The sequence below is a fragment of the Xyrauchen texanus genome, chromosome 24, assembly GCF_025860055.1.
Source record: "Xyrauchen texanus isolate HMW12.3.18 chromosome 24, RBS_HiC_50CHRs, whole genome shotgun sequence".
NCBI classification, from domain to species: domain Eukaryota; kingdom Metazoa; phylum Chordata; class Actinopteri; order Cypriniformes; family Catostomidae; genus Xyrauchen; species Xyrauchen texanus.
The window spans coordinates 40173602-40427064 of record NC_068299.1 but is presented as its reverse complement, the minus strand read 5'-3'; the positions used below and the strand labels follow the sequence as shown (position 1 = coordinate 40427064).

The window sequence follows — 253463 nt, the reverse complement described above, 5'->3', positions numbered from 1 at the left end:
GAGACCAGGGGTGGGCTCATTTTACTCAGACGACCAATCAGTCTCTCAGGATCATTGTGAAGCTATCAAGCCACGCCCTAGCAACCATTAAGAGCACCTTAGCAACAAGTCCCATAGACTTCTATTGAAACAGATCAAAGGGATATCTCCGGATAGAAGTGTCATAGAAACACAAGGGTGGTCTCGTTTGACTCGGGACAGCAAACAGCCAATCATGCATCAAATCAACACTTCCTAGCCCCTCCCTAGCAACCATTGTCGAGCACCTTAACAACCAAAATCCATAGAGGGATATCTTCCATTCTGAATGTCACAGAGGCATGGGAGTTGGTTTATATCATTCATACTGACAAGCAGCCTTTGGAGATTCATGATTGGCAGCTGCCAAGCCACTCCCTAGCAACTAAACAGAGTACCCTAGCAACCGTTTAGCAGTAACTATATCTCTGCACCACAAAATCAGAGAGACTTCTGGGTTGATTTATTTCAATCAGGATGGCAAGGAGACTTGATTAGTATCACTATGGTAACTGCCTAGCAACCAGATGGGGTTACCCTAGCAACCGAGTAACAAATCACATATCTCTGCATCAGAAAAGCGTAGAGACTTCCTGGTTGACTTATTTCAATCAGGATGGAAAGGACACTTCATTAGTATCACTATGGTAACTGCCTAGCAACCAGATGGGCTTACCCTAGCAACCGAGTAACAAATCACATATCTCTGCATCACAAAAACATAGAGACTTCCGGGTTGACTTATTTCAATCAGGATGGCAAGGACACTTCATTAGTATCACTATGGTAACTGCCTAGCAACCAGATGAGCTTACCCTAGCAACCGAGTAACAAATCACATATCTCTGCATCAGAAAAACGTAGAGACTTCCGGGTTGACTTATTTCAATCAGGATGGCAAGGACACTTGATTAGTATCACTATGGTATCTGCCTAGCAACCAGATGGGCTTACCCTAGCAACCGAGTAACAAATCACATATCTCTGCATCACAAAAACATAGAGACTTCGGGTTGACTTATTTCAATCAGGATGGCAAGGAGACTTGATAAGTATCACTATGTTAACTGCCTAGCAACCAGATGGGGTTACCCTAGCAACCGAGAAACAAATCACATATCTCGGCACCAGAAAAGAGTACAGACTTCCGGGTTGATTTATTTCAATCAGGATGGCAAGGACACTTGATTACTATCACTATGGTAACTGCCTAGCAACCAGATGGGGTTACCCTAGCAACCGAGAAACAAATCACATATCTCGGCACCAGAAAAGAGTACAGACTTCCGGGTTGATTTATTTCAATCAGGATGGCAAGGAGACTTCATTAGTATCACTATGGTAACTGCCTAGCAACCAGATGGGGTTACCCTAGCAACCGAGTAACAAATCACATATCTCTGCATCAGAAAAAGCGTAGAGACTTCCGGGGTTGACTTATTTCAATCAGGATGGCAAGGACACTTGATTAGTATCACTATGGTAACTGCCTAGCAACCAGATGGGGTTACCCTAGCAACCGAAGTAACAAATGCACATATCTCTGCATCAGAAAAGCGTAGAGACTTCCGGGTTGACTTATTTCAATCAGGATGGCAAGGACACTTGATTAGTATCACTATGGTAACTGCCTAGCAACCAGATGGGCTTACCCTAGCAACCGAGTAACAAATCACATATCTCTGCATCAGAAAAACGTAGAGACTTCTGGGTTGGTTTATTTCACTCAGGATGGCAAGGAGACTTCATAAGTATCACTATGGTAACTGCCTAGCAACAAGGAGGGGTTACCCTAGCAACCAAATAACAAATCACATATCTCTGGATCACAACATCGTAGAGACTTCCTGGTTGACTGATTTTACTCTGGATAGCAAGGAGACTTGATAAGTATCACTATGGTAACTGCCTAGCAACCACATGGGGTTACCCTAGCAACCCAGTAACAAATCACATATCTCTGCACCAGAAAACAGTACAGATTTTTGGGTTGAATTATTTCACTCAGGATGGAAAGGAGCCATGTATTGTATTACCTTGCTAACTGCATAGCAACCACATGGGCTTACCCTAGCAACCTAGTAACAAATCACATATTTCTGCACCAGAAAATTATACAGACTTCTGGGTTGATTTATTTATGACCACAATTTCTGTTCTTTTCAAGCAGGCTATTTGACGAGTTTTGCCACGGCAAGCACCACTCACATTTTCTTCAGGAAATGTACCTATCTAGTTGTTCCTTATTTTCTTGGCGAAACTCTTAGTTCTCGCAGAATCAGATCCAAGTCGGCCATTTCTCCACGTTGTTTGCTAGCTTAAACCTGTTAGCTGCTAATGTTGCTGCGCTCCGTCTTTCTCACCCCGTCTTCGGACGATTTTTATTGCTCTAAGTGGTGTTATGGCTCTTGCCCCCTTGTCTACACTTTATATGAAATTATTTAGTTGGCTTGTATGGGGGAATTTCTCTAATTTCTCTGGCTCAACCGGGAGCTCTCCTATGCGACCATCCTAACGATGGTCCGACCGGAAGTCCTCTATTTCACTTTCTTAAAATAAAGTAGTTATCCTAACTGACATAAGACAGGGAATGTTTTCTACGTTTAAATGTCAGGAATTGTGAAAAACTGTGTTTTAGATGTATTTGATGCATGTAAACTTCTGACTTCAACTGTATATGTGCTTAATGGACATTTCATTTCAAAACCCTAGGCATCAATTCCGCTTTCCTGAAAGAACAGCTTCCACTCATCTGGGAAGGCTTTCCACTATGCTCTGTTGTAACATGGATGTGGGAATTAGTTCCCATTCAGACTCTAGCATTAGTGAGGTCAGTCTCTCAAAATTGGCATTCCAATCCACCCCAAAGATGTTCAGTGGGGTTCAGGTCTGGGCTTTGTAAAGGCCAGTCCAGTTCATCCACACCAGATGCAGTGAACCATTGTCATGCTGGAAAAAATAGGGCTGTCACCCAACCGTTGCCACAAAGTTGGAAGAACTCAATGCTTTAGAATGCGTGTGGAGTAGTATCATTATTAATTTGTTGAACTTTATTTTAAAAAGCTCTAATGTTGATGTTCATAGAGACACATTACATACATATTTATATTTATGTGTGTGTGTGTGTGTGTGTGTGTGTGTGTGTGTGTGTGTGTGTGTGTGTGTGTGTGTGTGTGTGTGTGATTCTATTCTCAGGTGGCTCTAGGGATCAGCACCCTGCTGCTCTATGTTCCCACTCCGCTGGCAGCAAAACACCAGTCTGGATCTGTGGCGCTGCTCACCTTCGCCATCTGGGTCTTGGCTGAGCTGCGAAAGGTGGTCAAGTAGACTGAGCTCAGCTTTCTCCAAAGGAGTTTGAAGAGATTGTAATTTAAAATGAATTAAGCTGTGGACTGCCGTGAGTCTTCCTTACCTCATGACACCACAGCATGTTTAGTATGGATGGGTTTAGATAATAGACCTTGCACACTGTGTGTTGATGTGTTGTTTTGTTTTTCAGCCTGTCAATATAATTTATAAAAGGAAAGGTTTGTAAAGTGTGACGGCTTATTTAAACTAATACAAATAATAATCTGCTTTGCAGTGTTTTTTATGAGGACATTTATCTAGAGTGCACTGATCCAAATAAATTGCACATAGAATACTTGTTCTTTTTTGTCATTTCATGGTATAACTAAGAAATAAGATGATATGTGATCTGAATCTGAAACACAAGAATTGTACTTTTGTAGGGCATTGCTTTATTTAAATAAGTGTCTTGAAGAATATGACCATTATCATAATGAAACGCTATGTTTTTTTTTTTTATCACTTGGTAATCACACGTGTGCTATTATGCTTTCATTAGGTGTAGAAATGTTTCCTTTTTACACAATCATTGTTTCCAAACATATAATTGTGCTATAATGAGAACATTTGGTTTAACTATCAAAACACAACAGAATGATTTTATTTCATTACATGGAGTGCTGGCCACCAGTAGTGGGATAAAGCACATACAGCAGGTATAAAACGTCTACACACCCCTGTTAAAATGCCAGTTTCTTGTGATGTAAAAGAATGAGACAAAGATAAATCATGTCAGAACTTTTGCCACCTTTTAATGTGACCTATAACATGAACAATTAAATTGAAAAACAAACTGAAATCTTTGAGGGGGAAAAATAAAAAAAACTCAATAACCTGGTTGCATAAGTGTGCACACCCTTAAACTAATACTTAGTTGAAGCACCTTTTGATTTTATTACAGCACTCAGTCTTTTTGGGTTGGAGTCTATTAGCATGGCACATCTTGACATGGGAATTTTTGCCCACTCTTCTTTGCAAAAGTGCTCCAAATCTGTTAGATTGCGAGGACATCTGTGCACAGCCCTCTTCAGATCACCCCACAGATGTTCAGTTGGATTCAGGTCTGGGCTCTGGCTGGGCCATTCCAAAACGTTAATCATCTTCTGGTGAAGCCATGCTTTTGTGGATTTGGATGTGTGCTTTGGGTCATTGTCGTGCTGAAAGGTGAACTTCCTCCATCTTCAGCTTTCTAACAGATGCCTGAAGGTTTTGTGCCAAAATTGCCTGGTATTTGGAACTGTTCATAATTCCCTCCACCCTGACTAAGGCTGTTCCAGCTGAAGAAAAACAGCCCCAAAGCATGATGCTGCCACCACCATGCTTCACTGTGTGTATGGTGTTCTTTGCATCACCTCGGTCTATTGATGGACTACAATCTTGAAATGAAATGCATAGACTAACAATTGCCAACAAAAGCCTTCATCAGCCAATTAACAAGGACAATTGCATCTATGTGAACTTCTGCAGTTAATCCATTATGGACTTCAAAGACATTGGCCATTAATCTTACAGTTCAAACAAAATCGATGTTTAAACACTGACCCTTAACACTTACTTAGTTTAATAATTTTAAACCATGACTTTAACTATACATAAGTAATATTGTCATTATATTCATTATGTTAGTCAGAGGGAACTGGCCCCCACAGTGAGTCTGGTTTCTCCCAAGGTTATTTTTCTCCATTAATCAACATTTATGGAGTTTTGTGTTCCTTGTCACAGTCGACTTCAGCTTGCTCACTGAGGTTATTGATACAATTATTATTGAATTACTTATTTTTTAACACGATAAACAATCGTATTTAATCTAATTACACAATGATGATTTATCGACATTATAGACATTTGTTTTATCGTCTGTTAATGCCTGATCTTCTGTAAAGCTGCTTTGAAATGATGTGTGTTGTGAAAGGCGCTATACAAATAAAATTGACTTGAATTGACTTTGGGTGATGTGCAGTGTTGTATTTGCGCCAAATGTACCTTTTTGAATTATGGCCAAAAAGTTCAACCTTGGTTTCATCAGACCATAACACATTTTCCCACATGCTTTTGGGAGACTTGATGTTTGTTTATGCAAACTTCAGCCAGGCTTGGATGTTTTTCTTTGTAAGAAAAGGCTTCCATCTTGACACCCTACCCCATAGCCCATTCATATGAAGAATACGGGAGATTGTTGTCACATGTAGCACACCGCCAGTACTTGCCAGAAATTCCTGCAGTTCCTTTAATGTTGCTGTAGGCCTCTTGGAAGCCTCCCTGACCAGTTTTCTTGACTTTTCATCAATTTTGGAGGGACTTCCAGTTCTTGGTAATGTCTCTGTTGTGCCATATTTTCTCCACTTGATGATGACTGTCTTCACTGTGTTCCATGGTATATCTAATGCTTTGGAAATTCTTTTGTACCCTTCTCCTGACTGATATCGTTCAACAGTGAGATCCCTCTGACGCTTTGGAAGCTTTCTGCGACTATGACTTTTGCTCTGAGATGCAACTAAGAAAATGTCAGGAAAATCCTACTAAAACAGCTGAACTTTATTTGTGTTTAATCAGAGTCATTTTAAATGATGGCAGGTGTGTAATGACTTCTATTTAACATGAGGTTGAATGTGATAGGTTAATTCTGAACACAGCCACATCCGCAGTTATAAGAGGATGTGCACACTTATGCAACCAGTTTATTGTAAGGTTTTTAATTTTTTCACCGTGAAGATTTCAGTTTGTATTTCAATTGAATTGTTCACATTATAGGTCACGTTAAAAGTGAAAAAAGTTCTGACATGATTTATCTTTGTCATCACAAAAACCTGGCATTTTAACAGACTTTTTATATCCACTGTAACTGTTAATCAGAAGGTCGCTGGTTCGATCCCCACAGCCACCACCATTGGGTCCTTGAGCAAGGCACTTAACTCCAGGTTGCTCTGGGGGGATTATCCCTGTAATAAGTGAATTGTAATAAAAGCGTCTGCCAAATGCATAAATGTAAATATAAATTTTGGCTGAGTAAATTTAACAATCAGTTAATAGCAAACAATACAAGATACCCTTGGTGCTGAATTAAAAAGTTTGCTGTACTATAAAGTAGGCTATGTAAAGTCTAGTTGAAATACTGATTATATGTGGTTGAAAAAGTTACTTTACAATAAATTTTGGACTTGGCACAGACTAAAACTTTGAAAAACTATGTTTAAATTATTTAAACATGTTTTTCTAAATGTTAACATATTTGTATGTGCTGCCCATTATGCCAAAAATGGGCCTCATTCATGAAACACAAGTAGAATTTTTGTCAGTCTGACGGATATTTTCATATTCATGAAAGATTTAGTATTTTCAAAACTTAGTTGGTACGAACAAAATTTACACCGTGTTCTTTCAGACAAAATGCCATGACCACATTTTGATATAAGTAAAATTAACTCTAATCTAACTAAAAATATAACTCATAATTCAATTTGTGAAATTAACCTTTAAAAATTAAGGAGAAAAGAGCTTTTATTTAGAAATATTTCTTTGCTGCTTGCTTTTTTTCCCCAGAAGATGTTCACTTGACATGTGAAAGATTTAAAGTTTGCGTTAGAAAGCCCATTATATAACAGTAACTCAAAATATAATGATTATACATATTTATATAATTATACATGGTTATCTTTTAAATATTTAAAAATTATATATATATATATATATATATATATATATATATATATATATATATTCAGATAATTAAAATGCTTTACCTTCCTGTAGCAGAAGAGTTAATCATTAATAAGGCCATACAAAAAGTGGCTTTAGAATACAATGTATTGTTTACTACCATATTATTGATCATAAGTCAATCATTGGCATACAGTTCACAGCAATGCATTTCACAAGTGAATTTGTCAATCAGTTGGAGATTTATTATGAGAGCTTGTTTAAGAGCCCGCCAATTTACACCAATATGGTGTATTGCGTCATAAACATAAAATGTTTAGGTCTCTGTGTTAAGTTAAATATAGTTTAATACTCAATGTTTAAACACATCTTGAGATCCCTTAGATCGCATTTGCGCTCCGAGTGTTTTGAATGCAAGAAAGTGACGCATGTTTGTGTTGTTCTGCCTACTGAAGTGTTTTCACTGTATAAACTGCACGTGTCACATACAGCTGAAATTTCAATTACTGCCCTCTGGATTAAACAGGTGCTACTTGCATTTCTCAGGAATCTTCCTTATTATTGTCCGTGGGCATGCGATTAATTATGTAATTTTTTTTAAAGATGTGTATATATCCCAATTTGGAATGCCCAATTCCACATACTTAGTAGGTCCTCGTGGGGAGGCGGTTACTCACCTCGATTATCAGTTGCCTCCACTTCTGAGACAATCAGTTCACGTATCTTATCATGTGGCTCATGGTGCATGACACTGCAGAGACGAAGTACGTGGTGGATCATGCTACTCTCAGTGATCCACACACAACTTACCACATGCCCCATTGAGAGCGAGAACCCCTAATCATGACCAGGTTACCCCATGCGACTTTACCCTCCCTAGCAACTGGGCCAATTTGTTTGCTTAGGAGACTTGACTGAAATCAACTAGAATGGCCATAGCGGTCATTCTGACCATTCATACTAGACTGTACCAAATGTCATGTCATATTAACATTCGAAACATCTATTGAGGTTTTAGAATGAAGCTTCTAATGTCTGTCGTCATATTTTATGACGTCATCACCCTAAAAATGTAAAAATCCTCGAACAAAATCCTCAATTTGAATAAAATAGAATAATATGGATCAAATGGAGTGCAAGCTGAACGCAGATAATCCTACATAATACAATCTTTTTTGTAATATATAATAGTGCTAGACTATACAAATATATATATATATATATAATTTATTTATTAGCTGCTAGACTGCCCCGAAGGTACATGCCTCGCTTTGTGTCCAGCAAGTTTTTTTCACCACAGTGAAAATGGTTTTGAAAGTCTAAACACCAACAAACATGGATTGAGGCAGAATATTTCATTAGATAACATTTTTTTTGTGAATTTTGGAAATTATTACATCTATCCTATTTCAAAACATGTTGACTTTTGGACTTTACAACTCTCTGGAGTTATTGAAAATCGGAAACAATCCTATGCAGCCACCACTGGAATCAAAATCCATGAATAAATGAATCTGTTATATTAATAATAAACACCAGGACACGAAATTTTAATTCTAATGAATGTGAAAATGTATTAGTTCTTTGACAACCACAGAACTTGCTATTGTAGCTAATTACAGATACAACTTTTATTATTTTCTTTGTAAAATAAAAACAAATCAATACAATAGCTTATAAAAACATCACCAATATGTATTTCAATGCATAGTAAAAACCTTAAACATGTATGAAACGTATATAGGCCTAACCCAAAATGGCCAAAACGGTTAATAAAGAATATGAACGTTCGCTAAACTGCGGGAAAATGAACTGATTTAGAAAGCAATAATTGTTTTACAGTGAGCAAAAATATCATGCTGTAAAACTATAATGAAAATAGTATGCTGTAAAATCATTATGAACGAATTCTCCTAAAACTCTGTGCAGATGCAGATACATTTAGAGGGGCTGTTTTAGGAATGACCCAGATGACTGTATGTAGATGTGTACCGATATCCATGTACAGCGCGATAAGCCAGAGCTTCAATCGCTCATGATCATGTATAAGCAATCGATGAAAAGTTAATATTTTTCCCTTTCTGAAGGTTGAAGCATCCAGGATACGCACACCAAACGACCATTTTGAACAATACAAATCTACAGCAAAGACAATTATAGTTGTACAGCACTGGTCCTCTTGTAAACAATGACGCGCTTCCTGCCTCCTCCTCCACATGACGCGTGACCTTACCAATGAGTTTACGTCATCCCTCATATGAGTGCTCATCACAGAGATGTACGGAAGTGAACATTTGTAGTTAAAAAGTACATCAGTATTGTTTTGTTTCTAAATATTGTTTGGGTTCAGAATAACTTTATTTGTTGACTGGAGTCGTGTGGATTATTTTGATGCATCCTAAATATGCATTTTGGACCATCAAAAATGGAGTACATTCAATTGCATTATTTAAAGAAGGAGGCCTGAATTGAAATCCTAAACATCTTTAAAAACAATTTAATGAAGAAAGAAAATCTTGAAATGCCTGAAGGTGAGTAGATTATCAGTAAATTTTCATTTTTGGGTGAACTATTACTTCAAGGTTAGGGAAAGAGTTAGGGTAGGTGCTCCCTATATCTTTAATGTTAGTTTGGAGCATCCGCCACTTTTAGGGGCAAAGCCTGCAGCTATATTCTTCTCAGTATGGTGGGTGTAGAAAAGGAAGTCCTGCCTTACAGGTAGAAGAGCCAATCATCTTTTTATAGAGACATTAAATTGTCAGTTAACTCGAGAATTATTTATATTTTTTGCATGATCTGGGCTAAGGAAGAACAATTTATGACACCATTGGTGTCAGATTTTACTGCTGATGAAATAAACGGATCAGAATCATGACCAACTGTTTTGGGCATTTCAGTCTTTCCCCATTCAAGTAGATAAAGCATCTGATCAGGATTTCAAAATTGCTTAACATTTCCAGGATTTGTTTTTATTTTCATATTGACATGCTTTCTACAGTTTTCATACATTGTGTATTTGATACTGCCAGGGCCCTTGGCAAGATGATGAAAATGAGCACTGGTGGTGTAAAAATGGTCATTTACATTATAACCACCACAAACATGATACAATGTTTCTTTTTAAGAGAAAACACTACAATTAGCACACTGTACATGTGTAGTTGAAGTAACATGTTCAGGAATAGTTCACCTAAAAATATAAATTCTCTCATCATTTACACCCTCATGCCATCCCTGATTTGTATAACTTTCTGCTGAACACAAATGAAGATTTTTAGAAAGATATTTTAGCTCTGTAGGTCCATAGTGAATGGGTGCCAAATTTCTGAAGCTCCAAAAGCACATATAGCCATCATAAAAGTAATCCATAAAACTCAAGTGGATTAATTAATGTCGCCTGAAGCTAAACGCTAGGTGTGTGTAAAAAAAAAAAAAAAAGATAAATATTCAAAACTTTTTTTTAATAAATATTCACAAGGATCGAGGTCACGCAGCCACTGCGTGTGGCGTAAGCTCATTGGCAAGTTCATGCAGAATTGACCAAACTGAAAAAGTGCAGTGTTGTTTACAACAGAGAAGAATAGATGCCACATTCGGCTGGTTTGGATACGCCAACTGCATCTGTATTCTGCTGAAGAAAGTCATACACATCTGGGAAGGCATGAGGGTGAGTAAATGATGAGAGAATTTTCATTTATTGGTTAACTAGTCCTTTAAGGTTCTCCATAAAGGAGCACCCTCACACAAGACATGGCATGTGGTCAGTTCCATCGGGTTCCTCTCACAATTTACTGTGAAACTGATGTTGCAGGAAAAGTGCAAATGGAACTTTGTCTGGGATGACAATATTCCTCTGGTCTTCTCTCAACAATGGTCAAAGTGGCTGGTTAACTTACAATGTATAGCAGCACTGAATATAAATTGCTGAATGGAGCCAAATGACTTTGGACCATCCGCATATGCATAGTTGCACCATTTCTCAGATGCTAGTGAATGATATGGCTATGGGACAGTGTTATACTTAAGGTTGGTGAACAACAGAAAGAAGGTTAGTTAGTTGCATTTATGTTGTGTAAATCTAGATTTACCCTACTGATCAGATGACACTTCCAAGGCTGGAGCTTACATTCTGGCTTTTTTCTCCCCAATTTGGAATTCCCAATGCGCTCTAAATCCTCATGGTGGCGTAGTGAGTCGCCTCAATCCGGTTGGTGGAGGATGAATCTCAGTTGCCTCACATCTGACACCATCAACCTGTGCATCTTATCATGTGGCTTGTTGAGTGCGTTAGCGCTGAGACGTAGCTTTATGTGTGGAGGTGGAGTCTTTACGCTATTCTCTGTGGCACCCACACACAACTCACCACACTCCCCACCGAAGGTGAGAACTACATTATAGTGACCACGAGGAGGTTAGGGTGATTCTTCAAGAAGTTGGTTGAGAAAATGCCAAGAGTAAATTTCTGCAAAATCTAGGCAAAGGGTGGCCACTTTGAAGATGCTAAAATATAACATAGTTTTATATATTTTTAGTCACAACACAATTCCCATATTTCCATTTCGATTATTCTATAGTTATGATGACTACTATTATTCTTACATGCGAAGAAAAATAAATAGTAATAATAAAGAATGAACTTTTGAACGGTAGTGTATATCCAAAATAAAACCAAGAGGTTCCACACATTTGAAGTGAAGAGGGTAGCTGTTATAAGGAATGTGACAGATCAGATGTTGTGCTGTGGAGACACATTAAGAAAAGTTTGAATCCAGCTGAGGAGATTTCCAGAGGTCTGAGTGTTGAAGAGTGCATGTGAGGCAGAAGGGAACTAATTTTCTCTTAAAACAACATTTAAGTGGTTGATGCATCTGTATTCAAATACAAAAATCACTAACTGTTTCAGCACTTGATAAATGGTAAGATCATATATATTTCCTTTTGCTCTGGTGTGCAGACAGTAATTCCACAATTTACTGTAAATGCTAAACCTTTTAAAAATCCCAAAGTATAGCTGAAGATGCCAATAAACCACAGCAGTGTAACTCCACGCACATGATTATACTAGTATTTGCTGCCTTATGGGAATGACAACCTACCCGGTCAGAGCACATATCAGGTTTGGCACTTAAATTATGTATTTTCTGTTGTTTAACCCTTGTAGCGTCAATTTAAAAACGTTGCTCAGAGGTCCTTGGAGGACAAAAATGGCAGTGTCAAAAAACTGCCATAATAATATTATATATTAATATTACACTTTTATTTTCCACTTACGAGTAAATGTTTTTAACCAACATCAATCCTGATCATAACTACCAAATATTCATTCAATATTTAACCCTTTAAATGCCAGTTTGAATGCCACTGTTTTTTTTTATGGAAATAAAATGTAAATTATTTTCCATATGCTAAGGGGGGGTCACAGTCTGGGATATGTCAATAATTAACAACAACATTGATGTTGATGCATTATTATTTTTTGTGCAGTGTCAGATTAAAAAAAAAAATATATTACATGTTAAAATAATTTTCCACTTTCACTGACTGAATTTTTTAACCAACATCAGTCCTGATCAAAACTACCAAATATTCATTCATTTTCAGTATTTCAACCCTTTAAATGCCAGTTTGTTTACATAATGCCATTGTTGTTGTTTACACACACACACACATTTCTCAATACACACATACAAAACAAACTCTGACATCCATACCAACACACCCACACAATTTTAACTGCATCATTTATTAAATTGGTAAATTTCAATGCTCAGGTTACCCCATGTGACTCCCCATCTACCCTCCCTAGCAACTGGGCCAATTTGGTTGCTTAGGAGACCTGGCTGGAGTCACTCAGCATGCCTCTGACATCCATACCAACACACCCACACAATTTTAGCGGCATCATTTATTAAATTGGTAATTGCAGTGCTCTATAATACAGCAAACAGAAAATAGGAAAAAAGCATGTATTTGCTCCATAGGCTAAACATGAAAAAAATGGTGCCATTTGGTGGAAAATATAAAAGTTACGTTTTGAAGCCAGGGCTCAAGAATGAAAGCATAATATCATAGAATTCATTTTTGCCCTTAAGGTTCTGAGTGGAATTATTTTGTGTACACTGTGTATTATAGATGTATTATAGGAAATGAGGTTGAAATATCAAAATTCCCCCAAAAATAAACACCTTTTTCATTAACAAGGGTTAACAAACCAGAATGATAGAAAAAGCTAAAATGAAAAAGACTAACATTTTCAGAAGTTTTTTTAATTTAAGAATAGAGGCAGTGAATTTTTTTTTTACTTTAATGTGAGTAAATCATTTGAAGATCTATGTATTGTGCTATTTATGCTCATCGCTCACTATTGCTATTTTGAGTAGTTATTGATGTATATTCATTGTAATAAAAATGATTTATTCCTTAGTCCCAACCCCTGACAACCCTCATGGTTTATCAAATATTAAAAATGGTTACCGTGCCCATCCCTAAATCCTACCAATCTGTTTTTACATAACTTTTCTGATTTTGGGAGATTTAAAACCTCTGTGGCATGGGTGTTTAAGGTCAAGGAGATGCTTGTGCAGTAGAGGAAGACCTTGCAAACATCCAACATTCCAGGCACAAAGGCAGACAAAATTCACACAGTGATGCAAAAGACAAAGGCTGAAATGTATTGCCAGACATTTACTTCTAGAAATCAGAAAATGAGGACACATCTCATGTTTTTGGTGGTGTGTTAAGATCCAAGAGTTCTGGTTGAGGGCTCAGAGTTTTATGTGTGACGTACTGGGCACTCAAATTTATTTTTGCCCCAGACAGTATTTTAGGCGATGAGGCTGTCATTAGTATATATACATAATACATAAGAACATAAGATAAATACATAAGAAATTGGGTCCTAGCCAGTGTCATAATCGGTAGACTGATCATTCTGAGGTGATGGAAGTCTGCTTGTGCGCCCTCATTTCGGGAGTGGTGCACAGAGATGGGCCAGGTGACGGCATTTGAGGAGATGTCAGATAGAAGGTTAGGCAACCTGGGGTGTTAATATGAATTGGGGCAGCTATCTGACCTTTTCCGAGGGCTCCCGGGGAGGGGCAGTGGAGAGAGATTTATAGTTTATAATGTGTATATATCGTATATATATATATATATATATATATATATATATATATATATATGTGTGTGTGTGTGTGTGTAAAAGTTGATTCTGTGCATATACAGTACTGTGCAAATGTTTTAGGCACTTCCGATGTTTCACAAAAACATTTGTCTTAAGATGGTTATTTACATCCGTCCAGCTTTATTGTGTCAATAGCAAAAATACTTTTAGACTCCCAAACATTACTTTTGCAAATAGAAAATATTAGAATAGAAGAACAGGGTGCTCTGCAAGAGATGGCATTGCCCCCACAGAGCCCCCACGGAACATCGAGTCAGTCTGGGATTACATGAAGAGACAGAAGCAATTGAGACATCCTAATTAGATAAAAATTAGGTAAATTCTCCAAGAAGCTTGGTACATCCTATATGCCAACAACCAAGAAAAACTGTTTCCTGGTGTACCTAGGAGACTTGGGGCTGTTTTAAAGGCAAAGGTGGCCACACCAAATATTGATTTAGTTTTTGTATGTTTACAGAAACTGGAAACATACATATCTGGACTTTGTATGATGTTAATTGATAAATGAAAAATATTTATGGCATTATTTTTGAAGACATCCTCACTATGCAACATTTTTGACAAGAGCCTAACACTTTTGCACAGTACTGTATGTTTTTCTTTTCTATTTTAATTGTTAAAATCAATAAAATGAGAAGTAGAAGCTCCATCCCTCAGACTCTGAATTAACAGGGAGTAATAAACTGATGCCTCAAGACCTTTTCCAAAAGCAGTAATCACCCCTCCCAGAGTATCTGGCACTATAGGGGGGTGTATACTACTCCCAAAAATAGTACAGAGCAGGTGGCACAGCTGTAAATACCTAAAGAATTGAGACCTGGGAATCCTAAAATGTTGAACCATATTTTCAAAGGATCTCAACACTCCACTCTCATATAGGTCACTGAGCATATTAACCTCCCTTAACAATCCACTCTGACCAGCAGAAAGGAGACTTATTAACACATAACTTTGGGTTCGCCATATGCTCGAAGCAACATTTAAATAAATGTCATAATTTAAACATCTGGTCCATACCGAGTGCAAATGCTATATAACGTGGTGTAACTTTTTTTTTTTTCAATATATATTTATATTTTTTTTATCCCCTTTCCACCAATTTGGAATGCCCAATTCCCTCTTCTTTGTACAGTAGGTCCTTGTGGTGGCGAGGTTACCAATCCGGGTGGAGGTCACGTAACTTGCTGTGCATGACAACACGGAGACTCACAGCACCAGAGGCTCATGCTACTCTCCACGATCCACCCACAGCTTACCACGCACTCCATTGAGAGCGAGAACCCCTAATTGCGACCACAAGGATGTTATCCAGTGTCTACCCTCCTTAGCAACCGGGCCAATTTGGTTGCTTAGGAGACCTGGCTGGATTCACTCAAGTCATTCAAACTCGCGACTCCAGGGGTGGTAGTCAGTACTCGCTGAGCTCGATGGCTGAAATAGGGGCAAAAACTTCCTGTTCAATACAAAACCAGGGAGGGGCTCTCTCAGGAGGAAGCGACCAATGAGCCAAATGTCTGCGACCAAATGCATAATAATAAAACAAAATCTTGGGTAGGCCTAGCCCACCTTTGCCAATTGGCCTATTTAACTTATTGAAATGTAATCTGTGACGTTTACCATTCCAAATGAAGGACTTTGCTACGCTATCAAATTGCTTGAAATAAGAGAGAGGGGAGAGATTATAGCAGGTAATTTAATTTTGGAATACAATTCATTTTAATAATATGAACCTTCCCAGTCATAGATAAATGTAATCAACCCACATCGCTCAAACCTTTTTATTAAAGGGTAAAAAGGGATATGAATAAAATATCCAATTACTTAATGCCCTGTTGGGCCACTGGAAGGAACCTGGCTGAAAAGTAATTACTGGGCAGTACGCTGTCAGAGCCAAACTTCGGATTTGGAACAATTGACTCCTGAGAACTTAGAAAAGGAATGAATAATTCTGTGGAGGCAAGACACAGATCTAGTAGGGTCAGAGACAAATATTAAAATAGCATTTGTGTAAAACAAAAGCTTATGTCCTATGCCACCTTCCACCACCCCTGGAAAATCCTCCTCCTCATTCCATATAAACTTCTAGCAAAAGTGTAGCCTATTCTGTATGATAAGATATAAAAAAAACTTACCGGCAAAAACATCTGACCCCAAAACCTTGATCTCTATAGGACATGGCTTGCTGGGAACAAGTAAATACTTTGCCATCCTTGGTATCTATTCTCAATTTGGCCGGGAACATCAATGAAAATGCGAACTTCCATTGATGTAAGAGTTTCTTGCATTCCTTGAATCACTCACATTTCTCTCTTGTCAAATTCGCAAATTCTAGGAAAAAGAAAATGCTGTGGCTCTTCCAAGAAAGCCTTCCTTACCTCTAGAGTCACGAGTTTGAATCTAGGGCATGCTGAGCAACTCCAGCCAGGTTTCCTAAGCAACAAAATTGGCCTGCATAGAATAGCGTGAAGCCTCGACACATGCTATGTCTCAGCGGTAACGCACTCAACAAGCCACGTGATAAGTTGCACGGATTTACAGTCTCAGATGCAGAGGCAACTGAGATTCATCCTCCACCAACCGAACTGAGGCGAGTCTCTATGCCACCACGAGGATTTAGAGCATATTGGGAATTGGGCATTTCAAATTGGGGAGAAAAGGGGAGAAAATCACAAAAAAGAAAACCTAGCAAAGTGCGCAGAGCTCGCCATTCACACATCCGATCCTCACATGGCGTCAAGTGACTCCACTGATGTATTCATTTAAAATATAGTTCGAAGTACATTACAAAAGTTATTGATGGCAATGAGGTGAAAAATATTTACATTATATTTTCCTTATTTCACACATGTGACTGTGGTGTGACTTTAATATCCAGTGTCCAATAAAACACTTTGACAATGTCTTCTCTGTATTTTCTGCATTTCTGTATCCAAACAAGTCTTGTCGGTTATGCTTTTGTCTACAATAAATATATTCTATACTCTTATAGGCTATTTTGTTTATGCTATTTTAAATATAAGGGGTATGAAAGAGGAGTGAGTTAGCTTGAATAGCAGCGCAGAATGATTATGGGGTTTACACATGAAAAGTAATTTGTATTGTCTCACTGTGGATGCACACCAGCAGCTTTAACAAGCTCTATTGCTTTTATACTCCATTATACTCATGTGTACACAAAGTCTCACACAAACGCATGCACACACGCATGCTACGCTACACAATCAGATGTGTACACACATCTACGCCACACAATCAGATCTTCCTGGCAGACTGAGAACATCTGTGTGTGTGTTTTGGCTAAATTCTATTGATTTAGCAACATTTGTCTAACTGTTCTTATTTCCTCATCTTGGGACATCTAAATCTGGGAGACGTGGAGAGCAGCATGTGCAACACACTTTCAGTGATCACCTAATGACCAGAATATTTCTGTATGCATGGTAATATAAATACATGAATCACTACATGAGTCAATAGAATTTACGGCATCACTATGCTTTCAAATGAAAATTTATTCATTCATGTAATAAATTGTCAGGGAAGTCTCTGACAATTTTGCAATCACACAATCTGTCATTTTAACTTTTAAAAATAAATGTATCAGGTTTATTTCTTAACTAAGTTTGGGTGAAACAATTACACAAGGCATCATTTTGCTTTCCATTCTGTAGTTTTTCTGGTGACGTTATAGTTACGATAAGTTTGACTGTTAAATTATTGTAACGCTGTACTTTTTCTGGTACAAACAGGTGTGGTGCAAACATGGACAGGCTAATGATAACTCAAACTCTCAATAAAACAGTAATATGAGAAATTCCTGTTAATTTCACTCATTGTTTAAATTTTTTGTAATTTTACCTTTTTTGCCATCCCATTTAAATAAAACATTATCACCATACTTATTTTGTTAAGACTCTGTTTAATCAAAAGTAGTAGTAGCTGCATTTTTCTAGCACACCTTTACCCCAAAGTAGTCTATAAAGATGTTTCCAAAACATATGACACCTCAAACTCTTTTTTTTTTAATGGTCTGGCAGGTGTAGAGATAAACAATGTTCATCCTACAAGAGAGCAGTTTACTCTAATTTACTACAGTACATCAGCTGACACATATGTTCAGCATAAAGTGTCCTGAAAGCTACATCATTTGAGAATCCATGCATAAATTTTTTTTCTGCCCAATAAAATTGTCATTGTTATTCATTTGTAAACAGATTAAAAGTAATGGCGGAAAAATATACCAGTAATACACAAGCAATTATAGCGGCATAAACAATTCTAAAATATAATTTATTTCCAGCAAAATTGGTAGCACATCATGTAAGAGGCAGTAATCTGTACATGGAACACATCTGACATAAGCATCTGTATCTCTAAGATGTTCAAATCTGATTTAAATATACCAGTAAGTGAAAAAAACATCTGCCTACTAATTCAAAATTAAGGTAACCAATCTAGACACTTACCCCTCTAAAGAGCCAGCAATACAGAGGGAAAAAGAACACTATGATAAAAATGTAGTCCACCCGTTTCCTCAGCTGCATCACTTGTTTGAAGCCTTCGTGCTCCTGTGCCAGTGACATGCTAGCATACTGTAGATGGAGATAGATTTGTGTCTATCTGTGTGTATACTCCCTGAGTCTAATTTTAAGCTACCTCCCTTCCAAACACACTGACTAGTATGCTCTTTAGAATGACATATTTCATCAAATGGAAATGGACTATAGAAAGACAAAAGCCTGCCTAAGTAATTCATTGGCTTTTTTTTGGAATAGCTGTCAGGACTTTTAGAAATATTTTTCTTTCAAACTGGACTGAATAATACATATGCCATGTTGGGAGTTGTACCATAGCCTATTGCTCCTCTTGATTATTTGAAAACACTCCCTAGTGCCACTAGGAAATCCTAAAACTCAGCAGCTTTACTGGCTCACTCAATGCCCTAGACCCACATCAGATGAAACAGCATTTTCCAAATACCAATACCGAAGCACTTTTATTGTGGTACAATATACATTAGTATACAAGATCTGCTAGTACATGACAAAATGACAAATAAAATAAATAAATGAAAATTTGTTTTTGCGAATAAGGAGCTTGTCTTTATGTGCAGTTGCATCACACCTAAAACCCTGCATGTTTTCACTGAGACTGTAGGATATGTCCAGTTGTGCAGCACAATAATCTATACAAACTCATGATTATGTGAACCAGCTTTTCTATAATTAATCAATTTAATGGATCAAAATGGTTTCTTGACAAGTGGTTTGATAAATACCAGCTTGAAATATCTTGAGGATACCGGTTTCTGTTTCTTGTTTCATTGTCTAGTCACTGTACTGAATAAACATGGATTGCTGTAGTTACTTTATTGAAGTTAAAATATGCAGACCTGGCAGCTATCGGAGCCTGTCAGCTAGAGACCATTCTTCCAAGCATTTTGAAAAAGTGTACAAACGATCACTGAAAACTGACAAGTATACCTTTATTTAAAAAAAAAAAAAAGCCAAATATAAATCACATCAATTTTTACATAATCTGTACAAACACACTGCTGGCAACTAGTGTTGGCTTTGCCTTTAATTTTTAGTTTAAAATAAAAGAAAAACCATGGAATGTAGTGCTGAAAACAATTAGGTGTTTCTCTAAAAGGAAACAGCAAGTTTTTCCACTTTATTTAGACAATGACATGATGTGTTCCCTAAAACAATAATAAAAATGAGAAAATTTGTACCCGTCAAAGTAACTATAAACATGCCCTTGTCTTCTATTTAATAATAATTCAACCATACCCTACAAAAACTAAGACCAGATACAGCAATATCTATCTATCTATCTCTATATATAGTGGGGGTACAGACCTTAATCAGGGTAAACGCAATATGAAATATTTTGTGTTTAAAGCAAGGCTGTGAGGGAGAGTCAATTTTTTTTGTCAATTTAATTTATTTTGGCATGACATTTTTAATGTTTCATCTAAATAAGTTCCATTGTGAAGCAGTGGTTCCGTTAGCGGTCTTCACGCTCTGGAGTGAACAGACCAATGAGACCTGCTTTATCAGCGTCCTCCAGAATATCTTGTGTAGGCTTCAGCTTCTTAAACAGAGATGGAAGGTTTCGAATGTGTACTTCTTTCTTAAACTGTTGTCCGATGGGTTTCTGTCAGCACAAACACAGACAAAATAGTAAAAAGTGTGATCATAAATGTTGCTCACTAGACCATAACATGACCAACATTGGTTCAAACACAGTCCTTAATTGAAACAAAAACAAATAAATAAAAAAATTTAAACTGATGTAACTGGATAGAAAAAAAAAAAGTTTTAAGAATACACTCTCCTTCATACGTTCATTGGTTGAACAAACAATCCTGTCCTAAATTCACAGCTTTGGTCGAGCCAATGTTGCTGTCCAGGTAAAGGAATTCCAGGTAAAGTAATTCATATTCCATTGTAAATATCAGTACAATAACAATACTATTAATAAAAGAATCGGCTACATTTACACAGCATCATATAAAGTTCACATAAATGTGATAATAAATCTCTAAATTTTGACTTCCTCTTTCATTCAACCATCAATCTGCTTGATAGGTTACATGTGAAAGGCAAGTAAGAGAATGCAGCACACCAACATTTCTGAGCCTGAACCTCTATTTGCTTACATGCAGCACAACAATAAGCTTACAAATTTGTTTAACATTAATATGTTGTATTTGTTAAGTACTTTTTAAAAATCAGGGTTTACAAAGTGCATTAGGCATACAGAACAGTGATAGCAGAAATAAAGTACTGGAAAGGCGCCAATAAATAAACTGTAAATTAATAATCATTGTTGATTGTAATAAATAACATCTGCAGAAAGAGTACTTTTTCACACACATTATATTTAAGCAGGTATTGTTTAGAACAAAAAAGCAACCAATGTCTAATTCAAATGCATATCTGATTAATCTTGGCATTATAAAAAATTACTTTATTTTGCTACATTTTTTCAAACATAAAATAACATATATAATTTGAGAATAAATCTTAAAATGACCCAATAATTTAGAAAATTACACCTTAATACCATTAGATTTTTTACATCATCCCATGAATCTTTCTACACAAAGTAATGATATAATTAGTTACTTTTAGAGAATAAAAAACAAGCATGTGATTTACAAAATCCACTAATAGCAATCCAGACAAATCTTCATGAGGTATTAAGCATTTCTTTGGTGAGTAGGTACGATATGCTCCACATTGGGAGTATGACCATAGGTTATTATGCACTAAAAATGTCTGACTATATAAAATATATATCAAACAAACACATGCAAATTAAACATTAGTATTACATTTGTTACTTACCGGCACTGTATGCCCAGTATAGTTTGCACTGCCAGTGGTGCCTGCAAGCGGTACGGCTGTATGCACTGTGCAAACCATAAGCGTTCTGACTGACCTGAGAAACATTTTCTCTCAGAATATTTAGTAATAATGATAACATGTCCGGTCTTTCTGTTGGCTGTTTAAAAGAACTAGCGATCCCCAATTAGCAAATGAATATGAGTCAGTTCTTTTCAGTGAATTGGCCAAACGAGCTTGCAAATTGGACTGAATATATTCATTATTCAGTACATTTTATTTGGACCGCTCTCTCACTGAAAAATTCGGAGTGGTTTCTCACTCATTAAGATTACCAAAATATTTATACACACATAGAACAAACAGCGCTGGATAAAGGGGAGCGCTGCATTTTTATAAGACGTGGCATTTAACTTCAGCTGTTAACATGCATCGAGACACCTGCATTCTGCTCTATTTGTTGCGCTGCGCCTTGCTTTTTCCAGCAACTTAATGTGAGAAGCTTGTGGAAGGCTACCCAAAATGTTTGACCCAAGTTAAAGTAAAGGCAATGCTACCAAATACTAACAAAGTGTATGTAAACTTCTTATCCAATGGGAATGTGATGAAAGAAATAAAAGCTGAAATAAACCATCCTCTCTACTATTATCCTGACATTTCACAATTGTTTTCCACCCTCCCCTTTTCTCCCTAATTTGGAATGCCCAATTACAAAATGCGCTCTCGTGGTGGCATAGTGACTCGCCTCCTTACCAGTGCTAATGGTCCTGTCCACTCTCGTGTTGCCCGTGTTTTTTCACGCACATAGTTTGTTCCAACCTGGTTTATGATCGCCAAACGCTGCTTAATATTAGAGCGTCTGTTGTGGAACAATGTGATCGGAATCCTGGAGGCGAGTGATGTTTTCGCCTGGATTTCTTGACACCAATACCAGCAAGAGTGTGCCACTTGGTTGGGTGCGCGCTTCAGAGAAATAAACGCAGCAGGAGACATGGGAAACAAGCCAAATGAGCCAGCACCTTAGTCTGTAAAGCCTGAGAACTTTGTGGAGGACAGTGTTAGGATGGTCATGGCTTCTAGGTGTTCTTACCTGTTGTCTGTCTTCTCGGTTCTGCCAGTGACAACACTGACAATTGTTCTGGCCAGATCACAGAATCATGATAGAGGAGTACATTTGAACAACCTATGCTCCCTGGGACACAGAAGCCTGGCAGATACACTTGGTACCTCTTTACACCAGTGTCAGACTTTGGGCTCAACATCTGTGATGATGTGCCTGGTCAATGCAAGGTCTCTTTCCAAAAAAACTTTTATTCAAAATGACTGTTGGTAGGGGTGGGTGGTAAGCTGTGTTTATTTTAATGTATTTTTTATTAACAATTTTTATTGATTCCATTCACAAATTAAATAAACATAACAGAAAACAGAAAAAATGGAATTAAATTATATAAATTACACAAATTATATAATTGTTTAAATAAAACTATTCAAATTTAAAACAAATATTCTCCTGCAATGTAATCTGTATGAAACAAAGTGATGTACAGTTTTTACTGGCTCTAAAGTGAGAAAACTCCTGGATATTAAGGAAAAGTTAAAATTTTCCTCAGAAAAAGAGTGGGACTCCGATGAATGTTTGTATTTTGAAGAGAGATTTGATCCAGCCGAGGATACAATTTCGGACAAGTTTAAATTTAAATTTAAATTTAAAACTAAATTTAGTTTTAATTAGTTGACATGCTATTTTAACATGTAAATATTTTACTAGTGGGACTGTTTTCAGACTTCCCAGCCAGGATTCAGAGTATTGACATTTGAAATATGTCCTAATAAGCAAGTTTTAGTTACATTTAAATGCTGTTTCGGCTAAAGCAGGTGTTAAAATTCTATGCTGTATGATATAAATATGATATATAATATGATATAAAAATAATATGTATGTTTAGATTATATTTTATCTAGTGTTTATGCTGCCTCATTATCATCAACAAAGCTTGTGCTTGCAAATATGGGTTCAGGTGTGAGTAAAATGCACTTTAAATATGCCCATATTAGAAAATCACCATCTTATAATGATTTCTGAAGTATCATGTGACACTGAAGACTGCAGTAATGATGCTGAAAATTCAGCTTTGATCACAAATTGCATTTTACAAAATATTCAAATAGAAAACTGTTTAAATTACTTCTTTTAACTTAAAACTTGATTTTGATCAAGTCTCCTCACATTCAATCTGTCACATTCCTCATTGATAAGACCAGGGGAGGGGTATTTGTTGTCTCAGGTGTGAATTACAATCAATATTCATGATCATTCATGCCTCCTCGCATATGACCTTTCTAACACTAAACGTGTCTTACAAAAGTTAAATTAGTATATTTTGTATGAATAAGTGATCAGGATGGTTTTCACATGCAAGCCCAGATCAGTCTAATTCTTAAAAAGGACAAAAATCCAGGGAGCCTGGGTAGATCAGTGGTAAAAGACGCTGGCTACTACCCCTGGTGTTCGCTAGTTTGAATCCCAGGGTGTGCTGAGTGACTCCAGTCAGGTCTCCGAAGCAAACCAAGTTGGCCCTGTTGCTAGGGAGGGTAGAGGCACATGCGGTAACCTCCTCGTGGTCGCCATAAAGTGGTTCTCGCTCTCTGTGGGGTGCGTGGTGAGTTGAGCGTGGATGGCGTGAACCCTCAATATGCATTATGTCTTCGTGGCAACGCGCTCAACAAGCCACGTGATAAAATGCGTGAGATGATTGTCTCAGACGTGGAGGCAGCTGGGATTCATCCTCCTCAACCCGGATTTAGGCGAATCACTACACGACCAAGAGGACTTAAACACACTGGGAATTGGGCATGCCAAACTGGGAGAAAAAAAAAAAAAAAAAAGGATACAAAAGGAGTGTGTAAAAGTTATCCAAATTTCCTGATCCAGCTAGACATTCAAATTGTCAAAAATTTGGCTAACAGATTAAGGTTATGACATCTCTTATACATATAGCTCAGGTGGGGTTTATTCGGGGCCATAGCTCTTCTGATAACATTAGGCATTTCATCAATATCATGTGGTCAGTTGCGAATGATCAGACTCCGATCACTGCCATATCACTTGATGCTGAAAAGGTGTTTGATATGGTAGAATGGGATTATCTTTAAGATTTTGGAAATGTACAGGTTTGGGAATACTTTTATTGGTTGGATTAAGTTACTTTATAGACACCCGGTAGCGGCGGTACAAACAAATTGATTAATATTTTACCCTGGATAGGGGCACCCGTCAGGGTTGCACTCTTTCCTCATTATTGTTCTGTTTTGCCTTGGAGCCATCAGCAGCAGATAAGGAGGAGGATTTTCCAGAGCGTGGTGGCAGGAGGTGTGGTGCATAAGACTTTGCTTTACGCAGATTATATTTTATAATTAATCTCCAACCCTACTAGATCTATGCCTCTCCTCCACAGAATAATTAATTCCTTTTCTGAGTTCTCAGGATACAGAGTTATTTGGTCTAAATCCAATGCTTTGGCTCTATCAGTGGCTAATGGCTTTTCAGCCAAACAGGGCATTACATAGTTGGGTATTTTATTCCAGGCAAATTTGGGTGATTTAGTTAAGAGTTAATTTTGACCCTTTAATAAAAAGGTTTTCCCGCGATGTGGGCAGGTGTGCTTTATTGCATTTATCTATGATTGGGAAGGTTAATGTTATTTAAATTAATTGTATTCCAAAATTCAACTACCTGCTACAGTTTCTCCCTATCGATGTCCCCCTTTCTTATTTCAAGCAATTTGATAGCATGGCAAAGTCCTTCATTTGGAATGGTAAACACCCATATTACATTTCAATAAGTTGCATAGGCCGATTGACAAAGGCGGGCTAGGCCTACCCAAGATTAAATTTTTTTATTATGCATTTGGTCCTAGACATTTGGCTCATTGTTTGCTTCCACCTGAGAGAGCCCCTCCCTGGTTCTGTATTGAACAGGAAATTCTTACCCCTATTCCGCCATTGCAAAGCCTTTCTATCAAGCTAACCGGAGAAGTTACTGTAATCTGTAGCTGTACAAATTACAATTTAAACAAATTTACAGCTGAAATACATGAGATTAATGTAAGTGCTTTATAAAATTGGCCACATTCACTTCCATTTGGTTTTTGCTTTTTTTTTTTTAAATGAGGGATAAGTCGAAATAAATCTTCCCTGAGGTCCACTTAAAATGTTAGCATAGTTTTTTTTTTACCAAAACATTCATAATATCCATCCATCCATCTTCAACCGCTTATCCGAAGTCGGGTCACGGGGGCAGCTGCAGGTTTATATAGACAAACATTTAAATCCAGAAAGGCAGATGAAGGTACCCTGTGTCTCCTTTGGATGAATCTCGTATGACAGACCCTCTCTCCTCTTCACCTGTGTGATTGGCTGTGACTGAGCACCAGTGGGTGGGGCCATGGGTGCAATGATGAAAAATAGGTGTTGATGTCTTGAAGAGGCAGTCCTATGCAAAGGTATTTGGTCCTTGTTATGTTACAATTTCCACAAATTCCAAACAGCCCGTTTGTACAGCTTGGTTTAATTAAATGCTCGTTTTCTATTAAGGGGAAGTTTTCAGTTCTGAAACTTAAATAGTATATTTTTATAGTACAATGACCTCTTATGTCAAATGATCAAAAATATCATTTGATCCAAGATGTATCAAAAGATCAAGGACAATTTTATTCCTCATGTCATGACCCCTTTAACTTGTATTGAGCCTGGAATGTGTAGCACTTTTCACAACACACATCGTTTCATAGCAGCTTTACAGAAAATCATGCTGTAACAAAAAATAAAGCAGTGATGTCTTTGTCTTAAAGTCATCATTGAACGGATTAAATAAATAACGTGATAGTAGATTATGCCTTGATGATTAATTTATTTTGCTAATATAGATAAGGGTAATTATGAACAATGAGGCAGAAATCCAAACTAAACCTCAGTCATGTGTCCCGCGTCTATTGCAAGAGTGCGCGTGTGATATGAGACGGCCTCTAACACATTTGGTATTATTATGGTCAATATTACTTTTTTTTAATGATAAGACCTTTTCTCTTTGGAATGCCCAATTCCCACTACTTAGTAGGTCCTCGTGGTGACGTGGTTCTCACTTCAATCCGGGTGGCGGAGGACAAATCTCAGTTGCCTCAGCTTCGGAAACTGCCAATCCACTCATCTTATCACGTGGCTCGTTGTGCATGACATCATGGAGACACCACATGCGGAGACACATGCTACCCTCCGTGATCAATGCACAACTCACCACGCACACCATTGAAAGCAAGAGCCGCTTATCGAGACCATGAGGAGATTACCCCATGTGACTACCCTCCCTAGTAACCGGGCCAATTTGGTTGGTTAGGAGACCTGGCTGGAGACACTCAGCACACCATGGATTTGAGCTTGTGACTTCAGGGGTGGTAGTCACCGTCAATCCTCGCTGAGCTACCCAGCCTCCCCCAATACAACCGATTATTAATTCTGTAATCGAAGCATCAATGTTTCAGCATAATATCAATGTTTCTTTTTTCTCCATTTAATTTGGGTACACAACTTTTCATTTTGGATGGCATTTGCACACCCCAAATACCTTGGAGGGACACCTCAGCAAGAGGGCAGGGACTCGAACCACTAGAGCCACCCCCACTGAAGTGCCTGGTAGGTCTCATTCAGATGCTTGTTATAGTGCTCAGCTGACACAGTTCTATTTTATAGGCCAATTTATTAAAAGTGATCAAAATAATTATAATAATAGGTTAAAACTATTTAAATCTGGATCATCTGCCGTAAGTAGCGATAGGCCATTTAACATATACTGTTTGTTCTCTTACGAGAGGTTCTCTCGTATTGCGTAAGCTAGCTTACGCTATGGGAAAGATTCATCTTTTCTGAGATATTGAAGCCAAAAAATTATCCTTAATTTTTGTATCCATTGTCAATGCAGTGCGGCAGCTGCAGACCTTGAGCGGGCTAGCTAGCGAGCTCATAGGTTGCTCTGTGGCAACTGATGCAGCCTATAAACGAGCTTGGGCGAACTCGCATCCAATGAGAGGCGTCCGCGCGCTCACTGCATCAAAGCCCGCCAAAATGGGCGTGACTAGAGTGCATATAAGCGTAGTTCGTAGGCTGGAACCCTGATTTTCATCTCTTCAGCGAAGCTCTTCGCATCGCTGACCTGGAAGCCGCGTCGCCGTTCGAGGGGCATCAAGCAAGCGTGGACAGCGCTAGAAGCCGGCCGTCTCAGCCACCTTCAGCCATCCTGCGAGCTACGCCATCCGACGACGTATCCTTTTATTCAGCAAGCTAGTTCTCACGAACTATTCACAAAAGAGTACGAGCGTCTTTTTCAAGATGCCTCGCTCCACTTGCGCCTCATGTCGCGCCCTTCTCAGCACAGGAGACCGCCACATCATCTGGCGCTCTGCCTGGGACTGGGGCACGCAGAGCTCGCCCTCACTGAGGGCGGATGCGATTTCTGCGAGGAGCTACAGATGTCGACCCTGCGGGCTCGATTCGAGCGCTCAAAGCAGAAACCGCGCGCCGCCTTACCTTCAGCCGCGTAGGAAGAAGCGCCGCTCACAAAGGCTGCCGGAAACTGTGGTTGAAGCGACTGCTCGCCGGAGCCTCTCCCTCGAGCATCGCTTTCACCCTCCCGCCCCGGACGCGCAGTTGCCGCCGGCGGCCGCACTGCTGCCATCTCGGATGACGAGGCGGAGGATAAGGGCCGCTGTTCCATCATGGCTTCGGACAGCGAGGAGTGGTCAGGCTCCCAAGCCTCCTCCTCGGCCCAGGAATCCAGCAGGACCCGCGCCGGGTCGAAGGGAGTTAACACGCCTCCTCACACAGGCCGTCGACCGCCTCGGGCTCGAGTGGTCACCGCCCCTGAGCAGGCACCCAACAGACTCGACGGCTGCTTTCTTCAAAGCCATCGCCGCTCTACACCCGCGGCCGGGCCGCTCCCTTCCTGCCGGAATTACATACGGAGCTTGCAAAGTCGTGGAACGCTCCTTTTTCAGCCAGGACCCGTTCCCACGTCTCCACCTCTCTCGCGTCGGTGGACGGCGCCACTGAGACAGACTACTCCTCCATCCCCCCGGTCGAGGACTCGGTAGCAGCACACCTTTGTCCGCCCTCCGCGAGATGGCGTTCCAAGCCTGTGCTCCCTTCTAAGGCCTGCAGAGCGACTTCCGCCTATGTTGGCCGCGCCTATTCCGCCGCCGGCCAAGCCGCATCTGCTCTGCACTCAATGGCCGTTTTACAGATCCTACAAGCAGACCTTCTTCGGAGTGGGATGAGAAAGGCAGGCACCCAGAGGCTGTTACTGATCTACGGCGCGACAGACCTCGCCCTTCGCGCTACCAAAGCTGCAGCCCAAGCTCTAGGGAAGTGCATGGCCTCGCTGACTGTGACCGAGAGACACTTATGGCTAACACTAGCCGACATGGGAGAAGCAGAGCGCTCCACGTTCCTCAACGCACCGCTCTCTCCGACCGGTCTCTTCGGCTCCGCGGTGAGTGGCATTGTTGACCGCTTCTCAGAAGTCCAGAAAGCCACCCAAGCCATGAACCTCTTCCTGCCGCGTCGCTCTAGCTCCTCTGCAGGCCGCTCACGCGATCAGCCTCCTGCACGAGCCTCTTCACAGCGCCCAGTTCAACAAACTCAGACTTCTCAGCGTCGACAGGGCGGCCGCCCTCGATCGCGCTCAGACAGCCGCCGCCCCCCCGCGGGCCTCGATTTAAGGTAACGCTGAAACCAGAGCAACCGAAGTCTTCCTAACTTTGTTGAACAAATGACGGCTCAGTCCCGCCGCGGCCGGACCACCGTCAAAGCTTTGCCCCCTGTCAGTCCCCTTCTCTCAGGCTACTACAGTGAATTTAGCAGCCAACAAGCCGGTGACACTGCCCGCTTGCCTGCACTCAAACGCCGTTTTCACGGCGACCCAAATAAATCTTGTAAAGAGCAAACATGTCTTATGTGTAGAAAAAGTGCCCACAACCCAGTGTTCGCCCCTACACACAAGCATAACACATCCCGTGCCCCTATCAGAGCACGCTCTCATAAAGCGGTTACGAACCGCTCGAGCGTCAGAGTCAATGAAGGTGCCCACAAATGCGTGCGCGCGCCCATTCTCTGCCCGCTCTGTCACACGACCAGCCCTATGTGTAGAAAATGTGCCCACAATCCAGCGTTCACTTCTGCACACAAACACTGAATGTCTCGTGTCCCCACCAGAGCACGCTCACATAAAGCGGTTACGAACCGCTCGAGCGTCAGTCAATGAAGGCGCCCATAAATGCGTGCGCGCGCCCATTCTCTGCCCGCTCTGTTACACGGCCAGCAACCATTCCTCTGTGTAAGTCCCGTGCCCATGACTATGCTTGCGCATCACGTAACAGAAGTGACTCTTTCCCCATTCATTCCAATCGGGAAGTCACTCACAAAACAGCCTGTTCATGCTGTCTGCGAGCAATCATGCATGAACACACTAAACGCGCTCACACATTTTGTTCAGCGCTCTGTGTGCGGCAATCAGAGTGAATTGGCCATTCACCCTCTAGCGTTACGCTTCAAAGCGTGGGAAGCTATTCCAAGGATATCCAAGTGGGTGTTAAGCACAATACAACAGGGCTATTTGCTACAGTTCGATCGCCGCCCCCCCTCGCTTCAGAGCGCGGCTCGAAACCACTGTGAACACGAAAGCAGCGTGCATGCTTCGTTCAGAAATAGCAAGCCTTCTGTGCAAAAGGGCCATAGAAAAAGTTCCACCCTCTCTGAGCGAGTCGGGGCTTTACAGCCGTTATTTTCTTGTTCCCAAGAAAGACGGCGGCCTCAGACCCATATTAGATCTCAGGGTTTTGAAAAAGGTGCTTGCAAAAAGACCGTTCAAAATGCTTACAATCAGGAAACTCCTCGCGCATGTGCGCCAGGGGGACTGGTTTATTTCTCTCGATCTGAAAGATGCATACTTTCAGATTCAGATAAATCCCGTCACAGGCCATTCTTGAGATTCGCCTCGACGGCCAGGTTTATCAATACACCGTCCTTCAGTTCGGCCTGTCCTTAGCACCCCGTACTTTCACGAAGTGCATGGATGCGGCGCTCGCACCCCTGCGGAGTCAGGGTTTGCGAATTCTGAACTATTTGGACGACTGGCTGATTATGGCTCAGTCACATATGGAGCTTCTGTCTCACAGAGCAGTTCTCCTCAGCCATCTGAACAGTTTGGGTCTTGCAGTCAATTGGACCAAGAGCTCACTACAGCCCAGTCAGACCATTTCCTTCCTGGGAATAGAACTAGACTCCGTGGCAATGACGGCTCGCTTATCTACACAGCGCGCACGCCGTGTTAAGCGACTAGCTGCATCTTTTCAGATGAACAGCCTCACGCCTCTGAAGAAATTCCAGAGAGTGCTAGGTTACATGGCCTCAGCCGCAGCAGTACTTCAGCTGGGTTTACTGCACATGCGCCCGCTTCAGCATTGGCTAAACACCCGTGCCTCTCGCCGGGCTTGGGCCACAGGCCGCCAGCCCATCAAGGTGACTCAGACCTGTATATCAGCTCTCCAGCCCTGGACAGTGGCCGAATGGTATCAGCGGGGAGTGACAACGGGAGCTGTATCTCGCCGAAAAGTCATCTCGACAGACGCGTCCAACACAGGTTGGGGCGCGGTCTGCGAGGGCTCTCCGGTTTTCGGCCTATGGTCAGTTCAGGAAAAGCTCCTTCACATAAATTGTCTGGAAATGATAGCGGTCGAGTACGCGCTCGTGCGCTTTCTCCCGGTCATTCAGTGTCACCACGTCCTGGTCCGTTCGGACAACAGATCTGTGGTATCCTAGCTAAACCGTCAGGGCGGTGTCAGATCCAGGAACCTCTTTCATCTGACAAAACGCATACTGAGTTGGTCCCAGTGCCACCTGCGCTCGCTGAGGGCGACGCACGTGCCAGGCCACCTGAACGACGGCCCGGACAGACTGTCCAGAGACAATATTCCCCAGGGAATGGTCCCTGCACGCTCAAACAGTCCAGACGTTATGGCACCTATTCGGCAGAGCAGAGATAGACCTCTTTAGCGTCCAAAGAGAACTCTCACTGCCCAATATTTTTCTCGAGCGAGGACGCGCTGGCCCAGGACTGGCCCAGACGCCCGCTTTACGCCTTCCCTCCCGTCTCGCTATTGCCACAGGTAATGCAGAGGATCAGGGAAACGCGTCACTCGGTTCTCCTCATAGCCCCGCGTTGGGAGAATCAGACATGGTTCCCGGAGCTTACGCAGCTGTCACTGACAGCGGCGTGGCCCATCCCAGTGAGAGCAGATCTCCTCTCTCAAGCTCGCGGCACTGCGTGGGTGATCAACGACTACCCGTCGCTCTGCCAGGAGTAATAAACACCATCATACACGCTAGAGCCCCTTCCACGAGAAGACTCTATGCCTCAAAATGGTCTGTGTTCTCAAAATGGTGCACCGACAGAGACCTGGACCCGCGGACATGTGGGGTGTCGTCGCTGCTCGTATTTCTACAAGAGCTGCTGGATAAGGGCAAATCCCCATCCACGCTCAAAGTGTATGTGGCGGCCGTTGCGGCGTTCAGCTGAACCCCTGCACGGCCAGTCATGGGGTAAAAGCGAGCTGGTCATCCGCTTCCTCAGGGAGCTAGAAGGATGAACCCCAGCGCCCCCATCGGTTCCTATCTGGGATCTTTCTATAGTTCTCGAAACTATGAAAGCCCCCTTTCGAACCACTTCAATCCGTGGATTTGAAATACCTTTCACTCAAAACCGTTTTTCTGACTGCCCTGTCATCAGTCAAACGTGTGGGAGACCTTCACGCGCTGTCTGTCAGCGCTGCGTGTCTTGCGTTTGGACCAAGTGACTCCAAGGTCATTTTAAAGCCTAGACACGGCTATGTTCCCAAGGTGATCGGTACTCCTTTCAGAGCACAGGTCATTTCCCTATCGGCGCTGCCAGCACCCGATAGTGAACGCGACGCCAATCTCCTTTGCCCGGTCAGAGCACTGAGTTTGTAAACTGCGCGCTCCGCTGGTCTCGCCGCCTCGAAACAGACACTATCTAGATGGATAGTGGACGCTATTGCTGCTGCATACGCGTCAAAAGACCTGCCATGCCCGTTGGGCATTAGGGCTCACTCCACTAGAGGCATGGCATCCTCGTGGGCATGGTCCAGCGGGATTTCCATTCACGACATATGTGTGGCAGCGGGATGGACTTCCCCCTCCACCTTTGTCAGATTTTACAATATGGAAGTGCCCGCTCTGCAGGCAAAAACTACTAGCGGTTTAATACGCTACAGCTCCCCTGGTGAGCTGCACTGATGGGACACATTCCACACAGACCGGCACCGCCGCTCTGTCGCTTCCTTCCCACTATGTGCTTATGTATTACACAATCAATGACCCGCATTCTTGCCGGCCAAATATTATTTCCCCACTCATAAGGGCTCCCCAGGTCCCCCTTAATTCCCTGGGGCTCATACATTGGATGCTTGGCGCGACGGCGTTGACAATGGGTTCCCGTGAGCGTAAGCTAGCTTACATAATACTGAGAGAACCTCTCGTAAGAGAACGTATCGGTTACCTAACGTAACCTCGGTTCTCTCTAGATGAGGAACGAGTATTGCGTAGCCGGCCGTGCTTCGCGCCACGCAGCGAATTTTCGCTTCAGTCAATGAAAACCAGGGTTCCAGCCTACGAACTACGCTTATATGCACTCTAGTCACGGCCATTTTGGCGGGCTTTGATGCAGTGAGCGCGGACGCCTCTCATTGGATGCGAGTTCAGCCCAAGCTCGTCTATAGGCTGCAGCAGTTGCCACAGAGCAACCTATGAGCTCGCTAGCTAGCCCGCTCAAGGTCTGCAGCTGCCGCACTGCGTTGACAATGGATACAAAAATTAAGGATAATTTTTTGGCTTCAATATCTCAGAAAAGATGAATCTTTCCCGTAGCGTAAGCTAGCTTACGCAATACTCGTTCCCTCATCTAGAGAGAACCGAGGTTACGTTAGGTAACCGATACGTTTCATTAAGTAATAAGCGAAAACATGGCAATGATTCCCCCACAGTAACATTCATAGCCGATCCTTTTGTTATGCTAGTATGGCTTTAAACACAATATTTCTGTCACACTGCCTGCCTGCCTGCGAGAAGTTAGGAGATTCTCTGCAGCGAGCAAATAAACTGTGAAAATAAAATAATGTGGAATTACCGCTGATAATTTTCTACAGTTATCAACCAATTATGTACCAGCCACACATATATAGTTTATCTGGGCTATGTTGTGTTTGGACTAATTTTAATCAGGACCATCTGCAGTAATGAATGAACGGCCACTTACCATATTCTGTTTCATGAAGTAATAAGTGTAAACACAGTGTATGAACTATGATTCAAGGCACACAACTCATGCTGATTTTGCAGTATGAAGTATATATACTGTAAGTAATATGCACATTTTTAGTCGACATTACTACCTGGTTCACCTATTACAAAAAGTGCTGTACATAACAGAGCACCTGTGCAGAATACTGTATGCCACAATGCGCTTGTTTGAGCTTCCATCCAGCATGATGAATAGGGTTGCAACGGTATGAGATTTTCACGGTATGATAACAGTCTCAGAAAATATCACTGTTTCACGGTATTACACAATTACTATTATCAGTGAAAACAGAAGGCTTATTTTATTTAATTTTGAGCGAACACTTTATTATAATTGAAACTTGAAACCTTTTGAAATTAAAATAAATACAAAAAATAAGAAAGCTAACAGAATTATAATAAACAGAATTATAAACATGATAAAAAATAGCATGTAACTATAACATGTTATATAACTAAAGCATGTTAGTTTACATGTTATCATAGCATGTTAAATGAACTACTAAATATATTCATGTAAAATCCTGAAACAAATTGGTAAAGGTGATGTGTGTAATCATTAATATTTTGTAACTATTTTGGTAAAGGGGCCACATTGTATTACATTTGAGATACAATGTTCTGCATTGATTTGGATTTGATATCTTTTAAGCCCAAAAATAGTTATTATCTGAAGTGTGTCTGTGACTAGTGAGACTATTCTGCAATTGCCTAAAGTATTATATTGCTCTACAAAGGTATAGATACTTTTCTATCAGGCATTAAAAAACTAAAAGGCTGAGCTTATACATTTATTTTACCATCTCTCCTTCCCTGTTGATTTATTATTCAATTCAACACTCTCTACATCAGGGGCTGTTTTAATAAAAATAAAAAATGAAATTTATAGAACTTTTAATGTTTGGGCAAAGCGGTGAGTTTACTTCTTTATTTTTGTTTTCTAAAACATTACCCGTTTACATGCTAAAAGGGTCATGATGCGGGTCTCCATGGTTTGACTTTCAGCACACAACTGAATAACACAGGCTGCATGACTATGATAAATGATTACTGCAAGTGTTAGATTAACATACAGGTGCAAAGGGACTTCAACGTTTCTAAAAATACATATACATATTCGTCTCTGGCTTGATTTTGCTCGCATGTCAATGATTGCCCCTCAGTTTTTCAATGATGCCAAGATCTACTTTTATATTTAATCACTGAGAATGTTTACCTGCAAAATTAGTAGCACCAAACATCACAAGCAGCCTCAAGAATGGACAAAGAGTATCCGTATAACACTTTTCCTTGAGCAGAGGACTACAGATCGCCAAGTTTGCTCAAAGGGGAAAGCGAGAGACAGAAATAGCGCACTTGCGTGCATGGTTGCCATGCCATGGTTGGGGTGTTGCGTCTCTTATCTGGCAACCCCGAACATGTTTACGATAAATTAGCCGCGGGCCACATTAAACCATGTGAAGGGCCTGATCCAGCCCAAGGGCCGTAAATTGCCCATGTCTGCTTTAGCTGTTTGCGAGATTATCATTAAATCTGCCTCGGCAGTCCTAAATAGTCTATCACTTGGGCGGCCGCCGAAATATCTTCAATGGGAGAACCATAGCGGCCCAGTCCGAATAGACCAGATGAGAAAGACTGCTTTAACTCACACACACACTCACTCAAGTCAGACCCCCTGCCTCGCTTCTCTCTGACATTTTCTCCGCTGCGTGTGTGTGTATCGCAAGTTGAAGAGTCTGACAGGCAGACAAGGAACGAAGGAGATGCGCACGCGCATATGGGATTCTCCGTCTGGTTGCATTTTTTTCTCAAAGCAAATGTACATGGTATGACAACCGTAAATTTTCAAACCGTGGTATACCGTGAAACCGGTATACAGCTGCAACCCTAGTGACGAATTAACCAAAAGTACCATCTCTCTTTCTTGACTCATTGTTGGATCAGACTGTCAAAATTTAAAACTAATTTAGAACCACCTGAAACCACACATGCAAACATCAAACACTCCTGGGGGCTGAAACCATTGAATGTGGTCAGTCCAAATATTGTTTCAGAAATATTATTTTTAGAAACTAAAGTGGTCATACAATCAGAGTAACAGAATTAAAGTGTTATAGCAAAGCCAAGTGTGTCATTCTCAAAATCTATTTAAACAGCAAACACACTTTATATAGGCCTGTGTGTGATTTTTTTTTTTTCATATGCGTGGTTTCAGTTGGTTCTAAATGTCATCCTAAATTTAGAAAAAAATTAAGTGCAGACCTATAGATGCATCTTGATTTTTGAGTGAATCTGTGCAATGTTATGAGATTATGCAATGACATTGTAACAGTGTAGCATAGTACTGTTTGAAGCTTTTATCATATCTATTTCAAACATTGCCATGCATTCTGCTTAAAGAGTGAAGTAGTCACCATACCCCCACAGTGCCTGCAATGAGTTTCCTAAACTGCTCTTTCTTCTTCTTCTCTCCAGCTTTTGAGACAGTAGGCTGAAGGGTCTTCTGATCAAACAGCTCCAGAGCCTCTGCTTGGACATCAGGTATTTGATTCATGATGGCACGCAGCTCAACATATCGAGGCCTCTGTGGACAAAATCAAAATTAAGACCACACTGATCATGCATTAAATCTTCTCACCAATGCATCAAGTCATTTCACATTTCAAAATGGGAGACCATAGTAAATGTTATTGCAGTGTTCCCTGTAGCTCCTACAGAAAAATAAAAAATCTCCAATATTACATTTCAACAGAGGAAAAGTGAAGAGCGATGGATTTCAGCAGTCAGAAAAGAAGTAGGTGCAAAAATACCATCTCTCCTTCAGCAATTGTATTTGAAACCATATACAGGTGATATAGTTGAAAAGGACCATATATCAAGCCATTTTTCATCAATTCCTCAGTTCAAATGAATAGTCTAATCTAATACCAGACTGTTAGAATCATCAGCTAATCAAACCGTTTTATTTTTACCTAGTGGGAATAGTCATTTAGATGGTTCAATTACGCATTAATAATGTAGTAATTATAGAAAGCATGTCAGCGTGAGAGATGTTCTGCATGACTGTAATGACAAAATGTATTAAAAAGGAGGGCTGATTTACACTTCAAGTATCATTTATTTTCTTTGCAAGTTTTCATAGTTTGTTTTAATTTGTAGTTAAAACTTCAGTAAACCTTTAAGCAGTCAACAATGACCTAAGCATTGAATCGTCAAGTCTTGTTTTTGTTGGTGGCCGTCTACGTTTGTGAGCACTGTTGAAATATAATTTCTCACACAGCATCTGTAAGAGTACAGACACTAATTCAACACAATATTTAGTTTACAAACAAATAATCACATTCAACCTCAATTAAAGAGGTGTCCCTCAGAATATAGTTTGTCCAACTTTTTGGCTTTAGAATTTTTCATAATATCAATGATCAATAATCCTGGGGATGTAGCTAAAGCTAATTGGGGAAGGTTGTGTATTGACACTATAAACTCAACAGCACTTTTTTTTTTTTTTTTTTTTTAGGGTAAAATAACAAAGTGATGGAACTAAATTGAATGGTTACTTAAATTGCAGCCAATATCTATAATTCAGTGGGAAAAACGAATGGCTAATGATTGTCAAGTATAGTTAAAGATGTGACTGAACCTCCAGTAGGTTTTAAGTGAAAGAATTATTCACATATCTAAATGCTTGTTTCAGTGGCGCAAAGGAGCTCAACAAGAGACTCTAAAACAGAGGCGCCCAAACGTTTTCCTACGAAGGGCCAAAAATCTAACTTGATTGAGGACTGTGGACTGCAAGTAAACCTTGCATTATATCAAACTGTATTATATTAAAATATAAAAGTTGCTCTGGTTCTCCGCCTTCATGATTTCATAAAATAAAAAAATTACTCTGCAATCTGCTAAATTAACTAAATTAAAAGCAGTGTCAATGGCATTTTATTTTCTTAAAATATTCCTCTTGTAATACAGCAAGTATTATCAACACAGGCCAACTTTGGCTTGCGGGCCCTGGTTTGGGCATCTCTGCTCTAACTAAAACATCATTTTGGGTCACTGGGAGTCTTCGAGAGTATGTGGAGTGCTTTTGAACCAAAAAAACATCTGTGCAACAAATGGCTTTAATGAATTGAAACCATGACGTATATAAATTACAGTATTTAAGGGGGTCATCAAGTCATGAGGAATAACATTTTCCTTCATACTTTGACAAAAGACATGACAAAGCCCCTTAAAAACATTAAAACATTGCTTTCATACAGCCAAACACAGAGTCCTTGGTGGTGTAGGTGCAGTTAGTCACTGTCTTTTGCAATACATTCAGCTGAGTGTTTAAAATATTTTCTTTATCCATTTGCATTTGTAAATACTATAACTATACAGTTTGGAAATTTATTTTTGTTAGATAATTTTATTGTTTAGTATAATTTTTATCAAAAGCAGATGCTTTTGGGAGAAACACTGCTGCATTAAATAATACATCAAGTACTAGAGGTGTAACAATACATTATATCGTATGACGATACACATTGTACATATGAAAATTAATCATAACATATAGTGTTCGTTTACTTTATGGATATCATACATGTCTCAGATGTCAAAGCAAGCAGGTTATACATTTATTAGATTTCACCTCATCGTGTAAGCACATGTACAGAGCATCCGGAAAGTATTCACAGCGCTTCACTGTTTCCACATTTTGTGATGTTACAGCCTTATTCCAAAATTGATTAAATTCATTATTTTCCTTAAAATTCTACAAACAATACCCCATAATGACAACGTGAAAGAAGCTTGTTTGAAATCTTTGCAAATTTATTGTGAATAATAAAGTGAATTGAAGTGAATATGCACTGCGCAGGAGAATATTAACAGTTTTAACTAGTGGGTGACCAATAGTATGACAAGGCCAATAAATCAGACAATATTCCAAATTTGTAATTGTCAACCGATAAATTTGAACTTGTCTAATTTTTCCTAGCCACGAGGACACAATAAATAAATTCCCCTGCTTAAATGTGCGCTACAAGTAAACATCATAGTCACTGTGCACTGTATGTATAATTAGTTATTATAAAATAAAAGTATATATATATATATTTTTTTTTAAATGACAGTACTCTGCACTCCTTAGCTTAGATGAAAAACACTGATTTCAGTAGGTGAAAAACCAATTGCAGTGTTGCCAAATCTCCCAAGACAATCAAGCAACCTAGTCTGGAAAAACAAGCCCAAAAAAAAGACACTTGCCTCACCAAAATAAGCTATACATTTTCTTCCTGTGTGATGGATTTATCAGCATAGAAATCTTAACAAGCAGTTAATTAACAGTTAAATATAATTTTATTTACAGATCTACATCTATCAAAAGCCGGCAGCATTAAATCTGTATTCTTCAAATCTAACAATAATTCAGTTAAGACTTGGAAACAACTGAGAAATGTACTTTTTACCTCTAATAATGTTTTTCTTGTACCTAGATTAGCAGTGCATGTATATGTAGTAATTATACATAATTGTTAAAAAGGCCTTCATTCACAAAATGCTACATCCACAACGGGCAATTAGGCAAAGAAATGTGTGATGCAGCAGTTTTCTTTAGGATCAAAGTACGTGTTTAATTTATTTTATAGACAAACTTAAGTGGTGCAGTTCAAAACATTTACTTTGATAAACCCTTTGGCCTCTAGAATCATGAAAAAAATGATCGGAATAAAATTAACCGGTTACCAGCATTTAAAAATAATGTTTTCACTCCAGAACAATTGAAAATCACTTCTGGCTTGGAGGTTTTGGATTGTATTGATATATTTACATAATATCTCAATCAAAATAGCTTTGTTCCACAGAGGAAAGAAAAGTCATACGAGTTTGAAACAGCATAAGCATAATTATGTAATCGGCGAGTAAATGATTAATTATAATTTTAGGAAACAAAAAAAAAAAGTAATTATGTAATCAGCATACAAGCTTATGTATCAACACAAATCTGTGTTTGTAAACTTCTGTTAATATTTAAGCAGAATTTATTAATATTTCTATTCCAAAAGTCACAATTGCCCTGTGCTGGGCTGGTTTTTAGTCCATTTGTGACGTGAAATTTTACTAGTAAAGGTTTTGCATACATCTTAAACTCATTTAACAGATTCAAGGACATTTTCAAGCATCTATCAAAATAAATTAACAGCATATATGGTTTAATGAAGGCCTCATAGATAAAAAGTTTTAATAAAAATCAAACATAATATTTAATGTGTGAAAATAACTTTTAATTTAAGCTCACTAGAAATATTATTGGTTACAATTTATCAATGCTTTAAGTTCAAGTGAATTGTGTATATCACCTTTCAATGTTTCCATCTATGACCAGAGGGAAAGGACTTTTCACTGAACTAGTTTTAGCCAAATGCTCATTCAAACCCTGAAATTTGAACAAATAAACTACATAGCCATTAGGACAAACCTCTGTTCTTGCTCGTGAGACAGGATTTGACAGGACACTTTCCACACTTTGTAGAAATCCTTGATGTACATGTACTTATCCAGAATAGTGTCCATTATTGCAGCTACTAACAATTACATGAATAATTGACTAATCTAACAATTATAAGAATGATTAATTGACTATCAGGCGATTACTGCCACAACAAATAAACATCTCTTAACCTGTTGACACGCAATTGCCCGCACGCGGTAGTGATGTTACTCTGCATACATTTCATATATAATTTACCTTCAATAAATGTAATAATGTTAACAAATTATACATCTTTTCAAAGGTCTAAGGGTTCAACATTGATATCCGATCTCTGTTTCACAATAGCAATGCTTCAGAAACAGCAATTTAGTTATTTGTGCCAGGAGGACAAATTAAAACATAAAATATCAAAATGGGACTGATCAATATAAAAACGTGATCACTGTATATTATCTTATATATTAGAGTCTCATAAACAAAATGAGCCTGTCAGATTTTGTGTCGTCTTGAAATGCGGAGCCTTAATTTTACTCCGTACACCAGCAGCAATTTTCAGAAAAAAAAAGCTTGCAGGAACCTCATTTTATGTTAGATCATCTTCAAATTTTAAACATAACTTCTTTAGACTTGTGGCTTTGAGGACATTGTATTTCTGGGTTGTCTTGGCACATTTATTATTGTTTTTCAGATTATAAAAACATGTTCAGCACAAAATATTTCCATTACTATAAACTTCAGCTTCTCTAACATTACAAAATAACAGCATATATTAAGTCATTTTCATGGTTTGTGCTCAAAAAGGTGGTGCGTATCAACAGGTTAACAGAACATGTATATTGTACCTTGAGTTAAAGGTTGTATTAAACATGTGCTTGCTAACAATAAATAAATTTTTTGTTAAAAATAAATTCTCAAAACTTTATGAAATTATCACAAAAAACTAAAATTGCAAATAATTCCATTCTTAATGTGTGTTCTGTCTTGTTTCCAGTAAAACATTTAAACATCCTTAAAATAAGACATTTACCAGAGAAGCAACATTGCACAAGACATTTTTTTTAGAGAATGTATCTTTTTTATAAATATATTGTGTCTTACTGCACTGGCAGATTTTGATTCTCTTTGATTCTCATGTAGCTCCTCAAGTAAATGTCCCTTGTTTTAAATGATTTTGGATACTGTTATTGGAATACAAATAACAAAAATGACAAATCAAAAAGACCTTTTTGCAGTGTAGAATAAGCTTACACACTCTCTCCTTTTTGTTTACTTGATTTTGCTCCAACTCAGCAGTGGCTCTGACCTCACTATATAGATTGAATTACAGTTGAAACGAAATAACGCTGGAATTTTTCCTTTTAAGATGTTGTGACAATATTGAATCTGTATTTTATTTATGTAGTTTGCTTGTATAATTTTTCAACACTTTGCTATACACAACATTTTGGCATTTTTGGAAAGTTTGGAGTGTGTCTATACTGCAAGCTGCATCTTTCTTTCTGGCTTTATCAGGTTTTCAGAATGGATAACCGATCATCTGGATAAAGCACATTAGAGTTATACATGATCTCATGTATCCTATGGACAGGATGTACGTATCCCTATGAGATCAAATTACTATTCAACAACAAAAATATTTATCAACATATTTTATGTTGTATGATTTGGACAAATCATACTGTGATGATTCTGATAAACACTGTTATTTAAACATGATAAAATGTGATTCCTTTATAAAAAAATTGTGAAACAGAGAGAAATTAAAAAAAATAAATAAATAAATAAAACATACATCGCATTAACACCTGCTCATTGTCTATCTGTTTTTGTTCACTTTGCAATAAGGGTCCCAGACCTGGAGTTGCCTCTTTTGGAGCAACTCCACCCCCTTCTGGAGAAACCACCCTATTTTGGAGATTCCGCCCCATTTGGAGATTTCGGCCTGCAGCTATGCCTACTTGTTCCTATGTGGTCCAGTTAAACCCTCAAACAATTTATTTTGGTGGAAAACTAAAGGAAGTTTACAAAGGCCTGTTAATGCAGTGAAAATCAATCTCTTCCACTCTTCTGTCCACAAATACCTGGTGTTATGTGGTTATTTTAGATCTGGATAATAACTAAGCGACCAAGCTTACACACCAGAGCTTCATAGATGAACAATGCCAGCTGAGTCAGAGCGGCATTGCAGCCTTCATGTTGGCCGTGCATCTGTAGACCCTTCAGAACACTGGTGTAGAGCCATGTAACAGCCTCTGGAAGTAGATTACCACCAACAACCTGCACAACAATTCATTCACATATACACTCGGTGCAATCAAGGAAGAAAAAAAAAAGAGTGCTTGCATATGAAAGGCTGACATCTTTTCCAAATGAAATTAAATTTGTATTGAAAGTGCCAAAAAAAATATAATAATAATTCAACATTTCATTAGTAAGAAAATATCAGCACCTGTCTTAGCAAGGTCCAGCAGAGCATGCTGGCAGTCCTTTGGCAGTTAATAGTGTCCCTCCAGGAAAGGGAGTTAAAACAAATAGTCAGGAGAGTCATATAAATATCCTGAGGATAAAACAAATATTAACCAATTAAACAGGATAACTGTTAATCAATATCAATAAATTAAATCTAATTGTAAAATGTTATCCAATTTACTCTACTCAGAGCACAACTACAGAAGCTAAAAAAATGTATGGCGTAAAAGTCACCTCATTTTGGAGAAGTCTCTTGCCCAGTTCTGAGAGGTCATCTGAAGGCTGAGAAGCATTTATTTGAATCCCTTGTGATGAATCCATTGGCATCATCTCTTCATCACCTGAAATCATGATAATCCATATATAACAATACTCACTGTATTTCAACAAAGTTTTGTTTTCTCTATGTTGGAAAAAAAAAAATAGCCCCTTTATGTCCAGTGGGCAGTTCTTGGCCAGAGGAAGAATGTTTACCAGACTATGGATATCATGGATATTCACAAGACTCTCAAGTGCTTTGTAAGTGCACAAGGGAATCCTGGTTACACGTGAGTTTAGCGTGAGTCACAGTGATTAGAAAACAGGAGAGAGTGAAAAGGAGTTTGTGGATGAAGCACTGGTTCATGCAGTGTCAGAGAAAAGGAGCTTATGGTGCTTTCATGATCTGACCATTTGCACTCCAAATCAGAGAGAAACAGACAAAATTTAGAAAATCACATTTAGTAAACAAAATGGCACGAAGAGCAGAATGTTTGAAGTTTGTTTTTGTTGCGAGGGACCCGTGACTGATGCAGAGGATCCACGCTTAACTTATGAATATACAAAAAACTAAGTGTATTTATATTTATTGAGTGGCTATTTGTATTAAGTGTAAATAGCATAACCAATGGTGTGGGTTTATTTTCACTCCGGGTCAGGTGGAACAAGATAAAACCTCAGCATTGTTAACAGAGAAGTGGTGTGATCAGTAGAACGTTAGTCTGTGGTGTTGGTTCTGTGGGTGATCAGAGTTCAAATCCGCCTTTTCACAATATCATTCTTCTTTCCATCTCCATTTCATATAAGCAAAGACAGACAACATTAACTAAATATTTCTAATTGTTTTAAACAAGTCAAACTTTTTTAAACACATAAAAGTTTAAGACCAAATATCATGAAGGTATAATTACTAACAGAATATAATTACTAACAGAATAAAAAAATAAATAAAAAAAAGAGATGAGTCTAGAACCCGGGTTCTTTAGTGACACAAGTAAACTAGTGGTCAAGTTTCGTTCAACTCAAAGGAGAGTTACAGTCGAATGTTCAACCACCAGACCAAAAAATGCCTTATGATATATCAAGGCTATTATCGATTCTTGATCCCACTCTTCTTCCAATCCCCCATGCAAAGACAGACACTTTCTTTTAATAAACAAAATATTTTAAAGGGTTTTGTGGAGACACATGTTTAATGTATGAGACATGTTAAACAATTTCCTGTAACAAATTCTACTGCATCATTTAGGACTTTATTAAAATACTTTTAACATCTTTTTAAAAGCACATTAAGACTTTTTTAAACTGACAAGTTTTAAACACCCAAAAAGCCTCTCATTTTCAGCCATTCACACCTTACAAATTGTCTCCACATGTTTCCAAATGACAATAGAAGATTTGGACTTTAGATATTTTCCTGGATCCGTGGATCAGAACAGACCTGGAATTTTAAGACCTGGAATTACATCTGCTCTTTTAAAACCAGTGCCTCGTGTTGGTGGATTCGTATTTCATTGCAGTTGCAATACATAGAGCAAGGCAAGATCGAACATGATCGATTAGAGTAGCAACATTAAATTGAGAATATAAAAACATAAAAACCAAAACAATTTCTAATAAATAAAAAAGTATTAAAACGCAATTTGATGTAAACATGTCAAGTCGAAAACATGAAAATAAACAGCATCAATTACCTAAATGTTGTTTCTTTTCAGTTCAGTTTACCAGTTAAAAAAAAAAAGAAAAGAAAAATGGGTTCAAGAGAAAAAGCGGCTCAGGCGAATAATACTTTTTTTTTTTAACTGGTTAATTTATATGAACTGTCCAAACGAATCACCAGAACAAATCAATATAAATTAGCAACTACTGGCCCTCGCATCGAGGTGAGGAGTCCTCCGGGAATGACGTAAGTGGGAACCGCCACTATTGCAGCGCTATGTAGTGACAGGCACAATGAAACGTTAAGATAACAAACACAGCAGCAAATGTGGAACATTTGGAAATAAAGTGAAGCAACAGAGAAAAAAATCTTACAAAGTCTTCCTCAGTGTCTGTACCAGCTACAGTTCAAATAGGCTTTTTGTGAAAGGATATACAAATAAAAGAATATATCTCAAGACTTAATTCTGTCATATAGATTTGATGTAGATAATACTGCAATTTTTCCACAGAGATATGACTCTCAGATCATTACCTAATCGCTTATATTTTGCACTTAGTTAAGGTCACTCAATCTGGTCGCGTAATGGAACAGCTTTAATAAAATTTAATAATCTCAAAAAATCAGTGTGCCAAAAAATTCAGTAGAACTTTAGAAAATATTACACAGCACTCTACAGTTTCGCCCCCTTCAGTTAAAGAGAATAGTCCAGCACCGTGGTACAATGATCACACTCTTGCTCTTTAAGAGAGCAGCTTGGAAAATGGAATGCAAGTGGAAGATAATTTAATTAGAGGTGTTTCGCGGTGTATGGAAGGATATTGTTTGTAGCTACAGATCTCTGCACTTTTAGATCTTAGTGCTGCCTTCAACACCATAGATCATGACATTCTCTTGGGACAGGCTTGAATATTATGTTGGCATTTATGGACAAGCATTATCTTGATATACAGTGAAAAAGTATCCTCCCCCCCCAATCCGGATTTCTTCTGTTTGTATCTCATACAAAAAAAAATTCTAACAAAATCTACGCCCAACTCATCACGTGCCCCGCCGAGAACGAACCACATTAAAGTGACCACAAGGAGGTTAACCCATGTGACCATCCTCCCTAGCAACCGGGCCAATTTGGCTGCTTAGGAGACCTGGCTGGAGTCACACAGCATGCCCTGGGATTCGAATTAGCGAACTCCAGGGGTGGTAGCTAGTGCCTTTACCACTGAGCTACCCAGGATATTCACCCGTCGGAAGGATCGGGTTACATAGCTTTGGCTGCGGGAGCTCTCTCAACAACCCCACAGGTTCGATGGCTGAGTCTGGAATCTCTGAAGACATCCAAGTTTCTGTACAGCAGATAATGTGATAGTCCCTCATCTATTGTTGGAAAGAGATCCATGCTCTAAGTGACTAAACATTTGCCAGTAGAATGCTGGATAGTGGGGGTCGATTTGCTCGACTTCTTAAGCTACGTTCACACTGTCAGCGACATGCAGAGACAAAATGTAATCTCATTAATTTTCAATGAGAGCTGGCGACTTCCGTCAACATGAGCAATGGAGACTGTTGGTGACCGGATGTGGGCATGTCTTGCAATGCAATAAATTTTAGAAATGTTTTGTAACTTTATGCAAATGAAGAGCGACTTTTTGGAGCGACTGCCAATACTAGAGGAGATGGTAGAGCTCACGTGATCAACATCGATATTGTTGCGCATGTGACCCATTTGAAATTTACATGAGAATTTGCCATTTAAAAGTACCATGTAGCATTTCAACCATCATGTGAAACGTCTTGACAATGCTGACATTCTGAACAGCACTAATGAGGGATAGAGAAATCACCTGCTGCCCAGCACTAGCATCAGTTATAAGACTATGGAAGAGTCTTCCTAGCCTTGTTTGAGACACACTCAGTTTAAGACTAGACTAAAGACTCATATTCAGCCTGACATACACATGATTTATCCCTCAACTCATGATTATGCTGCATTAGTCAGGTCTGCCGGAACCAGAAACACTTCTCATATTCTATAAAACTGCTTTTAATTTGAATAATATGCTAATATTATTCTGTTTGTTTTCTTGTCTCACCCTCAGGAAACATATCCTGAGGTTGCTAGATCCAGCCCGATGTCCACTCCCACTACTGTGGGTCACTGAATGATGACCACTAACTGCAGTCTGTACCAACCAGACAGCAAGGGGCGCTTCAATCATCAGAGTCTGCCATACCTCAGTCTGCTATGAAAGACTTCACAGGGGATGACGTACTGCCAACAATAACCAAAAGACATGGGACACTCCACTGGCCACAGCTTGAATCTTGGACATGATGTTATGTGAAAAGAACCGATATGGCAGTGGCCTTAACAGTTAACTCTTAAATTCAACAAATCAGGACACATCTAGAACAGGATTCATTATTTCACAATGAAATTTCATGATGCAACTGGCTGTCAAACGCATATTAAGCTACACATAATCTACACATAAGTTACACATTTATTTTCTCAGGCACTTATTGAGTCTATATAGGATGCACAAATAACATTATTTCAGTAGTACACCCAAATGACAATAGTCATCTCATACGGTTCATGTGTTTTTTTTACTATTTGAATATATTGTAAAATGTAATGTGTGATCAAAGCTGAATTTTCAGCATCATTACTGTAGTCTTCAGTGTCACATGATCCATCAGAAATCATAATATGATGCTGATTTTCTAATATGGGCATATTTAAAGTGCATTTTACTCATTTACACCTGAACACATATTTGCAAGCACAAGCTTTGTTGATGATAATGAGGCAGCATAAACACTAGTTAAAATAAAATCTAAACATTAATATTCTTTTTATATCATACAGCATACAATTTAAATACCTGCTTTAGCCGAAACAGCATTTAAAACGTAACTAAAACTTGCTTATTAGGACATATTTCAAATGTCAATACTCTGAATCCTGGCTGGCAAGTCTGGAAACAGTCCCACTAGTAATACTAGTATGTATTATACGTACATGTTTATATAAAATAGCATGTCAACTAAAGAAAACAAAATGACTTACACCTGCTTTTCTTCTGAGGAAAATGTTGACTCTTCCTTACAATCCAGGAGTTTCCTCGCATGTGTATCATTACAAACGCGCAGTAAAGTGAATTATTGTTTACATCAAACCTCTGAACACTGTCGGGGGCGTTTACCATTTGCATTGATCGCCTCAGCACTAGAGGTCGACCGACGAATGGGTCGGACGATTAATCGGCAGATTTTTTTGAATTTTTTTACATAACCGGCATCGGCCAATATACAAGTATATCAAGCCGATTATTAGGCAGGCGCATCTGTGGGCAGCCTAGTGTTATTGTGGAACACGTGTTCGACACATGCTGCCCCTAGAGTCATTTTTCAGCAGAGTGAGCAGACCTCATCCAGTGCCTAAGGAAGGAGCTAAGTTCCTTGGAGAAAACTGTAAGGATTAAATTCGTATAACTCCTTTATATTTAATTAAAAACTTTTGATATGTTACTGCCAACTTCAAGAAAAATTGCAACAAACGCGACTTTGGATATTGATAGAGTAGTTGAAGTTGCATTATCACAGCAGAAGGGTTGATATCATGTCACAATAAGTAAGCAAGAATTTTGCAATTACAGACAGTGAATCTGAGACTTTTATTAGTTCTGTTTGTGTGTCTTATATTTCAGAGGGTTGTCACTCAATGCAGAGAAATAAGTAATAAAAAAGATACCAACGCACTATAGGCTATTGAAGGACTGGCTTTGGTAAGCTCGGACATTATCGGTTCTGCTGTCGGTACTGGAGAAATTAAGAAAATACATTTATTATTGCTATAAAGTACAGCAATAATAAAAATAAAAAGTTATTTTATCTCGCCAGCCATTTCTACGTATAATAATATGAAACCATTTGTCTGTGATACAATTTAGCTATTCGCAGTCAGAGAGGGAGAGAGAGAGATCTCTCTCACGCGGTGCCACAGCGAGCACAACACGAGCCCTGCTTAATGAGTGATGACGGCGGACAGAACTGGTTACACTATAGGTCTGATTTTATTTTAGGTTTCGCCTTCCAAAGATTATCAAAAGAATATTTATACATAAGCCGCATTCTGTCTAGCACAACTTCCTTCCCAGCGGTGCACTGACATTTCTCCCTAAAACTCAAACTTAACGTCAGAATCAGCATGATCGGTGATTGTTGTAAAATGCAGTCTAGCTACTGTTGCTAAATTGCGGGACGCGTTTAATAATAAAAAAGAGCGCAAGAGATACCGTTCCCAAAGCGGTAGCGGCTCTGAAACAGACCATAAAGAGACAAGCAAAGTATAAGGCTACTTTGGGTTTCATGTGCTGCGTCTAAACAATCAACTATACACAAAAATGTCAAAACGATCGGCTTGGAGATTCACTTAAACACAGTTTATGTCTTAAATGGACGTAGTTATAGAAATAGTTGGGAGAAAATATGGTGCATCAGGAGCCTATTAGATCTGCACTCGGTCTTAAAGGGAAGCAGTCTAATAAACATGCTGACGATTGAGCCATTACTGCGAATCAAACAACAAAAGGCAATGAGAAAATCACTTACAGCTCTTGAATGAATAACTTCTGCTTTAATAAGCATTAATCTATCTATGATAAACTATGCAGTGTTATTTTACAATTGATTACTTTATTAGATTTCTTTTTAGACCACACATGAACAGTAATGTTAGTAGACCTTCCTGAAATTAAATCACTGTGCCTATATAATGTTTATCTTTGTGTAATTGTTTATCTTTCGTTTATCTTTGTTTTATATATATATATATATATATATATATATAAAAAACAAAAAGAACCTTTAAGAATACTGGATCGATAAGCACTATCGGTAAGATAGTAATACCATTAAAACCTTAAACAAAACCCATCCCTAGTTATGCCTGTGCTTCTCTTGGATGCTCTGAATATTGGATTACGTGTCTGGATTGCCCCTTAATTAAAGCTGCATTTGGATCTCAACCTTCGTGTCTCGGAGCAGTTTGTAACACCTGCTTCGTTTATTTAATATATTTGTTATACATTATACAATATGTTTTTAATTTAAGTGTACAAGTGCAGATTGGTCAAGTGTTCAATAAATGTATTTGTTGAGAAATTTTGTCTATCTTAATTATTTGTGTTACATTTTATCTTTCAAATAAAAGGTTCAAATAAGAGGTTAAAAACAAGCACATATCGGCCAAAATAAATCGGCAGCATTTATCGGCCATCGTCCCACCCGGATTTCAAAAGATCGGCATCGGCCTGAAAAACCCATATCGGTCGACCTCTACTCAGCACATTAGCATACGAATGGCGTGCTCTGCTGGTGGATGTGATCACACTATAATTAGATGAACTGGTAAAAACTGTACATCGCTTTGTTTCATACAGATTACATTACAGGAGAATATTTGTTTTAAATTTCAATATTTTTATTTAAAAGTAGAAATCTTAAGCTTTATTTAGACATATGTTTCATGTTTGTGTGATAAGTATTCGCAGAGTTTCAATGACGTGTTTCAGAAATATGCTCGTGAACACAGACAGCTGAAAGCTCACCCTTTTTATTTTCTTTATTTTACAAAAGCACAAGGTTTTGTTGTTATTGTGAGTGTACACAAATAAAAGTAGACCCTTTATAGTCTCTAATTATGTCTTACACTTATCTGTATGCCCCAAAATGACGGAGTATTTTAAGCTGTTTCCGCTGTAATGACGAAAATATCCAGCAGGACGTGCTGGCGCGTCCATCGACCCCAGAGGGTTAAGAGTCACAACACAACAGCAGGTACAATCGACATCTTTGTCAGACCACCAAAATATAAACAAATAATAACAAAATTGAGGGAACTCTCCTATGAAGCCTCATAGTAGTCCACTGATCCATAACATCCAGACAAAAACGGTCTTGTTACTGGCAAATGTCCAAACGATCCAAACAAGTAAAACATTTAGTCCAAATCACATTACATCAATAAATACCCACAGACTCTTGTTGCATCATTTCAAAATACCCGGCAGCTGTGCCTAATCTTTCACATATTCTTGGTCATAACTTCAGTTCAAATGTAAACATTTCCTATATCAAAACTGATGCTGCTTAAAAGATAAACCTTTTAAATTCTATAGAGTATGGGACCCCTTCCTCACTTATCTTGGGGTGGGAGAGACGCATCGGCTAGCGCTGGGAATACAGAACCTGGCATGGAAGGACTAAATAACTACCCAATTCTGATGTAATTTGTTGGTATGCTTATTTTACCTTTACTTTTTTTTTTTTTTTTCCCCCTCTCCCCCTTTTTGTGTGGTAATTATTTGTGATATATATTGTGATAATGTACTTTAGTGGATATTCTGTGGAGTGTAGCCATCTGGGCAATTTGTCTTAGCTCAGATTGGCCAACTATGTTTAAACCCTGTCAATGTCAAAAGCTTGAATAAAAAAATAAAAAAAAAATTAATAAAAAAACTGATGCTGCACTCTGACCTTTCGATTGACACCTCATTGACCCAATAGGGGCTTCCATGTCCTGTCCATAGCCTTCAATAGCCAACCAGAGTCTGTGTCGAATGTAAGTGCCTCCCCCCTTTCCTTTGTGTAAAGATTGAACCAATTGCAGCAGTGTGTGTGGATGACTGGCGCATCGTATAGCCAATGAAATTCAGAATCCGTGCGTAAAAGTTGGAGTATAGTTTTGGAAATGTTGACAATTTTGGAGCTTGAAATATGGCAAAACGGACGATGAAAACAAGATATTCGCTACTGGGTGTGGTAAAAGAATGTACTCGGCGTGAAAGTGTCGAGTCTGGAGATGAAGTATCTGAGAAAAATATGGATGATTTTTTATATATTGACTCCGAGGCAGAGGAAATGTTTATGGAGGGAGGTATACAGTATATACAGTAAATATACATGAATACTGCATGATATCTTTGTGGAGGAGAAAGTGTTTACAATTGCAATGTCCATGAAATGGTATATGTGAAGTTAAACGCAGTTTTAAGTAATAAATACTGTTTAAAAAAAAATAAAATAAAACAATTGCACTTAATGTGACGTAGAGAGAAGTGACGAAAACAACAGAAACAGCGGAGAGTTTATGGAAGTAAAAGCTGTTAGTGGATGCGAGCAGAGAAAACTGAGTGCAGAAAGAGGGATAAGACATCAATATCCAGTGGCACAAGTGTCTTCTGTGTGGAGAAGCATTCGGGCTTAAAGACTGATGCGAGTGAAACACGGAAAGAAGGGGAAAGCGCAACCAGCGAACGTTCATCCCAGGGACGCTGATGGTAGGATTAAACACTCTAGTCGGGAAAGGGTTGATTATCTCCCTAATCTGTGCTATTTGAAGACAATCATGGACTATTTAGAAATTAATTGACTCATAGTGTGAAACATTAGCGTTTGGAGGCAATGTACATATTGTTCATGTGTGTGTTTACACTAAGTAACAGTGAATTGTGAACACAAATTGTTTCAGTTTGTTAACTAAATGTGTATTAGGCTTATTATGCTTAAACATATTATGCTTAGACTTAGAAATAAGTGAATGTTGAGACAGTTGTGCATAGGAACATTTTATTCACATAGTATTTTGTCTATATTTAAGTAAATGTTAATAGTAATGCTAGTGTTTATTTTTTGTTTCTTTAAGGTTATCAACCTATTAAAATCTATCAAAATTTAACAAAATCTAACAAAAGCTAATAAAATCCAACAAAAGCTAATTGGGCAATCTGAACCTTGGATCTGACTATTGTTCAATCTGTTATGGAATCTGTTGATAAATGAATACAAGTTGTGGAAAGTCCATTTGGAATTGTTCCGTGTGTCCTTTTGAATGACTGATGCTCATTTTCGAGTTAAGAGGCAGATGCTGATGTGTAAAATTCCCTGGATAACTCGACAGTATAAGAATGTCTTTTACCACCTCTGGGTCTTGTGGATTACTTTATAGTACTCTATTAGGGTGTCAGAAAAGTCCACTGCACCCATGCACTTGGATTACCAAAACTGCAGTATTCATGTATGTATATTTACTGTAAATACTGTATACGTTGTTTGTTTCAGATCTAGCTCTATTGGCATGGTATAAAGATGTTTTACATTGCCAATGAAACTTCACACACGCACAAACACCTCCCGCAAACAGTTCAAGACACTCAATGGGAAAACACACGACAAAAGATAATTACAAAATGTGTATTCATTATTCAAACTAAAGCATATTTATGTGGAAAATACAGTAATATATGTTATAAAATACAAGAAAACACTTACTTGTCCAGAGTAATGTCTCTTCCCTCCATAAACATTTCCTCTGCCTCGGAGTCAATATATAACAAATCATCCATATTTTTTTCAGATACTTCATCTCCAGACTCGACGCTTTCACGCAGAGTACATTCTTTTACAAAAAAACTTCAGTGTCACCTTTCAAAAGTGACCAAAACCATGCATGTACTCCAAAATATTCAAGAACAGCTTTAAATTAACTTTGGGTATGCCTTGATAAGGCGTTTTAGCCCAAGTTTACAGTAACAGTTTGCAACAAAATAATGTAAATTATTGAATTAATATAGAGATAAATATGCTGCCGAGTTCCCAAGATGAGAACAACCTCTGAGTTGTCATCTCGTAATTACAGTAATTCCAACATGACGTGAATGCACCATACAGTTGAAGTCAGATGTTTACATACACCGTAACCAAATACATTTAAACTGAGCATTTCACAATTCCTGACATTTAATCATAGAAAAGCAATCCCTTCTGTTAGGATCACTATTTTATTTTAAGAATGTGAAATGTCAGAATAACATTAGAGAGAATTATTTATTTCAGCTTTTATTTCTTTCATTACATTCCCAGTGGGTCAGAAGTTTACAAACACTTTGTTAGTATTTGGTAGCATTGCTTTTAAATTGTTTAACTTGGGTTAAACTTTTTGGGTAGCCTTCCACAAACGTCTCACAAAAGGTTGCTGGAATTTTGGCCCATTACTCCAGACAGAACTGGTGTAAATGAATCAGGTTTGTAGGCTTCCTTGCTCGTGCACACGTTTTCATTTTGGATTGAGGTCAGGGCTTTGTGATGACCACTCCAATACCTTGACTTTGTTGTCCTTAAGCCATTTTGCCACCAATTGTCAATTTGGAAGTCTAATTTGCGACCAAGCTTTAACCTCCTGGCTGATGTCGTTTCAACATATCCACATAATTTTCCTTCCTCATGATGCCATCTATTTTGTAAAGTGCACCAGTCCCTCCTGCAGCAAAGCACCCCACAACAAGATGCTGCCACTCCCATGCTTCACTGTTGGGATGGTGTTCTTCGGCTTGCAAGCCTCACCCTTTTTCATCCAAACATAACAATGGTCATAATGGCCAAACAGGTACATTTTGTGAATTTTTGTTTTGAAGAGTGGTGGTGGCGTAGTGGGCTAAAGTACATAACTGTAAATCAGAAGGTCGCTGGTTCAATCCCCACAGCCACCACCATTGTGTCCTTGAGCAAGGCACTTAACTCCAGGATGCTCCAGGGGGATTGTCCCTGTAATAAGTGCACTGTAAGTCGCTTTGGATAAAAGCGTCAGCCAAATGCATAAATGTAAATGTAAATTTTAATTTCATTAGACCAGAGGATATTTCTCCAAAAAGTAAGATCTTTGTCCCCATGTGTACTTGATTTTTTTTATGCCGCTTTTTGAGCAGTGGATTCTTACTTGCTGAGCAGCCTTTCAGGTTATGTCGATATAGGACTTGTTTTACTGTGGACATAGATACTTGTCAACCTGTTTTCCTCCAGACTAAAAGCTTGACATCATTTTCTGGAATTTTCCAAGCTGCTTTAAAGGCACAGTTAACTTGGTGTAGGTAAACTTCTGACCCACAAGAGTTGTGATTGTCAATTAAAAGTGAAACAATCTGTCTGTAAACAATTGTTGGAAAAATGACTCCTATCAGGCACAAAGTAGATGTCCTAAAGCACTTGCAAAAACAATAGTTTGCTAATATGATATCTGTGTAGTTAAAAAAAATTTTTAATGACTTCAACTTAAGTGTATGTAAACTTCTGACTTTAACTATATATGCCAATAGTAAATTCATGAGCTTTGCATTATCTCATTCTACACAAAAAAAGTGTAGAAAAATGTTTTAACAACACTGGTGTGAGCCATGTAATCATAACTCACATTCTGCAGACTAACATAAGGTGCAAAAAGTGTCCCTTTGCACCACATGACGGTAATTTCACGAAAGAGTCTCACGTGAGAATTTAGTGTTGCCGTGGTGGAATTAGAATAATTTTGGTAGACTACCTACTGTAAATATTGCCTTAAGTATTAAAGGGTTAGATCAATAACAGAAATGTATAAAAAGTCTGTATTTATGTACTCAAAGCAAGTCCACAAAGACTCGTAAGTCTCGTAACCAAGAAGAGCTAGACCTACAACATCTAAAGTCCAAAAAACAAATAACTACTTGAACTAATAGTTTTTTCAATAACAAAGGGCTAATAATTGGACACAGAGGTGAATTTGATCATAAACTCACCATCGGGTTCCTCTTTGTTCCCAGATTGGTCTGGAATCTTTCTTGAAATGCAGGTCACACCTGGTAAGACACGGTTACAAGGTTTTACTGTTATTTATATATTTTTAAGCATGCTTGAAATGCTTGGCTAACACACTAGCATAAAAAGGTAAACTTACTTAGAAGGTCCATGACCTCTCTCGTCACCAAACGTACCAGCTGCTCCTCTACCATTTCCTGAGTCACCTGGTTTTCCTCATAGGCCTCGTCCTCGCCATGACTACTATTTACACACACACACACACACACACACACACACACACACACACACACACACACACACACACACACACACAGAGTATAATTTTGTGCACAGGCGCACACACAGGCACACACACAGGCGCACACACAGGCGCACACACAGGCGTACACACAGGCGTACACACAGGCGTACACACAGGCGTACACACAGGCAGCCAAAAATTTGGAATAATGTACAGATCTTGCTGTTTCGAAAGAAAGTTGGTATTTTAATTCACCGAAGTGGCATTCAATTGATCACAAAGGCTTTTATAGTCAGGATATTACTGATGTAAAAAAACAACACTATCACTATATGAAAGTCACTGGAACATTTCCAGTAGCCATCACTGCAACACCTTATCCTTGAGTAATCATGCAAAAAATTGCAAATTTGTTACTAGAAAATAATTTGCCATTATATCAAACACAGCCGAAAGCTAACCGGGTTGTTAAATGAAGCTTAACATTGTCTTTGGGATTGTATTTTTTTGTAATTATAAATTTTTAATCATTCCAATGACAAATCCAAATATAGCTGCAAGCAGCAATTAATAGGGTTCAAGGCCTTTAGCACATGCTCAAAAAGGTATTATGTTTTATTTAGCAAGCATGTAACCACCTAGATCAGGGGTGCCCACACTTTTTTGCATGATGATCTACTTTTAAATGGCCAACTCAGTAAGATCTACCAACTAAAAAAAACACAGTTTCATTTTTTTTAAATGCTTGTTGGGACTACTGCATGTATCCCTACATGGAATTAATTTTGTAATTAATAAAAAAACAAATATATGTAATAATGTTCAATGTTGATATCATTCAGTTTTAACACTAAACCCAAAACACCTACAGCATAATAGATTACAATAGCTAGAGCATTTACCTTATTCTGATGATTTGCACTGAATGGAATTAGACAGTTTTGCATAATCTGGGCAGTAGCTGCTGGTAGTCAGTCTCAAACACAATTTCGCTCTGTTCTCAGAAGCCCTTGGAAGGCCTAAATCTAGTTGTCATGGCAACTGAATAAACAAAAATCTTGCCTGGTCAAAATGTACTCATCAAGTGCAAGTCAGACAGAAACTAAAAGAAGGAAAAACATTATATATTTTTTATTATTATAAAAATTTAATGAAAGCACATTTAAATTTCGTGCGATCTACCAGCATTGCCTTTTTGATCGACTGGTAGATCGCGATCGACGTATTGGGCACCCCTGACCTAGATCATAGAAGGAAAAGACAATTTACAAATGGAAATATATGCTTTACAAAGCTTTTTAAAGTTTGTATGCTTCTTAGAATTATATGTTGTGTGTGCTCATCTACTTTTTTGAAGTTTAGATTTTTCGTTCATAATTTATATGATTGAGTATATTTTGCCACACCCCTTTTCTAAATGACCCTGTTATAGCTATCCAAAGGGTAAAGTTCTAATATTTTTTTTTTAACTATTTACTTGTCCAGAGAATTGTACTGCATTAGTTTTATTGAGTTTGAGCTAAAAACCTAGGACTAGTTTGCAAAAGTTGTTTACATAATCGTGAATATTTAATGAACGATTTGATTGACTGCAGTGCTTCTTGAGGCAAAGTTGTTCAGAATGAGGAGATCTAACATATGATATCCATATTGTGTCTATTTGTGAAAGTCAGCATGATTAGTCAAACAAGCCCACAGAGTTTTGCACCGATCGACCTCCATTAACCTTGTCTAACAGGTGCTCAAAGTTCATTGGCCGATGATGGTCATGTTTTTGAGATACACAAATGTCCTCATAGACAGTAATGGCACCTTGGACTAAGACACTGCATGCCAATTTTCAACTCAATCAGACTAACGGTTGCGTAGTTACAGCCAAGTTAATGTTATTTATTTATTTTTTTTGCGCCACTATGTGGCAAAACCGCACCAACTTTTTACCTCTTACATAAGCATGCCAGCTTTGGTGAAGATATCCAATTTCCTTCAAGAGTTATAGCCATTTACGTAAAATTGGCCACTCCTACTTCAGATGTTTTTTTTTACCGTAGCTAGCTCGAGTCGAAAGTTCAAACTTTTTTTTGATTACTTTTGATATTGAGACTCCATAGAATCGTTTGGCACTGGTTTGGGCCCGATTGGACCAAAAAAACCTAGGACTAGTTCGCAAAAGTAGGTTTTATGAAAAATCCAAGATGCTAGAAATTTTTTATAGACAAATGAAATCGGAGATATACATTTTGTTTGGTTTGAGCCAAGGTTTCCCATGGAATAAATCACCTGAGTCTATGACAAATGGTCTAAGTTATGAACAGTTACACATTTTTTTTTTTTATATCGATGTAGTGCCCCTATTAACCAATTTGGCCGAGACTTCCATATGAATAAGTTTCAAGACTCAAGGCCTTACGGTTTGCTCTGCCCAATCAGTTTTATGGTTGAATAATATTAATAAATATAGCTTTAACCCCCAATAATAATAAAAATCCTAACAAAAACAATAGGCTTCTAGCACTTTGAGCTTGAATCCCTAAATATACGAGGAAACACGGAATCACATTACATAAAACGAAAATCCTTCCCTCCGAACATTCCCACCCCACCCCAAACACAATTTAGAAGGGGTCCAATAAAATTTAATATCTAAAAATGCATAAGGCGCATCCTTGAATTCTAGATGCAGACTTGACATTTTTAAGAATCCTAGCCCACACTCCCTCCTCAAAAATCTAATTCCAATCTTCCTCCCACAATCTTTTGAGAGTTTAAAGCTCCATCCCCCAGACTCTGGATTAGCAGGGAGAAATACACTGATGGCTCATGACCTTTCCCAAAAGCAGCAATCACCATTCCCAGAGTATCTGCTGCACTAGGGGGGTTTGTACCACTCTCAAAAACAGTGCAGAGTAGGTGCTGCAGCTCTAAATACTTATAAAATTTAGATCTGGGAATCCCAAAATGATTAACCAAATTTTCAAAAGACTCTCAATACACCCCTCACAATACAATATGACGAACAGAAAGGGGCTTCATTCATGCTTATTATTAGTGCCCCTATCCAGAGTAAAAAATTATCTGAAATTAATAAGTGTCTATACAGTAAATTAATCCAACCAATAAAGGTACTCGCGAACCCATACATTTCCAAATTCTTAAAAAGATAATCCCATTCTACCATATCAAACTCAAGTGAAATGGCAGTGACCAGAGATTGATGATTTGCTACTGACCACGTTATATTGATGAAATGCCTAATGTTATCAGAAGAGCTGTGGCCCCGAATAAACCCCACCTGATCTAGATGTATAAGAGCAGTCATAACTTAATCGGTTAGCCAGAATTTTTGACAACATTTTTACATCTAACTGGATCAGGGAAATTGGATGGTAACTTTTACACTCACTTGGATCTTTGTCCTTTTAAAGAATCAAACTGATCCGGCTTGTGTCATGGTTGGGGGAAGCATTCCATTCTTTAATGATTCCATATAAAATTCTAACAAAAGTGGAGCCAGTTCTGTAGCATAAGATATAAAAAATTCAGTGGCAAAGCAATCTGGCCCCAGAGCCTTGCCTGTAGGTAAGGATTTAATTACCTCACCAAGCTCCTCCAAGTTTTTCTCAGAATCAAGAGAATTTTTTTTGCTCAGTCGTCAATTTAGGGAGTTCTAAACTGTTCCACAAATGTTCTAATGTCTTCATACATAGACAAAGACATGGAATGATAAAGATCAAGATAGAATTCTTTACAAGCATTATTAATATCAATGGCTGGGATAAATATTTCACCACTAGCAGATTTCACTGAGGGAATGGTAGAAAACGACTCTGTTTTATCTATCTAGCCAAAAGTTTTCCTGCTTTGTCCCCGCCGACTCAAAATTTGACTGTCTTGTCCTGAAAAGCCCAAACTCCACTTTCCGCAACAAAATAGTCTTTTATCTTTATTTCAATTGGGTCAATTCACTGAGGCCATCAGATGACATTTGTTGCTTCAGCTCTGCCTCTGCACGAGTTCTCGTGCTTAGGATTTTTGAATAGTTTATGATCCAACCCCTAAGAAATGCCTTAAGTGCCTTCCAAGCCACGCCCAAAGAGGACACTGAGGACCAGTTGGTCGCCATATAAACACTGATTTCAGTCTTTAACATTTGTTGGAAATCAGGATTTTGCAAAAGGGATACAGTAAGGCACCAACTATAGGATTTCTTTTTCTCCTTATGTGGCGACACCTAAAACACACCAGGGTGTGATCTGAGACTAAAAGTTTTCCAATTGAGCAATCCACAACAGATGAAATGAGGGACTTATAAATATATATATAAATAAAACTATTCTAGTATAAATCTTATGGACAGCTGAAATGTATATCACATGTGTTACGTTTAAGAAATAACCTTCCTTCTTTATATGGGGTGCCCCTTATCAATTCATATTCAATGTGGAGAGAGATAACCCCCTCATAATAACATTTGACATTTTTATATAATAGAAAAAATAGTGTCAAAAACAAAATTACAAATTACAAGACAGCGCAAATTGGCGTCAATACCTCTAAAATCAAAAGGTTTCAAATCAAAATTTGCCATTGGATTGCTCAAGTCCGGTGCTTCTGCACAATTTTTCTACGTTTTAAATTTATGCAAAATTACATAACAGGATATACTAACCTCAGCCAATAGGGAGAGTAAACACAAAGAACGTGTGGATTCATTCACAGAACTGTCTCGAAGGTGTGATCCTCAACAAAACAAATATAACCGATATAAAGCCATTCAGTTTCCTCGGACAGACAAGCAAGTGTTCAGTGAGCCAGCTGTTTATGAGTGCAGCAGATGATGTAATCATTACAATATCCTGCAAAAATACTCCACAAAACTAACTCCAGGCAACAGGAGGCATATGCACAAGGAAAGTACAGATTCATCCACAACTGTCCCGAAGCAGTGTTTTTCCACAAAACAAACTCCAGCCGCTAGGCGGAACCAGCACAAAGAGAAATAAAAATGGCACCCAGCTTCCTCAGACAATCGAGTGTATGTTCAGCGAGTCAATCCACTCACATAAGAAACACCTTACTTACTCCAATATATTTATGAAGGACAATGCTTGTTTGGGACATGTAAATACTTAGTGGACATACTTCGTTTTTATTCTCAGTTTGGCCGGAAACAAAATGCAAAAGTGATCTTCCGTTGATGCACGAGCTTCTTACACTCCTTGAATCGATCGCATTTCTCTCATCGAATTCGCAAAGTCCAGGAACAAGAAAATATTTGCCTGTTGCAACACGAGATCTTTATCGGATGAACTCAGAAATTTGGCCAGAATTGTTCGGGGCCTGTCTCCCTCAGCAGATCTTCGAGATGGGAATCTGAGAGCTTGCTCGATTTCTAGCTTTGACCTGTATTGTCGAGCAGAACGGGAAGAGCTCGTCTAGGAATTTCACAATATCTCTGCCTTCTTCATGCTCAGGAATTCCAACAATCTGTACATTATTTCTTCGGCTCCTATTTTCGAGATTTTCCAGTTTTTCCAAAATGTTTCCCAGGTATATTTTTGACGTGAGCGAATTAGTGGATAATTCCCTTTCCGATGACTCCAGATAGTCAATCCGTTTCTCAACATCTGCCACTCTTTTAACCAACTCATAGAATTTTTTCCATCGCCGTAAATGTTCAACGTATTATAACGAGATCCTCCAAGTCAGCAACAATGCACAATCCAAATCAAGTCTGCAGACACGTCAAAGGTTTCAGCTTAAGCACTTAAGTGTCTCCAGAGTCCAAGGTTATTGACTTCTTTGCCATGTTTACCTCACAGAACAAATATGTAACTGGGTGTTTCGAATCTCACCGGATTATAACATGAAAATAATTTAAAAGCTAACAAAGTGCGCAGAGCTCATCGCTCACATATCTGCTCCTCGAATGGGGTCATGTGACTTCCTCAAACTAGAGACTCTGATGTACTTATGCTCTTGTTTAGTTGTACATCTGGGCCTTCCACATCTCAATCTGTCCTTGTTCGAGCCAGCTGTCCTTTGTCTTCGAAGACTGTAGTGTACACCGTTGTAGGAAATCTTCAGTTTTTTGGCAATTTCAAGAATTGCATAGCCTTCATTCCTCAAAACAATGATTGACTGACAAGTTTCTAGAGAAAGCCGTTTAAAAAAAAAAAAAAAAAAACGTTTTTTCATAACTTTTTTCAAAGAGTGATGGTGCTGTATTTTACATCAGTAATGTCCTGACTATACTTTGTGATCAGTTGAATGCCACTTTGTTATTCAACTTAGGGTTAGGTTTGGGGTTAGGGTTAATGTAAAAACCTGTACATTATTCCAAACTTTTGTCCGACAGTGTGTGTGTGTGTGTATGTATGTATTTACAGCGCTTCACTTTTTCCACATTTTGTTATGTTACAGCCTTATTCCAAAATGTATTAAATTCATTATTTCCTCAAAATTCTACAAACAATACCCCATAATGACAATGTGAAAGAAGTTTGAAATCTTTGCAAATTTATTAAAAATAAAAAACGAAAAAATTCACATGTACATAAGTATTCACAGTCTTTGCCATGACATTCAAAATTGAGCTCAGGTTCATCCTGTTTCCACTGATCATTCTTGAGATGTTTCTACAACTTGATTGGAGTCCACCTGTGGTAAATTCAGTTGATTGGACATGATTTGAAACACACCTGTCTATATAAGGTCCCACAGTTAACAGTGCATGTCAGAGCACAAACCGAGCCATGAAGTCCAAAGACCTCCGAGACAGGATTGTATCAAGGCACAAATCTGGGGAATTGTACAGAAAAATTTCTGTAGCATTGAAGGTCCCAATGAGCACAGTGGCCTCCAACATCAGTAAATGGAAGTAGTTTGGAACCAACAGGACCCTTCCTAGGGCTGGCCGCCTGGCCAAACTGAACGATCGGGAGAGAAGGGCCTTCGTCAGGGAGGTGACCAAGAACCTGATGGTCACTCTGACAGAGCTCCAGCGTTTCTTTGTGGAGAGAGGAGAACCTTCCAGAAGAACAACCATCTGTGCAGCACTCCACCAATCAGGCCTGTATGGTAGAGTGGCCAGACAGAAGCCACTCCTCAGAAAAAGGCACATGACAGCCTGCCTGGAGTTTGCCAAAAGGCACCTGAAGGACTCTCAGACCATGAGAAACAAAATTCTCTGGTCTGATGAAACAAAGATTGAACTCTTTGGCCTGAATGGTAAGTGTCATGTCTGGAGGAAACCAGGCACCGCTCATCACCTGGCCAAAACAAACTGGGGATGTTTTTCAGTGGCAGGAACTGGGAGACTAGTCAGGATCAAGGGAAAGATGAATGCAGCAAATGTACAGAGTCATCCTTGAAGGTTCATCTTCCAACAGGACAACTACCCTAAGCACAAGGCCAAGATAACAAAGGAGTGGCTACGGGACATCTCCATGAATGTCCTTGAGTGGCCCAGCCAGAGCCCAGACTTGAACCCGATTGAACATCTCTGGAGAGATCTGAAAATGGCTGTGCACCGACAATCCCCATCCAACCTGATGAAGCTTGAGAGGTCCTGCAAGAAAGGGAGAAACTGCCCAAAAATAGGTGTGCCAAGCTTGTAGCATCATACACAAAAAGACTTGAGGCTGTAATTGGTACCAAAGGTGCTTCAACAAAGTATTGAGCAAAGGCTGTGAATTAAAAAAAAAAAAAAAAATCCCGTTTTTTATTTTTAATAAATCTGCAAAGATTTCAAACCAACTTCTTTCACATTGTCATTATGGGGTATTGTTTGTAGAATTTTTAGGAAAATAATGAATTTAATCCATTTTGGAATAAGGCTGTATCATCAAAATTTTTTAGCCCACTAGCTAGAGCTTACACCTAAAATAAATTAAATGTTCAGCCCTGGCTAAAATATTATGCAAATTAAAAAGAAAGTGTGCTTGTATATGTTCTATATTACATATAGGCTCTATGAAGTGACATCCTTTATTGGAAGGATATCCATAAGATATTGTCCCAGATATGATGGCCTCTACGAGAGTTGCAGACATGTATAGTAACCAGTGTTTTGCATCAACATTTACTTTACTGCATTTTGGCTGGAATGCAAAATTGATAAATAGTCCAATTCAGGACCGGAACTATCCATTTTATAGATATATAAATGTGGTCACCCAATGCCCCTGAAGTATAATGTGGTAAAAGTAAATTAATTTTCTAACACTGAAATAAATATCTTACCACACACTGGTCCGTTGATTGATAACCTGCCAACGAAAGATCAGTCTCTGTTTTCATTGAAGAGAAAAATGAGAGATCACAACATTAGACAAAAATACTAGGCAATATTTTTTTTTATATCAAAAGTTAACAACTCCATGAAACATTCTTAATGTGCATTAAATAAAATGTTCTTTGTGTGTCATTAAAGTAGTTATAAAAATCAATAACAGACGTTTTACTTGTCTGTATTTTTTTTGAGGGGTTGTAAGGTTTTACATAAATGGCTGTAAGTAAATTAAAAAATACTAAATATTCCTGTTTAGTCCCATGCCTCAAGAATCAGTGGGATAAATCAAACCAAGATCAGTCTTTTTACAAAACTAAAGTCATATGCAGTGTTTGTATGGCAAAATTGAATGATCATCAAACTTCAAAAAGTATGAAATATGAGTGATACACGGTATTATTGAGAACGCCCATTGGTCGGCGGCGATTCATGTCACGTTTTCTGTGAAAAGGCCTTAAAGGGATAGTTCACCCAACATGTGTGACTTCTGTTTAACACAAAGATTTTTAGAAGAAATTCTCAGCTCTGTAGGTCCATACAACAAAAGAGGATGGGTGAAACATTTTTTTATCCAAAATCAGAAGGGCACCTTAAAAGTTCTCCAGACAAATCTGGTGGTTAAATCCTTTTCAGTCTCCACTTAACTTTTAATTTCACACAATCCTTTTTCTGTTTTTAGTGATTCAGATAATTTGCGCATATCGCCCCATACTGGGCAGAGAGGAAAATTTATGATAAAAATGACAAACATTTATTTCTAATGACAAACATCTATCATCATTTTTGTTCAACAGAAGAAAGTAACTCATACACATATGGGAAGCCAGGAGGGTAAGTAATCATGAGATCATTTTTATTTTTGGGTGAATTATACCTTTAAGGCAGGGGTGTCAAACCTCTGGAAAAAAATTGTGTATGTTGATTTAGCCTGTAACTTGGGTAAGATCCATTTATACTATTTTTTTTAATTCAGCAACAGCAGAACAGATAAACATTTATATTTGTGGTGTTGTATGTAGCTATGTTATAGCTTGCATGATCAGTGGAATTTCTTTGAATTACACTGGACATTCAGCTTAGGTGACACCCACAAGTTCCATGGCCACAGATTCCCACAGTGAAGTTTCTCTAACAGCAATAATGACAACATGGACAGGTCCAAGAATAAATATTAGATGTATTAACTGTTCCATTGTTTCCATCCCATTGAACTTTTTATTTTTAAGCAGGTATCAGTTTCTTGGTGTTTATGTTCAGTTTTAAATGGTTTATTGAGGCTAAAGCTCCATTCAAAAAGCAAGCGGTTCTCTCTTTTTCATGTAAATATTATTGCTTGATTCCCTTCAACTAATTGTGTGTGTATTTGTGATGTAACCTCTGGTTAATGAAATTAGTAAATTCAGTGTTTTTCCTTTTGTTCAAAGTTTAAAATTAGCACCCACCAACCTGCCAAATGTGGATATTTTATGCGCAGTGGTGGGTTATTTAACTTATAAATAGACTTGGAGTGACACGTGAGAAGAAATGCTGTCAGACACAAAGACGCACGTTTTAAGAAATACACGATTATATTTTGAAGAACAGAATAAAGAAAAGCAGTTGGTGTGCGTTTCTGATTCGCTGTGTATTCAGAGGCCATAATTGCAGTGCTTCTCCTGGAACACACGTATGCAGAGTGCTCAATGTTTCTGCTGTTTCAGTCATCTGAAAATAGTTTGCAACTGCAAGAATAGTGTCGTCTATGAGAATGCTGCAAATGATCTCAGACCATCTCAGGAGGTGCTCAAAGTTTAGTTTGCTTAATTTCCCTGGAGCAGTTTGTTTAAACGTTGTGAATGCAACATTGCTTAATTCCAAGCATTTGTGACTGAACACATAACCATAAAAAGAAAATCACTTGCTACGACATTAATAAATTGCCATCTGTGTCATCATAATTAACTACAGCTTCAGAAGTGGTGTTTCATATGCCTTTATGAATTCATTTGCTCCACCGCTGAACTACCAGCGTCACTAAAGAAATAATTTTTTACCTAAGTTATGAGATTGCAGTCTGGAATAGAATTGGTGACAAAAAAAGAGTGCACCGAGAAAACAGTGCACCTTTCTATTGCGTTATGTTTGCTCTTCGCTGGCTGTACTCAATGACAAACAATGGTTAGACCGATTCATGAATAAATTACCCCTATGAGCCTGTACATTTAGAACAGTGATTCACCAGCTCTCAAGTTCTCGTTTTGAATCAGTATGACAAATCCTTCAGTGAATGAACTTACTGAATTACTTGGGAGGAGCCGAATGAATGTTATTTTCTGCAAGTTTCTCTCAGTCATGTCGAAATGTTGTGTGTACAAAGTTAAATAAAATGTGATAACAAATGATAATATTGTTAAAGACAAATCATAATTTTAATAAATAATTTTAAATGTTATTAAAACACATACACACATACATAAATATACAAAAAGATCCCCCATTTAGCCTTAACAGACTGTAGGGGCAAGTGCTGTTAGCGAGCACCTATGAAGGCCAGAACGGTACACAAGGGGGTGGGTGGCCAGCACCACGCCCGACCGCCTTTGTCTCCCCAGTGGCAATGTTTACACACTGCACCAGGTACTCATTTTAGGCTGAGTCGACCTAGGGGAGGCCCGGGACCGGTTCAGATAATCATCACTGGTGTTGGCCATGAGAGGGAATCAAACTCAGGTCGCCAGATTCATAGCGCAGCACGCTAACCGCTACACTACCGCTCCCGTTATAAATATACACATATACATACACATACATGTATGTGTATATGTATGTGTGTATATACATGTATGCATGTATGCGTGTGTGTGTGTATATCTATATCTATATATATATATATCTATATAGATATATATATCTATCTATATATCTATATCTATCTATATCTATATATCTATCTATATCTATATATCTATATCTATATATATATATATATATATATATATATATATATATATGTACATGTGCTGGTCATATAATTAGAATATCATCAAAAAGTTGATTTATTTCAGTAATTCCATTCAAAAAGTGAAACTTGGATAATGTATACATTCATTCCACACAGACTGATATATTTCAAGTGTTCATTCCTTTTAATTGATGATTATAAATGACAACTAATGAAAAACCCCAAAATCATTATCTTAGAAAATTAGAATATTGTGAAAAGGTTCAATATTGAAGACACCGGGTACCACACTCTAATCAGCTAATTAACTCAAAACACCTACAAAGGCCTTTAAATGGTCTCTCAGTCTAGTTCTGTAAGCTACACAATCATGGGGAAGACTGCTGACTTGACAGCTGTCCAAAAGATGACCATTGACACCTTGCACAAGGAGGGCAAGACACAAAAGGTCATTGCTAATGAGGCTGGCTGTTCACAGAGCTCTGTGTCCAAGCACATTAATAGAGAGGCGAAGGGAAGGAAAAGATGTGGTAGAAAAAAAGTGTACAAGCAATAGGGATAACCACACCCCCGAGAGGATTGTGAAACAAAACCCATTCAAAAAATGTGGGGGAGATTCACAAAGAGTGGACTGCAGCTGGAGTCAGTGCTTCAAGAACCACCACGCACAGAAGTATGCAAGACAAGGGTTTCAGCTGTCGCATTCCTTGTGTCAAGCCACTCTTGAACAAGACACAAGCGTCAGAAGCGTCTCGACTGGACTGCTGCTGAGTGGTCCAAAGTTATGTTCTCTGATGAAAGTAAATTTTGCATTTCCTTTGGAAATCAAGGTCCCAGAGTCTGGAGGAAGAGAGGAGAGGAACTGAATCCAGGTTGCTTGAAGTCCAGTGTAAAGTTTCCACAGTCAGTGATGGTTTGGGGTGCCATGTCATCTGCTGGTGTTGGTCCACCGTGTTTTCTGAGGTCCAAGGTCAATGCAGCAGTCTACCAGGAAGTTTTAGAGCACTTCATGCCTCCTGCTGCTGACCAACTTTATGGAGATGCAGATTTCATTTTCCAACAGGACTTGGCACCTGCACACAGTGACAAAGCTACCAGTACCTGGTTTAAGGACCATGGCATCCCTGTTCTTAATTGGCCAGCAAACTCACCTGACCATAACCCTATAGAAAATCTATGGGGTATTGTGAAGAGGAAGACGCGATACGCCAGACCCAACAATGCAGAAGAGCTGAAGGCCACTATCAGAGCAACCTGGGCTCTCATAACACCCGAGCAGTGCCACAGACTGATCGAATCCATGCCACGCCGCATTGCTGCAGTAATTCAGGCAAAAGGAGCCCCAACTAAGTATTGAGTGCTGTACACGCTCATACTTTTCATGTTCATACTTTTCAGCTGGCCAACATTTCTAAAAATCCTTTTTTTGTATTGGTCTTAAGTAATATTCAAATTTTCGGAGATACTGATTTTGGGGTTTTTCATTAGTTGTCAGTTATAATCATCAATTAAAAGGAATGAACACTTGAAATATATCAGTCTGTGTGGAATGAATGTATACATTATCCAAGTTTCACTTTTTGAATGGAATTACTGAAATAAACTTTTTGATGATATTCTAATTATATGACCAACACCTGTATACATACACACACACACACACACACACATACACACATACATATACAGTGGGTACGGAAAGTATTCAGACCCCCTTAAATTTTTCACTCTTTGTTATATTGCAGCCATTTGCTAAAATCATTTAATTTCATTTGTTTTCCTCATTGTACACACAGCACCCCATATAGACAGAAAAACACAGAATTGTTGACATTTTTGCACATTTATTAAAAAAGAAAACCTGAAATATCACATGGTCCTAAGTATTCAGACCCTTTGCTGTGACACTCATATATTTAATTCAGGTGCTGTCCATTTCTTCTGATCATCCTTGAGATGGTTCTACACCTTCAACTGAGTCCAGCTGTGTTTGATTATACTGATTGGACTTGATTAGGAAAGCCACACACCTGTCTATATAAGACCTTACAGCTCACAGTGCATGTCAGAGCAAATAAGAATCATGAGGTCAAAGGAACTGCCTGAAGAGCTCAGAGACAGAATTGTGGCAAGGCACAGATCTGGCCAAGGTTACAAAAAAATTCCTGCTACCCTTAAGGTTCATAAGAGCACAGTGGCCTCCATAATCCTTAAATGGAAGATGTTTGGGATGACCAGAACCCTTCCTAGAGCTGGCCGTCCGGCCAAACTGAGCTATCGGGGGAGAAGAGCCTTGGTGAGAGAGGTAAAGAAGAACCCAAAGATCACTGTGGCTGAGCTCCAGAGATGCAGTCGGGAGATGGGAGAAAGTTGTAGTAAGTCAACCATCACTGCAGCCATCCACCAGTCGGGGCTTTATGGCAGAGTGGCCCGACGGAAGCCTCTCCTCAGTGCAAGACACATGAAAGCCAGCATGGAGTTTGCTAAAAACACCTGAAGGACTCCAAGATGGTGATAAATAAGATTCTCTGGTCTGATGAGACCAAGATAGAACTTTTGGCCTTAATTCTAAGCGGTATGTGTGGAGAAAACCAGGCACTGCTCATCACCTGTCCAATACAGTCTCAACAGTGAAGCATGGTGGTGGCAGCATCATGCTGTCGTGGTGTTTTTCAGCTGCAGGGACAGGACGACTGGTTGCAATCGAGGGAAAGATGAATGCGGCCAAGAACAGGGATATCCTGGATGAAAACCTTCTCCAGAGTGCTCTGGACCTCAGACTGGGCCGAAGGTTCACCTTCCAACAAGACAATGACCCTAAGCACACCGCTAAAATAACGAAGGAGTGGCTTCACAACAACTCCGTGACTGTTCTTGAATGGCCCAGCCAGAGCCCTGACTTAAACCCAATTGAGCATCTCTGGAGAGACCTGAAAATGGCTGTCCACCAACGTTTACCATCCAACCTGACAGACCTGGAGAGGATCTGCAAGGAGGAATGGCAGAGGATACCCAAATCCAGATGTGAAAAACTTGTTGCATCTTTCCCAAAAAGACTCATGGCTGTATTAGATCAAAAAGGTGCTTCTACTAAATACTGAACAAAGGGTCTGAATACGTAGGACCATGTGATATTTCAGTTTTTGTTTTTTATAAATGTGCAAAAATGTCAACAATTCTGTGTTTTTCTGTCAATATGGGGTGCTGTGTGTACAATAATGAGGAAAAAAAATGAACTTAAATGATTTTAGCAAATGGCTGCAATATAACAGAGTGAAAAATTTAAGGGGGTCTGAATACTTTCCGTACCCACTGTATATGTGTGTGTGTGTATGTATATATTAGGACTGTCGATTTAAAGCATTAATTAAATGCGATTAATTTTACATAACACGTTAAAATTAACACATTTAATCGCACTTCCCCCAGACCATAATTAGGAAGATTCCTGAAAAATGCAAGCTTGTAGTACCACCTGTTTACTCCAGAGGGCAGTAGGTGAAACTTCAGCTGTATGAGCAACGCGCAGTTTATTACAGTGAAGAAAACACTTCAGTAGGCGTTCTTGCATTCAAAACACACAAAGGGATCTCAAGATGTGTTTAAAGATTGAGTATTAAACTATATTTAACTTGTGACTTAAACATTTTATGTTTATGATGCAACACACCCGAGACGCGACAAGCATGTCTGACGCAGGGTGTGGCTGGATTGAGATGGTGCAAAATTCGGAAAATACCCCATAAATATCTAAAACACAATTAAAATCAAAAACATTTCCTTCAAATTTATTTATACGTACTACCCCACTAATTATTTTCTTGTAGAATTAATTGTGATGTCGATATGTTCTGTACATGCTGTGGTCTGCAGGCAGAAACATTTTTTCATTTATTTTGGAGCTGTCCCTACTCGACTTGTTTTGGTCTGATTTCAGCAAGATTGTTAGAGATCATATTATTTCCAGCTTTCATGATTGACAAATTCACTTGTGAAATGGATTGCTGTGAACTGTATGCCAATGATTGGTTTATGTTCAATAATATGGTAGTAAACTTGTATTCTAAAGCCGCTATTGGTATTGTCTTATCAATGATTAACTCTTCTGCTACAGGAAAGTAATGCATTTCAATTATCTGGATTTTATATGTATAATTATATATTGATATAAATATGTATAATCATCAGAGATGGGACCAAGTCACACATGTGCAAGTCTCAAGTAAGTCTCAAGTCTTAACCTTCAAGTCTCAAGTAAGTCCCAAGTATTTTTTTCTTGGGCAAGTCAAGTCCAAGTCAAGTCACAGGCTATGTCAAGTCAAGTCCAAGTCAAGTCACCTTATTATTGTAATTTTACCTAGGGCTGGGCGGTATACCGAGTTTTGACAATTTATCGATATTTTTTCTCAACGCAATACAGGATGAGACAATATCGTGTATATCGATATGGTTTGATGCAAACCTCTCCCGCTCAAGCTTCAGTTAACGCCGCGAACCGGACCACTCCTACTCCATCACACAAGTTCAGCCTGACAACATGGAGGAAAACACAGTGACGATCACAGTGACGTAAAAAGAAAAACACTGGTTCGTTTATTTGGAGATGGTTTGGATTTAAAAGATCCGATGAGCAGCAAAACCAAGCTATCTGCAAAGAATGCCATAAAGCGGTCGGTGTCAAAAAGTGGAAGCACATCAAATCTCTTCCACCACTTACAACGTCACCATAAAGTGCAGTACGATGAGTGTTTAAAACTTGCGCTTCGTCTGCTACAACCTCAGCCACGAAGAATAAGCAGCCCGAAAAGTTTTCTGTCCCAAAACAAAGCTCGTTGGAAGCAAAATCTGTAAGTAATATACACTATAAAATACTTTGTTTATTAAAGAATGTTCTACCTCAAATAACCTACTTGTTCTGATAAAGTAGTTAAGTGTTCTACTGTTCTGTTTACATTATTTGCACATCAGAGTTGTGCAGCTGTAAAGTTTCAAACAAGTAGAAAACTTTGTTTTGTATGTTATTTTGATCATCACTGCTTTAATAAAGGTGATTGTGAAATCTCACATAAGGCTTTGACTTTTAGAATGTATTGTGATTTTAACTACCTTTTTGCACATAATAGCCCCCATTACATTCACTATATTTGTTTCCATATTCTTGAATATCAACATTGTTTTGCAGGATATCATTGGGCAGGATGTGAAATAATAATAAATAAAAAAATACAGATTTTCTTTATCCAAATAGGAAAAACGTAGAAAGTACCGAGATATATATCGTATATCACCATTTCACCAAAAAATACCGAGATATGATTTTTTTGGCCATATCGCCCAGCCCTAATTTTACCTGCAGAATCTGATCATAATAAAGTGAAAAGACAAGATATAAGTAACTGTCAGTAAATCACAATACTCATGTTCAGTAAAATACATCATGGAATCAAACAAAATTGTAACTTCATAAAATTATTTATTTTTCACTTCTGCCAACAGTGTTTGAAATGTTTTAAATTTTCAACATTGAGTCCATAAAACATATAACAGCTTAACATCCAACAGACTCCTCTCTGAACACCTCCCTCTCTCTCTCTCAAACACAGTTACATACATTAAACTTTGTTACATTTCTCCTCTCTCTCTCACACACACTCTCTCTCACACACACTCACTCTCCCACACACTCTCTCTCCCACACTCACTCTCTCTCCCACACTCACTCTCTCTCTCTCACACACACACACTCTCTCTCACACACACACACTCTCTCTCTCTCACACACTCTCTCTCTCACACACCCACTCACACACACACTCTCTCTCTCTCACACACCCACTCACACACACACTCTCTCTCTCACACACCCACTCACACACACACTCTCTCTCCCACACCCACACTCACTCACTCACTCTCGCTCACACACACACACTCACTCACTCACTCACACACACTCTCTCTCCCACACTCCCACACCCACACTCACTCACTCACTCACACACACACACACTCACTCTCGCGCTCTCACACTCAGAGTATATCCATAAGCCTATTTTTGCAATGTCTGTGAGTGGGAAACGTTGAGGTACCAGCGCGCGTGAACGTCATGGCAACGTACAAAACAAAGTACCTCACGCGGGAAACACTTAAATGCGCGTAACTAACGTAAATCAAGCAGGCTAGTATGCAGCATAAGCCACGAAGTGTTGGCGAAATAAAAAATTAATGGACAGATTTTTTTTCCAGAAAACTTCTTGCACAAAATAAATTCAAGCACTTTCAAGGACCTGTATCTATGTATGTTTATTTTCAAGAACTTTCCAGGGCCTTGAATTTTATTTTTCAGATTCACAAACTTTCAAGGATTTCAAGGACCCGTGGGAACCCTGCTATTATTACATTAGCTAACTACCAACTAACCAGATAAAATTAACAAATTGACAAGCACTTACTGGGCAGAATGGCTCTTCAAATGGCGGACGAAATTGGAGGTTGTCGTCTGGCTGTCCGCGATCTTAACGTTGCATGTCTTGCAAAGCGCTGTTCGTCTTTTACCATCTTGATAATCATTTTTGAAGCCGAAAACGATGACCCTCGGTAACGTTACCCCTCCGGCTGACATGTTGATGGGTTATCTGATCTAAGTGGGCGTGGTGTGCGTAAGGTACGAGAGGGCATGGCTGCTGATAGCCTATAGTGTCGTGATCCAGTCATGACAAAACTATTCTCAGCCTGCGCTCCAGCTGGATCAACTTTATTTTTTAAAATAATTTATATATTTTATATTCAAACTGAAAACATGATGTGATTAACACTCAAGTCATTCAAGTCTTCGTCTCTCAAGTCAAGTCAAGTCCCGACAAGTCCGAGTCAAGTCTCAAGTATTTTATTTTTTGTCAAGTCAAGTCACAAGTCATAAAAATAGCGACTCGAGTCGACTCGAGTCCAAGTCACCAAGTCACAAGTCCCCATGTCTGATAATCATTATTGAATTATTGTTTTATGATGGGCTTTCTCAGCAAATATTTGTATATGCGATTAATTAATCGGGAGACCATGTAATTAATTGAATTAAAAATTGTAATCGATTGACAGCCCTAGTATATATGTGTGTATATAAACTTCGACCCAAAGCAATGTCACATTGTCCAATCAGGCCTGCGGCCAAAAATGAGTTTGACACCCCTGCTTTAATATGTGACATTGATTAAGTGTACCTGCAGCAGATATGAAAACAAAGGGCCCAGCAGTGGACAGAGGAGGCTGTCATAGTACTCGTGAGGACAGGATATAACCAGCTGCTTCATGAAAACACGTGAGAGACAATTCATTAAGGCAAACAACAAAAACTAATTATACCAAAAAGCGTAACATTCATGGAACATTTCCTAGTTATCCAGATCTAATGACACAATTGTGGTCACTTACAAAGTCCAAGGTGAGCACAAGATTATTGATGTTATCACTTGTTATATTTTAATAAATGAAAATTACAACATTATAGAAAGGATATGGACTAGGGGACGGAGCCTGTGGTCTGGAACACAGTCAAGATTGATGAAGGCGGAGGCAACAATCTGTTCTGCCAATCCCTCCATTGCATAAAAGTCTTGCTGCAAGCAGGGACCTACATTTCCAAGGACATGATAACTAAAAAATAAAAATAGAGGAGTGGGACAGTTGAACAAATAGAAAACAGCAGCAACCAGGATCAGGATAAATAGTTTACACAGCTGGAGAAGAGTACAAACACAAGCATCACACTTGGTTGCTCTAACCAGTTATCGTAGAGTGTGCAGAAGAAGCCTTGCATGCGTTCAGCAACGGTTCTGTACACTGGAGAGTCATAGGCATCTAAAACTGGCTGAGGAATACCTGTAGGGGGAAAAAGTTATTTATTTTGGATATCCAGTGACAGCAACACTCAAATTATGGAGTATGTGACTCTTTTTGGGATTATCAGACAACTTGTAGACGTTCCAAGCAACCTACCTAAAACAAAGTTTTTGTCCACATCCATGATATCATATACTCTAGTGAAGGTTTCACTGAGCCGAGCAAGGTTCTCTGGCAAGAACAAGCTGTTGTGGGTCCTGAAATTATAAACAATGTTAAAGCAAATATTTTTCAAACATTTGTTACAAAGTCCAAATTCATAAAGTCTACAATAGTTGAAACATAGCATATGGTAGCAGGCAATGACTAATACTCTTCAATACCTAAACATTTTTTACTGTGCAGACAAAAATTTCTAGATGTGCACCTAATGAGGGCTAGGAGGTTGGGCAGCAGGGCCTGCAGGGACTCAGTACAGGGGTTTCTGAGGATTGGGATCCCATTAGAGGTGTAGCTTAAAACAAAGCCGCCTGCTTTTGCATCCTCAGGATCGGCAGGCCAGCGAGCACGCTTAACCACCCCGAGTATGGTGTGAACACAAAAGCTAATCTGCAAAAAATTATTAAAAAAAAAAAGCAAATAAATAAGAAAGATGGGCCAATCTATACATTAGACTGCATGCATGCACTTGGGAAATACCTACCCGTGACCTGTTTATACCCAACTGGTCCTCTGCGCTTGGATCATTGATGACCTGATCAGCACCAACAAAAGTCAAGAAAGTGGCAGGATCCCATAACACACTGCACAGAGTAAAATAAATTAATGTCAACACATTACTAACAGCCCTCACATATTCTTATAGCAGACACTTGACCACTGAATGGTACCAACAAAACAAAAAAAAATTACGCCTCTTCCGGGGACAAGGAACCGGAGTCTGGCAGAGGTAAGCAGGAATGGGGGAGGAGAAGTTCTCTGTCCACCCAGGTCATAATTTACCAGATTTTTAACGGCAAATCTAATATTAAGAAGTGCTTGGAGATCATACGCCACTAGAGAGTCTACATTCTTTAAGATGATTGACAAAAACAACACAAACATGGGCGGCTATGGCTCAGTTGGTAGTCGCAGGGTTAGTGGTTCGAATCCCAGCCCACACGACTCCACATGCCGAAGTGTCCTTGGACAAGACACTGAACCCCAAGTTGCTCCCAATGGCAGGCTACCACCTTGCATGGCAGCTCTGACGCCATTGGTGTATGAATGTGTGTGTGAAAAGGGTGAATGAGTCACAGTGTAAAGCGCTTTGAATACCGTTAAGTTTAAAAAGGCGCTATATAAGTGCAGAACATTTACCATTTACAAACACAAGCAAAGCTGACAACAGCAGACGGCAGGCCACACACAATGGCACATCTTGGAATTGAAAGCATGAAAAATGTATAATAATATTATAAAAAATATAGCTGCAAGCAGCAATGCGGATTCCTCCTCAAAATGGCAAATCATTTAAAATTGATCAGCAGATGGTTGGGGATAAACCCTCCCAATTAAGGAATTCAAAAAAACATGTCTTTGTCTGAATCCTAAACGAAACATTTTCAATGTACAGGAAAATCCATACCGGACCTTATGGATCCTTGAGGCTTTTTGTTCCCAATGAGAAATGAGGCATGTACACCAAGTTTCAGAAGAATTGGACAAATGGCGTGGAAATGGTATCACTTTGAAAATATTTTTTTGGGGCGTGGCCTGTAGCACCACCTATGGTCGAATGTGGGCCATTCTTGGTTTGTGGGTTCCTGTTGGCCTGTAGTATCAATGTACAAAATTAGAAAATATTTGACCAGAAAATGGGAATTTTGGAGTGGCCTGTAGCACCCCTAGGGGCTGAATGTGGGCCATTCTTGGTTTGTGGGTTCCTTTTGGCCTGTAGAATCAATGTACCAAATTAGAAAATGTTTGACCAGAAAATGGGACTTTTGGGAATTACCTGTAAGCTCCCTAATGGCTGAATGTTGGCCATTCTTGGTTTGTGGGTTCCTGTTGGCCTGTAGTACCATTGTACCAAATTAGAACATTTTAGACCAGAAAATGGGAATTTCGGCATGGCCTGTAGCGCCCCTAGGGGTGAATGTTGGCCATTCTTGGTTTGTGGGTTCCTGTTGGCCTGTAGTATCAATGTACCAAATTAGAACATTTTTGACCAGAAAACGGGAATTTTGGCGTGGCCTTTAGCGCCCCTAGTGGCTGAATGTCGGCCATTCTTGGTTTGTGGGTTCCTGTTGGCCTGTAGTACCATTGTACCAAATTAGAACATTTTAGACCAGAAAATGGGAATTTCGGCATGGCCTGTAGCGCCCCTAGGGGCTGAATGTTGGCCATTCTTTGCGTAGTACTTCAGAGTGATGTCATCTTGAAGCATGTTAGGTTTGAAAAACCATCAGTCAAAATTACATTTGATTTATTGACACGTATATATTGTTAAAATTTGGACATTTACATAAACACGCCCCTTTCAGCCATTTTGTATCAGTATTCATTTTTCCTAAGTAACGTTTTCAAAGACTTCAATTCTACACATGTGTACCAAATTTCAAGTCAATTGGAGCTACGGTTCAGGAGAAGAAGAGTTTTGTAGGTTTTCGCAAATTTTCAACGTCACGGAAAAATCCATCATGGCGGAAGTTATGGGTTCTTGAGGCTTTTTTGTTCCCCATGAGAAATGAGGCATGTACACCAAGTTTCAGGAGATTTGGACAAATGGCGTGGAAATGGTATCACTTTGAAAATATTTTTTTTGGGCGTGGCCTGTAGCGCCACCTATGGGCGAATGTTGACCATTCTTGGTTTGGGGGTACCCGTTGGCATGGACTATCAATGTGCCAATTTAGAAAACTTTTGACCAGTGACTTTTTGAGCTATTTGGGCTCAAGGAGAAGAAGAATAATAATAATAATAATAATAATAATAATAATAATAATAATAATAAATATAGCTGCAAGCAGCAATGCGGATTCCTCCTCAAAATGGCAAATCATTTAAAATTGATCAGTAGATGGTTGGGGATAAACCCTCCCAATGAAGGAATTCAAAAAAACATGTCTTCGTCTGATTCCTAAACAAAACATTTTCAATGTACAGGAAAATCCATACCGGACCTTATGGATCCTTGAGGCTTTTTTGTTCCCAATGAGAAATGCGGCATGTACACCAAGTTTCAGAAGAATTGGACAAATGGGGTGGATATTATATCATTTTGAAAAAAAAAATTTGGGGCGTGGCCTGTAGCGCCACCTATGGGCAAATGTTGGTCATTCTTGGTTTGTGGGTTCCTGTTGGCCTGTAGTATAAATGTACAAAATTAGAAAATATTTGACCAGAAAATGGGAATTTTGGAGTGGCTCTGTAAGCTCCCTAGGGGCTGAATGTGGGCCTTTCTTGGTTTGTGGGTTCCTGTCAGCCTGTAGAATCAATACACCAAATTAGAAAATGTTTGACCAGAAAATGGGATTTTTGGAATTACCTGTAGCGCCTCTAATGGCTGAATGTTGGCCATTCGTGGTTTGTGGGTTCCTGTTGGCATGTAGTATCAGTGTACCAAATTAGAACATTTTTGACCAGAAAATGGGAATTTTGGCATGGCCTGTAGCGCCCCTAGGGGTGAATGTTGTCCATTCTTGGTTTGTGGGTTCCTGTCTGCCTGTAGTATCAATGTACCAAATTAAAAAAATTTGACCAGAAAACGGGAATTTTGGCGTGGCCTTTAAGCCCCCTAGTGGCTGAATGTCGGCCATTCTTGGTTTGTGGGTTCCTGTTGGCCTGTAGTACCATTGTACCAAATTAGAACATTTTAGACCAGAAAATGGGAATTTCGACATGGCCTGTAGCGCCCCTAGGGGCTGAATGTCGGCCATTCTTTACGCAGTACTTCAGAGTGATGTCATCTTGAAGCATGTTAGGTTTGAAAAACCATCAGTCAAAATTACATTTGATTTATTGACACGTATATATTGTTAAAATTTGGACATTTACATAAACACGCCCTTTCAGCCATTTTGTATCGTATTCATTTTTCCTAAGTAACGTTTTCAAGGATGTCCATTCTACACATGTGTACCAAATTTCAAGTCAATTGGAGCTACGGTTCAGGAGAAGAAGAGTTTTGTAGGTTTTTGCAAATTTTCAACGTACGGGAAAATCCATCATGGCGGAAGTTATGGGTTCTTGAGGCTTTTTTGTTCCCCATGAGGAATGAGGCATGTACACCAAATTTCAGAAGATTTGGACAAATGGCGTGGAAATTGTATCACTTTGAATTTTGTTTTTTTGGGCGTGGCCTGTAGCGCCACCTATGGGCGTAATGTGGGCCATTCTTGGTTTGGGGGTACCCGTTGGCATGGAGTATCAATGTGCCAATTTAGAAAATTTTTGACCAGTGACTTTTTGAGCTATTGTGGCTCAAGGAGAAGAAGAATAATAATAATAATAATAATAATAATAAATATAGCTGCAAGCAGCAATGCGGATTCCTCCTCAAAATGGCAAATCATTTAAAATTGATCAGTAGATGGTTGGGGATAAACCCTCCCGATTAAGGAATTCAAAAATCATGTCTTTGTCTGAATCCTAAACGAAACATTTTCAATGTACAGGAAAATCCATACCGGACCTTATGGATCCTTGAGGCTTTTTTGTTCCCAATGAGAAATGAGGCATGTACACCAAGTTTCAGAAGAATTGGACAAATGGCGTGGAAATGGTATCACTTTGAAAATATTTTTTTGGGGCGTGGCCTGTAGCACCACCTATGGTCGAATGTGGGCCATTCTTGGTTTGTGGGTTCCTGTTGGCCTGTAGTATCAATGTACAAAATTAGAAAATATTTGACCAGAAAATGGGAATTTTGGAGTGGCCTGTAGCACTCCCTAGGGGCTGAATGTGGGCCATTCTTGGTTTGTGGGTTCCTTTTGGCCTGTAGAATCAATGTACCAAATTAGAAAATGTTTGACCAGAAAATGGGACTTTTGGGAATTACCTGTAGCTCCCTAATGGCTGAATGTTGGCCATTCTTGGTTTGTGGGTTCCTGTTGGCCTGTAGTACCATTGTACCAAATTAGAACATTTTAGACCAGAAAATGGGAATTTCGGCATGGCCTGTAGCTCCCTAGGGGTGAATGTTGGCCATTCTTGGTTTGTAGGTTCCTGTTGGCCTGTAGTATCAATGTACCAAATTAGAACATTTTTGACCAGAAAACGGGAATTTTGGCGTGGCCTTTAAGCTCCCTAGTGGCTGAATGTCGGCCATTCTTGGTTTGTGGGTTCCTGTTGGCCTGTAGTACCATTGTACCAAATTAGAACATTTTAGACCAGAAAATGGGAATTTCGGCATGGCCTGTAAGCCCCCTAGGGGCTGAATGTTGGCCATTCTTTGCGCAGTACTTCAGAGTGATGTCATCTTGAAGCATGTTAGGTTTGAAAAACCATCAGTCAAAATTACATTTGATTTATTGACACGTATATATTGTTAAAATTTGGACATTTACATAAACACGCCCCTTTCAGCCATTTTGTATCGTATTCATTTTTCCTAAGTAACGTTTTCAAAGACTTCAATTCTACACATGTGTACCAAATTTCAAGTCAATTGGAGCTACGGTTCAGGAGAAGAAGAGTTTTGTAGGTTTTCGCAAATTTTCAACGTACGGAAAAATCCATCATGGCGGAAGTTATGGGTTCTTGAGGCTTTTTGTTCCCCATGAGAAATGAGGCATGTACACCAAGTTTCAGAAGATTTGGACAAATGGCGTGGAAATGGTATCACTTTGAATTTTGTTTTTTTGGGCGTGGCCTGTAGCGCCACCTATGGGCGAATGTTGACCATTCTTGGTTTGGGGGTACCCGTTGGCATGGACTATCAATGTGCCAATTTAGAAAACTTTTGACCAGTGACTTTTTGAGCTATTGGGGCTCAAGGAGAAGAAGAATAATAATAATAATAATAATAATAATAATAATAATAATAATAATAATAATAAAACCATCAATTACAATAGATTCCCTCCTACGGAGGAATCTAATAATAATAATAAAACCATCAATTACAATAGATTCCCTCCTACGGAGGAATCTAATAAAACCGTCAAATACAATAGATTCCCTCCTTACGGAGGAATCTAATAACAATTCTAGTGCTAATACATACTGCATGAGCCTTTGTTAAATTATTTAATATTTACTAGGGATGTCCTGATCCCACTTTTTTGAGAACGATTACGAGAAATTTGGTACTTGCCAACACGTTTCATTTTCTCTTTTTTCTGAACTCCATATCAACAGTTTATTTTTCATGAAAATTGTGTTAAAACATTCATTAAAAAAAATTCAAATGAAAATATAACAATACATTTTCAACATAATACTGTATTATTTTTTATAAAATGTAGTGGTTTTATACAGCACAATGACAATCCAAAATATAGCATTGGATTTATTATTTTGTCAAATAAATTGCTGCATAACAGAGCATAACAGATGTGTGATATTGCCTAAATATAATTTATTGATTTATTATTAGTAGTAATACAGTAAACATTACATAAAGTAACTTTAGAGTAGAGACATGTTTCAGTAATACTTTTTTTTTTATATAATTTAAATTGAGTTTTAAGTTTGATAGTGCTTTTATTTTGAAGTGTTTGTGTAATGACGGTCGCTTTTCAGTCCGGAAAGGTGCAAAAAGCAACTATTTAATGAATAAGTATGTACTCCATATGTACTGTACCTCACACTACAAAGTGAATTGGTACTAAAAAGTTCAGCAGGTTTGTCAGAAACAAAGTGAAATTAATGTTTGCTGTCATCTGCTACAAACAGAGCACACAATGCTCATGATGGTGGTGTAAGCCCGTTTATCGGTCCAATGACGGTCTCCAATAATACGGGTGAAGGTGGTGGTTTCCCTGTATGAGCCAAGGAGGTACGTGCATCCGGCGTCAGCACAACACTGACTCCACAGATTCATTAGTGCTCATATTTGAAGCGCACTGCACAAACAATACATTTATCTTAATAAATCGCAGCTTTTGTGGTTAAATAATCACACTAGGACATAACGTGGTTTTATTTTATGCGCTGAACGTGTAAATAATGACATTATTATGGTCCGATGGTATCGGTTTTTGGTACAGGAGCATTTTTACAAGCTAGAGTACATGAGCACGGTGTCAGGGCATCCCTCATATTTACAGTGCTTTCTGAATTTAAAAATTAATGAGCGAATTTGCAGTTGTCTGTGCAATGGTGTTATTAGAATTAATTATTATTTTTACCTTTCGACCATATGATAGCAAATAACAGAAAGGATATTAAGAGACATGAAATGAAAATGGGTAAAATAAGTACTGCCTTTGTGACGACCCTATGGTCCGTTCCTTGTATTTTGAGTTCTTTGTGTGTGTATTTTGCAGATGATTGGCTGATTGGGAACACCAGCACGCATGTGTTTTCATTCCATATAAACCTGCTTCCTCATACTTGGGGATGGGGTTCGTCCTTATTCCATTACTCCCGCCTGCTGTTGGGTTGTTGCACTGGCTTGAACACTCGACATTTTATCCTGTTTCATGATCATATTCATGTTATGAGTGTTCAATAAAATATGCCAATTTTTCTATTAATTCTACTGGTCCTCTCCGTTATTTGTTGCAGCCTCTGAAAGTTGTAACAACTTATTGTACAAGTTCTCAAATTCAAATTTAGCTCTCGAGTTTTGCAACACTTTTACATTCCAACAGGCATTAAACAGGGAAGACGAGTTACTGGTCTGAAGCCACACTTTGAAACGAAGCATGTTGTGAAAACAGTCTGTGGAAAAGTGCAGCCAAATAACACAACATGCTGTAAAAGACAAGGCTGAATCCAGCTTCTTAAATCACCAGCTTCTTATTCAGTAAAAGGATTGCGGTGTGCTAAGTTTTTTCCACTACACGTGTTTACTAAATTTTTTTTTTTTTTTACTTGCCAATGGCTTATAACAGACATATTTAAGTTGCAGAGCAAAATTTTGTTGCATATTCATCATCCTGTTAAACACCTGGTACATCCTCTCATCTCCATCTGATCTATACAGGTATTTATCTGCCTCTGATTTCATCTGTTCAATTTCAGCCCATTTTGTCAACTTTAAAGTGGAGAGCATTGACTTATTAAAATGATACCACTGAACTTTTAAAAGTAATGGTTAACCCCAAAATGAAATTGTCATCACTTACTCACCTCGTTGTTTCCAACCCATATTACTTTTTTTCATCCATGGTACTCTTAAAATGTTAGTGTCAGTCACCATTCACTTCGATTGTATGAATAAGATGAATAAAAGTGAATGGTGACTGACATTCTGCCTAATATCTCCTTTTGTGTTCCACAGAAAAGAGAAATGCATATGAGCTTGTAACAGCATATGGTTGAGTAATAACGACAGAATTTTCGTTTTTGGGTGAATTATTCTTTTAATTAACTGTTCTAAACAATATTCCCCCAACCTGCCCCGCCCAAACCTTTTCCCCATGACATATGCTTGCACGCAATTTCCCTATAGGAGTCAATAAATGGCATCGTTACGTTTAATAAAAAAATACCCACCTAGATAGAATAAACTCAGTATATTACCGCCTCAATTCATACCTTCTCATCTCCTCTGAAAGCCATTGTGCGGTAACAGGTGCCATGAGCTCCTCCAGGAATGCTTTCTGCTTTTTATAGTCTTTAAATTGATTGCTGGTAAGAATCAGGGCTTCCATCAGAGCACACTTCTCCATCTGTGTCAGCAGAAGCTCACTGGAGAACAACATCTTCACATGCTCATACATCATGTCGAAAGACGGCTACAAAACGAGAAAGTCAGTTTTTGAGAGCTTAAAAAACAGACAGAAAGGGACATGCTAGTATAAACGGGGTTTACACAACTTTTGACAAATTAATTTCCATAACTTTCAGTTGTTTGTGATTACTGAACAAGTTATTTTTAAATAATTTTAAAAGATTGATTAGATTTTTTTTATGTACTAATCGTTGGAGCTAATAATGTAAAATATTAGAAAGAAAATGTTCCAAATTTATATATAAATATATATATATATATAAAAGCTGTCTTATAAAAAGCTGTCTTATAAAAAATTTGTTAACTAAGTGTGTGTAAACTTCTGACTTCAACTATATATTTATATATATATATATAGTTGAAGTCAGAAGTTTACACACACTTAGTTAACAAATTTTTTAACTACTCCACAGATTTCATATTAGCAAACAAATAGTTTTGTATGTCATTTAAGACATCAACTTTGTGCATGACTTGAGTAATTTTTCCAACAATTGTTTACAGACAGATTGTTTCACTTTAAATGGACTAGATCACAATTCCAGTGGGTCAGAAGTTTCACTAAGTTAACTGTGCATTAAAGCAGCTTGGAAAATTCCAGTCAAGCATTTAGGCAATTAGCTTCTGATAATCACATAAAAAAAAATTAAATCCCTTTAAAATCCCTGCAAAAATCATAATTGTCTATTATTAATAATAATTTTCGGCCACAGTGGTTGCACTTTGGAAATTAAAAAGTAATTTGCGTTCGGAGTTGTGCAATTTGTGAAAATGTTAAATCTAATAATACCATCTGCGTGGCAAATGGGTTTTAGTAGAGCAGATGCAATAATAATGGCGATTCCTGAAATATGCTATTCAAGCCATATTTTTATGTTGGCTACACCTCAAAAACACACTTAGAACAGTTAAGCTGAATTACGTTATTGCTATTTTGTACAAATTAAATTCACATTGGCCTACTTATTAATATGACAAAACAAAACTGTTATTACATTAATAAATAGTACACAGAAATCGTGCAACTCGACAAACTCTCCCATTACAATGACTGCGGTCACTCACTGCAGGTTTACACTGTTTTAGACCTGCATTTCGACCCGAGCTCAATGACGCTCCGCACAAAGTTCTGCAGTCTCGCGAATGCTCTCATTAAAACAAAGCTGTCTAATCAGCATAATAAACCAATTATTTACACCACGTCTATGCCTTGATTAGAACGGGAGCATTTTGGTTTTGTCATGTTGCTCATTTGCAGTATATTTAACATCTACGTTCAAAGCTAGGGGTGCAATATGCAATGAATCCAAAATAATTCCACTGTCCTTTTCACTCTTGTTCTACAGCTTCTTTTCGAGTGTCAGGCGATGTTTCTTCAGTATTAATTTTCGTGTGCCACTGCGAACAGAGAAGGCACATAAAGCAAGCATCTGGGCAATCAGACGGTTTAAAACTTGTGCATTAGGATCAGTTGTCATTACTGATAGTATGGAGGACTAATTTAAGCGGCTCTGATGGGCCATTACCATTTCATTGCTCAACGGACATTTTAGTGATTGGTTAGAATACTCAGCCGCTGCAAAAACACGTTGTAAATGGAAACCATTGACGCAAAAGTAGCAGACATAAATTGAACGCTTTAATTGTCAGCTTTTGCAATTATATAAACGTGGCAGCCGTAATTGTAATCGTGATTAGTTTGATTAATTGTGCAGCCCTAATTTGACCATATCTAGACAGGCCCCATTTCCAGCAGCCATCACTCCAACACTTAATCCTTGAGTAATCATGCTAAATTGCTAATTTTGTACTAGAAAATCAAACTGTTGAAAGCTATTTGGTTCATTAAATGAAGATTAACATTGTCTTTGTGTTTGAGTTGCCACAGTATGCAATAGACTGGCATGTCTTAAGGTCAATATTAGGTAAACAAAATGGCAAAAAAGAAACATCTTTCTCTAGAAACCCATTATTCAATCATTGTTTTGAGGAATTAAGGCTATACAAGCTTGAAATTGCCAAAAAATTTAAGATTTCATACAAAGTGTACTACACTAGTCTTCAAAGACAAAGGACAACTGGCTCTAAAAAGGTCTCTATAAAAGTACCAATTTCTTTCCATAAGAGCTAAATCTGTTAATTATTCCAAACTTTTGGCTGCCAGTGTATATCCAAATGTCTTTTTGAATGAGGTATTGATGTCTATGTTTTAGGGGAGGCATGTTCGTTCTAATCTGATGCTGATGGATAACATGCACACACATGATCTTATGGGCACTAAGGTCCCGCCCTGCCATGTGCTGAGAGAAGATTGCATTTTGCTGACAGATGGTTTGTTAGTTTATTTGCTATTATTAAACAATCCATGCCTTTCTGGTCAAATAAATTGTTTGTTTGAAACAGACCCATCACTCCTCTTGCTTTAGTAGTTCCTCCTAGAAGGTTCATAACAGTGGTTCAATAGATGTTTCAAATTTGAGTCTCCATGCAGAATATAACTGCAAATATTAATTCATATTCTCTAATTTCCATAGATTTTTATCAGAAATTCCCTGATAATGTCTAGGCTTTCCATGACTGTGGCAACCCTGTATAACATTTAATTTGGATAATTTGTTTTGGCTGATATCATGAAATACTTCAACACTTCCTAAAACAGAAGGAGGACCGAGTTATATAATCCAGTTTAGTTTCCACTTATAAAGAGCATAAAGAACAGAGCATATGTAAAATCAAATTGGATATTTTTTGTGGGGGACTCTATTCTGTGGATCAGTATACTATAACATACCAGCATTAAGTTGGAATAATCTCGACACATCCTAATGATGGAAGAACAGGCATGTCTTCTGACGTTCTTCACGGCTCGCGTTCGAGGCACCTGAACACATTCACTGAACATTAACAAGAGGGTTTGATTACATCCTCATACATGTTTATAAATGTGTTATCTTACCTTACAGTCTTCAACCAATTCAAATGTGATGGAAGGAAATATCTTTGGGGTAGAAAAGAAAAAAGGCATCAGAGGGGGGTAGGTCTTTTCGTCTATAATGCCAACAGGGTCATTCCATGTCATTTCAACAAGAGGTCCCCAGCTCAATAATGTTTTGGAATATTAATACATTTTTTGGGCAAAAGAAAATTATATAAATGATTTGTAGAGTTCTGATTTGGACCAAAATAATGGTCACCCCACCTTTACAAAATAACTTATTTCTCAACTGATTAAAAATATTGATCCATGAAATATAATATTTTGGCTTATTTGCATGTTTATCTTTCTTCTGAAAAAGTATAGACAAAAGAAAAACTCTTTCAGCAAGGGAAAATCTGGATGGTTTCACATGGAATAACTCAACACTGAGTAAAAACATACTTGGGCTGGGTGATATGCAAGAAACCTTTTCATGATATTTTTATACAAAAATATTGCAACATCCAATTACATTGTCAACCCCAAATGTAAACATAATACTACATGATTAAGCAATAGGCCTAAGTAATACAAATAAATAGAATTAAAAATATTCTTAAATTATGATATAACCCAGCACCAAGTAGAACTGGAGCCACATTTTTTGCTTTCTCCTAATGTATTTTGCAGCCAGCAAGTTCGTGTGGGTGTTTGCAAAAAACAGTCCTTTGAAGTAGCACATTATTTGTGTTGTGCCTCAGCCTCAGATATACTACAAAATATGACAGCGGTTCGGTTAAGAAAAGCCAATAACAGTAATAAAAAAAAAAAACTTTTCCTAAAATAGCCATTTACTATTACTCGGACCATAGATGTTTTGACATGTCAATGGTGGTCCGGTGAAATAAGGATTTATCCATTAACTTGAAAAAGCCCGCTTGACTGGAACAGTGACTTTAACTGGTAGATCCTGGATAAGCATCTGGCCTTCCTACACCACCACCAAAGAGAATATATTCCTGTACTTTGCTCATTTTGTGAGACAACATTTTTCTGCCTACACTGAGTGAAAGCATGCACAGTCTGATGCAAAATGAAACTATGGGTGCATCTCAATCAGCTCCCTAGCTCAGCAGTCAGGGCACTGATCAGGGAGTTGGCTATTTCTGGTCTCTAAAAATTCCCAGAATGCACCATAAAAACCAGGGAGCATCACGGCTCACTATGTTCCATTACCGGAAATGTTGTCATGTCTTTGGAAGTCTTCCACGTTGTTAGAAGACGAGCACAAGTGTAAAACAATGAAGTCTAAGCCTTGCGCATCCCTAAATGCCTGTATCTTTTAAATTGAGCAGTATCTAAAAACGTATGTGCATGATAGCAATTGGGCTATTATTTGGTATATTTGGCAACTTCCCAGCACCATGGTTAGTCATTTCCCAATATTTTCAATCATCAGGCTATAAAACAATGTAACTGATTGCTCAGAAAAAAAAAAGTTAAGCAGGCAAAAGCAGCCTCTCTCTTTTTCTCATCAATTTATTATTGCTGGATTGGTTTACATTAGTAATACAATAAGCAGTGGCAGGCCAGCTATGTGTATGTGAAATTAGTAATCCATGTGCTCCATTATGTTTTACCCAGAGTCAGTTATTAGAGCATCAAAGTTGACAAACTGCAGAAGATCATATGGCCCACATTGTTTTTGTTCCCCTGAATCAAATACTCAACTTAAAATTTGACATCCCTAGTTCACAAGTTACATTGAAGTAAAACTGTCTGTCCAAAACGGCACAACAACGTGTTTCCATTAGGGAAAAAGCAGCGTCGGCATGACTATTTCAGCATGTGTGTAAAACACAAAGAATAGCAAACACGTTTATGTTTTCCAATCAGCTGTGGCATGATGAACGAAAACAGTTCACATTTAGGTGTAAGCAACATGTTTTCTATTTAATTAGCTTCCTGTAAATCGGCAATCGTACATACACATTTACAGTAAGGTAAATTATATACCTCACCTTAAAGAGTACTTGAGGCAGGAAATGAGGTTGGTGTGTGACAAAGGGAAAAAGAGTGGATATGTTGGTGAGAATACAAGACAGAATGAGTGGATCTCTTGTATCATAGTTTACAACCACCCGCAGCAGCTCCAGACCCTCATCTATGGGCAGTTTCTACAAGAGACAAACACGTTCAACAAATACATTACAGAGCTTTCTTGTACACTTTATATTACCCAACACTATAATAAAAACAACAGTTGTTAGGAAATTGGTTGGTTGTACCTCCTTTTCAACGATTTTGAATAACTGTCCAAACACGCTCTCAGTAAAGAAAGTCATGGCATCCCACTGCAGCGCTGAGGGGGACAGAGCGGAACACAGATGCTCTGCCATCTTAACTACAAAAGAGAATGACATGATACAAATGTTTAAACTGCAAAGATAATCAATCTCTGTGTTATGCATAAATAAAAAAAAAATTGTTCAACTCCACATATACAAAATTATTGTAGAGGTATGTATGGGTGTTTCCAGCCAAAGGTAAGTCTAGCTGCAATTTGAATTGATTTGAAATAAAATCTGGCCCAAAAGTCAAAAGTGTCCAAAACAAATAAATAAAATGGTCTGATTCTTGGTCAAAGGGAGCTCTGTTATGTTATCACTAAAATGTTGTATAAAATGTTCTTTTTCAGTTAATTAAATTAACTTTTTTGCTCACCAGTCACAGTGGCTGGTGAAATGCCCAATTTATTTGTCCAAGTATTTGGAAAAAGAAAATGTCTAAATATAGAGAACCTGCAGAGTGATGCATTCATAATGCATGTAAAAGGCCAACTGCTCCGTGGACATGGAGCAAATAAAAATCAAAGCATCTCCTCAGAGAGTCTGAGATCATCTGCTTTGTTCACATAAGACAAAATTGCTAAATGTTTTCAGACCACTGACATAAAAGACGAAAGAGTGAAAACTCTACACGTGTTCATGTTCTGTGAGATGTATGCAAACAAGTATGATTCTTAGAAGATAATTTTTCAAAGTAGAATCACATATCCGAAAACTGAACAAGCTTTTTTGCCAATGACAGAGATAAAATTAGTATATGCAGGAATAATACTCACCTGTTGCATTCCCAGTATCTATAGGTGTACTGATCTGATACTGTAGCCATTCACTAGCAATCTGGAAGGCCTCAAATGGGGCTATTTTACAAGCCAGACGAACAGCTTCCCCCTGCTGAGACCTGAAAGCTGCATACCACACATCAAGTTAAACCATAAAAAGAGTACTATGGACACTTCATGTAAATGTTTACTTGAAAAATTCAATACTATGAAATGTAAAACTGTCTGGAACACAAAACGATCTTTTAAGATCTGCAGCCACATTGGCCAAAGTCCAATTTTCCAATATTTAAGCAGACTTAGACACACCTTTCCTTGGACTTGATATGGATTAAAATATATTTTTTATGTTTTTCTTGATTTAAAAAAAAAGGTCAGTGCAAAGAAAAAGTTACGTCACTGAAACACAGTATTAACTGACACCTTTATTTGAATTTAGTCACGTTTAAGCTGTTTTATTTAATAAATTTTTTCCACCTTTAGATGGAACACACCAAGTTTCAAGTCAATTGGATGAGTCTGAAAAAGTTAATTTTACAGAATATTCTAAATACCGGAAACATTGTCCAAGGAAGAGAATGAAAATCATGACCTCTAGATTTTTGCACATTCAAGGATTCAGAAGACAAAATAATTACATTCTAGCCTGCCTATACAGTTCCTGAGTTGTGGAAACAGCTTTCTCTAGAAACTTGTCAGTCAATCATTGTTTTGAGGAATGAAGGCTATACAATGCTTAAAATTGCAAAAAAAAAATTAAGATTTCATACAAAGGTGTACACTACAGTCTTCGAAGACAAAGGACAACCGTTTCTAACAAGGACAGTAAGAGATTTGGAAGACCAGATGTACAACTAAATAAGAGGATAAGTACATTAGAGTCTCTAGTTAGAGAAATAGACGCCTCACATGTCCTCAGTTGACAGCTTCATTGAATTGTACCTGCTCAACACCGGTTTCATGTACAAAAGTAAAGAGAAGACTCAGGGGTGCAGGCCTTTTGGGAATAATTGAGAAGAAAAAGACGTGTGATCACACACTCTTAACATAGTACCAATCAACTAGATATTGAATGCTATAGGCATACTGAAAAATCAGGCCACGACTGGAAAAAAAAGCCATTATGTTTCTGTTTGTGTAAACTGTACCGCCATCGAATACACGTAACCTTCAACTATAACCACAAATTCTATCAGTCTGGATAGTGAAGGAAAAACTCTGAACTTTTTAAGGCTGGAACTTAATGTATGCGAAATTCAGGTGCTATAGAAATTACACAGTTTTAACTTTTAGTGCATTATTTCGCTCACTTTTAGTTCCAACTCTGACTCAACATTTCTCAGTTAATTTCATTTGTCCTTGTATCTCCTCATAGTATTAGATTGTGTAATCATTTGAGCCATGAGTGTGTTAGATTTGTTTTTGGCCTGCTCAGCTAGTTGATCGACATCATTCTGAAGGCTGGCGCACATCTCCATCAACACCTCCCTTTTCTTTTTCAGTTCTTCCAGCTCATCTTCCAAAGCTTTCCTCTTAAGTCCACGCATGGCACCCTCTCTCTTGCTCCTCTCTTCATCAAGGTAGATCCTGTATATGGTCCTGGCTGATGCTACAGAAGCCAGTAGTTCACAATTGTCCTGCATTGTTAATTGCAGAAATCAGTTTATTTTTTTAAGTATGAGGCAAGTCCACATTTTAAAATGTAGCTGGTTTTGTCCTTTCCACATGTGAAAGATTTGGCTATTTGCAAATCAGGAAACATTCCCTGGAACAACTCAGAAACACCTTCATTTGATGCGTATGAGTGGTGCTGCACCTCTGCCTGCAGCGTCGCATTTGCTGGTCAAAGTCCGATCGATTTTCCTTCGGTAGTGGCTCCGCAGGAAGCGGTGGTCACTAAAGCAGCAGTTGTGGTGGTAGTAGTAGTTGCTGAAGATGTTATTTTGTCGGTCACGGCAAAGTAACTTGATAGTTAATTGCTGTCTGCCTTACAGCCGATTTGTGGCCATCGGACTGCATATGAGATTTAACGGATCCATGTTGACAACCAAACATGTAAGCAACCATGTCCTAAATTACCCACTTACCCATTTCTTTGCAACTTTACTAAATTTACGTTCTCTGTTCTAACTCTCTAGGTCCCAGCACGCCGCCGTCCAAACATCCGGCGTTATGTCAATTTTGCACCGGGCGGAGGCAATTACCAAACTGGATCCACGTGTTTATCACACGAATGTACATATTCTGCGACAGCAAATCAAAGTTATTCATTGTGAAGGATAGATTCAAAACAAATTGGTAATATTATTTTTTCAAAACTATCTAAAATGTTTAATGCCTGTAGGAATAACATTTAATGCTTTTTAATGCTATTTAATGCCCCGCGGAAACCCTGAATTACTAACGGAGGCTTGGACGCATCATTTGTTTTGAACCAGCAACGGCAGATTCAGATGGGTCGTTTTAGTTCCATGCACAAATGCTTTTTATGACAATGCTCAGTTTTTCCTCATTTTTAAAAATGTACTTGTTCATTGAACTGTTGTACATAAGCAATATCACACTCGCAATCATGCTATATGTCCCTACATAAGCACTGCTGTGATTCAGCCGCAGACATGAGGCCACAGGCAGAGTGCCATATGTAATCACAGCAGTACTGATGTAGGGACATATCGCACTCTTGCTTGTGTGATATATTTAGATTTTAACAAATGTGCATGGATGAACTGTTCACATTAAGACCAGTAACATGTAATAATAAAATATACATCATGACTTGCAATTAAAGGAGGAGTTGAAATCTTCATCACAGTCAAAGTCCACTCTGGAGAATTCACAGGCTGGACTATCATTCTTGGAGGGAAATCCAGACTGTAAAGGGCAGAAAAAGCAATTGAATGTGTATGATAGTAATTATCTGGGAAGTTCTACGTTAGGGATACACAGTACTTACTTTCACAAGATTCATCCTTGCCACTCTTAAATATTTTGTTGTCATTTGTTTAATGTCAGGATCCTTCGATAGAATCTCATGACGGAACAGGTTCCCCCATGTGCTTTGGGTGGAAGACCGTAGAAACTGTTTGTAACAAAAGACTATTTTAGAAAAATGTGAATTAAATATAAATAAAACCTCAAGTCACATAGGAGTTCACCAAATGGCTATTATGATTTTCAACCTGGCTGGGATGGGTAGTGAAGGCAAGGAGAGCTTCCATAAATTTATTCAGGTTACCAGGAACTTTCACTTCAATATCTGAACCCTAAAGAGGAACAAAAAAATCTGTATTGTCTTCTAAGAGGAAAATAAGTAAAAGTGATGCTTAAGCTTTCAGCTCACCACTAGAGAGCAGAGCTGGCTGCTCAGGGCACAGAGAACCTGACACAGCCTCTTTAAAAAAGTGTATCTTCTTTCCACAGTCCCATTTGATGGTCTGAATAGCAAAAAGAGCAGACAAGTTTATCCATCTCGAAAACAAGCTGCGCATATATGAATGAGAGAGAGAGAGAGAGAGAGAGAGAGACAGACAAAGGTGGCCAAAAGTTTGGAATACTGTACAGATTTTGCCATTTTAAGGAAATTGATACTTCAATTCACAAAAGTGGCATTTAACTGATAACAAAGTATAGTCAGGACATTACTCTTGTAAAAATAAAAAAATAAGAAAACAGCACCATGACTATTTGGAGGAAATTATTATTTTTTTTTAATCAAATCTAGACAGGCCCCATTTCCAGTAGCCATCACTCCAACACCTTATCCTGGAGTAATCATGCTAAATTGTTAATTTGGTACTAGAAAATCACTTGCCATTATATCAAATACAGTTGAAAGCTATTTGGTTCGTTAAATGAAGCTAAACCTTGTCTTTGAGTTGCCACATTATGCAATAGACTGGCATGTCTTAAGGTCAATATAAGGTCATAAATGGCAAAAATGAAACAGCTTTCTCTAGAAACTCATCAGTCAATCATTGTTTTGAGGAAAGAAGGCTATACAATGCTTAAAATTGCCACAAAAGAAAATCTGATTTCATACAGAGGTGTACACTACAGTCTTCAAAGACAAAGGACAAATGTTTAAGGACAGAAAGAGATGTGGAAGGCCAGATGTACAACTAAACAAGAGGATAAGTACATCAGAGACTCACTGTGTTCTACCCGCTGGCCTTATGGGAATAATTGCAAAGAAAAAGCCACTTTTGAAACAGAAAAACAAAAAGAAAAGGTTAGAGTGGGCACAGAAACACATTGGACAGCAGATAATTGGAAAAGTGTGTTATGGATCCCCATTGGGCTTTTGTGGGATCAGCTAGACTGTATGGTGCATGAGAAGTGCCCGACAAGACAGTCACATCTATGGCAAGTGCTACAGGAAGCATGGGGTGAAATGTCACCTGAGTATCTGTACAAACTGACAGCTAAAATGCCAAGGATCTGCAAAGCTGTCATTGCTGCATGTGGCGGATTTTTTGATGAGAACTCTTTTAAGTAGTTTAAGTTCTGAATTATTTTTTTTTAAAAAAAGGAACTTTTCATGTTATTAATGTCCTGACTACACATTGTGATCAGTTGAATACAACTTGGTGAATACAAGTACCAATTTCTTTAAATAAGATCTAAATCTGTACATTATTCCAAACCTTTGGCAACCAGTGTATATATTTGTAATTTTTTCTGTTATTTTAAACTAAGTGGTTAGTGGAAATTTACACTCACTGGTTACATAGACCTTCCCCATCTGCAGATCTATATTAACACAAAATGTAAACAATTGTTAGCACTCATCAAAACAGTATCCAGGCACTTAATGAGTAATCTGAGCAATATACTCACTGAGCAGCAGAGAGGATGCAATTCATGGCGACTTCTTCAAAGAGTACCATGAGGGGCTTCCTCTCCTCTAACTTGCCCTGTGGAGGTCCACAATATAATTTAACAAAAACACTGCACTCCCCTGACCACTCCAACAAACATAAACAAACCCTTTCCATAAAACTAATTATAGCACTACCACTACTATCACAACCTTTTAATTAATACGTTTGATAGCTTAACCATAATTTCACATAATTAAGTGCCGCTTTTCTTACTGGTAGAGTACTAGCAATTACACAAAGCTGTTCAGCCTTGATGTCAATTCGAAGACAACCCCAGAAGGCTAGATCTCCATGGGCATAGGTGGAAATTGAGGGGGGGTCAGGACCCTATCTGAGGGTTGTCCCCCCCCTAAAATATCATTAAAATATCTGTATTGTAAATAATATAATGATATACTCTTAAAATAATTGTTTAAGAAATAAAATAATACAAATGCAAACGGGGAAACAACAAAAAACCCCTTGGTGTCCCCTTCAAAAATTGCTCTTGAGAATTGTTATGTTTATCGTCACCCCCAACATTTTGATGAAATTTTCACCCCCGTCCATGGGTTCCCTATGGAATTTCCTATGGCTTTTGTAATGGCAGTTTTAGATTAATGTTCTGTGGTAAACATTACTTAGATACTTGGAAGATTTTTTTCTACAACATAAATTAAATATACAATGTCAAGTTTTGTCTTGAAGGTAGAACTTGCAGGCTTTTGAGCATGCTCAGACTGATCACAGATGAAGCCAATTGTGGCAGTGTAATTCCATCTGCTTATCATTGCTACTAGTGTGCAATCACTGCTAGTTTCGCTTGATACTTTGACAAGAAATATTTTCTTATATAATTTAATGTAAATATTGATTAGTGACATACTGGTCAGAACATTGGATTGCCGTATTGACCTTAACAGTTGACAACAATGCACTATAGTGCAGTAAATATACTGAATAGGATTGTCTATTTAGTGGATTTTCTGTAGAAACTTTGTGAATGTCATTGCAGTGCAAACTTCTTGTTTACAGTAGTGAGTCAGTTAAGGCCAGATCTCCCACAGACATGGAAAATCAGGAATTATTAGGCAATTTAAAATTTGTGATTTTGATTCTTAAAAATATTCTCCAGTAGTCATGGTAAGGTCCTGAAATTTCATGGGTCAAAAGATTTTATGAATTTATGTGTGTGTCTTTGGTCAAAGCATGGCGACATACGTACGAGTGCATGTAACTTATTATTGTTCAGAATTAATACAGTCGATGCTTCTTTTAGGGGGGTTTTAGTGTTGTTTTGCTGTAAAAAGTTGTTTTATTTTAAGTCACCATCAGGGTAATTAGTGCTTGGTTTAGTGAAGTTTCTTCAGTTTTCAAGTTGATTTAACTTTTATGAAATTGGTGATTACCAATATGGCTATTTAACTCAACTAAACAGAATTTTGGTGGGGCTGACATGAAATTTTGTGGAAATAAAAGCTGCTTAAAGAATTTCTTGCTCCAAACTTAATGTAAGCTTGTTGAACTTGGGTGAACATGTAGAAATCACTGTTATTCTGAGTGTGTTGGACTTAATTTATTTAGGGTGCTTTCAAACTGGCAGTTTAGTTCGAAACAGCCCGGTTCGCATGAAAAATTGGTAATGCGAAAGCAATCACACGGACCAGGGTGCTCACTGCGGTACAGAACCAGAGACTACCTGTAGGAGGTGGTCTATCTAAACACCTTATAAATACAATATATTTATAAATACTATTATAGGTTATAAATATAGGGTATAATAGGAGACGACAGTGGCAGTAACTACACCTTGGACACAAGTGTGCGCAAGCGTGCAGTGTAAACAAAGAAGCAAATTAATTCCTTGCAATCAGCGGTCTCCTCAAAAAACACTGTTTGCGAGCAGCAGCAAGCCGCCTACCCTGGAAATCTGATGAGTTATGCCATGAAGTGCTCATATACACAGTTGTAGTTCACTCTGCTGTGCATAATGGCACCAAAAAAAACTAAAAGTATTATGAGTTGCGTTCACCATGCATGTATGTGATGTGCAAATGGACCGGGGTTCGATAGAATCAAGTGAGTGTGAAACCAGACCAACACTACAAAGGGTACTGGGAACAATCGCACTCGGAATTGGACCACAGCAAACCAGGTGACCAGGGTGAAAGCCCCATTAGTTAACTGAAAGCACAGACAAACTTCAATTGTTAAGTTGAGAGAACTAATTTGCCCTCGAGTTGAGAACTTAGTCCTTAAACTGGTTGCCTTTCAACTTTCAATTTTTTATAGTCCAAGGGAACCCATGGCAAATTATCTTTCAGGTTTTTGGACTTCAACCTGAACAGCTCTATTAATTCAGGAAGAACATGCTCTCTCTGTATAAAGCCACTGAAAAGGTCTTCCAAAAGCGGCGGAGCATACATTGACTTTAATAGTTCAATTGTTGAATACAGTACATCCCTTTTATAGAAAGTTAAAATCATTTTATTTGTTATTAAATTAACCGGTTATAGTGAGTGTAATAAAATGTATGAGCCACAAGATGTAAAATAGTACCAAAAGTATTCAAGTTAAATATCAATTGTGTGATCTTTGGCAATTTCAACCTTTTTTCACTCCTCTCTTTATTTAGCCTTTTCTTTGCTCCACTTAAATATTTTCCATTCATCTTTCAGGATTTATGTCATTTAGAAAATGAAACTAGTGGGCTACAGTAAGTCAAAAAGCAGACTACATCTGCTGGACGAATCAGTAAACATTCAACAGTTATTTGTTTTTTAAAGTTAATTTCAGAACTCCTGATGTGTGGGTGTGGGTAACAGCAATTAAATGCCAATTGGTACAAGACTCCATTAACAGCAATAAGTTGCATTTAAATAACCAAGCAAAAACATTTGCCTAAATTTCAGAAGAGGAGATGAAGAGTTTTTATGATGTAAACTCAGAAGTGACAATTTCAAATCAAGACATATTTATTTGTATAGTACTTTTCATAACACGCATTGTTTCAAAGCAGATAAACTTTTGCTGTTACAGAAAATAATCCCGTAATGTCTTAAGTCCTCATTGAGCTGTTCCCTCAATGCAAATATAAGTTATCTACAGTATGTGTAGCGCAAGTCTTGTTTTATACAAGTAAACCGAGTAAATGTTGGTGGGCAATGTATAAAACTAAAGGATTTTGTATGAACTAAGATTAATGATTAACTGTCTATGAATTACATCTCGAATTGACTGTGGAAGTGCATGTAGATGCAGTGTCCTTTTTAGTTGGTTACTCACTTTCCTACTAATGGTAATGAGCAGACACTCTGCAGCCTCCAACTGAAGCTCAGGTTCACTCAGCAACAGACACAAGATCTCCAAAAGACGGCAGTTATCATTAGTGAGGTGGCCCAGAGCAACCCAGTCAGTGTAGCCAGCCAGAGTGTTAAGAGTGGCCACAGCAACTCTCCAGTGAGCTTTAGTCTGCAGGTAAAAGCAAGAAAAGAGTGAAAGTCAGTCATCATTTACAGTGGGGACAGGTGGGTCCATCACTTTTTGACATGGCCAGTTTTGTCCCCACCACTTTTTAAAGAAGCTTGTATCAGGGTCCAATACAGAGGAAATAGCTACAGAAAAATAGAAACGGAAACTCCAGCTTCATCAGCAAAAGTTTACATTTCATTCTTGTGTGTAAGGAGAGGCTGTCTGCATGACCTACAGAAGCAATCTTGATTTACTCAACTAAAAAGCTTTTTTGAGGCAAAAGTATTCACATTAGACCAATCAGTCACACTTTCTAATTACTTGTTGATCCATGTATTTCTCCACTGATGGGCCGACAGTGCCCAGGTGAGGGACCATGTAGGGATGAACTTAGATGTAAAATATTTATTTGGTTACAGACCCTTCTCAAGCTCCAAGATCTATGATGGGCTAAAGGTCACTTAGGGTGGGCCAAACAGTTGGCACTAACAGGAACCAGAAACAAATCTCACAGCAGCAAAAGTGCCCAATAGGAAAACCACCTTAGATTATGCTGGTACAACAATTATTTAGTAGCTTGAGATACTGTATACCAAAGGTAATCAGTTAAAGTTCCATGAGTTTCAACCTCCAAATGTCCTTCCTAGCAAAGGTCTAGACAAATCACAACTTAATAATTTGAGAAGCCAAAATGGCTGGTACTGCAATGGAATAATAATGTTGCAATGTGCATTTTCTGGTTGGCAGCTATTGTACTTTGTAAAAGAAAGATACAATACATTTTATAGTCAAATCAGTCTCTCCAAAATGGCTACTTTGTCCAGTATATATATATATATACACTGGACAAAGTAGCAGTATACATATATACATATATATATATATACACAAAGATCCCCCATTTAGCCTTAACAGACTGTAGGGGCAAGTGCTGTTAGCGAGCACCTATGAAGGCCGGAACGGTACACAAGGGGGTGGGTGGCCAGCACCACGCCCGACCGCCTTTTATCTCCCCAGTGGCAATGTTTACACACCGCACCAGGTACTCATTTTAGGCTGAGTCGACCTAGGGGAGGCCCGGGACCGGTTCAGATAATCGCCACTGGTGTTGGCCATGAGCGGGAATCGAACTCAGGTCGCCAGGTTCATAGCGCAGTGCGCTAACCACTACACTACCGCTCCCCCTCTATATATATAGACACACACACACACACACACACACACACACACACACACACACACACACACACACACACACACACACACACACACACACACACACACACACACACACACACACACACAAAGGCCTTAACTAAAAGAATGGGGGCCCAGTGACACAGTAAATGCTGCAGAAGAGAGATCTTCTACCGAAAGAATATAATATTTTAATTTGTTTATCTATCAAATGCACATTGATATGAATATTAAAAAGAAATTTGAGTGCATTTAAAGATATTTAATGCACTACCAACTACAAAAAAGTACTATTTACACCATAACAGGTCAGCATACTGCTTGCTATTTTTAAATGGTCTGACTGACAAATATTCTAATTGCTTATTCTCATTATTAACAGCTGACAACTCCATACTAATTAATTAGGCCTATTAGTAATTTTAGAGTGTGGTTGTCTCTTAACATCATGTCAGAGATGATGTCATCTCTAAATTAATTTCACAATTTTTACAAACATTCCATTTGTTTATTATGATTTTATTTAAGGCTGGTAAAATGCTGGTTAAAAAAAACTACATTTACTAGAACAAATGATTATACTCTAAAAGGCACTCAGGCAGCATGTTAATGTTTCCTATCACAAACCTTGTTTTCATGGCTCAGCTGAATCACAAGTGTCAGACTGGATGTCAGACAATTGAAGATAGTTTCACTTTGTGCGCTGGGCACTGAGGCACAGTCCAAAACTGTCCGCACCACTTTTTGTTTTAAACAAAGTGACACCCATGGTAAAGTTAACCTTCTCAGGCAAATACTAGATGCTCAGTGCACAGTGAACAGAATTATTTAACAGAATATTTACAAATAAAAGGTAGAACAAAAGTTATGCATGAACTGGAATGACCTCCAGCCACATTATAAAGCTCACTTATGAATACTAGCAAAACTCACCTTTGACTCCTGTCCAACATCGGTTTTCTAGAGAACAACATGGAAAAATTCACTCAAATCATGTGAATGTCTCAGTATTACGTTACATACATACAACAAATTAAGATAAAATCACCGTAATACTTAAAACATGCTTTGCCATGTGGTTATAAATGTACAAAGAACTAACCAACTTCTGGTACTCGTTTACATGGAGCTGCAGTATACCAAGCAGGAAGGTGAAGATGCTGTCCATATTCTGCATGAGGGTTTGCTGGATATCTCGCCGTCTTTGACTGGGTAGCGTCTGAAATGTGATCACATCCTCAGCCAACCGCAGCAGGACAAGCATCACAAGTTCTGTTTGAGCATCCTGAAGAGAATTAGGGAGGATGTAATTGTTTAATCAAATAGTAAATTACTATTCTAAGTCTTATTTAAAAATGTTAAATAATTGCAGGGAAGTCATTAAAGGTCCGATCTACTGACCTTTATTGTGAGTCATGGGCATGGTACCACCAAATGGCAGCAGGAAGTAAGGCAATTTTAGCAGACTTTGAAATAGACCTATTGTGTTTATGTGAATTGCTTAAAGATTAATGGCCCACAATAGCTGCATAAATGTTATCATCCCCCATTACCAAACATACAGCTGAATTTTCATCGAAATCATCCAATGTACACAGAAGTTATAAGGAACTTCATGTTTAATATTTTTGCCCTTAATTTATTGCCTCGCCATGGCAACACCATTTAAAATATAAATAATCTGTGCGCAATTTAGCATCTTCAATGTTTTTTTTTGTTTTTTTCATAATGCTGCCCAAGTTTGGTGCAAGTCACATGAATCCCCTAGGAGTAATCAAAAGTTCAGAGACTGTTATTTTCACAAAATGCACATTCAATCCAAAATAGCCGACTTCCCAGTCGTGTGGCGCCATGCAAGGGTGTGTAAATAACAAGCTCTGAACACTGTGCTAGTTTTCAATCCTTTTGGTATCATAAACCGGTGAGTTTCGTTACACCTTGCTACATAACTGTTCTAAAAATGTCAACATGTCAAAGAATTAAACATCCTCGGGATCTTGAGATATTAAAAGACATTTACGTTCTGAAGCTGATACCACAGACCAGGTACTCTGGTTTGGAAGGTGTGATGAGAGAAATTCAGCAGCAACTGTCGAGCATGTCTGTAATGCTACTGAAAGTGGTAACGGACCTGGAGGATCTTGTTGTAATATGTCGAATGATTTTGGTGATGGAGGCGAAGTTCTCTGAGTTGGTTACAAGAATCTGGGATGTCGAGAGATTATCTGGAGTAATCAGAGAGGGAATTAGCTGCTAACCCACTAGCGACCAAGAGAGATTAGGGACGCATTTGAGAAAAACTGGAGGATTTGGAGAAACGTAGTCAGCGAAACAACATCCGAATTGTTGGAAATGAGGAAGGCCGAATATGGTGAAATTCCTAGACAAGTTCTTTCCGTGTCTGCCCGACATAACAGGCCATAAGCTGGAAATCGAGTGAGCTCACAGAGTCCAGGCTCACAGCCTCTGATCAATTCTGGCCAAATTTCTGAGATCATCCGATAAAGATGTTGTGTTATGGTTGTGTTACCTCACCGATAAAGGATGGATTTCTTGGGGGAAAACACCACAGCATTTTCTTTTTCCCAGACTTTGCGAATTCGATGAATGATGGATGAATCTGCATGTTCGTTGTTTTTATGCTTCCTATTGGTTGGAGTTTGTTTTGTGGAGTATTTTTAGCAGGACAGAGGTAGGATTAGGTCATCTGCTTCACTCACGAACAGACGGCTCACTGAAATTCGTTCGACTGTCCGAGGAAACTGAAGAGATTATTTTTTATTTTTTTTTTTTGGTGCTGGTCCCCTAGAGGCTGGAGTTTGTTTGTGGAGGAACACACCTTCGAATAAATCTACACAACCTTTGTGTTTATTCTGCCTATTGGCTGGAGTTCGTTTTATTGATTATTTTGTGTTATGTAATTGTGTCTCACAAAATTTGTATAGAAGCTTGATTTGAACAATCCGACAGCAAATTTGTTGTGGGGGATCTCGGTACATGGACCAAAGTGGAATGTGGCCTTTATAATTGTATTTTTGACACACAATCTAATTCTTCTAATATGTCAAAATGTTGTAGTTTAGATGTGTATGTGCATTCTTGTTTTTTGAAAGCATACTTTATTTCTATGTTGTAATTGTTGGTGACCACTGTAGTGCATGTTTGTGTCAGGTGGGGGGAATGTTCACGGGGAGGGTTTTAATGTATATAATTGATTCTGTATTTTATGTTGTGTTCATTTGCCTTGTGAATGGAATCAATAATTTTTTATTTATTTTTTTATAAATAAATAAATATATATACCCCCATAGCAGTCAAGGCCTCCATCTCCTTTAGCATGTCAGGCCAGTGCTGAGGCCACTCTCGTTTGATCATCTCCACTACTATGCGTGAGAGAGCATCTTTAATGTGACATTCCTCCTCCAAAATTGGATGTGTACCCTGCAACAGGCCATTAAGTCATTCAATGAGAAATAAATCTTCATAAAATGCATTGAGAAAAATTTAAAAATGTTGTCGCTCACATTTGACAACAGCTCCATGGTGCAGTTTTTCAACAGCAGCTTTTCCTGCAGTGGCATGTTATTCCACCGAAACCTGTTAATGGAAAGATGCGTTCAATTAACGCTCACTATTTCCACTAAGATGTGCACATACTCGATGGTTTCACACACTTACTTGACCACATGTTCCAGTATCTGCAGCCCAAAGTGTCTGACCACTGCTGTCTGTGACTTTTCGACTAACTGAAGACCACAATCCACACAGAAGGGGCATTTCTCTTTGAACTCTTCAATAAACTACAATGACCAGGAGAGAGAATATTAACATATGGTTACCAAAAGGTACATGTGGTATTCTGTGTCTATGAGCATATCATGTATTAACTAAATCATCATGTCGCCAGCAACTGGAAATCAAAACTTAAGATTTGCTCGTTTGTGTAACAGAAAATAAATATTAACTAAAAATAATAGAAGTACCATTAACTGGGGCTGCTGAAACAAATTTTCTTCGCAATTGGTTTCCATAAATGTGTATTTACTAATAAATACATTCATAATAAGTATTTAATCGTATTCGTCACTTGTCGATAATTCACCTTAAGGGCCTCCAGGCGGTATCTCTGACTGGATTCTGCATCCATCATCACATTCACAGCCTTTATAAGCTCATCACACATCGCACGCACCGCTTCGGCCATGGCTTTCAAACACGTCCAGAAGTTGGAATGTAAATCAAGGTAAACAAAAACCAAGAAATAAACCGTACCACAAGCTTTGTTGCTCGTTCGATCAGCGTGTACGAATCCACAACACACAAAACGTGGTAGGTCGCCTGAGGAACGCCTCGATCAAGATGGCGGAAGTGACATGAGCTATGGGGATTGTAGTTTTTGACAGCACACTAATGTTTGATGGGATTGACTGGACTAAACTTTTTTTTCTGTCAATATGAAGAGGAAGATTGCCTGTTTATTTCCTTTCAGTCTATTACAAATAAGATTAGATAAAGGAGGTTCAGTAGTACAAATGACGACAGTATTTTCATTTGTGGGCAAAACTTAAAAATTATGTAATGAAAGTACATAATGATATTACACTTTGACAAGAAATACTTTTTAAAAACAAAATATGCGGTTCTTTAATGTATTGTTAACCTCTTTATTTTATTAGTTACAATGTAGACCTGGGCATAATTTTTTATTTAACCACCAATGTCCAGATTTACTTTTCGGAGTTTTTCCAATCTTACAGACTATTAAATGATAATAATAAAAATAATAAATGAACCAATTATATGCTCTATGTTTCTAAACAAATTGTTGTGGGGGTATGTTACAATACATTGTTTATTACAGACTGTACTTGTATTATTTTATTCTGTACCAGTATCGCATTATTTACAATCCTATTCTAACAACAAAAAGGAAGCCACAGAACGAGTTAGAACGAGGCTTTCCGGAGGGATGAGTTTTCCCGTGTGTGACGTCACAGTCTATACAGGCAACAGGCTTTTAACGAAGGCGGAGAATGGCACAGACATATTTAAAGAAAAAAAAAATAACAAAACTGTAGAATATTGAAAATACACTACCACTTGAACTTGTCATCTAAATGCTATAATCCGTTTTTGGTAAAGAAAACCGTTGAGATTCGTGATCTCTGTCTTCCGATGTTCCCTAAAATACACTCGCTGAAGGAAAGTTTAGGAAGGCCTCAGACTTCACACCGTTTGGCACGTTTTATTTGACTAAAGACGGATTGCTACCTTTATATAATTTTTCGCTTTAATAAAGAATAAGACAAGAAAACGGTTGGTAACAAATAATTGTATTACAGTCGAATGACTGAAGTTCTATCTGGACGAAACTCGCGGTGGAAAAACAATCTGCTACACGACGCGACAATGATGCCGGTGAGTAGAGCGAACTTTGTGTCTAGTTGCTCTCTTATGGAACAAATGATAAATTACATGGGTTACGCGTTCTTCATGTTTATATCATCATTACGGCAGGTTTTTCAAGTTTCCTGTCGCCACACTTTATGCTGGTGATTTGTATTTGGTGAATACCAACAATTATTTGACGAATCATCATCAGTGCATATATAATGTTATGTATGTATATAATATGTATCGTATATAAACTGTATGTATAGTGTATATATACTGTATAGTATATTACATGATATACCATCTCTCCTTTAGCAGTTGTGTTTGAAACTATGTACAAGTAGTATAGTTGAAAGGACCATATAACTTATATGCAGCTATTTATACTATATACTATATATTTTCTTGTACGGTGAAGGTTAGCAGTCCTTTCTGCTGTTGTAACGGGTCAAAATACTGTAATACCAACATTTATTTGTATTTGCTTATGTATTGTCTTGAGCTTTTCGCTCCTGATTTTGTCCATTTGCTGACTTAGAACTTCCACCGAATTACTCAAAGTTCTAATGATTTAACAGCTTATGTCAGAATGTTAGATAATCAAATAGTTTTATTTTTACATAGTGGGTACAGTCATTTAGTACATTTTGCATTAAATTATGTAGTTTTTAATTAATGTAATTCGTTTAAAAATAATGTAATTAATGTAGGTAATTAAAGAGAGGAGCATGTCAGTGTGAGATGTTAAGCATGACTAATTAAAAAATGTATTTAAAAGGAAAGGAGGGCTGATTTTCACTTCAAGTACTCATTGCTTTTCTTTGCGAGTTTTCACAATTTGTTTTAAAGGTTTATTGACTTTAAACTACAATGAACTAAGCATTCAAGAGTCACGTCACATTTTTGTAGGTGGCTTAGTTTGTGAGCATTTTTATTTATTTTTTGTAATTAAAAAGTTTTATTGATTCCTACAGTAAATAAAGAAAAGCATATATCCATAGAATCAACATTTAAACCCCACAATTACCCCTCCCAATCCCCAACCCCGCCCTGACCCTCAACAAATATTCCTGGGGTCACACATGAGTGTATACACACACACTAAAAAGCTAACATAAAAAAAAAATATATATATGAGGGCCTGGGTAGCTCAGCGAGTAAAGATGCTGACTACCACCTCTGGTGTCGCAAGTTAAAATCCAGGGCGTGCTGAGAGACATCAGCCAGGTCTCCTAAGCAACCAAATTTAGACGTAGAGTCACATGGGGTAACCACCTCCTCATGGTCTCCATAATGTGTGGTTCTCACTCTCGGTGGGGCACGTGGTGAGTTGTGCGGAGGATAGCCTGAAGTCTCTACATGCGCTAGGTCTCTGCGGTAATGTGCTCAACAAGCCATGTGATAAGATATGCGGATTGAAGGTCTCAGATGCAGAGGCAACTGAGATTTGTCCTCCACCTGAGGCAAGTCGCTATGCCACCATGAGGACTTGGAGCGAATTGGGCATTCCAAATTGGGAAGAAAAAGGGAGGAAAAAAAAAGAGAGAAGAGAAATAACCCTCCTCCTTTTTATGGGGTGCCCCAATCCATTCACATTCCACGTGGAGTGAGACAGTCCACTCATATTAACATCTAACATTTTGATATTTAGAAAAAAATTATTATGTGTCAAAAACAAAATAATAAAGACCACAAAAAAGAAAAAACATGTGCATTAACCCCACGCACGACAACGCCAACCAGTCCATGCCTCTAAACTCAAACAGTCTATGTACGCTGGGAGAGCCCCTGCAACAACTTTGCTTTCAAATTGCTGAAGTCCGGTGTTTCTATACAAAATTTGTAAGACAGAATTACATAACAGAAGAAAATCTATTGCCAATAGGCGGGATAAAAACAATGTGCATCCACATAACTGTCCCGAAGGTGTGTATTCTTCAAAGGCGCCACCCTTCCCATCTCCGAGCACCACTTCTGAAATGAGGGCACTCCAGCCGACCTCCAACCCCTTAAAAGTATCTGTCTGGTGATCATGACACTGGTTAAGACCCAGCTCTTTATCTGTCTATTTTCATACAATTCTATACAATTAGAGGGGGTCCAATGGAACTGATGTAAAATATTGAATTGTATTAAGTTCACCCTTGCATCTCTAGGTGCAGACTTTACCTTTTTTAGAATCCTAGCCCCTCCAATTCAAAGTTTAAATCTTTCTACCTTAATCTTTTGAGACAAGTTGAAGCTCTGTCTCCCAGACTCTTAATTAGCTGGGAGGGCTGCAGTAGGTCAGGGTATTGTCTCAAAAGATTACGGTAGAAAGATTTAAACTTTGAATTGGAGGGGCTAGGATTCAAAAAAAGGTAAAGTCTGCACCTAGAGGTATTGTCAGGGTATCTTCCTGGGACAGTGTCATGATCTGGTCCTTCCTGGTCAATTCTTGCCTTGTATAGTTCACAGCACAGAACATCTTAGCTCAAAGATGGCGCCGAGTATGTCTGCTGCGTCGCGGGCTCCGTCAAAACACTGCAGTTTATTATTTGTTTTGTTTACAGTTTAGTTTTTTGTCTTGGATGTTGTCTGCCTTATTGTGTACGACAGACAAACGCTTTTGGACATTGGTTCGGCAATTACACACCGAAAACCGGACTTCAAAGTGTATCACACACTGGACTGACAAATATATTCTCTCTCTCTCTCTCTCTCTCTCTCTCTCTCTCTCTCTCTCTCATATATATATATATATATATATTTTATATACCCTTACCCTTATTTATTTTTTTTTGTATGTGTATTCTATATTGGGTGTATTGTTTACTGCACATTGTGTTGTGTAAGTATGTGTACATTTGTTACGTACGTTGTGTAAATATGTTGTTTATTGTAATTGGTACTGCTGTTATTCAGAATTGCACACAAGACTTTCACCTACTGTTGCATTTGTGTACACAGTAGTGTGACAATAAAGTGATTTTGATTTGATTGATTTGACGCTGTATAGAGAAAGTTGTGCAGAGCACAGCAAGCAAAAACAATGTTGTCCAGAGAACGAAGAAGTGTGAGATATGGTGAAATTACAAGACAAGCTCTTCCCGAGTCTGCTTGACATAATGGGCCACAACTGAAATTGAGCGAGCCCACAGAGTCCTGGCTTAGAAATCCACTATCAATTCTGGCCAAATTCCTGAGATCATCCGATAAAGATCTTGTGTTACCCAATGCAAAGAATAAAGGAAGGCTTTCTTGGAAGAACCACAGCATTTTCTTGTTCCCAGACTTTGCAAATTCAATGAGAGAAACGTGATTGATTCAAGGAATGCAAGAGACACTTACATCAGGAGGGTTTAACCCCAAACCTCTACTGATCAATTTTAAATGATTTGCCATTTTGAGGAGGAATCCTCATTGCTGCTTGCAGCTATATTTTTAGATTATTTTACTCTGAATAGGGGCACCCGTCGGAGTTGCCCCCTTACCCCATTATTGTTCCGTCTTTCCCTGGAACAATTAGCAGCCGTGATAAGAAAGGAGGATGATTTTCCAAAGGTGGTGGCGGGAAGTAGCGCGCATAAGCTTTTGATTTATGCAGATGATATTTTATTTTTCGTCTCTGACCCAACTAGATTTATGCCTTGCCTCCACAGAATTATGAATTCCTTTTCTAAATTCTCAGGAGACAGAGTTAATTGGTCTAAATCAGAAGCTTTGTCTCTGACAGCGTACTGCCTAGTAACAGCTTTTCAGCCGGGTGCCTTGCTGTGCATATATATCTAAAGTGCATCCGGAAAGTATTCACAGCGCTTCACTTTTTTCACATTTTGTTGTGTTACAGCCTTATTCCAAAATTTATTATATTCATTATTTTCCTCAAAATTCTACAAATAATACACCATAATGACAACTTGAAGTTTGTTTGAAATCTTTGCCAATTTATTAAAAATAAAAAACTGAAAAATCACATGTATTAACAGCCTTTGCTATGACACTCAAAATTGAGCTCAGGTTCATCCTGTTTCCGCTGATCATCCTTGAGATGTATCTACCACTTGATTGGAGTCTTCCTGTGGTAAATTCAGTTGATCGGACATGATTTGAAACACACCTGTCTATATAAGGTCCCACAGTTAACAGTGCATGTCAGAGCACAAACCGAGCCATGAAGTCCAAGGAATTGTCGGTAGACCTCCGAGACAGGATTGTATCTGGGCATGGGTACAGAAAATTTTCTGCAGCACTGAAGGTCCCAATGAGCACAGTGGCCTCCATTATCCGTAAATGGAAGATGTTTGGAACCACTGGGACTCTTCCTAGAGCTGGCAGCCTGGCCAAACTGAGTGATCAGGTTAGAAGGGCCTTAGTCAGGGAGGTGACCAAGAACCCAATGCTCACTCTGACAGAGCTCCAGCATTTCTCTGTGGAGAGAGGAGAACCTTCCAGAAGAACAATCATCTTTGCAGCACTCCACAAATCAGACCTGTATGGTAGAGTGGCCAGACGGAAGCAACTCCTCAGTAAAAGGCACATGACAGCCAGCATGGAGTTTGCCAAAAGGCACCTGAAGGACTCCCAAACCATGAGAAACAAAATTCTCTGGTCTGATGAATCAAAGATTGATTTCTTTGGCCTGAATGGCAAGTGTAAGGTCTGGAGGAAACCTCATCACCTGGCCAATACATCTCTACAGTGAAGCATGGTGGTGGCAGCATCATGCTGTGGGGATGTTTTTCAGTGGCAGGAACTGGGAGACTAGTCAGGATCTAGGGAAAGATGACTGCAGCAATGTACAGACATCCTTGATGAAAACCTGCTCCACATCGCTCTGGACCTCAGACTGGGATGAAGGTTCAGCTTCCAACAGGACAACGACCCTAAGCACACAGCCAAGATAACAAATGAGTGGCTATGGGACAACTCTGTGAATGTCGTTGAGTGGCCCAGCCAGAGCACAGACTTGAACCCGATTGAACATCTCTGGAGAGATCTGAAAATGGCTGTGCACTGACGCTCCCCATCCAACCTGATGGATCTTGAGAGGTCCTGCAAAGAATAATGGGAGAAACTGCCCAGAAATAGGTGTGTCAAGCTTGTAGCATCATACACAAAAATACTTGATGCTGTAATTGGTGCCAATGGTTCAACAAAGTATTAAGCAAAGGCTGTGAATACTTATGTGCATGTGATTTTGTTTTTTATTTTTAATAAATTTGCAAAGATTTCAAACAAACTTCTTTCACGTTGTCATTATGGGGTATTGTTTGTCGAATTTTGAGGAAAATAATGAATTTAATCCATTTTGGAATAAGGCTGTAACGTAACAAAATGTGGGAATTTTACATAACTGGGAATTCTTTCCAGATGCACTATATACAAATTATTTTAATTAAACATGATGATAGTGACGTCTAATAAAGTAGTAATTCTAATAGTTTTAAAATTATAATAACTTTGCTCGTTTTTTTATTTTTTTTATTTTTTAGATGTTCCTGACCGTGTTTCTCAGTAACAATGAGCAGCATTTTACTGAGGTGCCCATTATCCCTGAGACGCGGTGTTGTGATGTGGTTGAGCTTTGCAAGGAACCGGGTGAGATCAGCTGCCACCTGGCTGAAGTGTGGAGAGGCTCAGGTGAGAATGTATATGAACACATGTAAACTAAACTATGCTGGCTGAAGAATAATATTATTTTATGTTATTAAATATTAATATTATAGTATTACTAACCCTCACAAATATTTGACTTGTGTCAGATTACATACTAACAGTTATTTTCAGTTTGATATCAGACTATTTAAGACTGGTCTCAAACACAAATTACCCGAGTGGGGCCACTAGTGTTATGGGTGCGGGAAGCAGGAGAAGGCAGACGGGTGGTTAGGATCCAAATGCGGTTTATTTAGGAAATAACAAGAAAGCAAAACACAAAGAAAAGTCCACAAGGAGAAAAACTAACTCAAACACAAAAGAACACACAGCGGGTAGAACAGACAGCGAAACATCCACGAAGGGCAGGGTAAGCCTCGAACGAACAAGGGGGACAGAGAGAGAGAACATAGGCATGAACATGAAACGTAAACGTGCAACGATACAACGAACGACAAAGGAAAGGGAAAACAACAGGGTTTAAATAGACAGACACGGTAATAACAAAATCACGAACAGGTGCGGACAATAACGCTGTGACAGCGGTGATGAGGGCCGGGAAAGACGGGAAGTGTAGTTTATACAAGGACAGTGAAACACGGAGCGGACAACAAGGAAAACGTGACATGGAACGTGATCAGTGGAGAGTGAGACAGAAAACACGGGGCAGACAACACGGGATCGTAACAACTAGCTAGGTGGTGTTCTTCATCGGGAGTCAGTTGAACAGTTCACAAATGCAATACTAAACAAAGCAATACTGTTTTGGGAACATATTTTTTCCTTTTTATTTATTTTTTTTTTAATAAATAAAAATACAAAAATATAATGATTTTTTATATTTACAGCAGGACCGGCACGTCCTGCTGTATATTTTCCTCATTACAGCAGAAACAACTTAAAATACATTTTTGGGCATACAGATAAGTGTAAGACATCATTAGAGACTATAAAGGGTCTACTTTTATTTGTGTACACTCACAATAACAACAAAATCTTATGCTTTTGTAAAATAAAGAAAATAAAAATCTGAGCTTTCAGCAGTCTCCGTGTTCACGAGCATGTTTCAGAAACACGTCACAAAAATAACTGAAACTCTGCGAATTCTTATCACACAAACATGAAACATATGTCTAAAGAAAGCTTAAAATGTCTACTTTTAAATAAAACAATTCAGATTTAAAACAAATATTCTCCTGCAATGCAATCTGTTTGAAACAAAGCGATGTACATTTTTTACCGGTCCATCTCATTATCTGTAATGTGATCCCACCCACCAGCAGAGCACGCCATTCATACGCTAATGTGATGAGATGATCAACGCAAATGTAAACGCCCCCCCCTACTGTGAGGTTGTAAACGCATGTCATTCATTTTTCTGCGCGTTTGCAACAAACAGTGGAACTGACTCACTGAGCACTCGCTTGACCATTTGAAGAAACTGGGCACCTTTTTGTTTCTTTTTGTGCTGGTTTCGCTGAGCGGCTGGAGCCATCGGGACAGTTGTGGATTAATCTGCATGTTCAGGCCTCCTATTGCCTGGAGTTTGTTTTGTGGAGTATTTTTGCAGGACATTGGAAGGATTAGGTCATCTGCTGCACTCATGAACAGCCGGCTCACTGAACATTCGTTTGACTGTTCAAGGAAACTGAACAGATATTGTTTTGTGTTTTTGTGCTGTTCCGCTTGCGGCTGGAGCTTGTTTTGTGAGCAGCACTCCTTCAAGACAGTTTTGTGATTTGAATCTAAGCATTCTTTTTGTTTATTCTGCCTATTGGCTTGAGTTTGTTTTATAAATAATTTTTTTCTGTTATGTAATTCTGTCTCATAAAATTTGTATAGAAACACCGGACTTGAGCAATCTGACGGCAAAGGCCCTCATAGGCGTACATGGACTGTTTGAGTTTAAAGGGATGGATGCTGGTTGGCGCTGTCATGTGCATTTTATGCTTTCTTTAGACATAAGTTTCATGTTTGTGTGATAAGTATTTGCAGAGTTTCAGTTAATTTTTTTGACGTGTTTCAGAAATTTGCTAGTTTACACAGAGATGGCTGAAAGTGTATGCTCAAATGTATTTTTGAGTTGTTTCCGCTGTAATGACGGAAAAATCCAGGAGGACGCGCTGACGAGTCCATCGACCCCATAGGGTTAATGCACACGTTTTTTTTGTTATTTGGTTCGGGGGGAGGTTTGACTGTTGCACTAATGTTGGAATGTGGTCTTTATAATTTTTATTTTTGACAAACAATCTCTTTTTTTTCTAATATGTCAAAATGTCAATTTGTTAATATGAGCGGATTATCTTTCTTCACATGGAATGTTAATGGTTGGGGCCATTCCCCATAAAAAAGGGAAGGTTATTTCTCTTCTTAAACGTAAGAAATATGAGATGGTGTTTCTTCAAGAACGCATCCTTCCCCGCAGGAAGCTGAAAAATTTGGGAAGAAATGGGGTGGACATGTTTTCTTTAGTGCTGGCTCAAGTAAGAGCAGGGGAGTTATTACATTGATAAGTAAACATCTACAATTCAAATGTCTCAAACAGATTAAAGATAAATTAGGAAGAGTCATTATTGTTTTAGCAGAAATTCAGGGGCAAAATTTGGCTTTGGCTAATATTTACGCACCTAACACTGATGATCTGGGCTTTTTTATAGATCTTGAAGGGAGGTTGCAAGCCACTGGCCCCCCTCATGATATAATATTGGGAGGAGACTTGAATCTTTTGATGGACTCAGTCCTTGATCATATTGAAGTAAAAGTGTGTAAGCCCCCTAGAGCAACATTGATGCTTCACATGATGCAGGGGCGAAAATTTCATCAAAATGTTGGGGGGGACAATAAACATAACAATTCTCAAGAGCAATTTTTGAAGGGGACACCAAGGATTTTTTTGTTGTTGCTCCATTTGCATTTGTATTATTTTATTTCTTAAACAATTATTTTAAGAATATATCATTAGATTATTTACAATACACATATTTTAATGATATTTTAGGGGGGGACAACCCTCAGATAGATCCGCCTATGACATCAGTCCATAAGATTTATTCTTGAATAGATTTGAAGTCCCTCATTTCATCTGTTCAATTGGAAACATCTTCGACTCTGATCATGCCCTGGTGTTGACACATGTAGAAAACGATGTATATAGTTGGCGCTTTAATATATCCCTTTTGCAAAATCCTGATTTCCAACAAATGTTAAGGCTGAAATCAGTGTTTATATGGAGACCAACTGGTCCTCAGTATCCTCTGTGGGCATGGCTTGAGAGGCACTTAAGGTAGTTCTTAAGGGTCGGGTCATACAGTATTCCTCATTCATCAAAAATCCAAAGCACGAGAACTCGTGGAGATGGAAGGGAATATATGTATTCCAGTTTTTAGGTCCAATTGTTAAAGCTTGACATCTTGGGTCCTGCCTTCTGTGCACTTCTGTACAGACTTCCCAAATGTAATAAGGACATCATCCAACAATTTTCAGACTTTTTCTCTGAAATGGTGTTACGCTGTGACAGACTCTTGATTCTTGGGTATTTTAATATTCATGTATGCTGTCCATCGAAACCTCTGGTAAATGAATTTATCTCCCTCACTGAGTCTTTACATTTTGTACAACATGTCACTGGTCCTACTCACAATATGGGTCATACCCTGATATCTGGTGTTATCATATGGTCTTTTTGTGTCCAACCTAGAGGTCTTAGATATTGGCATTTCTGACCATTATTCAATAATGTTTGAGTCTGTATCTACTTGTCTTCTGCCTAATTTTTCTCAGCCCTTCACTCCAGGTCTGTTCATTCATCTACTGCATTTAACAGATGATGTCTTTGCTGGACTCAGCACTGAATCATTGGTTGAAACTTTTAATAAATATTGTACTTTTGCACTTGATAACGTCGCTACACTTAAGCCAAGGAGAGTTAAGTGTGTTTAACAGCCTTGGTTAAATGACGTCACCCACACTCTCAGACAAGAGTGCAGAAAAGATGAGCGCAAGAGGAAAAGAGACAGGCTTCAGGTCTCTTTATGATATTTTAAAGGAGTGTTTAAATCAGAGAGCTGTAAAGGAAGCGAAAGCTAAGTTTACCGCTACATTTATCTCTGATAATGCAAATCGACTAAAAGTTTTGTTCAAAACAATTGATTGTTTTGAACCCAACTAAAAATGCTTTTCTGGCTGCCACCCAAGAGAAATGTGAAACATTTTTACACTTCTTTACTCACAAAATTGAGCAGATTAAAGGTGCAATTTTTCCTTCACAATTTGATCAACCACTAATACCTTCCCCGTCCAGCTCCCTGACTCACTTCAACCAGTTACATCAGAACAGTTACCAGATGTAGTCTCCAAAATGAAGTGTTCAAGTTACAAGCTGGATATTCTTTCCCTATGCCTTCTTAAAGAATTTTTCATGACCTCTATAATTAACAGCTCATTAGCAATTAATCATTAGTTGTTCCAAGTAGTTTTAAACATGCAATTCTACATCCTTTGTTAAAAAAACAATTTTTGGATCCAGCAATACACAACAATTACAGACCAATCTCCAAACTGCCAAGATTTTGGAGAGTTTTATTCGCAGCTCTACTCCTATCAAAATACATTTAACATTTTAGAAATATTTCAGTCTAGTTTCAGACACTGCACAGCACCGAATCTGCATTGTTGAAGGTCACTAATGATATTTTACTCTCCATGGATTCAGGTTCACATGTCATCTTAATTAGGGCCCAAGCCTTGAAAAGGCAAGGCCCTATTGTTTTCGTTAGGATGACTATGATTATTATTTTTTTTACGACTATTGGGGCACTTTTGGGGCTCTTAACGTGCTCAAACTCTTGAAACTTTGCACACGGGTCAGAACCCGTGGCCATTAGGGCCGGGCTGAAGCTGGTACCGGGGCGTGGCAGGGGGGCTCGACGGCGCCCCCTGGAACGGGAAAAGAGAAACAGGAAGTGTGTTATAACTTCTGCATACATTTAATTGATCTCGATGAAACTTCAGTAGTGTGTTCGCTGTAACAGGCCGATCGCATGGATGTGACTATTGTGAGTCAAAGTTATAGCGCCACCAACTGGCAGAAGGACGTGTGTCACTTTCAAAATGCTTTGAAATCACCCTCTTATTTTTACCCGATTTACTTAAAACTTTTGGTGTGTAATGTAAACACACGGCAGATGTAGACATGGGAAAGGATTATTGATATCTTGGATACTGTTGCCGTGGCAATGCTTCAAACTCGAATATTCTTTTTGATGCTTTTGAGACTCTTAGCATACTTGAAATTGCATGAAACTTCGACAGACACATCACATTTATTAGCCAGTAGACATGTGCAAAGTTTCAGAAACGGGCGTGGTGCAGGGGCTCAGTAGCGCCACCTTTTGACAAAAGTGAGGGGGTTGGTTTTATACTTTGACCCACAGTCACAAAACTCAGTAATTATATTGATCTCATCGAGCCGGACAACTTTCTAATTTACAGTCATTAGCTCCGACCAACAGACAGTCAGATATTTTGGTTTGAATGTGGAACACATTGCAAATTAATCTTTGAAGCTCCAGAAAGCACATAAAGGCAGCATAAAAGCAATCCATACTCCATTGGTATAATTCATAATTCCCGCAGTGTACTTGCTTGTTATATTAGCTACTACAAAATATATAAATACATTTACTATCTTAACTTTAATGATGTACTTAACATAATGATAAATAATCTTAAAATATTATATTGTATGCTATGTATTGTGAATACACCCATGTTAAACATAAAAATGTACTTCCATTGCATATCATAGGAACACATAAGTGTAAATTATAATTACATTAATAAACCTGTACAAAGACCTCCAGATAAATACTGATAAGTGCTGCAAAAGATATTGACCTATGACATCCATTGACATAAAAATTTATTCTATATTTGAATTGTGACTATTGTGGTTCACGGTCATAGGCCCTGTCCCAAATAGCACACTTCATATGAATTTTCAGTCTTGTGTACTTATTTCATGTGTCCATTAACTCCATGAGACCGTAGGGTGTCTCATTTTTCATTTTAGGTATCGGAAGGGTGCTCACGCATACTTTGTGGTCGATATGTGTCCTCAATGCGCACTTTTGCAGTGCAAGCTCTACAGCACACATCTTCTCGACAGTTAAAGCGAGGTTACGTTATTGCCCATCGTGCACAGCGACCCTAAAGGCACGGGGGTGGCGGTGCCACCAGCGACCCTAAAGGCACGGGGGTGGCGGTGCCACCGGCTTGGGCCCGCCATCGCTGCTTGCAGCTATATTTTTATTAGATCTCAGTGCACTTTTGACACAATTGACCATAATATTCTTCTCAATCATCTAGAATGACCCTCCGGTGGTTTTCCTCCTATTTAACACTAGAAGAGCCAAGCATTGCAAACGTGCTAAGGTGATAAATATGCATGCAAATTTCACCTATTCAATATAAAGTGATGCATCGAAAATTATTTGAGGGCAATTGACAAGTAAGCTGATAAATGGGCGGCTCTATTATGATCATTGTATCGAGAGATATAAAGTAGCCACATATGCGGCTACACAATGTGGCAAAACATACGAAAGTACACTGATGCGGAAGCTGGGCGGAATAATGCTGAAAAGTTCAAACTGACAGATGATGAACAAAAATAATTTGTTGGTCTCATTTATTTGAGAGGTGTTACGGGAGGCAAAAACATGAGATTGGGTGACTTTTGGAGTGATTTTAGACTCATTACATTTCAATAAGCAGATCAGTGCTGTTGTCAAGGGTAGCTTTTTGCACCTTAGATCTATCGCTAAAATAAAACATTTTCTTTCCTAAAGACTTGGAAATTGTGATCCACTCACTTATTTCATCAAGGCTAGACTATTGCAACTCATTGTACTGTACATTGGTCTGCTCCAAACTGCATTATCCCTCCTTCAGCTTGTGCAAAACGCAGCAGCTAGGCTTTTAACAGGGTCAAGAAAGAGGGATCACATTTCCCCAGTTTTAGCGTCTATCCAGTGAAATTCAGGGTTGATTTTAAAATTCACATTTTTGTCTTCAAGGCACTGTCTGGTCTTGTGCCCCAATATATCAGTGACCTTCTACACCCCCACCAGAGCACTCTGGTCTTCTAATCAACTTCTATTGAAGGTTCCTCATTGCCGTTAGATGTAAGGGTGATCGGACCTAATATATGGAATAGTCTCCCTTTCCATGTGAGGTCAGCTTCATCACTAGCCATTTTTAAATCTTTAAATACTTCTTTTTATTCTTTGGCTTTTGAGTAGATAATTGAAAGGTTGAAGTGGATTAATACATGATGTTGTATTGAAATGTTTTTATTTAATTTGTTTGTTTGACAACTTCTGTTGTTTTTTAATGTGCTCTGTAAATAAAGGTTGACTTGACTATGAAGAGTTGGGTCCTAGCTGGTGTCATGATCGGAAGACAGGTCATCCTTAGGAGATAGAAAATGCTATAAACTGAATAGCAATTGTCAATCGCTGTTGTGCGCACAATGGCACCGACACTGTTATCCCTGATGTTGTTTTAACCCAAATAAATTAAGAACAATATATAAGAATCCTAACAAATTACCTCCATTGTGTAAGTGTTTTCAGTTAGGTTTTAATAATTTCACTCATTCTACTGTACTACTACAGTTCAATTAATTTATCTGATCTTGTTTTAGTCCATACAAATCGTACCACACACACACACACACACACACAAATTGTATAATTTGTGTGTGTGTGTGGTACGATTTGTGACCACAGAGGTGTTCGTTGGAGGTCAGGGTGGGGTTGGTGATTGGGGAGGGACATTAGTGTGGGTTAAATGCTAAATGTTGATTCAATGTGTATGTGTTGTGTTTTTCTCTGTAGTGTATTTTTGTAACAGTAAGAAATGTTGGGAAAAGTATTATACACACAATACATATACATGCATAATAAACATACATAATTAAACTAAACGTCTCCCTCCACATCCCCTCCCAGAGTGTCGCCCAAAAACACAAAATAACTGCCCCGCTTCCTAGCAAACAAGTTCCCAAACCCCAGCCTTTTACTTGCAACATCCTCGAAAGCTGCCACCCTCCCTATCTCCGCACACCACTCCGGAAACGATGGCACTCCATCCGACTTCTATCACCTTAAAATCATTTGTCAGCCAATCATGATACTGGTCAGAACCCAAAAACATGGCTTGTGTCTCCATCTTCTGATTGGCATTGCCAGCAGGTGGGTGTCTTTCAGACCTAGCCTATACAATCTAGAGGGGGTCCAATTGAATCTATGTAAAATTTTGAATAAGGCGCACTCTTGCATCTCAGACTTATTTTTTAGAATCCTAGCCCACACTCCCTCCAATTCCAAGTTTAAATCTTTCTCCTATAATCTTTTGATAGAAGTTAAAGTTCCAACCCCCAGACTCTGAACTAGCAGGGAGAAATACACTGATGCCTCATGATCTTTTCCAAAAGCAGTAATCACCTCTCCCAGAGTATCTGCCGCTTTAGGGTGTTGTGTGCTACTCCCAAAAATAGTACAGAGCAGATGGCGCAGCTGTATATACCTAAAGAACTGAGATCTGAGGATCTCAAAATGTTGAACCAAATTTTCAAAGGATTGAACATTTTCATATAGGTCACAGAGTGTATCAACCTCCCTCACAAGCGGAAAGGGGACTTATTAATATTTAATTTTGGGTTCAGTCATATGCTGAGGCAACATTTAAATAAATGTCCGAATTAAAAATACTGGACACTTTTGTCCATAACAAGTGCAAATGCAAAATAACGGGGTGTAACTTAACTTCCCAGATTAGTTTGACAGAAAGGCTTTGCAATGTCAAAATAGGGGCAAGAAGTTCCTGTTCAATGCAAAACCGGGGGGGGGGGGGGTTCACTCAATGACCAAAATGTCTGAGACCGAATGCATAATAATAAAATTAAATCTTGGGTAGGCCTAGCCCACTTTGCTAATCGGCCTATGTAACTTACTGAAAACGTAATCTGGTACGCTTACCTTTCCAAATGAAGGGCTTCGCTACACTATCAAATTGCTTGAAATAAGAGAGGGGACATCTACAGGGAGAGATTGTAGCAGGTAGTTGAATTTTGGAATACAATTTATTTTAATAACATTAACCTTCCCAATAATAGATGAATGTAATGAGGTCCACCTGCACACATCGCTCGAAAAACTTTTTATTAATTGGGTCAAAATTAACTAAATGAATCACACAAATTTGCTGTGAATAAAATGCCCAAATACTTAATCCCCTGTTTTGGCCACTGGAAGACACCTTATCTATATGTATAAGAGATGTCGTAACTTTATCGGTTAGACAGAATCTTTGACAATATGTAAAAAATCTAGCTGAATCAGGGAAATTGGACGGTAACTCTTACACTTGTTGGATCTTTGTCCTTTTTTAGAATCAGACTGATTCGGGCTTGTGTCATGGTTGTCAGAAGCTTTCCATTCTTCAATGATTCCGTATTAACTGCTAACAAAAGTGGAGCCAATTCTGTATCATAAGATCTAAAAAATTCAGAAGCCTTACTTGTAGGCAAGGCCTTAATTACCTCCATAAGCTCAACAAACACATCTTGCTTTGATTCCTAATAAATTTCATTCTTTCACTGTTTTCTTAGAGGGTGAAGTTAGGAAGTGAGGAAAGGAGGCAAGGAAACAAGGATGCTCAGTTTCAGAAATGAGAAGCACCCACTGTGTTTGAACATGGAATACTGCTCTATAATGCAACAGGACAATACCATGCTTTTCAAAAAGGCCTAATTATGCTCATGAGGTGTGTGTGTGTGTGTGTGTGTGTGTGTGTGTTTGCAGAGCGTGTGCTAGGCGAGAGCGAGAAGATGATGGATCTGTTGCTGCAGTGGGGGCAGGAGAGGTCTGAGGTTCGATTCTTTCTACGGCATGACCAAGCACCCAGCTCTCCATCAGGTAAGCTGACATTTTAGTTTAGACCGTAGCCCATTTCCCACACACAGTTCTGGTACTTTGCTCCTTTCTAGATAAGGTCTTTTAAGAGGGACGGTACATTCAAGGAGACCTATCCCTCTTACATTCTCACATACCCCATTGTGATGTCATCTAGTGTCGACTAGAGTTTACTTCTGACATTGTTTGCATGCACGATTCAATAGTAACAACAACAAAATCAACAACACTGACAGAGAATGCCAGGATTGGAGCTACATTTTAAGGACTGTTTTACTCAAACTGGCTGCATCTGAATAGCAAGGTGCTGTGTTATTAGAGTTTCCAAGTTATTACATTTAAATTACTCACTCTTGATAAACATCTTATTTTTTATGTCCATTATCCCAGGAGAAAAATTTATAAAGTAATCCAAGAAATCACTTTATTTTCTGTATAGTCACACAGTACAAACTGTACAGATGCAATAACATTTCCCAGATTACATTTCAATAAATTACATAGGCCGGTTGACAAAGGTGGGCTAGGCCTACCCAAGATATTTTATTATTATGCATTCGGTTTCAGACATTTGGCTCATTAGTCGCTTCCACCTGAGAGTGCCCCTCCCTGGTTTGGTATTGAACAGGAAGTTCTTGCCCCTATTTTGCCATTGCAAAGCCTTTCTGTCAAACTAACCAGAGAAGTTAAGTCTCACACCGTTATTTTGCATTTGCACCAGAATTTCTTATTCTCCACATGTCGCAACACCTCTAAACTCACCAGGGCGTGATCTGAGACTAAGATGTTTCCAATCTTGCACTCTACAACAGATGAAATGTATATAATAAAAAAAATCTATTCTAGAATAAATCTTATGGACTGATGAATAGTCCCTGCCCAGTTGGGTTCAAAAGTCACCAAATATCTGCAAGACCAAGATATTTACACATCCTTGGCACACTGATGCTTCCCTATGATCAAGGACTGAGTCCATCAAAACATTTCAAGACTTCTCCCAATATTATATCATGAGGGGTGCCAGCGGCTTGCAACATCCCTTCAAGATCTATTAAAAAAAAGCCCTGATCATCAGCGTTAGGTGCGTAAATATTAGCCAAAATCAACCTTTGCCCCTGAATTTCTGCTAAAACGATAACGACTCTTACTAATTTATCTTTTATCTGTTTGAGACTTTTGTATTGTAGAGGTTTACTTATCAAGGTAATAACTCCCCTGCTTTTAATTGAGCCAGCACTAAAGAATGCATGTACATTTTTTGCGGCCATCTCTAATATCTATTCTCAATTTGGCCGGGAACATCAGTGCAAAAGCGACCTTCCTTTTGATTTAAGAGTTTCTTGTATTCCTTGAATCGATCGTGTTTCTCTCTTGTCAAATTTGCAAAGTCTGGGAAAAAGAAAGTGGCATAGTTCTTCCAAGAAAGACTTCCTTTACTCCTCGCCTTGTGTAACACAAAATCTTTATCGGATGATCTCAGAAATTTGGCTAGAATTGCTAGAAGGTTAGCAGCTAATTCCCTCTCCAATGACTCCAGATAATCAATCCATTTCTCAACATCTGCCACTCTTGTAACCATCTCAATGAATTTAGTCTCATGACAGTATTCCATCACGATCCTTCGTCAGCATTGCCCACGTTTACCGATTGACGCCGAATTTTCTTCACTTCACCGTCTGCTCGGGGGCTTCAGCTTGAGCATGTGTCTTTTAATGTCTCCAGAGCCTGAGAATTTCAAAATCTTTGACATTTTGTCTTCCTAGAACAGTTAAGAATCAGGGTGTATCAAATCTCACTGAAAAAAGTATGAAAACTAGCAAAGTGCGCACAGCTCGCCATTCATACGTCCGAACCTCGCATGGCACCCGTGACCCGTGGAGTATTTTTTTAATAGGCTACATATTTTTACAATTCTTGCCTGGATCGTGGAAAGTAGCTTGAGTCTCCACATGCTGTGAGAATCCGTGGTGTCATGCACAGCGAGCAACGTAATAAGATGTGTGGATTGACTGTCTCAGAAGCGGAGGCAAATGAGACTTGTCCTCCGCCACCCAGATTGAGGCGAGTAACCGCTCCACCACGAGGACCTAGTAAGTGGGAATTGGGCATTAAAAATTGGGGAGAAAAGGAGAAAATATAAATTAAATAGTCATATATTTACTTAATACTTTCTCAAAGAACTTGCAAGAAATTGGCAAGACATTTATTTTAATTATTAAAGTATGTTAAAATGTTTTTTTTTTATTTTTTTTAATTAGACACATTTTTCAAGGTATTTATCTTTGATACAAGTGTGTGTGTGTGTGTGTGTGTGTGTGTGTGTGTATATATACATACATACATACATACACATACAGAGCCCTAATTACAGGGACAATCCCCCTGGAGTTAAGTGCCTTGCTCAAGGACACAATGGTGGTGGCTGTGGGGATCGAACCAACAACATTCTGCTTAACAGTTTAGTGCTTTAGCCCACTACACCACCACCATATATATATATATTTATATATATACATACACACACACACACATGCAGGAGGAGTGTCATCTATTATAAGGATGATATATGGTTTTTGCGTCTCTGTATACATGCCATAACATCAGTGGACAAGTTGCAATTACAATTTGTGCAAATATTTTTGTGATTTCCAGTACACTTTTTTAAATAATAGAATCAAATAGGCAGATTCAATTCATATAAAACATTTCTGGCAAGAGAAAATTAAGTGTATGCTCCCATGTTTATTATGATGTGGACAACATGCGTCACGTTTAATGAGTGTTTACTGCTCCACACTATCAGTTTCTGTGCTAGGATGTGCAGTTGAGTCAAATGTGTACCTCCTGAAAATTTATTTATGCTAATTTAAGCCACAGGAAGTGGAGGAAAAACTTAAGTGAAATTTCGCCCATTGTACAAATGGGTTTGTTCCTGGCAGGCAGCAGATGCCCTAACCCTGCCCTCATCTTCACAAGAGTGAAGTTTCAGAAAGGAAAAAGAAACTAACACTGTGTTAATCGTGTACATTTTCCAACTCGTTAAAAAATATTAATCACAGAAATGAATGTGTTCAATTAAGTTTCTATTTTTCCCCTGAATGTGTTTTCCTGATCAAGTTGACAACTTTTAAGCTAGCTTAGAAGTTGAGTTTCCTGCTGAGTATGTTTGACTGTTTTTCAGACTCCAGGAGTTCAAATCAGAAGAGGAATGACATGAAGAGACCCACAGATAGACGGACTGAGAATGGGGTGCGTTTGGCTGCCTTGTCTGAATTTCCTTTTCTCTTTGCAATCTAATGCAAGCATTGCATGAAACTTTTTTACAAACATTACACTCTGTTCTGAGATGAACCCTTGACAGGAATGCCATGTAGTCAAACAGGAAATGGATGAGGATTTATTTATGAGAGATAAATCTTCATATTCTAAAAGAGTATTTATGTTGTTGTTGTGATATTTTGCAGGTGAACAGCATGTGGATGAACATGACTTTAGTAGAGCTGCAGGAGATGGCTACCAGACAACAACAGCAAATTGATGCCCAGCAACAGCTCCTTGCCTCTAAGGTACAAGTGAAAACATTAAGCGGTGAAACAATGTTTAAATATCAATTAGAGATGGAATACTGATGGAGGAGAAAAGATGCCAATTAACTTAGCACAATGGTTGTGTATTCATTGAAATGCACATTCAATCTCTTAAACTCTTATCCTTAACGATATTAGTCGGTCGGCAGACTGTGGCTATCCACATTGCTATAACAATCGTGAAGCCGTTTGTCACAGCATGAATGTCGGTGTCAAGCACAGCTTTGAACTTCACATTTCCTGTTCTACTTTTAGCACTGGCACTGCCCACATAATGATACTTCATCTGAATTGTGCAGTAATCATTAGCTGATTCTTTAAAATTTTATGGGTTCCAAGTTTAAATATTTACTTTGAGCGGACAGACTCTCCAAAGGAGAACTTGAACAAGCTAGCCGGCCACAGAGGTCCCTGATCAGTGCAATGTATCATGTGTGTCTGTGTTATTATGATAGTTAAGACTCTGATGGGTGCAATTTAATAACCACAAAAGCAGTTATTAAATTGCACCCTTCAAAATACTTCATTTCTGTCACAAGTCAAGTTTGTTTTGTACAAAAAAAACGGCATTAAGAGATCCTTTCCTTATCACTTGATCACTGACATAGAATCACTGTTGTGTTTGTTTGTGGTGTGTGTATCAGTGTACTGACCTTCGACACATCGCAAAGATTCTGCCCTACTCCAACCAGTGTTTGGAACTCATACAGAGCTGAATAAAATTTCTGAATTTAAAATCAAATTGTTAAATGTATTAATTGCGTTAAAGACAAAGTAATGTGCTAGCATTTATCTGCATTTATTATATGTATATATATCTATATATATATATATATATATATATATATATATATATACAGGGCTCTACACTGCGAGTATTTCACTCGCATTTGCCCCTAAAAATAGATATGTGCGAACTGTAAAAATTATTTACGAGCACAGTGTGCGAATAAAGATTACAAACGTAACCCCCCCTTTTTTAAGATATTTGTTTATAAATGACAAAACCCACATTCTACAAGCGGAGTTTTCTGTGATGACGCTGTCCAGTCAGAGAGAGAAAGGTGAACAATGGAAAAAGTAGCGGTATAGGCGACATCGCATTTTATTTTAAGCGAAAAAGAGATGAGGAGAAAGAGGAATTTGGTGAGGGGGATTCGCAAGGTTCAACTAACGAAGTCTCTTCACAAGGTTTACCGGAGACGGCTAACGTTAGGGATGCTGAGAACAACGTTAGCGATGCTACCGTGACCACAGCTGTCACTTCAACGTCCACTTTAGCCGGTGGAGGGAGAACGTATAGATTCAATGCGAATTGGCTCAAAATGTTCCCATGGCTAGAGTTCGAAAACAATGTCATGTTCTGCAAATATTGTAGATGGCAGAAACAGGTGGGCATCTCGTCCTTCGTGTCAGGAAACCCACATCTGAAATAGTGATGGTCATTTGCGAAGGAGTCGGCTCTTGTAGGTGAATGTTGGGAGCCGGCTCGCATATCAGAATCTATTTATACAAATATAAAAAAAATTAAGATATGAATAATCAAAAGATTCAAAAACAACGTGTGATTTGTGAGGTATGTGCTGTCCCTTAGTACACGCACACACACTCATACACGCAGTATAAATATGTATGTAATAAATTGTTTGTTAATAAACCCTGTATTTAATTTTCACTGTGCTCCTAAATTTCTTTGTGTGCTCCTACATTTTTTCATTTAGGAGCGCATGTACTCCTTGGGAAAAAAGTTAGCGTAGAGCCCTGAGATTATTTATTTATATATATATACACACTCACCTAAAGGATTATTAGGAACACCATACTAATACTGTGTTTGACCCCCTTTCGCCTTCAGAACTGCCTTAATTCTACGTGGCATTGATTCAACAAGGTGCTGAAAGCATTCTTTAGAAATGTTGGCCCATATTGATAGGATAGCATCTTGCAGTTGATGGAGATTTGTGGGATGCACATCCAGGGCACGAAGCTCCCGTTCCACCACATCCCAAAGATGCTCTATTGGGTTGAGATCTGGTGACTGTGGGGGCCATTTTAGTACAGTGAACTCATTGTCATGTTCAAGAAACCAATTTGAAATGATTCGAGCTTTGTGACATGGTGCATTATCCTGCTGGAAGTAGCCATCAGAGGATGGGTACATGGTGGCCATAAAGGGATGGACATGGTCAGAAACAATGCTCAGGTAGGCCGTGGCATTTAAACGATGTCCAATTGGCACTAAGGGGCCTAAAGTGTGCCAAGAAAACATCCCCACACCATTACACCACCACCACCAGCCTGCACAGTGGTAACAAGGCATGATGGATCCATGTTCTCATTCTGTTTACGCCAAATTCTGACTCTACCATCTGAATGTCTCAACAGAAATCGAGACTCATCAGACCAGGCAACATTTTTCCAGTCTTCAACTGTCCAATTTTGGTGAGCTCTTGCAAATTGTAGCCACTTTTTCCTATTTGTAGTGGAGATGAGTGGTACCCGGTGGGGTCTTCTGCTGTTGTATCCCATCCGCCTCAAGGTTGTGCGTGTTGTGGCTTCACAAATGCTTTGCTGCATACCTCGGTTGTAACGAGTGGTTATTTCAGGCAAAGTTGCTCTTCTATCAGCTTGAATCAGTCGGCCCATTCTCCTCTGACCTCTAGCATCAACAAGGCATTTTCGCCCACAGGACTGCCGCATACTGGATGTTTTTCCCTTTTCACACCATACTTTGTAAACCCTAGAAATGGTTGTGCGTGAAAGTCCCAGTAACTGAGCAGATTGTGAAATACTCAGACCGGCCCGTCTGGCACCAACAACCATGCCACGCTCAAAATTGCTTAAATCACCTTTCTTTCCCATTCTGACATTCAGTTTGGAGTTCAGGAGATTGTCTTGACCAGGACCACACCCCTAAATGCATTGAAGCAACTGCCGTGTGATTGGTTGATTAGATAATTGCATTAATGAGAAATTGAACAGGTGTTCCTAATAATCCTTTAGGTGAGTGTGTGTGTGTATGTATATATATATATATATATATATATATATATATATATATATATATATATATACATACACACACACACACACACACACACACACACACACACACACACACACATTCCTTTCCTTTATTATATAATATATATATAATATTAGGACTGTCAATCGATAAAAATGTTTAATCAAATTAATTACATGGTGTCCCGATTAATTAATCGCATATACTAATATTTGCTGAGTCTAATACTTAGAACACATCTTGAAATCCCTTAGTTCGAGTCTGCACTCCCAAGTGTTTTGAACGCAAGAATGTAATGCTTGTTTGTTGTTTTGTCTGCTGGATGGTTGTTTTATTCACTGTATAAACTGCACGTTGCCCATACAGCTGAAGTTTCACTTACTGCCCTCTGGAGTAAACAGGTGGTACTGCAAGCTTGCATTTCTCAGGAATCCTCCTTATTACGATCCGGGGGCATTGCAATTAATTGCATAAATTTTTTTCATAAAATTAATCGCACTGAATTAACATTAATGTTAAATCGACAGCCCTGATAAATCTATATATGAAAATGTACATTTCTTGTTTCTTTTTATTTTTTATTTGGAATTCTCAATGCGCTCTAGGTCCTCATGGTGGCAGAGGACGAATTTCAGTTGCCTCTGCTTTTGAGACCATCATTCCGCACATCTTATCACGTGGCTTGTTGAGCGCGTTACTGCGGAGACCTAGCGCATCTGGAGGCTTCACGCTTTTCCACGCGGTATCCACGCACAACTCACCACGCACCCCACCGAGAGCGAGAACCACATTATTGCGACCATAAGGAGGTTGACCCAACATGACTACCCAACTGTGCCAATTGGTTGCTTAGGAAGCTTGACTGGAGTCACTCAGCACGCCCTGGATTCGAAATTGTGACTCCAGGTGTGGTAGTCAGTGTCTTTACTTGCTAAGCTACCCAGAACCCCCACAGTTCTGAATTTTTTTTTTGCAGTGAACTCAATTGGGTCTTTAAACTATAAGATCTGAGACATCCGGTTAAGGCTGTATAATAATGTTATAATAAAACTGAAAGCGCTTTATTGTGTTGCGCGATTATTGTCAAAATGAAAACGGCAATAATTGTTTTTAATTCAAGTCAACCACATGTGGCGTGCGCTCATGTGTAACCCATCATTGAAGGCTTTTTTTTTTTTTTAAGAGCTGCGTGTACTGTAGATAATACTGAATTTGGAGAATGTGATATTCGTGCTATTCTGGTGTGTGCTTGTGACAAAGGGTATGTATGTAGTAGGCTAATGCTTGCTTTGTTCTAAACAGTTACATGATTGTTAAATGTTACTGAACAAATCGTGTGTCAAAATTATGTTTTTGTGTAAACAAAAACTCGCTATTATATTTAATCTAGCCTCTCTCAGTTTAAGTCACAATCATGCATCAAAAAGATTGCATTAGCCTACTATGCTTTTGTGTCAAAATTATTCCAATCACGTTAAGTCTAGTGATGCCACTTTCTGCACTTTGGGTTCTAAGAACAGGAAAAAAGACGCAGCAACATGATCTGAAATAACATCAAGATGTCAACAACAAGATCAGCATACATTTAATATTTCATATGAAGTATTCACGTTAATTTCAAATGTATAATTTACTTGTTAAACCTGAACATGCTTTAGAAATAATTTTAGCAATGACAATTTAAAGTAATAATTGACAAAAGCAACCAAATTCACACACTTGAACCGTAAACAACTATACATTTCATATTAAACATTCCCAAGACTTGTAAATGTAAAAATGTAAATCAGAGATAGTGAATATAACAACAGAAATAAATATAAATTAACCTAAACAAATATGTACAAATGTGAGTGACTGATATTTTATTCAGCATTCCTTTTAATGTCTTTTTCATCTCTAATGTTTTTCATCTCTAATATTTTTCTATCTACTCTGCAGAACTGTCTCTGCAAAGTGATACCTTCCCCTATTGTCGACTTGTGGATTCAAAGTCTGAATAAATTTGTCTAGTGTCACCCAAGCCACCCTACCATAGATGTCCAATGTCAATCAAACGTCGTCATTTTGTCTAAAAAAAATTACTTCAGGTGCTTCAAGGTCTTGGTCCAAGTCCAACAAACTCTTGGAAGGATGTTTTTGCCTTTAACCACATCAAGACTCCAGTTTTTCTTTACAGCAGTTAAGTGGGATTCAGGGGACTGGTGTTCAGTGGTATCAGTAGATGTGGCAGAAATGTGTGGGCACCTGACTGTTCTGCCTCTGTGTAGATTTTGCAAGAAATATTTTCTCCAGGAGACTGGCTCAATGTGATGGATGGACTGAGCTGTGGTATTGGCCCACCTGTCATTCAGCTTGTGCTGGTCTGTGAAATCTCTGATGTCCATGGATGTGATCAGTTTTATTTAAATATTTGGGCAACTTCTGACAGAGTCATGCCATCTGTTGTACCTTACATAGCAGTCCTCCTGTTGCTTCCCATGTATATCAGGTGACCTTAATTTGTTTGTCATTCTCAGGGATGTGGCAGAGGGTATGCATTTCCAAGATCTTGTTATTTTTGGACTCAACACACTGGCCTAACATGCACTGAGGCCTGTCTGGACTACAGACTAAAGCCTAAATAAAATTCTGTGTGCTTTGAAATGCTTGCATTGGTGTCACTCGATATACACAGTTCAGGGCTAATTAATTTTTTTTGTGGATTTGGAAACTGATTTCTCAACTGCAATCTCTGAATGTTCCCTTTTGAAATAGCGGTAGGATTCTAGGATGGACAGTCAAATGCGATTTCTGAATCTTCTTTTTTAGCACTTCCTCTCTCACAGTAACCACATCCCTCATCTTTGGAGCTTGTCTTGAAACGTTGTCTCATTCATAGAAATTCCTGACACAATCATATGTATTGCTAGTGGGTCACATGATTTATACATTTTTTCACTGGAAGAAGGCCCATTTACATGGACATTTTTTGCATGACAGAATTTTAATTTTAATTTTTTTGTGAGGGCTAGTTGGTAAAGTTGAGTGCTCCTTTCAAAACCTTGCCTAGATACTTGTTTTGTCTTGTTTAAAATGGAGATCTCATGGGTGAGCTTGGAATCTGGGATTTTTTTCAGTAAATGCCTTTTTCTCTGCCTTTGTCTTGCAAGAGCTCTGACATTATCTGCCTCTTGTTTTCGATTGGGTTTCCTCCTTTCTCATTCTTCCTGCATGTTTTATTTTCCTTTTCTTTGAAATATTCATAATTTTTTCTTCCTCTCCCTGAATGCCTTCTGTTTTTATGTTTAATACAGTTAAACTGACTAGCACAGTGTGTTTCTGTTTATTTTTTCAATTACACTGTCATTTATCGCTTTTTCCTTAAGAGAAATTTACATATATTTAAAATGTAAAATGACTCACAAATTAGTGGGGAAAAAGTGGGAATTTGATCCAAAAATCAAAGCTTTGGAAACCCCTCAGAAATGAAAGACTTCTTTACCGATGACAGCAAGAGTGAGAAGGGAAAATATGTAAATGCGAGATGGCATTTTCTTTCGACAAGAGAGAAAATTGATCAATTAAAGGAATGCAAGAAACTGGGCACCTAGTTCCACCTGGTGGCTGGAGTTTGTTTTGTGGAATAAAGCTCCTTCGGGACAGTTGTGGATGAGTCTGCCCATTCTTTGTGCTTGTGCCTCCAGTTGGCTGGAAATTGTTTTTTGGAGTACTTTTTTGTTGGACATTGGAAGGATTAGGTCATCTCCTGCACTCATAAACAGCTAGCTCACTGAACATTAATTTGACTATCTGAGGAAACTGAACAGAAGTTTTGTGTGCGTGCATGCACTGGTTCCGCTAGCGGCTGGAGTTTATTTTGTAGAGTGGCACACCTTTGGGACAGTTTTGTGGATGAATCTACATGCTCTTTAAGTTTGTTCCACCTATTGGCTGGAGTTTGTTTTATAGATTATTTTTTGCTGTGTAATTCTGTCTCACAAAATTTGTATAGAAACACTGGACTTAAATGGGACCTATTATGCTAAATTCACTTTTACATGGTGTTTGTACATAAATATGAGTCGGCAGTGTGTGTACACAACCACCCTACAATGTTAAAAATCCACCCACTCTTTCTTATATTTCTATTAATCAAAAACAGAGTGTCAAAATTAATGGTTTTCGTTTCTGCCCTAAAGTGACGTCACATTAGAGCAGGTCTCCACCCTATTATCATAGATCCTTCCCTGAGTGATCTACAGTCAGTCTGCCATTTTTTTCCAGGCTGGAGCAGAAGTAGTGAGAAGAAAATGTCTCAGCTTCATAAGCATCATAAGTGTTCTGTTGTTGGCTGTAAAAGTGAACATAAGACTCTTCATGTACTCCCAGCATCAGAGCCACTGAAGACGTTGTGGACAAGTTTTGTTTTTGAAGGAAATTTGCCCAAAAAATTGCAAATTATTTTACACCTGACTGCTTTGCGAATGAGTGTCAATATAAAGCAGGATTTTAAAAACATTTTTATTCTCAAGCATGGATCAGTACCAACTGTTCATGTTCCAGCTAAAGTTACCATTGTTTCTGATTGTATTCACGGAGACCAGAGCTATGTCATTAATTTTAACCCGAAAACGCTTACTGTCAGTTACCATTGTCTCTGATTGTATTCATGGAGACCAGAGCTATGTCTTTATTTTTAGCTTATTGTCTGTATAATTCATAACTGCACCTTTAGTATGCACAATGCAGTAAGGTACATAGTCTTTTTGAAAACTATGTACGTTTTCTGTTAACATAAGAGTTGTACTAAAAGTGGAATGTTTACTTGCAAAGGCCAGCTCATCAGCACTACAAATCAGTACCACAAGGGATGTTGGTTGCCAGACTGACTCACCCACCACAGCTGTGTAGTGTCAATTAACCATTCAGAAACGTCCTGGTTCATTCTCACAGTTGTGACTTCTGCCGGAGTCTCTTCCTCATCAGTGTCCGGCTCTGGTTCATACATATTTGGCTGAACTCCGGTATTTACGCTGTCAGTCATTAGTTGTTGCTGTAGTATATGTAGTATGCTGTAGTGACCGTCATCGGCGAGCCTCTTCTTTTTATATAAAGGTTTTTTTGTCATTTTCTGTGAAACTTGCTAAATAAACATTAACTAGCAATACTATGTAAATTTTTAACTAAATATCAATAACATTTTGTCACTTGTGAAAACTCCGCCTGAAGTAATGAGGCAGAGAGACGATTTATTTATTTATTTTTTAACGCTGTTCACAAGCTGTAAAGACACAGCCCTTTTCCTGAAAGGAAGCAGCTCATTTGCATTTAAAGAGACACACAAAAACCATGTGTTTTTGATTCCACCCAAAAAGAGACATTTACAACATGGTATCATAAATGATCCGTGGGGTATTTTGAGCTGAATACATGGACTGTTTGAATTTGGGGGGGCCAGTTGGTGCTGTCGTGCACGAGTTAATGCACACGTTTTTCTTTTTTCTGTTTGTTTTGTTGCGGGGGATGTTCTGGTTTTAATGGTTGCACCAATGTTGGAATGTGGTCTTTTATAATCTTGTTTTTGACACACAATATTTTTTTTCTTATATGTCAAAATTTAATGAGTGGATTGTCTCTCACCACATGGAATGTCCATAAAAAGAAGGAAGGTTATTTCTCCTCTTAAGCATAAGAAATATGATATAATGTTTCTTTAAGAAATGCACCTTTCTCTGCAGGAAGCTGAAAAAATTGGAAAGATATGGGGTAGGCATTTTTTTTTCATAGTGCTGGCTCGAGTAAGAGCAGGGGAGTCCTTACACTGATAAGTAAACATCTACAATTCTATTCTCTCAAACCGAGTAAAGAGAAGTTGGGAAGAGTCATTATTGTTTTCGCTGAAATTCTGCGGCAGAGTCTTATTTTGGCTAATATTTATGCACTTAGCGGGGATGATTTTCACCTAACGTGGAGGGCTTTTTATAGATCTTGAAGGGATGTTGCAAGCTGCTGGCACCCCTCATGATATAATATTGAGAGGAGACATTAATCTTTTGATGGACTCAGGAGATCATAGTGAAGCAAAAGTGTGCAAGCCCCCTAGGGCAACATTGATGCTTCATAGGATGTGTAAAAATCTGGTAGGGACTATATTTTTTTTTTTCATCAGTCCAAAAGATTTACTCTAAAATAGTTTTTTTTTTATATTGAAGTCCCTCATTTCATCTGTTTTTGATTTGCTCAATTGGAAACATTTTAGTCTCCGATCAAACCCTGGTGAGTTTGGGGGTGTTGCCACATATGGAGAAAAAGAAATCATATAGTTGCCGTTTAAATATATACCTTTTGCAAAATCCTGAATTCCAACAAATGCTTAAGACTGAAATTAATGTCTATATGGAGACCAACTGGTCCTCAGGATCCTCTGTGAGTGTGGCTTGGGAGGCACATAAGGTGTCAGATCATACAGTATGCCTCATTTACCAAGAAATCCAAAGCACAAGAACTTGTGAAATTGGAAGGGAATAGTAAAAGTGCAGAGGCAGAGCTGAAACACCGAATGTCGTCTAATGGCCGATTGAAATACAGATATAATACTATTTTGTCACGGAAGGTGGCATTTTGGCTATTCAGCGCAAGCCAGTCATACTTTAAGTCAGGGGACAAGGCTGAAAACTTCTGGCTTGATATATAAAACAGATAGAACACATCTTTTTCTACCATTCCCTCAGTGAAATCTTCTGGTGGTGAAATATTTACCTTAGCCATTAAAATTAATAATGCTTTTAAAGGATTTTATCTTGATCTCTATAGTTCCACATCTTCATCTACTGAAGAGGAAAGTCTCTTGTTGCGAGGTAATTAAGGCCTTGCCTACAGGTAAGGCTCTGGGGCCAGATGGCTTTTGTTATGCTACAGAATTGGCTCCACTTTTGCTAGAAGTTTATACGGAATCATTAAAGAATGATAAGCTTCCGCCAACCATGACGCAAGCCCGGATCAGTCCGATTCTTAAAAAGAACAAAGATCCAAGTGATTCTAAGAGTTTCCCTGATCCAGCTAGACATTAAAACATCTCTTATACATATTGATCAGGTGGGGTTTATTTGGGGCCATATCCCTTCTGATAACATTAGGCGTTTCATCAATATCATGTGGTTGATCAGACTCCGGTCGCTACCATCTCACTTGATGCCGAAAATGTGTTTGATTATGGTAGAATGGGATTATCGTTTTAAGATTTTGGAAATGTTTGGGTTTGGGAATACATTTATTGGATGAATTAAGTTACTTTATACACCAGCACTACAAACAAATGGATTAATTTCAGATTACTGTACTCTGAATAGGGGCACCTGGCTGGGCTGCCCCCTTTCCCCATTATTCAGAATCAGCTTTATTGCCAAGTATGCTTACACATACAAGGATTTTGTCTCAGTGACAGGAGCTTCAAGTGCACAGCAATACAAAAAACAATACAAAAACAGCTGCAAGACATAGATGGTAATAAAAAATTATTGTACACATATGTATAGATACACACATACATAGTGCAATTCTAATTCAAATCTGTTATCCGTTATGTACAGTGCAAATTGTATTTAATAAAAAAAATTTCCCAGAGGAATGAAATGGCAGAAGAGGTAGATGTGTTGGATAAATATTTAAAAGACTAAACTGTGTATAGCACATAATTATTGCTCAATGGGGCAATTTTAACTGTTCATGAGATGGATAGCCTGAGGGGAAAAAACTGTTCCTGTGCCTGACATTTCTGGTACTCAGAGCTTTTTTTGTTGTTGTTCTGTCTTGCCCTTGAAAAATTAGCAGCAGCGATGTGAAAGGAGGATGTTTTTTTCCAGGGGTGATGGCTTGAGGTGTGGCAGATAAACTTTCTTTATGCAGATGATATTTATTATTAATCTCTGACTTCTAGATCTATGCCTTGCCTACAGATAATTATTCGTTCCTTTTCTAAGTTCTCAGAATAAAAAGTGAATTGGTGTAAATCCGAAGATTTGGCTCTGACAGCGTACTGCCCGAAAACGTTTTTTTCTGCCGGGTGCCTTTCAGTGGCCCAAACAGGGCATTAAGTATTTGGGTATTTTATTCCCAGCAAATTTGTATGATTTAGTCATTTTGACCCTTTAACCTTCTGGGGTCTGAGGGTGTTTTGGGCCCTGGAGAAGTTTTGACGTGTGTTTTTTCAGGTGCTTAAAAACACATTAATGGCTAATGTCTGATAACACTGTATTCAGCACAAACTGGGAAACAATAATAGGTGTGCAACATGTGTGTACATGTTTGTATTTTTGAGAAAATAGTTTATGCATGGTTTTTGAAAAAAAAATTTTTAAGTCATTAAAATAAGGCCATATAACGCATACTAAGCATTTGTCCACAAGCCTTTTGAGAACTGGATCTTTTAGCCTAGAGTTTGTGCTACAAAATTATGTGAAAGCCATCCTGATCACTCATTCATACAAAACAATATACTAATTTAACTTTTGTAAGACACTTCGTGTTAGAAAGGTCATATGCGAGGAGGTGTGAATGATCATGAATATTGATTGTAATTCACACCTAAGGAGACAAATACCCCTCCCCTGGGCCTATCAATGAGGAATGTGACAGAAAGAGAATGAATGTGAGGAGACTTGATTATCAGAATCAAGTTTTAAGTTAAAAGAAGTAACGTGACTATACATTTCTTTACATAAGACTTAATTTTAGACCTACACTACCATTTAAAAGTCGCTTCTGCTCACCAAGACTGCATTTATTTGATCCAAAATACAGTAGAAACATTGATATTGTGAACTCTTTTTACTGTTTAAAAGAACAGTTTTCTATTAGAATATATTGTAAAATGCAATTCGTGATCCAAGCTGAATTTTCAGCATCATTACTGCAGTCTTCAGTGTCACATGATCCTTCAGAAATCATTATAATATGGGCATATTTAAAGTGCATTTTACTAATTTACACCTGAACAGATATTTGCAAGCACAAGCTTTGTTGTTGAGGCAGCATAAACACTAGTTAAAATATAATCTAAACATTAATATTATTTTTATACCATGTTACATATTTATATCGTACAGCATACATTTTAAATGCCTGCTTGAGCCGAAACAACATTTAAATGTAACAAACTTGCCTATTAAGATATATTTCAATACTCTGAATCCTGTCTGGCAAGTCTGGAAACAGTCCCACTAGTAAAATATGTTCATGTTTATATAAAATAGCATGTCAACAAATGTAGGTAAAACTAAATGACTTACTCGTCTGAAATTGTATCCTCGACTTGATCAAGGCACTCTTCAAAATACAAATGTTTATCGGAGTCCCGCTCTTCTTCTGAGGAAAATGTTAACTCTTCGTCACTATCCAGGAGTTTCCTCGCCTGTGTATCATGTGATCTTCCAAATGCGCAGAAAAGTGAATGAACTTGATGTTTTTTTTAGGCACAGTCGGGGGCGTTTGCTATTTGCATTTATCGCCTCAGCACATTACCGTATGAATAGCGCCCTCTGCCTGAGCAACTGTACATTGCTTTGTTTCATACAGATTACATTGCAGGAGAATATTTGTTTTAGATTTGAATTGTTTTATTTAAAAGTAGATATTTTAAACTTTCTTTAGACATATGTTTCATGATTGTGTGATCAGTATTCCCGGTTGTTCAGTTAATTTTTGTGACGTGTTTCAGAAGTATGTTCGCTCACACTGAGACTATTTATTTTCTTTATTTTACAAAAATACAATAATATTTTGTTATTGTGAGGGTATACAAATAAAGGTAGACCCTTTATAGTCTCTAATGATGTCTTACAATGCCCCAACATTTTTATTTTATGTTATTTCCGCTGTAATGACGAAATAATCCAGCGTTCGTCAACCCCAGAGGGTTAAATTTCTACTGTGATATAAGATTCTGTCAGACTATATGTTCCATATCTTTGATTTAAAAACTGTTGTGAAATAAAAAACCTTTACTTCCTTAACTCTCCTGTCCTCTTACAATTACATACAAATACATAACCTGAAGAATTATATTATAACCTAAAAAGTGCTACAAAAATGTTATGCCATTCCCCTGGCACAGCAGCCCCAACGTGCACCAGGGTTTGAGGGCCTGTTCTTCGCTGCTTGCATCTTTAAATTTGTTGTTGTTATGGTTCTTGAGAGGCAAGTGTTTGAGATCGATGTGGTTCCTGATCAGCAGATGTTTGAGTGTAAATCTGTGTAAAACACAGTAGAGAAAATTAATGCTGGATATCCCCCAAAAAGTTGCGTAAAAACAGTCAATGTGATTGGAACTTGCAATTTTGAGAAATTTCTTGCCATTTATGTGAGCAATGTGCATATCAAGTGGTCACTGAACATGCCTTCTGAGACTGAGACCATCTTATCTTCTCTTCTCTAAGTCGCCTCTCACTGTGTGTCTGTCTCTGTTCTGCAGGAGCAGCGTTTGCATTTCCTGAAGCATCAGGAGCACAAGCAGCAGCAGGCATCCTCTGAACAGGAGACTCTTAAGCATCTGAGGGAAACTGTGGCGAAACAGGAGGCGCAGTTGAAGAAAGTCAGAGCACTGAAGGGACAGGTCGAACACAAACGCCTTAGCAATGGAAAACTGGGTGAGGCTCCATCCATGGAAAGTAATGTTTGGAAATGTTGCTTCTGATTGTTACATTGTTACTAACATTCCAGTAAAGGCTACATTATTAGCAAGCATTTTCCAGTATATTTACCCTAAGATGTATTCAGTTAAGCATAACCAGGTGTCAAGTTTTGAGTGGGTTTTCTTTTCTCTCTAAAAGCCAAAATGATGCAAGAAGTGTCAAAATAACAGCCAGTAAGAACATATTTGAGGTTTAAAATCAACATGAATGGAGGGATTGACACAGAGAAACCTTGGTGATGCTAGCCAAACAAGTTATTACATTTTTGTTAAAAGATTATGAAGACAATTATTTTTTTCTTGAGCCAGAACATTTTGAGTTAAACTAACTGTGTCTGTGTGTGTGTGTGTGTGTGCTCGCGCGCACGCTTTAGTGGAGGAGATTGACCAGATGAACAGTCTACTTTTGCTGAAGCAGAGAGAGTTGGTAGTAGCTGTGTCCAAAGTGGAAGAACTGAGCAAACAGCTAGAGACACTGAAAAATGGACGGATGGACATGCTTCACAATAACCGCAGCTCCGTGGCCGAGCTGGACCGCCTCTACAGGGAACTACAGGTAAAGTTTGGTACTTTAAGCTGGGGTCCTTAGTTAACCTAATGGATTGCAGATTTTACTGGGGAAGTTCATGTCTTGAAGTATCTTACATGTGTTATTTACCAGCTGAGGAACAATATGAACCAGGAACAGAATTCTAAACTCCAGCTACAGAGAGAAAACCTGAACGAGAGACACCAGGAGGTGGCTGCCATGGACAAACGAGTAAATGAACTGCGAGATCGCTTGTGGAAGAAGAAAGCTGCCATACAGCAGAAAGAGAACCTTCCTGTAAGTGCCCTGCTGTCCTGTTGAAATATGATGTTTGTTCTCTTGTCCAAGCTACGATCAATGTAAAGTTTACACCAGCCACATTGAATTACATTTAAAAAGGATTCTAGTGAATTTTTGCTGGGAATTTGTCAGTTCTTTCTGGGAAGCACTTTGTGAAACAGGGAGATCCGACTTATGTTTTATTAGTTTTTTGTTTTTATTAATCACAAATGCCAAGATTTTACTTCTAACTTAAATGAAAGTGTTCAGTTTTTTCTAAAAGTTAAGCTGAATTTTCTTGCCTTCGGGTGTTTCAAAATTAAGAGAGTACTAGAGCAGACAAGCCTCTTGTTCATCGGGAGAGGAGGAAGCAGGAAGGAGATTAACACTCACAAAATTTTGAATTAGACACTAACATAAAACTGAAACATAATGACAAATTGACGTGTGTCAATTTGTCATTATGTGTGTCACACACACAGCGGCCACATGCGTCTTTCTCTCTCTGGCATCTACAGCTGCTCCTCTATCTCTCTCCTGCTGATTGGGCATCCTCACAGCCCGGCCACGTCACATACTCCAATGCCCGATTCAGGCTGGGGAAACCTCCATTCTATATTAATTTACAGAGATTATCTACAGAGGACACCGGCGATTCTGTGTTTGTCTCAAGCGGTACTGGCTGAATTCAATGCAGCTTTTAGTTAGCTGGCTCGTAGGTGCCACTTTTGCTTAGCTCCTTCTTATGGTTCACTGTTTTTATTTATTTTAATTTTTTTCTCATTTGTTTATGATTTGGTCAGTCGTCCGATTGAAGCCAGCATGCATAATTTCTTGCAATATCAGTTCATAGACATTTTTTTTTCCCCCTTTTGCGATCTCTCTAGTTTATCTTTTATTGCTGTAGAAGGCCATATCGCAAGTAGAACGCTCGTTTCCTCCACTTTTCCTAAACGTTTATGATTTCTTATTGTTGTGATAGATTAGAGAACTACTGTAGATGGTATTTACTGTTGTTGATTTACTGTTGTTGTTTGGTGTTTACTTTGCACTGGTTAACGGTTAGTATTAAGAGTTGGTTTTTAAGATTTTGCTCTTTGTGGAGAGTGAGAGGGGCAGACTGGAATATAAATGTGTGAGAAACACATACCTCTGTTTGTGCGAGTTGCACTGTGAGGAAAAAAAAAAATTATTATTTCAATATTCAGTAAAAGCTGAAAACACAATCTCCCACTAGCACTTATGTAGTGCTACACACTAGGGGAATACGGCTTACATTTCTCACGGTTTTTGGGTCACGGGTTTGGTAAGGTTTGGTATGGTATTTGCAATCTTCATAGAAAAAAATATTACTTACTGCCAAATCCAAAGTAAGAATACATGAGCAGAGCAAATTATTATGTTTGAACATGTTGAAAATTAGAAATCCACAGTGGAGCACAAGATATCAACAGTTTCTTACTGTTGGACTAAATCCATCTCTCCCTGTGAGTCTCTCTCATCCGCTCTCTCTCCCCCATTTCCATGCATCTTTAGACACTCTTTAACTTGCATGCGCTCTCGTAAATAGACAGTGTGTATGTGGTGTTCCTTCAGTTAAAAAAATTTCATTTTCTTTATTTATTTTGTCTTTAGAGATGATAAAATGCTGAATGAAACAAAATAAACTTTGTTATTCATGTGGCTGTAAATCAAGAGTTGCTTAGTATCCAAAATGTAAGTATAAATTTAATTAGGTAGTGTTTCAAAGCATAAACAAAATTGAAATGTTAATGCCGTTTGTTTTGAAAAGAAACATCACAATTATTATCCATTATTATTGGACGAAGACTATTATTATTATTATTATTATCAAAGTTGTTCTGCTCAAAGATTACATTTAAATAATTCTACTTCATATCATTCTCATAACACACCTGTTACATTTCTCATTTTTTGACTGTACAGATATTTTCAATATGTGCTTTGTGTATCATTCAGTTTTGGTCTTGTTTGGGTTGTCTAATATCATGTTTATATCCACACTCTTAATTCACAGATTAGGACTAATATCTACCTACTGTAAATTACACGTCACTAGTGCAAGTAGCTGCAAGTCTGTGTTGTTTGTAGTAAAATCATTGTAACCACAAAATCAACATGTTACTGTATGGAAACTACAGTATTACTGCTGTAAAACCATGGTTAATTGTTTCAAAACAATTATTTCTGTTGAGAAAACCATGGTGACAGCAGTCATTGTTATTACAAACATGGTTACTACAATATTACTATAGTAAAACCATGGTTAAATTTCATTTGGGATCTTACATTTTTTTTTTTAAACCCACTTTTTTTGTAATTTACTAAGTCAAGATTTTATCTTAGCACCTGCACTATTACTCTTCATGCATCAACAAAGAGCATTTCAAACTCAACTTATTCAACATTCAGAAGCTGTATATCACTATAGAAGGAATATCCTTCTATACGGAAGCGAGTGTGTGCAGTTTCGGACCCACCTTTCGGGCTCTGTATGCACTGTGCGCTATTTTTCCCTGGGTGATGTCGGCATAATTATTAATTGTATATTAATGTATTGCCAGTATACGACACTTCGGGCTGGGCGATATGGCAAAACATTTTATCACGATAATCTTTTTCATGTTGTTCGAAATCGACATTTATCACGATATACATTTATACATTGCACTTTCTTTTTTTATTTCAAAGTTGACGGAAGAAAAGAAGAAAAAAAATTATTCTTAAGTCAAAATAGTCTCTACAAAACTGCACAGGGGGTCCAGAGACGGCCAAAGCAGTGGGGTCTGCGGGGCATAAATTATGTATGTTTGTTGCTAGAGAACAATATTCAAGATTACAACGCAGAAAGATCAGAGCTGTTGTCCACATCACTGTTGTTCTGTTGCACTCTTCACTAGAGATGAGAGAGCGCAACCGTTGTCATGCCATGCGGATGGAATCAATCCGGTGTCTGACGTAATCTAATTGTTAGCAAGGCAGCTAGCATTAGCAAGTTAATCCAGTCTGACCCTACGTTACCACTGGCGCATTGAGAGCGATTCTCTATCAGTGGCTAATTTTCTCCAATTTGCACTTGACATTTTGAACAACACAACCCGTTCAGAACTGTGATGTCATCAAGTTGACCAATGTTAAACACAGGCAGAGCAAATCCATTTACAGATCCATTCGGGTGCATTAGCAGAGGTTTTAACTGTGCTTGTCTAATGTACGCTTTGATTTCTTTGCCAAATCTGTTGCTCCAGATGCGTTATTAAACTTTACTGAGAACTGTTGCACCCCAGTCCTCACTAATGGCATTTGCTATTTGATTATTAAAATAACAACAAAACAATTATCTCTCTTTCTTCTGTGCTATCTTTTATACTACTCTAGCTACTCTTAGAACTTGGCAGTGTGATACTGCAGATACAGTTGTCTTTGTATGCCATATGTTCCTAAGTCGCTTTGGAAAAAAGCTTCCGCTAAATGACTAAATGTAGATCTCAGCTGTGCTTTTAGTCACATAATTAACAACTCTGTTCGGTTTTGTACACGTTTTGCACACTTCAGCAAATACTGTTGTCACTACCCACATTTATTTGGAGTAAATTTGATTATAGAATGCGGTTTTCACTCCATCAATAACTGATCTCTGTGTACAAAACAGAATCAAGCACTCAAAGAGGGAGTTACTGCCATAATTAGCTGTGAGTGTTTACATGGCTTATTTGCACAAAATAACAGCCTTGAAAGTAATTAAGTTACTAGCATTGCTACTTTTAATTAGTTACTCCCCAGCATTGGTGCTGTCCTGCAGACCCTTTATTAATCTGGTTCTGCCATTATTTAGTCACTGACTTTTTTTTTTTCAGGTGCCTGTAGATGGTCTAACCTCTCAACAGACTGGACCGTCTCGTGTGGCTGCAGTTGGTCCTTATATCCAGTCATCTACAGTGCCCAGGGGCCCAATCAAACAGGACCTGCTTATTAAACCCACTTACCCAGATGGCACAGCAACTTTACCACAGGACAGGAGCACTCACTCTGGGACAGGTACACTGTTCACTGGTTTGCATAACCTAAAGAAACAACAGAATGTCAGTTATTATGGCCTTTGTCTACTCTAGGTCTACTATCAAAGTGGGGATCTTGGGAGAAGGATTAACAATATATATACATTGTGTGCACAATTATTAGGTAAATTGTATTCCCTTAGGATTAATTTTATGATTGAGTAAATTTTTTATTCAAAATTTTAGAGTAAGTGCAACAAATAAGTAACACAAAATGACAATTAAATACAATTTTTGGCCTTTCAAAAATATTCAGTCACCAATATAGCCACCCTTCTTTTCAATAACTGCCATGGGCCTTCCATCCATGGAGTCTGTCAGTTTCTTGATCCGTTCACTATCAACTGTCGCTGAAGCAGCAACCACAGCCTCCCAAATGCTGTTCAAACAGGTGTATTGTCTTCCCTCACTGTAAATCTCACATTTGAGAAGGGCCCACAAGTTTCCAGTAGGATTTAAGTCAGTTGAGGAAGGGGCCAAGTCATTATTTGGGCATATTTGTGGCCCTCGCTGGCAGCCAAGCGGTTGAATATTTGGATGCATGTGATGGAGCATTGTCCTGCATAAAGATCATGGCCTTCTTGAATGCTGAGGCCTTCTCCCTGTACCACTGCTTGAAGAAAGTACTTTCCAGAAACTGGCAGCAGGTTTGGGAGTTGAGTTTCAGTCCATCTTCAACTCGAAAAGGTCCAGCTACCTCATCCTTAATGATAGCAGCCCATACCAGTACCCCTCCTCCACCTTGCTGGTGCCTTACTAAGTGGAGCCCTGTGTCTATTAGTGATACAGCCATGGGCCCATCCATCTGGTCCATCAAGAATCATTAATTTCATCTGTCCATAAAACCTTTGAAAAATCTGTCTTCAGGAATTTCTTTGCCCAATCTTAATGCTAAAACTTGTGAATATATTCAGTGGTAGTCATGTTTCAGCCTGCTTGACCTTGGCCATGTCGCTGAGCACTTGATACCTTGTACTTCTGGACACTCAAGGTAGGATGCAGTTCTGGAATATGGTGTCACTGGAGGATAATGGGTTCCTGGTAGTTTCACATTTAATTCTCAAGTCTTTTGCTTTTAATTTGCGCTTTTCGTCACCATGTTTTTTTTTTTGTGCCCCAGTTGACTATTTGCAACAAAACGTTTGATTGTCCGGTGGTCACGCCTAAATAGTTTAGCTATTTCAAGAGTGTTGCATCTGTCTGAGAGGCATTTTAAAATGTTTGACTTTTCAGTGTCATTTAAATCTCTTTTTTTAGCCCATTTTACCTGAGGTAATGAAGCTGCCTAATAATTATGCACACCTTGATATGGGGTTAGTCACTTTCGCCACACCCTCCCTCATTACACACATACATATCACCTGAAAATGATTGAATCCAATAAGCATTCAAGTTTATATGGTTTGGAGTTGGAAAATGTGCATGGAACTGTGGGGATGGGTAGGGATGGGGATGGGGGTTTAATGTTAAATGTTGATTCCATGTATATTACTGTATGCTTTGCTTTTCGTGGTTTCTTTGTGAATCAATACATTTTAAGTTAATCACAAAAAAAGAGATTCAGCATCAACTCAAGCATGTCCGCAATGCTGTTGAAAGTCGTTGCAGACTTGGAAGATCTTGCTGTAATACGTCTATCAATCACTGCCATGGAGATGAAATTTTCTGACTACAAGAGTGTTGGACATGGAGAAAAGGATCGATTATCTGGAGTCATTGGAGAAGGAATTATCTGCTAATCTGACAAAGATAGACTTTTGGGAAAAGTTGGAAGACTTGGAGAATCATAGCCAGCAAATCAACGTCCGTATTGTTGGGATTCCTGAGAACGATGAAGGCAGAGATATGGTGAAATTCCTTGACGAGCTCTTCACGTGTCTGCTCGACATAACCAGCCATAAACTGGAAATTGAGCAAGCTCTCAGATCTGTTGATTCTATCAATTTTTGAGATCATCCAATAAATATCTCATGTTGGCCAGGCGAGGAGCAAAGGAAAGCTTTCTTGGAAGAATTACAATCTTTTCTTGTTCCCGGACTTTGCGAATTCGACGAATTCGGTTCAAGGAATATAAGAAACTCTTACATCATTGGAAGATCGCTTTTGCACTGATGTTTCCGGCCAGACTGAGAATAAACACCAAGTACAGCAGCAAAGTATTTACATGTGCCAAACTGGCAGTCTCCTTCATAAATACATTAGAGTAATCCATTTGATGTTTCTTATATTAGTGGACTGACTTAATGTTCAGTGAATCGATTCTCTGAGGAAGCTGGGTGCCATTTTTGATCCTTTTTGCATCGCCACCGAGAGAGTTTGGCTCTTGATCGTCCGAGGAATCGGGATGCCTGTTTTGTTTCTTTTTGTGTTGTTTCCGCCTAGCAGCTGGAACTTGTTTTGTGAAATTACACTGCTTCGGGACAGTTGTGGATGAATCTGTTCGATCTTTGTGCTAATGCCTCCTGTTGGCTGGAGTTTGTTTTTGTGGAATATTTTTAAGGGACACTAGAATGATTTCATCATCTGCTGCACTCATAACGGCCGGCTCACTGAACAATTCTTTGTCTGTCCGAGGAAACTGAATGGCTTTATATCAGCTGGAATTAGTTTTCTGGAGGAACACATTGGAGAAAGTTCTGTGAATGAATCTACATGTTCTTTGTGTTTATTCTGCCTGTTGGCTGGGGTCTGTTTTACAAAGTATTTTCTGTTTTGTAATTTTGCCTCACAAAATTTGTGCAGAAGCACTAGACTTGAGCAATCCGATGGCAAAGTTGTTGCGGGGGCTCTCGTAGGCGTAGGCTCTCGTAGGCGTACATTGACCTTTTGAGTTTAGAGGAATTGACACCGGTTGACGCTGTCGTGCGCGGGGTTAATGCACACGTTTTTACATTTTCATATTGATACTCCATGCCAACAGGTACTCCCAAACCAAGAATGGCCCACATTTGCCCATAGGTGGTGCTACAGGCCACGCCCAAAAAAAACATTTTCAAAGTGAAACCATTTCCACCCCATTTGTCCAATTCTTCTGAAACTTGGTGCACATGCCTCATTTCTCATGGGGAACAAAAAAGCCTCAAGGACCCATACTTTTTCACCATGATAGATTTTCCTGTACAGTGAAAATTTGGGGAAACCTACAAAAATCTTCTTCACCAAAACCGTAGCTCCAATTGACTTGAAATTTGGTACCCATGTGTATAACTGATGTTTTTCAATATGTTACTTAGCAAAAATAAATAAAACACAAATGGCTGAAAGGAGCGTATTTATGTAAATGTCCACATTTTATCAATATATATGTGTCAATAAATCAAATGTCATTTTGTCTGATGGTTTTTCAAACCTAATATTCTTCAAGATGACATCACTCTGAAGTACTGCGCAAAGAATGGCCCACATTCGCCCTTAGGGTGTGCTACAGGCCATGCCGAAATTCCCATTTTCTGGTCAAAAATGTTCTAATTTGGTACATTGATACCACAGGCCAACAGGAACCCAAAAACCAAGAATGGCCCACACTCACTCTTAGGGGGCACTACAAACCACGCTCAAATGTCCCATTTTCAAAATGATGGCATTTCCAACTCATTTGTCCAATTCTTCTGAAACTTGGTGTAAATGCCTAATTTCTCATGGGGAACAAAAAAGCCTCAAGGACCCATACTTTCCACCATGATAGATTTTCCTGTACAGTGAAAATTTGGGGAAACCTACAAAAATCTTCTTCACCTAAACCGTAGCTCCAATTGACTTGAAATTTGGTACCCATGTGTATAACTGTTGTCTTTCAATATGTTACTTAGCAAAAATAAATAAAACACAAATGGCTGAAAGGGGCGTGTTTATGTAAATGTCCACATTTTATCAATATATATGTGTCAATAAATCAAATGTCATTTTGTCTGATGGCTTTTCAAACCTAATATTCTTCAAGATGACATCACTCTGAAGTACCATGCAAAGAACGGCCCACATTCAAAATATTTTGAATTTTGTACATTGATACTACAGGCCAACAGGAAACCCCACACCAAGAATGGCCCACATTCGCCCTTAGGGGGTGCTACAAGCCATGCACAACTGTCCTATTTTCAAAGTGATGTTATTTCCACCCCATTTATTAAATTTGTCTGAAACTTAATGTACATACCTCATTTCTCATTAGAAACAAAAAAGCCTCAAGGATCCATAAGGTTCGGTATGATGGATTTTCCTGTACATTTGAAAATGTTTCGTTTAGGATTCAGACAGAAATACATGTTTTTTGGATTCCTCCATTGGGAGGGTTTAACCCAACCCTCTACTGATCAATTTTAAATGATTTGCCATTTTGAGGAGGAATCGCATTGCTATAGTTATATAATATAGCACAGCTAAAATATAGCACAGCTATATTTTCATCTGTTGTTGATTTGCTCAATTTGAAAAAGCTTAGTCTCAGATCATGCTCTGGTGAGTTTAGAGGTGTTGCCACATACAGGGAAAAATGAATTATATAGTTTGTGGTTTATTGTATCCCTTTTGCAAAATCCTGATTTCCAACAAATCTTCAAAACTGAAATCAGTGTTTATATGGAGACCAACTGGTCCTCAGATGAAGCGCAGAATGTCGTTTGATGGTCTCAGAGAATTGACTTTATTAAAATACAGATATAATGCCATTTTGTCGCAGAAGGTGAAGTCATGGGACAAAGCAGGGAAGCTTTTGGCTAGATGTATAAAGCAGAGAGAGTCTTTTTCTACCAGTTCCTCAGTGAAATCCGCTGGTGGTGAAATTTTTACCTCAGCTACTGATATTAATAATGCCTTTAAAGAGTTCTATCTTGATCTCTGTAGTTCTATCTTGATCTCTTTCGTCTCCACATCTTCGTCTACTGATGAATATATTACAAAATTTGTGGAACCATTAGAACTCCCTAAATTGACAACTGAGCAAAACAAGTCTCTTGATTCTGAGATAACCTTTGAGGAGCTTGAAGAGGTAATTAAGGCCTTACCTACAGGCAATGCTCCAGGGCCAGATGGTTTTGCCATTAAATTATCTAGATCTTATGCTACAGAATTGGCTCCAATATTGATAGAAGTTTATATGGAATCATTAAAGAATGGAAAGCTTCCGCCAACCATGATGAAAGCCCAGATCAGTCTGATTCTTAAAAAGGACAAAGATCCATGCGAGTGTAAGAGTCCAATCTTACACCAATCCAATTTCCCCGATTCAGCTATATGTTAACATTTTGTCAAAATTTTTGGCTATCAGGTTAAGTAAAGTTATAATGTCCCTTATAAATATAGATCAGGTGGGGTTTATTCGGGGCATTAGCTCTTCTGATAACATTAGATGTTTCATTAATATCATGTGGTCAGTAGCGAATGGTCAGTCTCTGGTCGCTGCCATCTCACTTGACGCCGGAAAGGTGTTTGATATTGGAGAATGGGATTATCTTTTTAAGATTTTGGAAATGTATGGGTTCGAGAGTACATTTATTGGTTGGATTAAGTTATAGACACCCTGTAACAGCAGTACAAACAAATTGATTAATTTCAGATTATATTACTCTGAATAGGGTCACTCGGCAGGGTTGCTCGCTTTCCACATCATAGTTCTGTCTTGCCCTGGAACCATTAGCAGCCATGATAAGATAGGAGGAGGATTTTCCAGGGAGGCCTGTTTTATAGGTATTCACAGCTGCTCCACATGCTCTGTACTGTTTTATTTTATTTTATTTTTTCAAATATTCTTATTGAGAGAAAAAAAGGTATACTTCCTGTCACAATGACACAATACAATTCACATTTTTGTTATATACAAATACACACATATACACATACAAAAAACAAAAAAGTACTTAAAGTACAAATAAACTGAACTTAAAATAAACTGAAATTATCACATTTGTCTTCCACTTCTAGATATATGACAGAAAGTCTCAACTTAGACCTATGCAAAACTTTGAATTGGATGAGTCCGAGATGAGCACAAGAAGTGGTAGGCTGTATCCTATCTACAGTCAGGTCCATAAATATTGGGACATCGACACAATTCTAATCTTTTTGGCTCTATACACCACCACAATGGATTTGAATTGAAACGAAAAAGATATGCTTTAACTGCAGACTTTCAGCTTTAATTTGAGGGTATTTACATCCAAATCAGGTGAACGGTGTAGGAATTACAACAGTTTGTATATGTGCCTCCCACTTTTTAAGGGACCTCTTAGAGGCATGCCTAACACAGCAACGCTGGGATCCATATTATTATTAACCATTTAAATAACAACAGGTATACAGATTTAGCCATTTAGAGCCGAAGTTGAATCCCCCACCCCAAGATATTATTGTGTCAGATCAAGCTTGATCGTTGACCGAACATCCCCGTGCGTCTCCTGGAGTTCCTTTTTAAAAATATCGGCGATGTCTTTCCTCAGCGAAGCTAGCAACTCGAGTTTAAGGGAGGCGATGTCATGGTCAGGCCGAGGCAAGTCGGGCTCAGCGGGAGGAGGCGATTCACTCAAGGCTGTGGTCGTGGCACGTGCACTAAGCCTCAATTGTGTCTGAATAGCATTCCGAGTTTTCATGTTCTTTCCAGTCATTTTAATGTAAATCAAGATTAAATATGCAAACAAAAACAGATTAAAGTAAGTCACGATCAAATGTATGTCTGAAAAGTGCAAGAAAATTAACATTTTAATCAAAAACAGCAGGAGCCTCCAACTTCACGTCCTTCTCCATTAGCAGCTCAGCAGCGCCCCCATCTGTACTGTTTTTGAGAGTAGCACACACACACCAGCAGGTGCTTTGGGAGAGGTGATTGCTGCTTTTGGAAAAGGTCATGAGGCATAAGTGTATATTACTCCCTGCTAATTCAGATTCTGGGGGATGGAGCTTCAACTTCTCTCGAGACTATGGGAGAAAGATTTAACCTGTTGATACGCAATCGCCCAAACGCTGTAGTGACGGCACTCTGCTTACATTTAATATATAATTTACTGTCTGTAAATGTAATTAATGTTAACAAATTATACATCTTTCAACATTGATATCCTAATCTCTGTTTCACAATAGCAATGCTCCAGAAACAGCAATTTAGATATTTGTGCCAGGAGGACAAATGAAAACATAAAATATCAAAATGGGACTGATCAATATGAAAACGTGATCACCAGATGAATCCAGTTCTCCACACTTGGGTCAATTGTCCATGACAAGTGTTCATTGAAAAACATCCAGTAGCACTTTTTGTCCATAAAAGTGATACATCTGAGAAGCATTGATATATTCTACGTTGTTTACATGAGATCTCGCCTGAAAGAATTACCCTTCGTCATCGTTCTTCAACAAACTATGCAATCCGAGCAGCATTCATGTTTTAAAGCTGTATATTATCTTATATATTAGAGTATAATAAACAAAATGAGCCTGTCTCCAAAGTCTATTTTTAAAAATGGGGCGTAGTTTTATTCATAATAGCCAAGCAGTGCAGTCAGATTTTGTGTCGTCTTGAAAGGCGGAGCCTTAATTTTGCTCTGTACGCTTCCAGCGATTCTACAGAGAAAAGTAGCTTGCAGGAACCTAATTTTTTGTTAGATCAACTTCAAATTTGAAACATAACTTCTTTAGACTTGTGACTTTGAGAACATTCTATTTCTGGGTTGTCTTGGTACTCTTATTATTGTTTTTTTTAGATTATAAAAACATGTTCAGCACAAAATATTTCCATTACTATAAATTTCAGCTTCTCTAACTTTAATAACAACATCTATATGAAACTTGGGAAATAAAAACATGTTCAGCACAAAATATTTCCATTACTATAAATTTCAGCTTCTCTAACTTTAATAAAAACATCTATTCGAAACTTGGGAAATAAAACCCAAAGTGTCTTCTTTCAAAAGATACTACAACTGTGTCCATACTCCAAAGGGTCCAGTAAATGCAACCATTTAAGTTCAGGCATGTCATTTACATGGTTTGTGCTCAAAAAGGGGGTGTGTATCAACAGGTTAAACTTGATATTGGAGGAGGGAGTGTGGGCTAGGATTCTAAAAAATGTCATGTCTGCATCTAGAGATCCAAGGGTGTGCCTTATGCAATTCTAGATTTTACATAGATTCTCTTGGACCCCCTCTAGATTGTATAGGCTTGGTCTTAAAGACACACCCACCTGTTGGTGATGCCAATCAGAAGATGGAGAAACAACCCATGTTTTTTGGTTGTATTTTTTCATGTTGTCCCAGACTCTGTATTTTAGGCGATGGGGCGATCATCAATTTAGGGGATAAACACAAAAAATGATGTCCTTGCCAGTGTTATGATCGGTAGACAGATTGTTTTAAGGGGGTGGAAGTCGGCTGGGTCACCCTCATTTCAAGAGTGGTGCACGGAGATGGGGAGGGTGGTGGCTTTTGAGGAAATGTCATCTAGAAATCTGGGGAACTTGGATACGTTTGATGGGAAATGGGGCAGCTATTTGGCATTCTTTGAGGGCTCTCGGGAGGGGCAGGGCAGAGAGAAGTATAGTTTTAAATGTGTGTGATTATTTTTCTATATATTTTGTGTGTGTGTGCGTGTAATCGTGTGTGACCACAGGGATGTTTGTTGAGGGTCAGGGTGGGGAGGGATAATGGTGGGGGTTCAATGTTGATTCTGTGAATATAAGTCTAGCTTTTCTTTAACTATTTGAATCAATACAAATTTTTAATCAGAAAACATCAGTATTCTGATTCATTTTAGCTCCATAGATGAACTGATGGACACATTTAATTTAATCCACATAATTTTTAATTGCAACATCATTCAGCAGGTCTGCAGTCAAACAAGATGTCTTCAAAGTTTTCAAACTGGAGTTCATCCACTACAAAGCCCGGCAACAACAACGGCTCATCCACTCTCCCACCCATGGCGAGCCAGGCATCTGAAGACCAAGGTGATTCTCTGCACCTTGCAGCCCCCATTGAATTTATAACTCTTTGTTAGACTCTGATATAACTCAAATGTTGTATGTTCCTCTATCCATACACCAGATGACAAAGATGTGCTGAAACACGACCACAGGGTGAGGCCAGCCTCCATGTTTGAGTCCATTGAGCCTCCTGCAGCTTCTTTACGCAAAAACCAGAGCAGCGAAGACCTTATGAGAGATGCTCAGGTAGTGCCTCCTCACTGTAAACTGCACATCCGTATCAGAATTTTTTTCAAATGATATTTCTTTTAAAAGCACTTAAAAAAACAACAACAATAAAAACACATTTGGCATTAAATGGCTAACTGACACTTGAAATTATGTCTCCTTACACCCAGAGTGCTGTCAAGAACACAGTCAAGGTTCCACCTCCAGTACCGAGTAAACCGAAACAGGTCAACCTGCCCTCTGGTGGCCAATTGGGGTACACCAAGATGGCCATCAATTCCGGTACCTTCCCTAGGAAGAGTATGTCATCCACTCAGCAGCCACCCGCAGGCTGCCGTTCCGGCCAGGGGAATACTCTGCCCCTTCCCTCCAAACAAGAGGCTCCCCCAGCAGCTACAGTACACCCCTTCAGCCCAGAGGGGCAAGATTCAGGTGGACAAATCCTACTCAAGCCCCAGACGCTGGCTGCCAGCTCCATCTATTCTATGTACACACAGCAGCCCACAACTGGTAAAACACAGCCACAGGGCGTGCAGGGAACACTGAACCGAGCTCAGAACCACAGCAACTTCACCAGCGGTGAGGTTTCAATGAATGTTTGTAACAGTATTCCTGTGTGTATCTCTTTTGTCCTCATAGATGAGATGTCTAGAGAATAGATGTTTTTTGTAATACATTTTCTGTGCTGATGTCATTTCTCAACTCTAAAAATATGTTTTGTTCTACATTTCTACATTTTTTATATTTAGCCCCTAAATCAAAGTACCTATATAATGAAAATCTAGGAATAAAAAATGCATAAATGACATTAATCTTCTTTCTGCTCCCTTACCCATAGCACTAGGGGTTGGTAAAAAAAATATAGATTTTTGCAAGTAAATATCTTATGCGATTAAAAATGTCTGTGATTAGCCTGATTAGTTAGTGAATGTTCAGATTTAACAGTAATTGAGGAGTATAGGAATGAATAAGTTCAGCACTGTGATCCTTTCACTGCTTGTTTAGATTAAAAGTTTGGTTTGACAATTTATATAAGAATTGTTTTGAGAATAACGCACTGTGAATGTAAACAATACTCATCGCGACTCACACGGACATTGGCAATCTTTTTGTGAGAAGGGATATTTCAGTAAAAATTACATATTCTGTACAATTCAGCACTGTTATGCTTCTTCTTTTCCTCCTCTTTCTTTTTTCCTCTTGACTCCCAGATTGGTATGTCGGACATCCTCTTCATGATGCCTGCATCCTGCTTGTACTTGAATTTGATCATAGCTAAAGGCCACCCTAGGGTTTTTTTTTTGAAAATGTCATTCTAGTCTACTAAGCTTTGCCAATCATTGGTTTCAGGTGTCGTTGCTGTGAACTACTGTAAATGCTCTGCGGGGGGGGGCCCTCCCAGCTTGGGTCCCCAGGGAACTGCTTGCCTTGACTATCCCGTAGCTCCACCTCTGATTCTTATCACGTGACTCTGTCGTTAATATGTGCTCAACCAAAATACTTCTGTGAGAAAGGTGCTCTGCCACTGCCGCTACTCTAAAAGAGATAGCACAGTGATATGTAGCTTGTTCTACCTTTTTTATTGATATATATTATATATACACATAAAAGCAAGAACATATACAAACAGAATCAATACTTAACCCCCACTATTACTACATGGCTGAACCCAAAATGATGTAATAATATGTCCCCTTTCTGCTGAGCGGCTCGTGAGGGAGGTTAATACTCTCGCTGACCTATATGAGAGGGGAGTGTTGATCTTTTGAAAATTTGGTTCAACATTAGGATTCCCAGATTCCATATTTATCAGTTTATTATTCCCTGATAATTTAGAGTCTGGGAGACTGAGCTTTAATGTCTCTCTTAACGCGAGAGAACGGGAGAAAGATTTAAACTTGGTATTGGAGGAGGGAGCGTGGGCTAGGATTCTAAAAAGCACCAAGTCTACATCTAGAGATTCAATAGTGCATCTGTTGCAATTTAATATTTTACATAAGTTGGACTCTACTGGACTCCCTCTAGGTTGTATAGACTTGGTCTCAAAGACACACCCACCTTCTGGTGATGCCAATCAGAAGAAGGGGACACAACCCATGTTTTTTTTTTGGGGGGGGGGGTGTAAAGATTGGTTGAGGTTTCAGAATTGTATTTGTGATGTGTTGGATGCTCTGGTTTCATTTTGCCCCATGCTCTGTGTTATAGGCGATGGGGTGGTTATTGATGGAGGGATGGGTTCATGAAGAGTTGGGTCCTGGCTGGTGTCATGATCGGAAGGCAGGCCATCCTTAGGAGATGCTTAGGGGCATAGAAATTGGACATGGAAATGTTCGGAGGGAAGGGTTCATGTAATGCGATTACGTGTTTCCTGTTATGCTTGTTTCATTTGTCATTGGAATCAATAAAAATTGTTAATTAAAAAAAAAAAGAAAGTGTATATAAACGGTAATGTACTGTATAATATATAGGCATCAAAATTATATCCCTTAAAGCCTGAAACGTGGTTGCCGTATTTTTTATGGTAAATCACTGGCAACCACAGCTGCTGGTAATTTACCGTAAATCTTACTGCATTTTGTTTTAAAGATTTGTAAAGGGGTTCAATGGAAAGGAGGATGCGAGAACCGGCTTGACAATATAAATAATAGTTGTAGGGTGCACAGGTCGGTTAGATCAGTTTTACTATCAGATATAATTAATCATTAATGTTTATTAATTAATAATTCAATTGAATAATACATTTTAATTCATTTAATTCTATCCTCGGGGCACCACTCTTTGACTAGATAAAACTGATAGTAAGTGACTGATCAAGTCTCATAAAATTCTACCCTGAAGATTGATTATTTTGATTGATAATCAAAAAGGCGAAGAATCTAGTCGAATTATTGCCATATGAATCCAACAGTAATCTGGTTAAAGTGGGCTTCTAACAACAACAATTTAACAATACTGAAGTAATACAGGAGTTCTTGACATGGCAGAGGCTGGCTTCAACACAATATACAAACAAACAAACCAGGAGTACTTATTATAATATAACAAGACTTATTATAATCAAACAGTAATGAACACTGCCAATACAAGATGAATATAACACAAAAAAATAAAGTGGAAATTCTAACTAAATGGTAGAGCTATATGCTAGTGTATGTGTGTGTCTCGATTCGGTAACAAAGACACAAAATGGCAGACTAAACTCCACGTGTGGAACCAGTTCAAAATGGTGGATCGGTTTCAGCCTTAGAGCTAGGTTCAAAATGGCGAACCAAATAAAAAATGGAAAATAGTTTCAAAAAGGAGGGCTAGGTCGGAAGGGGCGGAGACACCAGTTATTTGAAAGTGTAGGGAAAGCAAAATGGCTGGATCAGATCCAGCACAACAGAGCTAATACCACGTGTGGGTGATAATGAGTAGACACACAAAGGAACTGAACGAAACAGGCGGGAGAATTTGAAAAACACCAGCCTGATTCATACATAAATTGCTGCTCGCTCTGTAAATTTCAGTGTGTGTGTGAGAGAGAGAGAGAGCGCGCGAGAGAGAGAGAGAGCGCGAACAAACCGGGGTTCATGCAATTTAACAGAGGATACGCTGATAACTGCGCAATTGAATCGTTAATTCAGATCACTCAATAAAATAAAATTTCCCCAAAAATGACGATCTCATAAATCCAAACAGCAATCAGCGATCGTAGTTAAATGTACAGTTGTAAACAAAACATTCAGCGATCAAATATATGATTTAGCTTTATAAGAAAAGTCACTGTTTCTAAACTAAATCTGCCCAGATATTAAGCCTTACTTGTGAAATCCTGTGTGATTTCTTTAGGGTTGGCTGTTGAATTCATGTTGCATTGAGCGGTCAGGAGAAAGCAATCTGGATTCGGTCCTTTGTCTCACGCTCGTCAGTGAAAAGACACATCTCTGCGTTGTTTCTCGGGTCCGGTGATCGAGAGAAACGCGGGAGGTAGTCAACGTTGATAGAAAACATTGGAAAAGGGAAGCTGGTCGCCTTTTCCGTTTTCTAAATAAATTCACTGTTGTCTGGCAATGAAAATGAAAATTAACTGGTTGGAAATAGTATACTACACGACTGGATAAAAGCTAAGTTAATCTTACTCTTCCGTGGCCAAATGATGAGGTTAGAAAAACGTGGTCTCTCTTTGTCCAGGAGGGAAATTCCTTTGTGTGTAGACTTTGTGTTTAAAGCGCAGCTTGTTCCGTTGCAGGCCGAGAGGAGCAGAGAGAGAGAGAGAGAGAGAGAATCAAATCGGACCGCTAGTTTTGTCAAGAAGATGACATCATCGGTCATATGCCGCTTTTGACCAATGATGTTTGAGATTGAGTCCATGGGCGGGACTTCCCGTTCGGCTGTGAGGCATTCTGGGAAACCGAGTTCAATGTCTCCCCTTTGATCATAGAACAAAGGGCCATGATGTCTCTGCTGCCATTTTTAGTGGGGCAAGGTCTTTAAGTTTTTTATGAAAAACTTAAAGGACACACACACACACGACGGTCAGCTTGCGTAAACGATCTCTCTCTCCTGCACCACCCTCCGCAGCCGGCCTTTATCTCTCTCGGAGGCTTGATTATGCTTGATAATGGATCTGGTGTGTAGGATCACCACCCGGCCCCGCCCTCATTCCTGTCACAAGTGTGTAGCTACAACAAACATTGACTGTTTTATGTCAATGGAAGTATAGTGTGGTTATATACTCTAACTTAATTGTGCTAATTATTGATGAGAAATGCCACTGCATTTGCAAAAATAAAGTTGCCATTGTGATATAAACTCACAATTGTGAGAAAAAGTCAGAACCTCGTCTGTTTTTTCATTACCTGGCGGGATCCATCTCCCATAATATGGTGCTTGCTCAGAACAAAATACTTGTATATAGTACAAATTGTGCTTATTAAAATATATGCAATTTTATGACACAATTAAAGCTGAAATGTGATTCAAATAATGATAACAAAAAAATACATATACACACACCTTCACATATTTTATATATTAATATATACACTAGCGGTCAAAAGTTTGGAATAATGTACAGATTTTGTTTTGTGAAAATAAATTGGTACTTCTATTTACCAAAGCGGCATTCAACTGATTACAATTTATAGTCAGGACTTTAATAACGTGAAAAATTACTATTACGATTTGAAGAAATACATTCTGAACTTCTTAAACTACAGATTTCCCATCCAAAATCCTTCACATGCAGCAATGACAGCTTTGCAGATCCTTGGCGTTCTAGCTGTACGTTTGTCCAGATAACTTCCAATTATCTGTTGTCCAATATCTGTGTTTCTCTGCCCACTCTAACCTTTTCTTTTTCTGTTTCAAAAGTGACTTTTCCTTTGCAATTCTTGACATAAGGCCTGCACCCCTGAGTCATCTCTTTACTGTTGTACGTGAAACTGGTGTTGAGCAGGTATAATTCAATGAAGCTGTCAACTGAGGACATGTGAGGCCTCTATTTCTCAAACTAGAAACTCTGATGTACTTATCCTTGTTTAGTTGTACATCTGGCCTTCCATATCTCTTTCTATCCTTGTTAGAGCCAGTTGTCCTTTGTCTTTGAAGACTGTAGTGTACTCCTTTGTTTGAAATCTTCATTTTGTTGGCATTGTATAGCCTTAATTCCTCAAAACAATGATTGACTGATGAGTTTCTAGAGAAAGCAGTTTCATTTTGTTACATTTTTGACCTAATATAAGCCAAGACATGCCAATCTAAAAATGTTAAGCTTCATTTAATACATCAAATATCTTTCAACTGTGTTTGATATAATGGCTAGTGATTTTCTTGTACCAAATTAGCAATTTAGCATTATTACTCAAACATAAGGTGTTGGAGTGATGGCTGCTGGTAATGGGGCCTGTCTAGATTTTATCAAAAGTTATTTTTTCAAATAGTGATGGTGCTGTTTTTTACATAAGTAATGTCCTGACTATACTTTGGGATCAGTTGAATGCCACTTTGGTGAAATAAAGTACCAATTTCCTTCTGAAACAGCAAAATTGGCCTTTTGCCTCTAATTTGCCACTAATAAGGCAAACAGAATTTTTGCCGTTAATGTGTGTGTATAGTTAATACATATATATAGTTTGTTACTTTTCCCATCTAGGTTCCTCTTAATCATTTGTTAATTGTCGATTCATGCCATGTCAGAATTACTTTAATAACGAGTTTCCGACTTATTGTTTGTCACTCGTTATGGAAGTTGAGAACTCAATTATCTGAAAGTGCTGAGTTATCTCACTTCTGTGCAGTCCTTGAAAATTTTAAATTAGTACTTTATTTCAATTCAGTATGCATGTATGAAGTTACAAATTCCCCTGTATAATTAACAGAATTAGCTAAGAGAGAATTTCCTTCTTTTTGAGCAAAATGGACATTATAACTGAAATACACCCAAATGAATTGGAATTGAGAGCTAGTGAATCAGAATCGAATCAAATAGGAAAATCTTTATTAATACATGGCCCTATTTAGACCTGTTAAATTATTTCATTTTTCTGTGTGCTTAATGGCATTAGGACACATCACTCTGTTTGCATGGACCAAGAAAGACAGATCAATTTGATCTATGCTTTGGGTCTAAAAACATGATAAGTCCTGCTTCATCTGACCACTTTTGAGTGTTTAATTATTTTTACTTCATTTAATTAACTCAGTTATGAAGGTGATGATGTGGATTTGTCATTTGAATGAGAATAACTGCACACAGTTTACTCCATCAACCTGCATAAAAATAAATTTAATGTGTAATTCTTGTCCCTACAGACTTGCGCAATTTTACATTACAAATAAAATAAATACATTTGTGATTTCGAAAGGCTGTTCAGAAAAAGAGCAACAGTACACTCTCAAAACAATTCCATAACCAGGGGACACTCTTAATGGCTAATTTGTTTACAAATGAAATCCAGATGGGTCATGTAAGAAATGTGGTAGGCAGTCTTACATAATGGCAAATTCCAGCATAAATGTTTTTTTTAACTGAATTAATCATGCTTAAAGCAAAACGTTATTAGATTAATCTGTGAATAATGATTTCAATCTGTTGATAGCTAACTATTCTCTCTTCATGTTCATGTAGTTTATGGGAAGCCAGTGATCCCCACAGGCCATCAGTCTCAAAACCATCACCCTGAGAACCCATACCTGGACCCACTCAGTGGTTCTGAAACAGAGATAGAACACAATACTGGAGGCTCTTCTTCAGAGAACCAAGAGACCGAGCGTATTCCCAGACCTCTCAGTCCCACCAAACTGCTTCCCTTCATCTCGAACCCCTACCGCCATCAGAGTGACGTCGACTTAGAAGCTCTCAGGAAGAAACTCTACAATGCGCCACGGCCCCTAAAGAAACGCAGCTCCATCACAGAGCCCGAGGGCCCAGGCGGCCCTAATATCCAGAAACTCTTGTACCAGAAGACCACTCTGGCCGCCATGGAGACTGCAGTGAGTCCTCCTGGAGAAGAGGAGAAGGTTAATACAACTGAACCTCAGAGATCTGATGAAACTTCACCAGATCTGCCACTCCCTGAGCTGCTAATGTCCAGATCTACACCAGAAAATGAAATGTTAGATATCCCCCCTCCACCACCTCCACACCCAGCCCCACAGCCTGATACTTCACTGGTATCGCCACCTCCCCAGCCAACCAGCCCTCCTCCTCTACCGCCTCCAGAGAGCTTCATGGAGGAGTTTCCTCCATATCCTCCACCTCCTTATCCCAGTGGTGCTGAGCAGGATGGTCCAGAAGACACTTTATGCATGATGCCACCAGAGGTCACTGGCCAGGTTCCCTTGCCCCCTGTAAGTGCCCCAAATTACCATCGTTACAGATGTGCCCCAAATAGAATATTTACATGCTAGGTTTTGTTCAGTATGTACTCTATACATGTATACATGTACTCTATATTTTTTAAAACAACACTAGACATAGTGTTGTTTTAAAAAATATGTGAAATATGCAGTCTACTTTGCTGTAACATAACAAACAAAAGTATTTCTACAGGTTTCTTGTATAACATCATTACATTGCACGTTTAATTCAGTAGTTCATTTAGTTATAATTTTTATAATAAATAGTTATTTTGCAGAATTAGACAAATTTTTGAAGAAAAGTTTCTTAACATTCTTAACAGTCTTATAAAATAATGAGTCAAGAAAGTGGTTAAAAATCATTGTTGATATGGCCTAGTCCATTCATCACACTGTGTTGAAAAGCATACCTGAACAGTGCAATGTTCACTCTGCCATTATTAAAACAAAATGTGTTATTAGGTTTTTTTATTGATTCAAAGAAAAAACAAACACTAGATGAAGACATTTTTTAGAATCCTAGTCCACACTCCATCCTCCAATACCAAGTTCAAATCTTTCTCCCATAATCTCTTGATAGAAGTTAAAGTTCCGTCCCCCAAACTCAGAAATAGCAGGGAGTAGTTTTCCAAAAGCGGTAATCACCTCTTCCAAAGGACCTGCCACTTTAGGGGGGTATGTGCTTACTCCCAAAAACAATACAGAGCAGGTGATGCAGCTGTAAATACCTATAAATCTGAGAATCCCAGAATTATTAACCAAATTCTCAAAAGATCTCAAAACTCCACTCTCATACAGGTCACTGAGTGTAGTAACCCCCCTCACAATCCACTCTGACCAACAGAAAGGGGACATATTAATACATAATTTAGGGTTCAGCCATATGCTTGAGGCAACATTTAAATAAATGTCCGAATTAAACAAACTGTACACTTTTGTCCAAACCACATGCAAATGTGAGATAACGGGGTGTGACTTCTCCGCTTAGTTTGATAGAAAGGCTTTGCAATGGTGAAATAGGGGCAAAGCCTTCCTGTTCAATACGAAATCGGGGAGGGGCTCTCTCAGGTGGAAGAGACCAATGAGCCAAATGTCTAAGACCGAATGCATAAGAATAAAACGAAATCTTGGGTAGGCCTTGCCACCTTTGTCAATCGGCCTATGTAACTTGTTGAAATGTAACCTGGGACATTTACCGTTCCAAATAAAGGACTTTGCTATGGTATCAAATTGCTTGAAATAAGAGAGATCTACAGGGAGTGATTGTAGCAGGTAGTTGAATTTTGGAATACAATTAATTTTAATAACATTAACCTTCCCAATCATAGATAAATGTAATGAAGCCCACCTACTCGCATCACTCAAAAACCTTTTTATTAAAGGGTCAAAAATAAATCACACAAATTTGCTCTGAATAAAATGCCTAAACACTTAATGCCCTGTTTGATACACTTGACGGTGCCCGGCTGAACATCTTTTACTGGGCAGTAGGCTGTCAGAGCCAAAGCTTTGGATTTAGACCAATTGACTCAGTTTCCTGAGAACTTAGAAAAGGAATTAATAATTCTGTGGAGGCAAGGCATGGATCTAGTGGGGTCAGAGACGAATAATAAAATATAATCTGCATAAAGCAGAAGCTTATGTGCCAGATCTCCCACCATCATCCCTGGAAAATCATCCTCCTTTCCTATTGTGGCTGCTAATGGTTCCAGGGCAAGACAGAACAATAATGGGGAAAGAGGGCAACCCTGCCGGGTGCCCCTATCCAGTGTAAGATAATCTGAAATTAATCCATTTGTTTGTGCCGCAGCATCCGGGTGTCTATAAAGTAACTTAATCCATTCAATAAAAGTATTCCCCAACCCATACATTTCCAAAATCTTAAAAAGTTAAGCCCATGCTACCATATCAAACTGCTTGAGATGGCAGCGACCGGAGTTTGATTATTCGCCACTGACCGCATGATATTGATGAAACGCCTAATGTTATCAGAAGAGCTATGGCCCGAATAAACCCCACCTGATATATATACGTATTAGAGTTGTCATAAATTAATCAGTTTGCCAGAATTTTGGGCAAAATGTTTACATCTAGCTGGATCAAGGAAATTGGACGGTAACTCTTACACGCTTCTCTTCCAAACTCTTGGCTTGGATCTTTGTCCTTTTTAAGAATCAGACTGATCCAGGTTTGTGTCATGGTTAGTGGAAGCTTTCCATTCTATAATGATTCTGGATAAACTTCTAACAAAAGTGAAGCCAGTTCTGTAGCATAAGATCTAAAAACTTAAGCGGCAAAGCCATCTGGCTCCGGAGCCTTGCCTGTAGGCAGCATATGGCTGAACCAAAAATTCGGTCCCCTTTTTGTTGTTTAGAGTGGATTGTATGGGGGTTACTACACTCAGTAACCTATATGAGAGTGGAGTGTTGAGATCTTTTGAAAATTTGAGCTTCTAAGATTCCTAGATATCAGCTCTTTAGGTATTTACAGCTACACCACCTGTTCTATATTTTTGGGAGTAGTATACACCATCCTAAAGCGACAGATACTCTGGAAGTGGTGATTACAGCTTTTGGAAAAGGTCATGAGGCATCGTGTATTGCTCAGTGTTAATTCAGTGTCTAGGTGATGGAGCTTTGTCTTCTCTCAAGAGATTATGGGAGAAAGATTTAAATTTGATATTGGAGGAGGGAGTGTGGGCTACGATTCTAAAAAGCATCAAGTCTACATCTAGAGATGCATGGGTACATCTGATGCAATTTAAGATTTTGCATCGATCGTATAAGTTGGGTCTTAAAGACACACCCACCTAATGGCAGTGTCAATCAGAAGACGGGGACACAACAAGTTTTTTGTGGATGTGTTAAGATCTAAGAATTTTGGTTAAGGACACTCAATTTTAATTTTGCCCCAGACTCCATACCCTAGGTGATGGGATGGTTGTTAAAATGTAAAATTTTGGGTCCTACTCACTCTAGAATTGTATAGGCTTAGTCTTAAAGACACATCAACCTGCCTGCGATGCCAATCGGAGGATGGAGACACGGCCCATGTTTTTTGGTGATGCGTTGAGATTCAAGGGTTTTGGATGAATGTCCAGAGTTTTGTGTGTGACGTGTTGGGCACTCGGATTTTGTTTTGCCCCAGACTCTGTGTTTTGGCGATGGGGAGGTCATCGATATGGGGAATAAAAATTTAAAGAATTGGGTCTTGACCAGTGTGATGGTTGCCAGACAGATTGTTTTGATGGGATGGACGTCAGCTGGAGTGCCCCGATTTCAGGAGTGGTGCACTGAGATGGGGAGGTTGGCAGCATATGAGGAAATAGTATTTAGTTGGCTGGGTAATTTGGATTTGTTTGTTGGGAAATAGGGCAAGTGGTTGGCATTCTTGGAGAGAGATAGCGGAGAGAGGTTTAGATGTAGATGTGTGATTATAATATATATATATATATATATATATATATATATATTTTTTTTTTTTTTATTTATGAGTGGAATGGAATGTCTGGGGGAGGAGTTTATAAAACAATTATAATATAAAACAAATTGTGAGATTTACACTGATTAAGTAATCACAGTCTTTACAGGATTTAGGCTGTGGCTCAGGTGGTAGAGTGGGTTGTACACTAATTGCAGGGTTGTCGGTTCGATTCCTGGCCCACATGACTCCACATGCCAAAGTGGCCTTGGGCAAGACACTGAATCCCAAGTTGCTCACAATGACAGGCTAGTGCCTTGTAAAATACATCAACTCTTTTTAGATCTTTCAAATTTCTGTCACAATTGTAACCATTGTGATTTAATGGGTTAACATATTTAATTATGCTTTCTAGACAAGTTGCTATCATTTTCAATGTACATTATAGTTATTTTGAATTTTGAAAAGAAAGACAATTTTGGGTGCAAGGGGGAGAGCAGAGATAATTTTATGATTTTATCATAAATGTAAATAATAGTGCATTATTAATGGTGCATATTGAGTAGTGAGAGAAAAGATAGGTAAGCAGTAAGAAATGGAAGATCATATTATTGAATTGAGAAATGTATAAGATGCTGTTTATTAGAGATAATGATGGCATTATTTTCCTTGGATGACTGTTTTTGGCAAGTTATTTAACAAGTTTGTGTATATGAGCTTTTAATGTTAGATGATCAAGGCTAAGGCCAGGGAGTATATGTAATTTTGTGTAATAAGTGGTTAATTTGAGATGGAAGTAGGGTTTTGCATTTAAATAGCCTTGCTAGGGGATTAATTAAAGTATAGTTTCAGTTTTTCTTTTTTTGTCTTGTCTGTGCAGGGTAAGAGGACAAATCTGCGTAAAGCCGGATCTGAGCGCATTGACCACAACATGAGAGTGCGATTTAATCCTCTGGCACTGTTACTGGACTCATCTCTGGAGGGAGAGTTTGATCTGGTGCAGAGGGTCATATATGAGGAAAGTTACATTCAAAGTTTAAAACTTAAAACAGTTGTGTGTACATGACTATGTGGATTGTGATTGATTAAAAGTCTTTGAATTCAAGAATATAGCTATAATGTAGCATATACAACTTTTTTTCATTAACAAAACAGGTTGAAGATCCGAGTGAGCCTAATGATGAGGGAATCACTGCCCTTCATAATGCAGTCTGTGCCGGTCATACAGAGATTGTTAAATTCCTGGTTCAGTTTGGAGTCAATGTCAATGCTGCTGACAGCGATGGGTGGTAGGTATTGATTCATTAGTTAGTAGTCTATGATATGCAGTGTTTAGCTCAACTTTTTCAGAGTCTTGTTCACAAGAGCATCATCATCTTTCTTTTATTAGTAAGACATGGATTAGTACTTGTGCAGTTTTGAGCTTGAAAACTACAATATGCAACAGCTACAATAATTAACAGCAATTCATGGTGTTGGAATCAAAGTGGAGTGCATGGAGTCTATCAGCAGTGTTGCCAGATTCGTTCAACCTATCAAGACTTTCCCATTGATTGCTCAAAACCCTGTCCTAATGCATAAAAAAACACCCAAATAATGTATATGAAAATGAAATGCACATTAGCCATAATACTAAGCATTGCCTTTACAACCATGACATGGAGCAATGCAAAGAAAAACCTTTCCATTTACCCATTTTTCTTTATTCACACATATAAACAAACAAACACACACACACACACAGAAAATGAACAAATATGCTTCCCTGGGATTTCAAGAAGCCAAATAATGAAAGTACCTATGCCATTGCGGCGTGATTGCAGTTGTGTGTTTGCCATTCTATTGGCCCATTTTATTTTTTATAATTATGTCATAAAAAGGTTATATGTACAATCTGTCTTACATTTTATACACTGTTATGGCTTATTCCAAATTCCAAGAAAATGTTAAATCTTTTTAATCATTTAAGGTGAATTCGCTAATACACAGAGCAGTCAAAGTTTCTAGACCGCTGTCATTGTGGATATAATGCAGCTGATATTCAATCATTCTGTTTGAAAGAAAGAGCAGTAAATTCAAAAGTCACTTTTAAGGGGAGTCACATGACACCATGCGTGAGTCGGACGAGTGAACGCGAGCTCTGCGCACTTTGCTAGTTTCATTCTTTTTGTGTCATAAACTGGTGAGATACGATACACCCTGTTCCATAACTGTTCTGTGAGGTCAATATGTCAAAGAAATTCAAGATCCTCGGGCTCTAGAGACACTCTTAAAAGGCACTTACATGCTCAAGCTGACACCTCAAATGGGCCGCAGACCAGGGACCCGGTTTACAGTAGACGGTGCGGCCAAATTTTTAAAATCGTCTGATTAAGATCTCATGTTACGCAAGGTGAGGAGTAAAGGAAGGCTTTCTTGTAAGAACCACAGCATTTTCTTGTTCCCAGACGTTGCGAATTTGACAAGAGAAACGCAATCGATTCAATGAATGCAAGAAATTCTTATATCAACGGAAGGTCACTTTTGCACTGATGTTCCTGGCCAAATTGAGAATGGATACTAAGGATGGCTGCAAAATATTTACATTCCTACAGCAAGCGTTGTCTTTCATAAAATCAATGGACTGAGCAAGTCATGCGGTGTTTCTTAAGTTGCAGCCAAGTGAGCTTGACACACTAAACATTCATCGTCCAAGGAAGCTAGGCACCTTTTTTGCTTCTTTTTTCCTCCTAGTGGCTGGAGTCTGTTTTGTGGAATAACACTCCTTCAAGAAACCTTTGCATCGACAGAGGTTCACTTTGCACTGAAGTTCCTGGCCAGCTTGAGAATAAACGCTAAGGATGGCCGTAGTGTTTACTTGTCCCCAACATGCGATATCCTTCATAGGGTCCGTGAGCCATTGTGTTGCGCTCGCTTTTGCACCCTAGTGGACCTGACTCACTACATATTCACTTGACCGTCCAAGGAAACTGGGTGCCTGTTTTGTTTGTTTTTATGCTGTTTCGCCTAATGGCTGGAATTTGTTTTGTGGAATAACAATCCTTAGGGACAGTTGTGGATGAATAGTTCTACCTCCTATTGGATTGAGTTTGTTTTGTGGAGTTTTTTTGCAGGACATTGGAAGGATTAGGTAATCTGCTGCACTCATGAACAGCCGGCTCACTGATCATTTGTTTGACTGTCCGAGGAAACTGAACAGATTTTTTTTTGTTCTGGTTCCGCTAGCAAATGGAGCTTGTTTTGTGGAGGAACACACCTTTTGGGACAGTTTGTGAATTAATCTACACGTTCTTTGTGTTTATTCTGCCTATTGGCTGGAGTTTGTTTTATAGATTATTTTCTGTTGTGTAATTCTGTCTCACAAAATTTGTATTGAAACATTGGACTCGAACAATCAGACAGCAAAGTTGTTGCGGGTACTCTACTAGGCGTACTAGGACTGTTTGAGTTTAGAGTGATGGGTCCCTGTTGTGCACAGGGTTAATGCGCATGTTTTTCTTTTTTCTGTTTGTTAGGTTCAGGGGGAAGTTTAGGGTTTGACTGTTGGACTAATGTTGGAATGATGTCTTTATAATTTTATTTTTGACACACAATCTATTTTTTCTCATAGGTCAAAAAGTCAGATGTTAATATGAGTTGATTGTCTCTCTCCACATGGAATGTGAATGGGTTGGGGCACCAAATAAAAAGAAGGAAGGTTATTTCTTAAACGAAAGAAATATGATATAGTGTTTTTTCAAGAAATGCACCTTTCCCCATAGGAAGCTGAAAAATTTGGGAAGATATGGGGTGGACATGTTTTCTTTAGTGCTGGCTCAAGTAAAAGCAGGGGAGTTGTTACATTGATAAGTAAACATCTACAATTCAAACATCTCAAATAAATTAAAGACAAATTAGGACAAGTCATTATTGTTTTAGCAGAAATTCAGGGCCAAAGGTTAATTTTGGCTAATATATACGCACCTAACGCTGATTATAAGGGCTTTTTATAGATCTTGAAGGGATGTTGCAAGCTACTGGCACCCCTCATGATATTATACTGGGAGAAGACTTTAATCTTTTGATGGACTCAGTCCTTGATTATAGTGAAGCAAAAGTGTGTAGGCCCCCTAGAGCAACACTGACGCTTCACAGGATGTGTAAAAATCTTGGTCTTACAGATACTTAGACACTTTTGAACTCATCTGGCTATAATTTTTTTTTTCATCAGTCCATAAGATTTATTCTAGAATAGATTTTTTTTTTTTATATCCAAGTCCCTCATTTCATCTGTTGATTGCTCAATTGGAAATATCTTGGTCTCAGATCACGCACTGGTACGTTTAAAGGTGTTGCCACATATGGAGAAAAATAAATCATATAGTTGGTGCTTTAATGTATCCCTTTTGCAAAATCCTAATTTCCAACAAATGTTAAAATTAATGTTTATATGGAGACCAACTGGTCCTCAGTTATCCTCTGTGGGCATGGCTTGGGAGCCACTTAAGGTGATTCTTAGGGGTTGGATCATACAGTATGCCTCATTCATCAAAAAATACAAAGCACAAGAACTTGTGGAGTTGGAAGAGAATATTAAAAGTGCTGAGGCAGAGATGAAGTGCCGAATGTCATCTGATGGCCTCAGAGAATTGACCCGATTGAAAAACAGATATAATGCTATTTTGTCATGGAAGGTGGAAGTTTGGTTATTCAGGGAAAGACAGTCATTCTTTGAGTCGGGGGACAAAGCAGTGAAGCGTTTGGCTAGATATATAAAGCAGAGTGTCTTTTTCTACCATTCCCTCAGTGAAATCTGCTGGTGGTGAAATTTTTACTTCGGCCATTGATATTAATAATGCTTTTAAATAATTCTATCTTGATCTCTATAGTTCCACGTCTTCATCTACTGATGAGGATATTAGAAATTTTGTGGAACCATTAGAACTCCCTAAATTGATGCCTGAGCAAAAATATTCTCTTGATTCTGAGAAAACCCCACTAGATCTATGCCTTGCCTCAATAGAATTATTTATTCCTTTTCTAAATTCTCAGGATTTCTAGGTTCTCAGATTGGTCTAAATTCAAAGCTTTAGCTCTGACAGCGTAATGCCCAGTAACTGCTTTCCAGCCGGGCGACTTCCAGTAGCCCAAACAGGGCATTAAGTATTTGGCCATTTTTGTCACAGCAAATTTGTCTGATTTAGTTAGTTAATTTTGATCCCTTAATAAAAAGGTTTTCAAGCAAGGTTAATGTTATTAAAATGACTTGTATTCCAAAATGTAACTACCTGCTACAATCTCTCCCTGTATATGTCCCCCTCCCTTATTTCAAGCAATTTGATAGTGTAGCGAAGACCTTCATTTGGAACAGTAAGTGTCCTAGATTACATTATAATAAGTTACATATGCCGATTGACAAAGGTAGGATAGGCCTACCCAATATTTTGTTTTATTGTTATGCATTCGGTCTTAGACATTTGGCTCATTGGGTCACTTCCACCTAAGAGAGCCCCTCCCTGGTTTTGTATTGAACAGGAAGTCCTTGCCCCTATTTCGCCATTGCAAAGCTTTTATATCTAACTAAACTGAGAAGTTGTTACACCCAATTATCTTGCATTTGCACTTGGTATGGACAAAAGTATCCAGTGTGTTTAATTCTGACATTTATTTTAATGTTGCCTCAAGTATATGGCTGAACCAAAATTATGTATTGATAAGTCCCCTTTTTGCTGGTCAGAGTGGATTGTGAGGGGGTTACTACACTCGGTGACCTATATGAAACTGGAGTGTTGAGATATTTTGAAAATATGGTTCAACATTTTGGGATTTCCAGATCTCAGTTCTTTAGGTATCTGCGCCACCTGCTCTGTATTGTTTTTGGGAGTAGCATACACCCCCCTAAAGCGGCAGATACTCTGGGAGGGGTGATTACTGCTTTTAGAAAAGGTCATGTGGCATCAGTGTATTACTGCCTGTAAATTCATAATCTGGGGTATGGAGCTCTAATTTCTATAAAAGTTTATGGGAGAAACATTTAAACTTGTTATAAGGAGGAGAGAGTGTGGGCTAGGATTTTAAAAATGTCATCTGTATCTAGAGATGCAAGGGTTCACCTTATGCATTTCAAGATGTTACATATATTCTATTGGACCCCCTCTAGATTGTATAGATTTTGTCTTTAAGACACACCCACATACTGGCGATGCCAATCGGAGGATGGAAAAACAACCCATGTTTTTTGGGGGTGTGTTAAGATGGATGAGGGTTTTGATTGAGGGTTCAGAGTTATGTATGTGACGTCTTGGGCACTGAGGTTTCATTTGGCCCCAGACTCTGTATTTTAGGAGATGGAGCGGTCATCAATGTGTGGAATAAACATGTGGAGGATTGGGTCCTATCAGTGTTATGGTTGCCAGACAGGTGATTTTTAGGGGTTGGAAGTCGACTGGAGTGCCCCCATTTCAGAAGTGGTGCTTGGAGATGGGGAGGGGAGCTTTAGAATATAGAAGACTGGGGAATTTGGATTTGTTTGTTGGGAAATGGGGTAGATACTTGGCGTTCTTGGGGTGGAACAGTGGAGAGAGAGTGGTAGTTATTAATGTGTGTGATTTTTTTTTTTTTAATATATTTTTTTTTAGTTTTTGTTTTCTTTTGTATGTCATGTATGACTACAGGCAGGCCAGCTGACAGTCTTGCCTGGGCCCGGGACAAGATAATCTTAGATGGGCCCCCCCATGCCCAGATCTCTCCTTTTCCCTTGCTCTTCCTCTCCTGTTCCCCTCCTCCGCTCTTCCTCTCCTGTTCCTCTCCTCTGCTCTTCCTCTCCTGTTCCCCTCCTCTGCTCTTCCTCTCCTGTTCCCCTCCTCTGCTCTTCCTCTCCTGTTCCCCTCCTCTGCTCTTCCCCTCCTGTTCCCCTCCTGTGCTCTTCCTCTCCTGTTCCCCTCCTCTGCTCTTCCTCTCCTGTTCCCTTCCTCTCCTCTTCCTCTCTTGTTCTTCTCCCCTCCTCTGCTCTTCCTCTCCTGTTCCCCTCCTCTGCTCTTCCTCTCCTGTTCCCCTCCTCTGCTCTTCCTCTCTTGTTCTTCTCCCCTCCTGTTCCCCTCCTCTGCTCTTCCTCTCCTGTTCCCCTCCTCTGCTCTTCCTCTCCTGTTCCTCTCCTCTGCTCTTCCTCTCCTGTTCCCCTCCTCTGCTCTTCCTCTCCTGTTCCTCTCCTCTGCTCTTCCTCTCCTGTTCCCCTCCTCTGCTCTTCCTCTCCTGTTCCCCTCCTCTGCTATTCCTCTCCTGTTCCTCTCCCCTCCTCTGTTCTTCCTCTCCTGTTCCTCTCCTCTGCTCTTCCTCTCTTGTTCCTCTCCCTCCTCTGCTCTTCCTCACCGGGCCCCTCCGCATCACTGTGACTCTCCCTCTCTCTCTCTTCTCTCTCACTGGTAGCCTGACTCTGTCCCTCTGCTCTGGGGCAGCGGGCCCCTCCCGCATCACTCTCTCTGTCACCTGACTGCAGCTGGATCTCTCTCCTCTCTGTCTCTTCCTCTCTGACTGAGCTACCAAACTCAACTGTTTCTGTCAAAGATAACATGTTGTGTCAGGCTCTTATACTAGAGATGCACCAATTACAATTTTCTAGGCCAATTCTGATTTTAGCCGATTCCGTTGTTCTAACCACTTTACAGCAGACTTCCATTTTTTTTTTTTTTATAAAACACCATATACTTTTACCCAAACTGAATAATAAAAACACGTTTAAATGGGTACATTTTCTATAAATGTTTTAATTTTTTTTCTGACATAGCCTACTGCAGTTCTTGTTAAAACATACTAGACATGCAAAATCTGTGTGAAATCATATTTATTTTTTGTCCATCAAAAGTGTGCTTTCACTTTTAATTAAGCATGAGCAGCGCAGCAAAAATAGACTCGGATCTGGCCCATTATCTGTTCACCGATGCCAACAGTGACGCATTTCAGCCGGCTTTTTATTTCTCATCTCCATAAATATATCTAGTAGTAAAGCTAATGCAAGGGCTAGATGAAGTATAAAGTATAGTTACTTGTCATAAAGTAACACGACTTAAGTGATTTTTTTTTTTTAATGATTACATTTTTTATTCAAACAGAAAAGGAAAACATAAATACACAGAATCAACTTTTAACACCCACTACCCCATCCCCAACCCCACACGACCCTCACCAAACACCCCTGTAGTCAGGCCCGCCGACAGGGGGGGACAAACGGGTCTGTTGTCCCGGGCCCAGGGTAGGGGGGGGGGGCCCAGAACTGGGCCCTCATTAAATTATGGAATAATTGTTAAAAAATAAATAAAATAGGCATATTTGTGGAAAAAATATCTAATATTTGAGTTACATAAAAGCTTTTTATTTGTTTTCTTCCTAATTGTCCTTGAAATAGTGGTCAAGAACCCCGCCCACCCCCAAAACAAAAATGGTTTGGCCACTGATCAAAATTTGATGTTGTCATTTGATTTGAAGTTCAGTAGGCTAACGTTACGATCAAAATGTCCGGTCAGCACAAGTCTGGTGCTCAGAAAAGAAAAGAAAAGAGAAGAAGGGAAGAAGAAAATAGAGGCCTTCGAGATGTCCTAAACAAATATTTTAAAAAGGTGGTGACGGAGAAGCTGGAACTAACGTTAGTAAAGTCAACGTAGAGCAAGGTAAGAAACAGCGCAGCCAACGTTTATGAGTGTTGTCAAAGACCCGGTACTTCGGTACCAAGTCGGTACTAATTTTGTTTTAAACGTCACGCCACGGTACCAGGTTTTCTCAAACCCGGTACTTGATGCGCGTGCATGCCCGAGCGCGTGCAGTTGCGTCCTCTTCATAAAAGTGCTGAGACATTGCGACCGGCGGTGCTGCTGATGTGGTGGCTGTAAATCCACTTGTTGATAAGAAAGGAGGAAAGAGACACATATGGAAATATTTTGGATATTAGCTCATAATAGCGACGCGGCGCGCTCGTTTTACAGGCGCGCAAGTTCATTGTTGCATAGCAACGACAGACGCCACGGAGAGCACGCGCTTGTGGAAAGGAGAAAGCGGTGCGAACTGCGCTCTCCATGATGACGAGGAAGTATTAGCAAAGAATTCATTGATTTCTAGCCCTTGCATTAGCTTTACTACTAGATATATTTATGGAGATGAGAAATAAAAAGCCGGCTGAAATGCGTCACTGTTGGCATCGGTGAACAGATAATGGGCCAGATCCGAGTCTATTTTTGCTGCGCTGCTCATGCTTAATTAAAAGTGAAAGCACACTTTTGATGGACAAAAAATAAATATGATTTCACACAGATTTTGCATGTCTAGTATGTTTTAACAAGAACTGCAGTAGGCTATGTCAGAAAAAAAATTAAAACATTTATAGAAAATGTACCCATTTAAACGTGTTTTTATTATTCAGTTTGGGTAAAAGTATATGGTGTTTTATAAAAAAAAAAAAAATGGAAGTCTGCTGTAAAGTGGTTAGAACAACGGAATCGGCTAAAATCAGAATTGGCCTAGAAAATTGTAATTGGTGCATCTCTAGTATAAGAGCCTGACACAACATGTTATCTTTGACAGAAACAGTTGAGTTTGGTAGCTCAGTCAGAGAGGAAGAGACAGAGAGGAGAGAGATCCAGCTGCAGTCAGGTGACAGAGAGAGTGATGCGGGAGGGGCCCGCTGCCCCAGAGCAGAGGGACAGAGTCAGGCTACCAGTGAGAGAGAAGAGAGAGAGAGGGAGAGTCACAGTGATGCGGAGGGGCCCGGTGAGGAAGAGCAGAGGAGGGGAGAGGAACAAGAGAGGAAGAGCAGAGGAGAGGAACAGGAGAGGAAGAACAGAGGAGGGGAGAGGAACAGGAGAGGAATAGCAGAGGAGGGGAACAGGAGAGGAAGAGCAGAGGAGGGGAACAGGAGAGGAAGAGCAGAGGAGAGGAACAGGAGAGGAAGAGCAGAGGAGGGGAACAGGAGAGGAAGAGCAGAGGAGAGGAACAGGAGAGGAAGAGCAGAGGAGGGGAACAGGAGAGGAAGAGCAGAGGAGGGGAACAGGAGGGGAGAAGAACAAGAGAGGAAGAGCAGAGGAGGGGAACAGGAGAGGAAGAGCAGAGGAGGGGAACAGGAGAGGAAGAGCAGAGGAGGGGAGAAGAACAAGAGAGGAAGAGGAGAGGAAGGGAACAGGAGAGGAAGAGCAGAGGAGGGGAACAGGAGAGGAAGAGCACAGGAGGGGAACAGGAGGGGAAGAGCAGAGGAGGGGAACAGGAGAGGAAGAGCAGAGGAGGGGAACAGGAGAGGAAGAGCAGAGGAGGGGAACAGGAGAGGAAGAGCAGAGGAGAGGAACAGGAGAGGAAGAGCGGAGGAGGGGAACAGGAGAGGAAGAGCAAGGGAAAAGGAGAGATCTGGGCATGGGGGGGCCCATCTAAGATTATCTTGTCCCGGGCCCAGGCAAGACTGTCAGCTGGCCTGCATATACCCCCACACAAATCTATTGAAAGTAGCCCAATTGGGCGAAAAAACAGCCAATCTGACAACACTGGTTATCAGCACCTTATTTAAAACCAAGCCAGGGAATTGCTGTTCCTGTGAAAAAATATGTTCACAGTCAGATCCCTTAGACTAAGATCTGTCTTCTAAAAAATAGCTTTGGCTCAACTATTGTTAGATTTAGAGAGAAAATTTGCTGGTACTGAAAAACCCACAACTAATTTGTTTGCTGGCGTAATTTGGAAGGCAGTAAGCTTAATGCTTTTCTAAAATCATTTAGATGAGCATTAAGTCTCATTTTCTTGGCAACCATGTATTTACTCTTGACAAGAGCCAAAAATTTTATCATAATTTATATGTAATGCACGCTGAGAGAATATGTTCAATTTTAGTCTGAAGTCGCAATGAAACGTTTGTGGAAATTTGGTCAAAAACTTGAATATTTGTTCTGTGGAACAATAAAGGATATATTTTTAAGAATATCAAAAAAAGCACTATAATGTAATATGAATACTTTTTCACATTAACTTACAGTATGAGTTATTATATTTGATTAAAAAAATAAATAAAAGTTAATTGTTGTAGGAGCCTGTTCATTAAACTCTTTACATTTTACAGCATTTGTTAAAGTTACACATTTATTATACATTTTATTAACAAGACATTTTCATCCACAGAGCTAACTCTCACTGGTTATTTTTTGTTTTTTGCACCATTCTCTATACACTCTTGAGAGTGTTGCGAGTGAAAATCCCAGGAGATTAGTAGTTACAGAAATGCTCAATCCAGCCCATCTGGCACCAACAATCATGCTATGGTCTAAATCACTGAGATCACATTTTTCCCCATTCTAATGATTGATGTGAACACTAATTGAAGCTCCTGACCTCATTTGCATGATTTTATACATTACACTTCTGCCAATAGTGTCCCCCTTATGCAGCCAAAACATTACCAACCCGTGTCTCAGAATAGCATTCTGAGATGCTATTCTTCTCAACACAATTGTACAGAGCGGTTATTTGAGTTACCATAGACTTTGTCAGTTTGAACCAGTCTGACCATTCTCTGTTGACCTCTCTCATCAACAAGATATTTCCTTCCACAGAACTGCCGCTCACTGGATGTTTTTTGTTTTTGACACCATTCGGAATGAATTCTAGAGATGTGTGTGAAAATTCCAGGAGATCAGTAGCTACAGAAATACTCAAACCAGCCCATCTGTTCTGCAGATGGAAATGCCTTGTTGATGAGAGAGGTTAACAGAGAATGACCAGACTGGTTGATAAGAGAGGTTAACAGAGAATGACCAGACTGGTTCGAACTGACAAAAGTCTACGGAAACTCCGATAACCACTCTGGACAACTGTGGTTAGAAGAATAGCATCTCAGAATGCTATTCTGAGAAATGGAAAATGTTGTTTGTGAGTTCAGTTCTACTCAGTGTGTGTGTGTGTGTGTGTGTGTGTGTGTGTGTGTGTTTGTGTTGTAGGACTCCTCTGCACTGTGCTGCCTCCTGTAATAACGTGCAGGTGTGTAAGTTCCTGGTGGAGTCTGGGGCAGCGGTGTTTGCTATGACCTACAGTGACTTGCAGACAGCAGCTGATAAGTGTGAGGAGATGGAAGAAGGCTACACCCAGTGCTCACAGTTCCTTTATGGTGTGTGACCAAGTGTCCTCGCATCTGTCTATTAATTCTCTCTTTTAAAAATTGGATTGGATGAGCCGTTTTTGAAGCCATTGTAAAAGCTGAATGTGCACCTATGCTGAATATCACTTAAATTCTACATTAATGTGGCAAGATGCTACAAACCATAAATAATTTCACAGCCTACAGTTAGATTATTGAGTGATTTTTATTTGGCTAAATAATTGTTTATTGTGATTATTACATTGTGATTGTCTTATCAGATTGCGGTCACCACTGTTTTATAGAAGTAAGTCACTTATAAGGCTGTGTAATACTGAGATTTTTACCATCAACATCACTTAGCTGTGGTGGAATCGCTGGAACACACAGACTTATGGATTATTGTTTCAATAACTAATTTCAGTTCTGTTGTGTTTTTTCAGGTGTGCAGGAGAAGATGGGCATTATGAATAGAGGGGTAGTGTACGGACTGTGGGACTTTGAGTGCAAACAGTGCGATGAGCTTCTATTAAGTGAGGGCGACTGCATGACTATACTCCGCAGGGAGGATGAGGAAGAGACTGAGTGGTGGTGGGCACGCACAGGTGACAATGAGGGCTATGTACCCAGAAACCTGCTGGGGGTAAGTGACATGTTATTCTCAGTAATTAGAAATATTTCTACCAAAAATTTAAATTCTGCAATAATGACCTTCCTGTCGTTCCAAACCAATGTGACTTACTGTCTTCATGCAATAGATTTTAATGAGGAACAACACTAAATGTAGGTTACTATTTCAAGAAAATCTTGATATGATCATGTTCATGAGAGATGGTGAATGTTGTGAAGAAGCTTTCCTCTTGCATTCTCATGAACGTTCAAAGGATGTCGACTTTCACAGAAGTTTCAGGTTGTTTCTCACCAAAGCCTACCAGTGTTTTCTGAAGACTCTGGATATGACACACAACTTAATAATACTTTTGAGTCCTTTTGAAGCTTGAAAGTGGTCACAATCCACTCCTCTTGTATTGAAAAGAGGGACTAGGACATTCTTTAAAGTTTCTTTTTTTCTGCATTCCACGGAAGATGAATGCATTTATCTTAGGTTTGTAAATAGGGTAGACTGGCACTAGTTGCCACAGTTTATTTTTTGTAAATTTTTGTATCGTCATAATGTCTTTTCTGCAAAGCTGTTGAACTTTTCCACCATTATTGCCCAGGAAAAAAAGATAGTTTATTGAACACTAATAGCAGGGCATGTTGTCACACTGGGCACCTGCTGTTTACTTGCACTGAATGGGAAAAAGAGCCTAAAATATTGATGAGATGGCGAGTAGGAAGACATGGGCTGTAATTTGATGTTTTAATTTATTTCATAATTATGTTTTTGGTCCATGATTCCTGCTGCAATCTGAGACTTGTAGTCCCCTAATCAAAACATCAAAGGTTATGTAGTTTGCCCTAGGCTTTACACAACAGATTTAACAAAAATATGATGATTGTTTAGTTTGAAGGATAGACTTTACAATAATTATTCTCATTTTTGAACGAGGTATTTGAGACATACTGTACGAAATGCTGCTAGAAAAAAAAAAAAAAACATTTTATTGGTCTTTTGCCTAAACATTTTTTTTCTAGTAACTGAGATATAACTCCTATGACAACGTCCCTGCTTGACAACTAGCCCTTTGGTCTCATTGGTCTTTAATGAATTTGTGATAATTTTTTTATTTTCTTCCTCAATAGTTGTATCCAAGAATTAAACCTCGCCAAAGAAGTCTGGCTTAAAGAGAGGTGAACAAAGACCGCCATCCTGATGGATCAGAAAAGAGAGAGGACAACCACGAAGGATAGTCAAATGACGCACACCACAAATTATCTTGATCATGAAGAAGTTTTTAGGACCATTGACATATTTTGTCTAATTTGAAATAGTTTTTGTAAACTATTAAGAATTTTACCTTTTTATGCCTTTTTTTTTTTTTTTTTTTTCCAATAACTGTTGATTTTACGGTGATGGTCACTCTGGTGTCTGGTTTGTTTTCACAATAGAATACAATTAGATTATTATAATTTTCAATATATTCTAATATAAAGACTTTTCCCAAAAACTTACTTTTGGTACATTTTTTCATTTTTACAGGTGTTTATATATTTTATATCTCTGCCTGTGCTATTCAGTGATTTATTTCATACATTGTGCTGAAGACATTAACATTATTTGATTGATTTTTTTTTTTTTTTTCAATAACTGTTGATTTTACGGTGATGGTCACTCTGGTGTCTGGTTTGTTTTCACAATAGAATACAATTAGATTATTATAATTTTCAATATATTCTAATATAAAGACTTTTTCCCAAAAACTTACTTTTGGTACATTTTTTCATTTTTACAGGTGTTCATATATTTTATATCTCTGCCTGTGCTATTCAGTGATTTATTTCATACATTGTGCTGAAGACATTAACATTATTTGATTGATTTTGGTCATGTGCACAACGTAAAGTTTACCAACTGAAATTAAATGGCTTGTTTATGGGCCGTTGAACTAAGTTTGCTGGAAATTTGTGCATGCCTGTTTGAATAAGGGAAATTTTTTGCTAATTACATTTAAAGCCAGTGATTCAACATATTGAAAAGAGGGCTGGAAGTCTTTGAATCAAGACCCATGTAGTTTTGCTGGTGTAACAGTGCCTTAACCTGTACAACAAGTACAGCTAACTTTGCTAACTTTGTTGTTCATTATCTGAAGGGCCAGTACTTTTTTTGACAGGCTATTGTTAAGGCTGTGTTCTAATTAAGAATAATTTTCTGGTTTCAGAAAATCGTGTGATCGAGGCTCAGCTTCAGTTTCTACCCATACATGTGCATGCTTCACTTTGCATGTCAGAATGTGCATTCTTTTTTTGCAAACATTTTAACGTTACATTTATATATGTATACAAGTAGAATGAATAACACAATAATTACAGCAGTAAAAACTTGCCACATACACTTCTGTTTATTTGTGCAGTATATATACAGGTGTAACTCGAAAAATTAGAATATCATACAAAAGTTCATTAATTTCAGTAATTCAACTTAAAAGGTGAAACTAATATATGATATAGACTCATTACAAGCAAAGTAAGATATTTCAAGCCTTTATTTGATATAATTTTGATGATTATGACTTACAGCTTATGAAAACCCCAAATTCAGAATCTCAGAAAATTAGAATATTACATGAAATCAATAAAAAAAAAAGGATTTTAAATACAGAAATGTCGGCCCTCTGAAAAGTATAATCATGCATATGTACTCAGTACTTGGTTTGGGCCCCTTTTGCATTAATTACTGCCTCAATGCGCGTGGCATGGATGCTATCAGCCTGTGGCACTGCTGAGGTGTTATGGAAGACCAAGATGCTTCAATAGTGGCCTTCAGCTCTTCTGCATTGTTTGGTCTCATGTCTCTCATCTTTCTCTTGGCAATGCCCCATAGATTCTCTATGGGGTTCAGGTCAGGCGAGTTTGCTGGCCAATCAAGCACAGTAATACCATGGTCATTGAACCAGGTTTTGGTACTTTTGGCAGTGTGGGCAGGTGCCAAGTCCTGCTGGAAAATGAAGTCAGCATCTCCATAAAGCTTGTCTGCTGAAGGAAGCATGAAGTGCTCTAAAATGTCCCGGTAGACGGCTGCGTTGACTCTGGACTTAATAAAGCACAGTGGACCAACACCAGCCGATGACATGGCTCCCCAAACCAACACAGACTGTGGAAACTTCACACTGGACTTCAAGCATCTTGGATTGTGTGCCTCTCCATTCTTCCTCCAGACTCTGGGACCTTGGTTTCCAAATGAGATGCAAAATTTGCTCTCATCAGAAAAGAGGACTTTGGACCACTGAGCAACAGACCAGTTCTTTTTTTCTTTAGCCCAGGTAAGACGTTTGACATTTGAAGCCCATGTCCAGGACCCGTCTGTGTGTGGTGGCTCTTGATGCAGTAACTCCAGCCTCAGTCCACTCCTTGTGAAGCTCCCCACACATTTGAATGGCCTTTTCCTGACAATCCTCTCCAGGCTACGGTCATCCCTGCTGCTTGTGCACCTTTTTCTTCCACACTTTTCCCTTCCACTTAACTTTCTATTAATGTGCTTTGATACAGCACTTTGAGAACATCCAACTTCTTTTGCAATTACCTTTTGAGGCTTTCCCTCCTTGTGGAGGGTGTCAATGATGGTTTTCTGCACAACTGTCAGGTCAGCAGTCTTCCCCATGATTGTGAATTCAACTGAACCAGACTGAGAGACCATTTAAAGGCTCAGGAACCCTTTGCAGGTGTTTAGCTGATTAGAGTGTGACACTTTGAGCCTACAATACTGAACCTTTTCACAATATTCTAATTTTCTGAGATTCTGAATTTGGGGTTTTCATAAGCTGTAAGCCATAATCATCAAAATTATATCAAATAAAGGCTTGAAATATCTTACTTTGCTTGTAATGAGTCTATATAATATATTAGTTTCACCTTTTAAGTTGAATTACTGAAATTAATGAACTTTTGCACGATATTCTAATTTTTCGAGTTTCACCTGTACATTATTTTATCACATTAAATCATATTGACACTTTGATATGTGAATGATATTATCAGTGGGTGAAAATTAAGACTTAACGATGCCTTTAAATGTCCACACCAAATTTAATCTACATAAATTGGGCATGTTGGTGCTTCATGCACCCTCAGGTTTATGACTGCTTTACATTTTACTAACCACCTGATGATGTTCAATACTCCTGAGGGTTTAAATATATTCTCCGCACAATCGGGAAAACCTCAGAGCCCATTCCTAGTATACATTATACCTACAATTTTTAAAAACATTAAAGTTTCAAATCAGCTAAAAAAACACCAACCTGAGTTATTTAGCCCAAGACATAGCACTTGGTAGAAATTGGAATGGTCAATAATGGCACATGTAGAAAAGCAAGTCCTGATGAATGGCATTGTTATCATTGTTGTCATGCACATTAGCTGGACCAGCCTGAAAAATAGCATTGTTTATTTTTTTATATATATATATATATATATATAAAACGTATGTATGCATGTAACCAACCCCAAGTTGGAACTGAATGCAAAATGTCAATAAAAGCAAAAAGGAGTAATTTGTAAATGTACATTGAATTGTAAAAACAGTATAAAGATATGGTACTTAATGTTTTACCTAATCAACTGCATTGTTTTTATTTTGTTGTTGTTTTTATTACGTTTTATTGATTCCAAATATAATTCCCCCTGACACAAACAACTAGAGCATCAAAATAAAATAAGATATAAATTCAGACAACATCAATAAAACACATACCCAACTAAACTACAAATCCCTCTCCACAGCCCCGCCCCAAGAACCCTCCAAAAAAGCCAAATAACCCCTCCACTTCCTGACAAACAAATCCCATATCCCCAGCCTTCTAAAAAAAAAAACAAATCCCATTTCCCCAGCCTTCTAAAAAACATCAAACACAGCCACCTTGCACAATCTCCCCGCGCCACTCCCTGAATGATGGTGCCCCAGCCAACTTCCATCACCTGAGGATGATTTTTCTACCAATCATGACTCCAGCTAGGACCCAACTTTTTAAATATCTGTCCCCAATTTTAAGAGTCATCCCATGACCCACGATACAGCATCTGGGCTGATCCAAAATGTGTCTTTAAGACCCAACCTATACAATCTAGAGGGGGTCCAAGATGAATAATAAAATATCATCTGCGTAAAGCAAAAGTTTATGTGCCACACTTCCCGCCGATCTCCCCTGGAAAATCATCCTCCCTCCTTATCTTGGCTGCTAATGGTTCCAGGGCAAGACAGAACAAAAATGGGGAAAGAGGGCAACCCTGCCGTGTGCCCCTATCCAGAGTAAAATAATGTGAGATCATTGTTGTCATTCGTTTGCACTGATACTACCGGGTGTCCATAACGTAACTTAATCCATTCAAAGTAGTATTCCCGAATTGTACATTTCCAAAGTCTTTGTTTTTCTCTATCGATTTGGCACATTTACTGAAACAAACTTAAAACTGTCAGAACTCTTAAGTACAATCCTCACATCGCATGGTACATTTAGCACACCACTCTGACCTGCAAAATGTGATTAATCAAAAGAATTAACTCATTTCAAATGTAAATAAATCCATCAAAACAAAAGGTTCCTTTATCATTGCTTAGCCCAAAATAGTCCAATTGCTAACACTTTATATGTTGGCAGCTGAATAGTATTGATGTCAAAAAGTCATGGCACACACTATACTGTCAACAAAACATTAATTCAAACATTTCTCATCTTTGTATGTACACACTTTACAGCCAACCGAAAATACGTAAAGAAAGCTTGTACAGAAAAAACAATATACAACAGCAAAATTCAGGAACTACAATATGTGTAAGAAAAAAAAAAATTTGAAGAGGCCACCCCCTACAACAATCTGCTGTGATATCCTCACAACCAGCATCCATTGCACTCATTAAGAACAACTGGTCATGAGGATGTGATCATAGATCTTCCATCTCCATGCAGAAAATAACTCTTCGATGGGGAGTATGGTGGGAGAAACAAAAAATAAAAAAACGTGGGTGGTCAACAAACCATTCCATGACTGTATTTCAATGATGGAAACTTACATTGTCCTAAACTATAACATACATTGTTGACAAGTCATTCCTTACAACACCCTCTCATTCTCAGGAATGATCCCTGTAAATAGTTTCCAGGAAATTTAGGAGATGCTGTGCGTTATAGGCCTAATGATGGGAATTTGGCTGAGAACACCATTCCCACATATGGCAACACATTGTAATGTTCCCTCCGCACTTAGTAAATACTAAAGTACAGTACTTGACAGTTTCATGCTCTTATAGTACTTGTATATAGTGCAGTGTACTTCTTCATAAAATATTTAAATGTTAACAAATGTATAAACACTAAATTAAATTATAATCCAAAATAAATAGAGCCTACTTATTGTGTGAATATGGTCAATCTTCAAAAACAAAACAGTTCCACCTTGTTGCAACATCAGTTATCAGCTTGTGATTTTTCAGGCCTAGACATTGCTGTTTCACTTTCAGACAGTGGCTCGCTGTGGTGCTGCGGTGAAAGAATGTTGATATTCTTCTGACTCTTCCCAGAAGCCTGGAGAGCGTGAAGCACTTTAAGTGCCCACTGGAACGCGAGATTCAGCGTATGCGCGAAGCAAATTACATGTGGGAATTTTCCCACTTGAGCTGCAACGATCATGTTCGACGCATTGTCTGCACTACATCTTTATCTGATAGCTGCCATTCCTCCACTACATGAGACAGTACGAGCACCCATGTGAGACTCATAAACGGCTCTCGTTTGCGGCACATGTGACAAAATCTGCCAGTCCAATTTTTTTTGTTACATAAGACTCGTGAGCGAAGTCCATGAATCACATGTTATTGCTACTCGATTAGCTTGGCATCTTTGATGCTTTTACCTGGGCTTTGGTTTCGTGGTAGAGTTCAGGCATAACATTTGCAGTAAAGTGGCTGCGTGACGGGAGCTTATATCGCGGCTCCAGCGTCTTCAACAGGTGTCGAAACCCGGGGTTGTCCACCACAGAATAAGGCCGTATATCCCATATTAGGGTTCATAGTAGACAACACAATTTTCGTGCAAATCGGACATACGGCCTAGAAGTAAAGTCATTTTGATCCTAGCCCTTTCGGTTCCAGAGTTAAAACCACAAATACAAAGGTGCAAAGGTCGCCACCTAGTGGCCGACGGGTTTGTGTGTGGGTGCCTGAGTAGTGGGGGGGATTTCTGACCATCCCACCAAGATTGGTGTCTCTGCAACTTACGGTCGCTGACGCCTAGACACTTTTAGGGCAGAAAAAAAATTATAATAATAAGAAAAGGAATAACAATAAGAAAATTAAAAAAATTAAAAAATAAATACAATTCGGGGCTTGACCCCTAATAATAAGAAAACTAAGAGAAACAATAGGGGTCTTTCACCACTTCGGGGCTTGACCCCTAATAATAATTTTTTTAAAAAAATAGAAACAATAGGGGTCTTTCGCCCCTTCGGGACTTGACCCCTAATAAGAATAATAATGAGAAAATCGGAACAAATACAATAGGGTTCCCGATCCTTCGGTGCTTGGACCGGGTTAAATGGGGTTCAAACAGTTTAAGACCTATACACACATGCGTAAAAAGATATTAGTTTTTTAACAAGCATGTAGCCACCTAGATCAAAGATGGAAAAGACAATTTACAACAAATACAGGTAAATTACTATGGAAATATTTGTTTTTAAAGCTTTTTAACAGTTATAGAGCCACCTATTGTCCAATCTCCCTAAAAGTTTGGATTCTTCTTTAGAATTATATTTTGCCTGTGCTCACACTATTTTCGTCAAGTTTTGACTTTTCGTTAAAGATTTATAAGCTTTTGAGTATATTTTGCCATGCCCCTTTTCTAAATGACCCTGTTTTAGCTAGCCAAAGGGTAAAGTTCCAGTTTTTATTTTGAGTTTGAGCTAAAAACCTAGGACTAGTTCACAAAAGTATGTTCTTTACATAATCGTGGATATTTAATGAACGATTTGATTGACAGCAGTGCTACTTGAGGCAAAGTTGTTCAGAATGAGGAGATCTAAGAAAGTCAGCGTGATTACAGAGGCGTAAAACTCGTTAGCACCACTCGGTGTCCAATATCTTTAAATTTTCTCACAGACGTCAAGGGCTAGAAGTCAAACAAGTTTTGTGCCGATTGGCCTATGTTAACCTTGTCTAATAGGTGCTCAAACTTCATTGGCCGATGGCAGCCATGCTTTTTTAGATACGCCAATGTCCTCATGGCACCTTGGACAAAGACACCGCATGACGATTTTCAACTCAGACTAATGGTTGCGTAGTTACAGCCAATTTTAAAATATGTTTGTATTATAGCGCCACCATGTGGTAAAACCGCGGCAACTTTTCTGGGCGACCAAAGATTGACCTCTAAAATTAGCATGCCAAGTTTGGTAAAGATATCTAATTTCGTTCCAGACTTATAACCATTTACGTAAAATTGGCCACTCCTACTTCCGATGATTTCGCATACTGTAACTAGCTCGAGTCGAAAGTTCAAGTTTCATTGAAAATGAAGTGAAGGGAGTTGACTCCAAAGAGCTTTCAATTATTAGAACCATAGATTTTTGGTCTTGGAGAGCTGTTTCATTATGTTTATACAGTTCTGTATTAACTATCATATTTCTTCAACAAAATGACTATATATCTCTTAATATGCATGCAAACATGTTGCGATCATATATTCGTGCACCACGGTTGATGAAGAGGCTTTCTCTGAGCTTCGTCGAGCCACGGATCTGTCTCTTTGCACGACCAAGCAGATGGCTCGTGCCATTGGCCGGCCTATGTCTGCTTTAGTCAGTATGGAGAGACACTTATTGCTCAACCTGTCAGGCATCAGAGACTAGGACAAAGTTTTGCTTCTCGATGCCCTGGTTTCGCCTTCTGGCTTATTTGGTGACGCTATGAATGTAGTTTTCACCAAGTTCCAGGAGGCAAAAGAGTCACGAGGAAGTCTAAGGGCAATTCCTTCCTCGCTGCACTCAGGGGGAGGGGCCGTCGGCCACCCAGCCATGGTCCAGTCCTTCGAGAAGGGGCTCAAAAACAAAGCGTGGCGAGTCGTGCTCAACTTAGAGACTGGGGGCCGGCTCGTCGCCCTCAGCAGCCCCCAAAGAAAGACCTCAGGGCAGTCATTTCTAAGAAGAAAAAACCCTGACGGTCTTGCGCTCGACGCTTGGGTCTCACCTGTACCTTCCCGATACCACCACGAAACCTCTCCATTCCCGATGCCTCTGGTGTTTCGGGAGTTAGAGTTTTCCAGCAAAATGTTGGGTGTTCCGTTGCTTCCTGCCTTAGTCCAGGATGCAGAATACTCGACATCCCCTTAAAAGGAAGTGTCAAATTGATACCCATATCATAGAACTTGGCAGAAGTGGAAGCTACTGCCAGGTGTTTCTATGTGGGTTCTAAGAACAGATGAAAAAGGCTACAGAATTAAATTCTATTGCCCTCCTCCGCGTTAACAGCGTGGTCTCCACTACCGTGAAACCATGTCTACTGTGGAAAGAACTTCAAAATCTCTTGGTAAAAGGGGCCATAAATGTTGGCCTTCCAGAGAAAGAGGTTACTACAGCAGATACTTCCTGGTTCCCAAGATGGGTGGGGGGTTGCGTCCAAATTTAGACCTTCGAGGCTTGAATCGCTCAATCAGGGCATTCAAGTTCAAGATGCTAACTGTAAAGACGGTCATGTCTCAAAACCAACATCGTGATTGGTTGGTCACGATTGATCTCATGGATGCATATTTTCATATAGAAATTCTGCCACAACACAGGAAGTTCCTGAGGTTCACTTTCAGGGGCAAAGCTTTCCAATATCGTGTTCTTCCATTCGGCCTAGCCCTATCACATTCACGAAATGCTCGGACCCACACTTTGCGGGTCCGAGCCCACTCAACAAGGATTGTTTCACTGAAAAAGAAAGGAATTCTGATGAAAAATGACTTAAAAAAGATTTTTATGCTTAGAATGTAGATTTTGTTACATTGAGAGCTTTTCATTACGTTTACACAGTTCTGTATTAGCTATCATATTTCTTCAACAAAATGAATATATCTCTTAAAATACATGCAAAAATGGAGCAGTGATATATTCTAACAAATATTGCTCACATTTTCTATGCATAGCTGACTTTGATATCTTGAAAAACTTATGTTTCATTGATAATGAAAATATAAGAAATTATACTGAGCTTTCAATTATTACAAAATTAATTGGTCTTTGAGAGCTTTTTTTATGTTGACACATTTTTGGTGGAAACGATCATATTTCATTTGTAGTCTTTGAGAGCTTTTTCATTATTTTTACACACTTCTGTGTAAACTATCATATTTCTTCAACAAAATGACTATATCTCTACATGCAAACATGTAGCAATGATATTTTCTAACATATAATGCTCACTTTTTCTATGATTGATATCTTGAAAAATTCATGGTTAGTTGAAAATAAAGTGATGAGAATTGACTCTGTAGAGCATTCAATTCTTTGAATATAGATTTTCGGCCTTTGAGAGCTTTTTCATTATTGGCCACCCTGTTTTGTTTACGATCATATTTCTTCAACAAAATTATGTATATCTCTTATAGTACATGCAAACATATAATAATAAAGCATTTTGAATGGTAATACTTTCTTTTTCAATGCATAGCTGCCTATAATGACACTGGTGAAAAGACCTGAAAAAGAACAGAATTCTAATGAGAAATTACTTCAAAAATAATTCTAAGCTTAGAATGTAGATTTGGTTTAATTGAGAGCTTTTTCGTTATGTTTACACATTTCTGTATTAGCTATCATATTTCTTCAACAAAAAGATGCATATCTCTTATAGTTCATGCTATATAATGCTATATACAATATTAAAGCATTTTGACTGGTAATACTTTCTTTTTCAACGCATAGCTGCCTATAATGACATTGGTGAAAAGACTTGTTTCACTGAAAAAGAAAGTAATTCTGATGCAAAATGACTTCAAAAAGATTTTTAAGCTTAGAATGTAGATTTGGTTTCATTGAGAGCTTTTTCGTTACGTTTACACAGTTCTGTATTAGCTATCATATTTCTTCAACAAAATGACAATATCTCTTATAATGCATGCAAACATATAATAATAAAGCATTTTGACTGGCAATACTTTCTTTTGCAATACATAGCTGCCTATTATGACACTGGTGAAAAGACATGTTTCACTGAAAAAGAAGGGAATTCTAATGAGAAATGACTTTAAAAATAATTCTAAGCTTAGAATGTAGATTTGGTTTCATTGAGAGCTTTTTCATTACGTTTACAAAGACCTGTATTAACTATCATATTTCTTCAACAAAATGACTATGTTATAATAAATGCAATAATGTAGCGTGATATATTCTAACATATAATGCTCATATTTTCAATGCATAGCTGACTTTAATATCTTGAAAAACTCATGTTTGATTGATAATGAAAATATAAGAAATGAATCAGAGCTTTCAATTCATACAAAATTTATATTTGGTATTTGAGAAGGTTTTCATTTTTGGCTACCCTGTTTTGTTTACGATCTTATTTCTTCAACAAAACTATGCATATTTCTTATAGTACATGCTATATAATGCTATAAACAATAATAAAGCAATTTGACTGGTAATTTTGCAATGCATAGCTGACTATAATGACCATGGTGATAAGACTTGTTTCACTGAAAAAGAAATGAATTCTGATGAAAAATGACTTCAAAAAGATTTTGAAGCTTAGAATGTAGATTTGGTTTCATTGAGAGCTTTTTCGTTTCGCTTACACAGTTCTGCATTAGCTATCATATTTCTTCAACAAAATGATGCATATGTCTTATAGTACATGCTATATAATGCTATATACAATAATAAAGCAATTTGACTGGTAATACTTTCTTTTTCAATGCATAGCCGCCTATAATGACATTGGTGAAAAGACTTGTTTCACTGAAAAAGAAATGAATTCTGATGATAAATGACGTCAGTAGTATGTATTATGTACGTTGTGACAAAAAATGATTTATGGCCCTGATTTATGGTTTAATTGCTGAACATTTGACCTTTCCCTCCGCCCCCCTCCCCTCCCTCCGGCAGTTGTAGGCTACATGCTGTGATATGGCGTGTCTGTTCTGATACCCCCATTGGTGTATTTAAAAAGGGTTAGGTTTGTTCATTGCAACTATTCAGCAAGTATTTTGTGATTTCCACTTGTGCAATGGCTGCTCCCAGCACTCCTAAAAAACAATGTTAAATGATGTAAAAGACTTACTAAGATATATTGGGCTCCGAGGAGATGTCATGGTCCAGGCATGACCAGGTCTCTCCATGAGCCGTTAGAAGATCTGAAATATGAATTTCATCTAAACAACACACAGTTGTGTGTATGCGACTTTGACAGAACATCTTGTACTGTTAAGTTATTCAACAAGGGTGATGCAATGGATGAAGACCATTGTTTGTATTTCACGGAAAAGGACTGGGATGTATTTTACAATCGTGTTTGGAGGGATCTGAATAATGGAGCATCTCCAGAATCATTTCCAAGAGACCGTGTGTTTGGTAACCACACTATCAAGAGGTTGGCTGACCATGTCTACGTACTTACCAGCGAGGACAAACAGGGTCTCAGTGAGAGAGGGTGTCCTTTCCCAGAGACAGAGCACAATGAATGTTTCCAAATGAAGTTTTTGTTTCAGTGGAAAGATATTCCTATACTGAATGATGTTTTTTCAAAGATAGACAAACTATTTAAATGGTGTGATGCAAATGACCAATAAAATGTAATTAAGGTCAGCCTGTTTGACCCCGAAAAAGCGTGGGAGTGACCGTGTAACACCGCCCACCTTCTACAGACCTTAAAGGCTGGCGGTGACTGACCGCATTTCAAACCAACATTCAAACCAACATGTCTCAAGACTTTACTACATATCTTCCTTGGCCCGTTGCATCACCCAATGACCCAGATACTTCAGCAAGAGATGACCCTGTTGTAGGGTCTTCTGACATCGGCCATTGGCTTGACAAGTTTTGCATGGAGCTTGGCTACAGCAATCTAACGTTCATTTCATCCCACGGATCAGGATGCCCACTTCCGGATGCAGCGGCTCTTAAGGGAGAGGACGACACGGATGGCATTATTGGTGTGAAGGGGTTCAATTTCATAAAAGCAGTCATAGTGGTCATTCTGGATCATCTCCTCGATTTAAAGTTAAAAGAGTTGTGCTACGGTTGTGAAGTGGATCACCCCAGTCAGATCCAGCACACGTGCTTGTTTGATCCTGACAAGTATTTCTTTTACACTCATTTTGAAAAAATTTCCAGTAAACTGTTTAAACCTGTGTTAAACCAAGTCATCGGCCAGGCTTTAAAACCATTTGGATTGACACCGCATCCTCAGAGAATCCATGGAGTTGTCGAAGGCGTGTTGTGTGAACTAAGAGAGGAGCCGAACATTCTACAGAGAGTACGTGAAATCCGTGAGAAGCTGGTGAATGATACCTGTGAACAGGCTGTCTACGACGCTGTGGACGGTTGGAAAGGCTGTTCGGCTGGGTCCAAAGTTTGATGCTAACAATGGGGAACTGCTGCGGAGCTACTGGACTGATTACATTTATTCTGAGACATCGACTTCAATGTGAAATAACCAATATGCTGTATAAAATCATTAATGACGAACGTTCTGGACAAAACAAGCTTGTAAATGAAGCCTATATTAACAAACGGCTGATTTGTCTAAAAAAACACATGGATATAGTCAGAGGTCTATCAAACAATTGGACTGAAATGATACAAGTCTATGCCTACCAGAATGATTCTCCCTGTTTGTTGCTTAAAAACATTCTAAATTCATTGTTTGAATGCGATAATGTCTGTAAAATATCTGATATAATATGCTTATGTACATTTGTGACGGATACATGTGTGATGTTATTGTCAATAAACGAAAGGAGTGATAGTCATGTCTTTGAAAATGTTGATACTCTTGGTTAATTACCTGATTGACAAAAATACTGATACATGCGTTAATTTCCTACAATATCTAGACATTGGTTGATGTTGGTGTTTCTATTTGACTATTTAAGCATGTATTGTATGATTACCCCTGATTTTAAAATAAAAGGATACTTTTATAGAATCACTGTTTCATTATTTAGGTGGTGTCTGATCTGTTAACCTGACCGAGCAATTGCATAAGGTGTACTACACACCATCAAACCCTGGCTCTTTAGGGGGTGTGAGTAGATTAAAACGTGGTGTATTAGAGGAAAGTGGTGATTTGCTAAGAGATAAAGAAGTTTCAGACTGGTTAGCCAGTCAAGATGCTTATACACTCCACAGACCACTGCGACATCATTTTAAAAGGAATAGGGTCGTTGTTTATGGTATTGATACACAGTTTCAAATGGACCTGGTAGATATGTCAATATATTCTACGGAAAATGACAATACTAAATTTCTTCTCACATGTATAGACGTGTTTAGCAAATATGCATGGGTACGTTGTATAAAGAACAAGACTGGATTGGCGGTGACCAGTGCCTATAATTCAATACTACAAGAGGGTAGAATCCCTCAGAAAATTCAGACTGACAAGGGAAGGAATTTTTTAACAAGCATTTCCAACAACTAACTAAAAACACAACATTTACCATTTCAGCACGGGGAGTGAATTGAAAGCAAGCGTTATTGAACGTTTTAATAGAACGTTAAAAGGATGGATGTGGCGTTATTTAACAGCTATAAACTCTAAACGCTACATCAATGTTTTACAAGACATTATTCAAGGATACAACAATAGTTATCACAGAAGTATTAAAATGAGGCCTGTAGATGTCAACAAAGAAAATGAACCGGTCGTCTATGACAATTTGTATGGTAATGTGTGTAAGAAGATGCCTGTATTTAAATTCAAAATCGGCGACGTGGTTAGAATATCAAAGATGAGGGTCCTTTTACCAAGGGTTATGAACAAAACTACACAGATGAGTTCTTCACTATAACCGAATGTATACCACGACAACCACCAGTCTACAAACTATCTGATTACGATGGCGACGTTATCGATGGATCATTTTATGAAGAGGAGTTACAAAAAATTATTGTGGATAAGGACAAAGCTTTTAAAGTAGAAAAGCTATTAGACAAGAAGAAGCACGGTAAAAGATCCATGGTGCTCGTACGATGGGTAGGGTGGCCTCCGAAGTTTGACAGCTGGGTTAATGAAAAAGCTGTTGTAGATCTACAAACCTCTTAAAGTATATAAAAATAAAACATTTGTTACCTGACTTCATTTCTGCAGTAAACAGTCATGGATGAAGCAGGGTTTTATGTTACATTGCCATGCAATGCTTCATTAGATCTTTACCCCGAAAACCAAATTTCAAATTACAGAACAAGACTAGCCAAACCTATAAACTTAAAAGGTCGTTGGGAGGTGGGTGTGGTTGAAATTGAACACCCATGGTACACTATTACTGATGATGATGCGAAAGTCCAATTCAGAGAGGTTATCGACGGAATCAGTCATCTTGTGAAGATAAAGCTGAAAAGTGGTTCTTATGACGAAGTTTTGTTTGTAATTAAGGAGCTAAATGCTATGCTACCTCGGCATGCACGTCTTGGCTACGATCATGTGAAAAACAAAGTGTTCATGATGGCGGCACCAGGAAGTTCCTTAACATTCCACGGTAAACTAGCCATTATTTTGGGTGTAATACCGAAGAAACCATTGGTAGCTGTAAATGATTATACTGGAAATGAAAGCATCGAACCCGGTTTTACGCCAGTGTACGTGCCACACCAAGCAGACATAAATGGAGGGTTTTACACCATGTACATGTACAAAGATATTATCGAATATCAATCTGTGGGTGATGCACATGCCCCGCTTTTGAGATGTGTACATATAACCGGATCGGATCGTGAAATAGTCAGTGTTGCATATGACAGAGTACACTACGTGTCAGTGAATAAACATTCTATTGGAGAGATTTGTATTGAGCTCAAAGACGACAGAAACAGGGAAGTGCCATTTTCTTACGGCAAAGTCGTCGTTAAACTACACTTCAGGCCTGTGAAACAACCGATCCTTTAAAAATGGCGTATTATATATAATCCGTACCAAATGGACCCCACTCATTATGTAAACTATTATAAAACTCAAGCAGGCGGTGGAATGCCGGGGTTTTCTGGGGAGGGTCATGTATGGGGCGGGGCTCGGAGGCCTTTTCAGGGGTTTGTTTCGAATGGCTCTTCCGTTGTTAAAAGAGGTTTCAGCATAGCCAAACCACACCTTAAAAACGCTGCTAAATACATAGCCAGCGGCGTTGTTACCAGAGCTATGACACATTCCTTTAATAATAATGATAAATCTCAAGGCGGTTCGGGGTTAATGGTTATGTTACGTAAACGGAGGTCTAAACCACCTGGAATGAGGAGGGAGGAGTGGTCAAGCGGTAAAGAAACCAGGAAACCCCTAAGAAAACCGCAGTTAGGCAACGAAACGAAAGAGAGCTGTGAAGCGTTTTCATCTGTTAAAACTATATTCTAAACCATGGCACTACTACACACCATGTCCGAAGAGTGTATTAAATCCGAACTGGATCTGTTTACAGTACCGATGACGCAGACGGCTATTGAAAAAAACACATACATTGAAATCCCTCCTCTATCTGCGATATCGGACAGCGCTCCATTGGAATTTTTCATAGCGGGGAATGGTGAAGATTATATAGATTTAAATAATACACTGCTTTACATGCGTGTTAAAATCACAAATCCGGACGGTTCAAATCATCAGAGATGGGACTCCTGTTGGACTGGTCAATTATCCAGGAAAAACTATTTTTTCACAGGTTGACGTATCGCTTGGTGATAGGTTAATTTCGCAGAGTACAATCACTTACCCCTATCGATGTATTATAGAATGCCTTTTAAACTATGGTAAAGATACATTAGAAAGTGTTTTCTCAGCAGGTTTATTTTACAAAGATTCTGCCGGACATATGGATGCAGGCGATCCGGCAGGGGCTAACATTGGTCTGACAAAGAGGGCTGCCTTTAGCAATGAAAGTGCAGTAGTTGAGCTTTTATCACCAATACACAGTGATATTTTCTTTCAAGAAAAACTAATGCTTAATGGGGTGGACATTAAAATCCATCTGACAAGAGGCAAAGATGAATTTTGTCTAATGAGGAGTGATGCTATAGCATACAAACTGCGTAATTTGACAGCTTCTCTGTTTGTTAAAAAGTATCTGTATCACCAGGAGTGAGACTGGGGCACGCTCAAGCACTACTCTCAACAACTGCCAAATACCCCATTGACAGGGTCTGCCTGAAAAATTTCTCCATACCAGCTGGAGGTCGTGTATCAAACCAGGAAAACCTGTTTTTAAGTACATTACCCAAATCCATCATATTGGGTATGGTCGATAATGATGCTTTTACAGGGGCATACGATAAAAACCCTTTTGCATTTAAGCATTACGATCTGGAGTTTCTAGCTGTTTATGTGGATGGTCAGCAACACCCCGCCAAACCTTTACAACCTGACTTTGGAGCAGGCACCGCCGTGCGAGAATTTTACCAGCTTGCACTTTCGTCTGGAAGACATCTAAAAAACCAAGCGTTGGTAATCGACAGAGAAGATTTTCTGCAGGGTTATACACGTTATGGTTTCAACCTCACTCCAGACGAAGAATGTTGTCAACACATCTCGCTTGTTAAGTCTGGGAATATCAGACTAGAAGTACGTTTCAGACAACCGCTTCCAAGAACCATTAATCTGATTGTTTATGCTGTTTTTGACAACATCATTGAAGTTAACCAAGAAACCGAAGACAGGTACTTGTTGACTACTATTAATTGAAAACATGAATACCATACAACTTACAGCGGCTATAGACAGAATCACACAAAACACGCATTTCCTTGGAGTACTACCGTGTGATCATTTACCGAAGGACCCCTTAAGAACATTACCTACGTCAGCCATAATCAACACAGACCCTGCACATCTCCCCGGTGAACACTGGTTAGCAATTTACATAAATAAGGATGGTTCAGCATTTTTCTTTGACAGTTTCGGTAATAGTCCTGATTTTATTCGTTTTCCTGTATCAATCACTGCCTTTCTAAAAACGAATTCAACACGCATTCAATATTCAGCTAAACAAGTTCAGCATTTTATGTCTGACACATGCGGTCATCATTGTATTTTCTTTCTATATCATATGATTCGAGGTCGTGCTTATGATGATGTTATGATGCTTTATAGCGATGATTTAATTAAAAATGATGAATATGTATCGCATTTTGTGAAAAAACTAAGGATAACTCATTGTAATAGTACTACATTTAAGTGTATGCAATGTGTGCAAATGGGTGAAACGTTTATGTTAAACACATGATTTGTAAATGTTTGCTTCAAATAAATAAAAAGAGCACAATGTCAAATGTACCAATGTCATAGCTTTATTGAATACCATATGATTAATTTGTACAAAAATGAATATACAATTATACAATATCAAAATGACAGCCATAAGTTTTGATCAAGAGACGGTGATTTAAACGGTGATGCATCTGAATCCTTAGAAGAAGGCGTACTTAAATACATTCTTTGACCTGTAGAGGTAGAGGGCGATGTAGACGGTTTGGTTTTAAATGAACTTATTACACGTCTAACCTTATGGTTTGGCACTGTTGAATAGGGGATGTTTAAAGTAGCAATTGCCTGCAAAAACTCAGTCCATCCATGAGGTCTACGGTCATCCCTAATATTATGCGGAGCCGTAATACTCTTTACAAGATCCATCACGTGTGATCCCTGTATAGTAATGCCTTTAAATACAAACTCCCCCGAATCGTTCCAAGATGCCATTTCTTTGGCTTTAGACATTTTATCCATGATGTATCTTGCATTTTTCACACATCTCAACGGGACATTTTCAATACATCTGCTATAATATCTTCAACAGGGTTAACAGATTGTTTGTTCTTTGCGAGACTCATTGGGGGATGTTAATGCAAGCGTTAATGTGTTACTATCTCGATCACCCTGTTTAACGACCGTTAAAAATCTTTGTAAAGCCGAGGTGTAAAGCTTAGCCTTCTCATGAGTATCCAAATTGTCTTTATTCAAAATATTTCTTATAGCAACATCCAGATCGTCTTCCACGGTTTGTTGAATAGACTCTCGGGTATTGGACATCTTCAGTTTATCTATTTGGTTTTGAGACACTAAAAACAGCTTCTCAGCATACTCCATCTTCAACCTTGTTTAGCCGTTATCAGACTTGTAATAAAGGGGACTGCTATGCTCAAAAGCGGTAGAAGAAATCCTCCTTTCTGGTTGAGCATGCGTTTTTTTGTGGACACACCAATCTTTTTATTGGCTATGTATTTAATTTCAGTCTTTCTCCTCTTCAACCGTTTGTGTTGCTGGTTCGTTAGTGGGATTGTGCCATAGAGTACATTAAATGCAATCTCACACAATGTTAAAATGAGCTCGTCAGATGCTGATTGCATAATAAGACGCCTTTGCAAGGGGGTCGCTTTAAATAGCATTTTTAACAGGGGGAGGTTTATAGATAGTCTAGCAGACATTTTACCAAAATCACGGTTTTCTTTTTTGAATGTAAACTACTGGCTGGTTTGAAAGCAACCCCGTTCTGAGACGAAAACATTCAGGGGTTTTTGCTTTATAGTCTATCATGAGGTATCCAAAAGGCTGGTTGGTAGCATCTTGATAGCATTCCATAAAATATTTTGTATTTCCGAGGTACATTTGTTTTCCCAACACATTTATCTGATTGTTATCACGAGGATTCTTAAACAATATTAAATAATTTGTATTCAAACTGATGGTTCTGCTCGATTTACCTTGGAAAAATAAATTCTGCTCAATATAAATAGCGCTGAGGTTTCTATGGTGAACGTATTGAGTGAATAACTTTTCCACTTCAGAGTTTCCACTTGCCTCCTTCATCATGTCGTCAATTATTAACAGATTTGTTTTATTGACAGGTAATAAAACATCATCATTCAGAGATTGCAGTATTCCTTCCACAAATGTAATGTTATACAATTTATACAGTTCATCATACATAGGTTGCCAGCAATCATAAATGTACACAATGTTTTCAATCTTTTTAGAAATCATATTTACAGCATTTTCCAACAACATTTTTACAAAATAAGACTTTCCAGAATTTGAAGGTCCACTTATTACACATGAAAAAGGATGTTGAAGTCTAAAATCAAAACCATCAACTTCCCGCACACTGCGGTGGTTTAAAAATTATAAGTAGCCATATGGTAGAGTTGTATAATCAGGGAAAAGCAGCCTCTTATTATACACCACTTGAAACTTTTTAACAACTGACTTGTTTTGCAAAGTGAAGTTCTTTTTATTCCTCACGATGTTGTCTGTGTAGGCTAGGACATGTTTGGTGTCATACGATTTTACATAACTGTCAACAAGACCGATCAAAGTGTCTAATCTAATCGCCATAGAATTTTCAGCATTCAAAGTTATACCCTTTGCTTTCATACACACTTTACCATTTGCAGTGCGATATCCGTATGTTTTAGGCCCTCCTGTACAAAATTCTGTGATGAGATCATCATTGCCGATTTCGTCAGTCAGATCTCCTAAATAAGGACCCAGAGGAGGTTCCCAATCACCGTCTCTAGAGATAAAGATAACGCTGTCTGTGTCACTATACAACAATCTGTCACCCAATTTATCCATAAGGCTATACAATTCTAACCGTGCATGTGCTGTTGTAAAGGCCCCCAGAAATATATTCACATCCCGTGTGTTGTACATGGCTCCATCGTCATGTTTGTACTGCACCAGCGCAATTTCATCAGACACGAATGTGAAATATTTAACGTCATACTGACAGCCAAATATGATGTGAGCAAATTCTTCTGGGTCTTTCAAAAGTTTAGAAGTGGGTAGATTTTCTCTCATTGAAAAACGCCCCCACAGACTATTCAGCAACAATTTGTTGCTAGATCTCTGAGCAGGGTTGTGACAGATCTTTGCAGGATCGAGGTTAATCCCTTCTTTTTTAAAGTAATCATCGATATAGGCTTTTTTGTCTGAATCGGTGACTACGTAAGAGGGATAGTCTGAGGCCTCCTGTTTAAATTTCAGAAAGGTCTTTACATAATCGGAAAACAGTGTTTCCAATTTCTCTGCAAAGTGCCACACCTCTGAGACCTCCATTACAAGATACCCTTCTCAATCGCCTTCAACAATTCAATGCTCACCCAGCAGCCTGAGATAGACCTCTCCTCATCTGTATGCGTACAAGATGTAACATTGATTTGTTTCTCAATGCATGTTCTGCATAGAGGAAACGTAAGTTTCCCTGCACACCTGTAAGGAAGCACAGGATGAAGCAATTTTCGGGGGGGGGGGTAGCATTGTGGCCTTAATAAGTCCGTAATAATTTTCAAGGGGTTCAAAATCCTTGAAAATTATTTCAGGATGTCCAACAGGGTAGCTTTTTCGAGCCTGACAGTAAGGATAAAGACTCGTGAAATCAACATATCTGATCTTTTCATTTTCTGAAGTTTTGTGGTACAACTTGTAAGCATTTGTACGCCCCCCAAAGAGTGCATCACGTGGTTTCAGTCTCTCAGGTGCCGAATAAGTGGTCATAAACGCAATTACATGAGGGTCAGTTTGCTTAAGATTCTTCCATACACACTCATGCATCACCTCAACGTCTAAACAGTATGCGTTCTGCAAAACATCAATCTTGTCAATAAACTGCATCCTGAGCACTCCAAAAGGCACTTTTGACAGGGGTTTACATAGTCAGATCTGTAACGACACTTCGTGACCGTGGTGAAAACATCCGGCAAATTCTAGAGCTTTTAGTACACCATCTTTTTCAGTAATATCCATCAACAAAGTACCCTCCAAATTTCACTTCACCGTGATTTAGCGCGTGGTGAATGTCTACGTCACGTGTTTTTTCACATACTCAAGCCATTCAATAGAGATGTTAGAGAATGTCTTATACTGATTGACGTATGCATTATTATGTGTCAGAGCCAGTGTATTTCTAGAGAGAAATTGCGTCTTGAAAGCACCCATACAGCAACTAGCAAGAGTCACGTAGCTGAAAGGATCTATCTGCGTGCATCGTAGGAATTCATCTCTAAATTTAATGCATGCTTCACGTAATAAAACGACGTCATTCATGCAGTAGATGCCAATCTCTTTTTGAAATCAAAGACTTCACCATCGACTGTTTCAGTACCACTGATCAAATTTTGTCCTGGCACTATCTGTCATGGAGTTGTACCCGTAGTAGTTTTTAGCAGGGTATGGACCTATAAGTCTGATTTTCCTGTCTGTTGAAATAGTGAGGAAAGAAGCCTTTTCTTCATTTTCCAAATTTAACGCAGATGGCATCTTAGGCAGAGCCATGTGGAGGAATGAGTAAGAATCGATAAAACGTTGCCTAAAAGTCTCATCATACATGAAAATGGTTCTACAGCCCTGCATTACTATGTTAAGTTGGAGTCCTGCATTGCAAAAATACTCCAGAATTAAAAAGTTGTCAAACCCGCTTGCACTGTGTGCAATCCAAGTGTAATTTTTGTACCTCGGCTGTCTAAACCTCCAAACGAGTTGTCTCACACATCCCTCACCTCCAAATTCAAATGTCTCACCATCAAAAGTCATGGCACACACAATTTGCTATATGTTTACCATTATCACATCGTGTTTCAAAATCATAGAAAATGTAACGATCTGTATATTCCTTGGGTATGATAGGCTGTATGAAGCACTGGTGTAGGCCTTACGTGGCTTACATCATCCCGCAATGTAGACATTTATCATTTGGACAGTTATGAGGTTTGGGGTTTTTGGCTGTATGGTAGCGTTTATTGCATTTACGACAATATTTTGTAGTATCGCAAGGAGATCTACCACAATCATCGATCCGTAGGGGTACTATTTTATGAGCATTAAAACAGTATCTAGATCTGCAATAGCATAAACAGTCTTGACAGTGTATTATGCTTTTAGGCTGTTTGTAGCACTCACTATCGTTGCAAACAGAGCACACATATTTACAATCATGATTCTGTCTGCTCGTGATAACCTGTGTAACAGAAATCACACACATATGCAGACCCTATAAAGGCTTTCAGATTCTTTATCATGTAATAATGAGAATCATGAATGTAAAGATATGCTGTTTTGGTGTGTGGCTCATCTGAAGTTTTATATTTTTCCAACTTTCCATCGGTTGACCTGTAAAAGACAACAATTTTTATGTCTAATGCACGTTCAAATTTTGCAATGTCTCCTAGACCTATTTTATCCGAGGTGTGAAACCGCCAGCACTCTGAATGGATTCACCCGTCTTTCTAAGTTGTCATGGGAAATCTGAGGGTCGAGAAAATATGCTAGACATAATGAAAAACACAGGTTGTTTGGCGTATTGACAGGACAGAATAAATGCATTCATTTTCTTCTAATCACGTCATCATGTGCTATATCAACTAGCTTCCTACTGAGCACCACCGTTCCTACTTCTGGCTATGGATGCGTGTAACTGCAAACTGTCAGTCGGCCATCACTTTCGCATTGCTCTGCATAATTTTTTCAAATTGTTCAACAAAAATGCGTTCGTTATAGCCATTGCTAGGTGATAATACACAGATTACATCAGATTTCAGACTGGGGCCTCTAAGTGAAATATTAATAAAACTGGATTCACCGCCCATCTGTCTGGAAAATGACACCATCTCTGACAATGCATTGTGCACAGATGTACTGTATTCAGCAAGGTCTGTAGATATTAAATCCCTTAAATTTAGAGCCCTGTGTATCTCTATGCCATTGAAACGCGGTCTTGGTACAATTGTGAAATCATTTACAACACCTCCGTTTCTAACCAATGTTTCAATATTATTCTGACTTAAACCTACATGGGGTCATTAGGTGTCTGATGAAATATTGCTTACACCACCAGTCTGTACTGCATCAACAATCAGCTCATCCTCATTATTAGCATCCTCGTGCTTTTTTATCATTGCTTCTAATCTTTCACAAAGGTTAGGTCTTGAGACCCCAGTTTGTCATTATATTTTTTGGATCATGTCTTCTAATCGTTTGCGTACTTTAGAGCTGAGGGGCCTGATATTAATGAGGATGAACTGTGTGATGATGGTTCTAGTGACTGATTTAACATCTCACATTCTTTATTACCATTAGAATAATTTAGACATCTTCTCTGTGTTTGAAGAATACCCTCTAATCTAGCATTTAAATCCAAAATAGGCAGGACCTAAAACATATATCTGTTGATCGATTATGCTTTGTAGCTGTTCAATATTTGACAAATGATCGTATCTAGTTCTTGCAGAAGGATTTTGTTCAAAGTCTGGTTGACAATTAAGCAATTCATCGTCTTAATGTGTTCTTTTACTCGTCATATTGAAAACTTTTTTCAATTCAGTTTTATTTTCCACTGATTATACATATACACCAACTACAAAAAAAGCACAGGTAGCCTAAATAATACAAAACAACACCCTTTTAACACAAATCAAACATAAACACAATTATACACATACCAGCTACAAAAAAAAGCGCATGTTACCTAAATAATAATACAAAACAACAACACCCTTTTAACACAAATCAATCATAAACACAATTAGTTATTTTATATGTTCTATGACAGCGTTATTGATGTTAGTCAATAGATTTACCATGAGCTGGCTTTCTCGGAATTCGTCCTGGAGAATCTTTTCAATTTTATTCAACATCTCGCGATTGGCACCATCTCGATCGAGAATAAGCCGTATAAGACTTCCTTGTTCTTCTGAGTTTGTCATCACCATGTGGAAGCAGTCACAAAGACGTTTGACATTCTCTGAAATAATGTCCAGCTTCTCGTCCGCCAATCGATTCTGTTCACGCAATTCCATCAACAAATCATGGGAAAAGTTCTGTTGATTTGATGGTAGATTTTCATCCGCTTCGATAACTGTCTCTTCCACACACTCCTGATTATTCGCATCGTCCTCCGTACAATCCGATACAGCATCAATAAACGAAATCACATCCTCCGCGTCGTTTAGCAGCAGCTCCTCATCTGGCACCACAGCCCCACCGTGTGATGAGACAGCATTATCGGTGTTGTCTGGAAGTATGGGTTGGTTAAGAGCGTCCCACTCCCTCACGAATAGGGATGTAACGATATTGACGATATCGCGCTATCGCGGTGGTAAACGTGTCTCGATATCGTCGTGGTTGGGTTACAATATTAAAAGGACAGGTGTCCGTCAAAAAGCAAGAGGATTAAACACAGTCCCGCGGAACAAATCATTGTTAACTACATAGAGCATGATCCTTTGCGCTGCGTCGTCACAACAACCGTTGTTAAGCCAATAGGATTGCACGCTGTCCACACAAGCTCACAGCAAGCCAGCATGGCCGACAGCGATACTTTTAAGGATAAAAACAACAACCCCGAAGTTGAGATTGTGCCAGCCCCTGCAGCTTTTAAATCAGATGTCTGGAAACATTTTGGTTTCGCCGTGTCAAAAAACGCAAAAGGAGAGAAGGTGGTGGACAGACAATGGACTATGTGCAAGCACTGCCACAGTAAACTGCGATACAACACGGGAAACACAAGCAACATGCGAAGTCATCTGACGACCCATCATCCCGAAAAGTTTGCAGATTCTCTCACAAATCAAGTCCTGTCCGGTCAAAAAACCCTGAAGGAGGCATTTTCAACAACTATGCCACACAACAGCGCAAGGGCTCAAGAAATCACGAGGTACATCGCGAAATACATAGCGCGTGATTTACGTCCCTTTTCTGCAGTAGATGGCAAAGGATTTAAAAGGTTAGTGGCCAAGCTTGAGCCGAAGTATCACATGCCGTCGCGGGCTCATTTTAGTCAAACTGTGTTCCCTGCTCTTTACCGTGAAACAAAAGAACGTGTCATGTTGAACCTTAAACAGTCTGAGTGCATTGCTATTACCACTGATGGGTGGACTTCCAGAGCGACTCACAGTTACTATTACGGCACATGTTTTGACGAGTGAATGGGAAATGCAGAGTTACGTTTTACAAACTAGACAGCTTAGCGAATCACACACTGGCGTAAACATAGCCGAAGTCCTTAAATCTGCAGTCAAAGAGTGGGGGCTGGACAAGATTGGAACAAGGATCGCTGTTGTTACTGACAACGCAAGCAACATGCGAGTAGCAGTAAAGGAAGCCGAACTGTCCCCTCACATACGGTGCTTTGCGCACACACTAAACCTGGCCTCCCAAGCAGGTTTAAAGGTCAACGCAGTGAGCCGCCTCCTCGGTAGAGTCAGACGTGTAGCAAGTTTTTTCACCGCAGTTCTACAGCCACAGCCGTGCTGACCACCAAACAAAAACTACTCAATCTCCCTGTACATAAACTCATTATTGATGTAGTGACAAGATGGAATAGCTCTCTGGACATGGTGGAGCGCTACCTTGAACAACAACAAGCTGTTGCTGCAGCCCTACTGAGTGATGAACTGAGACACAAGTCACGTGAAATTGACACTTTGGACACATCTGACATTGCAAATGCAGAGGATCTTGTGAAGATTCTTTTACCAATAAAAAAGGCCACAACTGTTCTCTGTGATGAGTCGCAACCAACAATATCTCTCATTTCACCACTAAAACAAATGATTCAAGACAGCATGGCCACAGATAATCACGGGTCAAATGCCATTGCTCAGATGAAGGCAGCCATTCTGAAGGATCTTACTGACAAGTAAGATCAAGGAGAGGATGAAAAGTTCATGCAGGAGAGCAGTGCTTTGGATCCACGCTTTCGGACCTTGCAACATCTAGGCAGTGGAGAGAGAGAGGACGTCTTTGAAAGAATAAAGTTCAAAGCATCACAGATGCAACAACAGGTAAAAAATGTTAACGCTGTGCCATAGAGAAAATTGAGAGAAATACAATAAAATGTAACCAAATGCTAATATAATGTATTTTTATCATTTATGAACCAGGACCAAGATGTGCTGCCCAGGAGCCCACATCCAGCAGATCTGGACGACAGCAGCGCGAGCTTTGTGCCTCCTCTTAAAAAGCATGCCCTTGAGGACCTCCTTGGCTCTTCTTTTAGCAGTAATCAAGTCACAGGTGGAATTCAGGCAGAAATTGACTCTTACTGCAAAGAAGCATTAGTTTCTCTGTCTGCTTGCCCTCTTAAGTGGTGGAGAGACAATGCAGGGCGGTATCCTATTCTGTCTTCATTAGCAAAGACCTACCTGTGTATACCCGCTACCTCGGTGTCCAGTGAAAGGGTATTTTCAACAGCAGGGGATATTGTAAATGCCCAGAGGTCTTTTTTAAAAGGCTTTTTGACTGACTATTTTATCTAAGTTTAAGTTATGTTCCTAAATACCAGTTTTAAAAGGCTGCTTTTATTTGCCTTGCGCATAAACCTGACTTAACTTGATCTTTGTTTGCACTTAAAGGGAATTCCCTATTGTTTACAATTGTTCTAGTTGCTTCTTAACTTGAACATTGCACAGAAGAATCAGTTATGCAATCAAATATTGGTTCATGTTCCTGACTACAACTTGCACTTTAAAAGCACTATGTGATCAGTGTTTTATGTTATGATCCATAAATACAACAATAAATTGCCTGTTGACTGGCAAAAGCAGAATAAATGTCAGTATTTTTTCACTATTATCATCACAAACACTATCGTGAGCTATTTAACAATACCGTGAGCTTTTCCACAATATCGCAATAAATATCGTACCGTGAGGTCAATATCGAAATTGTATCGTACCGTGAGATTTTGATATCGTTACAGCCCTACTCACGAACGCATCATTATTGAAGATTGCTGTGGGGTCTTCGTCAATTTGCAAACTGGTAGCGTACAAATCTATATAAAGAATGAGAATATGTGCATTAGCAAGGGGGTTACCATTTTTAATGATGTTAGTGTGAATCGTAGCCTACTCACCAACTGATGCGTTTAACACAGAAGGTATTTGACGTAACGTTGTTTGATCGCTTCTCCTTTCTCCTGATGAAGACCGATGTTTTTTTTCTCCAAAATAGTGTCTTGCACCGTTTCCAGCTGGGGGTACAACATGTAATCGAGGGCTTCGTGAAATCCTCGGAATAGGACTAACGGGTTTGTTGCGTCTCCGTGAACTGAGTGACAGTGATGTCTTCGGTTTGGGTGTAGCAAACCCCGGTTGTGAGACAAGCGTTGACAAGTCGACGTTTGAAATATCTACAAACACAGAAAACACATTTTTGTTTTATCAATATTGCATAATCAAAATAGAACACAAATAATGTATATATACCTTGCAGTACACATCTGTTGACAGATTTGCGCTGACCCGTTGTTTCATTAATTAACGGTTCAGTCACTGAAAAACAAATAGAGCATATTCACATCAGTACTAAGCAATTCTAATATATAAATACATAAAAATGATCTTTATGTAACTTATGCAGTTGATCGATGCGATCCAGGTTTTCATAATCGTTGATAGGGGCTGAATTACGTACAAATAAAAATGATTTAAACGCCTGTTAAAAATCAAGGTACCAAAATGTAAAACATCAATATTTAAAAAATCACATACTTCTGAAAATAAACGCCATTTTAAAGTGCAATCACCCGTGTTCTACAGATGCGTCCATCTGGTTCAGCTGTAAATGATGACCACACACACTTAAAGTCTGTTTAAATAGGCTGAGTTCTCCCCCATAAGAAGACCTTCACTCACTCACTGCCGGAGGGAGGGGTTGGGGAGGGGAGGGGAGTGGAGGGTAAGGGGGGACAGGAATTAAAAGTTCAAAGGTACTGCAATTAAGTCATAAAGCATAGGTCATATATAATTTTTTGTCACAAAGTTTCACAATTTTATATAATTCTCAACAGAAAAATACACTTTTCTTAGACAACAATTGATCTCATTTTGTTTTCATACATTTAAACGACCGCACATCTTTCTGTCTAGTGATTTAACTCAGCGGCTGTTTTTATTATAATATTATTGAATGTAGGCATATTAGCTTGTTTTTAGTAGGCGGTTGCGCGTGAGGAAAGGACCCATTAATTTACAATATTAATATGTTTAGTTAAAATCTCTTTTAGAACTGAATAATGCAACATTGGGATGTTTGATAGTTTAATCTGTGCCTGAATCATTTAAAAGGACTGTCGATAGACTATACCAAAACACCCGTTGTGAAAAATTAAGAGATCAAAGATTTAAATTGACACTTCGAACTCTTGGCGCGTCTTCACTACACATCCCCGCCACAAAACATCTGTCGATCGTGGCCTTTATGTCTGAATCATACAATTAGGCTATCACACCGCATGAAAACGAATCCCCCCGCTGCTCAGCGCCTAAAAACCTGGATCAAAAAACGCCTTATCAATTTCGTTGCTCTCAAATAATTTTGATTGGAAAAATGCAATACAACACGTGTTAAAGCTACTGTAGCATCCAGTCAATATTGAGAAGGCCAGAACTGATGGTTAAATGATTTTTATTGCCGTCTGTGTCATTAACCAACTTAAGAGCTGAGCAAACACAAATAAAACCATACATTACCGTCACATTTCGACCGTTACACAGCTCATTACATTAGTTTCAATCCGTTAGCATTATCAAATTATACATTTTATGATAAACATTTCAAGTGTCTACAAACCTTGTTCCCCAATTGACCGAAGCTAAACCTTGTAGTTTTAACCGTTTTTCCGTGGCTTTTACCGTCCTTAACCGTGAACCTTTTTCGACCTTGCTTTCGTCTTCTTCGCCGTTCTTCTCCTTCTTCTTCGCCAAGCTCGTTTCCGTTACCGTACCTCCGGTTTCTATGGTTACCAAGAACATCTCGATACCGTAATAATAGAACCTTATAGCGTAGCTATAATCAAATAGCACTTAAACTATAATATTGGCCTTTACAGCTACAATTTATAATGCATACTATTTCAATGACAATATTGTGTTTGCCAATCTGAACCTAATGTTTAAAATACGTTTTAGTCTCTGGTAAAAGTAAATAACACTTGTTAATCGTTTATTCTTTTTTTAAAGTGAACGTCTGAATGAGACTGCTCAACCAGTATCGTCTGTTTGCGTAAAATAAACTAATATCATTCAATATCCACTGTTTTAGAATCTCATGGTTAAAAAATAAAAAAATAAAAAAATGTAACAAACTTTTGTATTAAAGATATTTCGTCAGAATTATATATAAAATAAACCTGTTTACCAAAATACTGTATTTTCTAGTGAATGTTGTTAAAGTTTTTATAATTTTAGAGTGATTTGTTGTATTTGCCAACTTGATACGTTTTTTTAAAACAAAATGTCAAAGTTTTCGTTAAATACATTTAAACCTTTAAATAATACTTTAAAACACTTCCTAAGATTAGGAGGAGTTAAGCCCCACCCCCGCGGAGGGGCTTGTCAACTGATCTTACGCCATTGTCATTTTGGACGAGATCGTGAAAGGACTTTAAACGGAGTCGTGTAAGATTTCTGTCTTATATAGTTAAAATTATATATTATGTTTTTAGAAAATGTATCCTGTTTGCTAGGTTAATGTTAAACATCGTCTTACATCACTTATCGCTGAATGAGTTCATGAAAGGATTTTAAACGGTAGATTTTGTGCTGCATTTTACAATTTATGCTATTTAAAATGCTCTTTGTTGAAATACAATTTTTAAATACATTTTATGTTTTTGTTCAGCATCTTTAAAGTGACATTGCTAGAGATGTGTTAGACAAGGTAATGTTTAAAAACACATTTTCTTCTCTTTGTCAAAAGTTTAAAAAACAAAACAGTTTTTCACCAAGCATTAAACCCCAATAAAGACATCACTTAAACACATTTTAAACGTAATACTACTTTTTTTTTTCATCTCAGTTTTCCATTAAAGATTAATAATCTTTCTACTCTTTTAAATACACCGATGGGTGTATCAGAACAGACACGCCATATCACAGCATGTAGCCTACAACTGCCGGAGGGAGGGGAGGGGGGCGGAGGGAAAGGTCAAATGTACAGCAATTAAACCATAAATCAGGACCATAAATCATTTTTTGTCACAAGGTACATAATACATACTACTGACGTCAAAAAGATTTTGAAGCTTAGAATGTAGATTTGGTTTAATTGAGAGCTTTTTCGTTACGTTTACACAGTTCTGTATTAGCTATCATATTTCTTCAACAAAATGACAATATCTCTTATAATGCATGCAAACATATAATAATAAAGCAATTTGACTGGTAATTTTGCAGTGCATAGCTGACTATAATGACCATTGTGAAAAGACTTGTTTCACTGAAAAAGAAATGAATTCTGATGAAAAATGACAACAGATTTTTAAGCTTAGAATGTAGATTTGTTTTAACTGAGAGCTTTTTCGTTTCGTTTACACAGTTCTGTATTAGCTATCATATTTTTTCAACAAAAAGATGCATATCTCTTATAGTTCATGCTATATAATGCTATATACAATATTAAAGCATTTTGACTGGTAATACTTTCTTTTTCAACGCATAGCTGCCTATAATGACATTGGTGAAAAGACTTGTTTCACTGAAAAAGAAGGGAATTCTAATGAGAAATGACTTTAAAAATAATTCTAAGCTTAGAATGTAGATTTGGTTTCAATGAGAGCTTTTTCATTACATTTACAAAGATCTGTATTAACTAATCATATTTCTTCAATAAAATGACTATATCTTATAATAAATGCAATAATGTAGCGTGATTTATTCTAACATATAATGCTCATATTTTCAATGCATAGCTGTTACGAATGAGGCAGCGAAGGCAGACGAGGAGAGCGGATCTACATGCAGCTTAACTTTATTTAAACAAACAAACAAATAAACACAAAGGAAAAACCCACAATGGGAAAACAGGAAACTTAAACACGATGAAACAAAACTAAGAACTCGGGCAGGGAACACATACCAGGCTAACAACATTCAACGATTGACAAAGACAGAACAAAGAACCAGGGTATAAATACCCTGAACATAGGTAAACAGGGGCCAATGAAAAAACAGAACTCCAACAAGATAACAAGGTAAAAACCTAAAACCAAAGGCACACTAACGAGGGCAGGTGAAAGCAATAAACAGAGAACGGAGAAAACGAAGGCTAACAAGAAAGCTATGGAACTAAAAGGGTGACAAAAGTGAAAACTAAGGAACTAAATAAGTGAGAAAATGACAAACAAAGGGCAACAGTGAAACCAGACAAGGAAATACATAACAGAGCCCCCCCTCAAAGGATCGGACTCCAGACGATCCTAAAGAAAAAAAAAACCAAAGACAAAAAACCCACAAAAAACAAAATGAGGGCACCAGGGGCAGACAGGCAGACCGGGGGGCACAAGGGGCAATGAGGCAGTCCAAGGGGGGGACAGGGGCAGACAGGCAGTCCAAGGAGGCACAGAGGACAAACGGGCAGTCCAAGGGGGCACAGAGGGCAGGCAGGAAGTCCAAGGGGGCTCAGAGGGGACTAGGTCAGGGGGCCTGGGAGGTGGCCACAGGACAGGGACCGGTTCAGGGGGCCTGGGAGTTGGCCACAGGACAGGGATCGGTTCAGGGGGCCAAACCGTGGGAGACGGAGCTGTGGGAGACAGGGCCGTGGGAGAAGGCTCTAGAGGTGGAGACCTGGAAGGCTCTGGCGGCGGAGCCGAGGGAGGCGGCGCCGCAGGAGGCTCTAGAGGCAGAGGCCTGGAAGGCTCTGGCGGCGGAGCCGATGGAGGTGGAGCCGTAGGAGGCTCTAGAGGCGGAGGCCTGGAAGGCTCTGGAGGCGGAGCCGTAGAAGGCTCGAGGGGCTTGAGGGGTGGAGCCCTGGAAGGATTGAGGGGCGGAGCCCTGGAAGGCTTGAGAGACTCGAGAGGCGGAACCCTGGAAGACTTGGGAGGCTCGAGAGACTTGAGAGGCGGAGCTCTGGGAAGCTCGGGAGGCGGAGCTCTGGGAAGCTTGGGAGGCGGAGCTCTGGGAAGCTCGGGAGACGGAGCTCTGGGAAGCTCGGGAGGCTCGGAAGGCGGAGCTCTGGAAAACTCGGAAGGCGGAGCTCTGGAAAGCGGAGCTCTGGAAAGCTCGGGAGGCGGCGCTCTGGAAAGCTCAGGAGGCTCGGAAGGCGGAGCTCTGGAAGGCTCGGGGGCCTCGAGAGGCTGACGCCGTAGGAGGATGAGCCGCGGACGGCTGGGCCGCGGCGGAGCCCAAGAAGGCTCCGGAGTCTCTGGGGACAGAGCCGTAGGAGGCTCGGGAGGTGGACCTCTGGGAAGCTCGAGAGGCGGAGCTCTGGGAAGCTCAGGAGGAGGAGCCCTAGAAGGCTCGAGAGACTTGAGAGGCGGAGCCCTGGAAGGCTCGGGAGGCTCAAGAGGATGTGCCCCGGGAAACTCTGGAAGAGGAGCCCTAGAAGGCTCGGGGGCCTCGAGAGGCTGACGCCGTAGGAGGATGAGCCGCGGACGGCGGGGCCGCGGCGGAGCCCAGGAAGGCTCTGGGACGGTCGAGGCTACAGGCGCTGGCTCTGGGACGGTAGAGGCTACAGGCGCTGGCTCGCTGACCGTGGAAGGCGTGGGCACAGGCTCCTTGCAGTAAGCCGCTAGATCCATATGCGTTCAATCCTTCTGTTACGAATGAGGCAGCGAAGGCAGACGAGGAGAGCGGATCTACATGCAGCTTAACTTTATTTAAACAAACAAATAAACACAAAGGAAAAACCCACAATGGGAAAACAGGAAACTTAAACACGATGAAACAAAACTGAGAACTCGGGCAGGGAACACATACCAGGCTAACAACATTCAACGATTGACAAAGACAGAACAAAGAACCAGGGTTCTTTGGAAAACAGGAAAACAGGGGCCAATGGAAAAACAGAACTCCAACAAGATAACAAGGTAAAAACCTAAAACCAAAGGCACACTAACGAGGGCAGGTGAAAGCAATAAACAGAGAACGGAGAAAACGAAGGCTAACAAGAAAGCTATGGAACTTAAAGGGTGACAAAAGTGAAAACTAAGGAACTAAATAAGTGAGAAAATGACAAAGGGCAACAGTGAAACCAGACAAGGTAATACAAAACAATAGCTGACTTTGATATCTTGAAAAACTCATGTTTGATTGATAATGAAAATATAAGAAATGAATCTGAGCTTTCAATTCATACAAAATTTATATTTGGTATTTGAGAAGGTTTTCGTTATTGGCTACCCTGTTTTGTTTACGATCATATTTCTTCAACAAAATTATGCATATTTCTTATAGTACATGCTATATAATGCTATATACAATAATAAAGCAATTTGACGGGTAATTTTGCAATGCATAGCTTACTATAATGACCAGGGTGAAAAGACTTGTTTCACTGAAAAAGAAATGAATTATGATGAAAAATGACTTCAAAAAGATTTTGAAGCTTAGAATGTAGATTTGGTTTCATTGAGAGCTTTTTCGTTACGTTTACACAGTTCTGTATTAGCTATCGTATTTCTTCAACAAAATAACAATATCTCTTATAATGCATGCAAACATATAATAATAAAGCATTTTGACTGGCAATACTTTCTTTTGCAATGCATAGCTGCCTATTAAGACACTGGTGAAAAGACATGTTTCACTGAAAAAGAAGGGAATTCTAATGAGAAATGACTTCAAAAAGATTTTGAAGCTTAGAATGTAGATTTGGTTTCATTGAGAGCTTTTTCGTTTCGTTTAAACAGTTCTGTATTAGCTATCATATTTCTTCAACAAAATGATGCATATCTCTTATAGTACATGCTATATAATGCTATATACAATAATAAAGCAATTTGACTGGTAATTTTGCAATGCATAGCTGACTATAATGACCATGGTGAAAAGACTTGTTTCACTGAAAAATAAATAAATTCTGATGAAAAATGACTTCAAAAAGATTTTGAAGCTTAGAATGTAGATTTGGTTTAATTGAGAGCTTTTTCGTTACGTTTACACAGTTCTGTAATGCATGCAAACATATAATAATAAAGCATTTTGACTGGCAATACTTTATTTTGCAAATGCATAGCTGCCTGTAATGACATTGGTGAAAAGTCATGTTTAACTGAAAAAGAAATTAATTCTGATGAAAAATGACTTCAAAAAGATTTTTAAGCTTAGAATGTAGATTTGGTTTCATTGAGAGCTTTTTCGTTTCGTTTACACAGTTCTGTGTATTAGCTATCATATTTCTTCAACAAAATGATGCATATCTCTTATAGTACATAGTATATAATGCTATAGACAATAATAAAGCAATTTGACTGGTAATTTTGCAATGCATAGCTGACTATAATGACCATGGTGAAAAGACTTGTTTCACTGAAAAAGAAATGAATTCTGATGAAAAATGACTTCAAAAAGATTTTTAAGCTTAGAATGTAGATTTGGTTTTATTGAGAGCTTTTTCGTTTCGTTTACACAGTTCTGTATTAGCTATCATATTTCATCAACAAAATGATGCATATCTCTTATAGTACATGCTATATAATGCTATATACAATAATAAAGCAATTTGACTGGTAATTTTGCAATGCATAGCTGCCTATAATTACATTGGTGAAAAGACTTGTTTCACTGAAAAAGAAATGAATTCTGATGAAAAATGACTTCAAAAAGATTTTGAAGCTTAGAATGTAGATTTGGTTTAATTGAGAGCTTTTTCGTTACGTTTACACAGTTTTGTATTAGCTATCATATTTCTTTAACAAAATGACAACATCTCTTATAATGCATGCAAACATATAATAATAAAGCATTTTGACTGGCAATACTTTATTTTGCAAATGCATAGCTGCCTGTAATGACATAGGTGAAAAGTTATGTTTAACTGAAAAAGAAATTAATTCTGATGAAAAATGACTCCAAAAAGATATTTAAGCTTAGAATGTAGATTTGGTTTAATTGAGAGCTTTTTCGTTACGTTTACACAGTTCTGTATTAGCTATCGTATTTCTTCAACAAAATGACAATATCTCTTATAGTACATGCTATATAATGCTATATACAATAATAAAACAATTTGACTGGTAATACTTTATTTTTCAATGCATAGCTGCCTATAATTACATTGGTGAAAAGACTTGTTTCACTGAAAAAGAAATGAATTCTGATGAAAAATGACTTCAACAAGATTTTTAAGCTTAGAATGTAGATTTGGATTCATTGAGAGTTTTTTCGTTTCGTTTACACAGTTCTGTATTAGCTATCATATTTCTTCAACAAAATGACAATATCTCTTATAATGCATACAAATATATAATAATAAAGCATTTTGACTGGCAATACTTTCTTTTGCAATGCATAGCTGCCTGTAATGACATAGGTGAAAAGTCATGTTTAACTGAAAAAGAAGGGAATTCTAATGAGAAATGACTTTAAAAATAATTCTAAGCTTAGAATGTAGATTTGGTTTCATTGAGAGCTTTTTCGTTTCGTTTACAAAGATCTGTATTAACTAATCATATTTCTTCAATAAAATGACTATATCTTATAATAAATGCAATAATGTAGCGTGATATAGTCTAACATATAATGCTCATTTTTTCAATGCTTAGCTGACTTTGATATCTTGAAAAACTCATGTTTGATTGATAATGAAAATATAACAAATGAATCAGAGCTTTCAATTCATACAAAATTTATATTTGGTATTTGAGAAGATTTTCATTATTGGCTACCCTGTTTTGTTTACGATCTTATTTCTTCAACAAAATTATGCACATTTCTTATAGTGCATGCTATATAATGCTATATACAATAATAAAGCAATTTGACTGGTAATTTTGCAGTGCATAGCTAACTATAATGACCATGGTGAAAAGACTTGTTTCACTGAAAAAGAAATTAATTATGATGAGAAATGACTTCAAAAAGATTTTGAAGCTTAGAATGTAGATTTGGTTTCATTGAGAGCTTTTTCGTTTCGTTTACACAGTTCTGTATTAGCTATTATATTTCTTCAACAAAATGATGCATATCTCTTATAGTACATGCTATATAATGCTATATACAATAATAAAGCAATTTGACTGGTAATTTTGCAATGCATAGCTGACTATAATGACCATGGTGAAAAGACTTGTTTCACTGAAAAAGAAATGAATTCTGATGAAAAATGACTTCAAAAAGATTTTGAAGCTTAGAATGTAGATTTGGTTTCATTGAGAGCTTTTTCGTTTCGTTTAAACAGTTCTGTATTAGCTATCATATTTCTTCAACAAAATGATGCATATCTCTTATAGTACATGCTATATAATGCTATATACAATAATAAAGCAATTTGACTGGTAATTTTGCAATGCATAGCTGACTATAATGACCATGGTGAAAAGACTTGTTTCACTGAAAAATAAATAAATTCTGATGAAAAATGACTTCAAAAAGATTTTGAAGCTTAGAATGTAGATTTGGTTTAATTGAGAGCTTTTTCGTTACGTTTACACAGTTCTGTAATGCATGCAAACATATAATAATAAAGCATTTTGACTGGCAATACTTTATTTTGCAAATGCATAGCTGCCTGTAATGACATTGGTGAAAAGTCATGTTTAACTGAAAAAGAAATTAATTCTGATGAAAAATGACTTCAAAAAGATTTTTAAGCTTAGAATGTAGATTTGGTTTCATTGAGAGCTTTTTCGTTTCGTTTACACAGTTCTGTGTATTAGCTATCATATTTCTTCAACAAAATGATGCATATCTCTTATAGTACATAGTATATAATGCTATAGACATTAATAAAGCAATTTGACTGGTAATTTTGCAATGCATAGCTGACTATAATGACCATGGTGAAAAGACTTGTTTCACTGAAAAAGAAATGAATTCTGATGAAAAATGACTTCAAAAAGATTTTGAAGCTTAGAATGTAGATTTGGTTTTATTGAGAGCTTTTTCGTTTCGTTTACACAGTTCTGTATTAGCTATCATATTTCATCAACAAAATGATACATATCTCTTATAGTACATGCTATATAATGCTATATACAATAATAAAGCAATTTGACTGGTAATTTTGCAATGCATAGCTGACTATAATGACCATGGTGAAAAGACTTGTTTCACTGAAAAATAAATAAATTCTGATGAAAAATGACTTCAAAAAGATTTTGAAGCTTAGAATGTAGATTTGGTTTAATTGAGAGCTTTTTCGTTACGTTTACACAGTTCTGTAATGCATGCAATCATATAATAATAAAGCATTTTGACTGGCAATACTTTATTTTGCAAATGCATAGCTGCCTGTAATGACATTGGTGAAAAGTCATGTTTAACTGAAAAAGAAATTAATTCTGATGAAAAATGACTTCAAAAAGATTTTTAAGCTTAGAATGTAGATTTGGTTTCATTGAGAGCTTTTTCGTTTCGTTTACACAGTTCTGTGTATTAGCTATCATATATCTTCAACAAAATGATGCATATCTCTTATAGTACATAGTATATAATGCTATAGACAATAATAAAGCAATTTGACTGGTAATTTTGCAATGCATAGCTGACTATAATGACCATGGTGAAAAGACTTGTTTCACTGAAAAAGAAATGAATTCTGATGAAAAATGACTTCAAAAAGATTTTTAAGCTTAGAATGTAGATTTGGTTTTATTGAGAGCTTTTTCGTTTCGTTTACACAGTTCTGTATTAGCTATCATATTTCATCAACAAAATGATGCATATCTCTTATAGTACATGCTATATAATGCTATATACAATAATAAAGCAATTTGACTGGTAATTTTGCAATGCATAGCTGCCTATAATTACATTGGTGAAAAGACTTGTTTCACTGAAAAGAAATGAATTCTGATGAAAAATGACTTCAAAAAGATTTTGAAGCTTAGAATGTAGATTTGGTTTAATTGAGAGCTTTTTCGTTACGTTTACACAGTTTTGTATTAGCTATCATATTTCTTTAACAAAATGACAATATCTCTTATAATGCATGCAAACATATAATAATAAAGCATTTTGACTGGCAATACTTTATTTTGCAAATGCATAGCTGCCTGTAATGACATAGGTGAAAAGTTATGTTTAACAGAAAAAGAAATTAATTCTGATGAAAAATGACTCCAAAAAGATATTTAAGCTTAGAATGTAGATTTGGTTTAATTGAGAGCTTTTTCGTTACGTTTACACAGTTCTGTATTAGCTATCGTATTTCTTCAACAAAATGACAATATCTCTTATAGTACATGCTATATAATGCTATATACAATAATAAAACAATTTGACTGGTAATACTTTCTTTTTCAATGCATAGCTGCCTATAATTACATTGGTGAAAAGCTTAGAATGTAGATTTGGTTTCATTGAGAGTTTTTTCGTTTCGTTTACACAGTTCTGTATTAGCTATCATATTTCTTCAACAAAATGACAATATCTCTTATAATGCATGCAAATATATAATAATAAAGCATTTTGACTGGCAATACTTTCTTTTGCAATGCATAGCTGCCTATTAAGACACTGGTGAAAAGACATGTTTCACTGAAAAGAAGGAATTCTAATGAGAAATGACTTCAAAAAGATTTTTAAGCTTAGAATGTAGATTTGGTTTCATTGAGAGCTTTTTCGTTTCGTTTACACAGTTCTGTATTAGCTATTATATTTCTTCAACAAAATGATGCATATCTCTTATAGTACATGCTATATAATGCTATATACAATAATAAAGAAATTTGACTGGTAATTTTGCAATGCATAGCTGACTATAATGACCATGGTGAAAAGACTTGTTTCACTGAAAAAGAAATGAATTCTGATGAAAAATGACTTCAAAAAGATTTTGAAGCTTAGAATGTAGATTTGGTTTAATTGAGAGCTTTTTCGTTACGTTTACACAGTTCTGTAATGCATGCAAACATATAATAATAAAGCATTTTGACTGGCAATACTTTATTTTGCAAATGCATAGCTGCCTGTAATGACATTGGTGAAAAGTCATGTTTAACTGAAAAAGAAATTAATTCTGATGAAAAATGACTTCAAAAAGATTTTTAAGCTTAGAATGTAGATTTGGTTTCATTGAGAGCTTTTTCGTTTCGTTTACACAGTTCTGTGTATTAGCTATCATATTTCTTCAACAAAATGATGCATATCTCTTATAGTACATAGTATATAATGCTATAGACAATAATAAAGCAATTTGACTGGTAATTTTGCAATGCATAGCTGACTATAATGACCATGGTGAAAAGACTTGTTTCACTGAAAAGAAATGAATTCTGATGAAAAATGACTTCAAAAAGATTTTTAAGCTTAGAATGTAGATTTGGTTTTATTGAGAGCTTTTTCGTTTCGTTTACACAGTTCTGTATTAGCTATCATATTTCATCAACAAAATGATGCATATCTCTTATAGTACATGCTATATAATGCTATATACAATAATAAAGCAATTTGACTGGTAATTTTGCAATGCATAGCTGCCTATAATTACATTGGTGAAAAGACTTGTTTCACTGAAAAAGAAATGAATTCTGATGAAAAATGACTTCAAAAAGATTTTGAAGCTTAGAATGTAGATTTGGTTTAATTGAGAGCTTTTTCGTTACGTTTACACAGTTTTGTATTAGCTATCATATTTCTTTAACAAAATGACAACATCTCTTATAATGCATGCAAACATATAATAATAAAGCATTTTGACTGGCAATACTTTATTTTGCAAATGCATAGCTGCCTGTAATGACATAGGTGAAAAGTTATGTTTAACTGAAAAAGAAATTAATTCTGATGAAAAATGACTCCAAAAAGATATTTAAGCTTAGAATGTAGATTTGGTTTAATTGAGAGCTTTTTCGTTACGTTTACACAGTTCTGTATTAGCTATCGTATTTCTTCAACAAAATGACAATATCTCTTATAGTACATGCTATATAATGCTATATACAATAATAAAACAATATGACTGGTAATACTTTATTTTTCAATGCATAGCTGCCTATAATTACATTGGTGAAAAGACTTGTTTCACTGAAAAAGAAATGAATTCTGATGAAAAATGACTTCAACAAGATTTTTAAGCTTAGAATGTAGATTTGGATTCATTGAGAGTTTTTTCGTTTCGTTTACACAGTTCTGTATTAGCTATCATATTTCTTCAACAAAATGACAATATCTCTTATAATGCATGCAAATATATAATAATAAAGCATTTTGACTGGCAATACTTTCTTTTGCAATGCATAGCTGCCTGTAATGACATAGGTGAAAAGTCATGTTTAACTGAAAAAGAAGGGAATTCTAATGAGAAATGACTTTAAAAATAATTCTAAGCTTAGAATGTAGATTTGGTTTCATTGAGAGCTTTTTCGTTTCGTTTACAAAGATCTGTATTAACTAATCATATTTCTTCAATAAAATGACTATATCTTATAATAAATGCAATAATGTAGCGTGATATAGTCTAACATATAATGCTCATTTTTTCAATGCATAGCTGACTTTGATATCTTGAAAAACTCATGTTTGATTGATAATGAAAATATAACAAATGAATCAGAGCTTTCAATTCATACAAAATTTATATTTGGTATTTGAGAAGATTTTCATTATTGGCTACCCTGTTTTGTTTACGATCTTATTTCTTCAACAAAATTATGCATATTTCTTATAGTGCATGCTATATAATGCTATATACAATAATAAAGCAATTTGACTGGTAATTTTGCAGTGCATAGCTAACTATAATGACCATGGTGAAAAGACTTGTTTCACTGAAAAAGAAATTAATTATGATGAAAAATGACTTCAAAAAGATTTTGAAGCTTAGAATGTAGATTTGGTTTCATTGAGAGCTTTTTCGTTTCGTTTACACAGTTCTGTATTAGCTATCATATTTCTTCAACAAAATGATGCATATCTCTTATAGTACATGCTATATAATGCTATATACAATAATAAAACAATTTGACTGGTAATACTTTTTTTTCAATGCATAGCAGCCTATAATTACATTGGTGAAAAGACTTGTTTCACTGAAAAAGAAATGAATTCTGATGAAAAATGACTTCAAAAAGATTTTGAAGCTTAGAATGTAGATTTGGTTTAATTGAGAGCTTTTTCGTTACGTTTACACAGTTCTGTATTAGCTATCGTATTTCTTCAACAAAATGACAATATCTCTTATAATGCATGCAAACATATAATAATAAAGCATTTTGACTGGCAATACTTTCTTTTGCAATGCATAGCTGCCTATTAATGACACTGGTGAAAAGACATGTTTCACTGAAAAGAAGTGAATTCTAATGAGAAATGACTTCAAAAAGATTTTTAAGCTTAGAATGTAGATTTGGTTTCATTGAGAGCTTTTTCGTTTCGTTTACACAGTTCTGTATTAGCTATTATATTTCTTCAACAAAATGATGCATATCTCTTATAGTACATGCTATATAATGCTATATACAATACTAAAGCAATTTGACTGGTAATTTTGCAATGCATAGCTGACTATAATGACCATGGTGAAAAGACTTGTTTCACTGAAAAATAAATAAATTCTGATGAAAAATGACTTCAAAAAGATTTTGAAGCTTAGAATGTAGATTTGGTTTAATTGAGAGCTTTTTCGTTACGTTTACACAGTTCTGTAATGCATGCAAACATATAATAATAAAGCATTTTGACTGGCAATACTTTATTTTGCAAATGCATAGTTGCCTGTAATGACATTGGTGAAAAGTCATGTTTAACTGAAAAAGAAATTAATTCTGATGAAAAATGACTTCAAAAAGATTTTTAAGCTTAGAATGTAGATTTGGTTTCATTGAGAGCTTTTTCGTTTCGTTTACACAGTTCTGTGTATTAGCTATCATATTTCTTCAACAAAATGATGCATATCTCTTATAGTACATAGTATATAATGCTATAGACATTAATAAAGCAATTTGACTGGTAATTTTGCAATGCATAGCTGACTATAATGACCATGGTGAAAAGACTTGTTTCACTGAAAAAGAAATGAATTCTGATGAAAAATGACTTCAAAAAGATTTTGAAGCTTAGAATGTAGATTTGGTTTCATTGAGAGCTTTTTCGTTTCGTTTACACAGTTCTGTATTAGCTATCATATTTCTTCAACAAAATGATGCATATCTCTTATAGTACATGCTATATAATGCTATATACAATAATAAAGCAATTTGACTGGTAATTTTGCAATGCATAGCTGACTATAATGACCATGGTGAAAAGACTTGTTTCACTGAAAAATAAATAAATTCTGATGAAAAATGACTTCAAAAAGATTTTGAAGCTTAGAATGTAGATTTGGTTTAATTGAGAGCTTTTTCGTTACGTTTACACAGTTCTGTAATGCATGCAAACATATAATAATAAAGCATTTTGACTGGCAATACTTTATTTTGCAAATGCATAGCTGCCTGTAATGACATTGGTGAAAAGTCATGTTTAACTGAAAAAGAAATTAATTCTGATGAAAAATGACTTCAAAAAGATTTTTAAGCTTAGAATGTAGATTTGGTTTCATTGAGAGCTTTTTCGTTTCGTTTACACAGTTCTGTGTATTAGCTATCATATTTCTTCAACAAAATGATGCATATCTCTTATAGTACATAGTATATAATGCTATAGACAATAATAAAGCAATTTGACTGGTAATTTTGCAATGCATAGCTGACTATAATGACCATGGTGAAAAGACTTGTTTCACTGAAAAGAAATGAATTCTGATGAAAAATGACTTCAAAAAGATTTTTAAGCTTAGAATGTAGATTTGGTTTTATTGAGAGCTTTTTCGTTTCGTTTACACAGTTCTGTATTAGCTATCATATTTCATCAACAAAATGATGCATATCTCTTATAGTACATGCTATATAATGCTATATACAATAATAAAGCAATTTGACTGGTAATTTTGCAATGCATAGCTGCCTATAATTACATTGGTGAAAAGACTTGTTTCACTGAAAAAGAAATGAATTCTGATGAAAAATGACTTCAAAAAGATTTTGAAGCTTAGAATGTAGATTTGGTTTAATTGAGAGCTTTTTCGTTACGTTTACACAGTTTTGTATTAGCTATCATATTTCTTTAACAAAATGACAATATCTCTTATAATGCATGCAAACATATAATAATAAAGCATTTTGACTGGCAATACTTTATTTTGCAAATGCATAGCTGCCTGTAATGACATAGGTGAAAAGTTATGTTTAACAGAAAAAGAAATTAATTCTGATGAAAAATGACTCCAAAAAGATATTTAAGCTTAGAATGTAGATTTGGTTTAATTGAGAGCTTTTTCGTTACGTTTACACAGTTCTGTATTAGCTATCGTATTTCTTCAACAAAATGACAATATCTCTTATAGTACATGCTATATAATGCTATATACAATAATAAAACAATTTGACTGGTAATACTTTCTTTTTCAATGCATAGCTGCCTATAATTACATTGGTGAAAAGCTTAGAATGTAGATTTGGTTTCATTGAGAGTTTTTTCGTTTCGTTTACACAGTTCTGTATTAGCTATCATATTTCTTCAACAAAATGACAATATCTCTTATAATGCATGCAAATATATAATAATAAAGCATTTTGACTGGCAATACTTTCTTTTGCAATGCATAGCTGCCTATTAAGACACTGGTGAAAAGACATGTTTCACTGAAAAAGAAGGGAATTCTAATGAGAAATGACTTCAAAAAGATTTTTAAGCTTAGAATGTAGATTTGGTTTCATTGAGAGCTTTTTCGTTTCGTTTACACAGTTCTGTATTAGCTATTATATTTCTTCAACAAAATGATGCATATCTCTTATAGTACATGCTATATAATGCTATATACAATAATAAAGAAATTTGACTGATAATTTTGCAATGCATAGCTGACTATAATGACCATGGTGAAAAGACTTGTTTCACTGAAAAAGAAATTAATTATGATGAAAAATGACTTCAAAAAGATTTTGAAGCTTAGAATGTAGATTTGGTTTCATTGAGAGCTTTTTCGTTTCGTTTACAAAGATCTGTATTAACTAATCATATTTCTTCAATAAAATGACTATATCTTATAATAAATGCAATAATGTAGCGTGATATAGTCTAACATATAATGCTCATTTTTTCAATGCATAGCTGACTTTGATATCTTGAAAAACTCATGTTTGATTGATAATGAAAATATAACAAATGAATCAGAGCTTTCAATTCATACAAAATTTATATTTGGTATTTGAGAAGATTTTCATTATTGGCTACCCTGTTTTGTTTACGATCTTATTTCTTCAACAAAATTATGCATATTTCTTATAGTGCATGCTATATAATGCTATATACAATAATAAAGCAATTTGACTGGTAATTTTGCAGTGCATAGCTAACTATAATGACCATGGTGAAAAGACTTGTTTCACTGAAAAAGAAATTAATTATGATGAAAAATGACTTCAAAAAGATTTTGAAGCTTAGAATGTAGATTTGGTTTCATTGAGAGCTTTTTCGTTTCGTTTACACAGTTCTGTATTAGCTATCATATTTCTTCAACAAAATGATGCATATCTCTTATAGTACATGCTATATAATGCTATATACAATAATAAAACAATTTGACTGGTAATACTTTCTTTTTCAATGCATAGCAGCCTATAATTACATTGGTGAAAAGACTTGTTTCACTGAAAAAGAAATGAATTCTGATGAAAAATGACTTCAAAAAGATTTTGAAGCTTAGAATGTAGATTTGGTTTAATTGAGAGCTTTTTCGTTACGTTTACACAGTTCTGTATTAGCTATCGTATTTCTTCAACAAAATGACAATATCTCTTATAATGCATGCAAACATATAATAATAAAGCATTTTGACTGGCAATACTTTCTTTTGCAATGCATAGCTGCCTATTAAGAAACTGGTGAAAAGACATGTTTCAATGAAAAAGAAGGGAATTCTAATGAGAAATGACTTCAAAAAGATTTTTAAGCTTAGAATGTAGATTTGGTTTCATTGAGAGCTTTTTCGTTTCGTTTACACAGTTCTGTATTAGCTATTATATTTCTTCAACAAAATGATGCATATCTCTTATAGTACATGCTATATAATGCTATATACAATAATAAAGCAATTTGACTGGTAATTTTGCAATGCATAGCTGACTATAATGACCATGGTGAAAAGACTTGTTTCACTGAAAAAGAAATGAATTCTGATGAAAAAAGACTTCAAAAAGATTTTGAAGCTTAGAATGTAGATTTGGTTTCATTGAGAGCTTTTTCGTTTCGTTTAAACAGTTCTGTATTAGCTATCATATTTCTTCAACAAAATGATGCATATCGCTTATAGTACATGCTATATAATGCTATATACAATAATAAAGCAATTTGACTGGTAATTTTGCAATGCATAGCTGACTATAATGACCATGGTGAAAAGACTTGTTTCACTGAAAAATAAATAAATTCTGATGAAAAATGACTTCAAAAAGATTTTGAAGCTTAGAATGTAGATTTGGTTTAATTGAGAGCTTTTTCGTTACGTTTACACAGTTCTGTAATGCATGCAAACATATAATAATAAAGCATTTTGACTGGCAATACTTTATTTTGCAAATGCATAGTTGCCTGTAATGACATTGGTGAAAAGTCATGTTTAACTGAAAAAGAAATTAATTCTGATGAAAAATGACTTCAAAAAGATTTTTAAGCTTAGAATGTAGATTTGGTTTCATTGAGAGCTTTTTCGTTTCGTTTACACAGTTCTGTGTATTAGCTATCATATTTCTTCAACAAAATGATGCATATCTCTTATAGTACATAGTATATAATGCTATAGACATTAATAAAGCAATTTGACTGGTAATTTTGCAATGCATAGCTGACTATAATGACCATGGTGAAAAGACTTGTTTCACTGAAAAAGAAATGAATTCTGATGAAAAAAGACTTCAAAAAGATTTTGAAGCTTAGAATGTAGATTTGGTTTCATTGAGAGCTTTTTCGTTTCGTTTAAACAGTTCTGTATTAGCTATCATATTTCTTCAACAAAATGATGCATATCTCTTATAGTACATGCTATATAATGCTATATACAATAATAAAGCAATTTGACTGGTAATTTTGCAATGCATAGCTGACTATAATGACCATGGTGAAAAGACTTGTTTCACTGAAAAATAAATAAATTCTGATGAAAAATGACTTCAAAAAGATTTTGAAGCTTAGAATGTAGATTTGGTTTAATTGAGAGCTTTTTCGTTACGTTTACACAGTTCTGTAATGCATGCAAACATATAATAATAAAGCATTTTGACTGGCAATACTTTATTTTGCAAATGCATAGCTGCCTGTAATGACATTGGTGAAAAGTCATGTTTAACTGAAAAAGAAATTAATTCTGATGAAAAATGACTTCAAAAAGATTTTTAAGCTTAGAATGTAGATTTGGTTTCATTGAGAGCTTTTTCGTTTCGTTTACACAGTTCTGTGTATTAGCTATCATATTTCTTCAACAAAATGATGCATATCTCTTATAGTACATAGTATATAATGCTATAGACAATAATAAAGCAATTTGACTGGTAATTTTGCAATGCATAGCTGACTATAATGACCATGGTGAAAAGACTTGTTTCACTGAAAAAGAAATGAATTCTGATGAAAAATGACTTCAAAAAGATTTTTAAGCTTAGAATGTAGATTTGGTTTTATTGAGAGCTTTTTCGTTTCGTTTACACAGTTCTGTATTAGCTATCATATTTCATCAACAAAATGATGCATATCTCTTATAGTACATGCTATATAATGCTATATACAATAATAAAGCAATTTGACTGGTAATTTTGCAATGCATAGCTGCCTATAATTACATTGGTGAAAAGACTTGTTTCACTGAAAAAGAAATGAATTCTGATGAAAAATGACTTCAAAAAGATTTTGAAGCTTAGAATGTAGATTTGGTTTAATTGAGAGCTTTTTCGTTACGTTTACACAGTTTTGTATTAGCTATCATATTTCTTTAACAAAATGACAATATCTCTTATAATGCATGCAAACATATAATAATAAAGCATTTTGACTGGCAATACTTTATTTTGCAAATGCATAGCTGCCTGTAATGACATAGGTGAAAAGTTATGTTTAACAGAAAAAGAAATTAATTCTGATGAAAAATGACTCCAAAAAGATATTTATGCTTAGAATGTAGATTTGGTTTAATTGAGAGCTTTTTCGTTACGTTTACACAGTTCTGTATTAGCTATCGTATTTCTTCAACAAAATGACAATATCTCTTATAGTACATGCTATATAATGCTATATACAATAATAAAACAATTTGACTGGTAATACTTTCTTTTTCAATGCATAGCTGCCTATAATTACATTGGTGAAAAGCTTAGAATGTAGATTTGGTTTCATTGAGAGTTTTTTCGTTTCGTTTACACAGTTCTGTATTAGCTATCATATTTCTTCAACAAAATGACAATATCTCTTATAATGCATGCAAATATATAATAATAAAGCATTTTGACTGGCAATACTTTCTTTTGCAATGCATAGCTGCCTATTAAGACACTGGTGAAAAGACATGTTTCACTGAAAAAGAAGGGAATTCTAATGAGAAATGACTTCAAAAAGATTTTTAAGCTTAGAATGTAGATTTGGTTTCATTGAGAGCTTTTTCGTTTCGTTTACACAGTTCTGTATTAGCTATTATATTTCTTCAACAAAATGATGCATATCTCTTATAGTACATGCTATATAATGCTATATACAATAATAAAGAAATTTGACTGATAATTTTGCAATGCATAGCTGACTATAATGACCATGGTGAAAAGACTTGTTTCACTGAAAAAGAAATGAATTCTGATGAAAAATGACTTCAAAAAGATTTTGAAGCTTAGAATGTAGATTTGGTTTAATTGAGAGCTTTTTCGTTACGTTTACACAGTTCTGTAATGCATGCAAACATATAATAATAAAGCATTTTGACTGGCAATACTTTATTTTGCAAATGCATAGCTGCCTGTAATGACATTGGTGAAAAGTCATGTTTAACTGAAAAAGAAATTAATTCTGATGAAAAATGACTTCAAAAAGATTTTTAAGCTTAGAATGTAGATTTGGTTTCATTGAGAGCTTTTTCGTTTCGTTTACACAGTTCTGTGTATTAGCTATCATATTTCTTCAACAAAATGATGCATATCTCTTATAGTACATAGTATATAATGCTATAGACAATAATAAAGCAATTTGACTGGTAATTTTGCAATGCATAGCTGACTATAATGACCATGGTGAAAAGACTTGTTTCACTGAAAAAGAAATGAATTCTGATGAAAAATGACTTCAAAAAGATTTTGAAGCTTAGAATGTAGATTTGGTTTAATTGAGAGCTTTTTCGTTACGTTTACACAGTTTTGTATTAGCTATCATATTTCTTTAACAAAATGACAATATCTCTTATAATGCATGCAAACATATAATAATAAAGCATTTTGACTGGCAATACTTTATTTTGCAAATGCATAGCTGCCTGTAATGACATAGGTGAAAAGTCATGTTTAACTGAAAAAGAAGGGAATTCTAATGAGAAATGACTTTAAAAATAATTCTAAGCTTAGAATGTAGATTTGGTTTCATTGAGAGCTTTTTCATTACATTTACAAAGATCTGTATTAACTAATCATATTTCTTCAATAAAATGACTATATCTTATAATAAATGCAATAATGTAGCGTGATATAGTCTAACATATAATGCTCATTTTTTCAATGCATAGCTGACTTTGATATCTTGAAAAACTCATGTTTGATTGATAATGAAAATATAACAAATGAATCAGAGCTTTCAATTCATACAAAATTTATATTTGGTATTTGAGAAGATTTTCATTATTGGCTACCCTGTTTTGTTTACGATCTTATTTCTTCAACAAAATTATGCACATTTCTTATAGTACATGCTATATAATGCTATATACAATAATAAAGCAATTTGACTGGTAATTTTGCAGTGCATAGCTAACTATAATGACCATGGTGAAAAGACTTGTTTCACTGAAAAAGAAATTAATTCTGATGAAAAATGACTTCAAAAAGATTTTTAAGCTTAGAATGTAGATTTGGTTTCATTGAGAGCTTTTTCGTTTCGTTTACACAGTTCTGTGTATTAGCTATCATATTTCTTCAACAAAATGATGCATATCTCTTATAGTACATAGTATATAATGCTATAGACAATAATAAAGCAATTTGACTGGTAATTTTGCAATGCATAGCTGACTATAATGACCATGGTGAAAAGACTTGTTTCACTGAAAAAGAAATGAATTCTGATGAAAAATGACTTCAAAAAGATTTTGAAGCTTAGAATGTAGATTTGGTTTCATTGAGAGCTTTTTCGTTACGTTTACACAGTTTTGTATTAGCTATCATATTTCTTTAACAAAATGACAATATCTCTTATAATGCATGCAAACATATAATAATAAAGCATTTTGACTGGCAATACTTTATTTTGCAAATGCATAGCTGCCTGTAATGACATAGGTGAAAAGTCATGTTTAACTGAAAAAGAAGGGAATTCTAATGAGAAATGACTTTAAAAATAATTCTAAGCTTAGAATGTAGATTTGGTTTCATTGAGAGCTTTTTCGTTACGTTTACACAGTTCTGTAATGCATGCAAACATATAATAATAAAGCATTTTGACTGGCAATACTTTATTTTGCAAATGCATAGCTGCCTGTAATGACATTGGTGAAAAGTCATGTTTAACTGAAAAAGAAATTAATTCTGATGAAAAATGACTTCAAAAAGATTTTTAAGCTTAGAATGTAGATTTGGTTTCATTGAGAGCTTTTTCGTTTCGTTTATACACAGTTCTGTGTATTAGCTATCATATTTCTTCAACAAAATGATGCATATCTCTTATAGTACATAGTATATAATGCTATAGACACTAATAAAGCAATTTGACTGGTAATTTTGCAATGCATAGCTGACTATAATGACCATGGTGAAAAGACTTGTTTCACTGAAAAAGAAATGAATTCTGATGAAAAATGACTTCAAAAAGATTTTGAAGCTTAGAATGTAGATTTGGTTTAATTGAGAGCTTTTTCGTTACGTTTACACAGTTTTGTATTAGCTATCATATTTCTTTAACAAAATCTCTTATAATGCATGCAAACATATAATAATAAAGCATTTTGACTGGCAATACTTTATTTTGCAAATGCATAGCTGCCTGTAATGACATAGGTGAAAAGTCATGTTTAACTGAAAAAGAAGGGAATTCTAATGAGAAATGACTTTAAAAATAATTCTAAGCTTAGAATGTAGATTTGGTTTCATTGAGAGCTTTTTCATTACATTTACAAAGATCTGTATTAACTAATCATATTTCTTCAATAAAATGACTATATCTTATAATAAATGCAATAATGTAGCGTGATATAGTCTAACATATAATGCTCATTTTTTCAATGCATAGCTGACTTTGATATCTTGAAAAACTCATGTTTGATTGATAATGAAAATATAACAAATGAATCAGAGCTTTCAATTCATACAAAATTTATATTTGGTATTTGAGAAGATTTTCATTATTGGCTACCCTGTTTTGTTTACGATCTTATTTCTTCAACAAAATTATGCACATTTCTTATAGTACATGCTATATAATGCTATACAATAATAAAGCAATTTGACTGGTAATTTTGCAGTGCATAGCTAACTATAATGACCATGGTGAAAAGACTTGTTTCACTGAAAAAGAAATTAATTATGATGAAAAATGACTTCAAAAAGATTTTGAAGCTTAGAATGTAGATTTGGTTTCATTGAGAGCTTTTTCGTTTTGTTTACACAGTTCTGTATTAGCTATCATATTTCTTCAACAAAATGATGCATATCTCTTATAGTACATGCTATATAATGCTATATACAATAATAAAACAATTTGACTGGTAATACTTTCTTTTTCAATGCATAGCTGCCTATAATTACATTGGTGAAAAGACTTGTTTCACTGAAAAAGAAATGAATTCTGATGAAAAATGACTTCAAAAAGATTTTTAAGCTTAGAATGTAGATTTGATTTAATTGAGAGCTTTTTCGTTACGTTTACACAGTTCTGTATTAGCTATCGTATTTCTTCAACAAAATGACAATATCTCTTATAATGCATGCAAACATATAATAATAAAGCATTTTGACTGGCAATACTTTCTTTTGCAATGCATAGCTGCCTATTAAGACACTGGTGAAAAGACATGTTTCACTGAAAAAGAAGGGAATTCTAATGAGAAATGACTTCAAAAAGATTTTTAAGCTTACAATGTAGATTTGGTTTCATTGAGAGCTTTTTCGTTTCGTTTACACAGTTCTGTGTATTAGCTATCATATTTCTTCAACAAAATGATGCATATCTCTTATAGTACAGAGTATATAATGCTATAGACAATAATAAAGCAATTTGACTGGTATTTTTGCAATGCATAGCTGACTATAATGACCATGGTGAAAAGACTTGTTTCACTGAAAAAGAAATGAATTCTGATGAAAAATGACTTCAAAAAGATTTTTAAGCTTAGAATGTAGATTTGGTTTTATTGACAGCTTTTTCGTTTCGTTTACACAGTTCTGTATTAGCTATCATATTTCATCAACAAAATGATGCATATCGCTTATAGTACATGCTATATAATGCTATATACAATAATAAAGCAATTTGACTGGTAATTTTGCAATGCATAGCTGCCTATAATTACATTGGTGAAAAGACTTGTTTCACTGAAAAAGAAATGAATTCTGATGAAAAATGACTTCAAAAAGATTTTGAAGCTTAGAATGTAGATTTGGTTTTATTGACAGCTTTTTCGTTTCGTTTACACAGTTCTGTATATTACGTCATATTTCTTCACCAAAATGACGCATATCTCTTATAATACATAGTATATAATGCTATAGACAATAATAAATAATTTGATGTATGTCTTATATGTTAGAATTTATCATCATTTTGTTGATGAAATATGATAGCTAATACAGAACTGTCAATTGGTCTCAATGAAACCAAATCTACATTCTAAGTTTCAAAATCTTTTTAAAGTCATTTTTCATCAGAATTCATTTCTTTTTCAGTGAAACAACTCTTTTCACCATGGTCATTATAGTCAGCTATGCATTGCAAAATTACCAGTCAAATTGCTTTATTATTGTACATAGCATTATACAGCATGTGCTATAAGAGATATGCATCATTTTGTTGAAGAAATAAGATCGTAAAGAAAACATGGTAGCCAATAATAAAAACCTTCTCAAATTCCAAATATACATTTTGTATGAACTGAAAGCTCTGATTTATTTGTTATATTTTCATTATCAAACATGAGTTTTTCAAGATATCAAAGTCAGCTATGCATAGAAAATGTGAGCATTATATGTTAGAATTTAGAATTCAGAAGTTTGATGGAAGGTTGGCCCTGGAAGACCAGGACTTATAGAATCACACCTTGTTTTTGTTCTTACTGACACTGTTGGCACTGTTCATGGGTTTCTCTTTTATGATTTAACCATTTGACTGGGCTGAATTGCAGATGTAATAAAGCCTCACACACACACACACATCCTAGTTTACACAAAACAATGGTTACTGTTCAGGACAGAAGCCAACAACAGAAAGACATGGAACTGAATCTTCAAATGTGACCATTGATCAGATGATGGACAAACTAAATGAATATTTGGACATACAGCTGGGAATAAGGAAGTGCCATGATGATATCTGCCAGATATATTGTATCAAGCACACAGAGAGGGAAAGACACAGTGAAAAGAAACGTCTCGGGTTACATGTGTAACCCTTGTTCCCTGAAAAAGGCGGAACGAGATGTTGCGCTGCTAAGCGCTACGGGGAACGCAATACCCAAGCCGCCGCACTTGGGGCTGTCCGGACCCCTACGGTTGTGCAGTGTACTCACAAAAACGCGAGAGGTCTCAGACATGAACTTGAGATGTCGACTCAAGGGCATAAGAGCCCGGAGTAGCATAAACATCTAAACCATTCAATTTTGATGAATGTGTGTGGAGAGGACCAGTCTGCCGCATCACAAACTTGTTCAGGCATGAGCTGAGATGTCGACTCAAGGGCATGAGAGCCCGGAGTGCAGAACATCCAAACTAAAAAAGTCCAATGAATGTGTGCGGCGAGGACAACCTGCCGCATCACAAACTTGTTTAGGCATGGGCTGAGATGTCGACTCAAGGACATAAGAGTCCGGAGTAGCAAAGCATCTAGCCCATAAAGTTCGATGATTGTGTGCGAAGAGAACCCTATCGCAACACAAACTTGCCATAAAACTGATGAATGTGAGCGGAGAGGACCAGCCTGCCGCATCACAAACTTGCTCAGGCATGAGCTGAGATGTCGACTCAAGGGCATAAGAGCCCGGAGTAGCAAAGCATCTAACCCATAAAGTTCGATGAATGTGTGCGAAGAGAACCCTATCGCAACACAAACTTGTCATAAAACTGATGAATGTGAGCGGAGAGGACCAGCCTGCCGCATCACAAACTTGCTCAGGCATGAGCTGAGATGTCGACTCAAGGGCATAAGAGCCCGGAGTGGCAAAACTTCCAAACTAAAAAAGTCCAACGAATGTGTGCGGAGGGGACAACCTGCCGCATCACAAACTTGCTGCAGAGGGAGACCTCTAGCCAAGGTTTTAGAGGAGGAGTGCCCTCTGGTAGAGTGCGCCCTGAAACCTACTGGCGAAGCTTGACCGCGCGCCTCGTAGGCCCGGGCAATAATGAGGATGCCTCTTTGAGGGCACCCCGCCCACCAAGCCGTGGCAAACCGCAGTGGCCAAATACAGCCTGGCAGTGGCGAGGCAAGTGCCCGCTGACAGTTCTTTCTACAGAAACTCCAGAACTGAAGCAAACTGGCAGTTAGCTGGTTCTGTAATAAGAACTTTAGCAGAAGGAAACGCATGCAGGCGCATTTGCATTTCTACGTTCAGCCCCTCCCGAGGGGGAGGGGGGGGGCTGGGCGACTCGGGGAGAAGTAGAGGAGACATTGCGCTATCAACAGAGGCGAAGAGGTCCTCTTCTGCCCTGTAAAATCTACCCAGATCAGTTCCAAGTGGAGGGAGCCCTAGCACTTGAAATGCTCTCGATGACCTCAAGGATGAGAAGGTCCTCCCTGTTCGGAATCGCCCAAGGTGAGCCGTCGAGGAGAGGAATTAACTCCGAGAAACATGTCCTGTTCGGCCAGCACAGCGCCATTATTAGGAGGCAAGACCCTTGCTGGTGAACACTGCCAAGACTCCCGGGAGCAGAGAAATCGGGGAGAGAAACACATACAGACGCATTCTGGGTCATGTATGTGTCTTAACGTCCAGACCCAAGGGGGCTGGGTGATTTCAGGGAGAAGTAGAGGAGACACTGCGCTATTCATAGAGGCAAAGAGATCCTCTTCTGCCCTAAGATCTCACCCAAACTTGTTCCAAGTGGAAAAAGCCCGGCATTTAAAAAGGTCTCGATAACCTCAGGAGAGAGCCCTGTGTCCCTCAGTTGGTACCCTTAGGGGGCAAACATGAAAGATGTTTGGGGCAGGGATGAAATATTGCCCTGTGCCTGAGATAGAAGATCCTTCCTGTTCGGAATCGCCCAAGGCGAGCCGTCGAGGGAAGAGATTAGCTCCGAGAACCAAGTCCTGTTTGGCCAGCGCGGTGCTATCAGTAAGAGGCAAAAACCCTTGCTGGCGAACTCTGGGTAACTACTACCTTAGGGTGGAGTTCTTAACTCCCCCGTTGGTATTTCCTGTCTGGACCGTAAATCTGCTCCCGTATACGGGCATCCAGGGATATAACTGACCTGAGTGACAGGAGCTTACCCTGGGCCCTAAGGAGAATCCGACGTGTCAGAAATACAGCTGACAAGAACGTGGGTCTCCTTGAAGATTTATGTAAGAGGCTACCGCTGTATTGTCCACCCGCACCAAGACATGGCAGCCTCAGGAGGAGGTATTTCAGGCCCAGAAATACAGCCATCAACCCGAGACAGAGACTGTGACAACCGAGCTGATGACCCTCCTATCCCCTTAAGCTGGACGACCACTTAAGGCCGCTACCCCGCCCATCAGGGAGGCGTCTGTCGTTAGCAGTCTGCAACAACAAGATGCACCTAGAGTGGGACCCAAGGCAGAAAACCGGGGTCTGAACCACATAGGAAGGGAACGAAGCCTGAGGCGCGTAACCCTATTTAGCCCAGGGGTTTTGGCCCTTGGAAGAAATCCCCTGGCTTTTGGCCACAACAAAAATGGTCTCATGAGACCTGGAAATCGTTGGTACTGATAACAGTGCAACCTTGACCTAGCCTGACTTTGCTCAGGGTGATCTGAATGGACTCAATCCTAGCGGGAGACAGTTGTGCCTGCATTGAGATTGAACTCCATACGATGCCCCGATAGACAGTGTTCTGAGTGGGAGAGTGGACCCTTTTCAGCCTGGTATGCCTGCAACACTGCCATAGTGTGCAGGGCAGCACCAGCCTGACCTGCTGCCTGTTAAGCTTTCCCCAAAAGCAAAGAGGTTGTCCTGCACGGCTTTGTGGGGAGAGTGGGTCTCTTTAGAGATGATGCCGAGCCAGGTGATAGATAACCCGCAAGTGTCTCTTCTACCCATGGCATCATGGAATACCCCCACTGGAAGTATAAGGTTTCCTCTGTGAACGGGAAAGCTCGTCATGGAGGTCATCAAAGAAAGGAAGGGTCTGATGTAGCGTTCCCTTCCCTTGGCCACCAGATAGAAATCTGTATTCCAGCATGGAGCATTTGGGGGTCTCTAGTTTGTGTGGCCAGTCTAGCTGTAGTCCGGCCACCGCCCACCTTGAGCAATTCCTCAGCCACTTTATTATCGTGTGAGGAACACTCAGAGGTGGATAGCTCAAAGTCTGCAGACTCAAGAGATTCGGTGTCCCCCTCATGAACCGAAGAGGCGCCGGAGCACGCTTCAAGATCACGAGAAGGACTGGCTGGATCTGGGGAGATAGCGAGCGATAGGGAAGGACACGTCTTTCCTACTCTGCTAAATCCATACGAGAACCCCACAATGGAAGAGTGGGCACTGACTCTCGGAAGTAAGCGAGACAAGTTCGAAGCATTTTGACTGAAAGCAGATCGCAATGCTCATACCCGCCCCAACGCAAGAGCAGCATGCTCTTCGCCCAAACACACAAAACAAAACTGGTGTGTGTCTGTTTCAGCCATAGAGTGTAAACACGGGAACACACACAGCTTACTTTGTTTATCAGTCATTTCTTTCTTTTTTTTTGAAAGAGAAAGGTTTTTGCGCACTGCCTAACAAATTCTAACTCCTAACAGAGGAATATAGAATGTTTTTGACAGGGTTGAGAAGCACAACACACACAGAATGGTCTGAAGACAAAAGACCTGATGATGCACCTGTGGTATCTATTTATAGCCCTGTACCAGCGCATCCTGATGATGTTACCGGCAGAGGCTATAAATTCTAGTCAATTTCATTGACGTGTTGCACACATATTCACAGCTGGTCACTCCTAAAGACGTTCCCAAGCATCAAAGTGTAGCTTTTGATAGGGTACCCATTTTACTGGAAAGCATGTAGGAAGCAATGTAATAGTTGAGATCAAACAGAAGTTCCACATTCCATACCACCCACAAAGCTCAGGGATGTAGAAAGAAGGAATAGATCACTGAAATCATCTCTCACCAAATCCATTCTGCAGAATGGCCAATGTTGGCTCAAATTGCAACCCGCTAATTTGTGGAACCTAAGAGCTACCCAAAATTGAGTAACAGGACTGATCCCATATGAGCTGATGATTGGAAGAGCAATGGTTTTGCCACCTGATGCTCCACCACCATTAAGAATAGGAGATTTCACTTTGTTCCAAGAGAAGTTGTAACGCAATTTCACAATGCTAGACAAAACCACTAAAGACAACAACAAGAAAGTGCAAGAATCTCAACAGCAATGGAATGAAAAAAAACATATCACTACTGACACACCACACATTCCTGAAGTAGGAAGTTTTGTTATGGTAAAACACATTGCTAGGAAAGGCTTAGAGCCAAGGTGGGAGGGACCATATGAAATACTTTTGACAACAGACACAAGTGTTTGCCTTAAGGGTATAGGAACAGATAGATGATACCACTGGTCACAAGTTAAACCCTGTCTATGAATTAGCATAGTGATAATGATGGCTTTTGGCGTGAGATTGAAACCTGTGCATCCATTCAATTTAGATATTGGGTAACAAAGGAGTGATGTTTAATACATTTCTTCTGCTTCCATTTCAGAGGCCATTTTCATTGATAAGAGATGGAAACAAATCTGTTTGAGAGAGAGAGAGATGTGAGACTGTGGGGGAAAATCTCATAATGTCTACTAATGTGAAGATTTACTTCCGTTTAAATAGTACTCACATGCCTACACTGTGGGATTCACTAACCCAAGGGTGTGTTTATCCAATAGTGTTACTTTGTGAGGGCTCGGTAGATAGAAATGGTACTCATCATAATGGGGAAAAAGATCAAAAGAAATCATATAAGGGTATGGCATTCAACAGATGAGAATGAATTGTGAGACGAATTTGGCAACTGGAAAAACTACACAATGTATTTACCTTTCTGCCAAACAAACAATCCAAATATAAAAATATATCCAGTTACAACTACTGATCCCACTAATTGTATTTTGTTAGCAAGGGAGACTAAATCTTTGATAGACGGAAGCTCACATGGTGCAACATGTCAATTACAATTTAGCATCCATTATCTCTGTTTTTGATCAGTCCTACTGTGAGAATTTCTCACAAATAAGCAAATGGTTGATGTAAGAAGTAGAATATTATACATTTAAAAATCATCTGAATAACAAAAGATGCAAATTAGTATCAATGGGTGGAATGATGAATTAGTGGAATAAATTATTAACTTTTTGAGATGGTTAGGAGAGTTAAAGCAAGTGTAAAGCAACGTGTCATGTAAACATGGCAAATTGTATAGTTATTTTGAGGATTGAGAGGAAATTGGCATGAATCTATCATGGTGAATCTGGATATTTTTGACTGTGGTTGTTGTTTTTGTACTTCTGTTAATGATACACATTATTTGTGTGAAGGGAAGGAAAAGTAACAAACCTATCCAATATGTTATTTCCAATTATGTTGACAAGACAGTGGGAGGGCAGTATAGGGTAAAATAGGAGTTCCTCACATACCATACACTGCATACAAAGCCTCACAAACAATTAACACCCGTCTACTGATTTACACCCCCAAGGGATAGGACCTGTTTTATGACATTAACGTTTATGTTAGTTTGTTATTTTGACCAGGAACTGTTCAAAATAAGAAAAGTTTTTCTTTTCTTAGATAATTGGGGGTTTATTAACTTACACATTAATGACACATAGTACACTGGGACATATCATGGGGATGGTTTTTTCTTTTGTAATCTTCCTGTGTTTCCTTTTCCTCATTTACCCCTAAACCTAACCCTCAAACCTGCTTTTTTTTATTTTAAACATTTGTTAAGACATTACTTGCAGGGACCTGCTCGTTTTTCATGCATGAGGCCCAATAAACAAAGGCTGTATTCTTCTAATAAAGTGTTCCATATTTATAGGAGTAGCACACATTAATAAATTCAAGAAAACTTGAAACTTATAATACATTCATACATTCAAGAAAATTGATTCACTTTAGGTGATATTTTATTTGTTCAATACAATTTTAGAAACTAATTTTGAATGTCAGGTTGCTTGAAAATTGTACAATTGACAATAACAATTAGAGCTAAAAATAAATCTAATTAATTTTTAACAGCTTGCGTTTAGGTCATAATAATTTTTCCTGTCTTTCGTTCTAAATGCAGGAGTAAATGAGGACAGACACTCATACATGATAGATGTGTACACATAAACGAAAATATATGTACAGAGTGAAATGACCCCGTGATTACATATGTGTGTAAGCAGTTAAACAGATTCTTGTGTTCTGTTATTGTAGGCTGACATACTGTATGATTAAAGGTAGAGTGATATGTCTTTGAAACAATGTGTCTTCATGGTTTCGCTTCTATAGCTAACATTTAAGACATGTTATACACAACTGACCCCCCCCACCCACATCATGGAAAGTTTTTTGGATCACAGTTTGCAGGTACCAGGCTGGAAAAAAACAAAACAAAAGTAAATAAAAAACATCTTTGTTCATGTTAATCACCAAAATCTTCTACATATAGCAACAACAAATAACATTTTAGACCTTTTACGTCAAGAAGCAGACACATTTTTCTTCCTCTATACAAAAAGCTATGAAAAGCCAATTTGTCACAGTCCAGAAATCACATAGTTGTGTTTTTACTGTACTGTTATAAACATATGCAAAACGATATTGTGTCCATGATTTTCTTCACTGTTTTGCAGCAATATGTTTGACAAAGACAATGGCCTCTTTCATGCGTTCTCTTTTACAATCTTACATATGAAATGTACTTTAATTTAGAAGAAAACATGTCTTTTTTCCCCACCACTGTGTTTGAGATACAATGACTACAGTACACTTTCTCTGTTTCTCAGTTTGTTTGTTTTTGTTCAGTTTTTGTGTGGATCTGATATTTGACTTTTGTGGCAGAAGTCTGATGGAAGGTTGGCCCGGAAGAACCAGGACTAATAGAATCACACGTAATACTCCTTGTTTTTGTTTTTCTTGCTCGTACTGACACTGTTGGCACTGTTCATGGGTTTCTCTTTTATGATTGAACCATTTGACTGGGCTGAATTGCAGATGTAATTCCGGCTCTCATCCACGTGGTACGATCCTTCATCGCGGTTGCGGTATTTGTACATGGCATAGAGAAGAATGAGGATGCAGAGTGCGGCAGCGGCCACGATGCCCACCACCATGCCTGTGGTACTGCTGGATTCATGGAACACCTCTGCTGGACCAGGATAACTTTTCATCCCAGGGCCTGTGGGGTTAGCTGTAGAGACACAAGCATCAAGTCTGTGTTCAACTAAACCTCTTTTCAATCTCTTCTATCAGGGAGCACCATGGTGTTAAGTGGTTAGTGGATAACTTTTTTATTATTTTCATATTTCTTGTGAAAAGCTGTCACATGCTAAAAACTCCATGACAAGAGAGCTTGAAAACTTTCTTTGAAATGATCCCTTTTTATTGTCTTTTGCTTCCCACAAAACTAATGCTTTTCTCATCTCTCCAAAAGCACAAAATTAACTTTTCTTGTATTACAATGCATATGCAGCATATACTGTATATTATGATCTTAAAGACAATCACAAGACTAATTTAATCATAATTTTACAATGCACAATGCAGTCTATTGTTTGATACCAAAAATTGACATATTCTTAAAATGTAAACCTGATTGTCACCTTTAAAATGGGTTATGACTTATCACTGTTATAACTGACAATGTTAAACATTTTGATCTGTTATAATTTATTACTCATATTTTGTGATGTTTCAGTTACAAAATATTAGATATTTGGTGTCTATGAGATCGATAATTCCTGTCTAGAATGTTGATATGTAATTTAATGCCACTCTTTTTGTAATAACATATGTAAATGCTCTTTTTACAAGTGGGAAACAGATGTTGTAGACTAGTCAATAAAGTTTTGTTTATATTCGAAAAGAAGTTGACTGTGGTATATTTTAATAAATACTTATTTTTAAACAATATTTCAACATATTTGTTATATTATTTTCACTGGCCATGAGAATACTATTACTCTAAAGAGTTAAGAGATACTTCACATCAATTCAGCACTGGTCACAGGTTTACCAGACGTAAACATTTATTCTTTCAATATTCTCAGAATGAATCATAATACCCTTGTTGTGCTAAATTCCTTGCATACAATTTATTAACAGATAGAATAAAGCCTTTTGTATTACACATATAATGGATGATACATTTTAGTCAAATTTCTAATCTGATCATTTGTAATTTATCATACGTATATTGGATTGAATGCAAACAGATTCCAAAAACAAACTAATTACATATATTATGTTGCTACATGTATTGGTGGAGGAAAGCAGACTATTCAAAACAAATTATTTATAATTCCCTACATATATTCCCCTATACAGCTTCTGTACCCCATTCATGCTATCATGTGTGGTTAGAATTAAATTGACCTTTTTTTGCTGACTGTAACTGACAAACTGACTTTAAAGAACAGAAAGGGTTTTAAAAGAGACGTTGTACAATGATAAACAGGCCACATACACACTGCAGCTAAATTCAGTTGCCAGTACACCTTTTAGTGCTTAATCATGGAGTGGTGGTGGCGTAGTGGTTAAAGCACAGGGCTGTTAATCAGAAGGTCACCACCATTGTGTCCTTGAGTAAGACACTTAACTCCAGAGGGGATTGTCCCTGTAATAAGTGCACTGTAAGTCGCTTTGGATAAAAGCATCTGCCAAATGCATAAATGTAAATGTAAATGTAATCATGTTCTGTACACAGGGCCATAGCAAGGTATTCTGGGCCCCCTGACTGTATATTGCTCTGGGCCCCTTTCCTATATATAAAATAAATACAGTTTAGAATTTGATGTGGGCACCTTTGGACCTGTGGACCCCTAGAATCATTACCACCTTTCACCCCACAAGCTACGGCCCTGTCTGTACTCGCACAGTTCGGTAAAATGTGGGAGTGACAACCACATTCTACAACTAAATTAACACCCTTAAAACCACATTTTAAAAATTCCACACAGTGTGTACGGAACCGAACTGAACAACTACGCAATAGCAGGAGTCAGTCCTGTATTCCGTACAGACATTAAACGATAATTTAGGGCAGGTGTGTCAAACTCAAATTTCAGCCCACATCATTATGTGTGCCCTAAAGGCCTGGTTGAAAATGCGGCACAGCCACCTGATTTGGTAGCACCCATGCAATTACCAATAATATTGTATTTTTTGGGCATTGAAATTGACAGTAAGCATCGATTTTGAGTTTTGGATTCAGAAGTACATGACGACATTTATTAGTATTATTATATTAACAGCAACATTTGTGAAAATATTTACACCATTTATATAGTGCTAATTTGAACTATTCTGACAAAGCTCATCCAATGATGTCACCGGCAGAGGCTATAAATTCCGGTCAATTTTCATTGACGTGTTGCACACATATTCACAGCTGGTCACACCTGAAGTTGTTCCCAAAGCGCTAACTCAGCGCAGCATCTCGTTCCACATTTATCAGGGAACAGGGGTTACAGTTAAGTAACCTGAGATGTTACGATTCCATGCACCCTTATAATGCGAATACAATGCAATTAATGCAATACTGCAATTAAACTATTGGTCATTTAATCAGAATACTGCGATTATTTTATTGCGATTATGCTAATATTCAGAGTAATGATATTCGCAGTAAGTTATGTGGAGTACTCCTATTTGAATCACTTTATACAAGCGTGTAAACACTTTTATAACATTTCTTCCACACTGACCAGTGCGCTTTTGCCAGTGCTGCAGACGGATGATGTTACGCTCAAGCAGAGGTTCGTAAATATCGCTAAACAGAAGCAGCTGCACTAAATTCTTGCTTCATGTGAAACGGCAGCTCCTTACACTGTTTTCCAGCAGTTGTGCTCCCCCGCTGCAGAATCTACAGCCCCACGGCAAAAGAAAACATATTTTCTCGAGTTATGAATGTCCGTTTGCAGTATATTGATGAGATAAAAAGACCATATACTGCAATATATTGGCAAGAAAGCACATCTTTCAATTGAGTTTATCCTCGTGGGTGGAACTTAACATCCAACGCATGTTTTCCAATTCATAAACTCATGAATCTGTTCTTTTAATAAATCATTCAAAAAGACTAAAAAACTGACTGACTAATTGTCCTTGTGCCAAGCTGTAGGTAAAGATACATATTAAATATTTTTTTTTAAATAAATATTAATTTATTAAAAAGCATTAAAACATCAAATTTCTCAGCGAATATTCAGTGCATTGGCAAGTAGCATGTAAACGGAATTGAAACGTTTTGCCCAAATCATGTAAACATCTCAATCTGATTATTCATTATCCTCTGTTTATTGCAATAATCAGAGTCTTTGTGTACATGTAAACATAGCCATGGAGCCATTGATTTGTAAATTAAATGTTCAGTCCGATTTGTGATGTGGATCAAATGGTTCATTCAAACTACCTTGCTTAAAATAATGGTTTGTTTACAAAGTGCCAAGTTGTATGGAATATTTTTATGGTCCCTTTTGGTGGTCACTATGAATGTGAAGATTTCTTAGAAAAAAACGAATAAAAGCATGACTGTGAGTAAAGACAATTTACATTTAATTTAATTAAAGTATTAAAAAAAAGATAATTATCTCATCATTTACTTACCAATATGTTGTCACAAACGTTTAATACTTACAGAACATAACCAAAGATATTTTGATGGAGATATGATGTGAATACTGTATATAAATACTGGGGCTGCACAACTAGTCAAAACAATTGCAACTGTGAAATAACCTTGTGCGATTATTAAATCGCAAAGGGCTATGATATAATTAAATTAATAAGTAGTCTGCATGCACTCCATGCTTAAAAATGCATGAGTGCTGCTATGTCCAGTCAGTGTTGTGTTTGGGCATTATTATGGTGTTTTCAGAGCAATTCTGTGCTCCTCAACTCAATCTCATGCTCAGAGTAACGTATGTGCTTTGAGATCGGTTCTGTTTGCTTACCTGCGCTGAACATGTTATATTTAAAGTGCTCTAGGTTCACTTTAATTTGTCCGATTCCAAATATGTTTGGCTGGTACAAGTTAATATACAAATACAATGGCACCAAGTATTTTTGGACAGAGGAGAGATAAATGTTAAAATGAGGACCACATTATACAGTGGTTGCAGCTCCTACACCAGGGATTTAGTGGAGGGTATACACAGGTATACGGCATATACCCACTTCTTTATAAGTCTGCATTGCGTGTACCCACTTCTAAATCTCCTCTGATGTGCATCATTCAGTGGTGTCCTGCATTAGCCAAAAACATGACAGTCCAGCACGAGTAGCTAATCCAATCACAGTGTTTCCCATTAATTGACTAGTCAAATTTTTAATAGCCGCCGGCTGTGTCAGGCTGCACGTACCCTTCCCCAACACCCCATAAAATCGTCAAAGCCTTCTGGATCTTTACTCCCAACAGGGGGGAACAAGGCGACGTTCCAAGCATGAGAGCAGGCCGCGCCAGCCGTGCCTTTTCTCCCTTAATGCTTTCATACGCATAATGGAAGGCGATCTTTCCCATTTTTCCTATTCTTTCAGGGGGGAAAGACCCTGCGGAGACCCCACCTGCCCAGACTGGGGGAGGTATAGAGTGGTGAAATACATCACATGAGCTTTTAGGTCACATGCGGAGAATGGCACATTGATAGATCCTATCTCATTGGGAGGGAGGAGTTTCTACAGACACGGTGACCAGGGGCCAGTGGGAACTGCCCAAGGGAGACGCGGGTCCGCTCGCAAGGGGACCGTACCGCGGAAGATACACACATTGGGGAAGTCCACTTAGGAGCCCGACCTGTGGAGCACCTATTCCAGTACAGGGTAGACTGAGCATTGGATGTGGTCGGCGAATTCGTCCGCTGAATTCGTGGACCAGAGGGCAAGGGAGAAGTCATCCAGGGAGCCGAGTTAGTGGGATCTCCTGGGATAAGAGCGCACGATTTTACCTCAGCAGAGGGAAAGGGCACTGGGTGCAAGCGATCCACCCGGCCAGTTTGTCAGAGTGTTACCGAGTTCTACCGGCTTGGACCTGAGAAAACACGGGACGAAATCCTGAGATTGTAAAATCTTGCAAAGGTATTGGGTGTTGCAACCCACTGCTCTGGCCAGTGCCCATGAGGACGCAACACTTCTTGTTGAGTGTGCTCCGACCTACAAGAGGGGAGGGGGGGGGCACGGCCTGGCTGTAATAGGCCAATGTAATGGCGTCCACTACCCAGAGGGAAAGCCTCTGTTTAGAGACAGCGTTCCCTTTCCGCTGTCCGCCAAAGCAGACAAAGAGCTGCTCAGAACGTCTATAGCTCTGCGTGCGGTCCAAGTAGATACGCAAAGCATGTACCGGACACAGCAACGAAGGGGCTGGGCCTGTCTCCTCCCGGGGCAGCGCTTGCAGGTTCACTACCTGGTTCCTGAAAGGAGTGGTAGGAACCTTGGGCACGTAGCCCGGTCACAGTCTTAGGATCACATGAGTGTCTGCTGGACCGAACTCAAGGAAAGTGTCACTGACAGAGATGCTTGCAGGTCCCCGACCCTCTTGATGGAGGCGAGCGCTATCAGGAGGGCCGTCTTCAGGGAGATTCTAGTGGCTGGAAGGGGGGTCTCTGTAGGCCCGAGTGGACCACTGAGAGATCCCAGGAGGGGAACAGGCTTGGCCGGGAGGGATTTAACCTCCGGGTGCCTCTTAGGAACCTGATAATTAAGTCGTGCTTACCCAAAGACTTGCCGTATACTGTGTCATGGTGGGCCACGATAGCAGCTACATACACCTTAAAGGTGGAGGGGGACAGCCTCCCCTCCAACCTCTCCTGCAGGAATGAGAGCACTGACCTAACTGTTCACCTCTGTGGATCTTCAGCACGGGAAGAACACCAATTCACGAACAAGTGCCACTTCAGGGCGTAAAGTTGCCTGGTAGAGGGGGCTTTGGCTTGGTTGATCGTGTCTACGATGGCAGGTGGTAGATCAGCTAGATCTTCCACATCCCGTCCAGGGGCTGGACGTGGAGGTTACAGATGTCTGGGTGTGGATGCCAGAGCGAGCCCCGAACCTGAGAAAGAAGGTCCTTCCTCAGGGGAATTTGCCAGGGAGGTGCTGTCATGAAGAGTACGAGATCTGAGAACCAAGTCCAAGTGATTGATCCAAGATGGCGGCGCGGCAGCATGCAGCGGCCACTCCGGATCCACAATGGTGCTATTTTTGTTAAAAAAGCCCGACTTTTGCAACACATGGACATCGGAGCAACCGGTGTTCGTGTCTACCATCGCCAGACACTACTGAAATATAAGACTCATGCAAAAACCAAGCTGCATGATGACCTGCAGGAGGTGATACGCGTACTTGGCTTGCTGCGGAGACCAGGCCTCCAGCCCTCGGCGTCGCCTGATGCCGGTGGCCGGGGGAGAGGACGTCGTAAGCGGTGTGCGAGAAATCGGAAGCGCGGAAAGAGGGCGGGGGTCCATGCTAGGCTAAAAACAAACCCTAGCCGGCCGGCTCTCCCGTCTATCCTGCTCTCAAATGTTTGCTCCCTGGACAATAAACTGGACTATATCCGACTCCAGTAGGCTACGCAGCGTGAGTTTAGAGACTGCTGTGTCTTTGTTTTCACGGAGACGTGGCTCAGCGACAGAGTTCCGGATGCCGTCATTCAGCTAGACGGGCTCGCCTCGTTTCGTGCCGACAGAAATACAGCTCTCTGCGGTAAGACTCGCGGTGGTGGCTTGTGTGTTTACATCAACACGGAATGGTGCAAGAACTCTATGCTAGTCTCTAGTTACTGTTCATCGCTGTTGGAGCTTGTGACTGTTAGATGCAGACCTTTTTATCTACCACGGGAATTCACCACTGTTTGCATAACCGGAGTTTACATTCCCCCCAGCGCTAACGCTAAGGAAGCGCTCTGTGAACTGTATGGGGCTATGAGCGAACTGCAGAACGCTCACCCCGACGGACTGTTTATTGTCGCCAGAGATTTCAACCATGCAAATCTCAAGACAGTGCTCCCTAAATTCCATCAGTATGTGGACTTTGCAACGAGAGGGGCGAACGCGCTTGATCTTGTTTACACAAACATCCCAAGTGCATACTGAGCGGAGCCCCACCCCCACCTCGGCTACTCAGACCACATCTCTGTTATGTTAATTCCAGCATACAGACCGCTCGTCAGACGCACAAAACCGCTTCAGAAGCAGGTGAAAACCTGGCCAGCAGGAGCCATCTCTGCTCTTCAGGACTGTTTTGAGTGTACTGACTGGCACATGTTCAGGGAGGCTGCAACATATGGCGATTCTACCAACTTGGAGGAATACACAGCATCAGTGACCAGCTACATCAGCAAGTGCATTGATGATGTCACTTTCTCCAAGACCATCACCACACGCTCCAACCAGAAGCCGTGGATGACTGCGGAGGTGCGCACGCTGCTGAGGTCCCGAGACTCCGCCTTCAGAGCAGGCGATAAGGCAGCCCTAAGAACAGCTAGGGCCAAACTGTCACGGGCAATCAGAGAGGCAAAGCGCGCACACGCCCAGAGAATCCACAGTCACTTCCAGGACAGTGGTGACACGCGGCGCATGTGGCAGGGCATCCAGGCCATCGCCAACTATAGGACAACATCAGTTGCCTGCGACAAAGATGCCTCCCTTCCAGATGCGCTGAACGACTTCTACGCTCGGTTTGAAGTGCAGAACGACGTGATGGCGAGGAAGTCCACCCCTCCTCCCAACGACCAGGTGCTCTGTCTTACCATGGCAGATGTGAGGAAAACTCTACGTAGAGTCAACCCACGGAAGGCTGCTGGACCAGACAACATTCCTGGCAGAGTGCTCAGAGGATGTGCAGACCAGCTAGCAGATGTTCTTACCGACATCTTCAACATCTCTCTGAGCAGCGCCGTTGTTCCAACGTGCTTCAAGGCCACCACCATCATCCCCATGCCAAAGAAGTCTTCAGTGTCCTGCCTCAACGACTACCGTCCCGTCGCACTTACACCCATCATCATGAAGTGCTTCGAGAGGCTCGTCATGAGGCACATTAAGACCCAGCTGCCCCCCTCACTAGACCCACTGCAGTTTGCGTATCGTTCAAACCGTTCAAGGGACGATGCCATCACCACAACCCTCCATCTGGCCCTCACCCACCTAGACAATAAGGACTCATACGTTCGAATGCTGTTCATAGATTTCAGCTCAGCATTCAACACAATCATTCCCCAGCACCTGATTGGAAAGCTGAACCTGCTGGGCCTGGACACCTCCCTCTGCAACTGGATCCTGGACTTCCTGACTGGGAGACCTCAGTCAGTCCGGATCGGGAACAGCATCTCCACCACCACCACACTGAGCACTGGGGCCCCCAGGGCTGTGTGCTCAGTCCACTGCTGTTCACTCTGCTGACTCACAACTGTGCAGCAATGCACAGCTCGAATCACATCATCAAGTTCGCCGATGACACGACCGTGGTGGGTCTCATCAGCAAGAACAACGAGTCAGCATACAGAGAGGAGGTGCAGCGGCTGACGAACTGGTGTAGAGCCAACAACCTGTCCCTGAATGTCGACAAAACAAAAGAGATGGTTGTTGATTTTAGGAGAGCACAAGGTGAACACACTCCGCTGAACATCGACGGCTCCTCTGTGGAGATCGTCAAAAGCACCAAATTCCTTGGTGTTCACTTGGCGGAGAACCTCACCTGGTCCCTCAACACCAGCTCTATCACCAAGAAAGCCCAGCAGCGTCTCTACTTTCTTCGAAGGCTGAGGAAAGCACATCTCCCAACCCCCATCCTCACTACATTCTATAGAGGGACTATTGAGAGCATCCTGAGCAGCTGCATCACTGCCTGGTTTGGGACTTGCACCGTTTCGGACCGCAAAGCCCTGCAGAGGATAGTGAGGACAGCTGAGAAGATCATTGGGGTCTCTCTTCCCTCCATCAAAGACATTTACAAAAAACACTGTATCCGCAAAGCAACCAGCATTGTGGTCGACCCCACACACCCCTCACACAAACTCTTTACCCTCCTCCCGTCTGGCAAGAGGTACCGAAGCATTCGGGCCCTCATGGCCAGACTGTGTAACAGCTTCTTCCCCCAAGCCATCAGACTCCTCAATACTCAAGAGACTGGTTTGACACACACGTGTCCTGAGTTGCACTTTAATTACTGTCACTTTATAACTGTCTGCTACCTCAATAACTGCTATGTGCATAGAACATTATCTCATAGTTGTCACACCACGGTCTGTCCAGCAGAGGGGAACCTAGAGCACAAGTCCTTTCACAACTTCCTCCTAATTTCCTGTTCATTATTAGCTTAATGATATCACCTGTGCCTGGCTTGTTAGTGTGAGTGTGTATGTGTATATATAAGCCCTGCTTTTGATTGTATCTTTGCTCAGTCTTGAAGTTCTTTTGTTTGGGCAGAGCTTATGTAAATGCCTGTTCCCGTTTGACCTAATTTTGATTACATTGACAGTCCTACTCCAATATCTTTTTGACCTTCTTGTTTGGGAAGTTGGTTCTATGCTTTTGGACATGTTTTGCCAGCATCAAGCTATTGAGGATCTGAACTTTCTTCAGCCCTGCCTTTTTGATGATTGATCTATTGTGTTTGTTCAAGAAGAACATCAAGTAAAGTCAGCTTTGTTTTCCCTAAAGTCCTGCCTTTTGTGATTCTCTGCAGTTTGGGTCCACACAGCTCCATAGCATAGCGGTTAGTGCTCTGGGTTGCCAACAGCACACACTGGGTTCTAGCCCCGGTCCTGACAGCAAGACTGAGCCTCAACAACACTATGGACCTAGCAGAGGTTGAACACATTCATGGAGCCATCAGTAAACAGGGAGTTTTGCTTGGCTCACACGAGACACAGCTTCGGAGGCTGACAGATGCTGTGAACCAAATTGGGGAGTCTCTACAACAAATACAAGCATGCTTGCCTCGAGAAACTGTGGTAGTACTGGCCCCAGATCCTCCACCATTAGCTGTGCCCATTCCCCAGGAACCCCAAGATCCCTGCCCCTCAGCGCTACGATGGGAAGCCTGGTACCTGCAAGGGTTTCCTGACTCAAGTGTCTCTCATCTTTGAACTTCAACCTTCTTCCTTTGCTACTGAGAAGGCTAAGATTGCATACTTAATCTCCCTGCTGTGTGATCGTGCACTGGATTGGGCCTCAACCCTCTGGAGACAACAGTCCCCCATTTGCTCAGATCTAAAGTGCTTCACAGAGACTCTTCAACAAGTGTTTGACCATCCAGTCAGTGGCCGTGAGGCAGCGAGGCGGCTGCTAGACCTGTGTCAGGGGCATCAATCTGTGGCCGATTTTGCCATTGAATTCCGTACTCTGGCTTCTGAGAGTAAATGGGATTCAGAGGCCCTTGTCTCAACATTCTACCGTGGCCTTTCTGGAGATGTAAAAGATGAATTAGCCAGTAGAGACTGGGGTTCAAGTCTGGAGGAACTCATAACCTTGGCCATCTGCATTGATAACCGTATTCGTGAACGGAGAAGAGAGCGTTCCACTCCCCGAGTCATGCCCATGTTACCGTCCATTAATGCGCCTGAAGTTGCCGATCTTAACCAACAGACCGAAGGAGAACCAATGCAGCTGGGCAGAACCCGCCTATCACCTAAAGAGAGAGAGAAACGTCTGAGAGAAGGTCTGTGTTTCTACTGTGGAGGATCTGGTCACATGCGCTCTGCCTGCCCTGAATTAACGTTAAAAACCAAGGCTTGCTAGGGGGTGTGGGGACCTTAGTGAGTAGGACTGTGCAGTTTGACACTCCTCACTCTCGTTTACTGTTGTCAGCTACCCTTACTTGGTGTGATACTAAGGAGAGGACAATTACGTTGAAAGCATTTGTGGATTCCGGGGCAGCTGACAATTTTCTGGACACTGGACTGGCAAAGAAGTTGTGTATCCCCTATGAGACTTGTCCCTCATCCTGGAAAGTTGAAGCTCTGGATGGCAGACCTATTGGATCTGGAATTATCAAATTTAGAACCATTCCTCTGCATTTAACCATTGATGAAAACCACCATGAAATTATCTCTTTTTATCTTATCGAATCTTCCAGAGAACCTCTTATCCTGGGCTACCCCTGGTTGCGGCTCCACAACCCTCAATTTTCTTGGGCCTTGGGAACTCTTCTCCATTGGGGCCCTGCATGTAAGGACAACTGCAACTCTCCTACTTCCTCTGTGGCTGAGAGTAAAGAAATTCTGGCAGCCGTTGAAGAGGTGAGTGTTTGTTCCTTGAATAACCCACTAGATTTGACACCTATGCCCCCTGAATACTATGATTTGAGGGAAGTATTTAGCAAGCAATGTGCTACCAAGCTCCCACCTCATAGACCATACGATTGTGCGATTGACCTCCTTCCTGGAACATTACCTCCAAGAGGCCATCTATTTTCCCTCTCGGCCCCAGAGACTAAGGCCATGAATGAATATATTGAGGATGCTTTAAGTACTGGCTTCATACGCCCTTCAACTTCACCAGCTATTGCTGGGTTCTTTTTCGTCCCTAAGAAAGATGGAAGCCTTAGGCCCTGCATAGACTATCGTGGGCTCAATAAAATAACTATTAAGAATCGCTACCCTCTCCCACTCATGTCATCTGCTTTTGAACTGCTTCAGAGAGCTAAAATATTTTCGAAATTAGATCTGCGGAGTGCATACAACTTGGTACGCATAAAGGAGGGTGATGAATGGAAGACTGCCTTCAGTACCCCAACTGGCCACTGGGAGTACCAGGTCATGCCCTTTGGATTAGCTAATGCCCCAGCAGTGTTCCAGGCATTCATCAATGATGTCTTGAGGGAAATGTTGAATCGTTTTGTGTTTGTCTATCTAGACGACATTTTAATCTTCTCAAACTCTCTACAGGAACACATTCACCATGTCCGACAGGTTCTGAAGAAGCTACTTGAGAGTCATCTCTTCGTAAAGCTTGAAAAATTTGATTTCCATGTGTCCCAAGTCTCATTCCTAGGTTATGTTGTCTCTCAAGAAGGCCTCCGGATGGAATCAAGGAAGGTATCTGCCATCACTAACTGGCCCATGCCCAAAACACTGAAGCAGGTACAGAGATTTCTTGGCTTTGCCAATTTCTATAGGAAGTTTATTCGTAACTTCAGTACAATTGCAGCACCCATTTCCGCTCTTACTAAGGGTTCACCCACTCACATTTACTGGACTGCTGAGGCCCTGAAGTCCTTTGACAGATTAAAGAAACTGTTCTCCTCAGCACCAATCTTGATACACCCAGACCCTGAGTTACCTTTTATTGTAGAAGTGGATGCATCTGAAGTAGGAATAGGAGCAGTGCTCTCTCAGAGATCAGTCAAAGATAACAAGGTTCATCCATGCTCCTTCTTTTCCAGAAGCCTGTCGTCAGCAGAAAGAAATTACGATGTGGGTAACAGAGAACTCCTTGCTGTAAAACTTGCACTGGAAGAGTGGCGCCACTGGCTGGAGGGGTCCAAGCATCCTTTCATTGTGTGGACCGACCATAAGAACCTGTCCTATCTACAGCAGGCAAAACGCCTTAACCCTCGGCAGGCTAGGTGGTCCCTTTTTTTTACCCGTTTCAATTTTGTTATCTCTTACAGACCTGGGTCAAAGAATGTTAAAGCTGATGCCTTATCACGCCAACATGATTGTTCTCAGAAGGACCGTTCCCCAGAATTCATCATTCCCAGAGATTGCATCCTGGCACCTGTTCACCGGTCCATTGAAGATACTGTCCGTGAGGCGCTACATGGCGCACACATTCCAGATAAGGTTCCAACAGGATGCTTGTTTGTTCCCAAGAAAGTAAGGTCTGCAGTCCTTCAGTGGGGCCATGCCTCTTTCCTTGCTGGACATTCGGGTATAGAGAGGACTTTGGATTTCATTCGAAGAAGGTTTTGGTGGCCAAAGATGGCCAGAGAGATCCGGTCTTTCGTGCAAGCCTGCCCAGTCTGCGCTCAACAGAAGTCATCTAATCAGCGTCCTGCCGGTCTTCTACACCCCTTGCCCATCCCACAACGCCCCTGGTCCCACATATCCATGGATTTTATCACTGGTTTGCCAGTGTCTGAAGGTAACACTGTTGTCCTAGTGGTGGTGGACCGCTTCTCTAAAGCTGCACATTTCATTCCTTTACCCAAACTTCCTTCTGCTAAAGAAACCGCTGATATTGTCCTTCAAGATGTTGTAAGGATCCATGGAATTCCAGTGGACATTGTTACTGATCGGGGGCCCCAATTTATGTCACGTTATTGGAAAGCATTCTGGTCTCTCTGTGGCTCTTCTGTCAGTCTCTCTTCAGGTTTCCACCCTCAGTCAAATGGCCAAACAGAATGGATAAATCAGGAGTTGGAGAAATACCTTCGCTGTTTCACATCCCATCAGCCTTCCTCCTGGAGTCGGTTCCTGGTTTGGGCAGAGCTGGCACACAACACCTTACGCAGCTCCTCCACTGGCTTATCCCCATTCAAGTGTCAATTCGGCTTTGAGCCACCATTGTTCTTCAGTCAAGAATTAGAGGTTGGAGTCCCTAGTGCGGTAAGGTTCGTTGAACGGTGCAAAAGGACATGGAAAAGGGCGCACTTAGCCTTGAGACATGCTTCCACCCTCTACAAGAAGCATGCTGATAAGAAGAGGAGGGTGGCTCCAAACTTCAGAGTTGGCCAAAGGGTCTGGCTTTCAGCCAAGGATTTGCCTTTAAAAGTTGAATCAAAAAAATTTTCCCCAAGAATTATTGGCCTGTTCAAAATCACCAGACGGGTCAACCCTGTTACATACCAGCTTCTCCTACCTAGATCCATGAGAGTAAGACCCGCTTTTCATGTTTCTCAATTGAAACCTGTAGTAACCTCTCCATTGTCTTCCCCAGCTCCTGCCCCACCACCCCCTTGTATTACAGAAGGTGGTCCGGTGTATACAGTAAGGAGGCTGTTAGATTCGAGATGCCGTGGCCGTGGTTTTCACTACCTGGTCGACTGGGAAGGATATGGGCCTGAGGAGCGTACCTGGGTGCCAGCACGACACATCTTGGACCCAGACCTGATACAAACGTTCCATCGCCTGCATCCTGACCGTCCTGGGCCGTCTGGAGCCGGCCTTAAAGGGGGGGGCCCTGTCACACCACGGTCTGTCCAGCAGAGGGGAACCTAGAGCACAAGTCCTTTCACAACTTCCTCCTAATTTCCTGTTCATTATTAGCTTAATGATATCACCTGTGCCTGGCTTGTTGGTGTGAGTGTGTATGTGTATATATAAGCCCTGCTTTTGATTGTATCTTTGCTCAGTCTTGAAGTTCTTTTGTTTGGGCAGAGCTTATGTAAATGCCTGTTCCCGTTTGACCTAATTTTGATTACATTGACAGTCCTTCTCCAATATCTTTTTGACCTTCTTGTTTGGGAAGTTTGTTCTATGCTTTTGGACATGTTTTGCCAGCATCAAGCTATTGAGGATCTGAACTTTCTTCAGCCCTGCCTTTTTGATGATTGATCTATTGTGTTTGTTCAAGAAGAACATCAAGTAAAGTCAGCTTTGTTTTCCCTAAAGTCCTGCCTTTTGTGATTCTCTGCAGTTTGGGTCCACACAGCTCCATAGCATAGCGGTTAGTGCTCTGGGTTGCCAACAGCACACACTGGGTTCTAGCCCCGGTCCTAACAATAGTATGTTATGTTTACATTTTTAGAAACTGTCATCTTTTTGCACTACTGGTCGGCGCTGCACTGTCTATTGTCCTGTTCATTGTCAGTAATTTGTTGTACTGTCCTGTACTTTTTGCACATGTTTGCACGTGCACTTTATATTGGTATATATAGGTAGTTTATACAGGTATTTTATTTCGTTGTGTAGTCTCATGTGGTCCTATGTTGGTCCTTTGTTGTTTTTATGTAGCACCATGGTCCTGGAGGAACGTTGTCTCGTTTTGCTGTGTACTGTACTAACTGTATATGGTTGAAACGACAATAAAAACCACTTGACTTGAAGTGGGCCAATAGGGGGCCAATAGAGACTTGTTCCTTGTCCTCCCTGACCTTGCACAGCACCTGTGCAAGAAGGCTCACTGGGGGAAATGCATACTTGCGCAGCCCCATGGACCAGCTGTGTGCCAGCGCATCTGCCCCGAGGGAAGCCTCCGTTCAGGCATACCAGAGCGGGCAGTGGGAGGTCTCTCGGGAGTCGAACAGGTCTACCTGAGCCTTGCCGAACCATTCCCAAATCAGCTGGACTGACTGGGGGTGAAGCATCCACTCTCCGCTGGGCAAGCTTTGTCATGATAGCGCATCCGCCACCATGTTGAGGTTGCCCAGGATGTGAGTGGCACGCAGCGACTTGAGCTCCAAAGGAGGAGACGACGGGCGAGTTGTGATATGTGGCGGCAGCGTACGCCACCTTGTTGATTTATGTACGCTACCGTGGTGGTGCTGTCTGATCGGATCAAGACGTGTTTGACGTGGCGCTCAAGAGAGACCCCCTAGTGTCGCGTCTTCGACCCATTGTCGAAGTGAGCGACAGACGGGGAAAGAGGTGATATCCTGCTCTATTTCTGTGGAGATGATCAAGGGCTTGTGAGTTAATCAGAGAGTCTTAAAATAATGTGTGAAAGTGAAGAATTTAAGGCAGAAATATTTTACTATTGCACAATACAATATAATATAATAGCTATACAGGTTGGCTGGGTCATAGTGTGTTTGTATGGTAATTAATCGTCATATTTGTGAAACACCTAAAACAGGCAATTAATCATCATAATCGCAATTATTTGTTGACAATTAATTGTCAGCCCCTAATTTTCATTATTAGGTTCCTACATTGTGAATTGTTTTGTTATAATAATATGTATGAAATTTCAAACACTGACAGCAGTTTGTCTCATTAGTAAAAATGAGTAAAAACAAAATGTACTTCCCAATGACGATTTTTTTCTCCCACATGATCGTAGAGGGATGTTAACTAACATTAAATGTATCCACTGCATTTATACACTACTCGACACACAATTAATCATCATCAGTGTACAAGAGCAAACAGATAATATTACTGCCGCAGTTAGTATCATGATTATTAATGTAAATTAACAGGGTAGGGTAGTGTCAATCCAGAAAATTTTGCCAATCGCTTTTGGCGAGGCAGGACTTGGCTCTGTTTGTGAACAGATGTCAATTAAACCCTGGCTGGGGTGAAGAGCATCATGTATATGGGGAAGAAATGGGGGCGCTGTTTCTCAATTCTATTTATTTCAAAGTTGCCTACTGCAGCTTGTATTTAACTTTAAAATGTACAAAAAAAATGTATGTGGGAGGATGCCCCTCAACCCCCATAGAGTGTCGGAGGTCCACCCCCCATAGTCTCACAAAATCCAGTGGGAAAAACTGCAATCGTTTGTGATTAATTGCAAATATACCCTAAAAACACCCAGTGAAGACTGCCGTAGACTACCTGCAAGGTTAGAGAATAGTTGTCCAATTTTCATGATGGAATAAGGAATAGTTCATGCAAAATTCATAATTATGTAGTTGTCTCTTACTATAGTCTTTGGGCCAGTATTGATTGCAAAATCTGCACCTCTTCTGTGGCTATTATTAATTTCATAGTGATCCTTACTTCGTGAAGTCAAGCAGCAGAAGATAAGTGACAGTGTGCAATACTTTTGACCCATTTTGGGGTGAACTAAATATGCAAGACTAGTCTTACTTGTCACTGATTATAACACAGGGCATTCATCCTTTGCTGGGCTGCTTTATAAAAAAATGGGGGGCATAAATTAAGAGTATACCCACTTCTGTAAGGATCTCCTCCAGACCAGCAGGGGGCACTGTCAGAGATCCTCGCTCTTCTGAGTCCCCAGTCCCAAGCCTCTTCTTCCCGAGACCCTCCTCCTGATGCTTCACCAAGACCTACACCTCCCTTACCATCTGAGCCCAGACTACCAGCCCCTGAGCGATTCGATGGCACTCCTGAGAGTTGTAGAGGTTTCATCACCCAGTGTACCCTGGCCTTCCAGCTTCAGC

At 38.6% G+C, this 253463-nt stretch overlaps 3 protein-coding genes and 1 pseudogene across 4 annotated transcripts in view; 2 read left to right on the top strand and 2 right to left on the bottom strand.

Moving 5' to 3' along the window:
• Positions 1-4071, top strand: part of LOC127618173 (cytochrome c oxidase assembly protein COX15 homolog) — a 96322-nt gene extending 92251 nt beyond the window's left edge. The window contains exon 9 of the mRNA XM_052090468.1: positions 3214-4071. Within this exon, the coding sequence (XP_051946428.1) occupies positions 3214-3345 (132 nt within the window). The 3' untranslated portion in view covers positions 3346-4071. The remainder of the gene's footprint in view (positions 1-3213) is intronic.
• A 15176-nt stretch (positions 4072-19247) lies between these two features.
• LOC127617818 (exportin-5) lies at positions 19248-103585 on the bottom strand. Of its 2 annotated transcripts, none has more exons than XM_052089913.1 (33): positions 103350-103585; positions 102926-103047; positions 102772-102844; positions 102551-102688; positions 100350-100532; positions 100181-100207; positions 97865-98050; positions 94557-94633; positions 94440-94469; positions 93061-93154; positions 92900-92983; positions 92674-92799; positions 92501-92591; positions 89715-89843; positions 88879-88994; positions 88612-88767; positions 86630-86671; positions 86465-86554; positions 83478-83677; positions 75493-75592; positions 75217-75398; positions 74946-75046; positions 74732-74828; positions 74468-74603; positions 74171-74269; positions 63964-64010; positions 55615-55715; positions 55457-55516; positions 43163-43269; positions 42909-43016; positions 42599-42736; positions 36401-36565; positions 19248-20365 (listed from the first exon to the last, which is right to left on the bottom strand). In XM_052089913.1, the coding sequence occupies exons 1-33, from the start codon at positions 103449-103451 to the stop codon at positions 20216-20218; spliced, it is 3657 nt and encodes a 1218-aa protein (XP_051945873.1). In that variant the 5' UTR covers positions 103452-103585; the 3' UTR covers positions 19248-20215. The 2 variants fall into 2 exon arrangements, with proteins under 2 accessions (XP_051945873.1, XP_051945872.1); XM_052089912.1 differs by having other exon boundaries at positions 19250-20365; positions 55615-55718.
• A 658-nt stretch (positions 103586-104243) lies between these two features.
• tp53bp2a (tumor protein p53 binding protein, 2a) lies at positions 104244-177926 on the top strand. The gene is made up of 18 exons (XM_052089448.1): positions 104244-104665; positions 110116-110263; positions 120145-120258; positions 123437-123504; positions 123720-123821; positions 137318-137492; positions 137911-138092; positions 138198-138362; positions 142223-142403; positions 151233-151355; positions 151453-151577; positions 151730-152138; positions 158671-159392; positions 163702-163840; positions 163978-164110; positions 174761-174927; positions 175341-175540; positions 176644-177926. The coding sequence occupies exons 1-18, from the start codon at positions 104594-104596 to the stop codon at positions 176683-176685; spliced, it is 3267 nt and encodes a 1088-aa protein (XP_051945408.1). The 5' UTR covers positions 104244-104593; the 3' UTR covers positions 176686-177926.
• A 57578-nt stretch (positions 177927-235504) lies between these two features.
• The window catches only part of LOC127617774 (neurexin-1a-like), a 233428-nt pseudogene continuing 215469 nt past the window's right edge, over positions 235505-253463 (bottom strand).

What these genes read in the sequence shown, in the direction of transcription:
- tp53bp2a (XM_052089448.1), top strand. Translation starts at nt 104,594, where the DNA reads ATGACTGAAGTTCTATCTGGACGAAACTCGCGGTGGAAAAACAATCTG. An exon ending in AGCACCCAGCTCTCCATCAG is followed by an intron (nt 120,259 to 123,436) that starts GTAAGCTGACAT and finishes ACTGTTTTTCAG; the next exon opens with ACTCCAGGAGTTCAAATCAG. An exon ending in ACCTTATGAGAGATGCTCAG is followed by an intron (nt 151,578 to 151,729) that starts GTAGTGCCTCCT and finishes CCTTACACCCAG; the next exon opens with AGTGCTGTCAAGAACACAGT.
- LOC127617818 (XM_052089912.1), bottom strand. Translation starts at nt 103,451, where the DNA reads ATGGCCGAAGCGGTGCGTGCGATGTGTGATGAGCTTATAAAGGCTGTG. An exon ending in ACCGCCTGGAGGCCCTTAAG is followed by an intron (nt 103,048 to 103,349) that starts GTGAATTATCGA and finishes TGGTCATTGTAG; the next exon opens with TTTATTGAAGAGTTCAAAGA. An exon ending in ACAGGCTCCGTCCCCTAGTC is followed by an intron (nt 74,270 to 74,467) that starts CATATCCTTTCT and finishes AATTGTCTCTCA; the next exon opens with CGTGTTTTCATGAAGCAGCT.